Below are 288,358 nucleotides of genomic sequence, written 5' to 3' on the forward strand. Positions count from 1 at the left end.
AGGCCAGACAAACATGTGGTTTCTGAAGAGGGGCAGCAGCCTTTTCAGTAGTTTCAGGGGCAACAGTCTGGATGATTGACTGATCTGGCCTTATAACACTAACCAAAATGGCCTTGCTGTGCTGGTACTGCAAATGGCTGAAAGCAAGGGGAAACTACAGCTGTAATTTTCCCGAGGGCATGCAGCTTTACTGTATGGTTAAATAATGATTGTGTCCTCTTGGGTAAAATATTCCGGAGGTAAAATAATCCCCCATTCGGATCTCCGGGCGGTGACTACTCAAGAGGGTGTCATTATCAGGAGAAAGAAAACTGGCATTCTATAGATCGGAGCGTGGAATGTCAGATCCCTTAATCAAGCAGGTAGGTTAGAAAATTTAAAAAGGGAAAATGGATAGGTTAAAGTTAGATATAGTAGGAATTAGCGAAGTTTGATGGCAGGAGGAACGAGACTTTTGGTCAGGCGAATACAAGATTATAAATTCAAAATCAAATATGGGTAATGCAGGAGTCAGTTGAATAATGAATAAAAAAAATAGGAGTCCGGATAAGCTACTACAAACAGCATAGTGAATGCCTTATTGTGACCAAGATAGACATGAAGCCCATGCCTATACAGTAGTACAAGTTTATATGCCAACTAGCTCTGCAGATGATGAAGAAATTGAAGAAATGTATGATGAAGTGAAAGAAATTATTCAGATAGTGAAGGGAGACAAAAATGTAATAGTCATGGGGGACTGGAATTCGATAGTAGGAAAAGGGAAAGAAGGAAACGTAGTAAGTGAATATGGATTGGGGCTAAGAAATGAAAGAGGAAGCCGCCTCGTAGAATTTTGCACAGAGCACAACTTAATCATAGCTAACACTTGGTTCAAGAATCATAAAAGAAGATTGTTTACATGGAAGAAGCCTGGAGATACTGACAGGTTTCAGATAGATTATATAATGGTAAGACAGAGATTTAGGAACCAGGTTTTAAATTGTAAGACATTTCCAGGGGCAGATGTGGACTCTGACTACAATCTGTTGGTTATGAACTGTAGATTAAAACTGAAGAAAATGCAAAAAGGTGGGAATTTAAGGAGATGGGACCTGGATAAACTGACTAAACCAGAGGTTGTACAGAGTTTCAGGGAGAGCATAAGGGAACAATTGACAGGAATGGAGGAAAGAAATACAATAGAAGACGAATGGGGAGCTCTGAGGGATGAAATAGTGAAGGCAGCAGAGGATCAAGTAGGTAAAAAGACGAGGGCTAGTAGAAATCCTTGGGTAACAGAAGAAATATTGAATTTAATTGATGAAAGGAGAAAATATAAAAATGCAGTAAATGAAGCAGGGAAAATGGAATACAAATGTCTCAAAAATTAGATCGACAGGAAGTGCAGAAGGGCTAAGCAGAGATGGCTAGAGGAAAAATGCAAGGATGTAGAAGCTTATCTCACTAGGGGTAAGATAGATATTGCCTACAGGAAAATTAAAGAGACTGTTGGAGAAAAGAGAACCACTTGTATGAATATCAAGAGCTCAGATGGAAACCCAGTACTAACCAAAGAAGGGAAAGCAGAAAGGTGGAAGGAGTAAAAAGAGGGTCTATACAAGGGCGATGTACTTGAGGACAATATTATGAAAATGGAAGAGGATGTAGATGAAGATGACATGGGAGATATGATACTGTGTGAAGAGTTTGACAGAGCACTAAAATACCTGAGTTGAAACAAAGCCCCGGGAGTAGACAACATTCCATTAGAACTGCTGACGGCCTTTTGAGAGCCAGTCCTGACAAAACTCTACCATCTGGTGAGCAAGATGTATGAGACAGGCGAAATACCCTCAGACTTCAAAAAGAATGTAATAATTCCAATCCCAAAGAAAGCAGGTGTTGACAGATGTGAAAATTACCAAACTAGCAGTTTAATAAATCACGGATGCAAAATACTAATGCGAATTCTTTACAGACGAATGGAAAAACTGGTAGAAGCCAACCTCGGGAAGATCAGTTTGGATTCCGTAGAAATATTGGAACACGTGAGGCAATACTGACCCTATGACTTATCTTAGAAGCTAGATTAAGGAAAGGCAAACCAACATTTCTAGCATTTGTAGACTTAGAGAAAGCTTTTGACAATGTTGACTGGGATACTCTCTTTCAAATTCTGAAGGTGGCAGGGGTAAAATACAGGGAGCAAAAGACTATTTACAATTTGTATAGAAACCAGATGGCAGTTATAAGAGTCAAGGGGCATGAAAGGGAAGCATTGGTTGAGAAGGGAGTGAGACAGGGTTGTTACCTCTCCCCAATGTTATTCAATCTGTATATTGAGCAAGCAGTGAAGGAATCAAAAGAAAAATTTGGAGTAGGTATTAAAATCCATGGAGAAGATATAAAAACTTTGAGGGTCGCCGATGACTCTGTAATTCTGTCAGAGACAACTAAGGACCTGTTAGAGCAGTTGAATGGAATTGATAGTGTCTTGAAAGGAGGATGTAAGATGAACATCAACAAAAGCAAAACGAGGATAATGGAATGTAGTCGAATAAAATTGGGTGATGCTGAGGGAATTAGATTAGGAAATGAGACCCTTAAAGTAGTAAAGGAGTTTTGCTATCTGGGGAGCAAAATAACTGATGATGGTTGAAGTAGAGAGGATTTAAAATGTAGACTGGCAATGGCAAGGAAAGTTTTTCTGAAGAAGAGAAATTTGTTAACATCGAGTATAGATTTATGTGTCAGGAAGTTGTTTCTGAAAGTATTTGTATGTAAGTGAAACATTGATGATAACTAGTTTGGACAAGGAGAGAATAGAAGCTTTCGAAATGTGGTGCTACAGAAGAATACTGAAGATTAGATGGGTAGATCATATAACTAATGAGGAGGTATTGAATAGGATTGGGGAGAAGAGAGGTTGGTGGCACAACTTGACTAGAAGAAGGGATTTGTTGGTAGGACATGTTCTGAGGCATCAAGAGATCACCAATTTAGTATTGGAGGGCAGCATGGAGGGTAAAAATCGTAGAGTGAGACCAAGAGATGAATATACTAAGCAGATTCAGAAGGATGTAGGTTGCAGTAGGTACTGGGAGATGAAGAAGCTTGCACATGATAGAGTAGCATGGGGAGCTGCATCAAACCAGTCTCAGGATTGAAGACCACAACAACAACAACAACCTTAAATAAGTTGGACTTGCAGTGTTTCCATGGTCTACACAGTTTTGCCTTTGTAAAGATGGATGTGCATATGTTATCTCAGCGTAGCAGTAAAAAGACATCTTAATACTGGTACAAAAGAAAAGAAAAGAAAATGATTTAATGATTACATTTGACTATGATTACAAAGAATATGATATTAAAAACAAGTCTGAAAGTAGTTAAAATGTCAGAAGCTTACAAGTCCTGTACTGTCCCATCTAAATTACACTGGATACTCATGATACTCATGAATTCTCTGGATGAATTTCTAAGTCTGAGTCCTCATCACCATCGTTCACAGCACAGATTATATTCTTGTAGAAAGCAAAATTTTTGTTTTCTTTTCAAGTCCGCCCACAATGTTTTTTGAGCAGTAAATCAATGTCCTTCACCTTTGCTTCCTTTGAGGCTCTTCCAATTCATATAACATTTGGTTCCATGGATGAGGAGACTTTTCTCCATCTGCTGACCCCTCTTCCTTCACCAGTGTCCATTCTGTAGGCCACTTCCCCTATTGCTAGAGCATTTCCATGTTTACTTGTGGCAATCACAACCCATATTACAGTGGCAAATCTGAAGTGGCAGAATGGAGAAAGGCTGTGCAAATGGCTGGAAATCAACCCATACAGGCTAGCTCCCATCTGCCACTCCCTGCTAAGTGGTCAGAGCATTAGCTTCCACCCATCATCATCGACCTGAAGAAGGACTACAGATTCCTGCAGTCCCTCAAACAGAGAATGACAGTCATCTTCACTGTGATGGCTGCAGGAGACAACAATGGGTGAATCCAACTCTCAGTGTCGAAGACATCCTGAAGGTAATAAGTGAGGCTACAGAGCTCTCACTTCCTTTCCACTTATGCTGTTGTTCCAGACAATCCCATCAAGGTAGTGTTCAAGGATTTACCAAAGTCCACAGACCCTAACCTCCTAAAAGAAGTCCTGGAGAACATCAGATTTGATGTGTGTACAGTGGCGTGCATCAAATCCACCCAGATATAGAGAGAATGACCTTCGCTCCTGACGATTGCCAACAACAGTCGTGGGAACAAGAAGCAGTTTTCAGTGAAAAGGGTGGTCAACACTCAGGTTATTGTCAAACGTCTTCAGTACAAAAGCTGACCACAGCACTTCTGCTGTCAAGAGGAGGCACATATGGCACACCACTGTACCTTCCCCATGCATGTTTGAAGTGTGCGGGTGAACACACGAGCTGAAGGTGCCTGCTACCCAAGACACACCCTTGCCTGCATGCATTGAGCTACCATGGCTGCGGAGTGTTTAAGGCTGCAGTAGCCACCCAACACAGAATCCTACTCAAGAAGAAGTCTGTCCGATGTCCATACCTAGGCGAACAGATGCCAGCCACCCTGACCAGATCATGAAGAACCTAACAAACCACAGCATAAATCACCACTTACAGATATGCTAATAATGATGTTCTTTTTATTTCCATGCAGAGAAATAGCACAAAATATGAGACTTGATGATTCAGTCATACCTCATATGCTCTGCTTTGTTCCTCTTCTAGACCGAAGGATTTTCTGATCTTTCATGGCCTTCCCCTTTTGGAACTTACTGTATACGTATTCCATCACTCACATCCATGATTATGGAGAAAATGATAAAAAAAACTCTGGATATTTTATCCAACAAGAATGCCATAAACATTCTTCATGCACTCACAAATAAGCCAAGCCTAGAAAAACATGCCAATATGGTTAGGTAAAAAATTGCGTGCTACTGTTTGTTGTTTCACGGTAGCATGCAGTTGGGACAACTTGACAAAATTGCAGCACATAGGTTCAAAACTAATGTCCATCAAGAAATAAGCTGGGAAAGCAACATCATTCCAACAAAATATGTAACATGCACAAAGTGAGCTTTGTGTCTTCAAACCTTCATAGATAATGGTGCCTGCTAAGGATACATCAAGTTCTGCTACTTCATCATTCAGTGGATTCACTCAGTTTTACTTTGCAACCATAACTGTGTATGGTGCGTTTTGCAACTGTAGGCTGTTTCAGAGACACATTTTAGGGCAGACATAAGCTATTTTTCTCATATTTTAAGGGTATAATTGATAGATAGCAGCATGGAGAACAAAATAGTGGCAACAACTCATTTTTGAGGAATGCGGTGTGTGGTAAGTTGTTCAATTGGTAAGTCTCTGGATCTTCTGAGTTTAAATGATTCATGTGTTACTGCTTGTTGTAATTGGAGATTTGGAGGGGCAATATTGGTGAGTATTGACAGCCATGGTGTTGGTGTGGATTTAAGAGTATTTGTCATAATCCCTATCACATCGTTTAGATGATTGTCTATTTTTTTGACATTGCTACTACTGCTCAAAACAGGAGAACAGTATTTGGCAAGACGATACACAAATCCTTGTGCTTGAGTTCTTAAGGTGTTAGCATTATATCCCCAGCTAGCACCAGCCAGTTACCTTAATATGTTATTACTTGAGTTTAGCTTCTGTCCTGTTTGTTCTAGGTGTTTCCTAAATGTCAGGGATCTGTCAAGAGTCACACCCAAATATCTGTTGTGTTGACAATGTTGTAATTTTTTGTTGTGGAAGATTACATTCAGTTCTCTGTTTACTGTTCAGTTGGTCAGGTGGAATTGGCTAACTTCTGTTTTATTAGTGTTCAGGCAAAGTCTCAACTTTTTGTAATGCTGGTTGAGCTTTTCTAGATCAACCAGAGGCAATGCAGAAATACAGCTATTAATGAACAAGAAAATGTGAATCTGGGTAAGCTACTATGAAAAGCACAGTAAATGCATTATCATAGGCAAGACAGACAAAAGCCAACACCCGCCAGAGTAATTCAACTTTAAATGCAAACCAGCTCTGCAGCTGATGAATAGATTGCAAGAATGTATGACGAGATAAAAGAAATTATTGAACTTATTAAGGGAGAGAAAAATTGATTTGTGATGAGGGACAAGAAAGTAAGGAGATGGCACCTGGATAAACTGAAAGAACCTGAGGTTGTTGAGAATTTCAGAGGGAGCATTAAGCAATGAATGACCAAACAACAGAAGACAAATGGATAGCTTTGAGAGATGAAGTAGTGAAGATAGCAGAGGACCAAATAGGTAAAAAGACAAGGCCTAGTAGAAATCCTTGGATATCACAAGACATATTGAATTTAATTGAGGAAAGAAGAAAATATAAAAATTCAGCAAATGAAGCAGGTGAAAGGGAATGTAAAAGTCTAAAAAAAATAGACTGACAGGAAGTGCAAAGTAGCTAAGTAGGAAAGCCTAGAGGACAAATGTAAGGCTATAGAAGCGTATCTCACCAAGGGAAAGGTAGATGTCCCATATGGAAAAATTAAAGAGGCATTTGGAAAAAAAAGAAGCAGCTGTATGAATATCAAGAGCTCAGATGGAAAACCAGTACTAAGCAAAGAAGAGAAAGTTAAAAATTTGAAGGAGTATATAAGAGACTATACAGGGGAAATAGACCAGCTCCCCTATGAAAACCCCAGTATGGTCACAAGTTTTCAAAGCTTGTGGCAGCCTGTAGAACCATCTCTGCCCATTAATATAAGGACTATTGTCAGTTATTTTTGATTTTGTCCTCTGCCTGAAGTAGTTCCCCTTACTTCTAGTCTCATAATTATGTGTATCACTGCACTTATTTAGTTTGTTTTTACTATCAAAAATATAATAAGTTTATACAAATACAAAGAATATACTGTTGGATATTTATGTTGGACAAAGGTTTCACACCAGGAGTCTCTGGACTTTAGTCCATGCATTAACCTAATAGCTTTTTCTGTAACACTAATATTATTTTCAGGTGCAGGTCTGCTGCACAACCTCACAGTTCAATACCATAATTAAGAAATGGATAAACTGTTCCATGGTAAACAATTTTTAGTGTTTGGATTGGCACTATTTTTGCCAACTGACTCATAAGATACACGCTACTGCTGATTTTCTCACACACAGAATAAATGTGGTTTACCCAGCAGAGATTTTTGTCTAGGTGGACACCAAGAAATTTAATGTTATCTGTTTGTGCTGGACTGACATTGAGGGACACCCTTTCTATGTTTTAACAGATCACAAACCCCTGGCTGCAGCCATTACAAACCCGCCAGCTGACCTGCCTCCTCACTGCTTCAGATGCATGGACTTCATATCTCAGTTCACCACTGATGTCAGACACATAAAGGGTGCTGACAATATACACTCCTGGAAATGGAAAAAAGAACACATTGACACTGGTGTGTCAGACCCACCATACTTACTCCAGACACTGCGAGAGGGCTGTACAAGCAATGATCACATGCACGGCACAGCGGACACACCAGGAACCGCGGTGTTGGCCGTCGAATGGCGCTAGCTGCGCAGCATTTGTGCACCGCCGCCGTCAGTGTCAGCCAGTTTGCCATGGCATACGGAGCTCCATCGCAATCTTTAACACTGGTAGCATGCCGCGACAGCATGGACGTGAACCGTATGTGCAGTTGACAGACTTTGAGCGAGGGCATATAGTGGGCATGCGGGAGGCCGGGTGGACGTACCGCCGAATTGCTCAACACGTGGAGCGTGAGGTCTCCACAGTACATCGATGTGGTCGGCGGAAAGTGCACGTGCCCGTTGACCTGGGACCGGACCGCAGCGACGCACGGATGCACTCCAAGGCCATAGGATCCTACGCAGTGCCGTAGGGGACCGCACCGCCACTTCCCAGCAAATTAGGGACACTGTTGCTCCTGGGGTATCGGCGAGGACCATTCGCAACTGTCTCCATGAAGCTGGGCTACGGTCCCGCACACCGTTAGGCCGTCTTCCGCTCACGCCCCAACATCGTGCAGCCCGCCTCCAGTGGTGTCGCGACAGGCGAGCTTGGAGGGACGAATGGAGACGTGTCGTCTTCAGCGATGAGAGTCGCTTCTGCCTTGGTGCCAATGATGGTAGTATGCGTGTTTGGCGCCGTGCAGGTGAGCGCCACAATCAGGACTGCATACGACCGAGGCACACAGGGGCAACACCCGGCATCATGGTGTGGGGAGCGATCTCCTACACTGGCCGTACACCTCTGGTGATCGTCGAGGGGACACTGAATAGTGCATGGTACATCCAACCGTCATCGAACCCATCATTCTACCATTCCTAGACCGGCAAGGGAACTTGCTGTTCCATCAGGACAATGCACGTCCGCATGTATCCCGTGCCACCCAACGTGCTCTAGAAGGTGTAAGTCAACTACCCTGGCCAGCAAGATCTCCCAATCTGTCCCCCATTGAGCATGTTTGGGACTGGATGAGGCGTCGTCTCATGCGGTCTGCGCGTCCAGCACGAACGCTGGTCCAACTGAGGCGCCAGGTGGAAATGGCATGGCAAGCCGTTCCACAGGACTACATCCAGCATCTCTACGATCATCTCCATGGGAGAATAGCAGCCTGCATTGCTGCGAAAAGTGGATATACACTGTACTAGTGCCAACATTGTGCATGCTCTGTTGCCTGTGTCTATGTGCCTGTGGTTCTGTCAGTGTGATCATGTGATGTATCTGACCCCAGGAATGTATCAATAAAGTTTCCCCTTCCTGGGACAATGAATTCATGGTGTTCTTATTTCAATTTCCAGGAGTGTAGTTGCTGATTTCCTTTCACGAGTCGACGCCGTTCATTTGCTGTTAGACCTCTTTGAACTGCCTAACCTCCAACCCACCAACGAGGACACACAAAACCTGATTTCAAACTCTACCTCTTCACTACACTTTGTCTGCACCACCTTTCCTGGCATTTCTGGTGAGATGTGGTGTGACGACAGCACGGACATCTTAGGCCCCCTCATCCCAACCACACTCTGTCAAGCCATCTTCAATGCACTGCATAATTTAGCCCACCCTGGTGTTCATGCGTCTGCCAGCCTTGCAGCAGAGTGCTTTGTATGGAAAAATGTCAACAATGACTGCCAGCAATGGGCACGCTCCTGCGTTTTGTGCCAACGCAGCAAAGTACACAAGCACACCTCAGCCCCCCTCGGCACTTTTTCAATCCCTCCTGGGAGTTCCCAGCATATTCATATTGACATTGTCAGCCCTTTCCCCCCCTCTAAGGGCTTTCGTTATGTTCTCTCGTCTATAAATCAAACAACTCGCTGGGTCAAGGCTGTCCCGCTCCCCAATATTACAGCAGCAATTGTTGCTCGAGCTTTCGTTGAGTCATGGGTATTGCATTTTGGATGTCCAGCTATCATCACCACTGGCCAGGGCAGAATTTGAGTCGGCCTTGTTCAACGAGATTTGTAACATTTGTGGCATCCGGCGCATCCATACCACAGCATATCACCCGCAAAGTAACAGGCTAGTTGAGCACTGGCACCGCACTTTCAAGGCGGCTCTCCGATGCCACGACTTTCTATGGATGGAGGCCTTTCCCCTTGTGCTACTTGGCATGTGTGTGATCAATAAGGAAGACGTCACAAGCACAATAGCCGAGTTCATATATGGCCAGAACATTGTTCTCCATGGTGAACTTGTGAGCCCTTCCGCTTCTCTCCCTCAGTCTGACTTACCTTCCTTCGTGGACCGTGTCAGACGCCACTTCACCAATCTCCCTATCCCTCTACCGGCCAGCCACTCCCGCCCTAAGTTTCACGTCCTGAAATCTCTGGAAAATTGTGAATACATCATACTCCGAGATGACACTGTCCGTGCTCCCCTCTGACCTCCACATAGTGGCCTGTATTGAGTTCTCCAGCGCTCAGCCAACACCTATGACATCCAGATAAAAGATTCAGCTGTTGCAGTCTCTCTCAACAGACTTAAGCTGGCTCATGTCAAACCCACTTCTACCCCCCCTTGAGGCCACGACCACGCCACTCACTGTCGTGGCTCACAATGCTCCGACCATTCCCTCCACTTGGTCGAGTGACTTCCAGCTCCAATCATCAAGCTCTTCTCTGATCTCACCCTCTACTCCAGTCTCAGGCACTCCATCGAGTGATCACATGCTCCCCACGTCGAGCTTACCTACAATCACACCCTCGCCGCCGAGTCCTTCGCTGGTCCCTTTGACCTCTCCCCCGCCACCTGCCTCGCCCTGTCGAGGTTTCTCGTGCCCCCCATCTTGAATGTGCCCTTGCTCGAGGTGTTTGTGGCTGTCCCCCCAGACATAATCCACAACATCTCTATAATACTATGGAATGAGACACTGTTCATCATGTGTTTCCCTTCATCAGGTGCTCATGACACAACCTCCGCCGTTCCCTGCCACCTGGTGAAATGTGTTCCCCTCTTGGCCAACGTCAACCTGGACATGCTTCATGTGTTCGCCACACCCACCAGAGACATCGTTGTCATTGCTCCGTTCCACCTGCAAACCGCCAGCCTCCCTGTCACTGCACATCCAGCATGCCCAGTACGACGCCCAGTGTGCTTCAACGACTTCCCTGTTCGATGGCCGAATCTTCCTTCACGACATCTACCGACACAGCTCCCCGACAACGCTGTCAAGCTGACCGTGGTCTGGCTCCCGCGGACCACCCCTGCCAACGCCATAGTCACCCCCTCCCCCCCTCCCCCTGGCCTCTCAAGAGTACTCCGTACTGGGGAGGGGGGGGGAGGGCCTATGTGGCGCCGATGAGGTCGACACCAGCATCGATCTGGGTATCGTCTTTGAACTAAACTAAGATTATCTTTGGGTGAAACCACCATGTTAGTTCTTTGTAAGCCTTTGATGTGTTTATGTGAATAAATGAAATACTGCAAAATGGGAGTGTTGTTAGGTGTAACTGACCTGAACTTCCTCCTCAGATCCATAGGTTCTAGGGGACAACAGCACACTTCACACAGCCATTGGAACTCCTTAATTTGCTAAGTAGTAGATATAAAATTGATTATTGGAACTCAACACCTTGTTTATGTATAAAACAATGTAAAGGGTAATACCTTTTAACTTGGAAGAAGATGAGGCTTACAGCAACTGAGTGAGGATTTCACTCAGGTATACAGTAGGTTACATCCTTATGCTGGCTGCAGGTACACAGTAGGTTACATCTTTATGCTGGCTGAGCATGGTACTAAGCCATGTGTACATGAATGGAGAACATGGCTGATACAGCAGCAGGAAATTTCTGGTACAGGTAAGTTAAGTGGAGCTGGAGGTATCAGAGCATGAAAATACAGAAAGTGCCTGTAGTATGGTAACACCTATAGTATTTAGATAGAGTGTGGCTACACAAAATATATAAATAGTTATGCAACTCATACAAAATAGTAACATAATAAATTTCAAACATATGCTATAATAATCTTCACACTTAACCAAGCTACTTCCAACATCACGTATGCATTGGAGGAAATTCAAATAGAGGCTCCTTTCAACACTAATCATTAGTTGAATGATTCCAGTACATCTTAAAAAGAAATTCAACCAAGTTAATGAAGTTCAGTGATTACAGATGACCTGTATCTTAATCAGTAACAAAGACAGAAATAGCTCAATGGTAAGCAGTCTGTATTACAATTAATCATTCTTGCTGAAGTTTTAGGTGGCAGTTCATGCCAAAGAATGCTAATGGTAGTGAAGTTGAACTAGATCAAATATGAAGCGTGGCAACTTAAATATGGTGGGATTAAAACAGCAACTGTTTATGGTTGATAATTTTACCCACAGTTGTTTCCCATCTCATCTTTTTTGGAAAAACATAGTGACACTATGAACACATTTTTGCAAAGTGTTTGTGACGTAAGTCACCACCACATAAAGACAGAATAATAAGTGTGCTGTACAATATGAATCTGTCCTATCATGACTGCAAATGCAAAAAGTCTACAGGGCTAAGTGTAGTAATTTTCTGAAGCTAAATCCATAGAGTGGTGGCAATGGTGTAGTGGATAGGAAACAGCGTGTACAGCTGAGTGGGGCTCAGCAACTCATGTTGTCGATTCCCACCCTTGGCAGAGGTCAGACTTACTTGGTCATCCTGGGCACAAGCTAGCACACGGTGCCTAAGTTCTTAACAGCAAATCATTGCTGGGTAAAGAGGAAGAAATAAATGGAAAGGAACGTGTATTATCGTGATGTCTTAGTATCATGCATGCAAGGGTGTTTGATTTCATTCTAGTGAAAATATAGAATAATTACATGACCACAGCCAAAATTCATCTAAAAGAAGGGGACCTGGAATGTGGCATTACATGTAAATTGTACAACTGGGGGAGCACTTCACAGTTAGCACACTGGAGGCCAAATAAATCAAAATATTTTTCTGTACTTATTCCTTTCAGTATATCTTGTACTTCGTGTTACTGTCTATCACAGATGTATTCTTGGTGTAATGGTGGAAATAAAATCGGTTTGCTTTCAAGTATTCATGATTCGAGGTTGTGCGCCCTTGAATGCCACATTATGGTACTCACATTAGGTGTATGTTCTAAGGCCATACTAGTCTTTCCCAGTGACCTTGAGAGCTGTTGAAAGTCCTGTCCATGAATAGCCAATAGATTAGAGAATTTGTTGCTAGAGTAATCAACAATATCTTATTGATCTTGAAAAGGTAGTCATATAGTCTCCTTTAGAGTATTCCAAGAGTAAGTAGAAAAACTATTAACTGGAAACTCAAAGTTAGAAGAACCATCGCATCAGCTGGTAGCTCAGGGTCTTAAAATTATATGAAAAAATTGGTCAGCTACGAGTAGGGGTGACAATGCTAAGAACATTTCCTGATTTTCTATTTCCTCTCAACAATTCTGAGGGCATCAAATTTATCATAGAGAGAGATACAGCTGATCAGCTTTGAATGGTAACGACAAGACAGGATATTTGATGAGTAAAACATGACAGGGCCAAGTACTACATAAGAATCACCTTCTGTTCTCGCTATAAAGCATGGCTGTTAATTCATGCAGTAGTGTATATGTGTCTTCAGACCAGGGTTAATATGTCATTATGCATCAAACTTAAAACATAACAAAATGCCATCTGGAATTACAAGTCCAACTAGGGCAGTGTATGCCAATACTATCCATGAATAATACATATCATTGATTTCACCACAGTGTATATTGTGATGGAGGAGAGAGTTGACAGGTGTTACTCACATGGCATGCAGATGCAAATGGCTGTGATTGAGTGGGGGGTGGGGGGTGGGTGGGGGGTGCAAGGAGGGGGGGGGGGGGGTAGACTCGACACAGTAACTATGTGTGGCAGGCCATGTGGTAAAGGGAGGTAGGCTCCACCTCTTTCCGAATGGCTTCTCTGGTTGTGGCATAGGCACACAACACATACAGGTCCTTAAATGGCAATAAACAACATTAACATGGTCTAGTTCTGACAGTTGGTCTGCAGATGACAAATGGTGAGTAGCATGCCAAGCAGCTATTACCTTTGCTTTCTAAAGTCCCTTTCATTTGCATTATTTACCACAAAGAAAGATGCAACTAACAATGTTGGAATTTATGAGAACCAAATAACCTACTAACCTACTTGATACTACTTCAGTGAGGGGACTAACCAAGCAGGCACTGGTCTGTACCAACCATGCAGCCTATTAACTAGTGATGTTGTGTAGAGGAATCACAAACACAGGAAAAATGTAGAAGAAAACATATTCGACATGGTATATGTGCACTGAGGGGAAGCTTGGGAAGAACAAGAATGTGAACTTGTGACTAAGAACCTAGAGTTAGAGGAACAAGTAAGAGCCATAGAGGCCCAATTTGTGTGAGAGACAGACACAAATATACAACTAACCCTAGAGGGAACTAAAGAGTTTGAAGTTCATGCTAGTTGGGAACTGAGTAGGATAGAATCTTTATCATCACATGACATGGTATATACAATCATTTGATTTAAACACTGGTGACTCATTAATGAATAGTTTTACCCCTACATAGGTATACATAAAAAAGGTACATTGAAACGAAGCATATGCATGCACCCAGAAGCATGTTACAACACAAAAAGATAAATACATGTTACATTTCTTCCTGTTTCTTAAAATTTTCCATGAAGGTTTACATTTTTTATTTTTAAGTATTTTTTGTGTTTGTTTCTGTTGTTTATAAATATAGACACAAATGAGAAGAACATATACCTCCATAGAAAGGTAAAATGTCTATACACCTTGACATTTAGATACATAGTTTACATACATATATATTTTATAAGTATGGACACATATAAAAAAGAGAACATATGCATACACATTGAACATAATGTAGAAAAAACAGGAAAACAAACCAAATTTAATAACTCCTTCTTGTCTTCCTTGTTTGGTTGTTGTTGTTCATTTGGGGGGAGAACAAACAGAGAGTTCATTGGTCCCATCATGTTAGGGTAGAATGGAAAAGAAAGTCGACCATGCCCTTTCAATGGAGCCATTCAGGCACTTAATCATCCACACTGTAGTAACAATTGCTTTTTAAATACAGTGGAACCTTGCTTAGTGAAAATAATTTGTTCCAGAATCTTACTCACAGTGCAAAACACTCATTAAGCAAAACTACTTATCCCATATAAATTAATGTAAAATACAATAATGTGTTCCATGCAGAAAAAGTACTAAAAGTTTTATCTTATTCATGCCATTTATTTGAAGAAAATTATACATACAGTATTATGTACTTTATTATTCATGATACATAACTAATTCTTTTTTACTAGGAAGCTATCTATAGTCATTTGTTTCTGCTAACACTTCAACACTTGACAAAAATGTGACACAGCATTATCGTCAAATAAATTTTTATCGTGCATAGCCACTGTTTTATTAGTGTGATGGTTTCCACTGTATGATGCAATCAATTCCCATGCTTTCAGCATTTCTTGTACTGTGCCAGAAGATGACTGTGTTGCTGTTACTGCCTCCTCCTCCTCTTCTTCTGAAGAACTCCTCTCCACAGTTTCCTGCTATGAAACACACTGCAACTACATAAGCTCTTCATTGCTCATTTCTTGGCTGTAATCTTCCACAAGCTCATCACTATCACTGTTATCCACTTCTAGTCCCATGCTCTTGGTCAAAGACACACTCTCACTGACTACAGGCTCCACAGGTACTGACTCAAATGCCTCAGAGTCACATTCAGCAACACACTCTGGCCAAAGATTCTCCCAAGCAGAAGTGAGAGTTTTCTTAGTGACCCCTTCTCATGCCTTTTTGGTCATCTAGATACAAGCAGCAATGTCGAAGTGATATTTCCAAAACTCTCTGGAAGTGAGACTGAATGCTTCAGTCAACTCAAGCAATGCTTGAATGCTTGAAGAGTGCTTCAGTGTATAGCTTCTTAAAGTTAGAAATAGTCTGCTGGAGTATGGAGTGGTGTTGGGAGGCAGAAATTGGATCATGATGATATGAAATTTTTCAAGGAGGTGGTCCTGTAGGCCTAGAGAATGTGCAGGAGTGCTGAAATTACAAGCAAGACATGGGTGGTAGGTTCATCACAAGCAAATATTTTTTCACCAAAGGACTAAACACTTCATTGATCCAATCACAATAAAGATCACCTGTCACCCAAGCCTTGTTGTTGGACCTCCACATCACATTTAACTTGCTCATCTGGACTTCACACTTCTTGAAGGCTTGTGGAGTTTCTGAATCGTAAACAAACAGCAGTTTAATTTTCAAATCACTGCTAACATTGGCACAGAATAGCAGTGTAAGATGGTCTTTCATTGGCTTGTGACTGGGCAATGTATTCTCCTCTGCTGTTATAAAGGTATGCTTTTGCATTTTTTTTTCCCAAAGAGACCCATCTCATCACAATTAAAATCCTGTTGCAGAAGATAACTCTCAGAAGGTATGAGCATCTTCAAGTTGCTAATGAAGTTCTCTGCTGGCTTTGTGTTGGAGATGGCTGCATTGCTGTGCCTCACAGTGCTGTAGATGCTGGTTCTTCTCTTAAACTTGTTGACCACCCACAGCTTCACTTAAACGCTTCTTCAGCCACTGATGATCCTAGCATCTTCTTAATGAGGTCAGCGAAAATCATTCTCGCCTTCTCACAAATGATGTTCTTGTTAATAGTATCACCTTGCAATTGCTTTTCATTTACGCATATAAGGAGCAACCTTTTGACATTGTCCAGAATACGGAACCATTCCTTAGATACTCTTGTTACTCCCTTTGAAGCCTCCATCTTCTTAATCTTGTCCATGTTCTTCAGGATAGTGCAAACAGTTGATGTAGACTGATTGTATGTGCATGCTAAATCAGCAAAACTCACACTACGTTCTCATTTTTCAGTAATTTTATATTTCATTTCTCATGTCATTTTCTTTCTCTTATGGTTGTCTTATTGTGGCTTTATCTTTAAGGAAATTTCTACGAAGCCTGTTAAAATTTGTACACATGAAAAACACCATGTGAACACAAGTTTAGAAAAATGTGTGACCACAAGCTGCACTAAGATGGTAGCAGAAACAGCGCTAAACCCAGACTGCAGAATGTACTAAAGATATTGGTCATATGCCACTGCTGGCTATGACAGGTGTTCATATTGTTGAATGTTTCCCCCACCATGCCCGAATGGCTGGTGACATCACACTAAATTGTCATCACTATGCAAAACATTGCTCATTAGCTGAGTCATTTTTTTCAATCTGTTTTGCTTGTTATGTGAAAAGCCTGTTATGGGATGCGCTCATTAAGTGAAGTTCCATTATATTTTTCAATGTTTGCACTTGTGGGTTCTTGCGAGCAGTCCTTAAAATTTGATCAAATTTTATTTCTAAGCTCAAAGTCATGTATTTTCAAATAATGTCAGTCTGTGGCAAGGTAACATGTAATGTTGTTCATCCCTTGTTTCATAAGCATGTTAAAATGAATTTCCTGCAAAAAGATGTGGACTTCTTAGCTCAAAGAGAAGTGTTTCATATACACTCCTGGAAATTGAAATAAGAACACCGTGAATTCATTGTCCCAGGAAGGGGAAACTTTATTGATACACTCCTGGGGTCAGATACATCAAATAATCACACTGACAGAACCACAGGCACATAGACACAGGCAACAGAGCATGCACAATGTCGGCACTAGTACAGTGTATATCCACCTTTCGCAGCAATGCAGGCTGCTATTCTCCCATGGAGACGATCGTAGAGATGCTGGATGTAGTCCTGTGGAACGGCTTGCCATGCCATTTCCACCTGGCGCCTCAGTTGGACCAGTGTTCGTGCTGGACGTGCAGACCGCATGAGACGACGCTTCATCCAGTCCCAAACATGCTCAATGGGGAACAGATCCGGAGATCTTGCTGGCCAGGGTAGTTGACTTACACCTTCTAGAGCACGTTGGGTGGCACGGGATACATGCGGACGTGCATTGTCCTGTTGGAACAGCAAGTTCCATTGCAGGTCTAGGAATGGTAGAACGATGGGTTCGATGACGGTTTGGATGTACCGTGCGCTATTCAGTGTCCCCTCGATGATCACCAGAGGTGTACGGCCAGTGTAGGAGATCACTCCCCACACCATGATGCCGGGTGTTGGCCCTGTGTGCCTCGGTCGTATGCAGTCCTGATTGTGGCGCTCACCTGCACGGCGCCAAACACGCATACACCATCATTGGCACCAAGGCAGAAGCGACTCTCATCGCTGAAGACGACATGTCTACATTCGTCCAATCATTCACGCCTGTCGCGACACCACTGGAGGCGGGCTGCACGATGTTGGGGCGTGAGCGGAAGACGGCCTAACGGTGTGCGGGACCGTAGCCCAGCTTCATGGAGACGGTTGCGAATGGTTCTCGCCGATACCCCAGGAGCAACAGTGTCCCTAATTTGCTGGAAAGTGGCGGTGCGGTCCCCTATGGCACTGCGTAGGATCCTACGGTCTTGTCGTGCATCCATGCATCGCTGCGGTCCGGTCCCAGGTCGACGGGCACTTGCACCTTCCGCCGACCACTGGCGACAACATTGATGTACTATGGAGACCTCACGCCCCACGTGTTGAGCAATTCGACGGTACGTCCACCCGGCCTCCCGCATGCCCACTATACGCCCTCGCTCAAAGCCTGTCAACTGCACATATGGTTCATGTCCACGCTGTCGCGGCATGCTACCAGTGTTAAAGACTTCGATGGAGCTCCGTATGCCACGGCAAACTGGCTGACACTGACGGCGGTGGTGCACAAATGCTGCGCAGCTAGCGCCATTTGACGGCCAACACCGCGGTTCCTGGTGTGTCAGCTGTGCCGTGCGTGTGATCATTGCTTGTACAGCCCTCTCGCAGTGTCAGGAGCAAGTATGGTGTGTCTGACACACCGGTGTCAATGTGTTCTTTTTTCCATTTCCAGGAGTGTATAAACATAGAAGGAATTGACAGTGTGTCAAGGCTTGCAAATGAAGATTTGCATGATTATCTGTTGTTTGTTCCAGTCATAGCTCCAATAATTTATTTCTGTAGCTTGAACACTCTGAAGAGTTTTCCTTTTTTCAACACCCCAAGAAATTATGTATTGTACAAAATTTTCTTAACAGTTAAGTCAACTACTTTAATTTGATCCCTCATTGCATATACAAAACTATTTAACCACTTCAGCAAGCAATCCACATGGTCAGTCCATGACAAGTTATTATTTAGAGTTATTCCAAGAAATTTAACATGTTCTACAGTGATCAGTTCTCTGCCTTCATGACTTAAATGTGTTATATATTCAACAATTTGTTTGGTCTGGGAATGTACAATTTGTGTTTTTGTTACATTTAATTTCATAGCATTGTTATTTATCCAATTTTCTAATTCTTGAAGAGTTCATTTCATTTCCTGTGCTAATTCTTTAGTTTTTTTTAAAAAGCAGAAATTGTATCTGAAGTTACGTTGCCTGACATGTCATGTATATAACAAAGAAAGAGGAAGAGGCCTAGCATGGACCTCTGGAGTAGGCCTTCTTGTATTTCCTTGCTACTAAGGCAGGCTTTCTCACCCTTATGTTGCATAACTATCATGTGTTTTCTGTTTTTGATATAGGATGAGAACCAGCTTAAAGATTTTTCATGGAAGCCATAAGAAGCTAATTTGTGGAGCAGCTGTTTATGGTTTACCATATCAAATACTTCACTGATGTCACAGAAGATATGGGATATGCACTCCTTGTTATAGAGGCATTTGCTTACTTTATTGATCAGTTCAGTAACAGTGTGCACACTGCTTTGGCCCTTCCTAAATCCATATTGATTATTAAGAAAAATAACTTTTTGACACAAGTATCAATAATAGTAGTGATGAAAAGAGTGAATATTGAAATAGTTCCAGCCTGCTGCCCTGATACAAGCCACATGCAGTTAGAATGGTACCAAATAAGAATAAGATGCCATCTGCCTCATCATTAGATAGGTATGCTCTACATTATAGGCAGCCTTATGCACTCTCATAATGAGATTAAATTTTGTGCTGCCTGGGTCTTGGCTTACTGGACCAGCCACTGTCTCTGGGTCAGTTTGATGCCATTAAATGTCTTGTATTGGTATGCTGTGCTACCATTGTCTCCTAATTCTTGGCTGATCAACTTTCACTGGATATCTCTCCAGTTGTGAACACTTGGAGCATTATGGGCAGGGCCCTCCAACCAACTCAGGATTTTGAAGATCTAACACACCAATTACATGGAATCTGGTAGACATCCAACGACTCTACCAATTAGTGCCAAGCCAAATAACTGTTTGCACAAGGCCATAAGTGGACCGAGGCCTTACTGACTTGTTCATTTTCTAAAGCTGTTTCTCTTGAATAAAACATCCAGTTTTTCTCAAATTGTAGTAAAGTGTACGTCTACACATGTGCATCACATCTATTGATTTCTGTCCCTTTCACATATTTCCTTAGTGATGTGTTGTCATTTTTTATTTATTTTTTCCCTTTGGCTGCAAATTACATAAAATAATGCTACCTAAATGCAAAGATAATTCTGTATATTGATGATACACGTATTGTGTACAAGCATAAAGATTATAGCCAGTTAGAAATATTGTACCACTGTATTATAAATGGAATAGTTTAGTGGTTGAATGGCAATGGATGTCACCTCACTGTTAGGACCAAGAAAGCAGTAGTAACAGATTTTATCTCCATATGACAGACAGATTTTGAAATGCTGGTGGTAACACCTAAAAAAGCTTTGAACTCTGAACTGCACAAGTATGATACTAGAAACAAGGATCAGTTTCATCTCATAAACCATGGAATTGCACTGTATCAGAGGAACACACTATACACAAGACTGAGGCTTGTCAACATGTTTCTGAGTGCAGACACATCTCTTCTCACTGCAAAATTTAAAGCCAATCTAAAAAGAATTTAGATTTCCAACCAACACAACTCACTAGATGAGTATCTCACCCTTGCACAAAATAAAAAAGGAAGTACACAGCTTCATAAATGAATATTAGTATTATTTAATGTAATCACTTAATCTTCAGTTTTGTTTCCAGGCACTTTTTAAATAAGTAATTTGCAATAAATCTTACTTGCAAAGCTGAGATATTTTCTACTTAAGTATGTTTTGCAGTAGGTAAGATGTTACACATTTGATCAAAACATCTAATACAGGAAGTTATGCTTAATAACCCAATCAATTTAAGCAGGGGACATTTTTCTGATGGGAGAAATCACTTATGTGGTTCCACAAGGTTCATTCATAGGTCTACTGTTGTTTCTCATATATGTAAATGACCTTCTCTCTAATATACATTGAGCAAAATTAGTTTTTATGCAGATGACACTAGTAATGTAATTATAAACATCATTTAGATGCCTAAACTGTTATTTTATTGTGCTACCAGTTTTGGTGATATATTATCCCATATTCAGACCCCCCAGACTGGCGAGTAGTTGGATTCTCACCTTTTTTTCAGTCAGAATAGGATCCAGGATTCAATGCTGGTATATGTAGATTTTTGAGACAGTGATCACTTCAAAAATCACCTGTAGATCGGTGAAATTATTGTATTAACTATAGACCTCAGAGGACCGTTTTCAATGTCCATCTTCAGAAATCCATGAAGCTTGGGAGGTCTCCTGGCATCAATTTCTTTGCCACTACCAAAATTGGCAGACATCACAGTGCTAGAGAAATATGAAGGCCCTTATTCAATGCTGCAAGGGAGCCATCATCCAGTTCCTGCTAGGAAGGATTAACAACAGTTCTGTGTGTCTTATTGGGTTCCAGATCTACACCTCTGCAAGTTTAGCAGTCATACTTGGAACAATGCTTGGATATCATCTTGCAGAAATTTGTACACTGTTGCACTGCCATGGCTAAGTCTACCCACTCCCAATCAAATGGCGACAAACTTGATGCCACAAGTCAATTATATTCAAGTACGTTTCTGGCATTAATGTTACATTCACACCTTGTCTGTCATACTGATTGTCTCACCACGGCATGACTAATCTTCTTCAAAATTCTGTCTACTGCTAGAGTTCAAATGTGGCACTTGATTGCAACAAACCAAGGACTTAGCTCCTTTTCCTAGTAGTGTTGTAAAAATGCTAAGGAACTCAGCAGATGTGATTTATTCTTCTGCAGTTTTTCTAACAGTCATACATTGTGAGTTATGTCTTCACCATAACATGACTTACATATTTTTAATGAAAAATAGCTGTTATCCAGAACTTTTGCCATATAGTGCTTTGCTCATTAATAAAATTAATAATTGAGGTAGGGCACCACATTCTGGGGAAATGTCCTTCAGACCAAACCACTTTTCAGGAAACAAAAAGCAGTTGTAAGAATAACGATGATAATAACAAAGTGCGCAAGCAACGGGAAACCATTTTTAAAGAACTAAAAAACTTAAACCTTCCCTGAATTTATATATTGGGTGCAGCTATGCCTATCCAAAAAGAAAGTATACTAAGGAAAGTTAGTTAGTCAGTTAGATTTCTGTTCCATGGATCATTTGCACAATTAATTTTAATGAAGTGGAATGAGTAATTTTACATTCAAATTGCAAATTAATTTGTAAGTATGGCTTCATGTTGAACATTTATAAGTTCTTTGTATTAGATCCACAGAAGTGACTTATTAATCCCTATCCATCATCTTTTACACAGTACAATAGAGGAAATTCTTCTATGGAACAGGAGTTGTCAAGGGGAGACTTTTTCAGAGTGTTTTCAAATTTTAGTTTCCTGTCTGTCAGACATTCCATACCACTGAGTAAGTTATCAAAAATTTGAGTTGCAGCATTGTGCACCGCTCTCTGTGCTAATTACAACCTTAAGGGGAGATTCTGGTTGAGACCAATGCAAAATTCAATTTTTGTATGTAATTTGTTTCTGTGAAGTATATATATTATGCCCACAAAAGGAGTTTTTGCTTGTGAAAGTATCTGAGAAGTGGCAGCATGTACTATGCACCATCTGAAATATAGGCAGCTGTAGGTGCTCGATGAATTAGTAGGGTTATTACACCAATGATATGTGTGACTCAAGACAAGGAAATAATAAATAGGGTGGACACTTCAAACTCATTAAGTGTCCATAATGACGAGAATTTAAATTGGAAAAAACACATTGTGGAAATCATAAAGCAACTTAGTTCAGCCACTTTTGCACTTAGAATCATTGCAGATCTTGGGGAGAGACAAATTGATATGTTCACACATTTTGAATATTTTCCTTCAATAATGTCATATTGCATAATGTTCTAGGGCAACTTATTTTTACAGAAATGGGTATAATGAATAATGCTTCATTGTACATGTATTCATTCATGAAGTTTGTTGTAAATAATCCACTGCAGTTCAAAAGGAACAATGATGCAGATTGTTACAATACCAGAAGCAAAAATGACATTCATTACTCCACATTAAGGTTGTCTTTAGCACAAAAAGGGGAGCACAATTCTGCAACAAAAATTCTTGATCACTTATCCAGTGATATAAAATGTCTGACAGACAGCAAAGAAAAATTTGAAAACAGACAGAAAATGTTTATCCTTGACAGCTCCCTCCATTCTGTACAAGAATTTCTGTTACTGTAATGTGTAAAAGATTGTGGGTAGGAGTTACAAACTCATATCTGTGTATTTTTTTTCTTTTTGTAATACATTAATGTTGAGAATGTAACCACATGTACAAATTACTTTTCAGTGTGAATATAAAATGACATGTTCCACATCATTACTATCTATTTTTCAAAATGATCCAACTAATTAACTAACTAACTAACCTAAACAGATGTCTACAAGATGATCATGGGTGAGCATTGCACATTAATCTTATAGCATGTTTTTGAACAATGAAGATTTTCTTTCTTAAAGATGAGTTACCCCAGAACTTTATCCCATATGACATTATTGAATAAAAATATGCAAAATGTGTCGACTTACTGTTCGCCTCTACCCAAGATTTACAATGATTCTAAGTGTAAATGTGGGTGACCTAATTTGTTTTAGAAATTCCTAAATGTGCTTTTTCCAGTTTACATTCTTATCAGTATGAACACCTAAGAAGCTTGAAGTTTCCACCCTATTTATTATTTCCTGCCTTGTGTTACCTTACCATTGGCATAGTACCTGTAGATGTGCAGAACTGAATATGTTGCATCTTTTTAAAATTGAGGGTGAGACCATTCACAGAAAACCATTCACTGACACTTTCAAGAACACTGTTTATCATTTCTTCTGTTGCTGTATGTAACCTTGGATTATGACATTATTATTGTCATCCAAAAAAAAGAACTGATTGTGCTTGTATGTTAGATGGAAAATTTACATACATAATGAACAATAGCAGACTTAAGGTTGAGCCTTAGGGATTCCATATGAGATTTCTCCCCAATCTGAATAAAGTCCCCAAACTACATTGGTTGAATTACTTACTACAACTTTCTGCCACTAGTTGGCTATTGTATCAGTCACATCAGTTTATCTATGAGAATATTCTCATTTACACAATTAAATGCTTCATAAATGTCACAGAAAATATCAACCAGTGTTATTTTGTTATTTAATGCCTGGTGAGTGAACATGTAAATGGCAATCTCAGTAGAGTAAGTCTTCTGAAATCCAAACTGTGATTTGTTGAGGATATTACTTTTATTCAGGAGAAATACTATTCTAGAGTACATCACCTACTCAAAAATTTTGGAAAATGATTACCTTATTGCACACCAAGCAGATTGTAGCCCCTTCACATCTGCACAAATATAGTAATAAATAAATAAATAATAATAATAATAAAGATTTTATTGTCTTTAGGCCATTACAGCAATTGACAACGTCAAATGACGATACAATTTATAATACAGTGTGATAAGGTATTGACTACTGAAATATTTTAGCTTATATTAAAATAAATGTACAGTGGGTCATCTGTTGGATTACTGCATTTTACATTTGAAGAATTCATTGATATCATAGAATGGGTGGGCAATAAACCATTTATGCAATCTTTCTTTGAATGTACCTTCAGGAAGATCTTGTATAGAATGTGGCAGCTTATTAAATAGTTTGTGCCCTGTGACTTCATAGCTATTTATTGATTTTGATAATCTGTGGTAAGGCATGTATATGTGTTTGATGCTTCTTGTGTTGTAACAATGTACATTATCACTACGTTTCACATCTTGTAGGTTCTTCTTCATAAAGATTAAGACATTGCATGTATAGAGGTTTATTACTGTCATAATTTGTTGTTTAGTAAATAAGGATTTGCAGTGAGCTGCATGTGAAGAATTTGTAATTATCCTAACGGCTTTCTTCTGCAGTAATAGGATGTCATGTACATGACTACAGTTACCCCACAAGATAATGCCATAGGATAATATACATTGGAAAAATGCAAAATAAGATGATCTGATGTATGTTTCAGGTACACAATTTCTGAGTTGTCTCAATAAATAAATTACTCTAGATAGCTTACTACTAATATAGTTTACATGTTGACCCCAGGATAACTTTTCGTCTAAATAAAACCCCAGGAATTTAACAGAACTAGGGTCATCAGATAGTGGCTTGTCTCTTAGAGTGAAGATTATCTGCTGAGTTTTATTTTCATTTAGCAGGAAACCATTTGCTCTGAACCAATACGCTGCACGAGTGAGTGTATTTTCAGCACAGGTTTTAAGATCATTAAGATTGTTACTGCTATGAAGAAAAGTTGTATCATCTGCATACAATACAGTGGTGGATCTAATAAACGAGGGGAGGTCATTGATCATTATTAGCAACAGGAAGGTGCCCAGTACAGATCCCTGAGCACACCTCCTTTAACATTTTCTATGTTTGACATTTCCTTACCAACACAAACTATCTGTTTATGGTTGTTGCGATAAGCTTTTAATAGTCCTGTGGTCAACATGATCCCCGGTTCTGTTCCTGACAGAATATGTATGGGAACAGGCTGGACATCAAGTCCATCCCAGTCCTGGCATACATGTTATCAAGGGCCACTTACAACATTTGCAGGCCAGCAAGTCACAGGAGACAGTGAAATGGCTATATGACACAAATCAGTGCAGTGGTACATGCATCCAAGTCAGAGGTGGTGCAACATTGCAATGATAAGTCAGCTCATTTTGCCAAGTTCTTTTTAAATTTGATTTGTCTTTTTTATCACTTAAATTATGTCAAATACCCTCTCAGCCTGTGAAATTTCATTTCATTTTCTCCTTCCATTCTGGGTACTTCACTTTCTTTGCCAGGCAATTTATTTTCACATTTACCTGTTTTCACACTGCCACTGACTGTGATTGTAGATGTCATCACAACAGATGGGTCTCTCTCTCATCCTTGTGTCTGAGTAGCCATTCTCCTACTAATCTATATCTCTTTATTTTTTGAGTGAGAAATTAACAGTCCCAAAAACAAAACAAAACAGCAAAAATTGTTCTAAGAATTTAGTTTCTAAGTTACTTTTTCACTATTCAATCATTAACTGATACTGCAGGCTTTTGAGTGAGCTCTTCATTGTCAACTTAGTAAAAACAAACAGTAGGCCTATACACATTATGATACAAATTTTACACATTATGTTACAGTAAATTTCTGATGCAGGATGATTTATAGTCATAAGTTGCCTTCTGTAAGTGAAGGATGTAACAGTACACATGAACAGCATGTCACAAGTCATATGATTCTGCATTGGTAATGGAGCTGTCATGTAGATTGACAGTGTATCACTCAAAAATGCAGAAGTTTGTGTACATTGACAACAGTAATTTCATGTCCTCTGGAATATACAAATAAAGAAGAGTCTGCATTCCCCTGTTCTGCACAAGAAAGAAAAGGAATCTCTGTTATACACTGTGTGTGCAGACATTCTCATAAATGCCAATGGTTGAATCTGAATGCAGCAATTAAAGAAGCTAGGCACCAAATGAATGAAAATTAATGGGACTTACTGGATTGAACAACCACTGAATGAATTACTAAATACCTTTTACCTTTGTGTCTAGTTACATGCTCCTGCTAGCATAACCAGTGTTCAGTCCTTACTCTAAGCACTACATGTCTGCGACTAATCCTTAGGATTTCAGTCCTAGTTATATTTCCTGTCACAGCAGCTTATTTGGCTATGTGGTCAATAACTTAATTATCTTCATCCCACTTCAGTACTTCACACAAGCAAAATTAACAGATTTGCCTTCTTCTCTCACAGACACCCGCACTTCAAAAATTTTGTGTGTAATAAGGTTTTCTATCTCAAGGCACTAAAGTTTTCCAGAATTTTTAGAGCAGAAAGAGAATCACTTAGTAAAATGAATGGAGCTTTCTCACTTGCAAATGCAAATGATGCAATTTTAGTGTGTCCTAATTCTGCAGTCATGGTATTTAACTCTGTTGGTGATGTGAATAAATTATACACCAGCAAACTTGGAATCTAGAATATGCTTTCAACAGATCCATTGTGTCTGGAGCCACCAGCATAGAAATACTACTAGATAGTATTTTAAAACTGCACCAAAATTCTAGTTTTAAGTGAACATAGTGTTAAGAATTAATGCCAGTTATTACCATTACCTGGATTAATTTTAGTGGATACAATATATTAAAATTGTTTAATTGAGACAACATTATAACATTCCTGAAAATCTCTTGAATTTTGTTAATACAGGAAGAGTCATCTTAATTTAGAAAGGTTCAGTTAAGCACATTGTGATCAAATGCAAAGTAACTGTAACTGCATTTAGACTGAAATATTTTCAAAGGTAAATAGCCACAGCAGTACTGCCAGCATATGTAAATTCAGGCTCATATACTTCAACCAACAGTGCTTTGTTATGAGTGGGGCACATTGTTCCCACTCAGACTCCAGTACTTTATGGTAACAGTTGTTAATTTTGTGCAACCAACTGTCTGTGGCCGATCTGTAACAAAAGACAAGGCATATCATTGCTGAATAAAGCATTAGAGCTGTGCAGATATTCATTTGACAACAAAAGCATGTTGCAGCTATGATTACGTTGATAACCATCTCAAGTTTCTGAGTAACATTTTTAGGTGATGAAAAGTCCTAGACATTTGACAACGATCTTTACAGAGAAGTGATATGAGTTGAGCGCAATGATCTCAAGCACACCCGTTCTTTGCTAGAAGATATTCTTAGGTTGTTCACAGATGATGTTGTAATTTACCGTCTAATAAGGTCATCCGAAGACCAGTATCAGTTGCAAAGTGATTTAGAAAACATTGCTGTATGGTGTGGCAGGTGGCAGTCGATGCTAAATAATGAAAGTGTGAGGTGATCCACACGAGTTCCAAAAGAAATCTGTTGGAATTCGATTACTCGATAAATAGTACAATTCTCAAGGCTGTCAATTCAACTAAGTGCCTGGGTGTTAAAATTACAAACTACTTCAGTTGGAAAGACCACACAGATAACATTGTGGGTAAGGCAAGCCAAAGGTTGCATTTCATTGGCAGGACACTTAGAAGATGCAACAAAAGAGACTACTAAAGAGACAGCTTACACTACACTCATTTGTCCTCTGTTAGAATATTGCTGCATGGTGTGGGATCCTTACCAGGTGGGATTGACGGAGGACATCTAAAGGGTGCAAAAAAGGGCAGCTTGTTTTGTATTATCACGTAATAGGGGAGAGAGTGTGGCAGATATGATACACAAGTTGGGATGGAAGTCATTAAAGCAAAGATGTTTTTCGTCGTGGTAAGATCTATTTATGAAATTTCAGTCACCAACTGTCTCTTCTGAACGCGAAAATATTTTGTTGAGCCCAGCCTAAATAGGTAGGAATGATCATCAAAATAAAATAAGAGAAATCATAGCTCGAACAGAAAGGTTTAGGTGTTCATTTTTCCCGTGCGCTGTTCGGGAGTGGAATGGTAGAAAGATAGTACGATTGTAGTTCAATGAACCTTATGCCAAGCACTTAAATGTGAATTGCAGAGTAATCATGTAGATGTAGATGTAGATGGTTTAGCTGTGGATATCTCCAATAAATTTCTTGTAAGCCATTGCTTGAGTATGAATATAGCAACAGTCATTTTCGCCCCACAGTCTTGTAGAGAATTACTCCCCATGGTTGTGTGAATTCAACAATTTCCTGTAGAGGTCTACTGCTTCCCAATATATTTATTATTTAATGAAATTTGTTTTTGGAGCATCACCTGTGACTAGCTTTGTGAAAGAAGTGGTGACACTTTCTGTGCAACCCACCCATCATTTTGCATGACAATGCGTGGGCGCATACAGTGCAAGCTGTAGCTGCTCTGTTCAGTCGATGGGACTGGGAAGTACTGTACCATCCACCATACTCCCCGGACTTAAGTCCTTGTGACTTTGATTTCATTTCAAAGATGAAGAAACCACTTCGTGGCATTCGCTTCAGAACTGTTCCAGAGATTCGACAGGCAGTAGACTGCTCCATTCACCCCATCAACAAAACAGGCTCTGCTAACGGTATACTATGCCTTCCACATTGCTGCCTACGGGTTCTACACAATGCTGGTTACTACTCTGAAGGACAGTAACAGGTGCAAACATATAACTCTTTTGTATCGGTTGTGAATAAATAGTTGCCACTATTTAAGTTCCAACCCTCATATTTTTATATTTAGCTTTGGGTGTGCAACATTAATGTATGCACTTCTTATGTCATGAACCGCTATTCGAATGTAGGCATTTCTGTTGAAGCAAAGTTAAATGTTGCTAGGAGGATGGGTGATAACAGATCCAGAACCCTAACTTATACATGTTTATCTGCTCTCTCGCCTCGTAAGGGCAGTGATCAGTATGATGCCACCAAATCAGGTTTTACCTCAGTTTGAGCACAGGTATTATTTTGCCTGTTTCATAAGTTCTACTATAGCATGTAACACTGCATTACATCTGGAAGAAGTGAAAGCATGTTGTCTGGACCATGATAAAAAAATTTAGCAAAGTTGAGAGCTCTCTGCAACATGACCATCAACAATGGCTGTATTATTTGGTATTTTTGCTGGATGCCACATTTACTAAATTTCCTTCTGCTTGCCTTCAAGGCACTGTAGCATTTACTATCCCACCACACAGAAATATCTTTACTTCTAATGTACAATGAGTTCTGTAGGGTAATTGTGTCTATGGAAACTTTAGTAACACCCTTGGCTGGTTTGGAATAATTGGAGACTAGATCATTATATTTCTCCAATACAGGGAGACATGCCTTTAACCTGTTAACATACATGTTATAGACAGTTTCCTTCATCTTCAATAACTGATACTGTGGCTTAGGTCTATTGATGACATTCTTTTTGGAGAGCCATCATTCAGCAGTACCAGGTTATTATCTTCAAATATTACTATTGTGATCATCATCAAAGCTACTATTACATCATTGACATATTGATTGTTGCAATTAACCCAGACTGCAGAGGTCTTCCTAGAAGGTTCTTGCCGTAATTTCTGACACAAACACCCACAAATAGCCAGCTACTCACACAACTTTGGAGATGAAGCCCTGAGATGCTTCTTAACAGCAGTGATCTGATCTTACACTAAAATATACAAGGGTGAGTCAAATAAAACCTTAAGTGTTTTTTAAAATATTATTTATTGTGCAAATGGTTCAAATAGCTCTGTGCATTATGAAACTTAACATCTTAGGTCATCAGTCCCCTAGAACTTAGAACTACTTAAACCTAACTAACCTAAGGACATCACACACATCCATGCCCGAGGCAGGATTCGAACCTGCAACCGTAGCAGTCCCGCAGTTCTGGACTGCAGCGCCTAGAACCGCACGGCTATTTATTGTGCAGCATTGGTACAAAGCTGTATCACTTTTCAACATAATCTCCCCCACACTCAATGCAAGTCCTCCAGCGCTTACAAAGTGCATAAATTTCTTTAGAAAAAAAATTCTTTTAGTAGTCAGCACAACCACTCCTGCACCGTATGGCATACCTCTTCATCAGAATGGAACTTCTTTCCTCCCATTATGTCTCTGAGTGGTCCAAACATATGGAAATCACTTGCTAGGTCTGATGAGTAAGGTGGATGAGGAAGAGACCCAAAATGCTGGTCTGTGATTGTTGCAAATGTTGTAAGGGCAGTGTGGGGCCTTGCATTGTCATGTTGCAGGACACCTGCTGACAACAATCCATGTCACTTTGATTTGATTGCAGGCCATAATTGATTTTTTAGGAGATCTGTGTATGATGCACTGGTGACAGTGGTCCCTCTAGGCATGTAATGCTCCAAAATGACACCTTTTTTTGTCCCAAAAGAGTGTCAGCATAACCTTCCCTGCTGATGGTTCTGTTACAAACGTCTTGGGTTTTGGTGATGAGGAATGGTTCCATTCCTTGCTCACTCTCTTCATTTCCAGTTGGTGAAAGTGAACCCAGGTTTCATCCCCAGTAATGATTCTTGCAAGGAAGACATCACCTTCTCATTCAAAGCACCAAAGAAGTTCTTCACAAGCATCAACATGTTGTTCTCTCATTTCAGGAGCCAGCTGCTGTGGCACCCATCTTGCAGACACTTTGTGAAACTGGAGCACATAATGCACAGTGTGGTGTGCTCACCCATGACTAATCTGTAAACCTGCTGCAATGTCATTCAGTGTCACTCGGCAATTTTCCTTCACTATGGATTCAACTGCTGCAATGTTCTGTGGAGTCAAAACTCGTTGTGCCTGACCTGGACGAGGAGCATCTTCCACTGGTGACACCATTTGCAAACTTCCTACTCCATTCGTAGACTTGCTGCTGTGACAAACATGCATCACAGTACTGAACCTTCATTCATCAAAGAATTTCAATAGGTTTCACACCTTCATTATGCAAAAACTGAATAACAGAATACTGTTCTTCCCTGGTTTAAGTCACAAGTGGGCCAGCCATCTTTATACTGATACTGCGACAGTATGTGTGTATCTGCACTATGCTGCCACCTACAGGCCATTCTGCACACAGTTCGTAGCACGCTTACCAACTTACAGGATAATAGTGCAAAATTTTGATTTGTTATTACAAATTTAAGGTTTTCATTTGACCAACCCTTGACTTCATGCCAATTTGGTGTTATTTCTCATTTGATCTGCTGTACAAAATGTTTGTTGTCACACTTAATTGAAACTCAGGTGGACATAAGAACAGCTGATGGGTACAGCTCTAGTTCAAGGTGAAGTTATGTAATTCAATATTTATACTGTATTTCAACAGTATGAAGCAGAAAGTCTTGCAACAGTAAATATTTTCATTACATTGTACCATCTCATCAAAAGGATGAACAAATTGCAAATTAACTCCAAGAAATTGTCTGATATGGAAGAACAATATCTCACCTCCCCTATTCATCAGACTTTTCAAAAGGCTAGGAAACACATTCAGATGACCACAGGAGTTGCCAGAGTCTATCAAGAAGTAATGACGATAAGTGTTCAATGGACCAATGGAAATGATGCCGTTAGGGACAGAACACAATCTCAAACTGAAGAAGGAAATCGCCTATGCCCTTTCAAATGGATTTTGGGAAATTGGTGAAAATACAAATGTGAATGGCCATATGTGGATTTAAACTGCTGACCTCTCAAATACAATTCCACTCTTAATCACTGCATCAGTGCACCCTGTGTGACATCAAGGACATGCTTCAGTTGACAGTGGTCCCAGCTGCAAGGGGCATATTATCCCCAAAGAGAGGCTAAACTAACCTGGCTCTGCAATTGTGCTTTGTAATTGCAAAAAACTTCTTTATAGCCTAACATAAATAAACGTTCAACAGATCTACACCATTTGCCTTCTGTGCTCCCACTGCAGTTGTCATGGGTATGGTGAAAAACTCTCAGTCAGCACAGAGACGGTCCTGATCTCAATAAATTTTACTTCAATATGATGGTACATACTGCACAACAACGTAAGTCAAATGGTAGCTTGATCAGCAGAATAGTTTTATTTACATGTGGATCTTGCGTAGTTGATATTGTGTGTACTTTGTTTAAATGGATAAATTAATATACCATGTCACCATAATATTATTTGTTTTAGCAGGTTTTTCACCAACAGAAATTCATCTTAAGTTGATTAAGATTCACAAGTTATATTTCTTATTATAGACAGTTAAGAAATGGGCAAAAATTAGCCATGAATATGATTTTGTCAGTATTCTTGCCATGTAATATTGAAATAAAAACCATGGTTGAACTTCTTTTGAAGATGATGCGTGTAAAGACATTTCAAATCTGTTACCACAAATGAAAATATTGGGAAAGTGTACAACTTGGTACTGGACAATCAATGACACAGTGAATGAAATACCTGATTCCACAAACATATCAAAAGGGAGGGATCAGTATATTTTATATGAAGAAAATAAACACAAGGCAGTATTGTAGGATATGGGTGCCAAATTTGTACAATACTGACAAAAAGCAAGACTAAAAGTAACTTTCACAGCAATCGTTGATGGTTACAATGTCTGCGTTTATACTGTGTGTTTATCTTCACAGTACAGTTTCAAGTCCTGGTCTGGCACAAATTTTCATATGCCATCAACAGGTGACATCAATGCATAGTCACAGACTGCAATTCTATTTTGTAATATTTCGCAATAATGTCTGAGGGAAAAATCTCAGCTGTTTCTGTGCACCAGTTTGTTACTGGGGTGGTACAGAAATCCATCAGTAATGAAACAGTAGTCAAAGCAGTCAGCAAAGCTGGGTATCCTCCCACAAAAAAAGATGAAGTATATTTCTAATGAAAACATTCACTTTCCATATCAAATGCTTTTTACCTTGACCCCATATGCTACTGTAGGAGGAGATAAACAATCCTCAACTACTTGTATGCAAGCAAATTTTATAAAATTCACAGCCGCAACTGGCGACCTTCTCCCTTATTTTTCACAAATAGCTATTAGTATACAGTGACACATGATGTAGCTACTTTAAGGTATTAACAATTATGTTGTCGTCTATTTTTGTGTGTGCAGATTTTTGCAAGGTGCAGTTGTTCTGTATTAGTTAAAGGACACATATTTTTAATAGATTTTCCATTGGAAATGCTCATTCCTTCAGTCCCTTTCAATCATGAAATAATCGTTGTTGCTTTAATAATATACCTAAGAGAGTAAGTTAGTTATCATCCACAATTTAGTTATATTTCTGTTTATTTTGGTAGTACTGTCATTTTACATTGATGACACATGCTTTGTTTATTTGTTGTTATATCTTTGCAATTTTCAAGCTGCTAGGTTAGTTTCGTTATCACTGACATGCTGTTAATCATGGCTGCTCTGCTGTCTATTTGCACGAAAGAAGAGCAACGTTCAGTAATTCGTTTTTTGTTGTCGGAAGGTGTATCAGGGGCTGAAATTCATCAAAGAATTTCAGTAAAGTACAGGAACAGTGTTCTGCTACAACGGAGTGTCTATGAATGGATTGAAAAACTCTGAAATGGTCACACAAGTGTTACACATGATGAAGGAGCCGGACGACTGTTTACTGCCACAAATGAAGAAACCATTGAGCATTCACGTGAAACGATTCTCTTAGACAGATGTTTAGCTACTGATGAAGTGGCACATTATCTGCAAATTAGTCACGCTTCTGCCTATAAAATCATCCACAACAGACTTGGGTTTCATAAAGTTTGTGCAAGATGGGTCCCAAAATAAATCAAACAGTTGCATAAACATTTGGATCACTATGGTAATGAATGGGACAACTTCTTAGACAGGATGATTACTAGTGACGAAACATAGATCCATTATTATGAGCCAGAGAGTAAATGGCAGAGTATGGAATGGAAACATCCTAATTCGCTGTGTAAGAAAAAGTTCAAGACCCAACCATCAGCAGGAAAACCGAAGCTTATGGTTTTTTGGGACACACAAGGTCCAGTACTAGAACATTATGGGGAAAGGGGCACAACAACAAACTGTGTATGCTACAGTGAGAAGCTTACTGCCAGGCTAAAGGCTGAAAATCCGAAGCAAATGCCGAGGATTGCTGTCAAAAGGTGGTGTGTTGTTGCACGACAATGCCCGTCTGCATACTGCTGCCCACACTGCTGAAACACTCTAAAAATTCAAAATTTGTAGAACTGGATCACCCTCCATATAGTCCCAATCTTGCCCCTTCTGACTATTACTTGTTTGGTCGACTCAAACAGGCATTAAGGTACCATTGATTTGCCTCAGATGAAGCAGTGAAAGAAGCAGTGCATTCCTGGCTTGCAGCTCAACCGGGAACCTTGTTTTACGAGGGTATCAGGAATCTTGCACAATGATGGACCAAGTGCATTGAAATTCAAGGAGATCATGTTGAAAAATGATGTTCATGTAAGTTTCCTATTTGATTACAATAAAGTTTTATAACTACTTTGTGGATAATAATTGACTTACCCTTGTAAATAGTGCATTCCCTTTTAATTTGCTTATTTTCATCAGATTTGCACTCGGTATATTTCTTAAAAATTCCACGAGTAGACCTTTCCACTTCCTTTTTTTTTTTTTTTTCTGAGGTTTAAGACCCTAATTGAGTAGCATAAATGTGAAGTGTGAAGGAACAAAACATATGAACCATAGCCTTGTTGAAGGCATAATTCCTTTGGTGTAGATGTTTCTAAAAGCAATACAAACATTCCAGAATGAGATTTTCACTCTGCAGCGGAGTGTGCACTGATATGAAACTTCCTGGCAGATTAAAACTGTGTGCCCGACCGAGATTCGAACTCGGGACCTTTGCCTTTCGCGAGCAAGTGCTCTACAAGGTTCTGCAAGGTTCGCAGGAGAACTTCTGTAAAGTTTGGAAGGTAGGAGACGGGATACTGGCAGAAGTAGAGCTGTGAGTACCGGGCATGAGTCGTGCTTCGGTAGCTCAGAAGGTAAAGCACTTGCCCGCAAAAGGCATAGGTCCCGAGTTCAAGTCTCGGTCGGGCACACAGTTTTAATCTGCCAGGAAGTTTCAATACAAACATTAATTCTAAATGCCTATGGATGTGTTCAAAGGCAGCTGCAGGTTGTTTATTTCAGGAGACAAGCTGCTCCACATTGAATTGGTTGTTGTAGACAATCTTCATCCACAGGGTAACCCTGTGCCATATCATCTTCTAGATGAAAAGAAAGTATTATACTATTTCAGAAGTAGTGCATGCACACATTAATACGTATGTACCTGTGAAGTATGTGAGGTACATGTTGAAAGATGCAGAGCTCTGTGTATCAACCTGAAAATCTACTGTCCCATAAGACAGACACTGCAGTTGCTAAAGGTGACTCTTTCATAGATATTTGACAGAAGATGATGGGTATGACTTATCAGGAACTCAAAACATGTATTTTCACTTTGGAAGTTAAACTGGGACTCACACTTAAGTAAAAATAAATACATGAATATTTAATGGTATTATTATTCTGGAGGCAGCAGTGAGGATACAGTGTAGCTGGAATGACATTGTCAATGACGGCAACCATCAATCAGTGCAAATGGCATAAAAATTGGCCAGACTAACAGCACAAAACAGTTTCCACTGAGTGTGATCAACTGATATACTCCATCTCCTTATAAGCTCTGCCTTGTTTTCAATCTACCAATGGCCCTCCATTGTAAATCATCTAGTAAGTGCATTATCATTATTTTATTAAGTTGGTTATCGAAACGGTTCCCTATCTCTCACAGCATCAACACCCATACTGCTGCCAAATTTATGGTCACACCTGCATGTGCATGTGCCTACAGCCACTGGTTGAATATATATACTCAACAGTTCTGATTTTTCATAATCTTCTTGCCATAATCCTGAGGTTGATTCCTTAGATCACAGAAGTTTAATGACATGTGAGAAATCTGACACTCCCTTCATATAAGATGAACCACAGTATATCCAGATGCATTAAATTTCAGCTATTGGATATACTATTAACTTTGACACAGATGTGACATTTTACTTTTTATTTTACTTTTTTCTGTCTGGCGAATATCTGTATCATCATTTAATTACTCATTAAGTACAGTGTAGTGGATTGGATAGCAAAAAAGGGAAAGAAAATGCATTACACACAAATTTAATGATGAAATAGTCATTTAATATTTTGTTCTTTTGAGAATTACATGATTTTTACAGAGAGGAATATTTTAAAAGAAGCACTGGTTAATCCAGAAAATACTATCAGCACATCCATATTGTGAACTATGTAAATTTAAGCATATCTTTGGATCTTTAAACAAATAATTATGGAACAGCAATATACAACTGAGAAGTGGAAAAATGACATGAGATCATTAGCTTAATGACACTGAGGACACACATATTTAAAATGCTATTACAAGAGAATATTTGTAAAGAACATTGGTAGTTAAATGTTTCTCATTAAACATACATATAACAGTCTTTTAATCATCTGTAAAAACAGAAGACAATAGAAAATTGCAAGTTCGGTAAGTATTCTACAGATTACTTATTCATTGTAACACAATAATTTGGGAAAAGTTTACTTTTCCATATGGCACATGGATAATGAACTTTAAAATGGAGCCATGCATGTATAAACATGCATCCCCCCCCCCCCAAAAAAAACACTCTCTCTCTCTCTCTCTCTCTCTCTCTCTCTCTCTCTCTCTCTCTCTAACTCTCTCTCTCCCCCCCCCCCCCCCCCTCCGCACACACACACACACACACACACACACACACACACACACACACACACACACACACACACACACACACACACACACACACAGAGGGGAGAGAGAGAGAGAGAGAGAGAGAGAGAGAGAGAGAGAGAGAGAGAGAGAGAGAGAGAGAGAGAATAAAAAAAATCAGAGTTGACATGTGTGCAATACAGACATATGTGATCTTTACTCAACTTTAAAATAACCCAGCAGCTCTATATGAACAACATGAATAATAATTTTAGGGCAAAAGGCTTGAAGCATGAACACTCAAAATATACAATGTAATATTTATTTAATTTTTTATATCCTGACTTCTACCAACAACATTAAATTAATGACCAGGTACTGCATAAAGTCACAGTTCACTATAATGGAACTTCTTACACACCTGTCAATTATCTCTGGCATCACACAATGTGTCCAAAATTGTTATTATACATTAGCAATTTGTTATGGAAGCTATTTTAAATATCTACATATAAACTTTAAACACATCAGCTAACTAAGTTTCTGCGAGCATGCCTGCATGCACGCAAACAAAAAACGAATACACACACACACACACACACACACACACACACACACACACACACACACTTTTCCCCTCCCCTCCCACACAGTATTTCATCTAGAGCAATGTATAGAATGATTTGTGATAAGTATCACAATACTTTCAATGTAATCCCATTTATACACATATGAGGAAAAGCACTATACTCAGCCAAACTTTTCATAGAAGAAAAAATAATTTTTCTGACCACTAGTTTCAGGCCTCAACTCATCTTCGATAAGGAGTATGTACTTATTTGCTCTTTTTTTTTTTCCTTGGGAAAAAGTGGTCTTTAAATAAACTAGCAAAAAGAATGAATTTCTTGCTGTGTACCACATTTGGGTGAAAGGAAGTTTTATATTCCATATAAAGACCACAAGCATTAACAGCAAAGTTTATAATTTCCTCAAGAAACATGCTGTCATTTGGAGTTGAGAGAAAAATAAATTTTTAATTGAATGAAAAGTGTGGATGGTTGTAGTGTTTTTCCTTATTGGTATACTCATAAACAGTTACGGAGTTTTCAAGCCATCATGGACAAAAAATAATTCAAGTTGCAGAAAATTAGCTTCATTCCCAACTGTAAATGTCAACTACTGATGACACATTCAACGTTGTTCTTTTATTTGGCTGCATATTGTTGCAGATGCACATAAAGCAGTTCAACAGACTGATTAATTTCCACTTTGCAGTGAGCCTTTCTAGTTGGGTTACCAACCATAGCACAAATATATCTATGGATGAATATAACAAATGATAGACAAACTATCATTAAAGTTATGACCTGCCTTATGCTTCTCTACAAATGATATGCATAACTGCCTATTATCAAACCATAGGAAATACCACATGCAGAGTTCAACAGTTACATACTCCATTTCATTTTGCTATCGTAAGTATGTGGGAAACATATCAGTGTTTTATTTATTTACTTATTTATTTTGGTTTGCCTGATAGAAATAGCCATCTGTCATGAGATTTTTACAGAAATGTCTGCTTCATTCTGTTACAATAGTCTCCCATGTACTATCCAGTTTTTACAATGAGAGTATCATTATTATGCCAACTGAATCAAGTCTTTAGTAAATTTAGTTTACTTCCAAATAAATAGGCATCATTCTAAAAATACATTGCAATGAAAAAAAAGTAAGTCCATGTTATATGGGAAATGCTGCAGATGAATAAGACAAATGACTGACAGCAGAAAAGGTAACTTTCGTGACATACACAAGTGATACACAAGTGTTTCACATTTGTTAGCAGACATTAATGAAGAACAGGAGTAAACAGTTTACTATTACTATCATAGAAAAAAATGGTGCCACGTTACTTGGTAACATCAATGAAGTTACAAGGAAGAATTGCAGTACATTGAATAAACAGGTTTGTCTACCATATTCTCAAAAATGATACTAACTTCATTTACAGAAGTGGCATGCAAAACATAACATTTCACTAATGGCACAAGACTAGTAGTTTGTAACTGCCATGGAAAGAACTATTGAACTGTTCTAAATAGTTGCACCTTAGGTATAAAAGAAAATTATCTGCTTTGAATATAGCATGTATGCAGCTTAATTATGTAAACTCCTGATTTTTAATCAACACACATAATGCTTCCTTAATAAATGTCATTTGGTTAATATAATTAACAACATTTTAATAACTTTATATAATGAAACAGCACATGACTCGTTACTGGTGAGAAATAAAGTAACATTGTTGGGAGCATTAACATGAGAAAAATGTTATTTATAACAATACTATAAAAATAACATGAATACTGACAGAACTTTATACAGCATACAATCACAGTACCTGTTTAGGTTAAAACCTACATGCAAAAAACAGAAATATATAGACAAAAAAATCTGCTTAGTTAAAGCAACAACATACACACATTGTGCAACATTAAAACAATTACTGTTTATAAATCTTTCAAATTTGCTTCAATTTATCTATGCAAATAATACAAAATAATGAAGATTCCTTCCTTCTTGTTCCATATTTCAAAGCCATGCAGAGTAGGCAAAGGAAAAACACAGAATCAATGTATTGATTTTCACAAAACTTAACATAGTACTAATACAAATAAAAAGCAATTTTACTACAAATTATCATACCACCTGTGCAGCTCTGAGCACAATGCAAGCTGGTAATTGGAGGCCATGTAAGCATTTTCACATTTTAGGACAACCTACAATTGATATCTTTCTGCACCTACAGAAAATTTTGAGCTTGAAATTCCTGACATTAGCAATTTATTTTTCCATACAGAACACATGCAGTAAACAAGCATTTTGAAGTAAATTAATGCAACCTTTAACTTACGAAGTCTGGTGATACACCTCAATGTCATAAAATCAAAAAGTGCTACATCTTTACTGAAAAGTGAGTAAATTCTTACCTACACAGACAAATGGTGGAAGTTAGGAGAAAATCATCTACCTATGGCTCATATGCATGGTGAAATCATATATGAAGCAGAAAAAAGGCAAAATAATATGGAGAAAATTATCACAGCAGTAACTAAACGTAAAGTTCTATGCATGAAATTTTCTCATCACTTATTGAATCACGGATGATTGGAACTATACATCCATACAAAAGAAGTTTATAAATGCACACAACAGGAGTTTCTATTTTTTTAAAACTTAATTCCAAGCCTGACATAACATTTGGGAGCATTTAAAAGTATACGTAATAGTGATAGTCAAGTACGAAGACTCTGAAGCCAAAGTTGAAGCAGGAACAAACGTAAATGTAAATTTCTAAATTAATTTTCTCCACCTGTGTGTATTCTGAGCTGCACCTCCAACACAAATTTCTGTAATAGCAAATTTGATGTCCCTGAACTTTTAAGATACATTTGCATATTACATGTGTTTCCTGGAGATTGCTGGGTATTAGAGAGTGATTAGAGGATGGTTGTATGTGAATACTGCCATGCAGTGGGGAAAATGAAGCTATTTCCTTCAGCAAGTCATCAGTTATGCCTCTCGTGTATGTTGGTTCAACAGCACACACCTCCATCAAATAATCCCATACCTTATTATTTTTACAATAATGAAATAAAGATAGAATACAAACAATGGCATAGGTAAAGATCTCTTAGTGGAGGTGTTTTACTGTTGATGGACACATCTTAGATTAGTTTTGCGACAAGTGTATCTAACCATCTCAAAGATGGAACAACCTGCGAAAGAAATCTTGTCATATACCACTCCACTACAAATAATGCACAACATTTTGTGTGTGCAACACATCAACCAGCTGACCACTCAGATGATTAGTTACTACTAAACTCTGATCATTAACTGATGGGAGATGATAATGAACACACAATGTGTAATTTCAATGGCTGATATACAACCTAAGCATGTGGATCTAACTGCCATCATATCCCCTGCCATCAAGAACACCAACTTCTGTCAGTCTTACCACCCACCCTCACCCCCCCCCCCCCCCGCCCTCCCCGCACACACGCGGAAATTAACATCATTTCTTCAGTTAATCCCCATTGCTTATGATGAATTCAAAGTTCTACCAACGTATGTCTTGTCATCTACACATTTCTCCCTCTCCCTCATATATAGGTAAACCCATTATTTCACCATGATCTCCACTTATGTGGGGTAAGGGGTAAGAGGTACTGCTACCCAAATTTTGTGTGTGTGTGTGTGTGTGTGTGTGTGTGTGTGTGTGTGTGTGTGTGTGTGTGCGTGTGCGTGTGTGTGGAGAGAGGAAGAGAAACTGGAAATGGCAATGCAGCATCAGGAGTATGGTTGGGCAGTATAGATCAATTTTTCACTGAATAACCATTTAACATAATGCTATACATCATTATGTTAGGATAAAGTTAATAATATACATGGTGGATAGAATGAAGACAAGGTTTACCTTTAAAATACTGGTTTACAAATATTGTTGTTATGTTGCCAGCAAGGTGTCAGTGGACTTTGTGAAGTAAGTGTAAACTCTTAGATTTTTTTAAAACTGTCATGTAATGGTACACACATTTAATAAAAATGATTTTCCATCTGTGTGTGTTACGACCCAAATTATATGAATTAGAAACATATGTCTCACCTACAATACCATGTTTTCCAAATTTTCTCTGATTGCTAAAATCACTATCAGATGTTCTGTAAACAATACATTATGATACATTGTGTACAAACTGAAGATATGATTGAAGATCAGTAGAAATCAAAACAATCAGCATTTCTACTGTAGGAAAGTGCACATGTGCTTACACAAAGTAATATGTCCAATATTTTGATTTTGATCCCTTTCTTCCCAAGGCATATGCCACACATTTGCAAACATAAACTACCTTGTAATAACACTGACAGCTGCACAGATTCTTTGTACTAATGATATTCCAGATAACAATACAATACATGATTTTACACAAATAATATTTATTTTCAGTGCTATGTCACCCTCAAAGGAAATTTCAGTCCCCCCCCCTCGCACAGCACTATTTTCAACTTGTTAACAAATTTGGATGTTTATGATTTTTATTTCTAACACAGTAATAAATGGTTGAGCTTCTGCCTGGAAATATGAATTCCAAATTGGTAGAGGACACCGATTTACCTGCACATGTGAAGGTTAGTGCTAAAATGAAAATTATTCTGTATGACATGATCATTTCAACATGTTTACCACTATGCATGCCCATTGCAATGGCCAATTCTGCACTAACATAATGCTAGCACTTGGCCCACTACTTAAATGTACAAACATGACAATGAAGTGCAGATAGGATAATTTAATTTTATCAGCTGTATTTGGGCATGCGTGGCTGATTGTCATACACTACAGCTGCTGTCAAGTATGGGGCACCTTCAAAAGACAAATACCATAGGAAATAATTGTGCTAAATGAGTTACATTGTGCAAATAACAACACACATGTTAAAGAACCAATCTCACGATAGGAAATACTTGTATTATGCACTATAATGATTTTTTTTTTTTTTTTGCTCTGTCAGGTCTGACTGAAAGCTCAAAGTTGAGACTTTTTGCATAAAAAGGAACAAAAAGAGCAGCTAAGAACTTAACTACAAGGATTAAAAAATTAAAAGGTTAATAATACTCAAGGATTCAGAAACTTTACAAATAATTAAACAAAACAAATAAGACATACACAATTACTATATAAACAAACTGATGAACAATTTTCCTGAACTGTACTCTGACAAATGATGAATGAGATACATATCAAAGCTGCAGCTCATAGGTAGGGAATTTGGAAGTAGCACGATCTATGTACTGCAACAGGGAAACATCTGAATATAGTAGTGCAATGGTGTCTTTATAATTACCATGTGACGAAGATGCAGCTCACCTTATTTCTGTCAGAAGCAAATATCAATTGATGGAGCTAAAATCCCAGGAATGTTATGAGAATGGTATTATCCTGATCATTCATTTCTTTGAAATGAAGCTACTTGTTCAGAATAAGTCAACTATGACATTTAGCATATGTGCCACGGGATTCAATTTATCAGAAAACACAGCAAACAGTTCATGCTGTACATTACAGAGGTCTGATATTTACTGATCTGCATGGTTGATATACCTTATCTCTCAACACACAAGGAATACATTTAGCTAACAAGTATTGTAGATCCGGAAAGAAGTTATTGTACTGAACATCAAATAATCAATGCACAAATACTTTTAGGATGTAACAACGGCATTCTCAATCTCCTAAGCACAAGAGTCAACAGAAAATTTTTTTTCGAGTTAACATAATTGTATGAAAAAAATACAAACTGAACTTATCATTATAAACAACTGTTATTAACTTTCAAATATTGCACACCAGAGATAATGATTAGCCCACAAACCAGAGGTAAATATATGGTGCAATATATACTGTTTCCACTTCATATGGATCATTTTCTGTTTTAACACACAATGTTCACATTTTTTGGCAACATTCGTAATACAATGTGATTAATTTGACTTTAAATTTTACGCCAGAACAAATCCATCATTCTGCATCTGCCTCATTATGCATGAACTACTTATACACCATCACAAAAATCATTTTTTGTCAGATATAAATTGTTCTATGTTCCTGTAACAACAATTAAGCCTGCATTCAAAGCAGTCAGCAGAGACAATGCAGTGATTAGTAACATCAAAAAGTTATCATATGATGTAGCATATTAAAAATGAGAGGTACTTTAAAATTCTGTGTTATATGTGTGCGTGTAAACTGTACACAGTGCATGGTGTGTGATCTTTACAATTTATGTAGTCCATACTATTCAAGAAAATTTTAACATTGTAAGTCTATAGTACTGTGCATTGAGCAGTCTGCCACCAACAACTACATGAAAATTTGAAAGCTTCAATTTGTTTGAAAAACTTTCCTTTGTGCAGTTTGTAAGCTGGCTGAACATACATTTAATACACTATGAAAGTTGCTACACATGTATGTGAGATTTGCGACCATGGCATTTATATTCCTGACCACATAGGGACTGGACAAAAAGTTCACAATTCACTGTTTTAGAAATACGCATCAGTGTTTTTCAGGAAATGGAACTGATTCTAACAACTGTTGAAATCTTTGACCAAATTTGTGCAAAATGTGTGTAGACAGTAATAATATATGGTTCACAATTGTCTCTCATATGAGTTCTTATTTGGTTTTACTTGAACAGCTTATCCATGATTGTTGTTTCCAGTTACTTGCCAAACTAAAGTAACACAATAACCACAATGTCCACAAATTGCTCAAAACTAAATTTCACTGCACTTACTCTCCAGATACCTCAAAGTTTTAGTAAAAGAATCTTTTACAATACTGTATGCAGTGGAATTTTTGTATATCAATAAAACTACTAAATTTCATGTGATCCAGCACACAAAACACACTACCTCTACGTTCACCGATGCCAGCTGTAAAAGCAGGCAGTGGTAGAATCATGCATATATGTTTCCCTTTATGATCAGACCATACATAAAACAATTATAGTTATGGAAGACAATTTTCAGCTTTTCAAGGAAGATTATACTTCAAAGTTCTGTTGATTTTGAAATCATCAGAGACCGAGCACACACTTTGATAGAACAAGGTGACGATGGATGGATTTGAACAGCAATCCTCCTGAATGCAAGTCCAGTGCCTTAAATGCTGCACCACCTCATTTGGTTTCTCCTTTGTAGCTCCTACATCACTAGTAATTATCACCTCATTTTGATGTAGCATATGTTTTGCTTTTTCAACAAAACAAACATGGCAGCAGCACCCATACATTTATAAACAACAGTTTTGATACTTTGTGCTTTTATTTCTACCTGTTGTCCTCCAATGACAGTTGAAATAGAAAATGTTTTCTGATGGTTGTTGAAATACAAAATGTGTCCTGATGATGGTTGAAATATAAACTTATTGATTGTGTTATTAGATTGTTGTTTGTGTTTTACAAGAAATCATGGCTGCATCATGTTGCTGAATGATGGTTTAATAAGGTGCATGAATGTGTTAGTAGGAGGAAGCTGTGAACCAGAGATCATCGAGTTTGTATTGAACCAGGGGGAATGCCAGAAGAAATGGCTGGCTTCACAAGACAAATGTAAATGGCTTCGCTTAGAGGTGGAAAAGTTGAATGCAATGAAGGAGAGCTTGGAGATGCATTTGGTCATGACATGTCTAATTATTGACATGGAAAAGAAAAAGCAATGCCAACTAGAACAGCAAGACTCTTTGGAGAAGCAAGGTCTTTTGTGTGTCAACAATTCAGAATGTTACGACTAAATTCATCTCCCAACTCCCTTTCACTGCATGCAGCTGGGACAAATGGTTGGGGCATAGTAACTCATGTGGGAGGAATGTACTCCTTGCCATTTCCATCTTTTAAGAAGACTACTATACTACAGGGTTGCCAGCACCCAATACATGTGGTGAAGGGACATTCCTCCCCAGGTGTTACCATAGCCCCATCATCCATCCTAGGTGCACCATTTGTGCGACAACCAACTCCACCAGCATAACCACCTCACTGACAGAGAAAACTCTCAAAAATCAGGCTTTCACTTGACACAAACTGTTGAAATGATGACCTCTTGGAATAATTAAATAAAGAATAATGATATCTTGTATTCCTATTAAATTAATTTTCTCTATCTAAAATATCTGCATCACAATCATTTTACGTGCAATTACATCTATACGATTAATTAATTTCAAACCATTCAAAAAATCTGAGATTAAGTAATACCTCAACAACTCTCTTCTGGAACATGGATGAAAATTTTCAACTATCTTAAATGTTCTGCGTTTTAACTTGCTCCTGGTTATGCTATGTGAGAGAATATGTTTTTGACCATTTTGCTTTTCACTCTTGGGCCAAGAAGATTTTTACAGTATTACTGAAGTCCATTATATTGTTCCTTTGGCAGTAGCAATGACAGCAGCATAACCACGAACAGTCTTCTCACATTCTAGGTAAGACGGTGCCAAAAACAAGTTGTCTCATAAAAATTTAATAATGAAAGTCTTTTCTTATTCACAAACACTGAATTGAGTGGATTACAACAATTACAAGTGGGGAAGCAATTAACTTTTGCAGTGGAACCAGTGGCATTTCGTACATGCTTTGTCAAGGAGTCAAGTAAATGAAATTGAAAAGGAATCACCTGCTACAAGCAGTATGCCACTATGAAGGTATGACCTAACATCAGAATGTGCCTGGTGAAATTTCACATTACAAACCCAATTTTTTGTAATCTGTGGCTTTCATTATTGCAGACACATTTATTAACTAATATCATGAGAAATGTCTGTCCTGTATGCCATCATGTCCAAACAGTCACTGCTATCTTTCACGTATGTACATATTTTCTTCTCATGTAATGTTAAATGTGTTTGCTTTACCACCAGGATTTGAAGAGATGGTTTTAGATAGCAAAATACTAACAAACATGTGATTGAAACTGAACCAATTTCAGTAAATGCATTGATACCCCGGTAATTAGACATGTCACTAATCCCAGGACACACTTCGTTCAAACAAGAATAAATTCTTTTATCAATATCTTTGAAACTGTGAAGAAGGGATATTATCAAAAAAGCTGCCAGGAAGTCACAGTACCTATGAAGCATGAAAGGACAATAGTATCCTTTCTTGGGGGGGAAAAATATAAGTTGATCAATATAATAACAGCTATCATATAAATTACCACAATAAAGTGAATAATAGTTATATGACACTTGTACTGTAGATCATTTCTTATAAAAATTAAAAACATGGTTATTACCGCTACTGTAATGGATAATACACGTCAAGTTTCTTTGATTATGAAATAGTTAAAATTAAATTTGCTACACGAACTCAGTAAGATAAACTTAAATGTAAGCTGTACATATTTCTGCCTTTCCCAATAGACGCAAAGGCAGTCAAACAATACCTACAATAAATGAAGTAATGCACCAATATTTACTTTTCCTTCACACATAAATCTGCTTTGAGGTGCATCTGACAAATATCTTACTTTGATGAAAATATATCATAAGACATTTATATTCCAACTACTAGAATTTTAACAGTTAATTGATTTTAGTTATACGTGTAACTATCAGTGCTATAAATAAAAAAGTGGTGTCACATACTTAAACAATAACAAGTGAAGGAAACTGTTGAGAATGGTTATCGTGAAAACACTGTTCTCTGTGAAAACAAGATTTTTGAAATAAGAATTTTACAAAAGCAGTGTTTCAACAATTTTAGAATTATGAAATGCGAATGAATTTCTGATAATGTGCTCTTATAATTTTCCTTTAACATTGAATTCAACACTAAGAACATTTACAATTAAATGCTGAAAATTTTAACAATTGAAAGGTGTAACATTTCAAGGGGAGGACACATGACTGAACAGATTTTACTGCTTTTAGAACTGCCATTGTGTCTTCCCCGGCCGGTCTCACTCACTGGGTGCAGACGTCCAACGATCAAACTCAATTCCAGAATCAGGACTTGTTCCAACATTGACAGGGCTCAGAAAGTGAGAGCCACCACCACATTTACATTGAACTCCTCCACAACTGTGACATCCAGACTGCCCTGTCTCTGTACTGGTAGAAGCAGCAGCTTGGGTCGGTTCTTCCACACAGACGGCTGGCCGAGAAAGTTCTTGTTCGTAGTTGTGAAGCTGCTCCATAAAATGAAAGTTTGGTGCAATGTTTGACTTACGGCTCCGTACAAGGTTGAATGCATCATTCAGAGAAAGTGATAATTTGTTCATGAGGTAGGCAACTGTAATCGTGACAGAGCGAGAAACTCCTGCGACACAGTGTACTAAGACACCCTTCCCATTGTTCCTGGCTTCATCTGAAATTTAAAAAAAAAACCAACAAGTTTAAATCAATAATAAATTACACCACAAATAAGGTAAAAAAATAATTAACACAATTGTTAGGCCTAACAGCTGTCACAACGGCATTATTCACTTTTACAGAATAATAAACTAAATATTTTTTTGAAAGACTGTAAATTTGTTAAAAATACACTGTTGCAGTTTCAACCTTTTTGAGATTTTCCAGTGGGTTGCAGGTGCTGCAAGCACAACAGTAGTCTTCAGTAAAAGGAATAAAAATGAAATGAGCCTCTAGAGCCTGTGTCAGCCTTAGTCACTCACGGAGCACGCTGTTCATTACTGAAATGTGCAACAAGCACGATTTTTATTTCATGTGTTTTTATTTTTATCCTCTCCCTCACATAACGATGGTATATGTGACTCAGGCTGTCACGAGCAATACAGGCTCATATTTTTATTTGTTTTACTGGTGACTACGGCAGTGGGAAAAAAATATTTCCTCATTTTCTAAATCTCTCTGATATGATCAAACACTGCCAAATACTGAATCTAAAATTCCAAGTCTAGTCAGAAAAAGATTGATAATGTATTGTGTCATCTATGATGCAGTGCACATCCAATGATAACAAGTTTCAAACGTGAATGCATGTGTGTTTCTTAGTGTTCAAGCATGCACTTTACTGCTAGACCACAAAGCTCAACATGTATGCAGATAGTTCATCTACAGGTTTTGATGAGTGAGGTAGAATATCATAGTATGTGACATACACACATCAAAAAAAGTTTTGCATCATCTTGGTTCCAAGAGTTCTGGAACCTGTGCAGAAAATTGGAACAGGGCTCAACATAAACATCATTTCTGCCCTTTTTATTGCTCGTGAAAACCACACATTGCATGTTGTACCACAATACAGCGAGACCTTCAGAGGTGGTGGTTCACATTGCTGTACACACCGGTACCTCTAATACCCAGCAGCCTGTCCTCTTGCACAGATGTATGCCTGTATTCGTTGTGGCATACTATCCCCAAGTTTTTCAAGGTAATGTTGGTCCAGATTGTCCCTATTCTCAACTGCAATTTGGCATACATCCATCAGAGTGATTAGTGGGTAATATCATCTATAAACAGCCCTTTTCAATCTATCCCAGGCATATTCGATAGTGTTCAAGTCTGGAGAACATGCTGCCCACTCTAATCAAGCAATGTCGGTGTCTCTGAAGGAAGTCATTCACAAGATGTGCATGATGCGGGCACAAATTGTCATCCATGAAGATAAATGCCTCACCAATATGCTGCCAATATGGTTGCACTATCGGTCAAAGGATGGCATTCACGTATCGTACAGCCATTACGGCACCTTCCATGACCACCAGCAGCGTATGTCGGCCGCACATAATGCCACCCCAAAACAGCAGGGAACCTCCACCTTACTGCACTCAGTGGACAGTGTGTCTAAGGTATTCAGCCTAACCATGTTGCCTCTGAAAACGTCTCTGAGGAGTGTCTGGTTGAAGGCGTATGTGACAATCATCAGTGAGGAGAACATGATGTAAATCCTGAGTGGTCCATTCGGCATGTTGTTGGGCCCATCTGTACCATGCTGCATGGTGCCGTAGCTGCAAAAATGGACTTTGCCATGGAAGTTGGGAGTGAAGCTGTGTGGTTCCTTTCTCTCTGTATCTCCTCCATGTCCCAACAACTTCGCTTTCGTTCACTCTGAGACGCCTGGACACTTCCACTGTTGAGAGCCCTCCCTGGCACAAAGTAACAATGCGGACACGATTGAACCGCAGCATTCACTGTCTAGGCATAGTTGAACTAGAGACAACACAAGCTGTGCACCTCCTTCGTGGTGGAATGACTGGAACTGCTTGGCTGTTGAACCCCCTTTGTCTAATAGGCGCTGCTCATGTATGGTTGTTAACATCTTTAGGCGGGTTTAGTGACATCTCTGGACAGTCCAAAGGACTGTGTCTGTGATACAATATCCACATTCAACGTCTATCTTCAGGAGTTCTAGGAACCGGGGTGATGCAAACCTTTTTTTGATGAGTGTATATGGCCATATCTTTTGATTACACTGACTTAAAAGTTTATATTATTTACACCACTAAGGGACCACAGACCTTAGTATTAGACATACATTTCACAACGTGATGCCTCTACCTGTTCCTGTGAAAAAGTGTGGAGGGGGGTCTTAACTGTGAGACAGACAGACAACGAAGTGATCCTATAAGGGTTCAGTTATTACCAACTGAGGTATGAAACACTGATAAAACATTTTGCAGACATACTTTAAAATCAACATCACTTCATTAAAATAAGAATGAAGTAGGGCTGAAGATGAGAGAATAAAATCCCTGGAATGCGCTATGGGACAAATGAATAATATGGTAGCTGTGTGTAGTGGATTTTACTTCTTGGGTCCCTTGTAAGACAGATGAACTGCAATCCAATATTTATGTTAACAAATTGTCAGCTAGAAGCAGCTTCAATGCTATTTTATTAAAGTATGAAAATACTAAAATTTAAAATAAATTGGAACTTGATTGATGTTAACCAAGTTTCGCACAGAATCAAGAGTTATTCAAATTTAGTAACTTGTGTCACTATTTAATGCGAAATGCATCACTACCACAGAAACTTCTTCCAAGAAGATTTAACCACACCACTGTTGAACCTCTCTATTAGAATCATGATAGATGGATTTCATTAGGATGTGTTTCAAGTTCATTAACCTGCAATAGTGCCATTAGATGCCAATGATCAGTTCCCACATGCCAACCAGACTCACTAGTATCATGAGATCACTTTATCTATCCCTGTGCAGTGTGCTCAGGATTACCATATTGTGTCAATGTCATGAAATTCCCTTCCTCTACAAGAAAAATATCATGGTCACAAATAGCCTGCTGCTGTTGAGGCATGCCTCACGAAGAAAGTGGCTGGACTCAACATCAGGTGGTTCAGATATCTAACCTTAACACTTACACTGTCATTGGCTGTTCTAGTATGAATGGTATGATGATAGTCTTAACTCGTTACTCTAGACTATAGATCAATGTAGCAGCATACTGCCACCACAAGCAGAGAGAACATCTACAGTGAGAAATTACTCCAGAATGATATCCCATTCAAGTCAAGTGATGCTACATGAACGTTAAGTAGTTTAATCTGTCTACATTTGTCTATATAGGATTCAGGTCACTAGGTCTTAGTTTTTTGAAAAACTGAGGTCAACAGTCATCACATTTGACTGCTTAACTATTTTCAACTGGAGAGTGGGCACAGCCATTAGAGCAGTTACTTAACCAGAATGCCATGGGTTCAAATATTTGTTTTGTTCTTTTATTTATTACATGGATAATTACAAAAATAAATACTGAAACTTAACTTTACTTGGTGCATTAATTGCATGATAATATAGGCAAGAGTAACAATTGGGAAGTAGAGATAACCTTAACACACATCGTTTCAGAATATCACTCAGGCAATCTCTAATCATTAACTAATTACACACAAATTCATACTCATGAATATAATCCACATTTCCTTTCCAACTACTATCAGGCAACAGAAATGTGCATGTCGTAAAGAGTCTTTTATTGAATATGTAGTACATTTGTCTCATCTGAATGTTTTTATGACTTCTCACAATGCACAGTTAACACGAAATTCAGGAAGAGAATGCCTGAATCATAATATGACATGACGTTCATTACATCATTTTTATTTATTTATTTGACTAAGACCTAGAGACCAGAAACCTTTTACTGGAGTTACTTGTGAGTGATTCCCAACTAGCATGTTAAAGCACATTAAAATCAATGGGATGTTGAGTGCAGCCTCTCCTTGCCTAAATTTAATAAGAATCATCATCACAAGAAATCTATGGTGCTGTCTTCTGATCTTCTGACCAGTCTTCTGACATTTTCACCCTTATGATAGTGAGTTCTTATTTTGTAAGTTGAGCTATCCTATATGTGCCACCAGGTTTATCATACTTGCCACTACTTTGATTTGTAGCCTAAAAACTGTTACTCATGAGTTATTTTGATATATCCAATTCTGAGACACTATAAGGCAATACCTTCCGACCTTGAGCTTTATATGGAAGTCTGCCATGCCTTAGTGGTGTGTTTGGTGGCCCACAATTTATTGGACTGTGTACTATAGTACTTTGCCACTTGTCTTCTCACTTCTCCAGGATGTGGCCTCTAATGTATGTCCTTAAGGCAGCATTTAGAATATTCAGTTTGAGTGTTCCCATTCCCATAGCTTCACTGGCTAGTTTGTCAGCCAACTTATTACCTGGAATGCCAATGAGACTCAGTGGCCGAAACAAAAAAACAATGGATGTCCCCCTACTGCAGAGGGCATTCAGTTTGTCATGGATGGCAGAGACCAGAGGATATATTCTGTAACTCTGTTCAAACAGGTCTAAAGGCCCAACATTACCAACTGACCACCTTGTCATCCTCAGCCTATAGGCATCACTGGGTGTGGACAAGGAGGGGCACGAGGTCAGTACATCACTCTCCCAGTCGTCATTAGTTTTTGTGACCACAGCCACTACTTCTTAATCAAGTAGCTCCTCAGTTGGTCTCACAAGGGCTGAGTGCAGCCTGCTTGCTAACAGCGCTAGGCAGACACAGACAGTTACCGATCCAAGTGTCAGCCAAGCCCAACTGCACTTAACTTAGTTGATCTGTTGGCTGACGGAAACTGGAGTTACCATTGTAGCAAGGCTGTTTGCACATTTTGGATAACTCTTGCCAATTATCTGAGAAACACACAAGGACTAATTAAATGAACTGAAATTACGTTGACGGAAAGTCGTTATGTTCTGTAGTGCTCTATGTATCCTATTAACTCTCCAACATGAATATCAGATTATTTTGGTAGAGAACATTGTTCTCAATTATGATTGTGTATGTATGCATAACTGACTCATTCATTACCTTTGGAGACATCTGTGTAAAGGAGATTAATATGAGCATACTCTTGGATGAATGAAACACACAGCGATGAAAATTGGGAGTGTACTGTCTTTGATTTCACACCTAAGATCCATCCTTACTATAGATTGGGGAATATACCATGGAGGTGTTCATGATAGAGTATTGCATACAGGTAACTGGAGGAAGTTGAAGTTCACACTGAAGGTCTTCCAGTTGTACTGCTGCTGGTCCTCCTGTTTAAAGGCAATTTGTGAGTAAACCATCACTGGATTGTGAAATAAAATGGGATGACATGGGTGGTTTGCCATTTTGTTAACCATTATTGTGTAGTTAAATAAATTTTGTTAGACTCATATGTTCAGCAGTGGTATTCCAGCTCCTTCAAGAAGGCTATTGACTTGGCTCATTTGGAAAGCTCCAAATGTCAAATGGACTCCACTATAGTGAACAGGGTGTAATATTTCTAGGATGGATGGTGCTGCTGACACGTACACAATGTCTCCATCATCCAGATGGGATGAACTGGGCACTTTATAAAATGTTAATAGATCATTTCACAATCCAGTATCTGTTAGTGAGGAAATAGAAAACCAACTTTCTTCATGCAGTAAGTCTTGAGTTGTTGTATATGTGATAACCATGTAAGTTTATTATCAAAATGAAGTCCTAGGAAATGGTACTGGTCCACTACTTCCAGTAACTGGGTTTCAAGGTATATTTCTGGAGGAGAATGGGCAGACCATATTCTACAAAAGTGCACAATGTGTGATTTAGTTGGCGAGAAAGAAATACATTGTTGGGTTTTGTGTGCTCTTAATGGTTGCCTGTAGTTGGCTTTCTGCTATACAAAACAATACACAACCATAATATAAACAAATATCCTAAATATATAATGCTGGTGTGACTATGTCCCACTGCACCTACTGTGCCAGTTATTGCCACTGCAGTGTGTGTGGCACTTAAAAACTGATCCTTTAAAAAGAATATGAGATAAAAAAAACTATATGAATGGTAGATTTCCTTGAAAACCCAGCTTGTGCAGAGTTGATAAAATGTGATGTCACCCTACATCAAACGGCTAGCGTAAATCAAAAAAATTCTTTGACCATATGTAGGTCATGGACGGAGACCTCTCCAACTGCAAAGTCCAGCCATTGGTTTGTTTTGGTCCAGGTATAGGTACTGCGATATTCTCTTTGCATTGCAAGGAATATTCACCACTTTGCCATATCTTGTTAAAATTTTGTGAAACAGAAATTTCACTATTTCCACCAATATGATGAAGCATTTGATGACGGGTGCTGTCTAGTCCTGTGGACATATCTTGACACTGTTTCAAAGCATTGTTTAATTCACAAGCTGTAAAGCAAGCAAGCAAGCACTCCATCTTCAGGCCACAGGTGGCCCTTTGGGACCATCCGACCGCTGTGTCACCCTCAGTTGAGGATGCGGGTAGGAGGGGTGTGTGGTCAGCACACCGATCTCCCGGTCATTATGATGGTTTTCTTTGACCGGAGACACTACTACTCAGTCGAGTAGCTCCTCAATTGGCATCACGAGGCTGAGTGCACCCTGAAAAATGGCAACAGTGCATGGCGGCTGCATGGTCACCCATCCAAATGCTGGCCACGCCCGACAGCACTTAACTTCAGTGATCTCACGGGAACCGGGTATCCACTGTGGCAAGGCCATTGCCACAAGCTGTAAAGGGTGCGTTGCAATTTTCCAGATCTGTTGAGATAAAATATATGTTTTTACACTGTATTAAAAGTCAGTGTTGAAGGAAATTAGGATAGTAATTCTCAGATGCTGACATTCCTGCATAGCATATTGCTAAAAGTTCAGCAATTTCAGAGAACCTGGTGTTAAATCCTTCTTCATCAGGGATTCTATGCACTCCATTAGCGCCTTAGACCCACTAATCTGCCATAATTTGGACACACCTGTGAACCTGGAATATTTAGAGTCTCTGAAGAAATGTATCATTTACAACATTCTTTCCTCTTTTCTTCAAATGTCATACTTTTACCCTCAATGTTTTGAATACAATTAAATTTTAATTACAAGGTGTCATCTATACTGTTGTAGAGCCCTTTATCATCCTTTAATGGTATCTGTGATATCTTTGCACTACCACGATGGAACAGGTTTCTGTCTATATGGACCTGAAGAGTACAGTATTGTTGCTTTTACAGCTTTGATGACAGTGTCTGTTGCATCCTGTACTATATTGTTGATCCTCTTCTCTGTTATTTATTGTGTTCTGGACTTCAGTGTTGAAGAAATTCCAATTGGCTCTTTTCAGTGACCAACATGGTAAACTACCAGTGTGGCGTAAACCTGGTACCCACAGAATTATCAGGCATTGTCACAACTGCAATGGTCACCGTGAATGTTCCATCGGGTCATAGATATGAAGTTAGGACTGCAGATTGTTAAATCTATTGCAGAACTGGGGCCATTATCAGTGCTAAAACATGTTGGGGCTCCTGAATTTTTTAAGAGGTCAAGGTTCGAGAAAAGTTTCGCCTACTTGTCTTTATCTCACTGCCCCATATGTGATTACAGACATTAAAATCTCCCATAAAATGATTGGCAGGGGTAACTGTTTATTTAGGCCTTTCACCTTTCTGTTAGAAACTTCTCAGTCACGGGTAATGTAGGTATTACAGACTGTCATCATTATGCTCAGTTGTATACTAATCGCTATTGCTTTGGCTGTAGTGTTTATATGTATTTGTCCACAGAAGATGTTTGACTTTATTAGCTGCTTGTTCCATGTTTATTCTACCATGTATGTTGTATTCTCTAGAAATAGGAAGAGGGTCTGCTAAAAATTTGGATTTTTCTATTGCGATATGTATTGGGGATAGTTGGTGATTGTGCAATTTCTTGCAGGTGGCGATAATAGCCACTGAAATTCCAGAAAGTTCTGGTACTGTCAGAACTGACAAATTAGTTAACTGTCCTGTTCTTTCCTGTCCCTTTCCTTTTTTTGTTTCTTTGCTGCTTCATGGGATTTTTCACATTGTATGTCCAAGTAATACAACAATTGGGCATTTCTTCAGCCCACCATCTTAGTCTCCTAACCACTGACTAATATCTGACTGAACATAACTTATATTTAGGGAGGAAGAAGCTGCGGAGTGGGTGATCTGCCTGGATAGCTTTGTGGATAAAAGCACCACTTCTGAGACAGGGAGGTACACCAGCCCTGGACTGAATCCACTCAGTGGATCAATGATGAGGGTCAATGGGCAGGCCAGCCTGGATGTTGTTTTTAGGCAACTTACCACACCCTGCTGAATGAATATAAGCCTGGCATCCACGTGCGCAGTTCTCAAAAACTTTAAAAACTTGCATTTACTACCACATGAGTAACTATACAGACAGTTGGGGTAGGGTGGAGGGGGGAGTGGAGATGGTGGGAGCAGAGTGACAACAAAAAGGGCATCCGATCACCCCTGAAGCTAACCATGCTGAGCCCATACTGATGCGGAACAAAGGCACAAGAAAAAGAAGAAACTGTAGAGTGAGTCTTCCTCTCTCATGCAGTCGGAAGGATACAAAGTGTCTCCTGCTACATCTGCTGGAAGGCTCCTGCTGGCTCTGCAAGAGTAAGTCAAAACAGGTGAAGATCTCTCTTGCATATAATTTTTCCATTTTGTTTGCGAGATCTTGGTTTATAGAAAATGATAGATTAGGTGTTTAAAGGGTTGAGGTACATGTGGCAATAGCTGCAACTTTTGTGTAATTTTTCATTGTGACAGCTGGATGCATGCATTCTTATTTCTTCTGTGCCTCTGGCTATGACAGGTGGTCCACCATTTATTACTCTTGGATTTTCTATTCTTTTTTTAAATACAGGGAAATCTGGTGAATGTGGGGGATGGTGTTCCTCACAGTTGACACACAAATATGGCTGTTCACAGGAAAGACCTTCATGAAGTGATCTTCCACAGTTTTTGGATCTGTTACGCAGTGGAAGGACATGCCTAAAGGTAAGCATCAAAAATGTCTTGTGGGTGGTAAGGTTTCACGTCACACCTGTACACCATAACATTAATTCTGTCTGGGATGACATTTCCTACCAAAACTAAGATGAAAGCACCTTTATCTACCTTTTTGAAAACATCTGACAAAATGTACAACTTACAGTGTTACTTTAGCTCACAGATCCTCATCTTGGGTGTAAGGTAAATCCCTTTAGCATATTCAAAGTTTTATGTGGAGTAATAAGCACTGGTATGTCACTCACTGCTTGAGATTCTGCAGCAGAGGAGCATTTAATCAATAGTGACCTATAATGCATTCTTTCCAGAGCATCTACTAATTTTTCAAATTTTTGTTTCATGAAAATTAATGGCTTCATCATTGGAGATGCATCTCTATTATAATATACACACACCAGGTATTGAATGAACTGTTTTGTTCCCAGTCTTCTGACTTATCCCCTTTCCCAAGTTGTAGCCAGGGTAGGGAAAGCAGTTGGATTACAACGGCCCACACTGAAATATTGACTCTTATCAGTTGAGACAGCCTGATGAGTATGACCATTATGCTGTTTGAGTTTAATATGTTTCACTTGTAAAATGTCTGCCATGATGCCACTGACTCTTTTCAAGAGCTCCCTCCATGGGTGCCATCCAGCTGCAGTCACGTGACAACGCTCATTGCTGGGAGTTCTGATGCCCAAAGAAGATGGACATCATCTCCTTGCCATGCATGGCGAGTTACTAGCTCAAGCATCAGAAGTGTAACGCCTATGTTTTCAGAGAGATTTTACAAAAATGGCACACAATGACCTCACCATGTCGGATTGGCTATGGCATTGGCTTTTTAGTGCATAAGTGGGTCCACATAGTTATTGCATGTGGGGATCTTTAATGCAATAAGCAGTTGGCAGTATTTATGGTATTCTTACCCAGTCTGTCCAAACAACAGAAAAAATTTTTGAGAATATAGGTCAAATCCAATAGAGGATGAAAAACGGCTTCAGCTAAAAAACTGATTTAAAGTAAATGGATAAATCTGTTGAAGAACAGAACCCATAGATGTAGCTGAGCCAACATCAGAGACTCACCATGGGAAGGAAAGTAAGAGAATGGTGGATAGTCAGGGATAGGGGATTGCAGCACAAGAAGGGAAATTTATGTAGGGCATCTATAGCCAATAACAGATTATTTTATGTGCAGGAAAGCTTTTGGGTGTTCTTGGAATAGGTCTAGAATGTTGACTTATTCTTTTAATTTGCACATTATTTCAAATAATAATTCCTGTTCTGTATATTCTTATTACATCTCCCATAAATTGTATGTCATATGTTACGCCACACACTTCTGTTCCCATCTGTGGCTGTCATTTGCTACCACCAAATTCTGCACTGTCAAGGGCATGTAAGTCTAAGCAAATTGTTCTGTTAGTAAATGTTTAGTGTGGACAGCACATCTCATAGTATAAATACATCTTCCTCATAAGTTTGTTTACTACTTTCATACTACTTCACATTTTGATTGCTTCAACCTGTCGTGCTCTTATATCTGAAATCCATAGCTTACATTCATAACTCAAGTCTCTGACCTCCAACACCAAAGTAACAATTGAAAAACAGGGTTAAATGTAATGATCATCACTTCTGACAAACGTTTCATGGTGTCTTCTCAAATCAAATATTTGCATTTTCATTAGAATCTGTAAGCATTTCAAGAGTAATTTTATTCCAAGACCGTGTCTAGAGCACTGTCTTATAAAATTATGTAGGAAACTTAAGATGCTTTCTTTTCAGTTGAAAAAGCTAATGAGAAGGTTTTTGTAACATTTATCTGAAAGTTTAATATTGAAAGTACAAGGTGCATTCAAGTTCTAAGGCCTCCGATTTTTTTTCTCCGGACTGGAAAGAGATAAAAACATGCGCATTGTTTTAAAACGAGGCCGCGTTGTCAATACGTCCCAGAGATGGCAGCACCGTACGGCACATGGAATTTTACCGCCAGCGGCGAGAATGAGAACTGTTTTAAATACTTAAAATGGCAACGTTTTCCTTACTTGAACAGCGTGCAATCATTCGGTTTCTGAATTTGGGTGGTGTGAAACCAATTGAAATTCACTGACAGTTGAAGGAGACATGTGGTGATGGAATTATGGATGTGTCGAAAGTGCTTTCGTGGGTGCAAGAGTTTAATGAAGGCAGAACAACATGTGACAACAAACTGAAACAACCTCGGGCTCGCACAAGCCAGTCTGATGACATGATCAAGAAAGTGGAGAGAATTGTTTTGGGGGATTGCCGAATGACTGTTGAACAGATCACCTCCAGAGTTGGAATTTCTGTGGGTTCTGTGCACACAATCCTGCATGACGACCTGAAAATGCTAAAGTGTCATCCAGGTGGGTGCCACAAATGCTGACGGACGACCACATGGCTGCCCGTGTGGCATGTTGCCAAGCAATGTTGACGCGCAACGACAGCATGAATGGGACTTTCTTTTTGTTGGTTGTGGCAATGGATGAGATGTGGATGCCATTTTTCCATCCAGAAACAAAGCACCAGTCAGCTCTATGGAAGCACACAGATTCACCGCCACCAAAAAAATTTCGGGTAACCGACAGTACTGAAAAAATGATGGTGTCCATGTTCTGGGACAGCGAGGGCATAATCCTTACCCATTTCGTTCCAAAGTGCACTATGGTAACAGGTGCATCCTACGAAAATGTTTTGAAGAGCAAATTCCTTCCTGCACTGCAATGACCGGGAAGGGCTGCGCATGTGATGTTTCACCAAGACAATGCACCCGCACATCGAGCTAACATTACGCAACAGTTTCTTGGTGATAACAACTTTGAAGTGATTCCTCATGCTCCCTACTCACCTGACTTGGCTCCTAGTGACTTTTGGCTTTTTCCAACAATGAAAGACACTCTCCATGGCCGCACATTCACCAGCCATGCTGCTATTGCCTCAGCGATTTTCCAGTGGTCAAAACAGAATCCTAGGGAAGCCTTCGCCGCTGCCATGGAATCATGGCATCAGCATTGTGAAAAATGTGTACGTCTGCAGGGCGATTACGTCGAGAAGTAACGCCAGTTTCATCGATTTCAGGTGAGTTGTTAATTAGAAAAAATATCTGAGGCTTTAGAACTTGAATGCACCTCAAATTAGTGAGTAAGTAGATAGGTAGACCATAGATGCAAAGACAAGGGTTCAATCCTCAGTTGGTCCTATAATTTTTTCTTTCACTTATTGCTTCCGTCTGGGAATGATTTGTGTACGACATTTTAACAAATCTGAAATATTTCATTACACAAATTTAATTGATTAATGCTGTATTTCAGTACAATAATGTTAAGTTCTGAGTGGAATACAAACAACAGAAGGAGTCTAATTGGCGTGGTCAGAAGTTCAATAGCACATAACAAGAAGGAAATTGTTGCTGACATTTGGACCAAGTCCTCCATCGGAGTTATCAAAACAAATCTAGTGGACCAAGGGGGCTGGTGGGTGGGCGGGGTGAAGAGGGGGAGACTAGAGGGGGAGAGGGGGACAGTAGAGGGGAGAGGGGGAGAGTAGGGGGGAGAGGGGGAGAGTAGGGGGAGAGGGGGAGAGTAGGGGGGAGAGGGGGAGAGTAGGGGGGAGAGGGGGAGAGTAGGGGGGAGAGGGGGAGAGTAGAGGGGAGAGGGGGAGAGTAGAGGGGAGAGGGGGAGAGTAGAGGGGAGAGGGGGAGAGTAGAGGGGAGAGGGGGAGAGTAGAGGGGAGAGGGGGAGAGTAGAGGGGAGAGGGGGAGAGTAGAGGGGAGAGGGGGAGAGTAGAGGGGAGAGGGAGAGAGTAGAGGGAAGAGGGAGAGAGTAGAGGGAAGAGGGAGAGAGTAGAGGGAAGAGGGAGAGCGAGAAGGATTCTGTCCATAAGCTCTATCAATTTCAAATTCCTATGCGACTGTTAAGTCCTCAATGCTTTAATGATAATGGTGACTCATTACTTTTACTGCTTCCATTAGCAGGACATACTTCATATATACTTGAATGCTAAATTAATTATTTACATTGAGTAAACCAGTCTGCTAATACTTACCAATGAATTCTATTGCTTTTGGGAAAAAGCTTGCTAAGTTCTGGCTCCAGTGATCTGCTATTGGAATCTGCATATACTTAATTGATCCTGAGTCCTCAAATACATTTGGTAAATCAGGCGTTACATTCAAAATGTACTGAAACAAAAACATAATTCAGTCAATCAAATGCAACTACCTTTTACACAAAAAAATCATTGAGTAATAACTAGATGTAGAGCTATTCCCAGAAAGAACTCCTGTTATTTCATCAATTACGTTTCATGTGTAGTCAAGTATCCTCACACAGTTATGCTACTATACTCATAACTGTTGGTATCACTAACATGGCATGATAGTGCAGGACAGCAAATGGTGCATGGACAAATGTTTTACCCTACTACATGTGTTTATGACATATTCTTCTCCCATTTATATTGAAAAATACATTGTACAATGTGCTCAACCAATGTAGGTCAATTCCAAGCAATACTAACATGAAATGCAAACTAGTCTGTTGATGTTGAGCTGAGAAAACCTTGTTATATCATGAGGGAACTATACTGAATTCTACAATTTGTGACTATTTGACATTATGATGAAGATTATTACCAAGCACTGGGAATGCCAGATAGAAACCACACATGATAATGGGCACCATAACTGTTTCAATGAGCCACAAAAATGTAACACTGGACTTACAAGTTACAAGAAAGAGTCACTGAGGTTCAAAATTCTGGCATATCTCTCAATTAAAATGTAACCACAAATGAAAAGAAAGAGTGAAATGGAAGAAAATTTTAAGGTTTTATTTCCAGTATACACTAACACAAGAATAATTACGGAGGCTGGATACAATATTATGAGCATGCCCATAATAGGGCATACAACTACCTGTGCTACCTAATGAAACCTCTGAATTGTATTTAGGATAAATTCGTATAAATGTTCAATGATGATCAATGGAGTTTTTTACAACTGATCACAAAGAAACTGTTCTACTTCCTTGAGACATGAAGGAGGGTTAATCATCATCAAAGTTACAGTACCCTGTTGAAAAAAATATCTGGGCACTGAATGAATACAATAACTTAACATGGTTTTGTAGATGCTACCAGATAACTTTCCTTTTAATGTGACATGACAGACCAAAAAGTAATTATATGTGTGCCCACAGTCCTCATAATTCTTCACAATTGGATGTAAACTGTCTGGACTATGTGCTTTGCCTAATGTTCTCCACACATACATCTTGAACAAGAGGGAATAATATTTAGACAGAATCATCAGGTGAAAATTTGCGTTTCTTTCAAATGGTTGGCAGAGTAGATCATGGGCTCTGTAGACTGATAAACTCTCTTCTTGGCATTGATCTGATTCACAATGTGCTTGACAATAGCTGTTCTACAGTGAATGTTTTGTTCCTGCAGCTATCATCACACTGTTCTTGTTAATGCTGTGATCTCTAGATGCTTGTCAAGTTCACTGATCTATTTTGTTGCAGTGATAAGCTTATTAAAGTTATCTTCTTTAATGCATTCAAATTTACTTCAATAAGTTACATACTCGTTGTGCCAATGGAAGTATTGTAACTGAAGGTTGTCACTATGCTGTTAGCATAAAGTTTTTGCCTAATATGTGTGTGGACAGATGATTATGATGATGATGATGATGATGGTGGTAATATTTGGTTGTGGGGAACTCAACTGCATGGTTATCAGTGCCCATAACAACTCCGAATCTTTACAGAGTCCAGTCTCACAATTTTCCGGAATAATGATGAAAAATGAGGACAACATAAACATCCAGTCCCCCGATAGAGAAAATCTCTGATCTGGCCGTTAATCAAAAACGAGACCCCATAATCCAGAGGCAGCAATGCTAGCCACTAGACCACGAGCTGCAGATGAGTGTAGACAGAGTGTGTGTTCTCTCTTCCAGATAGTGTGTATGTTCAGCAGACAAGGTAGTGGTTTCTGGAGAATCAAGTGGGGCAGGCACCAGCTGATGATGATAGTGAACTGGGAAATGCTATCTGTAACACGGCTCGTAAACCGAAGATCTGAATGCACACTCCATATAATGTCTGTTTACAGCTTGTGAACGTTGCTGCAAGTGGCACCTAAGGTTGTGTTGTTCTGTATGGAATCCAGGGTGGTTGTTACCACAGCTCACTTCAATGAAACACAACAACAGTCCACGATCCTGTTTGAATGTATGGACCAGGAAGGTGGACTACCAGACCTTGCAACAGAGAAGGAAAGTTGCAGATGTCAGATTAAGTTGACTAGGTTGTTTAAACAACTGATCTAAGTTAATGTTGTCTGTGCTATTTTAATGAATTAATCAGTCTGTAAAAATGGAGTTTGTATTTGTTGTGCTGTCTTATCTGAGCCTGGAATCTGTTAACTGACAGAAAATGAACAGGTTAAAAAAACTTGTTCTTTTGATTGTTAAGAAATTTTTCAGTTTAAAACCAAAGATTTTTAGGTTATTGGTTTTAGTGAGTCAGCTAGTTGGAGATGCTGGATAACAAATAATTGTAAAATTTATTCATAGGTTCAGCAGTGCCACACATTTTCAGTACAGTGTGTAGCTGATGAATCTCTCCCACAAACTCCATATGCCGTCCACAAGGGTACAGTACTGATGAGTTATGCTTCACAATGATGTTGGTATGGTTTACGCAATACTTACATGGATAACTCCCCATCACACGCCCCTCAGATTTAGTGGTAAGATGGCCCAGTGGATAGCTCATCAAAAACTGAACATAGACGTGCACCGTTTACAGCGTGCACTGATAGCCTTTACCACTCGGCTACCATTCTACAGGGAGAGGGGGGGGGGGGGGGGGGGGGGGGGAGGTGTAAAGAGGGAAAAAAAAGTGAACAATCCACAAACAAGAAGTACAATAAAGAGCAGCCTGAAACAATGGTGTTTTGAGTAAGTGGTCATGGTGTTGGACTGCCAAGTGGACGATCTGTGTTCAAAACTCCTTCATGCGATTAATTTTTCAGAACATCATGCACTGTCTGTCTGGTACCTGAAATTTCTGTTCTCTTTCTGTAGTCTTGGTAGTTGTCTTACTAAACATTGGTTATAGAATATGAGTCATATGGTAAGGATACATTACTTTTGCAAGGAAATGTGATAAATAGTAAAAGTATATGAGGTACCACACAAATGTCTCACAGAAATGAAACAACAAATAAATGAGTGTGAACTATGTTACAACATAGGAATTCAAGAGTCAGACCTTCCAAAATGGAACACAACTTCAAAAATATTAAAAACATATGTTTTAACAGTGCACAGAAAAACTGTTACGGTGAAACTATTGCATTCATTTGTTGCAGCTTAAGTGATGAACTATTATGTTTTCATCATTTCCTTGGGAATGATCACATTCATATTCACACAAACACCTACATCAGGCAACGATGCATATCTCACTCACTTACCAGTTGTACAAGTTAGATGGGTTGATAAGAGATCCCTACCACATGACTCACATACTGTCACAATGCCATGTATGACACCCCAGATGTGTTTTCCAGTGGAGGATTCGGTTCACTTGTGTTGTTATCAAATGTTTGTGGTTCACATTCGAAAGCCACTTCTTTTCGGCTGCTAATTGAGAAGTTGTGCAGAATCAGCTGTCTTTATAGGCCCCTATCTCACATCTCGCTGTTGCAAACAGATGTTATACCATGACATAGACAGAAATTTGAATAAAGCGAACAATGAAGGGAAAAATAAAAATTGCACAACGGAGGTTTGAAAATGGTACACCCGCTTGGCCATCCCATCAAACACCACGAACACTTACTCATGATGCCATTTCTCTTTCCAGCTGCCCAATATTGCACTTCTCATTCTAGGGCTGTTCAGTGTTTTTATTTCGCCTTTTTTCATAACCCAGTACACCTTCTTCCTATTTTCCTGCTTGATCTGTGTTCAGTTGTTGATGGGCTGTCCTCTGAGCCCTCTTACCACTAAATCTGAGGGAGTGCCATGGGGAGTTTCCCTTGTTAGTTACCAACTATAGTGTAGTAAACATGACACAAGGATGGTTGCTAGTCAACCATAACTGATGTTATCTATAGTTTAGTGCCATCAACAAAGACCAAAAAAGGTCAACTGGGGAAAAAAAAGTGTAGTCTCAAATTTTTACACAGTTTAGGAGTGTCATGGGTAACATAATAAAAATACTGACCAAAGGGTGTGAGCATTTGGGTTGGGGCTGGTTTAAAGATAAGATATTCATACCCATCTTGTAAGATGTACTGTGGATGTTAGTGTCTCCATTCAGTGCAGCCCCCTATAGAAGTGCCATAAATTCCTGAATGGAGAAGATTTATGCAGTCTATCAGTAACACAATAAATGGTGAGAGAAGTGCAGTAACTTTCTGGCCATTCATTAATTCACCACCAAGTGACAACAATATAGTTCCACCGCTTTACAATATGCTGTCAATGATAGCTGCAAGGTTGCTCATTTACCAATAAAACTGTTTTCGCACTAACACTACATAGGTCACTGGCAACATCACACTTACAAATTAAACTTTTCTCAACCATTGTTTATAGAACCATGTTTTACACAAAAACTCACTTAACTGGAATAAGAAGCCATTTAAAAACGGAAAATAGCACGTACTCAGGGAAATTATTTGATCTGTTCATTCATGATAACCTGACAGGAAATGCTGGGGAGGTATAGTCAGTCTGCAAACTGAAAATCTAGCAGCACTTGATGTGAAGGAAGTCATCTTTCCAGGAAGACACTACAGCTGCCATACAAAATGACTAAGAATTAATTCCCCTGTGGCAGTCTGAAACAGTGTGCACTGATTTACATAAATTCTGTCCAAAAGTGCTTCTTGCATTAATATAATCTAATATATGAATTTGCTGTAGTGTTTATGCACTTTACTTTTCACAACCACCACACCCTCTGGGCATGTCTGTGGACAATATCAACAGTGTTTCATAAGGTGTGCTGCAGACTGCATTTACTACATGTGATGTAGTGGGTAGATAGAGTGGGATATCACTTGCTCAATCTTCAGCCTGCAGACCTACGAAGGAAGGAAGAGCATGAATATAATCCATCGCACTTCTATCCTACACATCGCCCGCTCACCGTGTTCACAATGTTACACCTCTAAGGCACAATGTCTCCCGTAATACAACTGTAACACACTTAGATGTGATGTTGACATTTAATGTTTGTTTTTAACCCACTTCATTTAAAGATTAACAATATTTTTTAATAATCTGTGGTTTTTCCATCCCCTGCACAAAGAAACTATTAGTCCCACAGAAAAATGTACTAGGAAATATTTTTTGCTAGAAGCTGTGGTTTTTGAGTTATTCCAGAAAAACAGAAGAGAGACCTTTCAACCAGCCCCTTCCAGTGTTAACAACCCACCTGTCATGATTCTTAGTTTATTGTTTCTGGCACTCTCCTTTACCAGTGAGCAAAAATTTGTGGCTGCATGAAGTTTTTCCTCCTAATTTTCCTTCATTGACTTGATTAGCTGTAGTTACATTATATTGCAATCAAGACAATTAAAATGATAGTGCTCCAGACACATCTTAGACTGGTGATTGTTGAGTTACATGCCTGAGCTGTCCAATATGAGCATGCCACCACAAAAATAACAGAACAGTTCAGAAACATTTTGTTAAAGGGAAACACAGAAAGTAAAATCTATGTATTACAGGTAGCCAAACTAAATGTTTAGAAATGAAATGTTGATCCATATTACTTTGTCCAGGTCTTGTTTGTGTACTATCTACATTTCTATACATACTCTTAAAACCCCTATAAAGACTGTGGCAGAAGGTATTTAATACCCTACATGCCCAGTCCATTCACAGGTGGAGTATGGGAAGCATGAATACTTCAATGCCTGTGTACAAGGTTATTTGCTCAATTTTATCTGCCAAATATCTATGGAATCAACACACAAATGGCAGAAGAATATTTATTCTTTGTGCCCTACAAGTTAGTTCTTAAAACTTTTTAAGTAGGTTCTCATGAGTTGAACACAATCTTTCTTTTGAGTATCTACCAACCTCTGTGCAATAGCAATGAAGATACTATTGAAGATAGTGTTGCCAAAGCAGAGTTACAAAACACAGCCTTCCGAAATGCCTTCACCAAAGAAGACAAAGGAAATATACCAGAATTCGAATCAAGAACAACTGCCAACGTGAGTAACATAGAAGCAGGTAATCTCGGAGTAGTGAAGCAACTGAAATCACTTAATAAAAGCAAGCCTTTTGGTCCAGACTGTATACCAATTAGGTTCCTTTCAGAGTATGCTGATGCATTAGCTCCATACTAAACAATCATATACAACCAATCACTTGACAAAAGATCCGTGCCGAAAGACTGGAAAGTTACACAGGTCACACTAATATTCACGGAAGGTAGTAGGAGTAATCCACTTAACTATAGGCCTATATCATTAATGTTGATATGCAACAGGATTTTGGAACATACATTGTGTTCGAATATTATGAATTACCTCAAATAAAATGGTCTATTGATACACACAGTCAACATGGGTTTAGAAAACATTGTTCTTATGAAACACAACTAGCTTTTTATTCATATGAAGTGTTGAGTGCTATTGACAAGGTATTTCAGATCGATTCCATATTTATGGATTTCCAGAATGCTTTTGATACTGCACCACATAAGTGGCTTGTAGTGAAATTGCATGCTTATGGAATATCGTCTCAGTTATGTGACTGGGTTTGTGATTTCCTGTGAGAGAAGTCACAGTTTGTAGTAACTGACAGAAAGTCATAGAGTAAAACAGCGGTGACTTTTGGCGTTCCGCAAGGTAGTGTTATAGGTCCTTTGCTATTCCTTATCTATATATACAAATTGGCAGTTGACCCTAAATAACGGAAAGTCAGAGGGCATCCACATGAGTGATAATAGGAATTCATTAAACTTTGGTTACATGATAAATCAGTCTACACTAAAGGCCGTAAATTCAACTAAATACCTAGGAATTATAATTACAAACAGATTAAATTGAAAATAACACACAGAAAATGTTGTGGGGAAGGCTAACCAAAGACTGCATTTTATTGGCAGGACTCTTAGAAAATGTAACAGATCTATTAAGGAGACTGACTACACTACGCTTGTTCGTCCTCTTTTAGAATACTGCTGTGTGGTGTGGGATCCTTACCAGATAGGACTGAGAGTACATCGAAAAAGTTCAAAGAAGGGCAGCATGTTTAGTATTATCGCAAAATATGGGAGACAGTGTAACTGAAATGATACACGATTTGGGCTGGACATCATTAAGAGAAAAACTTTTTCATGGCAATGGACTCTCTTCTCACGAAATCCCAATCACCAACAATCTCCTCTGAATGCAAAAATATTTTGTTGACACAGACCTACATAGGGAGAAACGATCACCAAGATAACATAAGGGAAATCAGAGCTCATACGGAAAGAGATAGGTGTTTCTACCTTCCGCGCACTATACGAGATATGGAATAATAGATATTTGTGAAGGTAGTTCGATGAACCCTCTGCCAGGCACTTAGATGTGATTTTCAAAGTTTCGATGTAGATGTAGATGATACTATGAGAAAGATTTGACAAAGCACTGGAAGACCTAAGCGGAAAAAAGGCCACTGGAATAGAAGAGATTCTCTGAGATTTAATGATATCGTGGGAAAAGCCAGCCACGACAAAATTATTCCATCCGGTGTGCACAGCATATGGGACAGGTGAGATACCCCTCAGACTTGATTAGACCAAACATCATAATCTAATAAGCACCAAGTCCAAAGAAGGCTGCTGCTGACAGGAGTGAATACTACTGAACCATCAGTTTAAAAAGTCATGGTTGCAAAATATTGGCATAAATTATTTAGAATAGAATGGAAAAACTTGTTGAAGCTGGCTTCAAGGAAGATCAGATTGAATTTTGGAGAAATACAGTAACACACAATGCTGTACAGATCTTAGGACTTCACTTAGAACACAGGCTCAAGAAGGGCAAACCAACAAGTACAGCATTTTTAGAATCAGACAAAGCTTTTGATATTGTTGACTGGACTACAATTTTCAAAATCTTGAAGGTACTAGGGATAAAATAAATACTGTGAACAAAAGGTCATTTACAGTTTTCACAGGAACCAGACGGCAGTTATAAGAGTCTACGGATGCAAAATGGTGGTAGTAGCTGTGAAGAGAGGAAGATAGGATAGTAGCCTATGCCCGGTGTTATTCAATCGGCACACTGGGCATGCAGTAAATGAAAACAAAGAGAAAATTGGAAAGGGAATTTAAGTGCATGGAGAAGAAATAAAAACTTTAAAGTTTCCCAGTGACATTGTCATTCTGCCACAAAGGATTCTGATGACCATTTGGATAGAATGGATACACCTTGAAAAAGATATTATAACATGAATATCAAGGAAAGTAATCACGGGTAATGGAGTGTCATCCAATTAAACCAGGTGATGGAATTAGGAAATGAGAAACTAAAAGTACCTGAAAACGAGGAATTTGTTAGCATCTGTAAGTGTTACGAAGTCTTTTATGACAGTATGTGTTTGAAGTATAGACAAGTATGGAAGTGAAATGCGGACAATGAGCAGTTTAGATAAGAAGGTACTAGAGATTCTGGAATACAGGGCTGCAGAAGAATGCTGAAGGTTAAATAGGTAGAGTGAATAAAAAATGAAGTATTAAATATAATGGGGGTCGGGGGAGGTGAAGAAAATTTATGGCACGACTTGACTGAAAGAAGGGATTTGTTTGATAGGACACATCCTGATGGGTCAAGGAAGTTTCAGTTTGCTAATGCAGATAATGTGGGGATTAAAAATTATATAGGGGGACTAAAGTTTGATTATAGAAAGCAGGTTCAAGTGAACAGTAGTTTGACAGAGATGAAGATGCTTGCACAGAATTGAGTAACATGGAAAACAGCATCAAACCAGTCTTTGGGTTGAAAAACAACAACAATTAAAATCTTTGCAAATATTATCATTCAACCTAAATCCCTTGTTAGGTGTTCCACCCCTTCGAGGTCTAAGGAGCTAAGCACACATGCAGCACAGCCTATAGTTGTGTCAGAGAGACCTTTGATGTACTCTGGATAGGCACTAACAGTTACTGACAGTAACAAAAACCATACTGAAGCAATGCCAACAATGAATGGAAAAAGACTCTTGGTAGCAGTTGTAAAATGTGGTGGTAGTCTATGATATTACTCTGTAAAATACAAGATGTAAAAATCAACAATACGACTACAAACCCATTAGCCTCAATACTAGGTTGCTATTGCAATATATTTGTCACTGGAATCCATCCCTCACCAATTTGTATTTTTAAGAGCTTTAGTTTATTCTTCAAAAGTTTTTGTATAGTCATGCTGCAATTACCATTTACATAGAAGTAAGTAAAAAGCAGTACATCAATTTAAACTTCCTTATAAAATCAAATAATCTCCCTGAAAGTGCTTTAAACTATTAACAGATGTGTTTCATGATAACACAGTATTAGGAGTATCACCAATGGTCTTCTGGAGTTTGGTGACTGTGACTCCGATCCACAACTGCACTGCTGGCCATTAAAATTTCAGCACCATCAAGGTGGCACACAACAAAGTGCTATATGTTTAGACATGCAAATGATCAGAATTTCAGTACAACCACACAAATTACATGGGAGTAACACCATGTACATTCTGTACATAACGAAAGATTACACTGAAGTTTTTACTCAGAAACTGCAGTTGAATGTTGGCTGATTGTGGAACGGTCACGTTATGCCTCATTTCAGAAGGAGATTTATTTACCCGCATACGTACAAATTTGACAGCAGCAGTATTGTAGCTCATGAGACAGTGATTTACATTCCAGTGCTGTCATTGCTGACATTGGTTGGGATTCCATGACTGTTATGCAAATATGAAATTGATGGATTCAGGAGGGTCATACTCAGTGCCACAAGTTATTTGCTATCCTTGCTGTTGTTGCAGTTTTAGTGGGCAGCAATGTTCTTTCATATTATGAACAGCACTGTAACGTATGAGGATCATTTGCAGAACAGTCACGAGTACATACATAATATAAATTGACAGCTGAAACTATAAATTAAAATCAGTATGGAATATTGTTCAAAGTGAGACAGGGGCAGTAGCCATAGCCAATGACAATTTCTATTAAAGGCAATGGGAACACTGACAAAGTTGTTGTTAAACATACCTGATAAATATGAACTGTCTTTCATACAGTAGGTGAGAAAACTAATGTAGCTAGTTACAAAGAGAAAATAAACCAGTGGACAAAAGAAGTGAAAATTGGGAAAGTGAAATACAAAACTCTCATCACTTGTGAAGCACAGAAAACTAATAACTTCAAAAATAAAAATTAATATGGAGCTGTTAATAACTCAAATAAGACACTAAAAAGTGACTGTAATAAGTAATGTTCTTAGCCACATGTGTCATATATATTCAATGCAAGGGATTTTCTCACACACATTAAAATATGCCACTGTAAGACTTCTGTATAAGATGATGTCAATTACTTTTTGCCAGTCTTTCTTCTCATACGATTTAAAAAACGAAAAGTTTTTTTTTAAAGATAATGTACTCTACAATTCTCACCGACATGCACACAGGCTGAGTGGCCCTTTTGAAATCCAATCGAAAATTCACTGACCATATAAAATTTTTAGATGATGATAAGCAACCAGTTGGGGAATATTGAGAGTTGTCAAGGCACTGGGTCAACCACAGTATTTTATTACTACAGGAATGTAAATGTAATTTAAGAAAAGGCACCATATTCAGAACCAATATATCAGAGATATCAATCCCATGCTGGTGATCAAAGTATTATTTATTAAAATGATGACTACCTCCAAATGGCAATCCACCTACAGAATATAGTGTGAAAGAAATATATCAAAATTTCAAAACAAAAACTGGAAGTAATAAGTTGCAAGACAGTGCATAAAATGTGAACAAAGATTTGCAATGATGGTTGATCAATACCACAGATGTCAACCTCACCTAGTATGTGACAAGCTACAAAAACAAAATAAAGATTTCACTAATAAGATCAGATAAAACGTACTGCTGAATTCGATATGGCAAGAGGTAGTGCCCACAGTATTGTATGGATAGGAAGCCTGGATGTTTCTTAAAGGAACTATCAAATATACAGGTAGCGCAAATGAAATTCGTACCAATATTGAAGGGTTGTGAAGCAATGAAGACAAAGACAAGAACGTAAATAATTTGGGAGTAAGGAAGGCCACTCACCAAATAGCAGAAGTGTTGAGTTATTGACAGTAACACACAAAAGACAAAGAAAACTTGCTAGTTTTCAGAATAGATCTTTTGTCAAGCTAGATTTCTCCCACATTACTTTAACGCCATGGTACAATTTTCTGCACTACTTCTTAAATAGGAACTAAACTAGACTAAGATGAAACAAATTACACAAAAAAATTAACTTCTCTAACATGATAATATGACTGACACAACCTAATGCCTCCATTAAGTATCAGAAGAACCCTACTGTTGACATCATCACTAAAAAATAAAATAAAATAAAATAATTAATGCACTTAGTGAAAGTACTAACAGCTGCCTCAGTAGAGTTATTCTTTAGTAATTCTATATGATGACTCTAACAATGGGAAGTTCACATCAGAATATCAACAATATGGTGGAAACGATAGATTACTGCTCACTGCAAAGATGACACATCGAATTGGAGGCAGGCACAATGAAAATACTGTTACACATTCAGCTTTTGGCCAAAGCCTTCTTCAGAAAGGGAAAATCACACATATTCTCACAAGCAAGCATGCCTCATGCACAAATGAGTGCTACCTCTGACTGCTCCTAAGTGGTTAGAGGGGGCAATCGTGTGTACAAGGAATGCTCGCTTGTGTGAATGTGTGTGTTCTTTCCTTTCTGAAGAGGCCTTTCATCAAAAGTTCAATGTGTAGAGAATTTTCATTGTGCCTTTCTACATCTCAATATATCATCTTTACGGTGAGTAGCAATCTATCTCTTGTATGATTATTCTGCAATTCACACTCAAGTAATTGGCTGAGGGTACATGGAACCACTTTCAGACTATTTCTCAACAATTTTACCCTGGAATAATGTGAGAAAAATTAACTCCTAAATCTTTCAGCAAGCTCCGATTTGTCTTATTTTATTATAATGGTCATTTCTTGCTTTGTTGCTGTGTCTGACAAAGTAATCCATTATTACACTGGTGGGTGACAATTCTTCAGAACATTGCCCTCACAGAATGTTTGGGAAACTGCATAATGAATGATACTTGCCAGTTGTTACTGACATGCTGCCGATGCAGTACATGAATAGATGTAAGTAAATAAGATAAAATGCTTCAAATTTTTGAGTGTATATAGTGATGGATAATAATGAAAGGAGCATATTACTAAGCGTCTCAAACAATTAAGTTTAGCCACATTTGCTTTTTGTGTAATTGCTAGTCTTGGAAACAAATGTATTACTCTACTGACATATTTTGTACATTTTCACTCAATATTGTCCTATGTAATAATTTTCTTAGGTACCTCATCACTTAGAAAGTATTGATTGCACAAAAGTGAGCCCTATGAATAATATGTGGTGTTAACCTGTGGTCATCATGTAGATATTTCAAGGACCTAGCCATTTTAACTGTGTCATTACAAAACTTGTGGAATTTCATAAATGATTCATCAAAATTTAAGAAGAACTGAGACATTCATAGCTACAACACTGGAAAAAAATTGCCTTTATTATCCATTATTAAAGCTGCCAATGACTGAATATATATAAACAACATGAAATATTTGACAGGTAGGAAACCAAGTTTTAAATCTAACCTAAATAATTTCTCCTGGACAACACCTATTCCATGGACAAATTCCTATTTAAAAATAGATGCATTTTAAAAAACAACTTGTTTAAGTGTAGTTGCACAATCAGGACTACAAAATAATGTGTTCATTAATGTCAACACTAATCATGTATGCATGTGTTGTAAACTGATTCATTTCACATTATTTCAATAAAAGAACCATTCACATGTTCTACAGAATGGGTAAGCGAGTAATTAACAAACTAACCTGTTAAGTCACATTTCTTAGGGGGGGCCAAAAGTGGCATACTTTGATGTGCCTGGCAATACACTCAAAATTAATTATGTCTTACACACAACTAAGAACATTACATATTATAGGGCCACACTTGAGTCTGGTTGCAGATTTCATCAACTCCATGCAAATTTAACTTTCAAGGGCCATGATGATTTTTGTTATTTCATATGTGGTTGTGCAAAAGATCTTAATGTCACTTTATTTCTCTCATGTTGCTTCTTCAGTGTGTTAATTTGCTACCTCTTTTGAAATCCTTAAACCAATTTCCTGAAATGTTTTGGATATAATTATATAAACACCTGCTACACATGACCACTTAATTGAAACAGAGTCATATTGTGTGGCTCACTTGTTTGTCTGTCTTTTAACAAAGTTCCATTCTCATTTAGTTTTACCATCTCTTATGTAAATTTTTGAAAAATGTGCATACAGCTTCATTTTTCTGAAAGTTTTTCAATATTTTACAGAACTGTTTGTGTGATTAAATTACTTCTGGATCCTTATTTTTTCAGACTATTTTGTAAAGTCCATTTTCTTTCAAAAGATATTTAGATACCTTTAAGCATCCAAGATTTCCACGAAGACTTATAGCACTGTATTGTGGAAAGTGCTTCCAGAATGGTTTAACCTCCTTATTAAGTCAGAGGGTTAATTATGAGCTGGCATTAAGCTCACTGTGTACTTCATCGCAGTCTTTATTTTTCTTAAGATTCCTCTAAAATCTTTCATTGTTTTGTCATTAATCACATTCATTATGTTCTTTGAATAGCACCTATCATAGGGCAACAGCCACATGCAGCGTGAATTTTAAAACTACAGTGATGTTATTCTTACATGAAGTCATGACATTTCTACTCATAAAAAAATTAAGTGTCTAATTTGAATTTCACTTGTAGTGTACCTGTATGCTGTGCCTGTTTAGTGACTCCCTGTCCTCTGAATTTGATGCATTGCCCAGAAATAAGTGTGGAACTATCTCAACAGGGAAGTCTCGATCTTCTTCTAGACCCAAGGATGAATCACAGCGGTCATCTGAATCTGAAGAGTCTGTGCTACTTGTGGCAGCAGAAGATGAACTACCACAAGAAGAACCCAAATGATGGTGCTGCCTCTGAAACAAGAAATAAAAGTCATCTTTATACATTGAAACACATAAATAAATATTCTTAAGCCAGCTGAGAGGCTAAACAGTAAACAAATTTCTATGTGTTATATTGTGAAAAAAATAATGATACCCAATACTGTAGTTAACAAAGTCACAACGGTATTGACGTGTTGTTCATTCTTCCATTATCTATTACACTGTGACAAATACAAAGTGAATGCTGCATGGGTATAGCAAGAATTCTGATTATATGAGCGCTACAATACAAGTTTCATACCCTTCAGGCAGAGAGATTTTCATGGATGGCAGAATATTAGCAACAACTAATTTTTAATAATGAGAATGGGGATTTTTTTTAAGAACACTCCACAACATAGCTGTCAGAAGTGGATTTTCTAGTTTCATAACCAGAGCTTCCATTACTCTGCTTTCCCTTAACTCTGGTCCCTCATTACACCTGAGTGATCAAAGTGATACAAAGTGCTGTAAATTACACACTCTCGATTAAGATGAAGTGAAAATTCAACTCATAGTGTCTTCTGATCATATGTGAAAATTCTTGGGTTTATACAGTAGATCTGTGAATCTTTTAAATTGGATATATTGAAATACCAAAACCACATGGAATCATTTGTATACAGCAAACAGAAATTCATACAAAGCTGGTGAATTTTTGTACAGAGTATGTTCTCTGACTTTGAACAAGATGAGTGTAGCTGTACCTTAAGGAGACCTGAGAACACAACCACATGGAAAACATCAAGAAAAGATGCAATATGGTAAAGGATGGCCAATGATTGAGAATTTCAGAGACATTTCAGGTGAGTGGTGGAGAGAAATCACTATGAGAGAGCTTTGTTCAAGATCAGTGATAAATTTACTGAATTATAGTAAAATGCAAATGCACAAAAAATCTCTCTGCAATGCTTGAAACATTTCTAAAAGAATAACTAATTCTGAGCACCACTTGGTTATCTTGTTTTGTAGGTCAACTGCTTCTCATTAGAAAACAAATTGCAACTGAAGCAAAAATGGTAGGCAGTAACCTATAGAGAAAAGGAGCAGCACATTTAATATGTGAGGAAGGTGTTTTTTGTGTTTTGAAGCAGTCTTCTGGTTAATTACCTTGCAAGGGGCAAAGCAGAAACTGTCAAGTACTGCACTAGTCTTTTAGATCAACTGCATGAGAATTACAGTGAGAAGAATCCTGCTTTGCAATTTTTTTTATCTTCCATCGTGACAATGGAAAGTGCTTCAACAATGGGAAAACAAACTTTTTTCCAGGTCTGGCATGCCATCCCCATATATTTCCATCTTTTTGTACAACTAAAGAAATTTGTGGCTGAGAGATGTTTTGAGTCCAACAGAAGTTTCATGGCAGCTGCAGTTGGAGTATCAGAATCACAGAGAATCCCACTTCTTCACTAGAGATTACCACAGAGAAAACTGTATGAAGGACACTGACCTAAAATGAGACTCACCAACAAATAGTGTAAAAACAGCGTTTCACTACCTGTCAGAAGACTTTTCACCTTGCATCTCTCTTCCGCACAACATTCTTGTTGAAGATATAGGAAGTAATTATGGATTCCTCTTTCTCAGTTCTCCAATTTTTCCTAAGTTACTAAATATGTTTTGAAAGTGCATTAAATAACATTCTGTGTACAAAGTAAAAGTCAATTTCAAAATGTTAAAATCATGACTCGACTGACAAGCTAATGATTGCTTACCTTCAGGAGAGGCAACCCTCAGTACTGTTGACAAAACAGATCACAACACTTTTACTCGTTAGACCAACCGATTTCTTCTAGGAGGAGATAGAGATTTGCTGGTTTGGGGAAGATGCCCCTAGGTTGTGGCTAAGCAATATCCTTTCTTTCAGGAGTGCTAGTCCTGCATAGTTCGCAGGAGAGCTTCTGTAAAGCTCAGGAGGTAGGAGGCAAGGTACTGGCGGAAGTAACGCTATGAGGATGGGTTGTGAGTCGTACTTGGGTAGCTCAGTTGGTAGAGCACTTAACCGCGAAAGGCAAAGGTCCCGAGTTTGAGTCTCGGTCTGGCACACAGTTTTAATCTGCCAGGAAGTTTAAACTGAGCTACCTGTCCCTCCCCCTCCACTTTCAACATCCCTTTTTCCTTCCTGCAGAAGGAGCCTACAGAAACCTATGGTTGTTCTGAATGGCAGGAGAGCTTTGGTCTATTTTCATGTGCCTCCCTTTCCACCTTCCAGTTTTAGTACAGAAAACAGAAATAATGAAACCACAAAAGCCAGTGAGCTTATGGAATCTGTATGTGTATGTCTGCACCACCCATGTTTTCTGTACATGCAAGTGATTATATCCTGCGTCTTGTACATTATACATTTATTTATCATTTCTGGTGAATAATTCCCATCTACTTTCAGAAATTACTTGCTGATATTTATAATTAAGTAATCCAAACCTTGCAGGTCTGCAATGCTGGTGAAATCCGTAGGCTGCGGAGCCCCATGAGAGGCACAGCAACGGACTCAGCACCTGGGCCAGTGCTCACATCACCTGCCAGCTCACTGCAACTGTCACACCATTCCGGGTAGCAAGAGCGAAACTGAGAGAAGCCACCTACAGAAACAAAAAGACCAAAATTACCAAATTACAGAGCAATTTTCTTTACACATCTTCATCATTACTCACTTGAAAACCACAACATGGGAACATAATTACATGTTATGTGGATAATTGTACTGTCAAATATTTAGGAAGTAAAATCTAAAATTAAAATAAAAGGTATGTGACCACAGTGTACTACAATATGATTATTCAAACTAATAGACTGAGACAGCATGACCATTCCTGAAGGATAGCTGAGGAATGATAATGAATAAATTTTTCAAACAATTTAACCAGTATGTCAATGGCAGACAAAGAAGGTTCACAAATTATGCAACAAATTTTGGTAGTTTCAATTGAATGTACTTCAGACAATGACAAAGACACAGTTCTATCCACTCAGAAAATTGTTAATGAAATACTAAACAGGACTATGTATCTGTCCCCCGAAGGTACACCAATAGCAATAATAAACCACCTCTTTAAGTCATCTGTTTTACAAAATGGCTCTAAGCACTATGGGACTCAAAATCTGAGGTCATCAGTCCCCTAGACTTAGAACTACTTAATCCTACTTAACCTAAGGACATCACACACATCTATGCCTGAGGTAGGATTCGAACCTGTGACCCTAGCAGCAGCGTGGCTCCGGACTGAAGCGCCTAGAACTGCTCGGCCACAGCGGCCTGCCTTCTACTTTACACTGAAGAACTAAAGAAATTGACTAATATCATGTTGAGGCCCCGCAAGCATGCAGAAGTGCTGCAAGATGATGTGGCATGGGCTCAACTGATGTCTGAAGCAGTGCTAGAGGGAACTGACACCATGAATCCTGCACGGGTGTCCATAAATCCATAAGAGTACGAGGGGAGGGAGATCTCTTTGGAACAACATGTTGCAAGGCATCCCACATGTGCTCAAAAATGTTCATGCCTGTAGAGTTTGGCAGGCAGTGGAAGTATTTAAACTCAAAAGAGTGTTCCTGGAGCCACTCTGTAGCAGTTCTGGACATGGAAAAATCCTGCAGGACACTGCAACACCTCACAAGTCTGTTGGAATGCACAATGGACATGAATGGATGCATGTGATCAGACAGGATGCTTATGTATGTGTCACCTGTCCAAGTCCTATTTAGATGCATCAGGGGTCCCATCTCACTCCAACTACACATGCTCCACACCATTACAGAGTCTCCACCAACTTGAACAGTCTCATGCTGACATGCAGTGTCCATGGATTCATGAGGTTGTCTCCATACCTGTACACACCCATCCACTCGATAAAATTTGAAACGAGACTTGTCTGACTAGGCAACATGTTTCCAGTCATGAACAGTCCTATGTCGGTGCTGATGGGCCCAGGCAAGGTGTAAAGCGTTGTGTCATACGGTCATCAAGCGTATGTAAGTGGGCCTTAGGCTCCACAAGCCCATATCGATGATGTTCCATTGAATGCTTCACATGCTGACACTTGTTGGTGGCCCAGCATTGAAATCTGCAACAATCTGTGGAAGAGTTGCACTTCTGTCACATTGAACAGTTCTCTTCAGTGTCATTGGTCCCGTTCTTGCAGGATCTTTTTTCTGGACACAGCGATGTCAGAGATTTGATGTTTTAGCAGATTCCTGATATTCACAGTACACTAGTGAAATGGTTGTAGCATCACTCGTGCACAGACTATAACACTACATTCAAACTCACTCAAATCCTGATAACCTGCCATTGTAGCAGCAATACCCAATCTAAAAACTGGGCCACACACTTGTTGTCTTATATAGGTGTTGCTGACCGCAGCACCGTATTCTGCCTGTTTACGTATCTCTGTATTTGAATATGCATGCCTAAATGTGACTGACTTTGGAAACTTTTTATCTACTCCAGAATCACATCCAATTCTACTAGGGAATTTACTGTGATATGAATGTACTGCAGTGTGCTAAAAAATAATGCCTCCAAATCTGTTAATGTAAAAAATCTTACTCACAAGCTTCATTAACATTCTACATCTTTATTCTTCATGTCTACATATTTATTTCTCAGCACAGTCACCCTGGCAACAAACACATTTCTCCCAATGAGAGACCATTTGTTGATACCATCACTGTAGAAAGTTTGACTTTGTTGAAGGAGCCACAACATCACTTCTACTTGCACTACTTCATCACTATAAAAGAAAATTCCTTCAATGTATTCTTTAAGTTCTGGAAACATAAAAATTGGATGGGGCCACGTTGTAACTATACAGATGACGATCGATGGCAGCGAACCCAAGGGGTCAGATTATTGTTAATGTTGCAGCACTTGTGTGTGGTCTGGTATTGTCATGCTGAAAGAGAGGCTACTCCTGATGTGGATGAACTCTTCAAATCTGCACTGTCAGTTTTTTGGGGAGTTTGCAGTATGTAGCAGAGTTGATGGTGTTGTCTTTTGGCACAAATTTGAAATGCACCACACCATGAAGATCCCAGAACACTGTGAGGATGACTTTGCCTGTCAATGGCCAGTCTTCAACTTCTTTGTGTCAGTGATCCCTTGAGGCAGCACTCCATTGAGGCTCTCTTGTTTTAGGGTTCGAAATAGTCAACCTAGCTTTCATAGCCTGCCACAATGTTGTTATGGATACCATCACCTTCAGGCTCAAAGCTGTACACATCTTCCATTCTTCTGTGGATTTCAGTTGGAGGCATATTTTCTGGCATTATAAACTCAATTACAGCATGGTGTTCGTCATGCACTTACATAGGTACGTGACACACTGTCATATTACATGCTACAACTCAGAGGCCTCTAGCGGCAGATGGTTGCAACTCGCATCAGTGAAGTTGGCAAGCTGACCGAGTAAAATTCATGACATATTAAGAACAGAATAAAAAACTCTAATGCATTAAGTTTCAACACGTCCTTATATGTTGTGTTTTGCAGATTAAGCATTATCTGAACTCTAGAGCATTAAGCTTGGAACTTTGAGTACTTGCATCTTGTTTAATACAGACACTATGTTTCCTAATGGCAGCTTTTTAGATTAGATGGTCTCAATAAAGGCAGAAAGGGCTTACGACTCCAAGGGTGCAGGATGAACACAGGATGAAGTGAACAATATAGCAACAATCAAAACTGTAGTCTTAAACTGTCAAAGCTGTGTAATTTCTTAGATGATCCCGGCGATTCATTGTCATCTCATTGAGATCGGTTGTTTTGCTTGTGGTCCACGTCTTCCCAACACAGTCTCAGGGAACACCTGATGAAGACGTCGAGTTACGGCGTCGAAATATCGTGTTGGGAAGACGCGGACCACCAGCAGAAAACCCAATCTCGACAAGATGGTGTAGCTATGTTGGAAAAGAACCAGCGCTCCAACTGCGAACGGAAAGCACTGAAGCTCAAATTGTTACAGGGATGGAAAGCTGGCTAAAGCTAGAGATAAGGTCACCTGAAATTTTTATAAAGCACCTAACAGTGTTTAGGAAGGCTCGATTAAACTGGTTCCTTCTACCGACCCAACCCCGTCCACCACCCACCCAACTCAGATGATACAGTTTCTGAACAGTTCAAAGAAAATTTTAGTCTCATTTCAAACAGGTATCTCACTCATACAATTATTGTTGAAGATGACTTCAATCTACCAGCGATACGTTGGTGAATATACAATGTTAAAGCCGGTAGTAGGCATAAAACATCGTCGTAAATGTTACAGAATGCTTTCCCCGCAAATTATTTTGAACGATTAGTTCAGGAGCCCACTTGTTGTCTAAATGGTTGCATAAAGATACTTTACTTCTTAGCAACAAAAAATCCGGAGCAAATAGGGTGTGTCATGACGGATACAGGGATTGGAGACCATAAGATCATTGTAGCGACGCTGACCACCGAAACATCCAAATCCACCAAAAGTAAACGCAAAATATATTTAAAAAGCAGATAAAAATTAATTTGCATCTTCTTAAGAGAGAGCCTCCACTCCTTCCCAATTAACTACGTAAGTTTAGACGAGACATGGCTTAAAAATCAAAGAAACCGTATCTGAGGCAACAGAGAGATTTAAACCAAATAAACTAATAAAAGATGGTGCTAATTCCCCATTGTACACAGAACAATTCAGAATATTATTAGAGAAGCATCGAAAAAAGCATGCCTGACACAAAATTTCCAAGACTGGCGGAGTTTTGCTGAAGCTAGAAACTTTGCACGGACTTCAATGTGAGACGCTTTTAATAGCTTCCAAAATGAAACTCTGTCTCGAAATCTGACAGAAAATCAGAAGAGATTCTGGTTGTTCGTAAAGTACACCAGCAACATGACACAATACCTTCACTGTGCGATACCAATGGTAATATAACCGATGACAGCGCCACTGAATAGATGTATTCAACACAGTTTTCAGAAATTCCTTCACCAAAGAAGACGAAGTAAATATACCATAATTCGAATCGAGAGCAATTGCCAAAATGAGTAACTTAGAAGTAGATATCCTCGGTGCACCGAAGCAGCTTCAAGCACTTAAAAAAGCTAAGTCTTCCGGTCCAGATAGCATACCAGTAAAGTCTTTTCAGTGTATGCTGATACAATATATAGCCCCATACTTCGCAGTCGTATACAACCGCCCGCCCGACGAAAGATCTGTACCAAAAACTGGACACCAGTACTCAAGAAAGGAAATAGGAATAACTCTCTGAATTATACGCCCATATCGCCAACGTTGATTTGCAGTAGGATTTTTGAAACGTATACTGTGTTCGAACATCATGAATTACCTCGAATGTAACGGTCTACACACAGTCAGTGCGGATTCGCAAACTACCGTTCTTGTGAAAAACAATTAGCTTCTTATTCGTACGATGTAATCAGTGCTATCGGCAGAGGATCTCAAATTGATTCCATACTTCCAGTAGGATTTTGACAACGTTTCTCGTGCGTGATTGTGGAGTATCGCTTCAGCTGTGCGACTGGATCAGAGATTTCCTGTCACAAAGGTCACAGTACGTAGTAATCGAGGGAAAATCACCGAGTAAAACAGAAGTGATATCGGGCGTCCCCCAAGGAAGTGTTATATGCCCTGTGCTATTTCTAATCTAAATAAAAGATTTAGGAGATATTACGAGCAGCCCTCAGACTGTTAGTGGGTGATGCTGTCATTTGCCGTCTAGTAAAATCATAATAAGATCAAACCGAATTGCAAAATGACAGACAGACTGGTGCGAAAAGTGGCAATCGTTTCTAAACAGGGAAAGTCTGAGGTCATCCACATGAATGGAAAACGAAATCCGTTGAATTTCGACTAAATACCAAGGTATCACAATTACGAATAACTTAATTTGGAACGATCAAAGATAAGGTTGTGGAAAAGGCGAAACAAAGACTATCTTATACGGGCAACTTAGAAGACGCTGCAGGTCTACTAAGAGACTGACTGTACTACGCTTGTTCGTCTTCTGATCGAGTGCTGCTGTGCTGTATGGGATTCTAACGAGACAGATTTGCCGGAGGACACAGAAGAAGTTGAAAGGAGGGCAGATCTTTTCGTATTATCACGAAATAGGGGAGAGAGTGTTTCGTTGTGGTGAGATATTTTATACGAATTTCAATCAATAACTTTCCTCTGAATGTGCAAATATTTTGTCACCAACGTACATCGGCAGAAACGACAATCACAATAAAATAAGAGAAATCAGTCCACGTCTTACCCACGCAACTAGAGGGCAAATCCACGATACCTACTTCTACTTGGGCATGTTCTGTTCTTCCCATGCCTGAAAAGGAAAATTAAAACGGCTGCCGTCCATGAATCTGGTAATTTTCCAAGTAAGACCGAGAAGGACTTCTTTGGTATTCCATGAGAAACATTGCAACATGCTGTAATGGGTTTCGTCCTGATCTGGTGACATATCCGCTGTAATCCAGCTCCGACATTGGGAATTGGTAGTTGTACACTCCATTAACGGTGGAAATTAAATCCAAACTGCTCTTCTCAACAGCTGCTCGGTAGCATCAGAGGACTGAATGCTAATTGTCAATAGCTGTGATTCCAGGGTTATTCTTCGGCATGGTCTGGGCAACGTCTTCACCGCCCTTTCTCAATATGGCACTACCGTGGCACCTTACATCTCTAGTCTAACGCGAACGAAGGAAGCTCTCTGCAGATGTCCGCCCGCCAGTCTGCACACCAAGGGGGCAGGCGGCTGCCTTCATAGCTGACCATGGAAAACAGCCACCCATACGTAGAGTTTGTCGTAATGTTCTAACAGAACAAGATGAGTACACTGTGTCCAGTTTGCCTTGTTGAGCACTCACCTTTGGAGATTTCTTTCGGACACTGATTTGTCTGCTAAGCGTCTGATTGCCGTCAAATCGTGTGCGCCCGACGCATGAAATTTCATCTCAGAGTTCGTGGAAGCGTTGCTATTATGATGTGCCACCATTTGAACGGTGTTAAGTAAGTACTCAAACGCGTTGCAAACAGCCGCTTGAGTAACAAAAATATCGGTGAGTGGAGTTGGCTGACTATCACGAATTGTATTACCAGACAGAGCGTACATTGTGCAGCAAACCAGTTCGATTCTGGACAACAACCACAACTACCAACCCACCAAGAATTATAGAAGTCGTCGCCCCTACAGATGTGCCCAAGCTCACTGGATCGCTGACTGAGCAAAGATTAGCATGGCCTCGCGCTATTAATTAGGTGTCTTTAATTTAGTTCGTTTTGTGTGTATAGTGATATACTCGTCTCCCCGTCCCGTTTTTATAATATCTACGTTTTCTGTGTCTCCAGTAACATTTGTGATTAAAAGTAGGGATGGTTTGTCCTATAAACGCAAGACAATTAGTTGGAACGTGGCCTGCAATGCCCAATTCGTAGGAGTCCACAGTTATTGGGCAAAGTAACAAACTGCTTTCTTCCAGGAGTATTAGTCCCGCAAGGTCTCAAAAAATGGTTCAAATGGCTCTGAGCACTATGGGACTTAACATCTTAGGTCATCAGTCCCCTAGAACTTAGAACTACTAAAACGTAACTAACCTAAGGACATCACACACATCCATGCCCGAGGCAGGATTCGAACCTGCAACTGTAGCGGTCGCGCGGTTCCAGACTGTAGCGCCTAGAACCGCTCGGCCACCGCGGCCGGCCCGCAAAGTCTGCAGAAGAACTTCTGTCAAGTTTGAGAGGTAGGAGACGAGGTATTGGCGGAAGTGAAGCTTGTGAAGGCGGGTCGTGAGTAATGATTGGCTACTTAGTCGGTAGAGCAATTGCCCGCGAAAGGCAAATGTCTCAGGTTTGAGTCCCAGTGCGAAACAGTTTAACCTACCAAAATGTTCTTTAAAACTGTAGCTATAAAAGCATGAAATACGAAGTTAATTGATCCAAGACTAACTAGCGGAATAACAAAACGAATGGTGATTGTAAGCTCGCTGCACAAAATATTGTGCCACTCTCAAAATACTCTGTTCGAAAGAATTATTGGAACATGACTTTGGACGTCTGCTATACGCCACTGAGAAATAACTGAGGACTGGGTGCCGTATTACATTATATCTTTACCTTTCATAAAATAAGTACACAACAAAACATCATTACATTCTCGATCGTTTACGTAAAAAGAACTGAAATGTCCGACAAGGGTCGAAAACAGAGTAGAACCACTCATCATCCAGTAATTCTGGGAGCTTTTCATCGGACTTTGCGAGCTTCAAATAACAAGCATGCAGCCCGTGAGCGTTTATCACTGCCTGACACCCACACCGCATGCTCTGCGTAAGTCTATGGAGGTCACCGTGCGGTATCTGTTCCCCTTCTTCAATGAGAGCGCACGAGAGTTCTTGCAGATTAATTTATTTGTTATTTTCTTTTAGACTTATCTATATGAAAGAACAGACCGAACGTTGCATATGTATTGGCGTGAATAAAGCACTTAATATTTTAACATAATGTCAAATGTGTTAGTAATAACCAAGCATTATTTTATTAGAGTTCTTGGAGAATCTGTAGTGGAATAGGACGAACACGAAAACGAAAACGTTTAGCTTGTCCTATAAACAGATTATGGGCTTTAGATCGGGACTCACAGTCCACCTTTTCATTAGTTCAATGTCCACGTTTCGCAAGACATCCTCCTTGCTGATGCCCGCCGATCGGTCCCGGCATTAGAAGGAATTCAGAGCCACCACTGCATGCAGCAAACAGTACATAGTGTGATAGGATCTGTTCGACCTACTGCGTCGCGATAAGGCGACCATGGACAATGACAAGATCCGCAAGGCTGTCAACAATGATGTCTCTCCACAACATTACAGAACCTTGGAAACCTGTCGATTTCCTGCACATCTGGGAGATACCGCTCACCACGGGTCTCCACACACGAACACGGCCATCACCCTCCGTCAGTGAATGTCTGGACTCGTCTGAAAGTAACACGTTTCACCATTCACAAAGTAACTTGTTCATTGCAGTCTGATAGGACGGAGCGGATCCAGTGGCCCTTCTGAGATCATCTTGCAGTTCTCTGGCAGTATCCGTGGGACGTCGCGACGCACAGATGGCAGGATATCAGTCTTCGCGTGAGTTGAAACGCGTCGGTGACTTTGTTCAACCCGCCTTGTGTACTGATCTGTCTCCCTGTAACGTGCCCACAATCTATGGATGACTGACGAATAGACATTGGTATCTGCAGCAACAGGACGGAAAGCCCATCCTTTTTGGATCAAACAGACCGCTCTTGCTACTTGCATTGCTTTACAATATCACACTGCATGTGTCTTCTTGAATACAACGTCCACAATAGACATCAGCCATCTGTGTAGCTCACTAGAAAACACTGCGACACTGGTACTCACCTCCTCCTGAGGGGTCACCTGACACTGCAGTGCATGTCAGAGCCAATAGATGGCGAATGATTGTTGCATACATCAAAAGTGAAGATCTCAAGCCCTGAAAAAAAGACCGCAGGTACCGACTGTATCGAAATGAATTTAACATACCAGACGTCAATTCACATGTTCCCCTAATTCTTTTAAACAATGTAGCACATTTTTCGCCTCAAGCGCAATTTAACTGGTACCACGCGACCATGAGACTCTCCGCCATGGCGTAAACCGTGGCAGTGAAGTAGTATGTACGTGCCAGTCGTCGTGTGAAGTCAGAGCAGTAAGATGGGTCGATGAGGAAACGTGACATTATGGTAAAAAGGAGCTATCGTATTTGGACGAACCGAAGAGCACATTGTGAGTTAAGTTGTCGGATTTGTTGGTGTATCAACGCGGACTGCGCAACCTGTCTACAAGGAATGGTCTGCCGTTAGCAGCCATGAAACACGGCGTCTGGACAGGGTCGTAAAAACATACCAACCGGCAGAAACTTAAGATGAGTATCACGCCTTGTAAGTGATAGTCTGTTTCACGCCTTGTAAACGATAGTCTGTTTCAAGCCCAGCAGGGGCAGCCTGTGTCAGTGAATGAAGGTATATCACAACCAGGTTCCGAACAAACACTGCGAAGAGAACTACATGCAATGGACGTTTTCTCACAGTGGCACAGTAAGCTGGACGTTTTCAATTGGGTAAGCGATATAGTAGCTCACTGTAGGCGAGTATTATGGCTCGGCGAGTCGCGGTTTACCTATTTCAAAAGACGTTTAACCTGCAGTGTCTGGAGGATGTGGTTCAGACGGAAGCTGAATACAAAATAAATACTCCAGAATTCGAGCCGGCCGCATTGGCCGTGCTGTTTTAAGCGCTGCAGTATGGAACCGCGAGACCGCTAAGGTCGCAGGTTCGAATCCTGCCTCGAGCATGGATGTGTGTGATGTCCTTACGTTAGTTAGGTTTAACTAGTTCTAAGTTCTAGGGGGCTAATGACCTCAGAAGTTGAGTCCCATAGTGCTCTGAGCCATTTGATTTGAAGCAGAATTCGAATTACGAACAACCGCTAACATGAGTAACTTACAAGCGTATATCGTCGGAGTAGTAAAACAACTTAAATCACTTAATAAAATCAAATCTTCCGGTCCACATTGTATACGAGTTAGGTTTCTTCCAGAGTATGCTGATGCAACAGCTCCATACTTAACAATCATATACAACAGCTCGCTCGACGAAAGATCCGTGCCCAAAGATTGGAATGTTGCACAGGTTGCACTAATATTCAAGGCGGGCAATAGGAGTAATGTACTAAATCACGGGTCCATATCATTAACGTCGATATGCAGCACGATTTTGGAACGTATATTGTGTTCGAACATTATGAATTACCACGAAGAGCACGGTCTATTGACACGTAGTCAGCACGGTTTTAGAAAACATCTTTGTAATGAAACACAATAAGATATTTACTCACCCGAAGAAATTTCAAGTTGATTCCGTATTTCTAGATTTCCGGAAGGCTTTTGACACTGTACTTCACAAACTTTTTATAATCAAATTTCGTGTTCATGGAATATCGCCTCAGTTATGCGTCTAGATTCGTGATTTCCTGACAGAGATGTCACAGTTCGTAGTAACTGACGGAAAATCATGGATCCTCTACTGTTTCTTATCATTGTAAACGATTTAGAAGACAATCTGAGGAGCCATGTTAGGTTGTTTGCAGATGATGCTGTCTTGTGTCACCTAGCAAAGTCATCAGAAAATCAAAATAAACTACAGAACGATTTTGATAAGATAACTGTATGGTGCTAAATTTGGCTATTGATCCTAAGTAATGAAAAGTATGAGATCATCCACATGAGTTACACGATAAATCAATCAAAACTAAAGGCCGTAAATTCTACTAAATACCCAGGAATTACAATTACGAACAACTTAAATTGGAAAGAACACACAGAAACTTGTAGAGAGGAAGGTGAATCTAAGGCAGAATATTTATAAGATGCAAGAGATCTGAAGAGACTGCCTACACTACGCTTCTCCATCTTGTTTTGGAGTACTGATGAGCGGTGTGGGGTCCTTAACAGATAGGATCAACGGAGTACATCGCGACAGTTCAAAGAAGCGCAGCACGTTTTGTACTATCGAGAAATAGAAGAGAGTGTTACAGACACGATGCAGGGTTTTGGGAAACCGTTAAAAACAAAGGTGTTTTTCGTTGTGACGGAACTTCTCACGAAATTTCAATCGCTAACTTTCTCCTTCGAATGCGAAAATATTTTGTTGATGCCGACCTACATAGGGAGAAACGATCATCATCATCATCATCATCATAATATGAGGGATATCAGAGCCCACACAGAAAGACATAAATGTTTTTTCGACGCGCTGTTCGAGAGTGGAATAACAAAGAATGAATGCTGAAAATTAGATGGGTAGATCACATAACTAATGAGGAAGTATTGAATAGGATTGGGGAGGAGAGAAGTTTGTGGCACAACTTGGACCAGAAGAATAGATCGGTTGGTAGGACATGTTCTGAGGCATCAAGGGATCACCAATTTAGTATTGGAGGGCAGTGTGGAGAGTAAAAATCGTAGAGGGAGACCAAGATATGACTACACTAAGCAGATTCAGAAGGATGTAGGTTGCAGTAGGTACTGGGAGATGAAGCTTGCACAGGATAGAGTAGCATGGAGAGCTGCATCAAACCAGTCTCAGGACTGAAGACCACCACAACAACAACAACAACAACAGTGTGAAGGTCGTTCTATAAACCCTCTGCCGCGTACTTAAGTGTGATTTGCAGAGTAGCCATGTAGATGTAGATGTAGATGCCTTGCGGTGTTCCGCGTCTTTTGTATGACGAATTGGGCACACTCACGTTACAATGAAAGTGAACCAAAACGTTTATTTCAACATTCACGGTGATCGAGAACTGGCTTTTCTGTTAGATTTTTGTTATGAGTGCGCCGTGGGCGCTTCCCTCTTAACAGATGACATCATCAGAGTTCCCAGGGCTACAAACATACGTTCCCGGTTTGACGAACGCCCAGAGACCCTTTCACACTTCGGCCGGAATCTAGATTAGATTAGATTTACTTTCATTCCAATTGATCCGTAGTGAGGAGGTCCTCCAGGATGTGGAACATGTCAGAAAAACAACAATACATGAGAAATATTTACAACTAAAACAAATAAGCTAATGTACCATTCCACAGGTCCCAAGTGGAATGATCGTCATTTTTAATGAACACTAGATGAAAGTCATTTTACAAATACTAATGCACTGAATTTAAAATAAAAAAGTTTATTTATTTATTAGGTAATAAAAATGTAATACAACTACTATAATACTTATTTACAATGAACACATTACTGCACTGAAAGGGTGCAGAAGTTTATATATACAAATCAGTTGGTTTTACTGAGAAATTCATCAATGGAGTAGAAGGAGTTGGCCACCAATAAATCCTTTAGGCTTCTCTTAAACTGAATTTCACTGGTTGTTAAGCTTCTTATGGCTGCAGGCAAGTTACTGAAAATGTGTGTTTCTGAATAATGCGCACCTTTTTGCACAAGACTAAGTGACTTTAAATCCTTGTGAAGATGATTCTTATTTCTAGTATTGATTCCACGGATTGAGCTGTTGGTTTGAAGAAGTGATATCTTTTTAATGAAACTTCTGGAGCTATTTGGAACAATCGACAAAACGTAGCTATTCACGTCACCGCAGGTTGGTAGCTCTAAGCTTATCAATGAGTGACTTTAGCTGTATGATCCATACCAGACGAAACGTTTTGGCCCTTTCTCGCCGAATTGAAGCCATTAAAAAGGCTAGAGGCGGTATTACATGGTAGTAACATGGATCCTGGGGGTGACTAATTTTTGTCCGGTGTCCTTACATGATTTCAAACGGAATTATCCGAGACCGAATATTATTCGCGGGCGGTCGTCAAATCGAGGCAACCAAAGTGCAAAATGAAAAGTGCACAAAAGCTGCGAGGCATCGCGGCGGCAATCGATAAGGCAGCGGCTGGAAGCGGGCACGGTTGTAAAGCGAGAAGTTTTTGGGCGGGCGGCCCGCGCAGCCGAGCCGAGCCGAGCCACTGCCAGCGCCGAGCGCGCTGCGTGACGTGACCGGATGCGGCGGGCCACGCCCTGCGCTGCGCTGCCGCAGACGCCGACGCCACCGCCTCGCCCTCTTACTTAACATCCGACACTATTTTCTAACTCGCAACGACTGCAGCGAGGGTATAAACCGTGCCGGTGACAGATAATCACCTCTATCTCAGTAGACTCAAAAATCGTTAAACCAACTCGAGAGTATTGTTCCAGTGTTTACAGTCCTTATCAAGTGCGCGTGACAACAGACTACGAACGAAATCGGAGTCGCTCTGCTAGGGTAAAAAAGGGTCGGAGTTGCCCATTCAAAAGTGATTCTCGGGGAATCTAAATGAAAAGGTTTGGAAGAAAGACAACGTAGTTCTCGCGAAACCCTGTCGGATAAATTTAGAGAACCTGTATTTCAAAAGTCTGCGCGAAAATTATAATGCCACCATCGTGTATCTCGCATATGCGTCATGAGGATAACATAAGAGAGATTAGGGCACGTAAAAATGAGTACAGAAAGTCATTTTTCCGTCGATCAATACAAGGATGGAACAGGAAAGTAAATCAATATTTTTGGTGCACACGACCCTCCGACAAGCGCTGTACTGTCTCCTCCGGAGTATGTATGTCGATTTAAATTAAGAATAAATTGAAATTTCCTGGCATATTAAAACTGTGTGCCCGACCGAGACTCGAACTCGGTACCTTTGCCTTTCGCGGGCAAGTGCTCCACCATCTGAGCCACCGAAGCACGACTCTCGCCCGGTACTCACAGCTTTACTTCTGCCAGTGTCTCGTCTCCTACCTTCCAAACTTTACAGAATCTCTCCTGCGAACCTTGCAGAACTAGTACTCCTCAGTATCCTTTCTTTCAGGACTGCTAGTTCTGCAAGGTTCGCAGTAGAGCTTCTGTAAAGTTTGGAAGGTAGGAGACGAGATACTGGCGGAAGTAAAGCTGTGAGTACCGGGCATGAGTCGTGCTTCGGTGGCTCAGATGGTGGAGCACTTGCCCGCGAAAGGCAAAGGTCCCGAGTTTGAGTCTCGGTCGGGCACACAGTTTTAATCTGCCAGGAAGTTTCATATCAGAGCACACTCCGCTGCAGAGTGAAAATCTCATTAAGAATAAATTGTCGTTCTACAGCCCCTAAAGAGGAACAAAATCTTTAACAAAAAATTTTATATACATGCGTCATGATTCTCGTCGCGTCATATTTGAATAAAAACTTTCGACGAGCTCCAATCTCGTTACTGGCAGAAGGTATTAGCCTTGGGCAGAAAAGGGATTCTAATTATTTGCAGATGCCATACGAGAACTAAACAGATGCTGCGTCCACTTAAAGCGATTCTTGACCTCAGCTTCCCTGGGATTGATAATATTACTTGTTGAGAGGAGTTGTTCAAAAAATGGTTAAATGGCTCTGAACACTATGCGACTTAACTTCTGAGGTCATCAGTCGCCTAGAACTTAGAACTACTTAAACCTAACTAACCTAAGGACATCACACACATCCATGCCCGAGGCAGGATTCGAACCTGCGACCGTAGCGGTCGCGCGGTTCCAGACTGAAGCGCCTAGAACCGCTCAACGGCGCATGACAGGTACACTGTCCACTCACAGTAATACGGCCACCGTCGGTGTTCGACGTCAGCGTGCAATAACTATTCACAGATGGCTGCACTAGCAGTGGAGGATATATAAAACTTGTCCGGGGGATGGGGGAGTGGAAGGGGGGGGGGGGGGCTGAAAACCGAGCAGTCGTCGTTGTAATGCGGAGATGCAACGATTTATCTGACGTCCCAAGGAGCATGATCATTGGCTTCCGTGTCAAAAAGGAAAGCATTTCCGAAACGGCGAAGTTAGTATACTGTTTACGTACCGCTGAGGTTGAAGTATACCATGCATGGCAAAATGCCGCTATCCAAAACCGGCGCCGAGACAAATGTGGTGCACCACAGGCCATAGATGACGGGGTGGACGACGGCTAAGGAGATGTGTACGGGCGAACAGACGAGCATCTGTTGAGCAATTGACCGCCTGGGTGACCCAAGGGGCTACCAACAGTATCTCCGCAACGACCTTCCAATGAACGTCGCTGCGTATGGGCTCACGTAATCGACGCCTGGCTCAGGCACGCAAGCTCAGGCTGGAAGTTGCACGCAAGTACCTTAACTGGACCTCGACTGAGTGGCGACAGGTGGCCTTTTGAAATGGATTAGGTTTTATGCTTCTCCGGCCACATGGCCTTTGGCGTGTACGGACTTGCGTCAATCGAGGGGTCCAGGACAGAGAAGGGCGTGTTATGTCCCGCGAAATGTTTTCGTGACATACCTTGGATGATTTAATTATTCTGGAATTTACAACGGATCAGTACAACTACGCATCTGTCCTTGGGGACCATATCCACCCCTACATACAGCTTGTTTTTGTTTGGAACGATGGCATCTACCAGCACATAATTTAAAACTTTGACAGCTACAACTAAAATAGCTATACATGATTGGTTGACAATTCGTATAGTACAACAAGTGTTTAAATACAGGTGCTCAAACTATTAAAATACAAAACCGACGGAAAAACTTGATAGTCCGTTGTAGCTTTATTTATTTACGTTCGCTTTATATAATTACAGCCACATTCAGTTGCATATTTTAACAGTTTTAACACCTGTATTTAAACACCTGTTGTACTGTATGAACTGCCAGTCAATCACGTATCCACCAGCAGGGCAGTGAAACGTGCCACACGGCTCGCAGTGCACGTGTGTGGTTTGAAGAGCACCACGATGGGCTTACCGTGCTTCCCTACCAATAAACTCCCCGATGTTAAACCAAATCGAGTATCTGTGGGACCACCTCCACCAGGCTGTTCGCGCCATGGATCCTCAACAGAGAAACCAAACGCATCTGACCAAGGCCTGGACTCGGTATGGCTCCACATCCCTGTCTGTACATTCTAGTACCTCAATGTCACTCTTCCCGTACGCCCGAGCTGGAAATGTGGTTATTCAGGCTCTTTGACACGTGGCCACATTACTGTGGCTGTGCCGTGTAGAAACTTGGACAAATCAGCGAAGGCAGGGTGCACACATTCAAAAAAGCATTGAGCTGTGTTCTCGGACAGAAAATTATGATCTAACGCATGTACTTATTATGAAAATTAAATTATTGCGATATTCCGGAAGACCTGCAAACAATAAGCACTTGATGCAAAGACTCGCGTAGACCCTAAACACAAATAAATGTAATGTGTGTAAGAGGACGAAGCAAAGACCTGACAGCGAAGACAGATGCCACATAAATACGTCAAAACCCTAGCGTGATGAATTGCAGTTCAGCCCTAAAGAGCACCTTTATTAAACTCTCCTTCGGGCAAGTATAGGTTCCTCCAACGTATACTAGGAGCGTACGTTTGAGAAATTCAACGTACACAAAAGTTTCTTTCCGCCTACCATCCGCCACTGAAACAGGGTTGATGGAGGAAGAAGACGAAAAGTGGAAATGATTCAATTACACCATTCTTCGCCATATATCGTATGACGGCTTTCGGCGTCTTCGTCTTTATTGAGGTACTCCAACCGCGTACAGACTCAGTTTATGACACAGACTGAAAATGTGTAGAATGAACTAAAGACGTCATCTCTACATGGACTGTGCTACTGTGATCCTTTTCTCCCCCCCCCCCCTTTCCCCCATTTCTTGAACTGCATAGCTGCATTTAACCCTATCCACATCATATCGTGTTCCACCCTATGCCAACGATTTTTAGCTCCTAATGAATAAACTACTTACTTATTTCCTCTAACAAAGGTTTTACCATTTTGGGCTGTATTTCTCTTACTACGACCCAAGTTAATAAATAACGTATGCAAACGAAGGGAATTAGTAGTAACCTTGCGAAAATAAGTAAACGTACTTTAAGTAAAAAGAAATGAAAAACCTACGAGCTAAAATAGAATTAATGAAATTTTTAGAGTGTTGACTCGGAAAACTAGCTGAGAAACTGAATTAGACAGCAGAAGTTCGTTCAAAGTCACGGATACATTTATTTCAATTTTAACTATCACCTGAAGCAGTAGTATAACTATGCTGGAAACATCCTCATTTCAGATATTGTTTCGCAATGCAGACACGCACAGGTGTTGCGAGAGTGTTTAGTGTATTTTGCACGAAAACTCGATACATTCGCAGGTTCGAATCCTGCCTCGGGCATGGTTGTTAGTTAGGTTTAACTAGTTCTAAGTTCTAGGGGACTGATGACCTCAGATGTTAAGTCCCATAGTGTTCAAGCCATTTTTGCACGAATACTAGGTTGTATATGGGCCTATTAAATTGGCGACAAAAGTGAGAAAATAAACTAAAATCGCATTCATGCGCTTGTAAATAGTCTGCGTGGAAACCATATTTTTAAACGTTCGCCTCAAAGAAGTAACCCTTAAAAGAAAAAACATAATCAATGGTTTTATATACTGAAGTCATAGGACAGCGATACACACAAATACAGATAGCGGTAGTATCGCATGCACACGGTATAAAAGGGCAGCGCATTGGTGGAACAGTCATTTTTATTCAGGTGATTCACGTGAAAAGGTTTCCGACGTGATTATGGCCTCACGACGGGAATTAACATAATTTGAACTTGGAATAGTAGCTGGAGCTAGACGCAAGGAATGTGCCACTTTGGAAATCGTTAGGGAAATAAATATTCCGAGATACATAGTATCAAAAGGGTGCCGATAATACCAAATTTCGAGCATTACCTCTCACCACCGACAACGCAGTGGCCGACGGCCTTCACTTAACGACCGAGAGCAGCGGCGTTTGCGTAGAGTTGTCAGTGCTAACAGATAAGCAACATTGCGTGAAATGACAGCAGAAACCAATGTGGGACGTACGACGAACGTATCCGTTTGGACATTGCGACGAAATTTGGCGTTAAGGGGAAATGGAAGCAGACAACCAACGCAAGGGCTTTTGCTAACAGCACGACATCGCCTGCAGCGCCTCTCCTGGGCTCGTGACCACATCGGTTGTACCTAAACGACTGGGAAACCGTGGCCTGGTCAGATGAGTCCAGATTTCAATAAGTAAGAGCTGATCTTGGATTCGAGTGTGGCACAGACACCACGAAGCCATGGGCTCAAGTTGTCAATAAGCCACTGTGCAAGCGGGTGGTGACTCCATAACGGCGTGGGCTGCATTTATATGGAATTGATTGAGCTACAAGCTTGTCTCACGACCCGTCCTCACAGCTTTACTTCCGCCAGTTCGAGTCTTGTTCCGGCACACAGTTTTAACATGCTAGGAAGTTTCGTATCAACGAACACTCCGCTGCAGAGTGAAAATATCATTCTGGAAACATCCTCAAAGCTGGGGCTAAACCACATCCCCGCAAATTCCTTTATTTCAAGAATGCTAGTCCTGCAAGTTCCGTGAGAGAACTTCCTTAAAGTTTGGTAAGTAGGAGATGATGTACTGGCTGAAGAAAAGCTGTGAGAACGAGTCGTTAGGCGTACTTGGGTAGTTCAGTTGGTAGAGCACTTCCCTGCGAAAAGCAAAGTTTCCAGGTACGATTTTATCTGGCAAGGACCCCAAACAAACGATCTGTACTCACAGTCGAAACAGTTTTGTACGCAACCTCGTTCGTTAGTGCATTTCATTTCAGCACAATTCTTAAAGTTAATCCAACTGGCATCCGATTTTCCTAGAACTAGTTTTTAGGTTGTTCCGGGCGAATACTCTAAGATTTTTAGGGTTGTCACTGTTTCTGGCGATTGATAGCCAATATTATAATTGAAGAATAATGAGTCCTTCCGGTTAATTAAATGCAACATGTTACATTTACTCAACTGCGCGTATGCACACTCTGCAAGTCTTCGAGCACTACTCTCCAAGTTTCCTATATACGACAGCATCATTTCAGAACAGCTTCATGTTGCTTCTGACATCCTTCCGATCATTTATATGAGTGCTCTTTAAGTACTTTCCCCTCTCATGAATTCGTCGTGTCAATAACGATGTGTTCTAAGTCTACGGACCCCGAATTGAAGCACAAGTTGATTACATATTCTGTACGATGGTATTTTGTTCAATAAACAACAGTGCGGAACAATATCGAATGCCTTCTCGAAGTCAACGAGCACGACATTAACGCGAGCACCAGTATTTATTGCTTTCTAGATCTCATTGACGAACTAAGCGAGCCGAGTTTTATAATATCACTGTTTCTGAAATGTATATCGATAAACACTGAGGCTATTTTTCGTTCTCGAAAATGGTAACAAGACACGAGCAAAGAATAGTTATACAACATAATGGAGTCGTCTCTGCCGGTATGGGTGGCCGAGCGGTTCTAGGCGCTACAGTCTGGAACCGCGCAACCGCTACGGTCGCAGGTTCGAATCCTGCCTCGGGCATGGATGTGTGTGGTGTCCTTAGGTTAGTTAGGTTTAAGAAGTTCTAAGTTCTAGAGGACTGATGACCTCAGACGTTAAGTCCCATAGTGCTGAGAGCCATTTGAACCATTTTTGTGTCGTCTCTGAAGTCGCATAATTATGCACATGTCTGCTGACGCAATTTTTTTTTCAGTTGATTGTAACGTTTCATTAGTCCAGCTAACTACAATAAACTGTGGTTAGAAGAGGAGCAAGTTTTTACGCACAATCCAAACTCAAATGGCAATCACTGGAGGGAAGGTGACGTTCTTTTCGAGGAGCACTTTTGAGAAAATTTAGAGAACCGGCATTTGAGGTTGACTGCAGAAAGATTCTAATGCCGCCAATGTATATTTCGCGTAAAGATCGTGAAGATAAGATTAGAGAGCTTAGGGCACGTACGATGGCATGTAGACAGTCGTTTTTCCCTCGCTCTGGTTGGCTTATTTGTGGAAAGGGACCAAACAGCGAAGTCATGGGTCCCATCCGATTAGGCCAGGATGGGGAAGGAAGTCGGCCGTGCCTTTTCCAGGGAACCATCCCAGCATTTGCCTGAAGCGATTTACGGAAATCACGGGAAAACTAAATCAGGATGGCCGGACGCGGGTGTGAACCGTAGTCCTCTCTAATTTGAGTATAGTGTGCTAACCACTGCGTCACCTCGCTCGGTCCCTCGCTTTGTTTGCGAGCGGAACAGAAAAGGAAATGACTAGAAAAGGTACAGTGTACCATCCGACACGCACCATACGGTGGCGGAGTATGCATGCAGCTGTAGATATAGAATCGTATAAATATCTTATCAGGTTCTGTTTTCTCCTCTGAATAATTTCAGTTTATTTTCTAATCGTCGGTCACTAATCTCAATATCCGCCTTTTTTGCCGTTCGAACTATGATTACGACCTTCCGTTGTGAAACAATTGCGAAAGACAGAATTCAGTATTTCAGCACCAGTATGATCACTGAGCGAATGTAGGAATGATTTATTTAACGGAAGATAAAAAAAATCGAGGCAGTACAGACCACAAAGCAAATTTTGTATTAGAAGAAACTGATTTTGAATTTTTAGTGACAACGGCCACTTAGATGGGTGGGTGGGCCGGTTGAGACCTTGGCCGCACTCTGCCCCTCGAAAGACGAAATCAATCCTTAATAAGTAATAACTCTTCACGAGTCAACAGCGTAGGATGTAGGAGGCAAGGGGAAACCACCACATAGATCCGCAGGATATCCCAAGAAACATCAGTTCCGTTTAGTTTCACTTTAGCAATGTAGGCTACTGGCCATTAAAATTGCTACACCAAGAAGAAGAAATGCTGATGAAAAACGGGTATTCATTGGACATATATATTATACTAGAACTGACATGTGATTACATTTTCACGCAATTTGGGTGCATAGATACTGAGAAATCAGTAACCAAAGCAACCACCTCTGGCCGTAATAACGGCCTTGATACGCCTGGGCATTGAGTCAAACAGAGCTTGGATGGCGTGTACAGGTACAGCTGCCCATGCAGCTTCAACACGATACCACAATTCATCAAGAGTAGTGACTGGCGTATTGTGACGAGCCAGTTGCTCGGCCACCATTGACCATACGTTTTCGATTGGTGAGAGATCTGGAGAATGGGCTGGCCAGGGCAGCAGTCGAACATTTTCTGTATCCTGAAAGGCCCGTATAGAACCTGCAACATGCGGTCGTGCATTATTCTGCTGAAATGTAGGGTTTCGCAGGGATCGAATAAAGGGTAGAGCCACGGGTGGTAACACATCTGAACTGTAATGTCCACTGTTCAAAGTGGAGGTGACCGAGACGCGTAACCAATGGCACTCCATATCACCACGTCGTTGTGATACGCCAGTATGGCGATGACGAATACACGCTTCCAATGTGCGTTCACAGCGATGTCACCAAACACGGATGCGACCATCATAATGTTGTAAACATAACCTGGATTCATCCGAAAAAATGACGTGTTGCCGTTCGTGCACCCAGGTTCGTCGTTGAGTACACCATCGCAGGCGCTCCTGTCAGTCATGCAGCGTCAAGGGTAACCGCAGCCATGGTCTCCGAGCTTATAGTCCATGCTGCTGCAAACGTCGTCGAACTGTTCGTGCAGATGGTTGTTGTCTTGCAAACGTGCCGATCTGTTGACTCAGGGATCGAGACGTGGCTGCACGATCCGTCACAGCCATGCGGATAAGATGCCTGTCATCTCGACTGCTAGTGATGCGAGGCCGTTGGGATCCAGCAAGGCGTTCCGTATTATCCTCCTGAACCCACCGATTCCACATTCTGCTAACAGTCATTGGATCTCGACCAACGCGAGCAGCAATGACGCGATACGATAAACCGCTATCGCGATAAGCTACAAACCGACCTTTATCAAAGTCGAAAACGTGATGGTACGCATTTCTCCTCCTTACACGAGGCATCACAACAACGTTTCACCAGGCAAAGCCGGTCAACTACTGTTTGTGCATGAGAAATCGGTTGGAAACTTTCCTCACGTCAGCACGTTGTAGGTATATCGCCACCGGCGCCAACCTTGTGTGAATGCTCTGAAAAGCTAATAATTTGTATTTCACAGCATCTTCTTCCTGTCTGTAGCACGTCATCTTTGTGTTGTAGCAATTTTAATGGCCAGTAGTGTATATGGAGCACACTTTAGTAAACGATTCCGAAATAGCTCCCAATTCGCATCTCCGGGAGGGGGCTGCAGAAGTCTGCGCTTCTAATAAAATAAAAAATCATAACATTGAATAGCCAAACACTTCTTAGCTGTAGCAAAGCTGTGTAACTTCAACCTGGGAACGACAAACATGAGAACTGACGTAGGAGTAGAGAACGAGATCAGATGGCCAGATAGTGGGGACTTCTGGAGTGGCGACGAGCTATACAACCCGGCTGCGTAGAGAGGCGACCTAGTGAACGAGGGGCAGGAGCAGTCCTTTACGGAGATCTCGGACGCAGAGTAGATGGTTACCAATAAATTAACAGAATAATACTACTTGCACAACTGAACACAACCGAACAAGATAGTGATAGTTCAAGTGTGCATAGCGATCAGTCTATGAAGATGTGGAAGATTGTAGCCTCTATCGCAGAGCCAAGGGGATGAGCTGGAGCAGTAGCAGTTTCTGTTTCATACAGTTTTTAGTTTAGTTTCTATTTTCAAGTACTTTTGCTAGGAAGTGAATTTTAACTGTATTTTACTGTGTAGACAAGTGTTTAAAAACTCAAAGTTTTTTCTGTAAGTTTTTCGTGCATTACTTCGGCTGAGCCGACTCGGAGTGAAGTTTCAACTAAAGTAGGGTAGCAGCGGAACTTAGATCGCACCCAGCGACTTCTTGGGTTAGTATTACAATACTTTTAATATAGGCGAAAACTGATTAAAGATGGAAAGGTATTGCACCTGTTGTACGGGGAATTGGTCACTGTCTGTGAATAGCTGGTACGTGTGCTGGGGGTAGTTTAAATGCTTCAGGCTGCTTCCCTGGAGTGTGTTGGCGTTGGGACACCTGAGACGAATGATTTGTCCTCTCTGGAGCCTATAGCGTCGTCTGGATCTCCGATGCCACTGCACTTTACAATCGGTACACCCCAGCCGGTCGATACTCATCGGATGGTGGAAGGCGAACAGTGGAGGGGTCGCGAATATCTGGACGGAATGCGCACGTCTGACCCTTATGTTCGAGATACTGCCCGCTGCTGAAAGTCCGTCTGATCCAGCACGGAATGCATCGCCTGTTGGAACTGTGGTCGACCTTCTTGAGAGGTCCGGAATAGCACATAGGGTGAGATTGCTTGTCATTGGGAACTCCAATGTTAGGCGCGTAATGGGGCCCCTCAGGAAAACAGCAGGTAGGTCGGAGGAGGAGGAGGAGATTAGTGTTTAACGTCCCGTCGACAACGAGGTCATTAGAGACGGAGCGCAAGCTCGGGTGAGGGAAGGATGGGGAAGGAAATCGGCCGTGCCCTTTCAAAGGAACCATCGCGCATTTGCCTGAAGCGATTTAGGGAAATCACGGTAAACCTAAATCAGGATGGCCGGAGACCGGATTGAGCCTCGTCCTCCCGAATGCAGGTAGGTCGGGAAAAAAGGCCAGTGTCCAATATGTTTTCTTGCCCGGTGGGGGGGAGGAAGGTTCGTCCGAGATGTGGAGGACGCTCTTTTAGCAGCAACTGAGCGTAGCGCAATGGGTGCCTCCTGCTGCAAATCGGGCTTATGTCGGCATGAAAGATGCCTGCCGCCTGGGTTCAGAGGCCATCCTCGGTTCCTACGGGCGGCTGGCCGGTTTTGTGAAGACTCGCTCGCAGGGTGGAAGCACAGCGATCATTTTGAAGCATCGCTCCCAGGACCGATCGCGGTTCTTAGGTTTGGAGCTGAGTGAAAGCCTCAGACGATTGTGTGACGATTTTAGATGAGGATATCTCGCCTACAGTTATGGAGTGGAGAAATATAAAAGGCCCTCAACACCTCAGGCAAGCACTATACGCAGGAAGCAGCTGCTAGGTTAGTGGTGTACATGCGGCGTGCACACGTGGATTCTTTTAAGATACAGAAATCCCTCCACAGGCCTACCAAGACGCGTTCCGATCCCAGACAGAGTAGCATTCGTCATAGCGTATCAGTGAAAGAGAATGCCAATATAGTGTTAGTTAACTGCAGAGGCGTATATGTAAAGGCCCCGGAACTAGTTTCACTTGTAAACGGTAACAATGCTACAGGTTACTCGGGTCAGAAAGCTGGCTGAGACCCGATGTTAATTCAATGAAATTCTAAACTCCGACTAGAATGTATATCACAAAGATAGGTTGAACGCTGCTGGTGGAGCCGTGGTTATAACCATTAAAAATACGATAATATGTAACATCATTAGTACAGATTCAGAATGGGAAACGATTTCGGCGAAGATAAGTGTTGAAAGTGAATCAAACATGGACATCGGATGCTTTTATAAAGCGCATGCCACAGCAGCAATAATGACGGAACATCTGAAGGGGAACTTTGAGAATATTTCGCGCTAATTTTTCTGTTTATGTTGTGGTATTAGGTAGAGCAGCTGATCAGATCAACACGAGAATTTCATCTCCAGCACTGTCAAACGTTGAGGAGTATTAATGGACGAAATTCAAGGGCACTGCATAAAACAGAAGTCAGCAATAGCTAAAGTAATTATACGAAATTGACCGACCATTTATACATCCACATAAAGGCGTTAAAACTTTTAAAATAGCAAACTGAATGAAAAGTTCGATAGTCCGCCTGCGAAACGGGTTGTCAACTCGATTCTACACAGACTATGGGAAAGAAATTTTCCTTCTTTTAGCAGCAGAGTACAGTGTGTCCCTGGAGGAAAGAAGCAATCCTGATGATTGGGGAAAAGCACAGTTCATTCCTGCTTCCAGAAAGAGTCGTCGAACAGACGCACGGAACTATGGGTTTGTATCTCTGACGTCGGTCTGTTGTAGAATTTTGGAACATGTTCTATGCTCAAATAGTATGACTTTTTGTAGACCGAAAATATCCTCTGTATGAATCCATATGGGTACTGAAAACAACGATCGTGTGAAACCCAGCTCCCTCTATTAATCCACGAGATCCACAAAGCAGTAGATATAGGTGCTCAAGTAGATGCCTTGTTTCTAGACTTTCGGAAGGCGTTCGATACAGTTACGCACTGCCGCCTAATAAACAAAATACGAGCGTACGGAATACAAGGAGAGCAGTTCGTGGTCTTGCGGTAGCGTTCTCGCTTCCCGCGCACGGGGTCCCGGAATCGATACCCGGCGCGGTCAGGGATTTTCCCTGTCTCGAGATGACTGGGTGTTGTTGTGTCGTCGTCATCATCATCATCATCATCATCATCATCATCATCATCATCATCATCATCATCATCATCATCATCATCCATCTCCATTACGGTCGGAGGAAAGCAATGGCAAACCACCTCCGCTAGGACCTCGCCTAGTCGGCGGTGCTGGTCTCCCGCATCGTCCCCCTACGCTGCTCGGAGTATGGGTCCGCATCATCATCATCATCATCATCATCATCATCATCATCATCACAGAACATATGATCAACTTAGTGATTGCACTGAAGAGTGTCGAACAAACAGAACACAGCATCTCATTCTCGGTGGAGAGAGTTCTTCAGACGATAAAGTAACTTCAGGTGGCCGGGTGGCACATCAAGGGAGTGTTTTAAGACCATTGCTTTTCAGAATATATATAAATGTCATAGTGGATAATGATGGAATTTCCATGAGGCACTTAGCGGTTGATGCTGTTCCATAGAGGGAGAGAGAGAGAGAGAGAGAGAGAGAGAGAGAGAGAGAGAGAGAGAGAGAAGTCGCAACGCTGGCGGATTGTAGCGAAATGCAGGAAGACCTGTGGAGGATTGACACTTGGTGCAAAACGCGGCAACTGATCCTCAATATAAACAAATCTAACGCATTGCTTATACACTGGCAGAAAGTCGTTACTGTATGATAACAGGACTGCGGAACAATAGCTGGAAGCAGTTACACCTACATCTACATCTACATGACTACTCTGCAATTCACATTTAAGTGCTTGGCAGAGGGTTCATCGAACCACAATCATACTCTCTCTCTACTATTCCACTCCCGAACAGCGAGCGGGAAAAACGAACACCTAAACCTTTCTGTTCGAGCTCTGATTTCTCTTATTTTATTTTGATGATCATTCCTACCTATGTAGGTTGGGCTCAAAAAAATATTTTCGCATTCGGAAGAGAAAGTCTATGCTGTAATGACTTCCATCCCAACTCGTGTATCATATCTGCCACACTCTCTCCCCTATAACGTGATAATACAAAACGAGCTGCCCTTTTTTGCACCCTTTCGATGTCCTCCGTCAATCCCACCTGGTAAGGATCCCACACCGCGCAGCAATATTCTAACAGAGGACGAACGAGTGTAGTGTAAGCTGTCTCTTTAGTGGACTTATTGCATCTTCTAAGTGTCCTGCCAATGAAACGCAACCTTTGGCTCGCCTTCCCGACAATATTATCTATGTGGTCCTTCCAACTGAAGTTGTTCGTAATTTTTACACCCAGGTACTTAGTTGAATTGACAGCCTTGAGAATTGTACTATTTATCGAGTAATCGAATTCCAACGGATTTCTTTTGGAACTCATGTGGATCATCTCACACTTTTCGTTACTTAGCGTCAACTGCCACCTGACACACCATACAGCAATCTTTTCTAAATCGCTTTGCAACTGATACTGGTCTTCGGATGACCTTACTAGACGGTAAATTACAGCATCATCTGCGAACAGTCTAAGAGAACTGCTCAGATTGTCACCCAGGTCATTTATATAGCTCAGGAACAGTAGAGGTCCCAGGACGCTTCCCTGGGAACACCTGATATCACTTCAGTTTTACTCGATGATTTGCCGTCTATTACTACGAACTGCGACCTTCCTGACAGGAAATCACGAATCCAGTCGCACAACTGAGACGATACCCCATAGCTCCGCAGCTTGATTAGAAGTCGCTTATGAGGAACGGTGTTAAAAGCTTTCCGGAAATCTAGAAATACGGAATCAACTTGAGATCCCCTGTCGATTGCGGCCAACAAATATTTAGTAGTATGGGTACGGAGCGATTTAAAGTGGAATGACGTCATAAAAATAATCGCGGGTATGGAAGGCACCCGAATGGGATAGTTGGAAGAATCTTCAGGAAAAGTAGTCCATCAGCAAAGGAGGTAGCTTACGAAACACACCTTCGACTAATATTTGAATATTGTTCGTCAGTCTCCAAACCGTACCATAGGGGATTAACAGAGGAAATAGAAAAGATCCGATAAAGAGCAGCACGTTTCGTTACAGGTTCATTTAGTAACCGCGAAAGTATCACGGAAATGCTCAGTGGCAGACACTGCAAGCGAGGCATTCTGCATCACGATATGGTTTCCGTACAGTTCAGAGAGCCTACGTTCCTGGCAGACTCAACCAATATATTGTTTCCTCCCACGTATATCTCGCAAAAAGACCATGCAGATGGAATCAGAGAGATTCATGCCCTGACGGAGGCTTACCGGCAATCTTTCTTCTCGCGAACCATCGCGACTGGAACATGAAAAGGGGGGGGGGGGGAGGGAGGGAGGGAGGGAGGGAGGAAGCGATGTTGGCAAACGAAGAACCTCCACCACACACCGTGAGGTATCTTGCGGAGAATACATGAAGATTTACAAGTAGAAAACAGTGTATAATTAGATAAAAGGTGCTGTAAGTAGAGTTAAAGGACAAGACAATTAAAGAAGACAAGCTGATCATTATGGGAGAATCTTAGAGAAATAAATGAACAAGAAGATTTGTAGAACTCTGTACACACCACTAACTAGTAATACGTAAGACGTGGTTCCAGCACCATCCAGCGAGACAGTAGGAGATACCAAATCAGTTTCATTCTGGTTAAATAAAAGCTCCATAATCCAATAAGAGACATAGTCACAGGAGAATTTGATCTGAAATTCAAAAAGACTTAAGGAAAGAACTTTTGATACGTAGGATCTGAATAGACTAAATAATGATATGGCCAGGTCGGCATACAAGGAACAAGCAAACCTAACTACAGTTAGAAACAACACCGGAAATGTTGGAGGAAGATGGGAGTTCTTGAAAAGTAATATCCTACGGGCAGCAAATTAAGTAGTCTGGAGACTTAAGACAAACCATAAAAAGAATTGATTACAGAAAGCAAAGTAAAAATAAATTTAAGGACCTAAGAAAACAAGACAATAGCGAAGAATGACAGAAGAAATATAGAAATCAATCGCGGGTCAAGAGAGGCGACACGATAATATTTGGAGAACAAACGTAGAGAGGTTAATGAAATGATAAAGGTACTGAAACTGGAATGTGCCTATAAATCAGTTAAATATTTCTTTGAAAATAGACGAATAAAATGCAGTGGAGTCCAAAATGATGATGGACTGGTACTATTTATCAGAACGACATAGCAGAAGGATGGAAACTACACATCGAAAAGAAGTATGCACGAAATAAAGAGGATCTGGAAATGTAGGACACAGGAGAAGTCGATGCGGAAGACGAGGGGAAACTATATCGTGCACGATGTGTTAACCCTGCAGTTAGGCAGCTAAAACCTGAGAAAGCTGCTGAAGTAATAGATATACTAGCAGAACGCATGAAGCTACAGGAGAACAGCTACATGATGAACTTCCTGGAGGCTCCGAAAGACGTTTTTAACGTGTTACAGTGCCAGTACCTAAGAAATAATCTGCAAATAGATATGAACACGATAGGACATTCAAATTCGTAACGAAGACTTCGAAGAGGCTTCAGAAGTGTGATTTCCGATAATTCTTGAGAAGATTAAAGCAGGCTCAGAACTTCGTCGACTTAGGAAAAGCATTTGACGGGGCAGACTGGCGACAACTTCCTGAGATGCTGAGAGAGAGAGAGAGAGAGAGAGAGAGAGAGAGAGAGAGAGAGAGAGAGAGAGAGAGAGAATTCAGGCACAATCACTCACCAGGAAAAAGTATCAGTTACAGCAAAGTGCCTACAAGATCTACACACATCATCACAGAAGGTCGGCAAATCTGAGGTGAATCCGCCAATCTGAAACGCAGTCTGGTGAGCAGAGAAGAAAGATTGAAACTAAGATTTTTCCAGACAAATTAGAATAGATCAGATGTTGTACGACACATGGACAGATTGCTGCATGGTCTTTCCCATACTCTACAAACTAGCTGTCGTTTTCTGCCAAACGGGAAAGCATGTACAACAATGGCAAACTGAACGGTGAGACAAGAGTCACGACTAGGAATTCACTACAAAAGGAGAAGAAACGTGCGGACAAGGCAATTATATGCGCTACAATCCTCGTAACATACCGAAAGCAATACCTACAAACGAGTACCAAGATACTGATATACGATGAGAGATATGTACGGACCAGTTACAATGTTTAAGACGGAATAATTTTTCCAGTGTGACAAGAAATCTAAGAGTACTCACGGCATAAAAAAAGCACCGAGTGAATGGACAACCCTACAGAGGAGCTATCACTACTCAGAGAGAGTGAGAACGCCGATAAGTACAAGATAAATATGTTGGTGGTGGTGGTGGAGGAGGAAGAGAAGGAGAAGGAGAAGGAGAAGGGGGAGGGGAAGAAAGATGACAGCTGCGGCATGCAACGGTTGATGGCGTTGTCGCAATTAAAATCTTCCGTACGCTGCTACCATTCAAAGACGTATCTACCACCGCTCTTCGGGAGTGATTGGATAAGAATGTGATTACAGCCTTTATTGTCAGATATGCACGTGCAAGGGTATTTGAGAAGTGCTGGAATGCGACTACGTCAACTGGCCCGGCGGGGCCGCAGACTGGCGTGTCGCCGGCGACGCTACGCAATTTCCGGTGATGAGCAGCTGCCAGCAAAGTTTTCTTGGGAGTGATGATCCAATTATGCTTCTGGTGCGTGCGCCGACTCAGCCGCTTACAAGGAAGAAACAGTGAACATCCGTGTCTCGCAACGTGCTGTTCTGAGTCTGGTAATGTTCCTTCCCGTTTGTGTGAAACGCATGTTATTGTCACAGAAATTCACGTTCTTTAGTAATCATATGACCTGCGTGTAAAGAATGACTGTCAGAAAGAGAAGTCCAGTATTCGATATAACAGTGTAATAGCAGACTTCGGTAACAGGAATCGATGACGAACTGCAGATATGTGGTACTTTAACGAAGAACCATATCAACTATTTGTATACATTACATAGCAAGCTGAAGACGAGTTAACAAGGAAAAAATATTTATACTAGATAGGAGAGGAAGGTGGGAGGGAGGGGAGAAAGGGGGGGGGGAGAGAGAGAGAGAGTGTGTGTGTGTGTGTGTGTGTGCGCACCATCGACATCCAGGAGGTAAGTAGAGTCCCATCACGAAAAGAGGAAGAACAATTAGCGTTTGAAGCCCCATGGGCGACACGACCATTAGCGCGTGAACACTGTCTCACATTAACAAATGACTGGCAAGGGATCTATAGAATCCTTTCGAAAGGTCCATCCCGATATCCACCTGAAAATCCACTTAAGACTCAAGTTTGTACGGCCTCACGGAAATTTGAATCTTTCCCCTCCCGAGTTCGAGTGAAGTACCTCGAACACTCCGTCACCTCGCTCGGGAGGAGCTGAAGGCAAAGGCTTTGAATGGACTTCAAATATGCTGAATTAGCTTTATTAATTAAGTTAATCTGAAACTACTATGAAAAGTTACCCCAAAGAGAAGCCACCATTTATATATGGTCCAACTCCCGCTGCAGTTAGAGGCCTGGGCTGCATGCCTGAAATACATTGCTTCCACCACATTAGTGAAAAGAAGAAGCCCTTACTCCTTATCATCATACTGGTCTCACATAAACATTGACAACAGAAGCACATTGAAAGTATCTCCTAGCTGACTTAATAGTTAAGACAGAGAGAAGGATTTTAGCAGCTCTCGACAACAGTACGAATGTAAGGGTTTCCTTTTAAAATGTCAAAAACCAAACGTGCTGTTTGTTGCCTTGTCGAATGAGGTCATTACAATGAGCAAATTTCGCAAAATGAAATCGAGTCGCATAGGTCTTCAACACAGACCGTACTCAGCTCTCAGCAAAATCCGCGAAGAAAGTCCGCTGAGGAAACTGTCTCTCGTAGCTCTCCTGTTTTTCTGGTGCCGGACGCCAAGTTACCGAGAGGCTAAGCTGCCTCGTCACCGGGCAAGTAGACTGTGGAATGGATATCACATCAGCGTGGAAGACCGTTAATATGATTCACCACTGCTGGTCGCTGTCATGTTGTAATAAGGCATGTTGGCTGTTTTGTGTCCACTTTGCCTTTTTGCATCCCACTCTGGGCGGCTTCTTTCTGGGCACAGTTCTATGAAGCAGATAATTCCAGAATGGGAAGTGGTTACTGTAGTACAACGCGTCTAATACTTCCCACAGAGAAATGAGGGTGTAGACCGGAGACCACAATGAGAGCTTGATAGCGGTGAACGACCCTTCAATAGTTCTGAATTGTGTGCTCTGCCCTGTGATCAGCTGAAACGAATATTGTGACGACAGGCTCTGAGTTACCTCCACTTGGGACACGTGGTTGCTGAGCTTCGCAGCACTTTATGTTAAAAACCACCACATAGGAGGAATTATAACGGGACCCCAACGATAAGTTCAGTGAGACATTCTTGATACGAACTTTTAAGTGGGGGGCAGGTGGAGAAAATTTACCGTTACCGAATGACGTAAATGCACTGACAGCGCGTGCCAGTATGATGTTGACCGGAAAAAGCAAAGAACAATGTGTATTTTCAGTTAGCCACTACAACACACGGTCTGTGCCACCGGAAGACATACCTTTTGTGAAGCAGCTACGACATGTTACCCAAAATGTATCAAGAACGAGCGAACATATCAATGCACGGTTTTCGACCATTTGTGACGAATAATGTAGCACGTTTTCTGACGTATGCAAGTAGTTCTTAGCTCCAGAATTATTATGCTTATATTTTCATGGAACTATGCAGTTTTCTGTAGCACTGGAAAGAGCCTTCAAAAAAAAAAAAAGACTTTAACGACATAACATGCAGAATTTGAGCAAATAGTAGGCTAATAAGACAACAGCGCCTCAAATTATTGTACCACCGTCAGGAGAGGAGGTTTCTTAAACGTCTGCCCCGCCTTACCGAATCAGGCGGTTAACCACTGTTAAACTTTCTTGATGCCTCAAAGTATGGGATGTGTTAGGCTACCCTTTTTTTTCTTGTATGATTTTCTCCTGGATGAAGACCAGACATTCGTTGTTCCAAAGTGGATATTTTCTGTAGGATTAGTGAACTGAGTAATTGCTTCTTGAGCAGCTGAACCACACGTTGTTAGTCCTATGCATACTACTGTGGTTCTCCAGCATGTTGGCACATGAAGCAGATGTGTTCGGTAATACACACACGGTCCCCTTGCAGTCATACAAATCCAGGGAAACGTATTCTGGTAACAATGCACATCAAATGTATGAATAAAGCTAGCAGTAATTTCTAACTCGCTGTTTACTCTCTTCGTAATATTCCTGACTTCAGTTACACCACCGCCATTCTGCTCCAGCTCTTCGGTGTTCAAATGAACTGTGTCCTTACGACCAAATACCGCTTTAAAATAATTCATCCTGTGAGTCCCTCCAACGCTTTATGAATATAGAGAGAGAACTTCTATCTTAATCGAAATGAAAAAAAAAATTTTACCACAGGAAATGATCTGTTACTGTGTGGGACTAGGAACATAAGGTCTCGTGATTATCTTTGTGTGAATATTGCCATTTACAACATCTCGAATAGCCAAAATGTTTACGCTTGGTGTTTTAGGATACACAGTCTCGACGAGGATCTAGGTTATTAAAAAAGCGCCACTGGTCTTTAAGGTAGGAAAATTCACAATTGGAAGTTGACAGCAGAATGAGAAACATTGACATGATTATCAAAAGCAGAGACGTGTAGGAGGAGAGACCAATGGCTGATAGTCACCCAGCTGCATTTCTGTGGTGCGTCCCTTGCTCTCTGTTCAAAAGGACAAACGTCTTATGTGAGAATATGGCTCTATGAGTCGACTCTGGCCACAGGTATTGGCAGTGCCCCACAGCACGTTATTTGGGTTAATGTCTCTTGGGAAGAATGAATGGGGAGTTGTCTCAGACAGCCTCAGTCTCCAAGGTAATAAGGTGGTCGGTATAAGAAAGCACTCAGTTTCGTGATCTGACGACATCGTGTGGTATCTGACATGGCAAAAATTTTAAGCAAGTATGAATATCAGTATGTTAATTATTACATTTGTCATTGCCTTCTTCATTCGAGTCAGAAGTACCAAACAAAACATATTGAATTTAAAGTATATGAAATAGAAATGGGCAAATCAATTGAAAATTTATAAACAAAGGAATTAAACAGAAGAATATGAAGTATTACACAGAATATAAATGGATATAACCGGATGATTATAGTTACATAAGCCATTTGTGACATTTCTTTCAGTCAGTGCCCGTTCCAACAGTGTGCACGAACGCGGACGTTCGCACAACGAGAGCGCCATTTCTTAGGGCTGCCCTTGGATTTTTCGCGTACAACATCCCTCTCCATTACCATGCGACAATTCTTCAGTTTCGATGCATTCCAGATGATCAGGATACCTGTCTTTCTATAACGCATCCCTGGCTTTTCTTGCCTTTGATTGAAGTGGAGCAGATGACTTTAAGAACACTTCCTCGGCTTCAGAACGGAAGAGATTATGGTCGCTGGTGTTCACGAAAGGGATAGCCCGAGATGTTATGAACCTTTTTATTCCCTATATTAGCAGGCTGCCATATTCAGCAGCAGAGTGATACGGCACTCCATCCAGATCTAGTTGCCTTACGTAATACATAGATAGTTGATGATGCTTTTGCCTCGTTCTTGATGTATTTTTAAGGTTACAGAGCGGCCTAAGGTATATCGAGGTAAATTGTCGTGGAAATACTTGCGCACTGCAAACCGTTCATGTATAATAATTGACAGAGGCTTCACTGATCCCTCTATAATACAGGAGACGTATGTGTCGAGCATGAATAGCAAGAAGAAAGACTCGCACGACATTGTACGGATTACCTTTTCGTATGTTTACCATGAGCAGTTGGTAAGGCGATTCATGTTAGTAATATTTTCGGTAAGTATGTTCGTAACAAAAGGCCTCAATTATGGCACAAGATCAAAAATATTTTACGGGGCTCGTTAGACGACTGTGTACAGTGTACAGTAAGGACGACGAGTGCATGAAATGTAGAAAATGTCAAGACGAAGTGTCAAAGGATATCACTGTAAGCACAATCGGCCTCTGTGAAGAGGTCGGTAATTTGAAGGTTCAGCTGGTTAAAAAGATAGTATTTACTGTCACATGCAGACTTAGGAGTAGGAATACTGGTGGCTTACACTCCAACACATCAAAATATGCGAAACTTGAAGGTTCAACGCTTAATGTCTCTGCAATTCTCATGAAAGAATGTTAGACTATTTGACAACACACAATAACTATCAAAGATTTGCTACACTATTATTTCTACTTCATTACACAAGTCTGTAATTAATGTATTCACACAAAGTTTATATTTCTTCATGAGAACCATTGGTTATCTGAGCCTAATGACATTCATCAATCTCTTAAATGTTATAAGTCACTCACTGCCACCTCTAAAATTGAGCTCAATATTTTGTTTTGCAACTACTGCTTCGTTGTGTAAGGAAGTAAGTCTGCTATCTCACTTTGCGCATTATCACGGTATAGGACATCGCGTGGCTGAAAATTTTTATTATTAATTATTATGAAAAGTATCCAACTCCTTAGCTGAATCGCCAGCGAATCTGATTGCCATGTGAAGTACCTAGGTTCGATTACTGGTACAAGCAGGGATAATTTTCTTGGTGTGATAACTGGAAATGGGCCCATTCAGCCTCGTGATGGAAAACCGACAGCGGCAGTGCAAGCTGTTGCTGACCCGTGCCCACCATACCACATCCGAATGACGTCAAATGGCATAGGATGAAATGGAAACCGGTCGCAGATCTGTCGCCTAGAGAGAAGTTCCAAGCGGATGGAAAAAATGTGCACGTGACGCCTAAATATAAGAAAGATAAAAGAACTGACCCACATAGTTACAGACCAACAGATTTGCTGCAGTATTCTTGACACATTTAGAGTTTGAATATTATAAATTTCCTTGAGACAGAAAAGCTCTTTGAAATACTAACCAGTCTCGATCAAAAGGATTTATATATTTAAAAAAAAATCACACGTCCAAATGGTAACCAGTTTAGATTTTATCAAAAATCATCTTCAGACCATGTCTCTGAAACGTTAAACATTAATGTTGTTTAGAAGGAAACTCGCATCAAAAGTACTCATTTCGTGTACATAATAAATATGAACAAACAAACTTAAATATAAAACTTTCACACCATCAGATGGTAAACAGAGACGACGGCTGGAGCATTGTTAAGTGCAAAATAGCGACACAACGCTACACGTTATAGAGAGGAAGCTCCGCCCCCTGGCTTGCTGTATGAAATCACTGAGAGCCATTAGGCCTCGACATACGATGATAACATACGCAAAACGCGGATCATCGATCTACATATAAATAAAATCCTATTTTAGGATTATGTGAACTAGGATACAGTGATTATTTTACATTGGCAAATATAATTACGAACGTATGTAACCAATTAACAGAAATGAAAGAAAGAAAACAAAACCACCATCTAAAGGGCCTAGTGAAAGTTCAAACTCAAAGATAAGCGTAGCGGCGCCCCCCACGCATGGTGTCGATGGGGAGGAATATGACGCGCCAGAGATGTAACGGCAGAACGACGCTGTCTGTCACCATGCACACAAGGACCGATGAATGGCGTTCGGAATTTAATCTTATGAAGTATAAAAGCTATGGCAGTAAAACAGTAAGTGGCGAAAGAACGTCTGAACTCACGTCAGAATGGTTAAAATAATAAAAGGAAATACACTGAAGATTAGTCAAAATATATGTACAGTGAAAGGCACATGACTTAATTTCGTGACAGAAATAATGTCATAATTAACTTCTTTATAGATCTTTTACATGGCTGATTTTGATCTATAACGATGTTAATTATGACACTGTGTCACAAAATTAAGTCGTATGCCTTTGACTCTACATATGATACATTTTGACTAATTTTCAGTGCATTTCTTATAATTATTTTAAGTTGACCCATTCTGACACGAGTTCAGATGTCCTTTCTCCACTTACACGGTTTTACTACCATAGTTTTTTAGACCTTTTGAAATTCAACTCCCATCGTCATTTATCGATCCTTGTCTGAAAAGTGACCGACGGCGAAGTTTTGCCGTTACGTCCCCGGCGCGCCATATTCCTCCCCATCGACACCATGCGTTTAGAGGATCCAAACTACATTCTCCACGGCAACGGTTGGTGTCGCTACACTTATCTTTGCTTTAATATTCGAATTTGAACTTCCACGAACGCCCTTACCTGACGGTTTTGCGTTCTTTCTTACATTTCTGTAAGTTTTTTTTTTTTTTTTGCTTATGTTCGTAATTTTTTTGCCAATGTAAAATAATCACTGCGCCCTACTTTATAAATTCCTAAAATTGTATTTTATTTATATCTACATCGATGTTCCTCGTTTTACATACGTTACCATCGTATGTGAAGCCCTGATGGCTCTCAATGATTTCATACGGCAGGCAAAGGGGGCGGAGCTTCCTCTCTATTAAGAGTAGCGTTTTGACGCTATTTAACAGTTACCAGAGGTGTCAGACGCTTACCAATGCTCCAGCTGTCGTCTCTGTTCACCATCTGATGGTATAAAAATTCTGCATGTTATTCAGTTTGTTTATCCATATTTATTGTGGAGATGAAATGCATGCTTTTGTCGCCTGTTTCTCTCTAAAGACTATTAATCTTTAACGTTCCAAAGATATGGTCTGAAGATGATTTTTGATAAAATCGAAACCAGTTACCATTTGCACATGTGATTACTAATTTTAATAAATTCTTGCGCCCAAGCCATGTTTTAATTATCTATGAATAATGATGTTTTCCCGTAACGCTCTCGTAAGTCAGAAACGCTTCTGTCCACAAATCAGCACGGATTTAGAAAGCATCGCTCGCGCGAAGCTCAGTTTGCCCTTTTCTCGCTTCATATCCTACAAACCATGGATGGAGGGCACAGACAGAGTCCATATTCCTAGACTTCCGGATAGTGTTTGACACGGTGCTTCACTGCAGACTGTTGACGAATGTTCCCATATACAGTATGTTAGTGGATCGAAAATTTTTTCAGTAATAGATCCCAGAGAATTGTCCTCGATAGCGAATATTCATCACAGGCAGTGATATCGCCAGTAGTGCCACAGGGAAGCGTGACAGGACCGCTGTTATCCTCTATGTACATAAATGACCCGACAGACAGCTGATGACACTGTGGTGTATGGAATAGTGTCGTTGTTGAGTGACTGTGGGAATACAACAGATGGCTTAGACAAAATTTCTGGTTGGTGTGATCAATGGTAGCTTGCTCCAAATGCAGAAAAAAAAGTTTATGCGGATGAGTAGAAAGGAAGTCCTGCAATGTCCAAATAGAGCATTAGTGGGCGCATCTTGACACAAACACATCGCTTAAAAATCTTGGCCCAATGCCGCAAATTGGTATGTAATGGAATAAACACGTCTGGTTCATAGCAGGGAAGGTGAATACTCGACTTCGTTTTACAGACAGAATTTTGGGAAAGTGTAGCTCCAAAAAAAAAAAAAAGGAGATGGCTCATAGAATGCTAGTGCGATCCACTCGTGGTCTGTCTAGCAGTATCACTATGAGCTTTTTTCATGTACAGGCCAAGCCCTTTCTTGTACGGTTTTAAATGTAGTGCTTTATTGATAGTGATGGCCTCCATTGGCATATTATATCTTTTAGCCTCCTGTAGTTGCTTCCCTGTATTTATTGCACTCTTTACAGCTTGAGTTACTGGAGTAACTCCTCTTGGTAATCAATCAATGGCCGACAGCTTAGCAAATGCAGGGAGTAGAAACTGAATCGTTCTACCATTTGTCTTAGGTCTGCGATACGACGCTCGTTGCATGCGGCATCTAGGCTATTAACGCCCTTATCACCACAAGCTGGGCGCTTTTTTCCGCACTTTATTCCACGACCACAGCAACTGTATCCCGGGATGTTAAGTTGAAATGGAAATATGTACCAAACACGTAAGCTGAATTTCTGTTTGCATAGATCCATTATCTTAATACGATTGTATACTGTATTTAGAAGAGCATTATCTTTAACATCAATAGGTCTCTTCTTAATAGTATGATGGGTTGTGCAGTTATACTTGTCAATGATTTGTGGTGGAATGCTGTACGACCCTTGAAGATAAATTTGCATCAACGTCAGATCTAGAGTGTCCTAATCAACACTGTTTGATTTAAAATGGGAAGACGTCCAGTAGTGGTTTATCTCATATTGTTTCACTACTACTTTGAAATGCATATTCTAAAATTCACCTCCATGATTGGCCTGAAGTTAGTCAGGACATCAATTCGTACCAGTCTGCCACAGTGATTCAAAAACTGCCGCAGTTTTATTTCCCATCTTCATCTTCACAGGTAGAGCCTAACCGAATTTGAAATACTTATCTGTAACCATCAGAAAGTGCTTAAGACCTCTATTCAATCATGAATATTCTCATACATCTACGAGATCACCCTGACATAAACCATCCAGTCCTCGTATTGCGACGCGTCCGCACTAGAATGTTTTGCATGCAGGCTTATGGATTTCATCGACAACAGTCTACATAATTACTCGATGATGCACAGCGACCTGACCCTTAGTCCTGTCTCTGGTAATATCGTCCTTCCTGTAGGAGTGGTAGACCCTCAAACTCACATGAACTGGTACCATTTGAAGTGCTTTTCTAGTAAGCAGATATAGAATGGTCTCTCCTTGGCCAAGAACTGCAATTCTTCCACATGAGATTCGAGTCCATTTAAGTTCCACTGCAGTACAAAAGTTCCAGTGGGAGCCACTGATTAGCTATGGCTGTCCTTTCCCTTCTCCCTCAGCGGCATTGATTTCCCAAAGACCTAAGGGGAGGGGCGAGGGGGGAGGGGGGAGGGACATAAGATGGTTCCAGACAGCGAGTAACTCAGCAGAAAATTGTTAGAGCTGTGCAAAATGAACCGCCTTTGTTACTCTCATAACATTACATAACAAATATTGGACAGGACACAACAACACCTAGCAGTACTTTGACTAAGTAGCAAAGACCACGTAACAAATTCATTAAGCAAATATAGTGGAACTGAAGACTGCTGATGAGTCGGAACGAGCACAAGCAGTTCAGTGATTACGAATGACATTTTAGAGCAGAGCCTCGCCTCAGCGACATAAATACTGCACCCCTACTGACTTTTGGCACTCTGTCAGTACGATTGATGGTGTTCATGTCATTTGCACTTCATTATCTGATAATGCTATGGTAACTCTTGTGTGTGACGTTGTTCTAGTGTTCGTCTTGCACTTTGTGCTCTATGAGATGATCAGTGTTAAGCCTCGGCTGATGGAGACACGCATCCAGTACTGACATCACCTCAGAAGCCAGTCCGTGGGTCTACCAACATGACTCTGGTCCAGGGCACAAGCTGCCCTAAACTCCATTACATGGATCTAAGGTCTACTGAGCTGGGGGGCCAGGTTCAGCATTCAGTATGATGACTTCACTGCATCTCACACACACACACACACACACACACACACACACACACACACACACACACACATTCACCCCTACTATTTACGCAAACACACACAAAGTCACTATATAGGAAACTGTTAGCACGGGACAGTCCTAGGCGGGATTGAGTACTCTCCAAAAAGGCGTGTGAATTACTACACACACGTCGTGGTCACCTGTATCCCCAAGCCGAGCCACTGACGGGAGGTGCCTGCTTAGCCAATGGGTGGCAAAACCACCGTAACAGGTTGTCATGAGCACTTATCCAGTATATATTCCAATAAGGAAAACAATCTCATTGCATCTGGGGTCTTATTATAGATCCTGTGTCGGGTTACTCATTTGGGCTCCTTGCTTCCGTCTCTCCCAGGGAGCCTATGGAAATTTATCAAGATCGCGCAGGGGAACCCACAAGTAATTGCATCGCGTGACATAAAAAATGGCGGAAACTACTTTTTCCCACCCCTCCTTCCCCCTATCATTTCTTGTATCTCAACTGTGTGTGGGCCTCCTAGAGACCTAAGCTTCATGGGGAGAGGTGCAGCGTTGTTAGAAACTATAGCAACAATTTTCTTTACCCATCTCAGTTATACTGTCATGAAAGGGTTTGTAAATAATAACAATGATATAAAAATATAACTTATGGTTTATTGACATTTTTTTCATTAACAATATTTGTTTTTTCACAATATCTTCTTTCCAATCAAAATGTTATTACATTTTTTATGTACAAGGCTATTTGTTATACACACACCGTATTTTTTAATAACATTTTTTAGAAGGGTGTTTTCCTACTTCTGATACATGCGGTGAGGATTTCTTATAAAAAAGCACTTTTTTCTCATATACAACAATTTACAATTATTTGATGTATTTCTTACTTACTGACTATTTCTTCTGAAAGCTTATGACTAGCGAGAACAAGAACTTAAAAACTACGTTTCCCTTTTGTTTTTATAAATATTTTATACAATATTTACACACACACACACACACACACACACACACACACACACACACACACACACAGTCACTATATAGGAAACTATGAGCACAGGACAGTCCAACTTTCTGTTGCAGTGCAGTATGAACCTCATGGCCTTGCGAAATTAAAATTATTTGACGCTTCATGTGTGAAAATTCACCAAAAATTTCGCTCGTGCGAGTCTTTGAGGTTGCACGATGCACATCCTTAGCCCGTCTCTGGGTGGTGCCTTCATCTGTATGGTAGGCATAGATCTTGGATCTGAGCCCCACAAACACCATTATCTGCGAACCATTCACCTCGTCTTTCATCTAGCCGATAAGCTATTCGTTCTAAGGTGCTGCCCCCAAAAGGATTATCGGCGGCATAATCGGACGTGTCAAATTATTCTTAGCTGTACCTAATGCCTTAATACTTCGTATGTAGAAACTGAAAAGTTTTCTCACAAGCTTAGTTACTTGTTTTCTGCACTAACCTAATAAAAATAGCAAATAAGACTCCCACTTACCATGATCTGCGCGTATGACGCGTGGGTAGTTGGATGACGTCGAAAAGAAGCCGAAACTAGGTAGCCGAAAGAAAGGAATCCTCGTTTCTTACCTGTGTTAGCATAAGGAACAATTAGGAAGAATTTGACACGTCCAATTATGTCACCGATAATCCTATTGAAGTAACACCTAAGAACAAATAACTTATAGGCCAGATGAAAGACGAGGTGGATGGTTCGCAGATTGTGGCGTTTGTGTGGCTCCATGCCTACTAATAAATGCAGGCACCACCCACAGACGGGCTACGGATGTGCATCGTGCGGCCTCAAAGGCTCTCACGAGCGAAGATTACAAGAGATGTCTTCTCGAAAGTGTTGGTGAATTTCCACACATGGTGCGTCAGATAATTTCGCAAGGTCATGAGAGCCATACTGCACTGCAACTGAAGGTTGGACTGTCCCGCCATGACGACAAACGGTCATCTGTCGGGATGGCCTCGGAACTCTATACCGTGCTCACAGTTTTCTATGTAGTGATTGAGTGTGTATGTGCAAAATAGGTGTAGGGGTTCTTCACCTGATGCATCTCGTCCATGTTTTCCATGCATACAGAACACAGATCACTAAATAAATATCAGGTAAAATGAAAGAACTGTATATATTCCAAATAAAATGCTGAAAAAATGTAAACTGTGGTGTCACCGCCAGACACCACACTTGCTAGGTGGTAGCCTTTAAATCGGCCGCGGTCCGGTAATATACGTCGGACCCGCGTGTCGCCACTATCAGTGATTGCAGACCGAGCGCCGCCATACGGCAGGTCTAGAGAGACTTTCTAGCACTCGCCCCAGTTGTACAGCCGACTTTGCTAGCGATAGTTCACTGACAAATTACGCTCTCATTTGCCGAGACGATAGTTAGCATAGCCTTCAGCTACGTTATTTGCTACGACTTAGCAAGGCGCCATGATCAGTTTCTATTGATATTGCAAATCATGTACCATCAAGAGCGACGTTCGTCATTAATGGATTAAAGTTAAGTATTCCACCAGCTACGTCCGTTTTTCTCAATTCTAATTCCCTTGTCATGTTCCAGACCTCACGCCAGCGTGCGTGAGCTAAAACGCGTGCATTTCGGCCTCCTCTACTAACACGGTGTTGGCTCTCCTGCCAACCACAACATAAACATTGTGGAAAATGTATTTAGAAGGAAAATAGGAAACATCGTTTTTAAGTTCTTGTACTTGCTAGTTTTAAGTTTTCAGACAAAAATTGTTTGTAAAAAATAAATGCAACCAAAGTGGAAACTGTTGTATATGGGAAAAATATTGCTTTGTATAAGAAAACCCAACTGTAAGTATAACAAGCAGGAAAAATTGTTAAAAATTATTGTAATTAAAAATGTAATAACGAACTGCTTGTTATAAAAACATTGTAAATAAAAGGAAGAAATTGTCAATAAACCGTAAGTTATTTTTATATCGTTGTTATTATTTATAAACACTTTCCTTAGAATGTATAACTGAGCTATATTATGACAATTGTTGCTGTTGTCTGTAACCACCCTGCGCCTCTTCCCATGAAGCTCAGATCTCTAATGAAGAGGCTTACACACAGTTCAGCTACTTATAGAAGATGATGATAAGGAGGAGTGGGGATAAGACGGTACCCGCCATTTTTATGCCACGTGACAATTACTTGGGAGATTCTCCTGTGTGATCTTGATAAATTCCCGGTGGTTCCCTGGGGGAGGAGGAGTCGGGACGTCAAGGAGCCCAAATGTGTAACACGATACTGGATGTGCAATATGACACCGGATGCGGTAAGATCGTTATCTGCACCTGAACATACTCACGATGACTACTGTAATGAACTTCCACCCTGTGCTGATACAGCCGTGAGTCCGCTACTGGATTCAGACGATTGATCTCCTGATAATATAGCTGCCAGCCGATGCAGAAGCACCAACAACTTGTATTCTCAGTAATAATTGGAAAAATGTTGAATATAGTTGTATTGCGTATAATGTCGCCACAGAGGCGCTCGATCTGTATCCTGACGAATTAGAAGGGGTTTCCAACAGGGCACAGGCCGCCCCCTAATGTTTAACTCGCACTTTCTTTGATTTCGATCACATTTTTGTGTGGCGGGTTTCTTTACTTATTGGAGGAGTTGGTTGCACAGATAAAGATGACAATTTACTGGGCTTCTGATAGTATGCGGCCGACGTTCCTAGTCCTTCGGTGACGACTTCAGAATGGTTTTGGGATAAGGTGCAGCTTTTCCCTTGCAGGTACACTGGTAAGTGCGTGTGTTCATACTTGATACGCCTGGGTTTGTGCTGAGGTACCACTATATGACCGGCTTCTTAAGGGCCGACGTAACAGAATTAAACGTTTGAACCTGCATCGTTTTAGAACCTTTCCTTGTTTCACCGTAGGGGACGCGTCTTTTAACTTTCACATCCTGAATTATTCATCTTCATTATGAACTCCGCATTGAGTCATCACCAGAGCAGCACATTCGTCTGTTCATCCATTACACATTGCAGTTACTTGACTAAATCTTTGGCATTTAAAGGATAACGTTGAATTTGGCACAAACAGTTTAACTTTAATACGGATCTCGTTTGCAAGAATATATTCGGGTGATTCTGTAGTGTTTATGGTTACAATAGAGCTGCAGTTTTCCGGTGTGTCCTTTACTTTGCGGCGCGTAGTGGCCGCGCGGTTTGAGGCGCCATGTCACGAACTGCGTGGTCCCTCCCGTCGGAGGTTCGAGTCCTCCCTCGGGCTTAGATGTGTGTGTTGTTCTTAGCATAAGTTAGTTTAAGTAGTGTGTAAGTCTAGGGACCGACGACCTGAGCAGTTTGGTCCCTTAGAAATTCACACACATTTGAACATCTGTCGTTTACCTTCCTCACACAGTTCTGCACTTCAGTGACACTTTTTTTTCCATTCTTCACGTAGTTCTTCAGAACCATCTCCATTATATCGTAGCAATTACGTACACCTTTGCTGAGCTTACAGGTGTTACATGTTCCATCTACAACAGTGTAGTCACCTAATTTCCTGCTTCCTAGAAATTTAGACACCTCGTTAATACTTTTTTAAAGACCAAGAAATGCCCTCCAATCGCTTGCAAATACAGAAATTGGAAATCTTTTCAAGTATTCCCTTTCTCTCTTCCTTCCTATGAAAGTCTGAAGGTAGCTTTTATCCTTAGAGTAGTGCATCGAGCCATAGTGTTTCTTTTATGAGTTGACATAACTTCTAATAAGAAACGCTGTATTTTCAATTTATTGTTTGCTCTGTAGTTTAAACTCTTAAATACCTTGCGTGTTTGTGTAGTGATCAGGCAAACTTCTGCGTTTTAATAAAGGCCTAATGTATATTTCCACCGTCTCTGGTACTGATAGGGACTGTGATTGATGCGTTCATGTATGATCCGAGATTGTGACCCTTCGCTCACACCTCCAGGCGGTGTTGGCTTGTGGCTGATTGCAGCTTGAGACTGTTGCCAATGGACATCCCTGTTTGGGGGCAGACGATGGGATTCAAGGGGTGTCCAGCACATCTCCCGTGTCACCCGATCAGTCCACTGCTGTGGCCACTCTGGGTACTGCCAACACTGAGGTTGACTCTTCATGTGGTCGAGTGGTAGGGTGTTCCTGGATGTGGCAGGCATCGAAAGACTTTCCAAAGAGCCGATCAAAGGGCATTTCGAGTTCATCTGAAGAACAGGTTTTAGCCGCTGTCTCAGGCAACGAGGTAGAGGCATTCGCTCGGCCTGCAGGATCTGGACAGTCACAGGGAGTGGGATTATAGGCAGCTGGGAGCTCCAACATCAGGTGCGGAATTTGTCCCCTCGGGAATTTAATGTAGCTGCCAAGGACGGGAAGAAATCCAGGAATCCATTGTGCACTCTTTGTGCATACCGAGAGGGGTCATCCCAGATGTGGAAGTGAGGCTTCTGGAAGCCATGAAGAGCACAGAGTGCAGCCAACTGCAGGTGGTGGCTCACGTCGGTACTAACGATGGGTGCCGCTTTGGATATGAAGAAATTCTCTCTGCTTCCTGTTGCTAGTTGAAGTGGTAAAAACTGCCAGTTTTGCTCGTGAGACAAGGCAGAGCTCATCATCTGTAGCATCGTCGACAGGACCGAGTGGGGAAATTTGGCACAGAGGCGAGTAGAGGACCTGAATCAGAGGCTCAACCTATTCTGCGACTGCTTTGGCTGCAGATGCCTTGACTTGCGCCATAGGGTGGTGGGTTTCCGGGTTTGATTTAATAGGTCAGGGGTCCACTACACACAGGAAGGGACTAAATGGGTAGTGGGGGCTGTGTGGACGATTTTTTAGGTTATAGGGCCTAAGTGTTACAGGGTTCAGGACACACAAAGGACAAGGGTAGACACAGCAACGACCAGTATTGTGGTTGTAGTAGTGTTAGGAAAAAAAACCAAAAGCTTCAAGCGCTACTAGAAAGCACTGAAGCTGAAATAGCTATCGGTACCACAAGATGGTTATCGCCGGAAATCAGCTATAGAGAGATTTTTATAAATGACTTAACGGCGTTCAGAAACGGTAAGTTAAATACCGTTGGTGGTGGAATGTTTGTTGCTATTAGAAGTATTTATCTTGCAGTGAAATTGATATAGATAGTTTCTGTGAGTAACGATAAAGGTTATGATTGACAACCGTAATAAATTAATAATTAGTTCTTTTTACCAACCCATCCCTCCCCATCTGAGGACATTCAGTTGCTAATCAGTTGAAAGAAAACTTGAGTCTTATTTCGAATAGCTACCACATCATACAATTATAGATGGTGGTGACTTCAATCTACTCTCGATATGTTAGCGAAGACACATGTTCAAAGCCGGTAGTAGGCATAAAACGTCGTCCAAAAACTTGCTGAATGCATTCTCCGAAAATTATTTTGAATAAAATAAATAATTGCAAAAGTTTATTTGATATCATAGCAACAAATAATCCTGAGCAAATGGGGAGCGTCATGACCAATACAGGGCGTAGTGATAACAAGGTCGTCGCAGCGAGACTTAATACCATAACATCCAAATCCACCAAAAATAAAAAATATATATTCATTCAAAAAAGCAGACGCCTTCCTAAGAGACATTCTCCACTGACTATGTAAGCGCAAATCAGATGTTGCTTGAATTAGTATCGACGGCAATTGAGAGATGTATACCAAATAAATTAATAGGACGTTCTACTTATCTTCCATAGTTCAAAAACCGAGTCTGAAGCAACAAAAAAACTATGCCAAACTTAAAAAGAATAAAATCTGCGAGATTGGCTGTGTTTTACAGAAATCTTCAATATGAGATGCTTTAGTAGTTTCCACAATGAAATTCTGCCTCGAAATCTGGCAGAAAATCCAAAGAGATTGTGGTAGTATGTAAAGTACACCAGTGGCATGACAATCAGTACCTTCACTGCGCAATGCCAATGGTAATGGTAATGTTAATGATGACAGTCCCACTAAAGCAGAGTTATAAATACGGTTTTCCGAAATGGTTTCACCAAAGACGACGAAGTAAATTATCCAGCACTCGAATGGAGACCAATGCTAACATGAGTACTCGGTGTTGTGAAGCAACTTTAATCACTTAATAACGGCAAAGCCTCCGGTATTTCAGTTAGGTTCGTTTCAGAGCACGCTGATACAATAGCTCCACAGTTAGCAATCATATACAACAGCTCGCTTGACGAATGATCCATACGTAATGATGGGAAAGTTTTACATGACACATCAATACTCAAGACAGGAAATATTAACCCGCTGAATTACAGACCCACATCGCTAAAAGGACTTTCGTACATATACTGTATTCGGAGGTTACGAATCACCTCGAAGAAAACGAGCAGCGTGGAATTAGCCGAGCGGTCTAGGGCGCTGCAGTCATGGACTGTGCTGCTGGTCCCGGCGGAGGTTCGAGTCCTCCCCTCGGTCATGGGTGCGTTTCTTTGTCCTTAGGGTAATTTAGGTTAAGTAGTGTGTAAGCTTAGGGACTGATGACCTTAGCTAACTGCTAAGGTCACCAGTCCCTAAGCTTACACATTAGTAAGTCCTATAAGATTTCGCACACATTTGAAGAGAACTATTTATTGACAAACAGACGACACGGATTCGGAAAATATTGTTCTTGTGAAGCACAACTAGCGTTTTATTCCCACGAAGTAATGAGCCACTCTAAAACTGATTCCATATTTTTAGATTTCCAAAAGTCTTTTGAAACAGTTCCTCACAAGCGATATCTAGTGAATTTGCGTGCCTGCCGAGTAAAATCTCATTGTGCGACTGGAGTCGTGATTCCCTGGAGTTACCGCAGAGACTGCCCACTAGTGCCACAAGTGATTGTTTTACCTAAACAGGCACCCACTTCATCAGCATGTGGCACATGTTGAGAGTTTTTTTAGGTGTTTTTCTTCCTCATGGTCCAGGTGGTGCACCTGAGACCCCTGACCTCAGAAATACACAATGTTCCACAGCTGCGTCAAATGATGGTTCCTGAAGTATGCCCAGAGTTCACAGCAGAAGGTATCTGGTGGCGATGACCAGCTCCCAGCTTGGGAAACAGAGCGCCCCCCCCCCCCCCCCCCCTGCCTCTACTGAGGCCTGTCTGGCCAGGGTAGCCTCACTAGTAGCTACGCTACACCTACATCAATACTCCACAAGTCACCGTGCGGCGCGCTGCGGAGGGTACAGTGTACCTCAACTAGTCATTTCATTTCCCGTTCTACTCGCAGATAGATTGAGCGAGGGGAAAACGACTGTCTATGTCCCTCCGTATGAGCTCTAATTTCTTGCATCTTATCCTCGTGGTCTTTATGCGCAATATATGTTGGTGGCAGTAGAATCATTCGGCCCTCACCTTCAGATGCCTGTTCTCTAAATTTAGTCAGTAATTCAACTCTAAAAGAACGTAGCCTTCACTCCAGTGATTTACATTTGAGTTCACGAAGCATCTCCTTAACACTTGTGTGTTGTTCGAACCTACCGGTAACAAATCTAGCAGCCCGCCCTTTAATTACTTCGAAGTCTTCCTTTACTCCTACCTGCTAAACACTCGGGCAGTACTCAAGAATAGGTCACACCTGCGAATCATGTGGTCTCCTTTACAGATGAACCACACTTTCCTGAAAGTCTCCCAATAAACTGAAGTCGACCATTCACCTTCCCAACCACAATCCTCACATGCTCGTTCCATTTCATATCGCTTTGGAACGTTACGCCCAGATATTTAAAAGATGTGACTGTATCTAGCAGGACGCTAATAATGCTGTATCTGAACATTACGGGTTCTTTTCCCGCCATTCATCGCACGCCCGGCATAGCCGCCATCAGGGTCACTGAGGAGTGCACACCACCCAAGCACCTCTCTGCACTGAAGGTGACCATGACAAAGCGGTGTCCCCCGGGATGGAGACCAGAGGAGGAAGCTGCTTCTCATGTCCAGTGCAGGGAGCGGTTTCCAAAGACAGTACCTCAGGGACCTCCGAAGTGAAACAGCGGAGATGGATTTGGTTTTAAAGAAAATGAGTGAGTCAGGGTGAGAGCAGCAACATAATTTGTCATCATGTTGACATTCTGTACACGGTTAATCGACATCACATGGCCATCTGGGGCCCTTCTGTCAAGTTTCCGTCTACTGGCGGTACTCACCAGCCGCAATGTAATCCTGTCAGTGGTACCAAATCTGGATGCAGTATGGAGGAGCACACCGCTTTCCTGGCCGTTTCAGTTTCTCAACCTTAAGGCTGCTACTTCTCGCTCAAGTAGTTCAATTGGCATCATGAGTCTCAGTGTACCCCATTTCAGTCGCCCCACCAATGACAAATACCTGGCAGTACCTGAAATCGAAACTAGATCATCCACACACTCTGGCCATTGAGAAACAGCGACAGATTGTGAGAATTTTATTTTTTTAAATTTTAAATTAATTACGAAAAGCCATTTCCGGCACATCTTGGGATCAAATGTGACATTCTCTCTCTCTCTCGTCACCTGTCACACACACACACACACACACACACACACACACACACACACACACACACACACACACACACACACACCTGATTACTTAACCCTTTGAGATCCATCAACACGGAAGAAATATGATTTTAAACTTTTTCACAAAATTACTCTTTATTATCGTAGTAAGCAAAGAATACATGAGGAAACTGATAAAAAGTAAACAACCAACGGTTGGTGGTTTTACTGTGAAATATAATTTTAAAATTTTTCAAAAAATTAACCTTTATTATCACAATAAACAAAGAATACAAGGAAAAGTAGACAATCAACTGTTTTAACGAGATGGTTTCACTTTGGAACCGCTGGGACGTACAGTTTTCAACCACCCATCATTTCTTCCTGTATATTAGAAAGCAATTTCGTATTTATCCTAGAGACAGTCACTTATCTCTAAATTTTCATGGACTCATAGCGCCCACAGCAAACTATAGTCCTAAATAACAAGTAAGAACGTGCCTATCATTTATTAAAATTCATATCAAAGTATATGCCGCTCCAGTGGTTTCATTTCGAAACCACTCCTAAAAGCAGTTGTACAAACTCAAATTTGTGTTACATTAACTTTCGATATACTTAATTTCACTGTCGGTGATATAAATATAATCACTGCAAAAAAGACACCACCTGTCAACCTCCTATAATCACATAGCACAACATCCGCGCCGACTGTTGGTATGAACGCTGTAAATCACAGCTACAATGCGCTACATGCATGTAAGTAACTCAGTGTACCACTATGTGTCTCTATCTTGCAATAACATCGGTGGTTTCATGCGAAAAGAACTGGTACTTAAAATTAATAAAATGGTGGTTTGAGGCGGAAAACACTGGTACTCAGTGTTAACTGAGAGGTACTCGCCGCAAGCGGATCCATTGTTCACACTCCCTAATGAAAACCGCTCATTTATGCAGGGTCTATATACCAGGGGCAGTAGTGACTACTGTTTATCAGATTCAAATAACGTAAAGTTAAAATATTGCAAAAATGACTGTACTACACATTCTCCTTTAAGAAATAATTAGTAATAGGTCAGAAAGCACTTAACTCTTAGAGTTAAGCGGTATTTGCTTCTCAACAGTCAACCGATCAAAGCGAAGAAAGGCAGTGACAATAGCGCAATGCGTTCAGAGAAAGTTATGCACTCGCATTGCCCGAAGTATTACGAAAGTCGGCAGATTGGCTGCCGCGGGTAATAAGTATAGTGGGCAGGGGCACAAAAAATGTGTGTAGACAGTAAGCTGGGAATTTGGGTCTTACGGGAGCGTGTCAAAAATAAATCCCTGCAGTCGCATTATGCTGTGTGTCCGTGGTGGCTCAGAGCGTCTGCCATGCAAGCAGGATATCCCGAGTTCGAGTTCCGGTCGGGGCACACATTTTCAACTGTCCCCGTTGATATTTATCAACGCCTGTAAGCAGCTAAAGATTTTGATTTAATTTTCATTTCATTCTTCGAGAGCTGCAAGATCACCAAATCATTTTCATGTACACTCCTGGAAATTGAAATAAGAACACCGTGAATTCATTGTCCCAGGAAGGGGAAACTTTATTGACACTTTCCTGGGGTCAGATACATCACATGATCACACTGACAGAACCACAGGCACATAGACACAGGCAACAGAGCATGCACAATGTCGGCACTAGTACAGTGTATATCCACCTTTCGCAGCAATGCAGGCTGCTATTCTCCCATGGAGACGACCGTAGAGATGCTGGATGTAGTCCTGTGGAACGGCTTGCCATGCCATTTCCACCTGGCGCCTCAGTTGGACCAGCGTTCGTGCTGGACGTGCAAACCGCGTGAGACGACGCTTCATCCAGTCCCAAACATGCTCAATGGGGGACAGATCCGGAGATCTTGCTGGCCAGGGTAGTTGACTTACACCCTCTAGAGCACGTTGGGTGGCACGGGATACATGCGGACGTGCATTGTCCTGTTGGAACAGCAAGTTCCCTTGCCGGTCTAGGAATGGTAGAACGATGGGTTCGATGACGGTTTGGATGTACTGTGCACTATTCAGTGTCCCCTCGACGATCACCAGAGGTGTACGGCCAGTGTAGGAGATCGCTCCCCACACCATGATGCCGGGTGTTGGCCCTGTGTGCCTCGGTCGTATGCAGTCCTGATTGTGGCGCTCACCTGCACGGCGCCAAACACGCATACGACCATCATTGGCACCAAGGCAGAAGCGACTCTCATCGCTGAAGACGACACGTCTCCATTCGTCCCTCCATTCACACCTGTCGCGACACCACTGGAGGCGGGCTGCACGATGTTGGGGCGTGAGCGGAAGACAGCATAACGGTGTGAGAGACCGTAGCCCTGCTTCATGGAGACGGTTGCGAATGGTCCTCGCCGATACCCCAGGAGCAACAGTGTCCCTAATTTGCTGGGAAGTGGCGGTGCGGTCCCCTACGGCACTGCGTAGGATCCTACGGTCTTGGCGTGCATCCGTGCGTCGCTGCGGTCCGGTCCCAGGTTGACGGGCACGTGCACCTTCCGCCGACCACTGGCGACAACATCGATGTACTGTGGAGACCTCACACCCCACGTGTTGAGCAATTCGGCGGTACGTCCACCCGGCCTCCCGCATGCCCACTATATGCCCTCGCTCAAAGTCCTTCAACTGCACATACGGTTCACGTCCACGCTGTCGCGGCATGCTACCAGTGTTAAAGACTGCGATGGAGCTCCGTATGCCACGGAAAACTGGCTGACGCTGACGGCGGCGGTGCACAAATGCTGCGCAGCTAGCACCATTCGACGGCCAACACCGCGGTTCCTGGTGTATCCGCTGTGCCGTGCGTGTGATCATTGCTTGTACAGCCCTCTCGCAGTGTCCGGAGCAAGTATGGTGGGTCTGACAGACCCGTGTCAATGTGTTCTTTTTTCCATTTCCAGGAGTGTATTTTGATTACAGTTAAGTTCTACCATCTAGTGCTAGATTACGATTTAATTTAATTAAGTTCTTATTTTTAGTCACTTATCAATAACTGAAGTTCGACAAACATCAGAAATGCAATATAAATCTGTATCTGTCCACGACACAACGGAATGACTCAGCAGATAATGCCAGTGGCCCTCTGATTTTCGATGATTGGTTCTCTTAATTGACAGCACATGAACTTCTAGGTGGTATGTGAAGCAGCTGGTACTTGGTGCAGCACCTCGTAGTGGTTTCTGAACAGATACTTTGTGAGTCATCAACGCGAAGAAACTGTTTAGCCAATATCAAGATTGATAATACTGTGACCACACTGAGAAGTAGCTACACAGGTTTTACAGAGATGGCAAATGCAAAAATAGAGTACACCTACGAAATTGTAAGAACAGGAAGCTATTATGTAGAGCTTTGGCCATCTTAGGTTTTTACTGAGTCACTCAAGTAATTTAAGTTCACATGGGAGCAGCGCTATTTATGATGTGTCTATGTGTTGAGCAACTCTTCAACCGACTAAGATAGTCCGTGTACTGACCATGAAGTCACTCAGCTCCCCCCCCCCCCCAAAAAAAAAAAAAAACATGTCTGACTTGATGCGCAAAGTTTATACCTATGCCAGACGAAACGAACCAGCTTTTGCTCTCTCGTCAAGACAAGTTAGTCAGATTGTATTAACAACTAGTTTCGAACAAATTATTAATTCAATATGTGTAATAGCGTATTTTTTAAGCTTAATTTTAAAGATACCACTTTCCTTAATGTATTATTCGAGAAAATGCAAGAAGGCCGTAAGGAAGGGTTGTAGGTGTATTTTTGGTTACGTTTTGGCGCAGTCAGCTTATACAAACCCGTGTAAGTGTTCAGTGTTTCTTTCCAGCAATTTACGTCGAGTGTGTCCGCTCATTCATTAAGTTCATATTTCTGGAACGTAGCGTGAATCATCTTAAGTTGTTTGATTTAGAAACTATCGCACAAGTTGTTTGTTTACATACAGTTTGTGTAGACTAATGTCACATTCTACTGTGATTAAGGTAATTAACAAATACTGCTGTTAAAGGAGTAAAGGAAGAGGTTGGCACAGGAGATAAAAGGGATGTGATTCCCTTATAAAAACTGATGAGGAGTTTGAACATTGTATCATTTGTCGTCGGAAAAACTCTATTACTTCGTCAGTTTGACTGAACGAGTAATGAAGAAACAAGATACTTATTGTAGTAATGCAGTACGATCGAAATGGAGAACGACAGTAACAATGAAACTTCCTGGCAGATTAAAACTGTGTGCCCGACCGAGACTCGAACTCGGGACCTTTGCCTTTCGCGGGCAAGTGCTCTACCAACTGAGCTACCGAAGCACGACTCACGTCCGGTACTCACAGCTTTACTTCTGGCAGTATCCGTCTGCCATAATATACACGATGGCTCATGTAAAACGTAACACCCCTTTTACTTCGTGAACGGGTTCCAGATATCGAAACAAGGTTTTCTGCATATAATAGTAGGCTAAGGGGCACGTACTTTTGTTGTGTTATAAGCAGTTTTAACTCCTATATCGACCGATATGTTGAAGCAAGTATGATTTTTAAACACAATGACGCCCTTTTAACGGCATACGAAAGCGCTTGAAAAGATGAGGACCGTAAAATAATGCTTCTTAATTTTGAGGTTGAAACTCTTCGCAGAAGAATCCGATAAATATTCTGAAAATCAAAGGCAAGGCTGCCGGAATTGGCTATTGCGTTATAAACACACACATGTTGGGCTATGTCACTGTATCAAGCCTTTCGACTGTGTGTCTGCACTACAGAACTAGCAAGAACATTGTCTTCTACCGGCAGGTCATTTCTGTTTCAAAATTCCTGGCAGGCAGTCCTGTAGACCAATGAGAAGAGAGACGTGCTATTTTTATACAGAGAGTGTCAAAGAAATGGTGTTAATATGGAATGGCAGTTAGGAGTATCTAACCTGTTCGTTGCTATCTGTCGCGCCAGGCACTTGTGCGAATTATTAAGTCACTAGGGCGAACAGGCAGCTTCAACGTCCAACAGAGGACGAAGATTGCAACTGACAGAACACATTAAGCTAGTGTGGCTATGACGCTTATTAATCCGCATAGTGGTACGGAAAGTATTGGCATAGAGTGTCAAATCAGCAAGACGAGCATCATTCAGATTTTGCATCGACATAAATTCCACTTTTGTATTCTGTCACCATATCAGACACTCAGAGCGCGATTTCGAAGGTCGTAAAGAACTTCGTTGATTTAAAACTTTTATCCATTCTAGATTTGGAATACTACGACTGTCTTGTTAAAGGTTTTAGAAATTCCTGCAATCAATCGCCGTTTTTCCTTCAATTTTTATTTATTCATGACCGGTTTCGAATCGCCTGGCGATTCATGATCAGATGATACAATTTAGTTTGGAGTATTGTGGGGGTCGTGCATCTGCGGCAAATACAGAGACGAAAAAGTGAGCACTGAATGTGGAAAAAATATTACGATAGTAAGATGAATTTGATGGTATTAGTCACTGTTTTTATTTTTGTGGCAGGCACTGCTCTGGAAAACGCGTGCTTACGAGTATCGTTAAATATCAAGTGAAACAGGCACTTTTCCTCCTATGGCGACTCCCACATACTTGACAAAATATAAACAAACCAAAGAGTGTGGCTGTTGTTGTCTCCAAAGAGTTTTGTGGAAGCAGAGATTTTATTTGCTCATTTTTCGTTTTGTGTCGCATTCGTAATAAAATATATATTTATTACATTACTTTCTTTATAAGTTATTATTATGTTTTTACACTGAAAAATTTTCTTATGCTATTTACAAAATCTACAACAAAGTGTTGAGGACAATATTTCTGGTAGTGAAGTTATGTTTGGCATGTTTCTGATTGCTCAATAAAGAAGACAGTATACATATGGAGAGGGGGAAGGGGGAAGGGCGGAGGAAGTGGCGAAGGGCAGGGGAAGGGAGCAAGAGGGGGAGAGGTTCCCAACCTCGTTCATTCCACACCTGAACAACATCCTCTCTACCTCTTTTTAGACACACACACACAAACACACACACACACACACACACACACACACACACACACACACACACACACACAATCTCTCTCTCTCCCCTCCCTCCTTCTCCCCTTCCCTCCCCATATGTATACTATGCTGTTTATTGAGCAATGAGAAACATTCCAAACATAACTTCACTACCAGAAATATTGTCCTAAACACTTTGTTGTAGATTTATAAATAGCATAAGAAAATTTTGCAATGTAAAAGCATAGTAATAATTCTTATAAAGAAAGACACTGTCCAGCGGGTGCAGCAAGGTGCAGGTTTCCTGCTATTTTGGGGTGGCATTATGTGGGGCCGACGTACGCCGCTGGTGGTCATGGATGGCGCCGTAACGGCTGTACGATACGTAAATGCCATCCTCTAACCGATAGGGCAACCATGTCGGCAGCATATTGGCGAGTCATTCTTCTTCATGGACGACACTCGTGTCCCCATCGTGCTCATCTTGTGAATGACTTCCTTCAGAATAACGACATCGCTCGACTAGAGTGGCCAGCTCGTTCTCCAGACATGAAGCCTATCGAACACGCATGGGACAGATTGAAAAGGGCTGTTTATGGATGACGTGATCCACCAACCACTCAGAGGGATCTACGCCAAATAGCCGTTGAGGAGTGGAACAATTTGGACCAACAGTGCTATGATGAACTTGTGGATATTATGCCATGACGATTACAGGCATGTATGAACGCAAGATGACGTGCTACTTAGTACTAGAGATACCGGTGTGTACAGCAATCTGGACCACCACCTCTGAAGGTCTTGCTGTATGATGGTACAACATGCAGTGTGTGGTTTTCATGAGCAGTAAAAAGGGCGGAAATGATGTTTATGTTGATCTCTATTCCAATTTTCTGTACAGGTTCCGGAACTCTCGGAACCGAGGTGACGCAAAACTTTTTTTTATATGTGTACAAAAATCATAGCTGACCCTGTATCAACATGGTATAGGAAACGAGGTTCTACCTTGTAGCGTAGGCCTACCTTGCTTCATGTAACGGCGGAGTCTGGCATCAGAGCTCTGCTTGGTGGTGTTTACACCTCAATAGCCGACTTTGACCGCATTGCTTTCCAGTTTCAGTACATTTCTCGGATTGTTTTGTGAAATGTTTGAATGTCGATACGAACAAGCGCTATATGCATACATGATCTAGCGGACAGAGTGAGCAGCAGTCTGCGGCTGTTTGTTGATGATGCCGTGGTGTATAGGAAGGTGTCGTTGTTGAGTGACAGTAGGACGACACAAGATAACAAACAAATTTTCTAGGTAGAGCGATGAATGGCGGTTAGCTGTAAATGTAGAAATAAATCTGCGTCACTGCAGATGTGTAGGAAAAACAATCCCGTACTGTTAGAATACAGCATCAGTAGTGTGCTGCCTGACAGTCACTGCAATTAAATATCTAGGTGTAACACTGCAAAGCGATATGGAGTAGAACGAGCACGTAAGGAATGTAGTAAAGAGGACGAATCGACCACGTTGGCTTTTTGGGATAGTTTTAGCGAACTGTTGTTCATCTGTAAAGGAGCGTGTATAACAGTTGTGCGATATATTCTTGAGTATTGCTCGACTGTTCTGGATCTCTGCCAGGTAGGATTAAAGGAAGGCGTCGAATCAATTCAGAGGCGGGCCGCTAGATTTGTTGTGTGTAGACGTGATCAACACGGCATTTGAAGATTGCAGAACGATTCTACTAACGCCAACGTCTATGCTGCGTGAGGAGCACTAAGATAGAGAACTTAGGGCTCGTACAGGGACATGTAGATACACTTTTGTCTGTAGCTCCAGTTGTGAATTAAACATGAAACTAAATAATTAGCAGTGGTATGAAGTACCCTCCACCACGCACCATCCGGTGGCTTGCAGGGTATACATGTAGATGAATATCCCTGTAATTGTCTTTCGAAGAGCTATTGATGGCAGTTATGAAAACTACGCGGTTTTATTACAAACAAAGAAAAAAGTACTTGTTTGAATATCTTGTTTGATACCAGAGTTCAGAATATTATCTATACAAAATATTACACGTCCTCAAGACACTATCATTTGCAGAAAACCTCGTTTCGGTATCTGCTACCGCTCACGAAATAAAATAGGTGTTACGTTTTACGTGACTCACCCTCTATATTCTTTATTTTCCTTTATTACCATAATTACTCATAAGGTAAAATTATTAGCAAATTCCTGCAAAACGCCACGATATGATAGAATAGCACATTAGATTCACCTTGAAGGAATGACTTGGCTGCTCATATTTTTGATTCCACAAGTCTGGTTGTTCTCTGTACAGGTCTATTCTTTTTCTATTTGGCGATTCCCTTCGGAATTCATCTTGAGGCAGAAAATGAAGTAATTTAAACGTCTCCTGTCAGTAGTCTACCGCCTCGTTCCAGCTCGATAGCGAGAAATCCTGTCCAAACAAAGTGAGCACGAACGAACGGTTCCTTTTTCTGTATCGACAATTCACGGAATATTGTGGTCGTTGCACAGAGCGACGCGATTTGCCGTCCACAGCGTATGAACCATATCGCCCCGAACTTTTATTCTCGACTTCGTTCGGCGCGGCACGGCGCATCCGATGTGAACACGGCTAACATTTTGAAGTCCAGTCACTTTAGGCCCCCATGCACAGGCGGACTGGTCCGCCGAGCGGGTCTACTCCGACCCGTTCGCCTGTGTGTGGGCGATGGGCTCGGGGTTGGGTCCGTAGTCCAGGTCCGTCGGTTCGCCCGGCGAACCCTACCTGCTTGCCCTGACCGCTACCTGACAGCCCACACTCGTCAGTGCAGGCAGGTAGGGTCCGCCAAGCAGGCGTCGGTGGGTGCGGCGAGTGGGTCGCCCGACCTGCCCGGCTGTGAAGGGGCACCTTTCATACCTAAAAAACCAGCAATTTGTGCTATTATTTAAGGCGTTACGGCACATTTCTTAAAAGAGTAATACATACTTAAAAAGACCAAGCTTCAGTGTTTATTTTTCATGTTTACTTTAACCCTCTGATAGATCACAATTTTTCTTTTTAATAGCGAAGACGCAAAGTAAAACTACAATTTAAAAAAGTGAGAGGTGAGTTATTTAACAATTTCCAACGTAATTCACTTTTGTATGGGAAAGTTGAAGTATTTCGGCATGCAGAGAGATATGTTTCAATCGTGATGATACTAGTTTCTTTCCTGCTTGTTTTACCAGTAAATTGTCTGATCTCCTCGAAACAAGTTTTGGAAACCCATGCTGAATGTTGCTTCGTCATGAGATTCATCTGCAAAAACGAAAAAAAGGGAGATCAAGACAAATAAAACAGAACAAAACTGTGATTACAGTAGTAGTGTATGTAGCAACAACTAGCGACGAACAATTGTAGCTGGCTACAGTTCGCCTGAATACGCACCTTCTTTAGATTGTTTCCATTCAGATACTTGTCCCTCCAAGCCACGATCATAGAATTCTTCCTCTTCAGCTTCCAAAATTTCTCTCTCTCACTCACCAAACGTGACTTATTTGCAGCACAATTACAGCAAACTGCGTAAATTAACAAGTAAACGTACGAAATTGTGACGCGATCACACATGGGGTCAGCCATTAGCGATAGCAGCTATTACGTTCGATAATGCTACTTTCGAAATAATCCTAGAAACTGACAATAGCAGGCATCATCTGTCAAGCGCAAGTAGCGACACGTAAACACAGCGTTGTGGCCGGAGCTATGCCAAAACGATAAGGCACTACTGCGACGTTCGAGATTTAACTCACGACATTAGCGAGCAGACTGCTCATTAGAAAATAAGGGTCGCCACTTATTTCGAACTCAAATTCTGGAGATAAAGCTGTTTCAAAGCAGCATTCGAACCTGCGGGTTGAGCAACAACAGCAACAACGCGCTACCTTGAGGAGTGTTTTGGAGGGGCACAACTGGTCCCAGTATCGTAAATTTGAAAGCGCGATTGCCAACAGCTCCATAGCATGATTCGGATTACGGTAAAAGATTATTCTATATTCACTGCAAGGGTAGACAAATACATAGTCCACCTTTAACATGGAAAGCTAATTCGGATATGCTAAACCATTTTGGCGCTATGCCTGATATAGTAACATACGTTTAATTTTATTGTAGGAAATATCTAAATCTTCAAAATTACTCTAATTCGTACGTAAGCACATAACAAGATGTTAAAAGCACCACTATCAGTTTATGTCTCTACCAGTCTACTCTGGAATAACGTGTGGGAAAAGTGAAGACCCAAGAACTTCAGTGCGACCTCTAATTTACGGCTACAACCATTCCTCCCGATGTGGTAGGCAACAAAATATTTTTACAGCGGAAGGAGAAACTTCTTGACTGAAATATTATTAACTTCCTATGGACGATCTCAACAAATTCGTAACGTTTCTAATACACTTAAATCTGCATAGCGAGGAACATTTTCTCGCAGTTGTCACACGTCGCAAATTCGTGACGCTTCGGATTACAAGAATAGGAAGTGGGTGCGTGTCGTGAAAATTTATTGAACACCTTGAGCCGCTGGATCTTAAGAGTTCTGTACAGTATGAATGGATTTGTTTCAGCGGCCTATATTTATTACAACTATTTAAGACGGGTAGTTATGAAATTTTCAATTTTAAGTAATATCTAGCCAACAAATAGTTATGGTACACATTATTCCAAAAATCTGTAAGGGTATTTTTTTTTACAGCGTTACGAATTTGATAAATTAGGCATTCTTAAAAACGAAGTTGTTTTAATAGCAAATGAACTCTGCAGAGTTTTACAGAAAAAAGATGAACGTATTTGCTAGTGTGGCAAGTGGAGCAGATGGAAATGGTGATGATAGTTGGCCGAGTGCCTCCTCTGTGGTGGTGATACATGAACAAACAGGTCTCCTAAAGCGGGTACTGGGTGTCAACTGCAGTATTGTTTAGAGCTGTTTTCATATTAGTAGTTTCAAAGGACACCAATATTAGACTTTTTCTTTAGCTTTAAGATCTCCAAAACTATCTTGGACATTGTTCAATTTTGTCTGCAATGACGAGCTGCAAGGCAAATCAATTGGCTGCGAGAAGTATACAGCTCAAATGCTCATTGGTGCAGAGAGAGAGAGAGAGAGAGAGAGAGAGAGAGAGAGAGAGAGAGAGAGAGAGAGAGAGAGAGAGAGAGAGAGAGAGGGAGAGGGAGAGGGAGGGAGAGAGTTTTCTGAAGTTAAAAAAACTACTGTACAGATCAAAAGTATCTAATTATTACATATGTTCACAGGTCACACAAGTATATCTGTACTGCTACTACTTCTACATACATATTCTTCAAGTATATGGTGCGTGGCGGGAGGAACTTGATATCATTATTAGTCAATTCGTCTCCTGTTCCATTCGCAAATAGAGCGAGGGAAAAACGACGTTTACATGCCTCTAGACGAGCCCTAATTTCTCTTATTTTCATGGTCCTCGCGCGAAATGTACGTTGGCGGCAACAGAATCCTTCTGCTATCAGCTTCTAATATCGGTTTCCTAAATTTTCTCAGTAGTGTTCAGCGATAAGAATGTCTTCTTCCCTCCAGTACTCGACTGTGTCAAGCTGCACATTCGAAAATGTCGGAATATTTTTTCCTACTCGTCTACATTAACTCTCATTTCTCTACATTTAGAGCTAGCTGACATTCATCACACAACCTAGAAATTTTGTCGAAGACATTTTGTATACTCCTGCTGTAATATAATAGTACCTTCACATACACCGCAACATCCTCGGCAGACAGACACAGATTGCTTTTCATCCTGTATGTCAAATCGTTTATTTATAATGAAATGGAAACGAGACGGATGGAAAAAAAAAGAAAGTGAACCTTTTATATTTATTTTAAAATGAATGGCCATAACTTTTAATGCATTTTTCCCAATTTGAGACACGACGGCCAATGCCTTCATGGGAAAATGTTTGCGGTTGGCAACGGAACCATGATCACACACAGGCGTCCAGCTCTTCGTCCGAAGCAAATCACTGACCATGAATATCACTCTTCAGGGCTCCGAAACACGGAAGTCGCATGGGGAGAGATCGGAACTGTATGGAGGATGTGCTAGGGTTTCCCAGAGAAATTTCAGCATTGTAGTCTGAACAACATTGGTAAAATGTGGGAACGCATTATCCTGAAACAAAATGATAGCATCCGTCAACATTTGGATTTGGAGGTGCGCTTCAATTAACGCTCCTAATTTCGTGCCTATTTTGCAGAAACTGGAGCGCGTCATAAAGTCGAAACGGCCAGCAACACTGACGGACGGCATAATTCTGTTTCAGGATAAGGCCCCGCCCACATATCGCTAAGGTTGCTTGGAGCACGCTGAAAAGTATGGTTGGAATCCATTACACATCCTCCGTACAGTTCTCATGTCTCCCCATGCGATTTCCATATTTTTGGAGCCCTGAAGAAGACATTCATGGCCATGGATTAGCTTCGGCCGGCGAGGTGCACGCCTGGGTACAATCATGATTCCACTGGAAACTGCAAACATTTTTCCACGAAGCGATTGACAATCTCGTCGCACAGTGTGACACGTTTATTAACATTTCTGACGATTACTTTCGAAATAATTATTTCTTATCTAACTACGTAGTTTCCATTTGACCTGTCTCTGAACACTATGGGACTTAAGTGCTGAGGTCATCAGTCCCCTAGAACTTAGAACTACTTAAACCTAATTAACCTAAGGACAACACACACATCCATGCCCGAGGCAGGATTCGAACCTGCGACGTAGCGGTCGCGCGGCTCCAGACTGTAGCGCCTAGAACCGCTCGGCCACTCCGGCCGGCTCCATTTGACCTGTCCGTACATTGAGGGAACGAGAGTGATCCTTCTTCACTTCCCTGTGGCACTCCTGACGATGCCCGTGTCTCTGATGAACGCTCGCCATCGAGGATAACGCTGCGGGATCTTTTGCTTTTTCGCAAGCCATCATTTAATTTATCCTTAACCTTTAATTCCTAATGCAACGCTACAAAATGTATTACATAAATATGGCTAATATGTATTTTCGCTTATATGCATTTTTTCAAAAAAATGTTTACTACGACCGTTTACTATCGAACGTAGTAATTATACGTTTTTCCTAATGCTTAATAATCCCAGCCATAGAGGTTTGAAAGATTTCACCTCAGGTCAAAAATGCCTTAGTTTAAAATGACTGCAATCTCCAATGTATTCGTAACATAAAAAGAGTCACCGTTCATTGAACATTAATAGAAAATATCAATCTTACCTGGTGACGACCACATAATCTGCAGCAATAATCGAGAAGAGGGCGAGCAAGCGTAGTGTGAACAGCTTATCTAGTGGATTTGTTGCATCTTATTTTTCAGCCAATAAACCGTAGCCTTTAGTTCGCCTTCCCTGCGACCTTTTCTGTACAGTCGTTCAGAAGATGCACGGGTCGGCATCATACTCATAAAAAAAACAAATAAAATGAAAAAAAGGTGATTACATGGCACAATAACCCCAGCCCATCATAGCTAGCGAGTCCTAGAGTATGCACCCGCAGCAATTTACTACGCTCAACTGTATCCAACACGAGGCTGATTGGAAATACGCTTTTACACGTTGGAGTCACTCAACGAAGTTTTGGAGTAATGAGCACAGAATACCTACATGTCCGACAGACCTTTCCACTGAAAGCTTGGCGAACAATTACGATCTAAGAAGCTACAACATTACGGCGAGAGATTTACCACGTTAACCTGCCTGCCTTATTGAAATTACACGAAAACTTTGCGCTGAAAGAAAATATACTGTAATACCGAACATCGTATGCATTTCGACAGTATAGCGTTATTTCACAGTAGAGGGAATAACATAAAACGGAAGTCTGTTCCTTTCACACGCGAATGGAATAACGAAATAACACGCATTCAGTCGAAGCTGAAAGAGAAGGTTGTGCAGTTGCTGAATATAAAAGGGGTCTCGAATAAACGTCGCGTTTCCGCTCGATATTTAGCTATAACACGAAATCGTCGGCAGAAAAAGGACAGTCTCGTAACCTAATATAGCGCAGCATCCGCGGAGTGCATCGAGCGTAGGCGGGGTGGCGGCGGCGGCAGCGGCAGCGGCAGCAGGTGACCTCGCGTGAGCGGCCCGCGTGGGCGTCCCGGCGTCGTGGGCGGCGTAGGCGGCAGCGCCAGGCGGCGCGCTTATTGACTGCACACCGGTCGCCGTCCCCAGCCCAGCCCGCTCGTGCACCTCCTCAATGGACGCGCGGTCGATAGCCATTCACAAAGAGACGCCCCAGCTGACACCCAACCGTCACAATGACCTTTCCGCGGCTATGCCGTGACTGTTCCCCCACTCCAAGGACCGCCTTTTAGATCCAAATTCTCGTGAAGTGACGGACTGACATTCAAACACAAGGCAAGATTCGACCCTTCTCTCTCTCTCTCTCTCTCTCTCTCTCTCTCTCTCTCTCACACACACACACACACACACACACACACACACACACACACACACACACACAGAGAGAGAGAGAGAGAGAGAGAGAGAGAGAGAGAGAGAGAGAGAAGGGTCGAATCTTGCCTTGTGTTTGAATGTCAGTCCGTCACTTCACGATAATTTGAATCTAAAAGGCGGTCCTTGGAGTGGAAGGAACTTGTGCTAACAACAATGTTGCGAAGACCACCATTGCATATAAGGAAGGAACTTGTGCTAACAACAATGTTGCGAAGACCACCACTGCATATATCCGAGTTTCGAAACTGGATTAATAAAAAAATATAAAGAAAGTTCTGATGATGGTTTTAATGCTTCAGGTTTTCTAAAGAGTCTACACTCATTTGAGTACAACGCACAAAACCATCACACAACCATGTGAAACTTTCAGTTAAGTCCTTCTGAGGGAAGTTATTAACTCTTACTTCACGTTTGCCTGAATGTCTGTCTGTCGCTTAAGCGTTGAGCCTTCATAATTTCTGCTTCGTATCGATAACACCAAGTCTCGTAACCCGTCACAATTTTTTCCAGAAAGGAATTGTCCGTTTTGCATTTCAGCCAAGTCGCGACAGACATCCAAGAGTCGTTTCTGTTCGGGACTCAAGGTCTACGAGACAAACTTTGCTAACACTTCTCTCTTTTTCAGAACTACTATTCACCACCACCACCAACATGATTACACTGGAGCTCAGAATTAGGGTTCATCGAACCACCTTCAAGCTACATCTCTAAACAGCACATTTTAATGATACACTTCTCTAAGTGCCCTTACACGGTCATCGTACAGAGACTAACAAACGTAATACATAGAAATCGCTAAAATGAATTTGTATACCAGACAACCGAATGATCGTGACATCTTGGAATATGCAGAATTACGTTAGAACAAGAAGAAAGCACAGGTAGCTAGATTGGGGGCCGTGGTGTATTTAAAATAACTCTTTTCCTTCGGGTCTTTGTCCCGCTTCAACGCGGGGTCTGCCGTGTTACTACTGATTTGACAATGTTAGTGGAAGACGGTGGCCGGATGCCCTTTCTGCCGCCACCCCAAACCCCCGGGACAGAATTAGTGTACCCAGCTGTCTGCGTCTAGTGTAAGGCATGAAATAGTGCGAACGTTTTCTAATGTCTGCGAGTCGTGTCACTGAGGCGGAACGTGGGGACCAGCCCGGTATTCACCTAGCGGGATTTGGGAAACCGCCTAAAAACCACATCCGCCGGGCGGATTCGATCCGGAGCCGGTGTGCCTACCCGAGTCCAGGAAGCAGTGCATTTAGCGCTCTCGGCTACCCTGGCGGATGTGATGTACTTAGAAACTACACAACCAATATGAAGTCAATTTGCACCCTTGCTTTTTGAAGGCACATATAATTTTTTCGCAATGAGAACCTGAAAAGAAAATTGAATTACATTTAGCATTTTCGTTTGCTACTTTAGGCCGCCAATTTTGATTGTTAAAAAGTTTCTTCCCTACATTATGCACAAATTTTTCAGAGTGGTCGTTAGCCAATCCAGTTTGTATGATGATATATATTACTCTGACCAAATTCACATTATTATGGTCTAACCTAGCTAGTCTCAAACAATGAAAGGTAACAGGAACGTTTATGAGCTGATAGAGCTCATACGTCATACTCTGTCCTGTAATTAGAGTAATCGAAAAAACATTTTAAGACAAATCCAGTTGATTTTGTACGCCGATGTGTTCCTTTGAACGAGACATGGGTCTACCACTGCACACTAGGAAAGAAACAGCAGTCAATGAAATTGGTGGAGCATGGTGGTCTTACACCACAGTAAGCGAATTTGATTTCAAGTACGTGAAAGCTAGGACCGGTGTTTTATGGTCTGTAGAATAGATTCTTCTTATTGCTTCACATAACACGAAACTATAACCAGCAAATACAAAACCTTCTAGATCAACTGAATTTTTTTTTAAAGCGCAAGAAGAGGCCAGGATTGAAAAAAAAATCATCACAATGGAAATATCTTTGGGGTACTGATAATTGGAACATATATCCCACTCACTACGTTTGGCAGGGGGGCAGGGAAGGCAGAGATGCGTTTGCGCGGAAAATAGAACCCCACGATCTTTTGCGCTAAAAGGAATCAGTCATCAATGAATAAAATCCAGAGTACTTACTCTAGAAACCTTACAAGTTATTCCAATTTGTGGCCTATTTAAACGCAGTAACTGGTGCTAATTCCGAATAGGAATTGACTGATATCACAACCACGTCCCATGAAGAACCACGGGATGCTTCAGTTGAAGTGTAATGACTAAATCCACAGTCATCGACTCAGAGTGAAAGTAAGGCTGTTTTAATGGCCGTGCCATCACCTAGCAGGAATGCAGATCACAGGAATGCCCGACGTCTTTTGGAGTGGTTCAAACTCCAACGTCATGGGACTAAAGAGTAGAACCGGCCGCGGTGGTCTCGCGGTTCTAGGCGCGCAGTCCGGAACCACGCGACTGCTACGGTCGCAGGTTCGAATCCTGCCTCGGGCATGGATGTGTGTGATGTCCTTAGGTTAGTTAGGTTTAAGTAGTTCTAAGTTCTAGGGGACTGATGACCTAAGATGTTAAGTCCCATAGTGCTCAGAGCCATTTGAACCATTTTTTTTTTTTTTTAAGAGCAGCTACAGAAAGTATTATGGAACAATGAGACATAGCATGTTATGGTTCTCAACTTGGCGCAAGTCTAGCTAAAGGTACTAACATGCATGAGTTGTAACCAAGGTGAAAGTCGGTGGTGGTGGTGGTGGTGGTGGTGGTGGTGGTATTATAGTTACGTACTGTCTACAATCTCATCACTGATTTCGTCGACAGCGAAAGGAAACCAAATCATTATAAAAACTACTTACGTAATACCAGCACGATAATGTTCGCGTCCACAAATCAAGGACTATTCTGTCTTCGTTCGAAGTAGTTCTTTGTGATTTCTTGGACTGCCCTACTCATCTCCCCGCCCCGAATATCACAGATTGTGTGACAGATCAATTTGTCTGCAAACTCCAAAACCACTGACAGTGAAAAAGAACCATTCAACTACTTTGCAGAGTGTATGATGTATGCGGTTAGCTGAAAATGAGTGCCGGGTTGGGACTCGGAACGGGAAGTACACTGCCAACTGTGCTACCAGAAGACGTCTCCAGAAAATAGTCAGCGCTTAAACTTCCTTCTAGGTTTCTTCCCATCACGTGGGTAGGGCTGCGGAGAAGCCGACCTCTCACTATGCACTCTCCACTTGTGGTATTCTACAAATTCCGATGACAAATATGTCTGTAACGAGGCAACTGTGTCTAATTGATGACAAAATGCACGTTGCGCCTTAACAAATTAGTGAAATTTTGAAAAACTGCAGCACGTAGAACGGTCGTTTATACCGTGCCGTCTACTTTCGCGCAGACCAACAATAATGCCACAATACAGCGTTCATGTTCACTGATACTAGTTTGGGATTATTGAAGATCAGAAACTGCGAAAAATTCTCTGTCCAGTAATGGTGACACTTTTTCCATCTCTTGTAGTTCACAATAAATTGTGTTTTGATATCCACTTCGTTTTGAACAGCAGGTATAATCGACTGCCCGAAAAGCCTTGTAGCAATGCGCGTATGAAGTAAAAGGAGTAAAAAATTAGAGTCACTTGCGAAATAGAAATTCAGAAAACAGATGTGAATGTAAATCCACTGTAACAGATGCCCGAAAGAAAAGACACACCACATTCATATAAATGATTCGCCTCGATGGGAAACGCATTAAACAACTTCAGTGCGGATGTACAATTACATCTCACCTCCTGCGGCAATCAGGAAGTAGACAGAGGAAATGGACGGGGATTGCCGATAGGTGGTGCTGGATGGGAAAGTGGATCAGCCAAGAGGTGTGGCGAGGTAGTCCGCGAAAGTGCGATAATCACTGTGTCTAGGTGGCGCAGTGGTTAACGCAACTACCTAGTATGCAGGATATACCATATTCGAATCCCTGCCCAGCACACATTTTCACTCGTCACCGCTGATGCCGTACCCAGTCCTGATATAACTGATATCAATAGTTCCTTTACTTTTCTTTCCCTTTCCTCCCTCTCCCTTCACCTTCAATTTACATATACTATGTGTTCAAAAGTAACCGGACACCCCAAAAACATAATTTTTTCATATTAGGTGCTTTGTGCTGCCAGGTACTCCATACCAGGGACCTCAATAGCCATTAGACATCGCAAGGCAGCAGAATGAGGTGCTCCGAAGAACTCACGGTCTTCGAACGTGATCAGGTGATTAGGTGTCACTTGCGTCGCATGTCTGTACGCGAGATTTCCACACTCCTAAACATCCCTAGGTCCACTGTTTCCGATGTGATAGTGAAGTGGAAATCTGAAGGACACGTACAGCACAAAAGCGTACAGGTCCACTTTGTCTGTTGACTGACAGAGACCGCCGATAGTTAAAGAGGGTCGTATTGTGTAACACGCAGACATCTATCCAGACCATTACACAGGAATTCCAAAGCTGCATCAGAATCCACTCCAAGTACTATGACAGTTAGGTGGGATGTGGGAGGAGAGAAACTTTGATTTCATGGTGGAGCGGCTACTCGTAAGTCACACATCACGCCCGTAAATGCCAAACGGCTCCTAGCTTGGTGTAAGGAGCGTAAACATTGGGCGATTGAACAGTGGAAGAACGTTGTGTGGAGTGACGAATCACGGTACACAATGTGGCGATCCGATGGCAGGGTGTGGGTATGGCGAATGCCTGGTGAACGTCCTCTGCCAACGCGTGTAATGCTAACAGTAAAATTCAGAGGCGGTGGTGTTGTAAGTATGGTCGTGTTTTTCATGGCGGGGGCTTGCAATCCTTGTTGTTTTGCGTGGGACTATCACAGCACAGGCCCACACTGATTTCTTAAGCACCTTCTTGCGTCCTACTGTTGAAGAGCTATTCGGAGATGGCAGTTGCACCTTTCAACACGATCAAGCACCTGTTCATAATGCATGGCCTGTGGCGGAGTGGTTACACGACAATAACATAGCTGTAACGGACTGGTCTGCACAGAGTCCTGACCTGAATCCTACAGAACACCTTTGGGATATTTTGGAACGCCGACTTCGTGCCAGGCCTCACTGACCGACATAGATACCTCTCCTCAGTGCAGCACTCCGTGAAGAATGGGCTGCCATTCCCCACAAAACCTTCCGTCACCTGATTCAGCGTATGCCTGCGAGAGTGGAAGCTGTCGTCAAGGCTAAGGGTGGGCCAACACCATACTGAATTCCAGCATTACCGATGGAGGGCAGCACGACCTTGTAAGTCATTTTCAGCCAGGTGTCCAGATACTTTTGATCACATGGTGTAGTATGATTCCTCTATTCCCGCAAGAGGTTCGGATCCTATTGTGCGTATGCACTGAGGATACCACAGGAGTCATGCTTACAAACATACTGTTTATGTGTGACTTCTGTTCTGTCGGATATGTCCGACAGGACAGACATGATGTCATTTGACGTCTCCTGAGTAACAAAACCACCAGGGATGTTTCAACCCTTCCGAAGACGCCCAAGGCGACTGCTGGTCGTGTGATTGCGAAGTGGAAACCCGAAGGAACAGCTAAATCTAGACCAGGAAAACCTCGTGTACTGACGGACAGGGACCAACGAAGATTGCGAAGGGTGGTTTTAAAGTGCCACATGAAATCAATGGTAGAAATTTTTCGTGAGTTCCTAACTGCTACCAGCAGTCCAGCTAGCACAATGACTGTGCATCGAAGGTTAAATAGGATGGGGTGCAACGGTCGTGCGGCTGCTCATAAGCCATACATTTCTTTAGTCAATGATAAGCGACGCTTGAGGTAGTGTAAATAGCGAGGCCACTGAACAGTGTATGACTAAGTCGTTTGGAGTGATGAATCACGCTACATCCTGTGGCAATCGGACTGAAGTGTATGGGTTTGGCGAATGCCTGGAAAGCTTTATCTTGCCATCATGTGTAATACAAACGGTGAAGAACAGAAGAGGTGGTGTTACAGTATGGGGATGTTTTTCGTAGTTAGGGTGTGGGTTCATTATTGGGCTCAAGGAAAACTCAATGTGGAACGATATAAACACATATTACACATCTGAGTACAGTAGATGAACAGTTCAAAGACGATGATTGATCGTTTCCGCACGACAATGAAGCCTGTCAGAGCAGCATCTGTGAGGCAATGGTTTGTGGAAACCAACTTTCCAGAAATGGACTGATAGATTCATCTGCCCATAGTCTCGACCTGAGCACAATGGAATACCTGTGACGTTAGTTGGTACGTCGATTTCGCTTCGGACCCCAGCGTCTTACTTCCCTACCTTCACTATTGTGGGTCCTTTAGGAAGAATGAGCTTCCACTCCTCCACAGACATTAAAGACCCCTCATAGAAAGTGTCCCTAAGTCACTAGCGTTGACTGCCAGTTTGCCACTAACACCTAAGTTTTTCGTATTCCACAAAAAGTTCAAAAATACTTTGTTTTTCAGCATTTGGTACATATACTACCCGAAAGCTTTATGGATCTAATGTGTGTAATAACACTTTTCAATTTTAACAAACGAAGTACGGACGTTCAAGCTATACCAGATAACTCGAGCGTTTTGTAAACCTTTAAAGGTTCCGAACGAAGAAATTAATGAAATATAGTTGCATAATTGAAAGATCTTAACGAATGACCAATATTTAAGCACAATTCGGAGGCTTAATGCGGAACAATTACGTCTTCGCGCAGTTGCGTGCAAGCAGTGAACAGATTTTTGCAATCGCCGTTTAAAAGGTATGACTTCATTTTGTTTTTCTTCCTGTGAAACTTAAAACGCCAGGTATTAGCCGAAATTTTGTTTGACAAGTATATTTTTCTGGTCGTACGGGTCTGGTTTTAGATTCGTACTAAGATGTTTTCCGTATTTATCAGAATAAACTCAAATTTTCTAATCTAATTGATGGATTTCCTCATTGCTGTTCAGCGCATCACCAATATACGAATAGGTCAAATAGATAAATAGGCGGAAAAGTGTGTCGTCGTCTCCAAGCAGTCGAGTGTTATGGTCGTTCAGTCAGTTATTTAGGGAATAGATGATAAATGTCGACGAGGACATACAGGTCAGAAGCACGCACTCGTCGAATACGGGTGTATTATGTTAACAACAGCCTTGTGTAAGGATCGGGGTTACAATACACCACAGTGACCTCCTGAAGAACTTCCTACACATTTTACGGAGAATAAGTCACGAATATAAAAATTCGCTCAGAATAGTCAAGATCATACCGGAAACCAAATGTCCTCCAAATTTTTTAACGGCAGCGGAAAAACTTTCTCGCTTTCAATTCTATTAGCAGGCTGCTTTGCAGAAAACGGCACTATTCAGCGGCAGGCGATAATGTAATTTACATTATCACCTACGTACGCAGCGTCACGGGCATAATTCTGATTTTTCTACCTAATCTAAAAATAATTAAGACATACACCCCCGAAAATGTATTATTTTCTATACTACCCGGAAATAATTTTCGGTAGCATCTGGAGTCTTCTCCGTGGTGTATGCAAATGCACAGCGTCCAGGCAGTAGCCACGCCCATCACTCAGTCCGACGTTCTATACGTACATCACTGCAATGTATCCTTCCCCATTTAGCACATTTCATTTTATCGTCATTTGAAAAGTGTCACTTTTAAGTGTGCGCTTCACACATCCGGTTGCTTTCAGCAGCCAGGTAACGTTTCGACAACAGTGAGTGAGCTAATATGTTAAGTTCGCAAACAATATGTTTCTACTAACAAGGTTGTAATCGAAACCAAATGATCTCTCTAGATAATGTGTGCGTGAAGAATTTACTGAAAAATATGAGGACTTTTGTGATCTCTCCCTGTAACCCGATAGCCATTCTATTGCACGTCAAAACTCCGAACAAATAATAAACTAGCAGAAACAGAGACTGCTTTAGAGAAACAGTTTTCATTTTTCGTTGGGAAATGAAAGCTTGGACCTTTTAAATCGAGAGCGTTTCATGCTCTCGTTGATCTGATAGAATTACGAGGTACTGTAATCCATTTCCTGTAAATGGGAGGGGTGGGAGGGAGGGTAGTTGCGGAGCATCCAGCACTTACGGTCCGGCTGCGTCTGTTATTGATTAGCTATTGCTGTTCTCCGGGTCACGCGTGCTCTTACAGCAAACAGGGCTGCTGCGCTTTCATGGACGTTTTGCAGCTCACATCTAAGTGCGTTTCATCGCAATATAAAAGTACTAACGTTACCTTTACATCTATGAAACAACAGGTTTCCCAAATGAAAGTTCGTATCATTATACAGGTACGAGAGGATTTGAAAACTAAGTTACACATTATTATGGCAGCCCAAGCTTTATTGAATGCTGCACTGCACTTATGTGACACGGACACGTAACAGTTTTTCAGTATAGTCAGCAAGTGTCTGTAAAGAAAGGTCGTATCGTTCTAACAATCATTCAATCCCTCGATGGTAGAAATACGCTCCTTGACCACGAGCCCCTTCGAGAACCACTGTGTGAATGTTCTCATCGCTTGAAAATCTCTTTCCCGTTATGTTCTTTTAGCTTCCCGAAAAGATGGAAAACGTATGGCGAAAGCTCTGGGCTTCCTGATCTGTATAAGGCACGAATGTGAGGCCTTGGCTATATTGTTGCCGATATTTCACTATAGCTGGACGCGAATGGCTCATATACCGCCAGAAATTCACGGTGAATCTGTGTACTATTCAGACCTTTGACCCACAACAATCGTACTGTCACGTGTACTTCAACTCTTGACTGCATTTCCAGTTGCCGCGCCATTTCACGTGCACACTGACGCATCTGTTATCAGTACAGTAGCAGAACTTTGTCTACAGGAAGCAAGGAAGGAGGGAAGGCAGGAAAATTTATGTTTCATGTACCTTTGAGTACGACGTGATTAGAGACGGATAAAAGCTCTGATTGTTTTTTAAGGAAGGGGAAGGAAATCGGCTGTGCTCTTTCAGAGAGAGAGAGAGAGAGAGTGTGTGTGTGTGTGTGTGTGTGTGTGTGGCCACTCTTGCTGGGCAGTGGTCCTCCGCAAGCTAAGTTCGCCGGGGAGCTGCAATGGGTCAACAACAAAGACGTGAATTGAATTTTGCCTTCTGTTTTAACAAAGAGCCTCAGTCGACAGTTTGCCTTTTGGAGTATGTCGTGAACTGCTGCAAGGACGGTACACTTGCCCCGCAGTATCTAAATTTCGTATTCGTTGCATACATCAGGGTGAAATAATTTTAGAAGTTTACAGTATAATTTTGCAACCTTTTAATGCTATGAATGTATTATTAATTCGGTCTGCTTTTTTTATTTTTTGTTCCTGAACGGCCGTATCACCACTCTGTTGCGGCTTTATTACTAACTCCCATATCACGTAACACGTCAGATGCCGTCACAGTCTCTGTTTATCGTGTATGGAGACCCTTTTAGTAAAATAAAAATAAAATCTAAGGAAACTCCATTTTTCTTGAGAATGATACTGGACAACAATCTTGTTGACGTTACTGCTGGAAGGAAATAGCTGATAATCTCGATTGGGGTAAATCGCCCTCCGCCAGGATCATGCGATCAAAACTCAATGTTGTAAATGTGCGCTGCGATAACGTTCAAATCTAGATTTAAGATTGGTAATACATACGTCACGCGGCACAAAAATTCGCACAGGACATTGAACACTACAATTTGATGTTAGAGGCATGTAAGAAAGTCAATTGACTTGATCCACAATAGGTGTTGATATTAGTGCGAGTGTGAGAACCAAAATCATCTCCCCTCCAGGCTCCGCGGCAAGCTACGCTTTCAAAGCAAGATGACAGCTCGTAATAATTCTTACACGATCTTCAGTCAGCTCGTATCATCCAACGTACTAACAAATTTACTAGTAATCGTGAAGCTTTTCTATTTAAGATATACGTATACAATTTGAAGGCATGTCTTCATCACTGGTACTGATCAGTTCATAACTGGAATATCTTTAAGATCAACAGCAACAATACTAGAGAATAAGCATAGCAATGTTATATAGAATGACAAAACAGAATGCCTACTTGTACAGACTACCGTATGGCTGAGAAAGGGAACTTTACCCACCCCAAGCTGTCTGCTTTGCTAATACTGACAACTCACTGTTACGGTGACGCTCAGTGCACCAAACAGCTATTATCCCTTGTTTAATGGGACACATACCGCACGAAACAGCAGCTTCTACATTCGGTAGTTTTAAAACATATTACTGAATTATTTGGTAACCTGCATACCAAAATTATCAGCAGTCGGAGCTTAAGCGGTAACACGTACACCTCCACACTGGCGAATCTGTGTGGGGCCTGGATAGCCTCCCCCTTGAATTCTTCACAACATAACGTCTGGGACAATTGCTTGCTGTCCCAAGTGCCAGTACATTCTTAACAAGTCCATGAGAGTGCTTTGACCGCAATGCGGAAAACGAAAAACGCTACGGGTAAGAGACAGCTATTCACAATAGAATACAATAGCTGTTCTGTCTGCGCTATCTTAACTGGGATCCGAATAACGCGAACACACAGATGAAATTCTTCAATAACTGTGACTTTACGTGCGTCCAGACTTAACGGGTTGGATACCTAGCGTATAAGAAAGGGGGCTTACTCGCGAGACAGTTTAAAATAACGTAATTATTGAATGACAACTTCACGCAGATTAGATACTGAACAAGGAAAGTTGTTGATAAAAAAAATCGTGGTGATTTAGCTGAATTACCCGGGGCAGCCTGAGTAGAATTAGTGGTACAACGCTCCCAGTTACGGGTTGCGAGCTCTCTCTGCAAACAACGGCGGAGATCTTCTGCGACTAGCTGGTATAACAATACATCACTTCGTACAAGCATAGCAGACTAATAAGAATTTTTGACTATAGAACGAAAGGCGCGGAAAACATGTGAATGTATGTTTATTAATGAGTTACGACTAAGTAGCATACCTCATAACCGTTGCCGAGACACACTACACATACGCGATAGTGGCATTTCACTTCAAGCTGTACGAGCGCGCGTACATTATTTTTGTTACTGGGTGTGAAAGAATGTGATGCTATAATTTGACATTACGTAGGAGGTTGATGATAAGAGAACTCCGAGCATTTGCTGTCTGATAATCCTAATATTATGATAAGAGGTATTAAGAACAATTTAAGAATACGAGAAATCAATTAGTACTCTCTTCCGTTCTTGTGATTTAACTACTAACGTGAATTCGTAATAGTACGCACAATGCTGAAATTTAGAAACGAGCGAGGAAGTGTAATGATAAGAAATGATCATCTTGCTGACGTAGGTAACATGAAAAGATATTTCGCTGCCATGATGGCAGCAATTAAGCGTTACACACTGACAATGAGTACATAAACAATTCTAATGTTCTATACCGAGAAATATGAGACGACACCAAAAAGTTACGACAGAAGACAACAGTTATACACCTTTCTTTGTTCATACTGTGTTCCGATCAATTGCGTGCTTAGCTTTTCAAAAGCTAAGAGAGCAAAATGTGTCGCTAGACCAGGTAAGACACGGAAACGAACATGAATTTGAGGCACACACAAAAGTAGCTACAGTTTCGTAACTTCATGATTTACAGAAGGAACCGATACGTTGAATAGATGAAAGGAGAACAAGTCCTAACAAAATCTCTCGAGTAAGCCAAGTAAAAAAAGACAAGGGTTAGAGTTTACGACATGTGAACAACCAAGTCATCAGAGAGTAAGCTCAAGGCTAAAAGTAGAAATATGAATTCAGAAAGGTGAGATAAGACCGCGGGAAGTTCAAAGACTGTCACCATGAAGTGATTTATAAGAACAAGCTATAGTCTCAGCATGGCTGGAGGTTTTTTTATTTTTTTTAACTGGCTTTCGTATAAACGACCATAAGGCACATTTTTAACGCAAACAATATGTACTTATGCCACACCCATGGACACAGTCAAAATTCATATTTTGTGATATACCTGGTGAGAATAGACTTATGTCAACGGCACGTTTAACGCTAACACCCACACCCTTATCTGAGGAGGGAAATGAGACCGTGCCTTCCGATTTACGCAAATTCCCCAACAAAAGTACGGAGGCCTGCAACGGGGATTTGTAACTAACGCATCTATAGCTGTTCTCACCAAGTCGATGCGCAATGCAGGCGAGGATCGGAAGTGGGGAGGGGAGGGGAGGGAGGGGTGTCATACCCCCCTCCCCAAAGAAACAAACATTTTGCATATATGTATATACTTTCCCAGAAACTTTCTGAGAATAAATTAACATGAAAACAGTCTCTAAAACGACAAATAAATCTAGAAAATTATAAATTATGCTTAACTGGATACTTGTGAGGTTGCGTCCTGAGCGCCTGCGGAGAACATTCCATCCAGGGTGCCTCTACCCGCTTCCAACAACAAATCCAGCAGGGTTCGGAACCCACAAGTAGGACCGGCAAACCACAGAACAATGAGTAATGCAAGGCAGAGAAGGAAAATACAGAAAAATGACTGACTTCTGGAATGTAAACAGAAATGGCAATGCCACAGCGTTCCATTGCAAACTTCGATTTTATGTTGTGTAAATTTTGATGCTGTCAGAGTTTAGACAGTTCGTTGCTATGATAGATCTTGAATGCATAACACAAGTACTTAAAAGTTTTCGGATCAGTCTGATCAAATGCTGTACTTCTCTGAACTGCAATTTCTTGCTAGGTATGCTAAATTCACTGGTCTCCAAAATTAAAGTAACAACCCGCTATCTCACCCTCCTGTGTCTAATTCACGATATAATCATATAAACTGTCAACAGATGTCCTTACGATCGTGCTCTGCACGGAAGGTGGCACTTCGGCCAACGTCAAGCCACTCCAATGATGACGTCAGGGCACCTATCTAACGGAGTGGTGTTTGCTGGATAGTCCCACATCCACAACTGCTGTGTACAGTCACGGACAGTGCAGTATGGCACAGAGAAGGCGCCTACCAGACTATCTGCAGCGGAAGGGCAGAAGAATTATGGAAGCAGGACAGTCGCAAACTTATGTGGCCCGATGACTTAACGTGAATCGTTCTGTTGTTTCTCGGATGTGGCGGCAGTTTAGAGAGATCGAAACTGTATCACGAAGACCAGGGCAGGGCCGACCACGTGACATCCGATAGAGAGGACCGTTATTTGGCTGTAAGGGCACGGCGGTACCGCCTTAGTACCGCACAGAAACTGGCATCAGTCCTCGCAGCACCCACTGGACGTGTTGCACCGAGGCAAACGGTGTAAAGAAGGCTTCGACAGAGTGGCCTTTACTGTCGGAGACGTGCTGTGTATTTGCGCGCCTCTGACGCGTTTTCACAAAATGCCGCCTGGACAGTCGAACAGTGGGCCAATGTTCTTTCCACACGTGAGTTCCGATTTGGTCTGGAGAGTGGTTCTCGACGGATTCGCATCAAGGGAATGTGGAACACGATTTCGAGACTAACATTGTGGAAAGAGACCGATACTGAGGAGGATCGCTAACGGTGTGGGCATGGATTATATTGATCGCTCTAACATCTGTTCACGAAACTGTACGGGTGAATCGGACTGGAAGGTATTGTGACGAGGTCTTTGGACCTCATGTACGGTTGTCGTGAGATGCTGTGCTCCCAGACTTCGTGTCATGGACTATAATGTTGGACCTCAGAGCACGAGTGATTGATGTTTTCTTGGAAACGGAAGATGCTGCACGCATGGCCTGGCCTGTTAGCTTTCTTTATTTAACTTAGTAAGTGATGAAATTTCACGATCAAAGACTGTTTTAGTTTCAACAAATTCTTAAAGGGTCGCTGCAACCTTGAAACGAATCATGTCGCTCCTCAACTTACGCAAACGCTTTGCAGTCCCATTCGCGTGAAGAAATATGCGCCCTAATACTGGTCCAATGTCCAAACAGGGGCACACTCCGCTACTCTGAACATAGGCGATGCTAAGCATCGTAAATTGCATGGGCCACAATTGCCGGTATTGGCTGAAAATGGTAAGTTATTTAGCTGATTGAAAAGGCGGTCGCGAGGATAATCATCTGCAGTTAGCTTCAAGTAAATTTTTTAGCTAACAAAAGTTGTGTCCCTATCTATTAAAAGTCAAGTGTGTCAATTTCGTTTAAACTTGGAACGTGGGTAATAGCACTCTCTCTTATCTGGTGTCGGTACTGCGCCATCCTACGTGAAGGTCAATTTTGTCACACTACAAAGATGAGTCCCGCTCCTACAGATAGCCTGTGTGCCAGAATCTCACTGGAGGCAGGTCGCTAAAATATTCAATCGTTCAGTTAGGGGAGTACTTGATATTACTTCAACTTTTTTTAATTTGTGCATTGCTGCTACTAGTAACAGAACTGCGGCCTGTACCTGTTACATCACGACTGAAAAGACGGTGATAGACTATCGCAGTGTATTACGAAGCCGCTTCTTATTCCTTTGAGAGGGAATTATTGTTTTTTTTTTCTTCTTCTTCTTCTTCTTCTTCTTCTTCTTCTTCTTCAGTCCGGAGCCTCTTCGTCTCCGAATAACTAATGCAACATGCATCCTTGTGAATCTACTCACTGTATTCATCTCTTGTCTCCCTCTACGATTTTTCAGTCCCCCACCCCCTCACCTTTCCTGCACATCCCTTGATGTCTCTGAATCTGTCATATCAATTGAGTCCTCCTCTTGGTCAAGTGGCGCCACAAATTTCTCGTCCCCCCATTTCTATCCAATGCCATTCATTATTTACGCGATCTATCCATCTAATCTTCTACATTCTCCTGTGACACCACATTTCAAAAGTTTCTATTCTCTGAACTGTTAACCGTCCACATTTCACTTCCATACATCGCTAATCTCCAGACAAATATCTTCTTTAGTAAAAGACTCCCTAACACTTAATGTCCGATGTTAACAAATTTCACTTCTTCAGAAACGCTTTTCTTGCCAATGTCTGTCTAAATTTTATATCCTCTCTACTTTTTTTTTTTTTTTTTTTGCTGCCGGAACAGTAAAAAATGGTTCAAATGGCTCTGAGCACTATGGGACTTAACTTCCGAGGTCATCAGTCCCCTAGAACTTACAGCTACTTAAACCTAACTAACTTAAGGACAGTACACACATCCATGCCCGAGGCAGGATTCGAACCTGCGACCGTAGCGGTCACGCGGTTCCAGACTGAAGCGCCTAGAACCGCTCGGCCACACAGGCCGGCCGAACAGCATAACTCTCTACACTTTCAGTGACTCGTTTCCTATTCTGAGTCTCTTAGAATTACCTGATTCAACTCTACTACATTCCATTATCCTTGTTTCTCTTTTGTTGATATTCATCTTATATCCTCCTTTCAAAACATTATCTATTCCAATCAACTGCTCGTCCAAGTCCTTTGCTGTCCCTGACAGAATTCAATGTCATCGGCAACAATGAAAGTTTTTATTTCTTTTGCCAGGACTTAAATTCTTTCTCCAAATTTAACTTTGATTTCCTTTACTATTTGCTCAATGAATGAAAAACACCAGGACAGGCTACAACAGTGTCCCACTCCACTCTCAACCACTGCTTCCCTTTCATGTCCCTCAACTCACAACTGCTCTCTGGTTTGTGTACAAGTTGTAAATAGCCTTTCGCTCCCCATATTTTATCCCTGCTACCTTCGGAATTTCAGAGTATTACAGTTAAGATTGTCAAAAGCGTTCTCTGAGTCTACAAATGTTATAAATGTAGGTTTGCCTCTCCCTAATCTATCTCCTAAGAGAAGTCGTAGCGTCAGTACTGCCTCTCGCGTTCCTACATTTCTCCAGAATCCAAACTGATCTTCCCCGAGATAAGCTTCTACAATTCTTTCCATTATTCTGTTGATTCATTTTAGTATTTTACAACTGTGACTTATTAATATGTTAGTTCGGTAATATTCACACTTCTCGGTACCTACTTTCATTGGAATTGGAGTAATTCTAAAGTCTGATGTTATTTCTCCTGGCTCATACACCTTGCACGACAGCCGGAATAGTTCTGTCATGGCTGGCTCTCCCAAGGATATCAGTAGTTCTGACGGAATGCCGTCTACTCCAGGGGCCTTGTTTCAACTTAGGTCTTTCTGTGCTCTGTCAAATTCTTCTCGCAATATCGCATCTCCCATCTCATCTTCCGTTTCTATAATACATCTCCCTCCCACCTTTCAGCTTTATCTTCTTTGCTTATTACTGGTTATCGATATGAGCTCTTGCAAAACATGCAGCTGGTTCTCTTTTCTACAATGGTCCCTTTAAATTTCTACAGCCTTGCGTTGGTCCTCTGCGCATTCCTGCTTAGACATTTTATATTTCCTGTGAATATCACATTTACACATTTGTATTCCGTTTCGCCTTTTCATTTGTTGCCTTTAAAATTCTCGCCTTTCAGCAATTACATACAATATCTCCTGTCATTTCCAGGGGTACCTACTAGGCCTTGTTTTACCATTTTGAGCCTCTGCTGGCTTCATTAGTTCATCTTTCAAAGTTTTGCATTCGTCTTCTACTGTATTCCTTTCCCCCACTGTAGTCAATCGTTGCCTAATGCTCCGTCTGAAACTCTCAACAACCTGTAGGTCTTTCAACTTATGCAGGTCCTTTCTCTTTAACTTCCCACCTTTTCGCAATTTCTTGACTTTTAATCTACGGTTCATAAATTATGATCCGAGTCTACGTCTGCCCCAGTTAATGTTTCACAGTCTAAAATCTGGTTCAGAAATCTCTGTATTACCATTATATAATCAGAGACCTTCCTGTGTCTTCGGGTCTCTTCCAGGTTTACAACCTTCTTTTGTGATTCTTAAACCAAATGTTATGCCATCCTCTCAAGGGATGTGAAGGCACACGTGGACGAGGAACTGGTGGCAAGTCAGATTTTTTGCCTCGTGGAACGTGGCCAAAGAGATGCAACATCGGTCTTAACGTCACAAGACTAACTTACGAGCCGCCATGCTGTACAAGTTAAACTATGTATCTGGTGGGTCATCAACTGGAATGAACACAGTATTTCAAACTATCAGCAGATTGAGGATTCTAGAAAATACATCATTCCAGCTACGATTTGTTATAACAGAATGAAAGGAAACTATATATCGGTAGGTATGAGGCTTCCTCATGTTTGTAACTTCTCAGTAAATATCTTTTTCAATGACGGTGAGCAGCTTCGAAAAAAAAAATCTCTTCTTCCATTCAGATGAAATTACAACACGAATCTCGATCTTGAATTCTGGGTGATGAAATACGTTACTGCAGAGTGTGCAGACAGACCTTAGACACTACAACGATATTCAGTTTAAAACCGAAAATGGGATGAAGATTCAACTGCGTTAACACACAACTTTTATTAGTATGCATGTCGCATCACTGTGCAAAATTATTCGCTGCTGAAACCACTGACCAATCCAGAGTCTCCTTAGCGAGTCCCGCTCTTCTCTTGGACAATCGCTAACAGAGTTAACACAGCTATTTTATGCGCGTCTATTTCCTTACAGAAACTGTGAGATTCACGAGCAGATACCGCACAAGATGCGGCAGACTGGCGTTGCAAAGCGCTGAGGTTGCAGATCCCGATGAGGAGATGTGGTATGTACTTTCAGAGCGTGCACCAACCACGACGGACACGTGCTTCGTGATGAGAAACACCTCCCGCTTTAGGGCGGATTAGCGATGATTAAGTTACGCTCTGTGCAAAATTCTACCAGGCGGCTTCCTCTTGCGCTCCTTTCCCCCAGCCCATATTCATCTACACTCCTGGAAATTGAAATAAGAACACCGTGAATTCATTGTCCCAGAAAGGGGAAACTTTATTGACACATTCCTGGGGTCAGATACATCACATGATCACACTGACTGAACCACAGGCACATAGACACAGGCAACAGAGCATGCACAATATCGGCCCTAGTACAGTGTATATCCATCTTTCGCACCAATGCAGGCTGCTATTCTCCCATGGAGACGATCGTAGAGATGCTGGATGTAGTCCTGTGGAACGGCTTGCCATGCCATTTCCACCTGGCTCCTCAGTTGGACCAGCGTTCGTGCTGGACGTGCAGACCGCGTGAGACGACGCTTCATCCAGTCCCAAACATGCTCAATGGGGGACAGATCCGGAGATCATGCTGGCCAGGGTAGTTGACTTACACCTTCTAGAGCACGTTGGTTGGCACGGGATACTTGCGGACGTGCATTGTCCTGTTGGAACAGCAAGTTCCCTTGCCGGTCTAGGAATGGTAGAACGATGGGATCAATGACGGTTTGGATGTACCGTGCACTATTCAGTGTCCCCTCGACGATCACCAGATGTGTACGGCCAGTGTAGGAGATCGCTCCCCACACCATGATGACGGTTGTTTGCCGTGTGTGCCTCGGTCGTATGCAGTCCTGATTGTGGCGCTCACCTGCACGGCGCCAAACACGCATACGACCATCATTGGCACCAAGGCAGAAGCGACTCTCATCGCTGAAGACTACACGTCTCCATTCGTCCCTCCATTCACGCCTGTCGCGACACCACTGGAGGCGGGCTGCACGATGTTGGGGCGTGAGCGGAAGACGGCCTAACGGTGTGCGGGACCGTAGCCCAGCTTCATGGAGACGGTTGCGAATGGTCCTCGCCGATACCCCAGGAGCAACAGTGTCCCTAATTTGCTGGGAAGTGGCGGTGCGGTCCCCTACAGCACTGCGTAGGATCCTACGGTCTTGGCGTGCATCCGTGCGTCGCTGCGGTCCGGTCCCAGGTCGACGGGCACGTGCACCTTCCGCCGACCACTGGCGACAACATCGATGTACTGTGGAGACCTCACACCCCACGTGTTGAGCAATTCGGCGGTGTCCGGCCTCCCGCATGCCCACTATACGCCCTCGCTCAAAGTCCGTCAACTGCACATACGGTTCACGTCCACGCTGTCGCGGCATGCTACCAGTGTTAAAGACTGCGATGGAGCTCCGTATGCCACGGCAAACTGGCTGACACTGACGGCGGCGGTGCACAAATGCTGCGCAGCTAGCGCCATTCGACGGCCAACACCGCGGTTCCTGGTGTGTCCGCTGTGCCGTGCGTGTGATCATTGCTTGTACAGCCCTCTCGCAGTGTCCGGAGCAAGTATGGTGGGTCTGACACACCGGTGTCAATGTGTTCTTTTTTCCATTTCCAGGAGTGTACTTTTTTCTTCTCTTCCTTTCCCTTTGCAAACCTTAGCCGCTAGATGGCTCCAAACTGTAGCGTATAACATGGTAGTGTGTAACAGTAACATGTTGGTGCTTGGGAAACAGCATGCTGTACTAGAGTTTCTTGCCGCAGAAAGCTTCGTCCACACATGGGACACCCTCTTCTTCGGCAAGACTATACCATACCACAGACGAGCGCTGCAACGTCTGCAACAAGCCCACGCCTTAGGATAACTGTTATCGATCATCATCCATACAGTCCTGACTTGGCTTCATCCGATTTTCATCTGTGTCCCAAACTTAAGGAACACCTTCACTTTGATAGTGATGAAGCGGTGCAAGCAGAGGTGAACCGTGGCTCCGTGAACAAAATCGAACTTATACTGTGACGGTATCAACAAGCTGGTTTCTCATTGGAAGAAACGTGTTTGTCGCTAGAGTGACTATGCTGAGAAACAAATATGTAATCATGAAGAATAAAGATGTAAAATGTTAACAGTATTTATCGAGTCTCATCCGGCACGCAGTTTTAAGAGTTTTGGCATAAAAAATCTGGAGTTACTACTTTTCAGCACGCACTGCTATTGTATTATTGTGGTTGGTGTTGGCTTCGTGTCCTCCTTGGTTACGATGATGCGTTCACTATCTGGTCGCATTAGTTTACCGGCATTCCTATTTTCTTATTCATTATCAGACCTACTCCTGCATGACCCCTACCCGATTTCGTATTTATAGCCCCGTACTCACCTCGCCTGAAGTCCTACTCGTCCCTCAACCATACTTCATTAATCCCCACTGCATCTAACTTCAGTTCACCTACTTCCTTTTCTAAATTTTCTTATCTATTTGCCCACAGAACGCCAGTTTTGTTGTTCCTGGCATTCCTGCTATCGACATCCTCCTGAGTAGTCCCCGCCCTCAGATCCTAATAGGGAACTATTTTACCTACAGAATATTTCACCCAATAGCATGCCATGATCATTTAACAATACAGTAGAGCTGAATACCTTCGGAAAAAAACAGCTGTAGTTTCCTCTTGCTTTCAATTCGTCGCAGTACTGGCACAGCAAGGTCATGTTGGTTGATTTTACGAAGCCAGATCTGTCAATCACCTAATGTTGCCCCTGCAATCAATGAAAAGGCTGGTGACCCTCTTCAGGAACCACACGCTTGTCAGGCTTCTACTGTGGATGCCCCTTCGGTACGGCTATCTGTATGGTTGAGACAAATAATGTACGGCAAGGGTGGGTGTGAAAATGAGTTAGTCATCTGCCTATATTGGTCTCTAACCGGGTTATTTGTTCAGATCCAAGATTTTCTTAAATCCAGAACCAAACGTTGAGTTGGATCTAGACTACACAGGAATAATCTGCATTGCCTATAGCCATTTTTCGCCACATGTTCATTATTGTTCTGGACATTACGTTTCGCCATGCTAAGCACAGACAAAGTAACAACCCCAGCAGGTGTCTCAAACGATTTAAGGAAACCACAAATCGAAATCTTGATGCCCTAATGATTTGAAACCTGTTCGTCCAGAATTTGAGGTCCGTGGGCAAACAACTGTGTCATCTCACATGGTGAAATCCTAATGAACAAAAAGTGGAAACGGACTAGAAATATATAATTATGATTTCTTTGTATGGTCTTTTTCGCCTTTCCCTTTCATAAAGTATCACTTGTCTACCTGTTGTACGCCAATGAAAAATGTTTACGTAATACATTTACGCTACTTTTGAGCAATTTAATCGTCCCACACATAGCAGTTTTTGCAGAAGAAAATGCTTTAATGTATCGACATTAGTATGGAAAACACTCCAGCACGAATTTAAAAAGAAAACTTTATTAAACAGTTTACTACAGACGCAAGTGCTTTCACATTGTGGGAGAAAATTCGCAAGCATATGTATACGGTTTATTAATTCATAACTTATTATGCAGGAGGAAGTGTTGAGTTTCACCAATATATCAGTGGAACTAAAACTAAGATTGCAAAACGATATTCTCATGGGTGAGCCATTCTTACTAAGGCATGAAAATCTTTGAAAGCCACTGTTATTCCAGTCTGAAATGGCTGGTAGCGGGAAATGACAGAAGTTCAGTTCTGCTCCGCAGTTTAAACCGTTACTGATACCCGAAAAAAAGAAACCAGAAGTGAAAAATCGTGTCGTTACCGCAGTTATTTAAGGTAGAGCTGAAGACCATTTCATTTAGCGATGGTTGTGACAAGTTATCCCTTATTATGTCGCTTAAGGAGCCATCCGCAACACTCCCCTGAAGTGAAATCACTGAACATACACGGGCGTGCTGAAAAGTAATGCCTCAAAACTTTTTATATGAAAATTCTAAACTTTCAAAAAAAAAAACATTATTAACATCGTACATCATTATTCTTCTCGTCTACATATTCGCAGCCCTTGACGCTAGGAAGCCCGAATTGCAGCGTGTAACACGGCGGTGTGTAACGGAAGTATGTCGGTGCGTGAGAAACAGTATGCTGCAATCGAGCTTCTAACAACAGAAAACTTCGTCCACACATTGAGCACCCTCTCCTTCGACATACCAATGACACAACACACACACGAGCGCTGCGACATCTGCTACAATCCGAAGTTTTGGGTTCACTGCTATCAATCAGTTTCCAAACAGTCCCGACTTAGCCCTCCCATCAGATTTTCATCTTTTTCCAAAACTCAACGACCACGTTCGAGGACTTCACTTCGACAGAGGTGAGGTTGTGGCTTCGTAAACAAAGTCAAACATTCTACAGTGACGGTATCTACAATCTTGTCTGCTGCTGGGAGCTATGTATCTGCCGCCAAGGTGAAAATGTTGACAAATGAAGACGTTGACACGAAGAATACAGCTGTAGAATGTTAATAAAGTTTGTTTCAATTAGAAAGCTTTAAGAGTTTTTACATAAAATACGGAAGCATTACTCATTTTAAGCACGGCTCGTACAAGTCTTGAGGGTCGAAAGTGGATTTGAACGCTGCTCCTCGCGAATATGAATCCAGTGTGTTAGCCAATGTGTAAACTCAATCAGTACCTAAAAATCATTTCTAGTTACAAGGCATTTTTCCACTGCATGCCTTCACATCGTGTACTGGAAAAATCACTTTTATCATAAATGATAAAGTGATATCCAAAGCCAAACTACTCCTACAAATTTAATGCAAAATAATAGAAATGAACACCAGGAACGTTAGTTTTCTTTTATAGGCAAAATCAAGCAAGAGGTGTCAAAATACTTGGGTATACTTATTCATTATAGGATCTCTTAATGTACAACAGATTACGCAAATTTTTTTGCCCTAAAATAGGACAGTCACATATAAACAGTTCCGAACTATGTATAAACCTATGCTTATAGAAGCTAATTCCTACTATGACAAACCTGCAGTCACGAATTTAACACGAGAAGTAAAGTAACAGTCCACGAACAATTAATTCTTAGTGAAGATGTGTTCAAATGTGTGTGAATTCCTAAGCGACCTAACTGCTTAGGTCATCGGTCCCTAGACTTACACACTACTTAAACTAACTAATGCTAATAACAACATATACACCCATAACCGAGGGAGGACTAACTACCGGCGGGAGTAGCCTACTGTCTTCAACCAAAGTATGTAGTTGTATCTATTAAGGCATCTCATAAAAATTTTTAAAAGTCTGTATTAGCAAGAAAAAATTTACAAACAGCAAATAAAATGTTGAGTGGAATGATAATTTCAGGTGCGAGCAAGATCTACGAAAAAGGAAACCAAACTACTACGACTAATGTGCTTAATTATACTCATTTCTGAAGGCCTGGGGCAACTATCGTTCGAAGACCTATAATCTGGAGTTACTGTGATTTATTCTGGTGAAACACCATGTGATAACGGTATTCTAAGATAGAGTTTGACGAGCGAGGGATCAGAGCTCAAATTTGTCCCTTCGTAGACGTTTCTCTTCCGCTTGTTCAGCAAATATGATACTCTGCAAATCGGTTTTGTATAGATCTCACTGCATTGTGTTTTACTAGTAGCACTTACAGAACTAGTAAAGTATGGTTTTATAGTGGCAATTGCTTGAAGCACATTCTAGCGACAAAGCTACGGAAATACACAAAGTGCACGTGCAAGCATTTCGTGATGACTCCCTGGATCACGCTCCAACCCTCGACTGGTTTAACCGGTTTCAGATTGCCAAATGTAAAGTGACTGTGAGGTATGCGCTGAGCGACCTTCCTCAGCATGGAACTATCGACGACACTATTTTGTTCCGTCTGAGGATACCGGCGATGTTTGTCTCTTATGTCTCTCGTTGGCGAAAACTAAAAAAAAAAGTCGCTAATTCACAAAACGACAGAATGGAAATGTAGTACGTACCTTAGAGTAGATAGATTTTGCTGCCCGAAAGATAATGTAACACGGCTGGAATGCGGAAGATCAAACCGCATAATTTGGACGTTCGCGTCGCGTCGGTACGTAATTCGGCGAGCAACAGTATTTTCTTAAGGTAAGTAAAATAGGTTGGATTCTCATCGTAAGAATGAAGTACTTGCAAGACGATATAAAATAGGCACTTAAACATTAATTTAGCCAAGACCCTTTCATTTTTATCCAGTTCATGTCCAAACTGTACTTCAGTGCTGTAATATAAACGGGAGACACTACTCTTCTTCCAGAAAAAACTGGTTTAGACCACACAATGAATAGAATTTCAAACTACTAAAGAAATCCGCATTCGCTGATCACACACCAGCTACAACATTAAACAATTATGTACTCTTATTTGAGACAATCCTATCACAGCACTTCACCACGTATTGCCGCTCTGAATATGACGCCACACACTTGCGACTAGTAAACTAAACAAAATGGAAGTGGAACTCTTATCTCGGTGCGATTCCAAATAATGCCGCTACTCGACATTTTCCCTTTCAGAATAGTGTCAGAAGCGTACAGCTATTTCCGCGCCAGAAAATATCATAGTATCAACGTGGACTCGAACCTCTGGATTAACAGGACTAAGATCAAATTGAACTACTTATAACAAAAATGTAGGGGGTCCTACGAAATCTGAGTGGACTGTAAAGATTTTGCTTCTGTCCTGTGGTCCTTTCTCGCAGAGGTACAGCATAATACACCGCATAAAATAATTAATAATTTCTCCTCTTGCTCCGGTTCGACAACGAGAAGATTGCTGACGTGTGAACATAAACGAGTACAAAATTGAAGGGATGTTAAAGAAAGTCTAGAATGCAGCTAATTGGACAAAGTTGATATTATATGAAAACTGTGAGGATTATAAAGCACAACGGACATGGGAATTAGGGGGAAAATGATCACAAACATACCGTTGCACATTCCGAAAGTGGTAGTGAATACCTTTGCTTATCTCTAGGTGCGGAAATAAGCTCTGAACAGCGACTTTTACTCAACGAATGAAGAACGCGAAGCTGGCCTTTTTTCTTCACGCAGACGGCAAGATTTTCGCTTAAATCACACTTTTCTTTATTCTGTTTCCTCTGGTAAAGATAGTGGTTAATAAACTGTACTCTCATAAAGTAGGTAAAAAGACGAGGGCTGCTAGAAATCCTTGGATAACAGAAGAAATATTGAATTTAATTGATGAAAGGAGAAAATATAAAAATGCAGTAAATGAAGCAGGCAAAAAGGAATACAAACGTCTCAAAAATGAGATCGACAGGAAGTGCAAAATGGCTAAACAGGGATGGCTAGAGGACAAATGTAAGGATGTAGAAGCTTATCTCACTAGGGGTAAAATAGATACTGCCTACAGGAAAATTAAAGATACCTTTGGAGAAAAGAGGGCCACTTGTATGAATATCAAGAGCTCAGATGGAAACCCAGTTCTAAGTGAAGAAGGGAAAGCAGAAAGGTGGAAGGAATATATAGAGGGTCTATACAAGGGCAATGTACTCGAGGACAATATTATGGAAATGGAAGAGGATGTAGATGAAGATGAAATGGGAGATACGATACTGCGTGAAGAGTTTGACAGAGCACTGAAAGACCTGAGTCGAAACAAGGCCCCCGGAGTAGACAACATTCCATTAGAACTACTGACGGCCTTGGGAGAGCCAGTCATGACAAAACTCTACCAGCTGGTGAGCAAGATGTATGAGACAGGCGAAATACCCTCAGACTTCAAGAAGAATATAATAATTCCAATCCCAAAGAAAGCAGGTGCTGACAGATGTGAAAATTACCGAACTATCAGTTTAATAAGTCACAGCTGCAAAATACTAACGCGAATTCTTTACAGACGAATGGAAAAACTGGTAGATGCGGACCTCGGGAGGATCAGTTCGGATTCCGTCGAAATGTTGGAACACGTGAGGCAATACTGACCTTACGACTTATCTTAGAAGAAAGATTAAGAAAAGGCAAACCTACGTTTCTAGCATTTGTAGACTTAGAGAAAGCTTTTGACAATGTTGACTGGAATGCTCTCTTTCAAATTCTAAAGGTGGCAGGGGTAAAATACAGGGAGCGAAAGGCTATTTACAATTTGTACAGAAACCAGATGGCAGTTATAAGAGTCGAGAGACATGAAAGGGAGGCAGTGGTTGGGAAGGGAGTGAGACAGGGTTGTAACCTCTCCCCGATGTTATTCAATCTGTATATTGAGCAAGCAGTAAAGGAAACAAAAGAAAAATTTGGAGTAGGTATTAAAATTCATGGAGACGAAGTAAAAACTTTGAGGTTCGCCGATGACATTGTAATTCTGTCAGAGACGGCAAAGGACTTGGAAGAGCAGTTGAACGGAATGGACAGTGTCTTGAAACGAGGATATAAGATGAACATCAACAAAAGCAAAACGAGGATAATGGAATGTAGTCAAATTAAAGCGGGTGATGCTGAGGGAATTAGATTAGGAAATGAGACACTTAAAGTAGTAAGAGAGTTTTGCTATTTAGGAAGTAAAATAACTGATGATGGTCGAAGTAGAGAGGATACAAAATGTAGACTGGCAATGGCAAGGAAAGCGCTTCTGAAGAAGAGAAATTTGTTAACATCGAATATAGATTTAAGTGTGAGGAAATCATTTCTGAAAATATTTGTTTGGAGTGTAGCCATGTATGGAAGTGAAACATGGACGATAACTAGTTTGGACAAGAAGAGAATAGAAGCTTTTGAAATGTGGTGCTACAGAAGAATACTGAAGATAAGGTGGATAGATCACGTAACTAATGAGGAGGTATTGAATAGGATTGGGGAGAAGAGAAGTTTGTGGCACAACTTGACTAGAAGAAGGGATCGGTTGGTAGGACATGTTTTGAGGCATCAAGGGATCACAAATTTAGCATTGGAGGGTAGTGTGGAGGGTAAAAATCGTAGAGGGAGACCGAGAGATGAGTACACTAAGCAGATTCAGAAGGATGTAGGTTGTAGTAGGTACTGGGAGATGAAGCAGCTTGCACAGGATAGAGTAGCATGGAGAGCTGCATCAAACCAGTCTCAGGACTGAAGACAACAACAACAACAACAACAACAACAACAACAACAACAACTCTCATTTTGAAGGAATTGTACGCTGATCCCTGTCTTGACATTCAAATTTACGTTTTAGCTGAGTTCCTTACATCACTTGTCGCGGATGATGCGGTGATCATTCAGCGAAAACATATCACACACCCTTCCGCACAGTAGGTTCAAATACACTGGAGTTCTATGTCACGACTACAACCGCAGAGTATACTAATACTGAAACAGCATATTCCTCTCCCCTCCACACCCACACACCCTCCCGCAATCCTTGCCCCCATGCAGTCATTCTTTCAAAGGTGAGTATTCAGTTCATGATATAAAATCAGCTAACTATTTATGCATTACACACATTCGTATGAAGCTGGAAGAAGGAAAAGCGTACAAACTCACCACAGTAATGTTGTAAGCAGATTCCGACGATTCACGGGCAGATTTTATATGAAGATAACCTCAAGGAAAACATATGCAGATGTCTACTAAGAAAGTAAAGTTGGGCAGGTACACGAGGAACGGAACCTGGAGCTATAAGTAAAAGAAGTCTAGTCATGAAATGAGAATAGTAAAATGAGTGTTTTACATGATTGCTGAAACAAAAAAAAACAAGTTTCACAAGTTGTTCGCTGCAACACATTCTAAATTTGTTTCATATAATTTCGATCTAAGTGGAGTCCTTTATTCCCTGAGCGACTGACACTGCACTATATACTACGCCTCCACTCCTACCAGTCATTACTACGTCTGTTCAGCAGTAGATCAAATGGATGCAACCTGCGTGATGAGAAGTTTTAAGATGAAAAAACGCAACCATTGTGTGAATAATACCATTAGTTGAAATGTATGTAACAGTTCGAAACGGTCTTCGCAAGAGTCCCCTTCAGCGTGTGGGTGGGCTGGAGTTACGAAACGACTACGTTTTGTTCCTACCGTGCTGGCGATTTTTGATATAGATTCTCATGCGGTTGACCTAAGGATGTCTGTATGCATGGTGATACTAGACGAAGCAGCGCAGAAGGAACACTTTTTCCCACAAGTAAGCAATGATATCGTAATATCGCGAAAGGTTAGCCTGCTGGTCGAGCAACACGGTATAGAATTCGGTGCGAATGCCGATAAATAATGAATCGTCTGCTTTAGAATATAACCGACGCTTAATACATGACTGCATGGAGTGTGAAACTTCAGAAGTTGTTCTATCTTCTATTCAATTCACGCACGTTGCGATATACTTTTAATTAAGTACAAAATGAAAAAGCAGTACAAAACATTTAGCGCAGCCCCAAAGCACTCCAATAGACTATCACAGGCAAGCAGGAAAAAAATTAGGAGTGACAGTTTGATGGCATCGTAAGTAGAAAAGGACATGGGGGAAAGCAGTGAGGTGAATGCCACGGCAGCGCCCTGTGCCGTGTATCCCGTATTTAACGCACGTGTCCGGGGATTGTGACATTCCTTTGCCCTTCGCGGCCCCCCACACCCACAGGCCGGACAGCAGGAGGGGAGGCTGAACAACACTGTAATGGTGGCGCGCTGGGTGCGGACGTGACTTCCGCGCCAGATACGCGATGCCACCAATGCGTGACGCAGTCTTCGCCACAACTCACTCCACTAGAGCTACATCCAGTTGACACAGATTCTGGCGTGCCGCCATGTGCCTACCATAACCAAGTAGTTCCAGTTAACGACCGCAACAAACACACAACAGCTCAGGCACCCTTCACTTTTAAACGGCGACAACTCGCAGCTAATCAGATATACAGGTTAGAAAATAAGGTTCAGTCTTTGTTAATGAATTACATTAATCATTTTCCAGTTAGGTACTTAGAAAAAAACCCAAAAATAAGAGATGCACAGTAATGAAGGCTGTTGGGATGAAAACATCAAGAATAACCGTAATATTCAAAGCAGAAATACCATGGAAAAAGGTCTAAATTCCAAACTGATATAACAATTAGCAGCAGTACAACAATATTTTTTGAAGATACCACAAAGGATACTGCAAACGTGTGTCATTAGCTCGACTAATAAGAAGAGGCTGTTACTTTATTCTTGATCTGTGGATGCAACAACAGCGTTCATAGTTTTGGCTTCTAGAGGGCGAAGGTAAACTACCTACCAACGGACGATATCGCACAGGTTTTTCATTGGCGACATTTAGTGCATGGACAAGACACGAGATGAGATTATTTGTTTTCCAAAAGAAAGGCTTTTAACTCTGGACGAACACAACGTAATGTATGAGTGTGTTGCTCGACGGTATACTCAAGAGTTATACTGGAGGAAGTGGACAGGTTCTCTGACACCTTCGATGACGTGAAGACTGAAGTTTGAAGCATTTGCAATCTTCTTCTTTTGAGAGATAAAAGAAAAAAAAAGTATGTTATAGTGCCATATATAGGGGATATACCCGAAAAAATCTGCTATAGTTTTCGTAAGACTAATGTTGCATTAGTTCTCATACTAACAATATAATCAAAAATACTGTCGTACACACCATCGATAATCCAGAACGCCCAGTCAGGAATATAGGAGATAAACTTTAACGATTGTCACGTCGTTTGTATGGAACGAATTGGATGAAAAATACGTGTACGATATAAAGAACATCACTGCAAAAGTGACAACGATCAGTGAACACTCCGTCTGCACCTTAAAGAGAAGAACCATTCTGCTCCAAGCCTAAGACTGTTACATATCACTGACAAAGGCCGCCACATGGATATTCTGGAAAAATGGAAAATCTACACATATTTATTTCTAATGGAGAAACTGCTCAAAAAATAGGAATATTTTTAAAATTTTCGAAGACATACTCAAAACGCAATATAATTGTTCATTGGAAATATCCGTACTAATGCTCTTAATTTTACATTAGTATTCCATTATATGGTGTACTGCTCCCAGATAGTTTATATATTCAATTTCTTGGTCTGAAATGTGTATTTTATTCATTTTAAAACATTTGTTAAAATGTGTAATTGCATTTGCATAATCTTTGACTTTCTATTAATTATAGTGTCTAGACTGTCTATATATTAATGGTATGCTAATGCAACTGCTGTTGTAGTTCAGCCATGTGAACTGTGGTTTGAAACTTCTGTTAAAAACGCGAGATTTGTATGTGTGTTCTATGGTAATACATTCAAGCAATTGGCATTATGTGTACATTATATATATCTGTTCTTTTATTCATACCGTGTGTCTGTACATAGTTTTAAATGTTCTATGAACTCACATAGCTGTACTCTGTTTGCACGTGATATTTTAATGAGGTAGTATGATAGGTGTTTCGGCTGTCACATCGTAATTTCCACTGGTTGTGCCTTTTACCATTAATAACATACTTTAACATAACTACACCCCTAAACACTAAGACAGCCTACATGTGACAGGTTCATTATTTTTTCCCCGCAAGGAATTATGCACTATTATTATTGTAGTTTCATACTACGTCGAATAAGCGACATCTCACACGTATGAATTGGCTTTCTTGTACCCCACTTTTAACTGAAATGTATTCTATACCTCAATGGCCGCTCTAAACCAATATGCATACTAAACTTAAATGTAGCTTATTTTACGCGGACGTAAATTTGTAAACAGAAGTCGTTCCTCATTTTCATTTTATTACTGTCAGTTCTAAAGTTCTTGCAACAAACAATGTACTACTGCATATAAGGAATAGAACGTTTATATCTTATGACTGTCACTTATGCCCATAGTGACATGCGATGTACAGCATGTATAATCGTATACATACTATTTACTGGAAACGATGAACTATGAACTCTTCTAAATTATCTCTGATCTGATTTGTAAAAAGTAATCAGCTGGACAGTCGGCAGTATACAGAGTTCCTTTCTTGTAATCTGACTTAATACGCATGTCTTGTGGAGCAATGCCTGGTACATTTTTACAATTGGCAATTACTATTTGACAAAAGGTAGCATATGTAAATGTAACGTTTCTAAGTAGTTTGTGGCATGTACTGATGCAACTGTTACATTATGTTTTGGTGTCTTTTTTTCAGTGACGAATTATGGATTTTATATTTTTCAACGTCATTGACTTTAAGCTGTTGCAAATATTTTATTTGAATATGTTACACTTTAGTATTAGAGTTTTTCGTAAAGATATACACCAGTTAGCAGTATACTGGCAGTTCACTTTGTAACGCTTTTCGTGCCTTCTGTCCATCGGTATGCAAGATACTTTATGGTTTATAGGGCGAAACTGGTTATATAATAAATTTTTATCAACAATTCTTAGCGGTGAATCATGACATTCTTCAGATATTAATGAGCTGTGGGCCACTACTTTCTTAGGACGCAAACATGGCTAATGTGTAATTACAGGGTTGTGTTAGAGGCGTTATACTCTACCCAATAAATGACATAATAGTCAGTTTCTCCATATGATTCTAGTAAGGATGCTACAATAATTATATACGGTAGCACCCAAACTTCGCGTCTTCCGCATACAAATAGCAGTGACAGGAGTGAGTGGCACGATATTAGGAAGAACCTTACGACCACGGGGGACTGAATTATGAATCTCTAGATATGTATTCTGAGAGATAGTCGTGCAGCAACCCACACAGTTTTAAAAAAGATGAACTCTTGACTAACTAAAATATAGCTAACTGTACTGGGGTTAGGGCGCTTCAGTAATCTCGGCGAATGGAATGGTTCAGCCTGTCACGTGAGTGGAATTTTGTCGCAGTGACGTTCGAATGAAAGATGGGCAAGCCAAGCGTTATCATCTCACTTGATCTGATCATGGATGCCCGATTCATAGGATACTCCACCTCTAAGGTGATGCAGATACTAAGTATTCCACCCACCACACGTCAACAGTGTACTGTCAATTCCTCGTTCCGAAATAACCGTTGCCATAGTCAACTGCCGCGTCGTCGTCCGCTATCGACGTTGTAACAGCGGATCAAAAGTCAATTCAATACAGGACAGTAACTGGAGAGCAGTCATGTCATCCTGAATCATCAGATAGCCACCGCCATCACCCGTGTATCTATGCTGAAATAATGTCAGTGACTAGTATGAGCGCAGAAACGCCAAGATTTATGAAGAACATTACCAAAGTGCACCGTAAACGCTCGCTAATTGACACACACTTTTTACCCGTTCCTTCAACTGCCTCGTGTTGCGAGGCCAACCAGGATGGCACTACGGCCACACTGACGTCAAGCCATGTGGCTTCCAACTCTGCGGAAGACCACCTACTCGTGCATCTGTGGTAACATGCTCCCGAATTTTCATTCGTTTCCACTGAGTAGTTTGTTATGTTACTTCATCTATCTCACCATGTTTTGCAGAGCAGTGTACTGTCCGGTCATGCTCAAACGATTCTTCGCCCAAAGCACCCAGCAACTGACGTAAACGTTAAGCAAGGCGATAGACTACGCAGTGTCTCGTAAGTACGTACGAAAGTCATACGCACGTATGAATCTCTGGCCTGTGGACGGCGGTCCTAGGTGGGAAAAAGAAGAAAATAGGGGTCGGTGAAGGAAATCGGTCCTAAAATTTTCAAAGGTACCGCCTCGGCATTTGCCTTAAGCGATTTAGAAATATCAAAGGATAATTAACATGAGTGGTCTGAAAGATGCTAATCCAGTGCTTTAATCACTGCGCCATCTCTTTAGGTAGCGCTCAGGTTTTAACCTCTCAACGACAACAGAAGTGGAATATTCTGATCCTTTTTTTTTCTCTTCATAATACTATGATCGTATTGAACTGAATTTTAAAGTTTGTTCGCATCAGTCATACGGGTAGTTGCGTATATGATAATATTAATCGTCTTCTTATGATTTATGAATGGTACTGGGGCTTTTCGTCCAAGAATTTCGTTAGAAATAGCACTGCAGATGAATTAATGATTCAGATCAAGCTAACTCTCTCTCTCTCTCTCTCTCTCTCTCTCTCTCTCTCTCTCTCTCTCTTCCATGTAAAATTAAAATGACTTGTCTCTGATGCTCGTAAGCATGAAAAATAAAGTAATTCTAAATTGACACCATAACTGACAATGTTACCTGCTTCACAAGCGAACGGCACATTCCGTCCAACTGTCGAGATAATAAAATACAATGCTAATACAAATCACAAATTAATCCATTATGAACTACTGAACACAATTTGTCGAACAGGGATTCGAATGAATGTTACCGAGAAAGACAATGGAATCACTGCAGGTAAGAGTAGCGTTCAAATCACGGTCTGATCGATCATATCTCGTTTTTCGTGCGTTCTATAGATTGTTTAAGGTGAATGCCGCGATGGTACCTTTGACAAGAAAACTGTCGATATTCTTTGCCGCCCTTGTCACATCCGAATCTGAGCTAATGGCAACGTCAGGGACGGAACGTTGACACTGATATTGGTTGCTTTGGAAAGTGTTCTTCGGAACAGGAATGCAGCGTCTTGTTATCCTAAGCGCTGAACACAAAGGACGCAGGTACTCGGCGTGCCCATTCCGCGCTACGGACCGGCGCAGGTATACGTGCCTACAGAGGACCAACCAGCCAGCCAAATACTGACCCAGTCTGTTATATACTATTCCTCTTAAACAGATTACGGCCAATGAAGCAAAGCTACACTCAGAATGAATATTCTCTGTGCAGCGGAATCAGCCCTGATTTTTAACTTCCTGGCGGATTAAAACTGTGTGCCGGACCGGGCCTCGAAACAGAGAACGTTGCGTATCGCGGTTGTCCTCTATCGACAGAGCTATCCCAGGACGATTCAAAACCCAGCCTCAAAGTTAAGGTACTGTTGGTGGAACAAATGAGGTACTGACAGCAGTTAAGCTGTGAGTGCGGTCGGGTCGTCAGTCTTACTTGCATAGCTAAGTCGGAAGAGTACTTGCCCGCGAGAGGCGAAGATGCCAGATTAGAGTCTCGCAACGACCCACAGGAGTTTCAGAGACTATACCTGTTTCTAAGGTTAGTTTTTCGGTATATGCACTACTTCGGAGTTTCATTATGAACTAACTGGCTTTCACCACGTTTAAATCGCCGATTTTGTAGTGAAAAATGTGACCGTTGGCTTCTTGAAGGTTCGTGCACTTAAGATCATGCATTGTTGCGTATCAGATGTAGCCAGGTCAGCGAAATTGTTTTTGACAGTGGAAGAATAGTCGTATCTCACTCCACTCTAGAGTGCATCTTGTGGATTACTGAGCATCAGGCAACAAAAACAAAGGTCTGTGGTTCAATCCTACAACGGTCCTATCATCTAATATGATCCACAGGCTATGATTTCCGTATTTCTCAAGTTGTCGTAGCGATTATTCTGCTAATTCCTTTCTGTCGCCATCTCGTCTGGAGTTGAAGGATACAAAGTGATTTCTCAACACTGCTATGGAAAATTATTTTATTGTCTCGCTGTCACAAAGAGAACTACGAAACATAATCACTATCAGCTTTGGTAATTCATTATGTTGAAAAACAAGAAGTACTCTCAAATCTCGCATAACTAGAACTGTTTGTGGCAAATGTTGGTAGATAATCATAGTAACTGCAAATATTGCTATTATGCGATGTGATACCCAGCTAGGAGGTGGTTAAGCTAGGTGTAAGAAATACTTACATACGGGAGGAAATGCATCACAGTTACTACAATTGGCCGGCCGAAGTGGCCGAGCGGTTCTAGGCGCTTCAGTCTGTAACCGCGCGACCGCTACGGTCGCAGGTTCGAATCCTGCTTCGGGCATGGGTGTGTGTGTGTGACGGTCTTAGGTTAGTTAGGTTTAAGTAGTTCTAAGTTCTAGGGGACTGATGACCTCAGATGTTAAGTTCCATAGTGCTCAGAGCCAGTTACTAAAATTTTAAAGCAGATTTTGGTAATTCCAGGAAAATCCCTAACCGAGTTTATGAATCTAACAGTGCACTGGTACCAATTTATCTAAGAGGATGAGCGCGGTTTTTTTTTTAAGTGGTTTATCTACCCTGCAGAGAGAAAAATAGTCTGCTATCGCGTTGTGGTTTTCAGCTATCTCTACTAGCGAACTAAAAAGCGACATCAAGACCCGAATCATGCCGTAACTTGAGGAAACAGTGGAAACTTGACGAAAAATCTACGAAAAGCACGCTCATTAATTTGCCTACTACACACTAGAAGTAAACGCTGCGTGTTACGTCTATGTGCCACATTTATGAAAAGCCCGTCGCGCGTTTCATGCCCAGATATCCAGCGATCTGTATCTTCCACAGCACCAACTTTGTAAGTCATACATATTACGTTAACGGCAAGCGAGTTTTGCACTGCGAAAAACATTCCAAAGCTTTCTGAATTATCCTATATCGACAACACGGGACTGTTGGTTTTGTCGCACCAGTTCTGATCAGAAAGGAAATCGTTATGGGACGATATAAAACGTTAAATAGGCTATTTTTATTACCGTGTCTATATCCGACGTTATGGTCTCTGTGTACAGTCCCTCAATGAAAGTACCATAAAAACTTCAGCGTATTTCAGCCAACTTTGAATAAAAGGTTTTTCCACGATCATTTTCCTTATATTTTTAAGTAAAATTATACTTAACAGTCACTCTTCAGAACGCGGTTCAGTTACACCGTCCGAAGATATATTTTTGCGAATAATATTGTCACAGTCACTTTATGTATTTACGAGAGTTGGAACTTTAATAGTGGCAAATATTTATTTACCGCTCGTACAAAATATATACGTGTTTCGAAGTTTTACTGACCTTTAAAGTAGTCACCAGCATTGCGTATAACCCGTTGCCAGCGATGTGGAAGTGGTAGGATACTCTTAGCAGTACCAGTTGTGTTGACAGTACAGCGGCGCTGTCTATTGCCCGACGAATTTGTAATAGTTCTGAAGCGAATGCCGTGAAGTGTTTCCTTCAGTTTAGAAATCGAGTTGAACTCACGAGAGCTTAAGTCTGCGGAGTGCAGTAGGTGGTGTAGCACTTAGCCCCATCAGTCGAACAAATCAGTAACGGCTAGGAAAATGCTCAAGCACGTACAGTGCAAGCTGGTACTTATTTGACTGGTGGGGCTCTTAAGTGCTATATCACCTACTGCACTCCCCTGACTTAATCCCTCGCGACTTCAACAATTTCTAAACTGAAGGAAACACTTCACGTCATTCGCTTCAGAACTGCTACAAATTCGTCGGGCAATAGACCGCGCCGCTCGATGTCAACGGGTTATACACAATGCTGGTGACTACTCTGACGGTCAATGAAACACGTATTTATTTTATACGAGCTGTAAATAAATAGTTGCCAACCCTCGTATATAAGATGTATTTACAAAAACAAAAAAAAACGTAATAACTGACGACACAGTATAATTTGCAAAAACATTAATGATCGTACACTTCTTTACAGAATATATTGTCTTTTTTAATCCTATCTGAAGATAATCACAAATCAATTTGTTACATGATGAAAATTACGTATGCGACATCTTCCGCTTTTAAGTATTTATCGATGGACATTACCGAGGCCCGAATGATACCGCTCTCTCTTTTTTTTTTTTTTTTTTTTTTTTTTTTGTTCAAACATAGGCCATAGTGAAAGAAGCAATGCTGTGGCTTTGTAGGGCATCATCCAACTGGAGGTGGTACACCCTAGCCTACCTCCTAAGGGAGAACAGGCTAACGCACAGTTTTAGAGGCTTCTACTAGTTAATAGCAAGCACTGTATCGCTTTTCATCACCATACACAAGGCAGTGCCAAATATTACCAGATCCGAAGCGATCTCCGAAAATTTATGTCTTCTAGCGTCAGGATCCAACTCGTGGAAAAGACAGCGCTCACGCAGTGCCTGGCGGCAACAGACAGCCGCAATAACGAAGACAAATTGCAATCACAGCAGCGGTGGGCGGCGCGCCTTGTGGGTCGCCGGGGTCGCCAACAGAGAGTGGTCTCCTGTACGCAGCAGGCTGCAGCCGCAATTGCAAGCTACTTCCGACTGTCAAGTTAACGTAGCCCGCTGCCGCAGCCAGTTGCTTTACCTTCAGTTATAAGGTGAACAACTACAGTGCACAGCATGTATAGGTCACCGCTCACACGGAGTAATTACAACGCTAGTCCATTGATTACGATGTCACAACGAGAACTATGGCGATCCATATTAATAGTCTGACTTCAAAATAGACTAATTTACGCAGTTCCAGCCATCGCATCATAAGAAAAATGAATCAATGTGAACAAAGAATCAATAAAATATCAGCTTACTATCCTACGACTACAGGCGTCAGAGAGTGTTATACTGGGTTGCTTTTAGTTTAAGGCAGCTAACCTTGAATTCACGGATGTATACAGACCCACAACGAAGTAGTTGGAATCGACGTAATGAAAAAAGAAGCGATACAGCGTTGTTGTTCGGTCGGAACACGTGTTTTATCCAACTTTACACCCTAGCCTATCCTGTGTAAGCCTCTTCATCTCTGCGAAACTACTGCAACCTACAGGGAATGTGCTACCAATTGTTTCTTTCACAATTTACGACGTACATTAGATATCCCGCTGGGATCTCTACAGCAGCACCTGCAGAGCTTGGAAAAACAAATGAGTTACGGAATGACGTGTAATTCACGATACTGCCGCTAGGAGCCTCTTAAGCAGGAATGGCTGACAATGGAAGACTGACAACACAGCAACGATCAGCAATTGTGTTACTTTTTCATGAAAAGAAAAGTCTTGTTGTGACTCAGAGGCGTTTTCGACAACAGTTTAACACACGATGCGTCCCTTGCAAGAAGACCATCCACAGGTTGTACGATAAATGTGTACAGGAAGGAACAGTATTGGAACCTCGGCCTAAGCCGTTTGCTCGCCGGAGGATATTAAAGCGGTACGTGTTGCTGTACACAGACGTCCCGGGAAATCGTGTAGAAAGGCAGCAGTGCAACTTGGAATATCCAGATGCTCCGTTCAACGCATTCTTAAAAGTGACCTCCGTATGTAGCCATACAAGATGACCTGTGCACAGAAGCTCACTGAAGAACACAAGCAGGAGAGACTACTGTTCGCTCAGTGGGCGGAGGATAGGGAAGAAACTCTCAACAACGTTTGGATTTCAGACGAGGCGCATTTCCATTTAGACGGTGTGGTTAACAAACAAAATGTACAAACCCACAAGTGCTTCATGAACGACAACATTATGCTCCGAGGATTACAGCGTGGGCAGCAATTTCCAGTCACGGACTTATCGGACCCTTTTTCTTTGAAGAAACTGAACAGCTTCACAATAGCTTCATTCCACAGCTTCTTGCCCTTCAACACACAGTGGTTAATGCAAGATGGAGCAAGGCCACATACTGAAAACACTGTGTTGGAGTTTTTACACGAGCATTTCGACATGCGGATCGTTTCACTCAGTTTCCAGGTCGCTTCAATGGCGGACAAAATTAGCCCCTCAATAGTCCAGACCTCAATCCATGTGACTTTTTTCTTTGGCGGTACCTAAAGGAAAATTTTTTCCCGAAACGTCCACGTGATTTAATGGAGCTCAGAAGCCTTATTCTTCACGCTTGCAGTGAAATTACGGAAGACATGTGCCGTTTTTCAGATTGTACTGTCAAAGTTTATATTCAAAAACAAAATGGTAACACATTTCGTGCGCCATCCTGTACATCCATTTGAAACTGCTTCCTGTTCTCAAGACTTCGTCTCCCTCTACAGTTTTTTCACCCCGCACTTCCCTCCATCACCAACATACAGCAACAGCGCTAAATTATGTACCTGACAATATATGACTGATGCATTAAAAATTTATTAGCAAATATCTACAGTGACAAATTGCGAGCTGTAGTAGAGAAGGGGCCACGACAAACTGTAGCGCATCACTGACTGTTCTGCAGCTTCTGGCGGTCGGCATATCTTCGGAAAGTTACGCCGCTGGATAAAGAAGTTTCCCCGTAGCACACCGACCAACTCATAACGAGCTGCCTAGATAGTTCATGGATCTTAGATGTACTCTGTATTCCTAGAAAGGATGTCGGTACTCCGCACACTGGTTGGAAACTGTTTATTACTCCATTTTTTAGGGAAGAGGTTTTGCAATTGATCACTTGCCCCAAGAACTACCGAATAATCACTACCATCCCGCGTGTCGCACCTGTTTCAAAACGTCACAGTAACTATATCTAGCTGACGTAATCGTGTAAAACAGATTTTTAATTATTTTCGTTCCACCGAGTAATTGTTTGAAACTTCTCTTCTTACCCTACCTTTTCATGTGTCGTCTGTTACTAAAAGTGACAATTACAAAAAAAGGCACTACAATGATTAAGCAACAAAATGTCCAAAACACAGTACTGCGACGTTTTTTCTGAGCTCCGCACAGTGATCACACAGTTCTGATCATTATTTGCATGTTATATGGATCATAATGCAACGTCTTGCTACGATGGGGAACGAGTCAGTTTTATAATCATCGTACACTTTCTCAGTGATAACTAAACTACTACAATAGAAAATTCAGAGGTGAGAACTACCGGGTAGTTACAATTAAACTTTCCCTATTTAACACGTTTTAACACGGAAACTTAAATATCGCACGAGGACCAAACGTGGTAGCATTAATGCTACGGACACGAGGAAGATAAATAATGTAGAATCAATTCTGCTGAAACACTTTTGCTGCTATGGTACATCGTACCATTACATATTGATACCATTACTGCTAGAATATGACGCCCATCAATGTCCAGAAGAGCCTGAAAGCGCAAGACTGCATTCTGCACAGCAGAATGAAGCATGTCCTTAGGTATACTGGAAGCATGTCCTTAGGTATACTGGCTACCTTTCTTGATAAGCTGCGCTTCAGATCAGCACATGTGTGAATGATACCCTGGTAAACCTGTCCTTTAGGTAGCCCCACAACGAGGAATCACATGGAGTAAGATCAGATGATCGTGCCAGCCAAGCATTTGGATACGATCGGCTGATTATTCGATCGTTTCCAAATGTGTTTCGGAGAAGCAGGTGAGCTTTACGAGCGATGTGCGTTGGGGCCCATCTTGCATGAAAACTGTTGAGTCCAATGCGTCTCTCTCCTGCAGTGCGGGTATGACATGCTGGCGAAGCTATCGCAGTTACGCTGGCCAATCGTACTGCACATCTTTAGTCCTTCAGCGTCAAAACAGAATGGGCCTATGATAAACGTGGCCGCGAAGCCACACCATACGGTGACACGTTCACCATACATAGGGACTTCATGCAGAGTGATTGTAGGTAAACATACCGCAGTGGGCAATTCTGTGTGTTCACCTCACCCGTCAGAGAAAAATGTTATTCTTCTGTCCATAGGATGGTCCAGGGCCAGCCCTCTTCAACTTCAATCCTTGCGAGAAAGTGTAGAGCGAAGTCAACACGTCGTTGTGGGTCCTGTGGTGCAAGCTGCTGTACGATATGGATCTCGTACGGATACCATTTGAGAATGGTTCGAAGCACCTTCCGTACAGTGGACCACGGGATGTTCAACTGTTGTGACGTGGCACGCGCAAAGCCAGACGATCGGGAATTGCGCCCAGTGTTGTCTGTCATAGCAACAGCTATTTCATCAACCACCTGTGGTGCAGCCGGTCGTCGGGCTGTTCCCTGAGCGACGCCCAGACCTCCAGTTGATTCGAACTTTTTCACACTCCGCACAGCAGATGGAGAAAGAGGATTCTTGCGTAATCCTTTCAGCAGGCGATATTCTCGAAGTGCAGCTGCAGCATTGTTGTTGTTGTTTTAATAATAAAGCTCCACCAATCATGCCCTGCTCCTTTTGTCCACGCTCATGTTGATAAGTCAACAAGTGCACTGGAACTGGTCAGGAATGAGAGACTGAATCACGATGACATAACGGCAACTGTTGGCCACAGTTTGATCAGACCGGTGGCGCTGTGACGCATAGAAATCTTGCACCCTATACTCTGGAAATTAATGCTATCAAGTTTGGTAGTCGTATGGTAACCAGTTTCCGTGTTAAATAGGGAAAGTTTTATAACCACCTAGGATTTTGTTGCCTTTAGTAAAACATTTGGAATGCAGCGTTCTCAGGCAGAGACTCTTCATACGACACTATTTTTCAGGAAGCTTCTCGAAAATACTTTTTGGAAAATAAAACACGATACAACCTTATCCAGAAGCTCTGGAGTACTAGCTGGGGAGCATCGTAAGATACGATTCCAACTTCTGCGCTCTGTTTAGTGTTTTCTTCAGCTAAATATCGTGCTCTTGTGTGGTTGAACAGCCCTCACATAAATAAGATAGACGGCAGCTTAACACAACTAGATCTGACTGCATCAGAACCACTCCACTATACTGATTTCCAACACTCGGTCACATAGCTCCGCCTCTGTCAAGAAAACACGAAGCCCCTTTGAAAGAATATTCTAAAATTATGAATAATCTCCAACTTGCCATCCATGAAGATTCTCGCGAGTTGACTAGAAACATATTTAGTTCCAGAAATTCAACCCAGCGACTGTCCAATCTGACAGCTGACACCAACATCACCACTGGCAGCAAAGGGCGTGAAATCTGGACTACGAATACTCCATCTGTAGTACATCTTATCGACCCTCTACATAGACCCAAGGACTTTGAACTCCGACGGTATGAGTGGCAGAATATCAATCGCATCCGAACATAACAAAAAGTGTGTACAGAGAACCTACACAAATGTGGTAAGCAGTCCTGCCCAAGATGTGATTGTTGAGCACCGAGCCAGACCATCCGGCACACTGTCGATGAGTATCAAATGAGAGCCTACCTGGATGATCCTAACGACTTTTTCATGGCTACACCGTCAAGTCTTGATTGGCTACGGAGACGGTACTATAGCATACGACAAAGGTTTGTTAAAGGTTTCATTTATATTGATGTCTTGCATTTTCTCCTCTTGCTTTTTATTCCGTGTGTAATGCTCTACACTGAATACATAAATACGATTGATATCCCACGATATCTAATTTCCTTACAGCACGTTCAGCAGCTAAGCGCAGACAACTTCAGGTCCCGATTTTTTGTATGGTTATTACGTGATACTACGAGAAACGTTTGCGGCTGCTTTCAACAGAAAATAATCGTCATCACAAATCTTCCTTCGCTCAGAGAATTACTCGTGGTTTTCCCCTCAACGCTCTGGTCGATACCAACTGTTCATGGACCATGTGGAAAAGGCTCTGAGAGCTATGGGACTCAACATCTGAGGTCATCAGTCCCCTAGAACTTAGAACTACTTAAACCTAACTAACCTAAGAACATCACACACATCTATGCCCGAGGCAGGATTCGAACCTGCGACCGTAGAGGTCACGCGGTTCCAGACTGAAGCACCTAGAACCGCTCGGACACAACGGCCGGCACCATGTGGAAAGTCACATCCTTCCGTTGCTAGTATAGCACCAAATTAGAGTTTAGCATTTTCTGATACGAGGAGATTTCTCTAGTCGCTTAGCGTTCCTAACGGCCCACCGAGGCGTATGGCTTAGTGGTTAAGACGCTGGACTCGATAGAAACGCGGTTCGGTTCAATCCCAAGCCCGTCCTTCTGGATTTAGGTTTTCCGTGCTTTCACTAAATCGCTTAGGAGAAAATGCGGCACTACTCCTTTAGAAATGACGCAGACGATTCCCTCCTACGCTTGTATCTATTAAGAGCTTGTGCTCAGGCTTTAATGGCTACATCCCCGACAGGCCTTTAAATTTTAATCTTACTCTTCCTTCGCCCCCACGAGGGTCCAAACTACAATGTGAGGGCAAAAAAACAACATAAAACGCTAACACACTATAGTATTAAAATGGCCAGGTTTTAAACACGACTTTCAAACTGCTTTTGGTATTCTGATTTCTCTCAAATGACCTGTGTGAAAATGTGATTGCAGTCAGGGTAACTCCCGTAATTCTCATCCTAATCCACTCTCCGGGGAGGAAATAGTACGTAACGGAACGAGTGAGATGTGTAGACCGCAGAGCTGCATCTTGGTGTTTTCTATTCCTGTGCACCACCAATTCGAAGTCTAACAAGTCAAATGCTCCCTATAGCTCAGCTTTCATTAGCATCATCTGGCGGACCGCTAGCTGTAATGCGGAAGGCTGGAGTGCCACTGGGTGCGAGCGGCGCTCCCACGCACGCCAGGAAGCAGAGGAGGATGTGTTCATTCTAACCTACCAACCGCACTAGTCGCTGCTTTACTACTTATATTCTGGCAACGCAGCTACGCTATTCCGCTGAAACATTCGAACACAGAACAGAAGCGGTTTTTCGCACCACTGCATTTACGGCAGTACCTCAGTTAGGGACGGGAGGCCGCCGGAGGCCCTTGCTTCTATGTATAACCCACTTCCGGTGCCTGTCCTCTCACCCCTTTTCGTCTGTGGCTCTCGAGCCATCCGCTTCTCAGAAATGACTGTCTCGTATGTAGTTACACAGTTATCTTGATTGGTGACTTCAGTTTTAATTGTGTGTATGTCATGTCACGTATTAATCAGTGCGATTATTTGGTATTTCCTGACTATATAGTAATGTTTAAACAATGTTTTAGTTAATTCTGTATATTACTAAAACAACCATTCCGAACTGGAGAATTTTTTTTCCAAGAAATTTACATTGCTACTTTCTACCTTATCAATTAGCAGCTTGTTACCATGTACTGTGCCACGAAAGAAAATTTCTACTTCTTCACGTCCGTCTGGTGTCCGTCGTACACCTCTAATCTTACTCTGTATCCTCAAATGGAAGACCAATATCCATAACGAGGTTGCTAATGCTGTTTTAGCGCAAGTGTTTGTGTGGAAGACATCTGTGTGTTCGTTGAATCATCTTTGGAAGTATGCACCAGGCTAGTATGTTCTGTAAATATAAGACCTGAGTTCCTACTGGCGTATAAAATGTTAAAGTAATTTACACGAATGTTGTCGCATAACTTCGCACGATATTTCAACGGGTGACCACCCTGTCATTTTCAAGGCAAAACTGCAGCTAGTAAGCCCTCTGCAAGTGAATTTAAAACCTCGGTTTGCAGAGCAATTTCGGAAAGCTAGCTCTCTCTCTCTCTCTCTCTCTCTCTCTCTCTCTCTCTCTCTCTCTCTCTCTCTCTCTCCCCACCTCCATCACACACACACACACACACACACACACACACACACACACACACACACACACACACACACACACACACTATAAGCACTACGCTAGCGCCACCGCAAAACCAAAGATAACCGATGCCAGAAGTTATAGATAGTAAAAATTACTAAACAACGGGTGCGATACCTTTAACTCTGTCCCTCTGTTTATTTTCTTTTCGTTTGACAAATGAGATAGCAGGTTTCCACGCACAATTCAATTCAAGCAAAAACCATTATTTCTATTTAAAAGATTATTTGGTAATTCAATCTCAACTGCTCCCTTTATAACACTATCCCAATAGCTGTAAGTGCATACCAGAATCTGCGTATTATATTCTATATGATGACCAGCCCCAAGACAATGCTCTGCAATAGCCGATAAGCGTATGGCGCTTATGCTCAGTACGCTGGGCCTCCACGATCTTTATAGTTTCACCAATATACACCGTGTTTATAAATGAATATCGGGGTTTTAACGCTTTATAATATTTACTATATTAAACTTACAGTTATAAATGTTATGTCAAATGAAAGAGCAACTCAAACAGTTTTACCTAGAACGTTATAAATGTTAAATAATAGCGAAGTACGCGATTAGTTAACTTCACTGTACCCAAGCGCTGGATGGGCCGCAAGGGGGCCAATGACAGGGCTTGCTTTGCATAGCCTCCACGTTCACCCGACTTCACGCCATGCGATTTTTCTCTTCATGGAGGATCGTGCGTACGTACCTCCGCTACCAGCAGACCCCCCTGAATTAAGAAACCGGATTGAAGCAGGTGTTGCCACAATCACTGAAGACACACTCATCAACGTTTGGTAATAACTCGACTATAGACTTTATGTGTGCCTTGTGACAAATGGTGCTAACATTTATAGGGTTCTTGGTAAAACTGAGTTACTCTTTCATTTGACATATCATTTATAACTATAAGTTTAATATAATAAATATTATAAAGCATTAAAACCCCGATACTTATTTATAAACACCCTGTATAACATGCCACAACAGCAAAGAATACTATATCACCTGCCTTACGCAAACCAAGGTCACTTAACAGAACCCAGAACGAACCAAGTCTTAGACGGAGGTGGGATAACACATTTCACATCATTTTTTCGCAAAATATGACTAGTGTTGTTAGAGATGTGCATTAGGAACGGCAAAAAGTCCTTAGACCTAGGTACTAACTTAGTATTATCATCAACCATGCGGTGCACGGTTGCACGATAGCGCAACGCACATCTGACCTGTCTTTCACTATGTCTGTTCTACGAAACGTCATATCTATAGGGCTTAACACAGCTGACAAAAGTCACATGGTCGAGAATGACATGGGCCTTGTCACCGAAGTACGAAGTAGCCCTTCACGCTGAGCCGGAAGGCGCCAACTATTAGTTTGTATGTACAAGTCAGTGTGAGTAGCCTTCCTATACACAGCATGTCCCGACGTACCATCGACCTTCCTCCTGACCAACCCATCAAGGAAGGGAAGGCAGGCATCTTTTGCCACCTTCATCGTGAAACGACTATTCTTGTGTATTGAATTCAGCAATTACAAAAGTCGTTCAATTTCTCACTGATATAAAGCAAAAGAACTAACAAATCGTCTACATATTTGACAAGACACGCAGGTTTCAACGCCGCCGACTTTGCATTAAAAGACGACAACGGGCTTCTCGTCGCAGCACCATCTGTCTGCTCATAGTACAAAGTGGAGGTCTACACATGTCTAAATACACTCCTGGAAATGGATAAAAGAACACATTGACACCGGTGTGTCAGACCCACCATACTTGCTCCGGACACTGCGAGAGGGCTGTACAAGCAATGATCACACGCACGGCACAGCGGACACACCAGGAACCGCGGTGTTGGCCGTCGAATGGCGCTAGCTGCGCAGCATTTGTGCACCGCCGCAGTCAGTGTCAGCCAGTTTGCCGTGGCATACGGAGCTCCATCGCAGTCTTTAACACTGGTAGCATGCCGCGACAGCGTGGACGTGAACCGTATGTGCAGTTGGCGGACTTTGAGCGAGGGCGTATAGTGGGCATGCGGGAGGCCGGGTGGACGTACCGCCGAATTGCTCAACACGTGGGGCGTGAGGTCTCCACAGTACATCGATGTTGTCGCCAGTGGTCGGCGGAAGGTGCACGTGCCCGTCGACCTGGGACCGGACCGCAGCGACGCACGGATGCACGCCAAGACCGTAGAATCCTACGCAGTGCCGTAGGGGACCGCACCGCCACTTCCCAGCAAATTAGGGACACTGTTGCTCCTGGGGTATCGGCGAGGACCATTCGCAACCGTCTCCATGAAGCTGGGCTACGGTCCCGCACACCGTTAGGCCGTCTTCCGCTCACACCCCAACATCGTGCAGCCCGCCTCCAGTGGTGTCGCGACAAGCGTGAATGGAGGGACGAATGGAGACGTGTCGTTTTCAGCGATGAGAGTCGCTTCTGCCTTGGTGCCAATGATGGTCGTATGCGTGTCTGGCGCCGTGCAGGTGAGCGCCACAATCAGGATTGCATACGACCGAGGCACACAGGGCCAACACCCGGCATCATGGTGTGGGGAGCGATCTCCTACACTGGCCGTACACCTCTGGTGATCGTCGAGGGGACATTGAATATGCACGGTACATCCAAACCGTCATCGAACCCATCGTTCTACCATTCCTACACCGGCAAGGGAACTTGCTGTTCCAACAGGACAATGCACGTCCGCACGTATCCCGTGCCACCCAACGTGCTCTAGAAGGTGTAAGTCAACTACCCTGGCCAGCAAGATCTCCGGATCTGTCCCCCATTGAGCATGTTTGGGACTGGATGAAGCGTCGTCTCACGCGGTCTTCACGTCCAGCACGAACGCTGGTCCAACTGAGGCGCCAGGTGGAAATGGCATGGCAAGCCGTTCCACAGGACTACATCCAGCATCTCTACGATCGTCTCCATGGGAGAATAGCAGCCTGCATTGGTGCGAAAGATGGATATACACTGTACTAGTGCGACATTGTGCATGCTCTGTTGCCTGTGTCTATGTGCCTGTGGTTTTGTCAGTGTGATCATGTGATGTATCTGACCCCAGGAATGTGTCAATAAAGTTTCCCTTCGTGTGACAATGAATTCACGGTGTTCTTATTTCAATTTCCAGGAGTGTAGGTACTTTAGTTCAACACCAAACCTAACCTCAACTGAACATAACGATACAATGAAGGTTTTCCCGACCGGATATTTCAGCTGCCGAGAATTCTTCCGGGTTGTACAGCCGTAGTCCATAGAACTCTTCAACGTAGCTTTGGACGAAACGTCAGGGGTAGAGGAACTACAGCCATACAACCCAGAAGAATACTCGGCATATGAACGTAACGAGTCAGAAGAACAGGAATGAAAAGAGACAGCACAACGAAACTTACTATAACATCACAGTTGTTCAAACGCTTTTCCTCTAATTGTTGTTGTGGTCTTCAGTCCTGAGACTGGTTTGATGCAGCTTTCCATGCTACGCTATCCTCTGCAAGCTTCTTCATCTCCCAGTACCTACTGCAACCTACATCCTTCTGAATCTGTTTAGTATATTCATCTCTTGGTCTCCCTCTACGATTTTTATCCTCCACGCTGTCCTCCAATGCAAAATTGGTGATCCCTTGATGCCTCAGAACATGTCCTACCAACCGATCCCTTCTTCTGGTCAAGTTGTGCCACAAACTTCTCCCCAATCCTATTCAATACTTCCTCATTAGTTATGTGAACCACCCATCTAATCTTCAGCATTTTTCTGTAGCACCACCTTTCGAAAGGTTCTATTCTCTTCTTGTCCAAACTATTTATCGTCCATGTTTCACTTCCATACATGGTTACACTCCATACAAATACTTTCAGAAACGTCTTCCTGGCACTTAAAGCTATGCTCGATGTTAACAAATTTCTCTTCTTCAGAAACGCTTTCCTTGCCATTGCCAGTCTACATTTTATATCCTCTCTACTTCAATCATCATCAGTTATTTTGCACCCCAAATAGCAAAACTCCTTTACTACTTTAAGTGTCTCATTTCCTAATCGAATTCCTTCAGCATCACCTGACTTAATTCGACTACATTCCATTTTCCTCATTTTACTTTGTTGATGTTCATCTTATATCCTCCTTTCAAGACACTGTCCATACCGTTCAACTGCTCTTCCTAGTCCTTTGCTGACTCTGACAGAATCACAATGTCATCAGCAAACCTCGCAGTTTTTATTTCTTCTCCATGGATTTTAATACCTACTCCAAATTTTTCTTTTGTTTCTTTTACTGCTTGCTCAATATACAGACTGAATAACATCAGGGAGAGGCTACAACCATTTCTCACTCCCTTTCCAACCACTGCTTCCCTTTCATGCCCCTCAACTATTATAACTTCCATCTGGTTTCTGTGCAAATTGTAAATAGCCTTTCGCTCTTTGTATTTTACCCCTGCAATCTTTAGAATTTGAAAGAGAGTATTCCAGTCAACGTTGTCAAAAGTTTTCTCTAAGTCTACAAATGCTAGAAACGTAGGTTTGCCTTTGCTTAATCTAGCTTCTAAGTCGTAGGGTCAGTATTGCCTCACGTGTTCCAACATTTCTACGGAATCAAAACTGATCTTCCCCGAGGTCGGTTTCTACTAGTTTTTCCATTCGTCTGTAAAGAACTCTCGTTAGTATTTTGCAGCTGTGACTTATTAAACTGATAGTTCGGTAATTTTCACATCTGTAAACACCTGTTTTCTTTGTGATTGGTATTATTATATTCTTCTTGAAGTCTGAGGGTATTTCGCCTGTTTCATATATCTTGCTCACCAGATGGTAGAGTTTTGTCAGGACTGGCTCTCCCAAGGCTGTCAGTAGTTCCAATGGAATGTTGTCTACTCCCGGGGCCTTGTTTCGACTCAGGTCTTTCAGTGCTCTGTCAAACTCTTCACGCAGTATCGTATCTCCCATTTCATCTTCACCTACATCCTCTTCCATTTCCATAATATTGTCCTCAATTACATCGCCCTTGTATAGACCCTCTATATACTCCTTCCACCTTTCTGCTTACCCATCTTTGCTTAGAACTGGGTTTCCATCTGAGCTCTTGATGTTCATACAAGTGATTCTCTTATCTCCAAAGGTCTCTTTAATTTTCTTGTAGGCAGTATCTATATTACCCCTAGTGAGATAAGCCTCTACATCCTTACATTTTACCTCTAGCCATCCCTGCTTAGCCATTTTGCACTTCCTGACGATCTCATTTTTGAGACGTTTGTATTCCTTTTTGCCTGCTTCCTTTACTGCGTTTTTATATTTTCTCCTTTCATCAATTAAATTCAATATTTCTTCTGTTACCCAAGGATTTCTACTAGCCCTCGTCTTTTTACCTACTTGATCCTCTGCTGCCTTCACTACTTCATCCCTCAAAGTTACCCATTCTTCTTCTACTTTATTTCTCTCCCCCATTCCTGTCAATTGTTCCCTTAAGCTCTCCCTGAAACTCTGTACAAGCTCTGGCTCTTTCAGTTTATCCAGGTCCCGTCTCCTTAAATTCCCACCTTTTTGCAGTTTCTTCAGTTTTAGTCTACAGGTCATAACCAATAGATTGTGGTCAGAGTCCACATCTGCCCCTGGAAATGTCTTACAATTTAAAACCTGGTTCCTAAATCTCTGTCTTACCATTATATAATCTATCTGATACCTCTCAGTATCTCCAGGGTTCTTCCATGTATACGGCCTTCTCCCCCTAATAATCTAAGAAATTCGCCGAGTTTTTAGTGTGATGGTCACAGCCACCAAATAGTAGGCTCAACAGCGTAGAAAAGTGTTATGTTACACGATATGTCGGAGCAGCAATGTTATTCACAATCGGACGTAGAGGAACCCCTTCGTTGCAGATCTTCGGAAGGCCATGTAGCCTACGGGAAACAGCTCAAGACGTAATGAGAGTCTTAATAACCTCCTGCGACGAGGAACTCTCCTTCAAGAGGATTTTTCACAGACTACACGAAGGAACTTGCCCCCCTTCTTGCAGCGGTGTACCGTAGGTCTCTAGAAGAGCGTAGCGTTCCAAAGGATTTGAAAAGGGCGCAGGTCATCCCCGTTTTCAAGAAGGGACGTCGAACAGTTGTGCAGAACTATAGACCTACATCTCTAATGTCGATCAGTTTTAGAATTTTGGAACACGTATTATGTTCGAGTATAATGTCTTTTCTGCAGACTAGAAATCTACTCTGTAGGAATCAGCATGGGTTTCGAAAAAGGCGCTATTCGTCCACGAGACTCAGAGGGCCACAGACATGGGTTCACAGGTAGATGCCGTGTTTCTTGACTTCCGCAAAGCATTCGATACAGTTCCCCACAGTCGTTTAATGAACAAAGTAAGAGCATACGGACTATCAGACCAATTGTGTGATTGGATTGAGGAATTCCTAGATAACAGAACGCAGCATGTCATTCTCAATGGAGAGAAGTCTTCCGAAGTAAGAGTGATTTCAGGTGTGCCGCAGGGGAGTGTCATAGGACCGTTGCTATTCACAATATACATAAATGACCTGGTGGATGATATCGGAAGTTCACTGAGACTTTTTGCAGATGATGCTGTGGTGTATCGAAAGGTTGTAACAATGGAAAACTTTACTGAAATCCAGGAGGATCTGCAGCGAATTGACGCATGGTGCAGGGAATGGCAATTCAATCTCACTGTAGAAAAGTGTAATGTGCTGCGAATACATAGAAAGAAAGATCCCTTATCATTTAGCTACAAAATAGCAGGTCACCAACTGGAAGCAGTTAATTCCATAAATTATCTGCGAGTACGCATTAGGAGTGATTTAAAATGGAATGATCATATAAAGTTGATCGTCGGTAAAGCAGATGCCAGACAGATTCATTGGAAGAATCCTAAGGAAATGCAATCCGAAAACAAAGGAAGTAGGTTACAGTACGCTTGTTCGCCCACTGCTTGAATACTGCTCAGCAGTGTGGGATCTGTACCAGATAGGGTTGATAGAAGAGATAGAGAAGATCCAACTGAGAGCAGCGCGCTTCGTTGCAGGATCAGTTAGTAAACGCGAAAGCGTTACAGAGATGATAGATAAACTCCAGTGGAAGACTCTGCAGGAGAGACGCTCAGTAGCTCGGAACGGGCTTTTGTTGAAGTTTCGAGAACATACCTTCACCGAAGAGTCAAGCAGTATATTGCTCCCTCCTACGTATATCTCGCGAAGAGACCATAAGGATAAAATCAGAGAGATTAGAGCCCACACAGAAGCATACCGACAATCATCCTTTCCACGAACAATACGAGACTGGAATAGAAGGGAGAACCGATAGAGGTACTCAGGGTACCCTCCGACACACACCGTCAGGTGGCTTCCGGAGTATGGATGTACATGTTAGTCTGTCTCTCTCAATAGTTTTTGTGGGATTTGCACCGATCCTGCGATACGCTGAACAGATGGTCAACACTGTAAGCTTTGAACGTAATCCTGCTTGTCCAGAACTACTGTAGCGATGCCCTTGTTCGCGGGTAAAATAACAATAGCCAGATCAACTACGTGAACGTAAAGCAGCCCTCTCTTATGCTGTCGTAGTATTCTTTGGTGGGCGTGTCCCAATCAACACACGACATGCATCCCGCGTATCTTCCTCGGGGAGCCTCGGGAGGTAGGGTAAAAATAGTCTGTACAATATTAAATTAATTATTGATTGCATCAAAAATGTTGACTTTTTCTTGGGACTGGCTCGACGGTGTTTCATGGTCGCAGACTGACTGGGAACTTCATTCTGTAATTGCTCGGCATTTGGCAAAGTTTCAACATTTCCGTGGCGCGGAAACAGTACCTTGACGATGTGTGGTAAGCTTCACGAAGAAACCTTTTGTTGACACAGAGTTATCCGTACTAGGGAAAGATTTCAATTTTTGATCGAATCCCAACGTTTGTTGTGGTCGCAGAGACTGCAGAGGAGCCTACGAAGGAGGCGTGTCGCGTGTTGACTGGGCAAGTCCACCAAAGACTAATAAAATAGTAGAGGAGAATGCTGTTTTACGTTCACTTCCGAGTCGATCCAGATATTATTTTACCCACGGATATGGGCAATCCTACAGTTGTTCTGGACAAGCAGGATTACGTCCAAAACATGCAGTGTTTACCATTTGATTCAGCGTATCGCGGGATCAGTGCCGATTCCACAAAATCTGTTGAGGGAAATACTAATGGCCTTCTGAAGAAAAGTTCCTTGTCGCAGGAGATCATTATTATGTATTCTGCTGTTCCCCCTAGACTACATGGCCTTCCGCAGATCTGCTGAGAAGGGGTTCCTCTACGTCCGATTGGGAGTAACATTTCTGCTGCGACATATCGTGTAGCAAAACATCATGCTACGTGTTGAGCCCACTAGCTGGTGGCTGTGAGCATCACATTAAAGACTCGGCGAATTTCTTAGATTATTAGAGGGATGCGTTTGAACGACACTGATGTTCTAGAAAGTTTTATTGTGCTGTCCTCTTCACTCCTGTTCCTCTGACTGATTCGTTACGTTCAGTTGAGGTTAGGTTAGGTTTGGTGTTGAACTAAAGTACCTATTTAGACATGTGTAGACTTCCACTTATTTTGTACCATGAGCAGACAGATGGTGCTGCGACGAGAAACCCGTTGTCATCTTTTATTGCAAAGTCTGAGGCTTTGAAACCTGCGTGTCATTTCAAATATGTAGACGATTTGTTAGTTCTTTGGCCTCGTGGTAGTTAGAAACTGAATGACTTTTTAAAACTCCTGAATTCGATACACCCGAATAGACGTTTCACGATGGAGGTGGGAAAAGGTGGCTGCCTTCCCTTCCTTGATGCGTTGGTCAGGAGGAAGGTTGATGGGACGTCGGGACACCCTGTGTATAGGAAGCCTACTCACACTGACTTGTATATACAGGCTAATAGCTGGCAACATCCGGTTCAGCGTGAAGAGCTACTTCGTAACTTGGTTCACAGGGCCCACGTCATTTTATACCCTCATAGTCCCGTCACCTGAGTTAAAGCGTATTGAGATCACGCACTGTTAGAATAGATATAGTCAAAGATAGGTGAAATGTGAGCTGCGCTATCGCGCAGCCGCGCGCCGGATGAATGATAATGATACCGAGTTGGTACCTCGGTCTAAGGCCTTTCTGCCATTCGCAGGGAACATCTCCGACAAGATTGGTGATATTTTGCGAAACTATGTCGTGATTTTCTTTTTTTTTTTCTCCGCCTCCGTCTAAGGTTAGGCTCGTTCTGGGTTCCGTTAAGAATAAACTTTGTTTGCGTAAGACAGGTGCTATCGTGTTCGTTGCAGTTGTGGCGTGTCATATATTGGTTAGACTGTAAGGACTGTGGAGGACCGGATTACTGAACATAGGCGTCACACACGCTTACCACAGCCGAGCAAATCGGCTATTGCAGTACGTTTGTCTTGGAGCAGTTGAGATTAAATTACGAAGTTTTAAACATAGAGAGTGGATGCTTAAATTCTGCGTGGAATACTGCTCTCCCCTTTGTAAAAAAGAAATAAAGAAACAGGGGGACTGAGTTAAAGGTACCTCGCCCGTTGATCAGTAATTACCTTTCTCTCTATAACTTCTGGCGTCGGGTATCTTTGGTTTAGTGTGTAGTAGGGCTAGCGAAGTGTTTATAGTGAGTGAGTAAAATGGTTCAGATGGCTCTGAGCACTATGGGCCTTAACTGCTGTGGTCATCTGTCCCCTAGAACTTAGAATTACTTAAACCTGACTAACCTAAGGACATCACACACATCCATGCCCGAGGCAGGATTCGAACCTGCGACCGTAGCGGTCGCGCGGTTCCAGACTGTAGCGCCTAAAACCGCTCGGCCACTACGGCCGGCTAGTGAGTGAGTAAGTGAGTGGGTGGGTGGTTGGTTTCAGGAATTTCTCTGCCAACTGAGGTTGTAAATTCACTTTCACAACGATTACTTTTGTCTTGAAAATGATAGGGTAGTCACCTGTTGAAATATCGTCGGTTGACAGCTAAGTTATTCAACAACATTCCTGTAAATTATTTGAACGTTGCATACGCCGGGAGAAAATCAGGTCTCTCATTTACAGAACAGTGTGTATTGCATGCCAGTCTGGAACATACTTATAAAAAAATACAAACACACACACACACACACACACACACACACACACACACACACACACAAACACACAGGCTACATCAGCATTATCAACTCACGTTATGGATACTGGTGTCCCATTCGAGGATAGAGCGAATGATCATATACTACGTAAGACAGACAACGGACACTAGACGGACGTGAATAAAGTAAAACTTTCCTTTCGTGGTACAGTACATGGTCACAAGCTGCTAAATGATAAAGTAGAATGTAGCAATATACATTTCTTGAAAAATATTCTCCAATGGGGAAAGGTTCTTTAAGTAATATAAAGAGTTAACTAAAACAACATGTTTTTAACATTACTGTATAACCAGAAAACAGTAAATTATCACACTATTTAGTATGTGCAATAACAAACTTTCTTATATAAAAAAGATTTTCTTTTCGTTGTTCGTTCTATCTTCGGATTTGAAAGAAGTTTATTCTAGTAGTTAAGAGTCTGGAAAGTAAACATCTGACTGTGAAACTGGTAAGTTGTTGTGATATGTGTATTAGTCTCCTGTGTGTGCAAGATAAATTTTCAGCAAAAATACACAAATGTATTAATGAAATGATTTAAACATACAGGTCACGAACAGAATTGATTCTATCTGTGCAGTATTAATCTTCGATACTTTATCTCACTGCATTTCAGATTAATGTCTATGTAACTGTACTGGCTTGATGATGGTGGCATGCTACCAAAATGTGCCGTGCTAATAAATATTAGTAAGAAATGAATAAAGTAGTGCAAATTATTTTATAAATTTATGAACACAGTTGCTGACTTCAATCAATCTACATAATACAGATAAATTCAAAGTAATAGGCGTTATGTTCTCAATGAAGGAAGCGGCAGGATGCTGTGTCTATTCAGAGCGAGGTAAGAATTAGTTTCAAACATATACTAAACAAAATTTCGTTTTCCGTTCATATAAATGTGTAAAACGAGACCAGATAGCACTGTGTACAGTGAATAACGACAGATGATTAACAGTCCGCAATACAGCGTGCACTGTCCTCAGAGTGACAGTTGCGTTCTCTGCAATGTACGGAGCAATGGCTTGACTTTCTTTTATGATATTTGCAACATTTCTTAGAATGTTGTTTCGAATCCTTGTAAGTGTTACACTGGTCCATTTAAGACAAATATGTGACCGCAGTTTGAATCCTGCATGTAAACGAAGTACGGCATATGTTCTATCTATGTGCATATACTCTGTATTATGAAAACCCTATATACGACCTACGCCCAAAAAGAGACATATGAGGAGACGTTGTTCGCACCGTTTTTCAATTTTAAAGAGCTGCGGTGGATACCAATAATACTCTTAGACTATGTACATCCCTGAGACACAACATACTTTGGATTGCAGGGCACTAAAATATACACATCGTGTTTGAAGTTCACGTAGTTCTGGCACTGCGGCATTTTACAGTTAATGCAAAAGATGGATAACTCCCCTGTTCAGCAGACGTCTTGGTTTGGTGTACAGTGAATTAAACCTATGATAAACAATGAACCAAGTGCTCCTACGGTCAGAATGTTACATATGATGGTTGCCGTCCGCTGTCCTGGAGGTCCCGTCTCTAACTGCTGCAGAGAATACCCGGCAGTAAACTGGATGAGATACAGTTGTTATTGCGATGATAGCTTAATGGTCCCCCGGTCTTGAATGGTTGACAAAGGCGGCAATCGTATGACCCATTCAGACGGTGTGAATCTCTTAACTGCTATGTAGGAAAAGGGAGGGGGAGAATGGAGGTAGTGACGTTAGCTGTACAGTGAAACGAATCAGGATCTCGAATGGACTTGCTTCTATTCAGAAACCGAGAGATCAAGACCATTTTGGAATTCTATTCTTGATCTTTTCGTAGCTCGCAAATAGTTCTGCTGAACACTGCGGATGGACACTTTTTCGTCCATTCCAGAACACAGAACGTCCTTAGCTTACCAAACAAGAAGAAAACGTCGCCGGATCCGTGGGCTGCGTAAAGTGGCCTTCACGTAACTACATGCAGCGAAGCCAAGGACCAGAAACACCGTCTCCACGTCATAAATGTTTTTCAATTATGACACGGTAACCGCTCGGCAGAATGACGACAATACAAGGTTTCTGGTGCCTATGAACGGTTATCAAAAGAACCTCTACCTCAAACCGATACACTTACACAACACGGTAAGTTCTCGCAGGACACCAAAGCACAAAGGTCGGCAAGCACCATTACAGCTCGGCCTTTGAGGCAAGCGAGTTTGTTATTTATGATAACATCCTTCTCGTGCACTGATGCGAACCATGCTTGAGAAGGTGGTAACGCTCGTTTGATCTCTCCTTCTGTCGAGGTACACAGAGCAGAGTGATTCACTTCCTAGAAAAGTCTCAGGACAATTTCAGTGGGCTAAACCTGCATTACAATGGTTTCTAGCATACGTGGACATCTTGTCAGACTTCCACATACATATAGTATATAACTGTTTGAATTTAAATTATTGATGGTGTTTTAGCATATTAGCTGACATCGAGTGATACGAAGTTTCCGCTTTGAACTTACAGATAGATCAAACAATTGGCTAACTTTTCCTAATTATTACATTAAGCGTTAAGTAAATTCGAGTTACCGCTTCACATAGATATGAGGAACAAAAATAATTCTGTCAGCGTTCAAAAAAGTACAACAGGAATACAGAGTTGTTCAAAACGTGCACCCTCGTTGCCAGAAAAGTATTGCCCACATTACAAACAACGCGCGACATGTGGAATATTGCCGACACTTTTCCAATACCTCGAGAGAGCGCAGGCCTGTATCGCGGACTGTTAATACAGAATACTGTTGATCGAACAACAGTCTGTCTTTTCGTGGTGTTTCTATGATACCTCTATAATACTACAGGCAAATGTCGAGATGCTTCCTTAACACTACTTTTCAAAATTTCTTTTCCACAGAAGACAATCTGCCAGGGCACATGACAAAATGAATGAGTCATTTATGACGAAACCCGTATTTCATATTCTATGGTGTCATGGCGAAATTATGAGGCTAGCGTTGGAAACTTTTCCATATTGCTATAAATTCTCATATGTCACCAGACTAAAGAGTGTGTGTGTGTGTGTGTGTGTGTGTGTGTGTGTGTGTGTGTGTGTGTGTGTGTGTGTGAGTGAGTGAGAGAGAATATTATTAAATTTCTCTTATATTCTGATCGGAGGCCAAATTCTCCAAGCAAGGCAGGTCTATCACGGTCAGCTCAGCTCACTCACTCAGTATGCAATCCTGTATTTCTTCGTTCGCGAATGCATAGCATTTTTATTTTCTAGATGTGTGAGCAAAACATCAACCTGCGCAAAACCTGTATTTTATTTTTCCGGCTCCATGTACTTTCACAAAAGAAGTATCCCACTTTTAGCTTAGCCCGGACCGAATTGCACATTTATACGATCTATGAGTACCTAAAAAAATATGCATCACACTCATTGTCGAACGGTACCTACAGTTTACTTTTTAAGGACATTAGGGTGTGCTCTGCAGTGATTTTACACCCTACTTATAGCAGTCCTTGCTCTGATATGAGGCAAAACCTGAATGTGTCAGTCCTCTTACACAAGCTCATGCAATACATTTCCGTGGGTGCCAATACCGAGCGTCCTTAATACTCAATTGTAATTATCAGTGTATTTCATTTTAAATTATCTCAAGATGTTATCTCACTGAAAGCCGGCGAACTCTTAAAAATGAATCAAGATGATAAGCACAAGCGAGTGAATGGGACTTTTCACCCCGCCTCTCGGCGGCGATAACGTGCCGCTTTAGAAACACACAGTTCTGAACCATTCGCGTCTAACAATAAAGCCATTAGAAAGATTACTAATAACTCTCAAAGCCGTATTACAGGCTTTCATGTAACAGTAAAAGTGCTAATGAAAGTCTACTTGTTTTATTTTTATTTCAAAATGGTACTTACTGACAAAAAAACACGCCTCATATTTACACGTCAGACCTGACAGGAAGTGCTGGCGCTTCAGCTTAAGAAACCATTAATAGAACAATGCCTAGGACAGCGTTAAAAAAAGTAATTTACGCAGAATATCCTCAATGTACCAAAACAGAGCACTGTATGTTTTCTACACTTCCGTTGGTGTGCGAAGTTGCGTGCGTGGTATGAGAATTCTACGTGAAACACCCCATCGAGTAAAAGGTTATCCATACATGTAATTCCTAGGCAGGTGATTAAAGATAATGATCACTACAGGCACAAATAGTCGATGGTGTATCAGCTATGCACAACTACGATCGCTTGGGATGGAAAGTGTCGAATTGTACGTCTTCGTAGAACTAGCTACTTCTTACCTTTTTTGTATTCTATTCAATTTTATATCGATTGAATCAAGGGGAAAAAAATCACCCTTTAGGGACTCTCTCATGCTTGGATGGTAACGCCATTATTACTGAAGTTCAAGTCGTATATTAAGGAAATAGATAAACTTTGAGTAAACTAGCGATTTCATGTTGAAAACAGATAAGCTGCAGCTAATACAATGATGGATGACGCAAACAATTTCCATTTCTTCGATATGAACTGAACTATTTCTTTCCCTCATTCCATACCAAGCTTAAGAATGATTTGCCTCGCGTATCTCAACCACAACTAGCCTTTCATCACAAGTTTGTAGTTTTGTAGGCGGCAACATTGGTTTTCGGAATTTTCCTTTACAAGGCACTAAGCAGTATTCACACAAGTTTTTTGCTGTAGCGGCCGCAACAGCCACTCACGTCAATAAACACGGGAAGAAGAGGACTCCAGCCAGTGTGCTACAACAGTGCGTCAACTTGGGATGAGTCAGTTCATTGAACGTATCTGCCAGCAACTCTCAGTTCCAACAATTCCTGGTCATTCAGAAAAAAAGAACCTGAATACAAGGAAAGGGTTCTTTGCGTCCATCCGTGGTTTTATACACGCTTTAATGGCTAACACATTTCACTGTATTTGTAGTTGATACACAGGAAACCATTACTCTGCATAATAAGAGAAAAAATTTGATGTTGCCAGTTCTCCAAGATACTCTCTCTAGCAAACGATGAAGCCCTGACTAGTCTAAGTATCTCACTTCTGTTTTTCCTGAAGATAATTCCATATTTTGTCGGTTTAAATAAGGAGTAATATCATAACAGCAATATCACCACAAGTTGCCAATTTTCGTGTTTCGAATGTCTGAATATAATACCGGCATTTCACTTTCTTTGGAATTATGAGGAATGATGTGGCATAGTTGGCCGGAAATCATTAGCCACACGCAAATACCGAAAATTTCACAAACTACTCAATAACTGAATCTGAAGGACTGATACTTTAGTCTGAGTCAGAGCCTACAGGTATTGGCATTCCTTCCGCCTGACAACACATATTGACTCTAGCCGATGTCAAAATAATATAGGCGTAACGGTTAATGTGGTACCAGCGAGAAGTATCTTTGTATTTTACTTGGAGAATGCATAATACACAATTATTTGCGTTTGATAACCCAGCAACACACTTAGGAATGGTGAGGCATCGGAAGAATGAACAGTTAATACGAAACACACTTTTACGAACACACGTTTTACTTTTATTACAAATTGTGCTTCTTGGCAGCAACCCCACAGTCTTTTCAAGTATGTGACTTTAAAGAAACTGGAGATCTCCAAGACAGCCAGTCCGAAGACGATAAAGAAGTGAACAACAAAGCTATTTGTAGTAGTTCTCACCCTGAGATTGCGCTGTATCACAAAGATAGTTAATTTTGGATTATTGTCTAGTTATATCACTCGAATGTATGATACGTTCATTGCACATAGATTAATGTGAATGCTCGGTAGCATACAGCTTTCACATGTAAGAAAATTTAGTTTGAGATCAGTCCTGTGTACTTAAAGCTCCTTTCTGATAAGGCGTTCCTGCTGATAACGAGAACGTAGGTCTGAAATTTACATGCTGGACTTTATCTGTATCTCAGCAACTGAAGTAATGCTTATTACCAAGGGCATCTTATTCCATCCATCGATACTAGTGAAAGTAGAGTTTCCATGGAAGGGGTCTGCTTTCCATAAGTTGTGTCGCTCAGACATCTCGCTAGAGCAACAGCCTTCTAAATATCTCTGTTTCCACTTGCAAACAGTAATTTTAGGATTACAGTAATGATGTTCAGAGTTCACACTAGATTACGTTTTAAAAAAGCGATATCTCAGTTGAATAATAATAGTCTGACAATGTGCAAATAAAGAAAAAAACACCTGAGTCAACAAGGACAGAAGAAAGATACTGTTCCTGGCGGCTTGTTATCGAGCGTGAAAAAACGCGAGAGCGAGAACTATGTGACGATTAATTGATGACGTCATTCTCATTTCTGAAGACATTCTCTTGGGAATATTCAGCACGATGATTATCATCTGAAGTGACATATCGTAATGTACGGGTGCTGTTGCATTTAACATTCCCCGGAAATGAAATGTTCGGAAAATTCACAAATTCCATTACCCAAAAACTTACGAATAATTTTGCTGTGCCCACGCGTCATGTAATATAACTTCCATAAATATACTGTAGTGGAAATTACTTTCAAGGTGTTACTGATCTTTATTATGATTTCTTGCTTAGTACGTTTTCGTAATTAGTAATCATGTAGATGAATGTGAAACGAGACATTTTTCACATTTAGATGATTGATACTCAATAAACCTCAGACAACTCGTTTCTCGTACATCACCAACACTACGAACATTTTTATCAGGCAACTGATGAAAGACCGTCAGTGATTATCGATTATTACAAATCGACTTCAATTTGTTATTTTGACTGAAAATAAATCTTCTTTTAAAACTGCGAATGTCCACCGCTTCACGCGAGTTCTTTCTTCACGTAAAACTTGCTAGTCTACAATTGACACACTGCATTTAATTCTTCAAGCAGTAGTCTTTGCAAAACGCGTTAAGCACCAGAAATTAATTGGTCATGTTTAATTACTCAGTCCTACGTGCTGCACCAGTATTCAAATCCGGTAATAGGCTCACAGTGCTTCTACTTCCACCTGTAAATTCACTACACTGGAATGCAAAGCACCGCTATATTCCCTCTCCTTTTTTCACACCATTGCAAAGGTGACTAGCTTTATTTTCCGCCTTTGTTGACTACCTAATTAGCCAAGTCTAGCGCATAAACCAAATACTGAGTGATTCGAAAACAATTTCGCAAAAAAAAGTTTATGTATCAGCTTTGTCTCCCTAAAATACCAAGTCAAGACAATTGTTTGTAAATAAAAACTGAACAGTCTTTTCATAGTTTCGAATAAGAGAATTTACTTTATTTCATCCTGAAATTATGTGACAATAAAATTCTTATCCAAAAGAAAGTCTGTGTGGAAGTGTTCTCTGCGCATTTCTCTGTGGAAAACCACGTCACTTGGTAGAATGAAACTTGCGCTCCACCCTCCAATCGCTGTTACATTTAATTTCAACAGCAGTCATTGCTCCACGAAATTGATTTTAAAATCGTTCCTACAAACGCAAGCAAGAATATCGATATATTCCATTGAGTTGGTGTGTCGAATATTGACAAAATAGTAACTGACATGTTCAGAACGTATTGACTATGGGGACATTGATCACAGGTCTTGCCCTATTTATCGGTCTCCATATAGCAGCACAAAAAGGTGTAGAAGGAAGCCGAAGAGCTAATTATTTGAACAAGATTCGACAAGAGAAGACCTGCCCAGTACAAATGAATGGCTCGTTATATTTGTTTATACTTACGCAAGATTTAGTGGCACGATACAAAAACGTAACTACTTGGTTTCTTTGACAATTTTCACTTAAATGCATGAGCAATCAACTGTATAGAAACTACGTAACCGATCCAAAAGTGTGAAATGTAAGTCTGCATTTCCCACGATAATTAGTGGGTCTACAATATTACGTCTAGTTGAGAACATTATTCAGCTTAGCTGTTTAAAATCCGTATTGAAGCACTATATTTGTCTTCATATAAAACTAGTGAATTTGATGTTCGTTCTCCTGGCATTTAAATCAATGAACCTAGAGAATGATAAAGCTCACAAATGCCAGCATAGGCTCCATGGTACTTGGTCATAACCGGTTGAAAATTTTCAACTGACTATTTTCAAGACAAGTTACGACGAGTTGAGTCCGATGACAACTTTGTGGGGCGCTCAACATCGTGGTCATGAGCGTGCACATAAGTTCCGATCTTTCCATTTCCAGTCTCGCCACTACCCGAATGACAACGAGGACAACACGGACACCAATTCCCGGGGCGGAGAAAATCTCTGACCCGGCCTTAAGTACGAGTAAGCGTGCCCAAACAGATGATTTCGAGGCCGCCGTCTTTCAACTAGTACCAAGAAATTTTCTCAGATTTATTTTCCTTCCCCTTCATATCTCTCAAAATTCAGAATGTATAAACAGAATATGCAGTACTGAAGCACACGATCATTTGTAACAACTAAGTTTCCTTCTGTGCACCAACTTACTATCCGCTATAACTCAGTACCGCAAATTCCTCGCAGCCTTTCCCGTGACAAAAATCTTTCTCCAACAAATTTAGTAGCGATGTTTCAAAAATAAACTACGAATAGAGAGGCGGGGGTACGGATTTTAGAATTTTTCTTCATCCCGAATAAGATTTCCTAATGAGTACTATGGGCACACAGTCTATAGCAAACAGTTTGATTCTACTGAACCATGTAACATTCAGGGCTATATATTTCTTAAAATCATAAGCGGGAAATTTAATGACCATGAAACACATGTTGCGTTCGTCGTAGGATCACAACCGTGTTTAACACTGGAACCTTTAGCTTTCCCGAAACAGATGAATTACAAACATCAATCAATCCCATGGTCAGCTCGTAGCAATTTTCTGCTCTCTCGAAGTACATTATCCGAAGGATTCCTCTGAACTACTCAAACCGTTTTGCACAAGTAATTCTTGTGCGGGGTGCCAAAATTAAGAGTCAGACTCGAATATTTCGAAAACTAAGATCGACAGATGAGTGTAACAAACGGCATACTTACTGTGAAAGCTGTAAGAATTTTACACAGAAGTTATGGTAAAGTTTCGAAATAGTTCAGAAAGGTGCTAACAGATGGATCTGTAATCGCTATATGTAGTGCCTTTAAATACTGCGCCGCAGTTCACAGCCGTTAGCTCCACCATTAAAACGGAGGAGGAGATTAGCGTACCAAAGGAAGAGGTTGAAATCATGTATCCCATTGGCAAAATGTGTTTCTGTTACTGGAACATCACTGGTTAGAACACAGTTTTACGACAACAAGGCAAAGTTTTCAAACACGATTTAACGAAAAAAGAAAAAGAAAAAAAAGACCGGAAGCGAACACCATCCGCATGCTATTCCCCGAATTCCAAAGGACAGGCAGAATGGCTTATGATCTAGCAGGAAATGTTGGTCCCAGGCAAAATGCAATTACTCCTGAGAATGTCGCTACGGTTTCTGGCACTGTTCCGCAAAATTTAAGAAAATCCATAAGAAGAATTGCAGCAGAGACTGGTTCGAAGCGTTCCAGCTAGAACAAAATACTGAGACAGAGCCTCCACATGTTACCACTCAAAATCCAATGCCTCCCGCGCGGAAATATTTAAGTGTTCGTTTTTACTGTGCGTTGTTCGAGAGTGGAACGGTTGAGAAGTAGCCCCTGGCTCAAATGTGATTAAATGAACCCTCTCCCACACACTAAACTGTGGATTGCACAGCAACCTTGTAGATGCAGAGTTGTGCGATAGAGGGCTGACTTCGCTAACCAGATTCTCACAATGATTGATAATGAAGGATTTGATGTTCGCTGCATCTGGTTCACAGATAATGTACACTTCCACCTGAATGGAGTCTTCCAGAAACGAAACTGACAATTATGGATTTCCCTATTTGAGTGGAGCGAAGCCAATATATTCTCCAAAAGTTCCTGTTTGGACAGCGGTATGCAGCAGCGGCACTACTGACCGTTTTTGCACACGAGAAACAATCGCTAGTAAACGTTAGGCCTCAGTTGCAATTTTGGGACAATTCGTTGCTACAGAACTAGCGCTGGAGGATCGACGAAGTACAGAGTGGTTCGTGTAAAATGGGGCCAGACCACATTGCACCATTTCCTTGATGAATACTTCGGGAACAGAGCAATTGCGTTGGACTATTGCAAATTTATTGGAGCAGGGACTGATTTCCCTCGACATTCGCCCGATCTCATTCCTTGCGAGTACTTTTTGTTGGGCTCATTTGAAGACATGTCTACCGGAACCATCCCACCACGCTGGACGAGCTTGAATTGGTGATCTCTCTGGCATATGCACCCATTTCCGATGAGACACTACACGATGTCTTGGCAAATTTCATTGTTCGTTTGCGCCACGTCCGTACCGTGAGTGATCGACATTCCAAAAAGACTGGTATGATTGCAAAGACTGCTTGCTGACGACGAGTTTAATTATAAATGCCGATACTGTACAGTTTGCACAACGCCATCTGTTAGGAGCTTTTGGAACTATTTCGAAGGTTCTGCATAACGTATGTATAAAATTCTTATAACTTCCACAATAAATATACATTTTGTTGTATCAGTCCTGTTCAAAGCAATCAGCCCAGTTTAAAGGGTATAATGAAAATCTTTAGTTGGGATGACGAACTGGAGAGTAACTCCAAGCCTCCCGAATACGGGCCCAGTGTCGATCACAACTCTACTTGGCTCAGTAACAAGGAAGACACGACCAAGCAGAAAGTTACGCTACTGGATACGGTTGTGATGTACATCGCATGCCCTCCAATCCTTCTTTATTAGGGGCTACAACGAGAGCACAATCCTGCATTTACTGCATCGCAAAGCTTTACCATGAGTTAAGATTATGTTACGAATCTATTCCAATCCGAGCAGCTATACAGGGTACCAACCACGGACGTTCCCCAGTGCTTTAACCAACAAAGGATCAAGAATCCTGCCAAACGAAAAGAACAGCATTGTGCTACAGTACTGCTTTATGGATGAGGAATAGGAGTTCACATTCCTAAGAACGAAAACGAGAACTATTCTCAATTCAGATGAAGTCTTTGGGCAGACCATATAGGCAGGCGCAAGGCGCATTGGATTTATAACGCCAAAGGATACAACCAAGCCTACTGGGCACATAAATCGTCTTGAGTACCGACGTTACACAGAAATTTGTGGTGTTTAAGATCATTTCTATTTTGTTTTTTGTGTGCACAACAGCGCTCAAACGGAGAATACGGATAACTAAATGGGTTAATTAACTTCATTTCTCAAAGTCACGAGATACTATGTACATGTCAGAGCACCAAAACGCATTAAGTCTTAATTTTCGCATCCACGATAAGACGTTACTTTGTGGTAAACTGTGCGCGTTTCTGAATTAAATGCTTCCCGAGAAAAAAATGCGGCCTTTCTCCCCACGCTGCAGCCGCTGCTAAGTTTTCTGATTAACTGTGTTTCATGTACTTCTCTACCTGATCTACTTATTTATCTGAAAATATGGTGGATGGAAGATATGTTAGATACTTAAGTCGAATCACGGTATTACAGCCTGAGCTCTGGTTCACTGGGAAAGGATAGAAAAGACGGGGCAGCGGCCTACCAAACGGATTTACGAAACTGGAAACCTGAATCACGATGCCTGGACAGCGATTTGAGACAAGCAACTCCTGAAAACGAATCTAGTATATCTGCTATCTTTGAGAGTTTAAATCAAAATATGAAGAAATTTCTCTGAGGCCAAACTAGCCCAAATATCTCTTCTTCAAACTTGTAGTTCCTTATTTTAGTTCACATGCTGTAAATATTGAAGCTTTCTACACTGCTTTGACTGATGACGTCATCAAAATAGTGGACATAAACCACTCGTCGAATCCAATACAGAGTGAAATACGCGTCATAAGGATTATAGTTATTCTCATGGCATGACATTTGTTGGCTTGAACATCTCAGCTCACAGCCAAACACGTCTTTCAACAATTCTTGGCCTACGCTATATAACAATCTCTCACTACATAGTTTCTCTCGTGGGGCAGCCAAAACTGTACAAGTCCACTTTGTAAATTAAAAAATCGCACAGTAGTTTGCCAAATCAGTTGTCTTTTATAGCATACGCTACTGGTTTCGGAAGAGGATAACCTTTGGTGGTTAAGCGATTATACATTTACACCAGATGGTGGAACTGGAATTGCTCCGGAAAAGGTGGTATATGCAACAGTAGGCTGTTGATTCAGCCACTATTGTGCCGTTTCCTCATTTTACAAACGACTATCACTGCAACCTACATTTAAAATAACAATTCACAAGCATTGACATTGTTCTATCTCTGCTTGCGAACGTATATTGCTACATCGACATTACGTCACATGTCAACACAGACGCCCGGTACCGGTAGATTGAATCCACCCTACTGCTGTGTTGGAGAGCGAGTGCTCATGTCGGCAAGGTAAATTGTGTTGTCCGTCGTGTCACATCATTGAGATACGAAGTCGCCAAATAGCTATGGATTACTGGAGCCATCGACCCAAACGTACCTCTGCTCGGCGCAAACGTAAAATTCGCATTAGTACAATACCACCGAAACTGGACATTCGAAACCTGATAGAGAGGAAAAAATCGCTTGGGTTGATGAATGGCGATACAAATCAATGCACTCTGGTGGCAAGGTCAGACAGAGTATGCCGAAAATCACGTGAGATGATGCTTCCCACATGAATCGTTCAGGGGTGATGTCTCTTACAAGAAAACGGCAGAGGAACACTGATTATGTGCAACTGTTTGTACGCATTCGGCGACCTGCAAGTGTTCGGCACACTAAACATGCAACGTATCTGAATTCTACGAGAATGGCTTAAGGAACAAAACTCATAGACGTTTGTGTGCGTCCTTAGTTCACTTTAGTCCTATTCAGCATATCTTAGGCGTCATCGACAGTAATATAATAATCGTGGACGGAGCGTTGCCCGTTGTCCTGAGATGAAAGCTGCAGTTGACCGCTCATAGTAGACCAGGACTGCCCCGCAACGTTTTCATCTCGTTGATGCGCTACCACAACGCGTCACCATCACTATTAGGACGAAAGTAAGAGTTGAAAGCAGTCAGGTACATATTAGTCACTCAGTTTCTAATGCGTCTAATGGTATCGAATCTTCAAGGCAAATTAACCGGCAGAGTGTGATTTGAAGAAAGACAGTTCTTGTAGCAAGTTTTTCGCTACTAACAAACGCGCGCGTGTATGTGTGTGTGTGTGTGTGGGGGGGGGGGGGGGGGGGGGGGGGGAGAGAGTTGCGTGGCGGCTCCCACAGGCTTCTGAGATGACCAAATACACAATGAAACCAGCACCTGCCAAGGGAAATCTCTGTTCTATGGGGACTAGAAGTGCTTACAGGGCGTATTCAGGTACTAACTGAACTAACCACGCAATTCTTTCTGAAAGGATCACTCCTCACACAGTAGTACTGTCACATCTCCCTCACAGGATGATGATCCTCGGGAAAAAAGTACCACTTCTGGCAGTTTCTGATACATTTAAGAGGGGGAAAGGTTCAGTAGAACTAATTGTAAACACACGACAAGCACAATGTCGCTTTTTTTCCGTAACATTTTTAAATACAACGCTGAAAACATCTCTAAATAAGATGCGACCCTTAAGTTGTCTGCAAAAGGTGACAAATAAAGGTGGGAGAAACTTTAAATACACCTTCGTAAGGATGAACGTAACCGATCATGATAGCTGCTAACACCATGCAGCTGCTCGCACGCACAAGGTAACCGACAACTTGATAGATAGCTTTGCGGGGAACAAATATGAATGGGCTGCTCGCCAAGCCGCACTGCATACAGCATGCTGACTCAGTGTTTGCATCCCTTTTGACGGGAAATGCTCTAGGAGTGACAACGACCGGCTAGCAAATGACGGTATTGACTGAATACATCAGGGCTCTGCTGCACGTAATTAAGCTTGTGAACTGGTCGTGTTTATCCCCGGATCTGGTACTTCGTAACACGACCATGTGCAACACCCAACTACTTGTGTACTCTCAACTTGCCCACAGAGTTGTCAAAATAAACAATGATACTGACCGTAGAAACCGAGCTGCGGCTAGAACTTCTTATTTAGGGAGAATAAACCGGTTAAGTTCAACATATGAAGATGGGTTAGTACTGTTCGAAGAGGTATTTAAAAAACATTAAATGTTATACAGTAGGGTTATTACAAGTTCGATGAAGAATAAATGAAGACGTAAGAAGTCGAGGTCTGTGATGTAAGTCCACCACCGGACTATCTGCCTGACTGTAGCCGCTCTATCCTCTGCGGCATTAGCAGGGGTAGGGTGGGGGAGGAGGGGGGGAGGGAGGAGGGGGAGGGTTACGTGCTCCGGCCTCCTTTTACCCCCTAGGAAGATTTCGGTACCCATTTTGACAGCAAGCTGAGTGGACCTGGGGCCGTCAGGAAAGGAGTGAAACGAGGAAAAATCCCGACCCTACCCGGGATCGACTGCGGGACCTCCAGGGCGATGTCTAGCCTTTACCCTCTAGATCATCACGGCAGACAAAACGGACTTAAAATCTGGATATTGCTTGATTACTGTGGAAGAAAGCGGGGAAGAAACTTTACTAATATTATTTCAGATTTGAAGGAACCTCAGAATATCAAGATCTAGCCTCAAAATAAACAAAACCTGTTTGCAAATCTAATAAAGTCTCTGCAAAACCAAGAATTTTTAGCATATTGGAGCCCCATCAGCAACTGTGATAGACTAGTATACTGAAAAATCCGCGCAACTGAGGCGGATTTTTCAGTATACTATTTCTCTGCAAATTCATGCTCACCTTAAGGTGAGGAGCTAAAACACCTCTAATACAAGACGCTGATATTACGCCATATTTCACAAGATCGCAACTGGAGATTTCAGTTGGAACTAGGACATAAGATGCTGAATTAAACAAAACTATCCAGAACCGCCTTTGAGAGGATGTCAGAAGATATAAGACGAAACCAAAACTTGCATTGGGTAGACACCACATTTACATCAGTTAAGACACTAGAAGTCATAGAAAAATTTAAAGAAAAGTACTTGCGTAATTCTTTGAATGCTTGTACATAGTTCTAGACAGAAAACAGAAACACAGATAGTTATTAATAGTAACAACATAGCATGAGGTGTATAAAGGCATTTGAGGTATCCAGGAAGGACAGATATTGTCTGTGGAGAAGAAGGAAAAAAAAAAAGGTTAATGCTGCAATTGTTTTACTTTGCATGTAACAAGGCAAACAAGATGTAAAATAGTATAGGCTTCCCAAGCTGCTCCTCATAAGGAAAAAGACATTCTCTGAAAGTATCAACATTGGTTTTAAATCATGCAAAGTAAAAAACATGCTTTACAAGTTATTATAGCAGAAAATAAGAATTGTAAGTCATGGAAGACATTTCAGAATGTATTAGTGAATATGAATTACTACTTTGCCTGTGATTCATGGATTTTAACAAAGCTTTTGACTCATTTTCAACACATTCTGTACCAACAGCTCCTGAAAAACAAGAAATGATGCAACCTATGTATCTATACTGTTAACTATGAATGTCACTGCTTCTATTAGACAATGAGATTAGCAGGAGAGCTAAACGAGGTGTCAACAGCAAATGAAGAGCTTGTTGGAGAAAGTTTGAAATAGGCCTGAGAAACAATAATAAGGAAACAAAAGTAACAATCAACACCCTGCAAATAAAACTCCACAAATTAAAGACAAAATCACAGAACCAGTTGAAGGGGTTTTGAAGAAATTCATACCACCATGTGCTCCTATTAGTGAATCGTGCAGTATTGATAAATAGTTTCGGAAAGAAGTACCATTTGCAAGTCAATGTAAAAAACCCATTATAATAACAGCTCCTTGGTAGTATAGGTTAACACACACACACACACACACACACACACACACACACACACACACACATCGAAGTTAACAATTATCTTGGTCCATAAACATTACACCAAAATCTGTACTGCAATTGTATGTTCTTCACATCACATAAAAAGACAAGCCTGTCATAGTTGTAAGGCACACATCAATACCTTACAATTGTAACAGACCGATATTGCTATGTGATGTGGAGGACATGTGACAGCAGTACAGGTTTCGATGTAAATTTTCTTGGCCAAGATAGCTGCTAACTTGGGTATGACCTTTCATGTGTTAACCTATTCTACAAAGAGGTCTTGGTTATAATGTATTTTTACATCAACTTGAATATGGTACTTTCTACCAAAACCATTTGCCAATTAATTATTCACTAAAAGTAGCTTATGGTAGTAATACGAATTTCTTGAAATGTTTTAGAGTTGTGGAGCAAATTTCACAAAAATGTTTTCAGCAGCTTTTGCAATTACAGCAATTTAAGACAAATATGCAGCCAAAAAAAGAAATAAAGGAAAGAGTAAAGTGTGTCTCAGTACATTGTGTAAACCAAACAAAGCTTTCAAAGCTAAGCTTCCAAAGTGTCTGAAAATCAAAGTTCGCAATCAGTTTGTATTACTAATATTGATTTATGGTGGAAAGGCTTTTTAATAAGGAAACTATTCAAAACAGAGTGGTCAGTGAAAAAGAGAGAGATGGCTGGTTGGTTGGTTGATTTGGAGAGAAGGGACCAAACAGTGAGGTCATTGGTCCCATTGGATTATGGAAGGGTGGGGAAGGAAGTTGGCCGTGCCCTTTCAAAGGTACCATCTCGGCATTTGCCTGAAGTGATTTAGGAAAATCACGGGAAACCTAAATCAGGATGGTCAGATGCTGGTTTGAACCATCATCCTCCTGAATGCAAGTCCAGCATGCTAACCACTGTGCCATCTAGCACGGTGAAAGGGAGAGATGTATTTCCATAATTAGCAGAAAGAGGAAAATAAGCAAGGGTTTCTTGGAACAGGATGAAGTGGAAGACATAATTATTGCTGTAAAGAAGATTAAATAGAGGTGAGTAAGCTATATAGCCAGGGATATGAATGGTAGTGGAACCAAGGAAATACCTCTTCGAAAGTCTGGAGGTGGCATATTATCCAGAAGCACTTATCGAACAGCTGCCTACGGTAAATGGAAAATAATTTTCTATGAACATGGTCCACAGTAGCCAATTTCTCATAGAAGTCCACACGACCTGTGACTGAAAATCGACAATTACAAAGAGCATAGAGTCACTTAAGGATATAAATGAAAAACAGGGTATACTTTCAACACAGAATAAGTGACGGACTAACTGTGGTATTTAAATACTACATGTGTGTGTGGTATCTGTTCTGTCCGACAAGGTGCAAGGATGACTGCTATGGTATAATCAGTGTGGACACAGGGTCCAAAACTCTTGCGGGAAATGCTGTGGGCAAATGAGGTAAAGGGACAGGGATGCTACTTAGTAGTGTGCGACAAGTTGAGAATTTGTGTTGGACAGAAAGCGTGTGCTGATAGCCAAAGCAGTTAAGGCAACTGCCCAGGTAAAGTGGGAAATCCGGGTTTGAGTCCCAGTCCAACACAAATTTTTAAGTTTTGCTATTGAATTATTTCAATCATTCATTATGGGTGACGTCAGTATCTCCCTCGAAATACCATACATCGACAACACAACAGAAAGCTTAGACCATTGGTTACATCACGTGCTGATGGTGATCACTGGCTGGTTGAAACTGGTACCCCCATTTGGAAATGTTATTGTTAACACAGGCAAATAAAAAGATTTTGATGATAACTGGCCCTACATTAGTAAGTGCTGTGCCAATTATCAGCTAGCAGCTTTACTGAAGTCTCTAAATGCTTCAATTCATTTGTTGTATTTTTACAGTATCCCACTTCCTGCACCTTGCTTTCTCTATTACACATCTTTTGACACACCAGCAGCTTTCTTTCTACCAGTCCATCTATGGGGAGACCATACAGAATCCACATGTACTTTGACACCACCCAAATTAATCTACTAACACTTGCCACAGTTATTTATTTAATGAAGATGAATATTGTTTAACAGGGTAAGGGAACAAGTAATGTCGCATCACAAAGTAAAAATTAAAAAAGTAAATGCTCCTGGAAGTGACTCAAAATTGTCATTTCAGACAGATGCCACAACTGATACAATGTTCAATAATATTTTTTTTTTATTAATCATACAAAATGGAGATCTGACAGCAGTGACATTCAGTTATAAGAATGTGGGAAGCACTGTGTCACGAAGAGAGAGTTGCATTGGCAAGATAGGTGACAAATATAGAACATACTGACTGACATCGAAATGAAACATACACGAAGTCTATTCTCACCACTTACATCATACATTAACATTTCAGTTACAGCAGTAGAAGAAGTAGGCAAAAAGTTGGTTGATTGGTGTTTAGGGAGCTCAACTTAAAGGACATTAGCCCCATACAAATTTCTTATAGGCACAGAAGTATGAAACCAGGCAACATGAATGTATGATGGAGGAGACTAAGAGATGGAAATATGAAGACTCTACGTCAGTGCATTTTGTGAGCAGTACTCAACTTGTTACTCTCCCTCAGCAGATCACACTGGGAGAAGTGTCGTGCAGAGGGGGCAGGTGAGGACGAGGTAGACAAATGTACCTCCTCTTAATGACAAACATGGAGCTAATAAACAGTCTGCTAAATAAAAAAAATAAAAAAGAAAGAAAGAAATTTCAAGTACAAAAACATGGAATGAACACCATGATTTCATGAACCCTCATGTTGCGTGTGAAGCCGCTTGTGTAAGTATGACACAAAAACCTATAATGGTAATATTCACAAAGATATAAAGATTCAATCACTCATACAAAACAGTTTCAACATTCAGTGTGATTACTCATCGAGTAAATCCAACAAGCCAAATTGTATGAAGTATCACACATTCAGCGTGAAACAAAAGACCATAGCACATATTTACATTCATCAAAGTGCATCGCATGGAATGTGCTTAATGGCCAAAAGCCAATCATCTAAAATTCAGGCATATTACAAATGTAATATGGTGATTACCAATAAATAGAACAATATAACTCATCAGCCTCATCCAGGAGAACATGGAAAACATAATCCTCCCAGAGATCTCAGGGAAATGAAACTGTAGTTCTTCATCCAGAATCACTACATCTGTTGTACACAGTAGTTAGGTGTTCAGTTCAAGCCACACTATGTAGTGCCTAACAGTTTCTGCCCTGTATTAACACTGACTGTTGCTGGGATTCTTGTGTTTGAGAGTCAGCAGCTGTCAGTGTTACCAGCTATCACAGTTCAACTATCATCAAGATATATGACAGACTGCACTACACTGGCCTCTCATTGTTTTACAAAGAAACATTAGTTTTCAAAAAGTAAACTGACAAACATGACTAACATTGCTCAGAAATAGTTTTCGAAGAGATGCCCATAGAAAACTTATAATGCTAAGGACACACAAAAGCAGCATGTTGTACATTGTTACTAATATTATGATGATGTGGCAATGGAGTTGATAACAGAATCCTGTAAGAGCACAACAAAACAGTTGCTGCTTACAACAAAATCTTAAAAATATAGGATTGTCATAACACAAACAAAACAGTATATTCCAATACTTATAATTTCATGAAGGGAGGGCAAAGTTACACATTACAAGTTTCAGCAAAGCATAATGAAAGTGCAGTCAGCTATATTTGATTACACTTTAATTACTGTTGTTAGATGAATAATAAAATATCAAAATATGAGGTAGAAAAGATAGTTTAAGTGTCAAACTGGGGAACAGACCGCTTAAAACAATGATTTACATCACAAAGCTCACAGAATCTAGGAAAGTGTGTAGCCTATAACCAAACGATGCAACACAGTGTGACAAAAATGTAAACAAAACCAACTATATAAAAAAAGACCCACAACTCTGCAGGACATCTTATACACTTCCACTATTGGGAAAGCGTTCCATTGCTGAATGGCTGCTGAAAGAGTAGGCTATCTGTAATGAACTCCTGAAAATCTACTTTGTATGTGGATCAATTTTTGCGTAACATGCTGTGTTCTACCCCAACACATAATTTTCAGTGCAGTCACAAATATAGATTTGTTTTAGTGTACACAGATGAAATCAAATCACATGATAAATTATGAGGACAATGGAAGTTACTGTGATTTCCATTTGAATTATCTCAGTGGAATAAATAATGAGTAACATCTGAATAGGGTCTACAGATAATTATACTTTTTTCTCATAGAAAACATAGAAGTATAAGATCTTAAAATTATACTAGAAAAATTTCCATCAATATCAAATTTAGCTGCATACAATGTCTGTATCGGATAAAAATACAACATTGTGCTACTTCATTCTGCTGCTTCCATCAATTGAAGGGATGTGACTAGTGAACTTGCAACATACAAGAGGTACTGATGTAATCACCTTCACAATGAAATAAACATTTGAGTAGTCAGACATAGCTGTGAACAAAAGTACACAACGAAAAACATCAAGATTAGATGAATAACTGAATATCTGAGTGTAGAGTACACAAGCATTTCTATTATAGAAAGAAAGAAAAATCATCTTTGTTTTCCCACATAAGAAAGTGAAAAATGAAACCAAACTGTTATTGTGTTTACAAACATTTATGTTTTGCTTGTTAGTTGCTAAACATGACTGGAAAATTAGGAGAATAGGGTTCCTGTCCCAAAAGATTTTACACTTTATTTTTTAAGCTGATCATATAAACATCTAAGTATAAACTAACAACTTTAATTCACCTTCATTCTCTTGGAGGCTGAACATGCATACTGTTTACAACATTTACCTTGTTGATTTCTCTGTATCCAGACTGATACATGCGTCACACCCATCCCCCACCCAGACACACATTTTTTATGAGAAAAAAAAATGCCCGCAGGTATGCCAAACCGAATGACATTATTGGGCTATTTCAGTGTAAACACAAGGGATGCTGAACTCACTAAATAGTGCGTTGCACAGGAAAACAGGTAGTATTGTGAGAAAACATACACAATGTCACGGCTATATTTCTGTCATCGTGTATCAAATACATATGCTACGTTATTTAAATAAGTAAACAGTACACAAATTAAGACTTTTGACACATATCGTTTTTGCAACAGTATTTTGAAAACTTCACAGATCAAATTAGTAATGGCCCTCAGCAGTGAAATGAAACTAAGTTAAACGAGTCCCAAAAACTAGTACAGTACTTCAAAGCTTCATAACACATCGTGTACAAACAAGCGTGCACATTCTTTCCTGTTAAACACTTTGACGGGCAAAGTCTTTAAAACCAGAAACAAAGAACTAACCGTGCCCAGCACAGCCGCCTCCTCCTCCTCCTCCCCACCCTTGATGAATACAAGTGAGGCAGTTATGTGTTAATTGGACAAACAAAGAAACAAATAGTATATTACTCACCTTCCAAGCATACGACTTGGCAGCCATCTTGTGTCAAACGTTTAGCAAGTACATGTAGAGTATCACTTGCTGTAAAAGTGGCTTGTTGGCTTCTCTGCTGCTGTTCTGTGACTACGAAATCGCCATACAAAACAAATAAATTCTCTTTATAGGCGCTAGCAATTTTCGCTTTTAAATCACGGCATTTAATCGTTGATAACAAATCAATTTTACCCGCCGCCAATCTCCTTAACATTATACTAGGAATACTGAAATTTAGAGCATGCCTTATATGAGATTCGCCGTATTCGTTTGAACTGCGGCAATCTAATATTACAAGCCGAGATGGATCTGACCGGAGTTCTTGTAGCAGCCACTCCTTACTAACACACAGCTCCATAACAGTTACACGATCGCTATCTTCCGAAGGCATATCATAAACAAACGCTGCCGTACTGTCACTATACACACAACACGCACCGTACAGCCGCGATCGACGGGCCTCGAATTGCTTGTCCCTTGCCTCTCCGCTCGGAAGCTGCCTCTCAACTGACGCAGCGAACTCTACACGCTCCCTGCCGACATCCTGCACCGCAGCCACATCTCATCTGCGCTCTGTAGCTTCTGTGCTCTCATATTCTTCTCACCTACGCGTTTGGAAGATTCCAATAACTGTTCCCACCTTTACATTCATTTCGTAGCAGCACCCCACCTTTACACCCCCGTTCATATTGCCCTTTATACGCCGGTGCTCTAAGGTCACGTGGATGCAGCGGTTCAGCCAATGAGAGCGTGTTACGTCACTTCATTGACTGAGATCCATAGGATATGATTGTACGCTGCACTTGTGGTGGGGAGGTGGCTGTGGAAGGGATGGAGGGGAAAGAGGGGAACGCAGATGAACCAAGAGCGTGGGAGGCGCGGCGCAGCGCGGCGCGGTGCGGTGCGGCGCGGCGCGCCGCTGGATTAGTGAATGGGAGTTGTTACATAGCAATTCTTTGGCAGTCAAGAAAGTATACTAATAAAAATGTCTTTAAAACAAAAGTCTTTAGTGAAGCAGTAGAATGTTCATCTCTTAGGTATAAATAGTAGGCAGCTCTTGTGTTTCAGACCAAGGTGGTGCAGTGGTTAACGCACTGGATTCGCAGTCGGTAGGAGCGGTGTTCGAATCTCATTCTGCTATATCGATTAAGATTTTCTGGGTTTCCTTAAATCCTTTCGAAGGAACTAAGTTAGTACCTTTTCCTAGTTTGATGCTGTGTTCCGTCTTAACGACCTCGTGATGGACAGGACCTTTCCTTTCACTGTTTACCGCAGTTCAACAGAGAAGAAGTTTTATATTTTTCCTTTTTTTGTGGATTCTGTGTAGGTTTAGACATGAGCTTCGAGTCTGCCTTTGTTCCGGTTTTTATATCTAAAACTGATTTTCAAAACCTGTAATAACCAAACAGAGGCTCTTCGAGAGGTCACGAATGTTGAAAAAGAAGATAGATGGTTTTGCTTCAAGCTGACTATAGCTGTTATGGCCCATTCCAGTTTTAACTAGGCACATTTTGTAATGTCTTAGCAATGTCCAGTGACTTTAATTCCGAAGATGAAGGAACCACTTTGTGGCATTCGCTTCAGAACTGTTCCAGAGATTCGACAGGCAGTAGACCGCTCCATTCGCACAGTCAACAGAACAGGCTCTGCTAACGATATACTACGCCTTCCACATCGCTGGCAACGGGTTCTACACAACGCTCGTGACTACTTTGAAGGACAGTAACAGGTGCAAACATGTAACTCAATTGTATTGGTTGCCAATAAATAGTTGCCACTATTTAAGTTCAAACTCTCGTATGAAGAAATTTTAGATTGCTTCAGATACGGATTTTCCAACGTGCCCGGATCCCCTTACATTCTTGCCACAAGATTTGGAACTCGATGGGTTATTTATTCTCACTAAACTATGACATTATTAGTTATTCTTCGTTTTCCGAATGGTTAAGGTTACAATGTCTCCTTGGCATCTTAGACTGACATAACTTCGTATTCTGCCAAAATGTCGCAAGTATTTCAGTATACATATCATAATTCTGCAATCAATAGGTTAACACAGTGCCAGAAATTATAGGCCTTTGATCTTTAGTATTTCTCCTAAAGGAAAAGGAGATATTGGTACATGAATGTGTTTTGCACTTAACTTGTACGCGCCACCTCGACTGACATTGTTTGAAACCTGCCATTCGATTCACATAAATATATTTTGTGCTGTTTCAAATTTTAAAAAAAGAACTGAAAGTTATGACTGCGCTAAATACGATGATAGTGAACGTATTCTTTTAGTGCGTGTGCAAACACTTTGAGATACTATTCCAGCTGCAATAAATGTTTTGAACACCATGTTGTCGAGGCAGAGAGGTATGTACGATGTACACTTAGAGTATTACCAGAAACGCCCTTGCCTTGTCAGTAGTACTGACATCAATGGGAGATTGTTGTTACTAGTTTTTTATTCCAAGGGCACTTTCCATTTGATTTTGCCTTTTGACGGCGTATTAGTCGAACAGAAAAAAATCAAAAGTAGAAACTATGTTTACAGTGCAACAAAACGGGCTTCAACATTCCGCTTTTCTTAATACGACGAAAATATGAAAAGTTATCGGTCTGGCACAAAAATGTCGTTGATATCAATGAAAGTATACATTTGTTGTAATACGTGATGCGCTACACCATAACTCATAGACAACTTTTTAATGTGTGCGTTTCGTCCAAGAGGATAACCTGATTTCACACAAGATATTTTGGAAATACAAAATGTCCTCGATCAAGCAGGTTTTGTCTTCCAAGATTTCCGAAAGGCGTTCGACGCTGTACAACACGTCGATTGATAACAAAGATGTAGTACTCTTTCAAACAAATAACTGGTTTTAGATATTTTCGAGAAATTTGAACTGGATGACTGTTCAACAATAGCGAAAGTAATATGGAGTGTCACAGTGTTGTTAGTAACCACAAACGATGTATCAGGAACGGTCAGCAGCACTTTCATAATGTTTTCTGATGATACCGTTGTTTAAAGGAAAATGTCATTGCTAGACTGATATGTGACTGAATGATTGCTGGTCTGAAATGTGGATTAATGCAAGATAATGCTCTTAAAAAAGAAGTGACTTGATGTTATGAAATTACAGCGTTAGTTGTAAGCTTGTGGTACTTATTTGAATATCTAAGGGTAACAATGCGCAGCTATATAAGATAAAATGTCACGTAAAATCAGCAGAAGAGTGTGCAATTAGAAGAATTAGATTCGTTGGAATTATTTTTTTTAATTGCAGAAAGTCTATTAAGAAAGCTTCCTGCCTCGAAGAAAACGGTTTATTCACAAACAGCCACCACGGATTCAGAAAATATCGCTCTTCTGAAACACAAATAGCTCTTTATTCTCACAAGGTAATGGGTGCTATCGACAGGTGCAGTCAAACTGATTGCATATTTTTAGATTTCCAGAAGGTTTTCGATACCGTTCCTCGTAAGAGATTTCTAATCAGATTGCTTCCCTATGAACCATCGCCTCAGTTGTGCGACTCGATTCGTGATTTTCCATCAGAAAGGTCACAGTTCATAACAAGTGATTGAAATTCATCGAGTGAAACAGAAGGAATATCTGGCGTTCCCCAAGGAAACGTTTTAGGCCCTCTATTGTTTCTGCTCTACATAAACGATGTAGGTAACAATCTGAGCAGCCTTCTTAGATTGTTTGCAGATAATGCTGTCACTTACCACCTTGTAAAGTCATCAGATGATCAAAATGAATTGCAACATGGTTTAGACAAAATATCCGTATGGTGCAAAAACTGGCAACTGACTTAAAATAATGAGAAATGTGAAGTTATTCACGTGAGTACTAAAGGGACTCCGCTAAATTTCGGTTACAACGATAAACCACAAAATTCAACTAAATAGCTAGGGATCACAATTGCGAATAACTTAAATTTGGACGCTCATGTAGATAATGTAGGGAAAACAAAGCAAAGACTAATTTTTTGGCTTATACTACGTTTGTCCTCCCTATTCTGGAGTATTGCAGTGCAGTGTGGAATCCACATTAAATGGGATTGACGGAAAACGTCAAAAAGGTCAAAGACGGGCGGCTTGATTTTTTATTATTGTGAAACCCATTTTTCTCCCCAGAGTCCGAAAATATTTTGTTTTTGCTCACCCACTTAGAGAGAAATAATCATCGTAATAAAATAAGAGAAATCAGAGCTCGAACGGAATGATTTAACACTTTCAGACTCTCTGGCTACAATTGTGTACATTAACTCTTACTGTGTCATAGCCACAACAGAAGCATTTTTTCCCAATGGAAACCTGAGGTTCACATTTGTGAATGTTCAGTTTTTTTATAATGTGAGAGATCTGCCAGCAGCTGTCCTTCACTATGAAAATATCAGCAAGTCAATGTAGTAGTGCGCAGCAGCTCGGGACTACCAAAATACACTGTTGGGATTGCTTCGCTATATTTCGCTGTATAATTGAATATTGTTATTGTTATTTCTCATGGGAATTATTGAATGATCATTTTATTTAATACAATAGAGAATATATCATTATTTGTTATTTTGTTCCATAAAATGACACCAAGTGAACAAAGAATAGTTTGAGATCAGGTACATACTTTTGTATAAATCTTGCATCTAAAATCATTAAAAAGTCAAATAAGAGTATTACAGCAAATAAGAGCACGTAAATTATGTTCTTACTTGTTTGATGCATCCCGCAAAGATGTCCTCTCCTATTTCGATCTCTTCACCTTAGTGTAGCATTTACACCCAACATCATCAATTATTTGTTGGTGAATCCAGATCTCCACCTACCTTTAAAATTTTTGCCGTCAATAGCACCCTCTAGTACCACGGAAGCTAAACCTTGATGTCTTAACATGTGTCCTATCGTCTTTTCCATTCTTATATGTAGCGTTTTCGACAATTTATTTCACTGACGAGACTGCGAAAAAACGCATCATTTCTTACCTTATTTGTTTGTTTAATTTACAGTGCCCTTCTGTAAGACCACACATGAAACACTTCGAGTCTCTTCTTTTTCGGTTTTCCCGCAGTTGAAGATTCACTTCCGTACAATGTTGTGTTGCAGACGTACGTTCTCAGAAACGTCTTCCTCAAAGTAAGGCATAAGTTTGATGCTAGTAGACTTTGTCGCTATCATTTGTGCCGCTCGTCGTACTTTCGTCTTCCTTTGGTATACTCCAGTCAATATTGGGTGCTCTGCATATTGTTCATTCCTTTAAATAGGTCGAGCAATTACTCCTCGCGTCCACAATGTCATCAATGAATTTGATGATTAATATCCTTTCACATGCATTTTATCCTTCCTCTGACTATTTTTTATTTCCTTCACCGCATCTTCTGTACTCAGGTCGAACATCAGAGGAGAAAGATTGCACCCCTGCCTTCCGAGCACTTATCTCTTCGTTTTTCACTCTTACTGTTCCTTGTTGGTTCTTGTACTGTACTGTATATTATCCATCTTTACTTGTAGTGTAGACCAGTTTCGTGAAGATTTTTGACATCTTGTAGCCCTTTACTTTGACGAATGCTTTTTCCAAGTTGCTGAATCCTGTGAAACTGTAGGTTGCAAATTTCGATTATACTCTTCCACTCTCATAGTTTTCACACACCAACTTGAGTATCATTTGGTTTCCACTTTTCCCAATGATCTGGGAAAGTCTGCAGAAATCTTAATCATCCTTGTTTGATAGCAAATATTGTAACGCCCCAACGACCACCTTAAAGTCAATTAAGAAAGAACATGAAGTAGGGAAAGTTATCTTGGCAGTTACGACATCTTTGTCGATGAGCTAACACGAAAGAGTTTTGTCAACAACTACATTGTATACCACTGAGCATATTTGTTAGCGAAGGAGAAAGAAGAAACATCGTATTTCAGCAATGGACAAATATCCATGTGAAAAATGTGAAATTAATATCTCAAAAGTTAAGTCCAAAGTAATGCCATCAGAGATAACTTTTATGTGGAAGAGAGTTGTAAGCGCCACGAAGAAATTCAATGCGCCTACAATGCTCCTCCACAGAAGAAGTCGCTTTCTAGAACTCATCCAGTGCAGATGTACGAGAGCAGTTCTGATCTGAATTATTGAGATTGCGAATCGGGAAGAGATTGTTTTCGAGTTTGGAAGTGTTTGTTGCGTGACAGGATTCACGGCTTAAGAAACTGATTTTATGAACTGAGACAGGAACATATAGACTCATTTAACCGTGAACTACGGGTTAATTGAAATCTAATAACGGAATTAGTGAACATTGGACTTGGCTTTAGATTAGTTGGACCTTAAGAAGAAGTGAACATTCTATGAAAGAATACACGCAGTCTTGAGTGGGACCCAAGTACACGACATCATGAAGATAAAACAATTACGCTAAAGTGTTGAGTTGTGGTAGTTGCCAAGAAACTATAACTCAATCGGACCAACTTAGCTAAACTATTCCGTGTGCGTTTGGTTCGGGAGTTATAAGTATTTAATGACAAAATAACAATAAACTGTTCGTTACCAGTTAAATACCCGGTGTGGACTACATTATTAAATAGTTTGATAAATAACTAAATCAACGACTACTCACGAAAGACTATTTCATCGAGGTGCAAATATTCACGTCATTAGATGAGAAGTGAACTTTTAAAATATTTTCGTATTACGACGCAATCTTACAAAGACTGAATCAAAGAGTATCTCTGGATCTCGCTGCATACCAGCACAACAATTCCGTAGCAACGAGACAAGAGCGTATGAAAAAACTGTTAACTAAAATAGTTCCTCGCAATCAGTGGTGTGTGCTATGCGAACGAGAGAAGAATTAGTAACTACTGCAAATCCGGGCAATTAACAATACAATATTATTAATAAAAAGCATCAACTATACGAGTTCGCATAAGTGGAGACGCTGCGGACTTGTAATTGAGATACGACTACGCAAGGAACGCCTTTTCGGAGGTTTTTCAGGGTTTTTCTCCCGTTAATCTACGGGGACTGACGTTATATCGTATCGCGTCTCTACCCTGCCGCGAGAGCTGTGGCAGTAGCAGCTCTACGGCGTCGACTACATCAGCACGCGGTTGGACTCCGGGGGCATGCCCCGCAGTTTGCTAAAGCTCTGCCAAATTTGACTCTCCGAACCCATTTCTTCTTCCACCATTTTAGAAAGCAGTTTCTTCTCCTCACTGTACTCTTTTCATTAATCCACCCCTTCCATTCCCGTTCCCCAGCTGTATTTGAATCTCTTTTGCACTCTTAGTTTTAATGACCTTATTTTAAATTCTCCGAACGTCAGTTTAATTTTTTTGTATGCCGACTGCATCCTTTAGACAGCCAATTCCTTCTAGATTTCTTTAGATTTATTTTATGCTACCATTTTACTTTAGCTTTCATCTAATTGCTATTGATTTGATTCCTAAGTGCATGAAATGCATTTGCAGTTACGGATACGGACAACCATCAGCTTTGTAATGGAACGACGACAATAAAAATTAGGGCCAGACCGGGACTCGAGCCAGGATTTCCCACTTTAAGGGAGCGATCGCCTTAACAGATTTTTTTTTAATCTCATTTTGTTCGTTTTCGTTTGTTTCATCTGCTCGGGGCGGACGTCGCAAGACACCCGTTTCAGTTCGTCGTTGATCCATTAACTCAGTGTTTTTTTATTATTACAGAGGGCAGCTAATCCTTTGACCAAACAATCTGAGCTACCGTGCTGGCAAACAGTTTATGCTATTCGTGCACGACTCAGACCCGACTCACACTTCCGTATGTCATGGTGCATGCGCCAAAGCCTGCTCTTGTACATATTATGTAATTCCCGTACAGATTGTAGGGGTGGGGGCATTTTTAATTGAAAGTCGCTGCCTTCTATTGATGGAAAAATACGATATTGCACTGCCTGTATTCTTAAGAAGTACGATGTAATGTTTCTTCTGACATGGATGCACGTCCGAAGGAACATTGAATCGTACTTCTTACAACACAGGCACTGCAATATCGTATCCCTCCGAAATGATTTGCATTTCTATATTCCTTTCGTTTCCTAAAATTTTGTGTAGTTTGAGGCATTTCTTCGCAAGGCTAATTTAAACTAAAAAATGCTCAAGTCTTCTCGGTTTCTCAGTAGCACAACAGAAACCCATCTTGCTAAATAAGCTTGCCCGTTGCCAGACCCGACAGTCTGGATAAGTATGGCAATGGTCACTTGGTAACTAGTTCGTCACTCTTCATCAAGTACCAACGAGATAAAAGCTTGGAACGTAGTAACTTGTGAGGCAACACTGCAGACACTGTTAAAACTACTGTCTGATTTGATATCGGGGCGTATACACCGCTGAGTCACCACTTGCCACCATCGACAGCAAGGGCCGTTGGCAGCACATACATTAGCTAGGCGCTAGTGCCAGGATTAGATGCTGATGGACCACCATGACGATGTAGGTGGTCACATTAATATTTGAAAGGATTAAAATATAGGGAAACTGCATGTCCCAAGACAGTTGATCAATGTATGAATCTATCCTTGGTGACCATGTTCATCCCCACATGCAGTTTATTTTTTTTCGGTATGATGGCATCTATGAGCATGACAATGCAGCGTGTCACAGAGCTCGCGGAGTACGTCCGTGGTTCGAAGAACGGCAGTATAAGTCTACCATACTCCCCTGGCCACAAAAGTCCCCAGATTTAAACCCAATAGAGAAGCCGTGAGACCACTTTGATCGGGATGTGCCCGCCATGGATTCTCAACTGAGAAATCTAGCGCAACCGGCCACGTCACTGAAGTCAGCACATCCCTGTCGGCACCTTCCAGAATCTACTCTCTTCCTGTACGCATGAAGTAAAGAGTGCTGTCGACAAGGGATCTCAGATCGATTCCATATTCCTGGGTTTCCGGAGGGCTTTTGATACCGTTCCTCACAAGCGACTATTAATCAAATTGCGTGCATGTGGAGTATCGTCTCAGTTGTGTGACTGGATTCGTGATTTCCTCTCAGAGAGGTCACAGTTCATAGTGATGGATGGTAAATCATCGAGTAGAACAGAAGTGATATCTGGCGTTCCGCAAGGTAGTGTCATGGGCCCTCTGCTGTTTCTGTTTTACATAAATGATTGTTTGCAGATGACGCTGTAATTTATCATCAGACGATCAATTCCAATTACAAAACGATTTAGGGAGAATTTCTGTATGGTGCGAAAAGTGGCAATTGGCACTTAACAAAGAAAAGTGCGAGGTCTTCCACATTGGTACCAAAAGAAATCCGATAAATTTTGGGTATACGATAAATAGCACAAATCTACGGGCTGTTAATTCGACTAAATACGAGCAACTTAAATAGGGAAGACTACATAGATAATATTGTGGGGAAGGTGAAACAAAGACTGCGCTTTGTTGGCAGAACACTTAGAAGATGCGAGAAACCCACTAAAGAGACAGCGTACATTACACTTGTCCGTCCTCTGTTGGAATATTGCTGCGTGGTATAGGATCCTTACCAGGTAGAATTGACGGAGGGCATCGAAAATGTGCAAAGAAGGGCATCTCGTTTCGTGTTACCTCGCAATAGGACTGAGAGTGTCACTGATATGATAAGCGAGTTGGGGAGGCAGTCACTGAAACAAAGGCGATTTTTTTTGCGGCGAGATCTATTTACGAAATTTCAATCACCAACTTTCTCTTCCGAAAGCGAAAATATTTTGTGGGCACCCACCTACGTAGGGAGAAATGATCATCATAATAAAATAAGAGAAAACAGAGCTCGAACGGAAAGATTTCGGTGTTCTTTTTCCCACGCACCATTCGAGAGTGGAATGGTAGAGAAGTAGTGTGAAAATGGTTCACACTTAAGTGTGAATTGCAGAGTAACCATGTGGATGGATGGATGGATGGATGGATGGATGGGTTGGTAGCCCTTTGGTTCATCTGGGCAGTTAGTTGCTCAACAGTTGCACGTCTATTCGTCCGTACATATGTCCGGAGCGGCCGTTAACCCTTGTCATCGTTGGCTCTTGGATAGTGCCATTTTGCCATGCACAGTATAGACCTACTTTAACCACGGCTGGATGTTTGTGTTGTCCTCATAATTTCATCATCATTAATGAAAGTGGCGAGATTGGACTGAGAAAAGGTTGGGAATTTGTACGGGCGCTGATAACCACGCAGTTGAGCGCCCCACAAACCAATCATAATCATTTAACCACGGCAGCATGCGAACAGTTTACAAACTTAGCCGTTTCGAAAAAGCTTCCACCCATGGGCCGAAAGCCAATGATCACGCGGTCTTGGACTTCTCACAAATCGCTTCGTTTTCGCATTACGACAACGACTGCACTGTCTTCCACATCTGCCCGACATATTTTATATATCCTCCACTGCTAGCGCTGACACCTGCGGCCTGTGAGTGGTTCTTGCACGTTAAAGTCGAGCATATGCGGTGATCGTATTAAAGTGAGTGGACCGTGTATCTGCACAGAACGACCCAATTACATTGCAGGGTGATATAATCCTCCACAGCAAAGACAATCACTGTGTACAGCAGAATGCGGTAACTGAGGATGGATTCACAATTAATTTAGGTAAGAGTGTCTTCCGCGGGGATTAACTGTCTTCTAGAAGGTCCAAAGATCAAGCCCACGTTACAAGCTTACCACCATTTGCAACATTCCTAATTTAAAGTGGACGCACTTCCAACAGAGCAGTCGCGTTCTACATCCAGTAAGCAACACTCACTCATAGGTTTCTGTTTCTATCGTCATCACCCATGTCCAAGACATCGTGTTCGTCTTGATACTTCATTCGTTTGTTGCATCGTGGTTGACTGAAGTGTATCAGTGCCACTTCTTCGTATAGCACCGCGTCGCACCAGTACGATATACGTCATAAATTGTGGAGCTTTTCATCATACACTAACGGGAAAAAAATCGCAACACCTAGAAGGAATAAAAGTTGGCAGGCATGTTTCAACACCTGAAAGACGATACCGATTCAGATTTCACACCAGTCGCGTAAGAGTGGCAATAGTAGCGCCACTATGAGGATGGACATCAGGTTTACTTTAAATACACGCTGTAATGGTCATGAGTGTTAGTTACCTTTGAGACTAGAAGTGGTGATTTTGACGTTTGTCAAGAATGCCTTTAAGGCAACAGAGACGCAATTATGAACACCTGACTGGGCCTGAAGGAGGTCGTGTAGTAGAGCTACGAGAGAATGGATGTTCCTTCTCCAGTATTGCAAATCGACATTTGATCAGCAGTTGACACCACAGCAACAAAACGAACTGTTATTTCAAGAACATTTCCGAGGCAGACGCCCTGTAGAATGCTTTCCACTGACCCCAAACCACCGCCATTTGCGACTTCAGTGGTGTCAAGAGAGAGCTCATTGCAGTGGAGGGTGGAGGTCTGTTGTGTTTTCTGATGAAAGTTGGTTCTGCCTCGGTGCAGGTGATGGCTGTGTGTTGGTTAGGAGGAGGCCAGTTGAGGCCCTGCAACCAACCTTTCTGCGTGCTGGACACACTAGACCTACACCAGGAGCACTCTCGTGATTGTCAAAAATGGTTCAAATGGCTCTGAGCACTATGGGCTTAACATCTCAGGTCATCAGTCCCCTAGAACTTAGACCAACTTCAACCTAACTAACCTAAGGGCATCACACACGTCCATGCCCGAGGCAGGATTCGAACCTGCGACCGTAGCGGTCGCGCGGTTCCAGACTGAAGTCGTGATTATCTCATGCACCCCGACCATAACTCTGTACGTCAGTCTGGTGATTCGATCCATTGCGCTACCATTCATGAACATCATTACAGGGGGTGTTTTCTAACAGAATAATGCTCGCCCACATATAGCTGTTGTAACCCAATATGCTCTACAGAGTGTCGACATGTTGCCTTGGTCTGCTCGCTCACCAGATCTGTCTCCAATCCAGCAAATTTGGGCCGTCATCGGACGACAACTCAAGCGTCATCCACAAACAGCATCGACCGACCAAGTGCAACAAGCATGGAACTCCATCCCACAAACTGACATACTGCAGCTGTACAACATAAAGCATGCAGTTTTGCATGCTTGCATTCAACATTGTTGCGGTTACACCGGTTCTTTACGTACCAGCATTTTACATTTGCAATGGCTTACCTCGCGCTCACAGTAACCTGTGATCTTGCGATTACCTAGACAAATGTATTCCCAAAATTTCATTGGTCTACATTAGCTAGTTTTTTGGTGTTGTGATTTTTTCCGTTAGTGTATAACCTAACTAAATGATTAAACTTTCATTGTGAGCACAATTGACTGCAATACAATCTTGTATTCATTGCGGAATGGAAACAAGCTATCTCCGAATGTCATGAATTTCTGGCAGGACTGAAACACGTGCTGTGCGAGTTCTCACAGATCTCTGGCTGGAGGCTGGCATGCACCTCCACAGCCCATGCCACACATGCTCTGTGGGTGACAAATCAAGGGATCCGCACATTCTTCAAACCGTTCGTGAGTGAACTGCAGTGTGAGGTCTCGCATTACTCTGAAGGAATATGTCATTTGGTAGCCCAGTCATTAAGGGTACGAAGACAGCGTTTGCAATTCTTGTTTGCTTAATGTGGAGCTTTCAGATTCCCTTCAACAGTTTCCAAATCGGTTCTTGTTGTCATATCCAATAGCGCCACACACGCAGGTAGTAGGAGCTGCAGAGGTGTGGGACTCGAGAATCAGTGCTTTCTGTGATGTTCACCACGTCTACACACACGTTTGAGTCGATCTAAGAATCACGAACAGCAGCGAGACTCATCACCGAACACCACAATCAATGTCCCATTTGACTCTGGCACTGCAACATGAAGTTGTCTGTCACTATGTATACATGGGGCTCCCAAAACCGGATCTCGTAAACAGAATGCCCAACACCTGTTCTGGTTGGTCATGTTCAAATGTGTGTGAAATCTTATGGGACTTAACTGCTAAGGTCATTAGGCGCTAAGCTTACACACTACTCAACCTAAATTATCCTAAGGACAAACACACACACCCATGCCCGAGGGAGGACTCGAACCTCCGCCGGGACCAGCCACACAGTCCATGACTGCAGCGTCTGAGACCGCTCGGCTAATCCTGCGCGGCGGTTGGTCATGTAAACACACCAATGCCGATTCCGGAAATGAGTTTCTAGCTGTCGGATATCAACTTCCACAATCGATTTTCGCAACCATGTGAAAGTATAACCGTTTCTGAAAGGTGCTTGTGTTGTCAGGTTGCGTTTTTGTTCTGGCGTAACCATAAGCGTCGGAATGAAGATGCGGAACGCAAGACCAGAGAAGACGATGGGGAAACGTCGGCCAATTGTGCGCTCTGGAGCTGACTCAGAACAAAGACACGCAGAATCCTTATACGGGATGTTTCAAGCTGGAAAAGGACGTAAACATTTTAGTAGATGACAGTATAGAGTAATTCGGATAAAACATGTATCCAATTTTTACTGGTTACAGAGTTACAGCTGGTTACAGAGATAAGCATTCATTTCACGTGTTGGCACACAATTTGTTACGGGTTAATTTATCGACAGTCATTTTTGTTTTATGTTCAAATTGTGAAATTGTGCATATGTTTACATAACTGAATTTTTCAGCTGTGATTGTGTTTGAGATGTATTGGCCAGTTCTGCTTTATCATTTAAGAATGCTACACGTATTTACAAAATCTAAGCATGTCTTTATGGTATTTGTGTAGGCGTTTCGTAACGGAAACGCTTCTGCTTCTTGTAAAGAATATGATAAGCAATTCGCTAACAGCAGAGTACCAGAATCAAGGGTGTTTTTTCGCGTTTTCACTAAACTGTGTGAGACTGGTACAATGGCCAGCAGACATTTTTATCTAAACATGCAAATGAACAGAGTATGAATGAAACAGGAAACGTTATTTAGTTGGTAGAACGTAGTCCTTTATCAAGCACTCGTAGAATTTCTGCACGTATCGGTCTTCCACATACAAGAATATAGCGGACATTACGTATTCTCGGCATATAGCCTTATCATTTACAACGGACTCAGCATCTTCCAGGAGGAGATGAAGGCAAACGATTGGAATTTTGTCGTTGGCTGCTTTCACAACGCTAAGTAATCTCATTAATACTGTTTGCTGACGATTCAACTTTCACACGCGACGCTATCAATGACATTCATAACCCACATCGGTGATCCGACAAAAACACAATACACTGATGAGCCAGAACATTATGACCACTAGCTTATAGCTTGTTTGTCCGTCTTCGCAATGAAGTACTTCACTGATTCTGCGTATCAGGCAGTTTGTTGGTAGGTTTATGAAGGTATGCGGCATCAGATGTCTACGCACATGTCATGTAATTCGCGTAAATAACGGACCGCGTACGCTGTGATGGCTTCCGATAGCGACCCAGGTAAGTTCCACAGGATTTACATCAGGTGAGTTTTGTAGCCGAGATATCAACATGAGCTCGCCATAAAGCTCACCAAACCACTGTAGCACGGTTCTGGCTCAGAAACATGGACAGTTATATTACTGAATGATTTCATCGCCGTCGGTTATGACATTGAGCATGAAGGGATTCAGGTGGTTCGCAGCTGTCAGGGTGTCTTCTATTACTACTCCAGGTCATATGCAAGAGAATGCCCCTATTGCATAATGCTGCTCCCACCAGCCTGTGTGCGTAGCGCGCTGCACGTTTCGAGCCTCCGTTCACCTCGATGACGGCATTTGTGGAGATGACCAGCAACCAACATAGTGTAGTAATAACGTGATTGACCCGAATAGCTGACAGGTTTCCACTGATCGATGGTCGAAGCCGATGGTCCCGTGCCCACTGCTGCCGTAACTGACGATATCGTTGCGTGAACGTGTGAACACGTCGGGTTGGTCTCCTTCGGAGCTCTATGTTCAACAATGTACGATGAACGGTGTGCTTCGAAACACCTGTGCGTATGCCAGCATTGTGCTTTAGAGCAGGCAAGCCTACGAACCCCGTGTTCTGTGAAGAGTGGCGCATGTCTAACCATTGTGCGCCTAGTGGTAGTTTTCTGCCTCTTTCCGTAGATGACCATGAAAGTACACTTGAACATTCGACCAGCCGTTTTCGAGGTACTCGTTCATAGGCTCTGCGTAATCATGGAATGAAATGATGGTATGGCATTGTTGACCGGGAGGTCCCATTCGGGCTCGGCAGCCACGTGCAAGTCGTAAATGGCTCTGAGCACTATGGGACTTAACATTTGTGGTCATCAGTCCCCTAGAACTTAGAACTACTTAAACCTAACTAACATAAGGACATCAAAAACATCCATGCCCGAAGCAGGATTCGAACCTGCGACCGAAGCGGTCACGCGGTTCCAGACTGAAGCGCCTAGAACCGCACTGCCACATCGGCCGGCGCAAGTCGTATTTCAGTCGGCGCCACATTGGGCAACTTGCGGCCGATGATGGGCATGAAATGATGATGAGGACAACACAACACCCAGTCCACGAGCGGAGAAAATCTCCAACCCGGCCGGGAATCGAGCCCGGGCCCAGTGCATGGGAGGCAAGCACGTTACCACCCATTTGCGCAGGCGGACTGCTTAATAATAATCTACCATTTGTCAAAGTCGCCTATCTCAGTTTATTTCCCCATCTGAAAATCCATATCGTCTCTAGGGTAATCCCCCGTCCGAGTCTGCTTACATACATCTGCTGCCGCTTCACGTGCCCGCAGCGCCACCTTGCGGCATCCAACGTCGCGGTGGGCAGAGGTCATAGCATACTGGCTCGTCAGTGTATGCCCTTGTGGAGACACATTTTCAGGAACGTTTTTCTGTAAGTGTGTGATGTAGTAAGATAGACAAGCCCGCCCGGCTAGCCGTGCGGTCTAACGGACTGCTTTCCGGACGGGAAGGCGTGCCCGTCCCCGGCGGATTAGTGTGGAGGCCCGTTGTGCCGGCCAGTCTGTGGATGGTCTTTAAGGCGGTTCTCCATCTGCCTCGGCGAATGCGGGCTGGTTCCCCTTATTCTGCCTCAGTTACACTACGTCGGCGATTGCTGCGCAAACACTGTCTCCACGTACACGTACACTATAATTACTCTACCACGCAAACATTTGGAGTTGCACTCGTCTGGTGTGAGACGTTCCCGGGGGTCCACTGGGGGCCGAACCGCACAATAACCCTGGGTTCGGTGGGGTGAGTGGACTGCTTTAGCCTGTTGTGGGATTGTGTATCACTGAAGGCTACGGCGGGGACGAAGCCTGTCCGTCGTTTCTAGGTCCCCAGTTCAATGCAATATGATAGACAATCAATTGATTAGACATGCTGTGATGCGACAATGTGTTGAGAACATGTGTTACAGGGCCCCGTTATCTAAAGTTTCTTGAAAACGAGCTTCCAGTGTTATCGGGGGAATTTCCTTTGGCTACAAGGTTTGTGTTCTTCCAGCAAGACGGGCCCCTGTACATTCTAGTCATCATCCAAATCTAACATTCCCCGGAAGATGGTGCAACGGAAATGGTCATGTTCCTGGGCCTCAAGATCACCAACATAGCCCCCATAACATTTTTGTGTGTGTGTGTGGGGGGGGGGGGATAGTAAAAAGTCGAAGTCTACATTAATCGTAACACCTGTCCCAGCTTTAATCAAGGAAAACCCCCAGTTGGTTATTGTCGAGTTGCAGTTCACAATTTCTTTATTGATTACTTCAACCATTAAAAGTCATTTCTTTATCACTTGACCAGGAACAGATCCAAAAAAAGTTAGTAGGCATGAGTGCCTTTTTCAAAACAATTTACTTTACAGTTAACGGCCAAGCTATTTTACTTAAAACCGCGTTTGATAACAAATCAAAATTTTCCAAGTAATGATATTAAAAACTTTACATTACTGTTAATTGCCAAGCCATTTTACTTAAACAGACTTTGATAAACCATTTAATAACAAAATTAAAACTTTCCAAGTAATGAAACAAAAAAACACCAATTTGCATACAATTTCGCTACCGAACATGTAGGGAGCCAACTTCTTTTAAACTTTGGCACAACAAGATATTAAATTACAAGGGCTCGCTAACAGGGAGGCAGAACTAGCATTTTCAAAGGATGCCAAGTAGACTAAAATAATCAAAGTAAAGATACAGTCATTCACCTTTTACAATAACTAACAATTTTAAAGCAATGTAATTTTAAAAACCCACCAATGAAAGTCAAACTTAACCTTTTTAAACAGTGGCCAAAAAACAGAGTAAAATACAACCATTTAACACAGCAAATGAATACAGCATGAATACCCCATACTTGTGTATTTAGTTATCGAACAGTGCACTATTTCACCAGTAACTTTATTTAAATATTAATTACAACTGATGATACAAAAGCATGGTAATTTATGAAATGGCAAATCGCATGTGCTAGCTGGCACCACCTTTGTAAAAGAGCGCCAAGAAACGCTTCTGACAAGCAGACCTAAATAGCTGTTTAAACAATATTTACCGGAAATCTGTTGTCATTTATCGAGATCGCACTTGTGCAAGAATACTGGCTTATTTGTTTGTGGATAAACCTATATTCATATTTATACAGAATGGTCTCAGTGTGAATGAAGTTTATACCATTTCTTTATTTAATTACTGTTGTAATACGTTAGTTCAGTCAGGAAGTGTAAAAATGTCAGTAGAACTTATGAACGATGTATTTTCAGTGGGGACAGCATTCATCCAATGGAAAAGTAGACAGTAGCAGAACAATTTTATGCGATTTGTGGAACGAGGCAGACCTGCCTGTGGTAACAAGTGGTATTCGATCGTGGAGGTTGAGTCTGGGCCGTGAATGGCCACTACCATACTTCAGTTTCTGAAGGGACTTTATATTTTGAGACGCCTTAATATGCTCCAGAGTAAGACACTAACGTATTCCGCTTGTATCACTGAACTGAGGGTAGATAGATATGAGCTACTATTCTTTGTGTCAGATTCGTTGATTTGTGACTCATCATGTTTAACTCTGAACTGTTCTGAGCTGGTGAAGATCTCGTGTATTGTGATCACGAACTGGACTTGCTTCTCGCGTGTCTTTGATAAACATTTAGTTTTGGGATTTTGCTACCAGTCTCATAACGTTCTCAACGTAATTTTACTGCCTTTGGTAAGGGTATTTTCTGTCTGTATTTTAACTGAATATCGTAGCTCCACTTCCCGTATATCTGAAATATCCTTTCTTGAAAAATCAATTACAGACATTGGGACAGAACCCTTATTATAGAAGTATTCATTTAACTTTTATTGTGTATTTATGTGTATTTCATTAACTCGCAGTTCTAGCTAATGCATAGGCTATTTGACTGCAGGATCACTACTGCAGACAGTTATATGCAGCGAATTTGCTGTAGGGCATGAAATAAGACGTGCGCGGCTCGACCCCATGGCTACATCGAGCTATTCTGTTTAAACAAGCCGTGCGTAGCTCAAGTACCTTAAGTACGGGTAACTGCAACTGGTTTGTTCGTAGGGGATGCTGTTTGGAAGAGCAACTACTACACAGTAGTAACTCTTAGGTACCATCATAAAGTTCTCTTCAAATTTAGGTTAACTTTAGAATTCAGACTGTTGAGTGCGTTCGCTGATGGCGATGGCTGAGTCACCTCTACAGCGGTCGTCTTTCTCCACACTTCACCATTCGAGCCTTTTCACAGTCTGCAAGCCAAGTGTTACGCACAAGCAACTCTAACCCCTGTTTATTTTTCTGGGCAGTCCTTGTGACATCTTTTGTTATTGCACATGTTGTGACTGACTCAAATGTAGCCGTTACTGGCACCTCTGTTAAACGTTAAACTTCAACAAGAAATTATTTTTGAGTTTATTCTTACTGTATTTTTCTATCAAAACTACACTCCTGGAAATTGAAATAAGAACACCGTGAATTCATTGTCCCAGGAAGGGGAAACTTTATTGACACATTCCTGGGGTTAGATACATCACATGATCACACTGACAAAACCACAGGCACATAGACACAGGCAACAGAGCATGCACAATGTCGGCACTAGTACAGTGTATATCCACCTTTCGCAGCAATGCAGGCTGCTATTCTCCCATGGAGACGATCGTAGAGATGCTGGATGTAGTCCTGTGGAACGGCTTGCCATGCCATTTCCACCTGGCGCCTCAGTTGGACCAGCGTTCGTGCTGGACGTGCAGACCGCGTGAGACGACGCTTCATCCAGTCCCAAACATGCTCAATGGGGGACAGATCCGGAGATCTTGCTGGCCAGGGTAGTTGACTTACACCTTCTAGAGCACGTTGGGTGGCACGGGATACATGCGGACGTGCATTGTCCTGTTGGAACAGCAAGTTCCCTTGCCGGTCTAGGAATGGTAGAACGATGGGTTCGATGACGGTTTGGATGTACCGTGCACTATTCAGTGTCCCCTCGACGATCACCAGAGGTGTACGGCCAGTGTAGGAGATCGCTCCCCACACCATGATGCTGTGTGTTGGCCCTGTGTGCCTCGGTCGTATGCAGTCCTGATTGTGGCGCTCACCTGCACGGCGCCAAACACGCATACGACCATCATTGGCACCAAGGCAGAAGCGACTCTCATCGCTGAAGACGACACGTCTCCATTCGTCCCTCCATTCACGCCTGTCGCGACACCACTGGAGGCGGGCTGGACGATGTTGGGGTGTGAGCGGAAGACGGCCTAACGGTGTGCGGGACCGTAGCCCAGCTTCATGGAGACGGTTACGAATGGTCCTCGCCGATATCCCAGGAGCAACAGTGTCCCTAATTTGCTGGGAAGTGGCGGTACGGTCCCCTACGGCACTGCGTTGGATCCTACGGTCTTGGCGTGCATCCGTGCGTCGCTGCGGTCCGGTCCCAGGTCGACGGGCACGTGCACCTTCCGCCGACCACTGGCGACAACATCGATGTACTGTGGAGACCTCACGCCCCACGTGTTGAGCAATTCGGCGGTACGTCCACCCGGCCTCCCTCATGTCCACTATACGCCCTCGCTCAAAGTCCGTCAACTGCACATACGGTTCACTTCTACGCTGTCGCCGCATGCTACCAGTGTTAAAGACTGCGATGGAGCTCCGTATGCCACGGCAAACTGGCTGGCACTGACGGCGGCGGTGCACAAATGCTGCGCAGCCAGCGCCATTCGACGGCCAACACCGCGGTTCCTGGTGTGATCATTGCTTGTACAGCCCTCTCGCAGTGTCCGGAGCAAGTATGGTGGGTCTGACACACCGGTGTCAATGTGTTCTTTTTTCCATTTCCAGGAGAGTATTACTTCTTACTTCACTATTTTTCTTCCACACACACTCATCTCTGATGGATGATTCCGTCCTATCGCCTGAGGTGTGTCCTTGCGTATGTATTTATTGGATTTTTTTCCCTCGAAACTATAAGCCCATCTGTGGCACTGATCTACAACATTCTTGGAGTCCAGAACAGAGCTTGCACGAGGACATCTTCTGGCTACACTTAAACTTAGCGTCTCTCTCTCTCGTCTAAACCAAGATTACGCCTTCTTACATCATTCCCTGACATAATTTCGGATGTTGTTACCTGCTGCTGGCCGCTGTGGCCGAGCGGTTATAGACGCTTCACTCTGGAACCGCGATGCTGCTACGGTCGCAGGTGGGAATCCTGCCTCGGGCATGAATATGTGTGATGTCCTTAGGTTAGTTAGGTTTAGGAAATTCTAAGTCTAGGAGACTGATGACCTGAGATGTTAAGTCCCATAGTGCTTACAGCCATTTGAGCCATTTTGTTACCTGATAAGGGCGACACAAATTGAACTCCCACATGCCCCTATGCGTTATGACGATTGGCATATTGTCTTTGATAATGTACAGACTGCTTCTTACATTTATTAGCGGACTAATAAATTTTTCATCTCAGAAAATATAGTCTTCCATCTTGACGTATTGAAGGTGCTGCAGTATTTGACGCTTACTGCTGAGCAATTCTTCTTCCTAAACAGCACCTCATGCGAGCAAACTAGTTGCATTTTTACTCGTGCTTTAAGTACTTGTTCTGCGCACGGCTCTATTTAAAACAGAATAGCTCGATGTAGTCGTAGGGTGGAGCCGCGCACGTCTGCTTTCATGCCCCGTAGCTAATTCGCTGCAAATAATAACCTGAATCTGTGATCCTGCAGTCAAATAGCCTATGCGTTGGCTAGAATTGCGAACTAATAAAATACACAGAAAAATAAAAGATAAATAAATAATTTTGTGAGAATTGTTCTATTCTAACGTCTCCAATTGATGTAGACGACAGAGAATTCCGCTGAATTATGTTTATTCAAGAATGGACACCACAAATAAACAGGAAGTGGTCCCACGATATTCAGTTAAATTAAAGACAGAAATTATCTTTATCAAAAGCAGTGAAGTTACGTTGATTGCGTTACTAGAATAGCATCAAAGTCCCCAACTAAATAGTCATCAAAGATACGCGAAAACGAAATCAATTTCGTAATCACACTATTCGAGATATTCACCAGCTCAAAAGAGTTCAGAGCTCAACATGATGATTCACAAATTAACACACAAGATGGAAAGAATCCCCCCCATGAGCCATGGACCTAGCCTTAGGTGGGGAGGCTTGCGTGCCTCAGCGATACAGAAAGCCGTACCGTAGGTGCAACCACAACGGAGGGGTATCTGTTGAGAGGCCAGACAAACGTGTGGTTCCTGAAGAGGGGCAGCAGCCTTTTCGGTAGTTGCAAGGGCAACAGTCTGGATGATTGACTGATCTGGCCTTCTAACAATAATCAAAACGGCCTTGCTGTGCTGGTACTGCGAACGGCTGAGAGCAAGGGGAAACTACGGCCGTAATTTTTCACGAGGGCATGCAGCTTTACTGTATGATTAACTGATTATGGCGTCCTCTTGGGTAAACTATTCCGGAGGTAAAATAGTCCCCCATTCGGATCTCCGGGTGGGGACTACTCAAGAGGATGTCGTTATCAGGAGAAAGAAAACTGGCGTTCTACGGATCGGAGCGTGGAATGTCAGATCCCTTAATCGGGCAGGTAGGTTAGAAAATTTAAAAAGGGAAATGGATAGGTTAAAGTTAGATATAGTGGGGATTAGTAAAGTTCGGTGGCAGGAGGAACTAGACTTCTGGTCAGGTGACTACAGGGTTATAAACACAAAATCAAATAGGGGTAACGCAGGAGTAGGTTTAATAATGAATAGGAAAATAGGAATGCGGGTAAGCAACTACAAACAGCATAGTGAACGCATTATTGTGGCCACGATAGATACGAAGCCCACGCCTACTACAGTAGTACAAGTTTATATGCCAACTAGCTCTGCAGATGACGAAGAAATGTATGATGAAATAAAAGAAATTATTCAGATAGTGAAGGGAGACGAAAATTTAATAGTCATCGGTGACTGGAATTCGAGAGTAGGAAAAGGGAGAGAAGGAAAAGTAGGTGAATATGGACTGGGGCTAAGAAATGAAAGAGGAAGCCGCCTCGTAGAATTTTGCACAGAGCACAACTTAATCATAGCTAACACTTGGTTTAAGAATCATGAAAGAAGATTGTATGCATGGAAGAACCCTGGAGACACTAAAAGGAATCAGATAGATTACATAATGGTAAGACAGAGATTTAGGAACCAGGTTTTAAATTGTAAGACATTTCCAGGGGCAGATGTGGACTCTGACCACAATCTATTGGTTATGACCTGTAGATTAAAACTGAAGAAACTGCAAAAAGGTGGGAATTTAAGGAGATGGGACCTGGATAAACTGAGTAAAGCAGAGGTTGTACAGAGTTTCAGGGAGAGCATAAGGGCACAATTGACAGGAATGGGGGAAAGAAATACAGTAGAAGAAGAATGGGTAGCTTTGAGGGATGAAGTAGTGAAGGCAGCAGAGGATCAAGTAGGTAAAAAGATGAGGGCTAGTAGAAATCCTTGGGTAACAGAAGAAATATTGAATTTAATTGATGAAAGGCGAAAAAATAAAAATGCAGTAAATGAAGCAAGCAAAAAGGAATACAAACGTCTCAAAAATGAGATCGACAGGAAGTGCAAAATGGCTAAGCAGGGATGGCTAGAGGACAAATATAAGGATGTAGAGGTTTATCTTACTAGGGGTAAGATAGATACTGCCTACAAGAAAATTAAAGAGACCTTTGGAGATAAGAGAACCACTTGTATGAACATCAAGAGCTCAGATGGAAACCCAGTTCTAAGCAAAGAAGGGAAAGCAGAAAGGTGGAAGGAGTATGTAGAGGGTCTATACAAGGGCGATGTGTTATTATGGAAATGGAAGAGGATGTAGATGAAGATGAAATGGGAGATGCGATACTGCGTGAAGAGTTTGACAGAGCACTGAAAGACCTGAGTCGAAACAAAGCCCCCGGAATAGACAACATTCCATTGGAACTACTGACGGCCTTGGGAGAGCCAGTCCTGACAAAACTCTACCATCTGGTGAGCATGATGTATGAGACAGGCGAAATACCCTCAGACTTCAAGAAGAATGTAATAATTCCAATCCCAAAGAAAGCAGGTGTTGACAGATGGGGAAATTACCGAACAATCAGTTTAATAATCCACAGCTGCAAAATACTAACACGAATTCTTTACAGACGAATGGAAAAACTAGTAGATGCCGACCTCGGGGAAGATCTGTTTGGATTCCGTACAAATACTGGAACACGTGAGGCAATACTGACCTTCCGACTTATCTTAGAGGAAAGATTAAGGAAAGGCAAACCTACGTTTCTAGCATTTGTAGACTTAGAGAAAGCTTTTGACAATGTTGACTGTAATACTCTCTTTCAAATTCTAAAGGTGGCAGGGGTACAATACAGGGAGCGAAAGGATATTTACAATTTGTACAGAAACCAGATGGTAGTTATAAGAGTCGAGGGACATGAAAGGGAAGCTGTTGTTGGGAAGGGAGTAAGACAAGGTTGTAGCCTCTCCCCGATGTTATTCAATCTGTATATTGAGCAAGCAGTAAAGGAAACAAAAGAAAAATTCGGAGTAGGTATTAAAATCCATGGAGAAGAAATAAAAACTTTGAGGTTCGCCGATGACATTGTAATTCTGTCAGAGACAGCGAAGGACTTGGAAGAGCAGTTGAATGGAATGGACAGTGTCTGGAAATGAGGTATAAGATGAACATCAACAAAAGCAAAACGAGGATAATGGAATGTAGTCGAATTAAGTCGGGTGATGCTGAGGGAATTATATTAGGAAAGGAGACACTTAAAGAAGTAAAGGAGTTTTGCCATTTGGGGAGCAAAATAACTGATGATGGTCGAAATAGAGAGGATATAAAATGTAGACTGGCAATGGCAAGGAAAGCGTTTCTGAAGAAGAGAAATTTGTCAACATCGAGTATAGATTTAAGTGTCAAGAAGTCATTTCTGAAAGTATTTGTATGGAGTGTAGCCATGTATGGAAGTGAAACATGGACGATAAATAGTTTGGACAAGAAGAGAATAGAAGCTTTCGAAATGTGGTGCTACAGAAGAATGCTGAAGATTATATAGGTAGATCACATAACTAATGAGGAAGTATTGAATAGGATTGGGGAGAAGAGAAGTTTGTGGCACAACTTGACTAGAAGAAGGGATCGGTTGGTAGGACATGTTCTGAGGCATCAAGGGATCACCAATCGTAGGGGGAGACCAAGAGAATACACTAAGCAGATTCAGAAGGATGTAGGTTGCAGTAGGTACTGGGAGATGAAGAAGCTTGCACATGATAGAGTAGCATGGAGAGCTGCATCAAACCAGTCTCAGGACTGAAGACCACAACAACAACAACATGGAAAGAATAGTAACTCATGCTCTGTCTATCCTCAAATCATTAATACAAGCGGAAAAAATTATATCCCTGCTCTGGAGCACATTCAGACCTCTCTAAATACAAAGTTCGTTTAAAAGTACTGTAGCGGTCGTTCCCCGCCCAGATTCACTCACTTACACGACTGTATCCCATTCGTTACCATAGGCAGATCTGCCTTCTTCCAGCACTCGAAGTAAAGTGTCTTGAATTGCACCCTTGAGCTCTTCACCCGTCTCCACTTGACTCGAACAGTGTTCGGCCATTGTCCAACTCTCAACGACGAAGGGTCAGTCCCACCCAAAATACATCGTTCTCAAGCTCTACCGACTTTTTTTGATTTAACTTGAGCACTTTCCCGCACGAAACTAGCATATTATAACAATATTTAAATTAAATAAATGTTATCGATATTCGGTTACATTCAGGCTGTTTACAGTAAATAAAAGTAATAAAGTAATAGTTGGTTCATAAATAAATAAGCCAGCATTCTAGCGCTACAGGTAATCATTAAATATTATTTAAACAATTATTTATGTCTTCTCAACAGACATTCTCTTTTAAATTACGGTGTGCACTAACACATGCAGCTGATTACTTTAAAATTAGCATAGTTTTTGATGGCACTTGCAATCAACATTTAAATGAAGTTACTGGAAAACAGAAAATTGTTCGTTAGATAAATACACAAGTATGGTAAAATGCGAGGTATTAATGCTGTATTCATTTGTTGTGTAAATGTGGAGAATACGATGCCCTGACAAACATCTGCATGATGAGTACGATATAAAACGTTGTAAATCAATAAACAAAATAGATACAGATACGTAGCTTTCAGCGCGATGCTATCATCTGAAATAACGTTTGGCATGAAGCGATTAAAAGTTTTTAACTCTCAGGGTTACTGTGTAAATGTTAATTCGCTGTGAGATATTAACTTCTATAGTTTTAAAAGTTTGACATATTGTTGTGTATTTGGATGAGCCTCATTTTTCGGAGATCGCAGCTATATTCAGATATGAGCTAACATCTAATTGTGAATTATTGCCGAATCTCAAAGAGCTGCAACTTAGCCATCTTTAAGATTTTCTGACCCTCCGCCATTTCCTGGAGCATCTCCCGCAATAAGGACATGCGAGTAACAGCCGTTCAAATTCCCAGCTTCGGTATTTTCCCCTCCTCCGGTCCTCTGCTGACGCACGTGCCTCGCCTGGAGCGGACGTGGCGACCCCCTGGCAACGTCGTTCTATCGGCCGCAACACTTCAAAATAGTTCAAATGGCTCTAAACACTATGAGACTTAACATCTGAGATCATCAGTCCCCTAGACTTAGAACTATTTAAACCTAACTAACCTAAGGACATCACACACCTCCATGCCCGAGGCAGGATTCGAACCTGCGACCGTAGCAGCAGCGCGGTTCCGGACTGAAGCGCCTAGAACTGCTCGGCCACAGCGGCCGGCTCGCAACAATCCGCAGACAAATTCACTTTACCTTGCACCAGTCCTAGGCGCCCGAGTAGTTCGCCTACACAGGTGTAGAGTTACAAACGACTCATCTATTGATTTTAAATTAAGATACAAATGTACATTATTCTCCCGGTTATAGAATGGAGAGTGGACACGAAGATTCCACGTAATTCCTGTCCCCCCTTCCAAACGCATCATTGGCATCATTTACAGCCGCCCTACGAAGCCAGTTCCAAAGAGTTCCCCCGAAGCCTTCCATTTCCAACCACACCTATAGGTGAAAGTTACACTTGGTGGATAAGTAGCGACTGGAATTTTCTGCAACCTAAAAACACACGACTTGTAATAGCTACAATGAATAGTGTGCAAATGACGTAAATGCTGATGTAACGTTGTTCAGTACACCGTCCTCAGTCACCAACCGAAATATCTGCAGTTATACCCGTTACGCTCTGTACATTCCTAGATTTCTCACTTAATGCTGGTTCGTGAAACTTTACAAGTAGGCTTTCACAGGATACTTCTCGAGTATAGTCAAGCGCCTGCCAATTAAGATTTTTCAGCACTACTGTGACGCTCTCCCACGGTAAAACAAATCAGTTATCATTCATGCAGCCATTATTTATATAAGTTCAGTATCCACAGCTAGCCCTATTTGGCATGGATCCCATGCACTTACGCAATGTCTCAGGACGGATTGCACGAGTATTTTGTAAGCAATCTCCTATGTAGACTGATGCATTTTACCATTATCCTACCAATGAACAAACGTGTGCCACCTGCTATACGTACGACTGAGCCTATGTGAACAATCGGTTTTATTTTCCGACAATTTCTTGCACACTGGTATTTGTCGGCCGCGGTGGTCTCGCGGTTAAGGCGCTCATTCCGGAACCACGTGACTGCTACGGTCGCAGGTTCGAATCCTGCCTCGGGCATGGATCTGTGTGATGTCCTTAGGTTAGTTAGGTTTAAGTAGTTCTAAGTTCTAGGGGACTGATGACCACAGATGTTAAGTCCCATAGTGCTCAGAGCCATTTGAACCATTTTGAACCACTGGTATTTGCATGAGTAGAATAATTCCATTTGTGACTCACTGACATAGCACCCGTAAGATATCTTAAGTTCCCGTTCTGTGGAATGCAAAATATTACAATTCTGAACTAAGTTATCTCCAAGTCTCGGGGGTTGTTGTGGTCTTCAGTCCGAAGAGTCATTTGATACCGCTTTCACGACAGTGTATTCTCTGCAAGACTTTTCATCTCTGTGTAGTTACTGGAGCCAACGCCCAATTGTGTCTGTTTACTCTATTTAAGCTATTTCTCTCTATATATTTTTACTCCTCACACTTCCCTCCATTACCAAACTGACAATTCCTTGATATTTCAGGCTGCATCTTATCAACTGAGCCCTTACTTTAATCAAGTTGTGCCATAAATTCAGTTTACCCCTCATTTGATTCAGTACATCCGCATTAATTATTCGATTTGCCCATGTAATTTTCAGAAATCTTCTGCAGCACCTCATTTCAAAGCTTCTATCCTCTTCTTGTCTTAACTCTTGATCGTCCATGTTTCACTTCCGTATAAAGTTTAATTTAAAACAAATATCCTGATTAAAGATTTCCTGACATTTGAATTTATGTTCATTGTTAACATGTTACTCTTTTCTAGAAATGCTTTTCTTGGTATTGCCAGCCTGTATTTTGTACCCTCTCTACTTGGGCCATCCTAAATTATTTTCCTGTCCAAATAGCGAAACTAATCTATTAGTTTTTATCTGTCTTTTCATAAGCTTATCCCCTCAGTATTGTCAAGAAGAAGAAGGTGTAATTAGATGACTGACGAACACTAACTTCACTTTACAAAGGTTTATTTAGTCAGCACTTTCACATATAAGAGCGCGGAGCGAACTGCCTCCGGCCAGAACACATACGGTATAAATTCAGTTACAGAACATTCCAGTACAATGATTCTTGATATTTGTGGATACTTCTAGAAAGTCCTCGAACCGAATATAGAAATTAAAATTTTACAGGTGAGGTGAATTTTGAACTCACAATCCTCCATGCAACAAAATGGCTCAAATGGCTCTAAACACTATGAGACTTAACATCTGAGGTCATCAGTCCCCTAGAACCTAGAACTACTTAAACCTAACTAACCTAAGGACATCACACACACCCATGCCCGAGGCAGGATTCGAACCTGCGACCGTAGCGGTCGCTCGGTTCCAGACTGAAGCGCCTAGAACCTCTCGGCCACAGCGGCCGGCTCCATGCAACAGTCTAGTATCATAACCGCGACACCACAGCAACAGCTTTTTTCTGCTACCATAATGTTTAGTTTAATTCGACTACATTCCATTACCCGACTATACCTTCTTTATTTTTGTTGACGTTGAACGTGTAATTTTTTACAAGACGTTTTCCTTTCCATTTAACAGTTCTTGCAAGTTCGTTGCCTCGTATGACAGAATTATAATGTCATCATGAACTTCAATATCATTTCCAAATTTCTCGTTGTTTGCTTCTGCTCAGTGTACAGATTGAATATCATCGGGTATAGGCAAATGGTACGTTCATTCTACTCTTACTTTCTGCATGTTCCATAACGAGATTTCTGCTTCGCTTATTGTCTAGAAGGCCGTAAATATACAGCAACACCAAGGAACCCAAAAAAGTTCCCTACGTTACGCCGTTAAGTTACTTTTACATCATTAGATGACTCTCCATCCAAGGTAACCCTTCCTTCAAAGAAAACACTCCAGTCTCAAATTTCGTTTGATACTTCATGTAAACGTACTTTCGTTAATATACCTTGGTGTGTCACTGAGTCAAATGCCTTTCGGAAGTCAAGGAATAGTGCTTGTACTTTATCGCCTAAAAATGGTTCAAATGGCTCTGAGCACTATGCGACTTAACTTCTGAGGTCATCAGTCCTCTAGAACTTAGAACTACTTAAACCGAACTAACCTAAGGACATCACACACATCCATGCCCGAGGCAGGATTCGAAGCTGCGACCGCAGTGGTCGCGTGGTTCCAGACTGTAGCGCTTAGAACCGCTCGGCCACCCTGGCCGGCCTTTATCGCCTAGATGCATGCTGTTTGGAATCCCGCGTCCGGACACCCTGATTTAGGTTTTCCGTGATTTCCCTAAATCACTCCAGGCAAATGCCGGGATGGTTCCTTTGAAAGGGCACGGCTGACTTCCTTCCCTAATCCAATGAGACCGATGACCTCGCTGTCTGGTCTCCTCCCCAAAAACAACCCAACCATGCTGTTTGGCATAGGAAGGTGTCATTCTGATGAAGATACCCCATTATATTCGAGCTCAGAACATATTTTGAGGTTCTACAACAAATGGATGGCAAAGATGCTGGACAGTAGTTCTGCAGATCAGTTCTGCTACCTTTCTTGCATAGGAGTGTGACCTGTGCTTCCTTCCAACCACTGGGCTCAGTATTTATTTGTTTATAGGATCTATGGTATATGATGCTTAAGTTAGGAGCCAGAACAGACTCAAAATCTATGTAGAATCTGAGCCCTAGAGTTTTGTTCAATTTTAGCGATTTCAGACGTTGTACCTGTCTTTTGAGCTATAGATTTTTGTTGTTGGAGAGTGTATTTGAAGCTGCAATGAAGACATAACGGTTCATTCACCTAACTAGCTATGTAAATGTTCAAACCTGTCTTCCTACTTGATCTACGTGTCTCAAGACCCACCACTATTACGGCTATGGAATTTCATCCCTGTGTGATTTCTCTCTTCGCTTTAACCAAAGCACGGAATACCTGGATCAGAAAGGCAGGGCGGTGAGTTTTTTCCGTGATTTTGTTCAACAGGTACTTTTTATTTGACTTATTTTGACAATTCACATCAAGGTGACAACATTCACACATTCTATTCTGGAAGAGCAAAGTTCAGACCCCTCCTAGCTACCAGGTTTAAGGGTTCTCTTTTTTTCCCGGGATAGCTTGTGCCAAATATTGGGACAGTTCCTTAAAGAAAGCCACGATCATATTTCATCCCCGAATTCGTGCAGTCCAAACATGTGCTCCGACTCTAAGCATTTAGACGCTGACAGGACATCAAACGCTAATCTTGCAATGTTTATGCGATCTTATTTAATATACGTAAGGTTTTGCAGCATGACGTTTGGAAAGCGTACGGATCATCAACGTGGCGGCTGTTGCTGGTATTAGTTAGTCTGGCCCAGATAAAAAGTCAATAAACTGTATGACGGAATTGTTCCGAACTATTCGTTATACAACCTTCTTTTATGCCATATTGCTTAAAACTACTAGCAATATAGCAAATATGGTAATTATACCGTTATAAATATAAGCCTAATCCACGAAATGCTGTAGCTAATAATAAAGTGCATACAGAAGTGAACTCAATATTTTTTGTTTGTTTGATGCATACAACGCTGTAGTTCGTTGATGTGCACCTAACCATTTGATTTCTAACTTTTCTTCCATACTCAATAAATTAGATAATATTTTTAGCAAACAGTCTACTTCATTTGTTTTAAAATCGCTTTAAGAATACTCGAGCTTCAACCACACAGCGCCAGAATACGGAAAGAGATGTGAGTGAAAATTCTTCCTACAAGGAGGGCCCTACCGAGGCAGTGGCGAAATAGGCCCCCGCCAAGAGCGCAGAAGCAGAGTGGGCACAAAAATTGAGCAGCAAAGAAAGAGGCACGTGAGTTCTCCTGCCGCGCTTGTTCCCGTCATCGCCCTCTTACTGCAAATGCTGGCTGTTGTCACAGTGTCTCACTGTCACAGCGTCTCAGTAGCTCTTAAAGAAATGAGTACCATCGAACATGCGTCACTTGGGTTATGTGTCAACAGTGCACGTGGTTCACTCTGTTGCGCCTATACAGCTAGCTCAAGTTCGACAATGGACTCTTTGCTGGTACCTCGTAACAGTATTGTAGGACGCCAAAAATTGACCAGCGGGGCCGCGCGGGATTAGCCGAGCGGTCTCAAACGCTGCAGCCTTGGACTGTGCAGCTGGTCCTGGCCGAGGTTCGAGTCCTCCCTCGGGCATGGGTGTGTGTTTGTCCTTAGGATAATTTAGGTTAAGTAGTGTGTAAGCTTAGGGACTGATGACCTTAGCAGTTAACTCACACAAGATTTCACACACATTTGAACTTTTTTTTTTTCTCCGACGCCTTTGGTTCACTGTCATCGACCCCCCCCCCCCCTCCCCATACAGTCCCGATTTGACCCCTTCTGAGTTTCATCTGTTTCCAAAACACCTTCGAGTACGTCACCCTGATTGTGACAAAGCGTTGGAAGCAGAGGCGAGGTTGTATCTCCGGCAACAATGTCAAACTTGTCGCAGTGAATGTATCAACAAAGTGATCTCTCGTTGGGAGAAATGTATTCGTCGCCATGTTGACTATGTTGATAAACAAATACGTAGACGTGAAGCATAAAGATGTAGAATGTTAATGGCGTTTGTTTTATTTAGAAAGCTTCAACAGTTTTCACTTAAGAAATCTCGGATGCATTAGTTTTCAGCACGCCCTTGTATATTTCTATTCTCTTTGTCTTGTTGTGACCTGAAATTCATACTCTTTTGCATTACAATTTCGGCAGTATATTTGGATAAATTTTTTTTCCACGCACCTAATTGCTCCTATACTTTCTCCTAGGTGTTGCCTCACTTTATCTAATAATTGGAAAAAACATTGGTGTCATTCTCTCTCCTGTCTCTTTTACCACTTGCGTCAGTCAATGACCCATCACCACTGCGAACAGTAACGGAGAAGGTGCACTTGCTTGTTCCAGACCGTTTCTCTGCCTGAGACGTTCTGTTCTCTATCGTTCCACTCTCCCACGACTTACACTGCCCTGATACAATCTTTCATCCTCAGTACAATCTGCTTTTCTATCCCTTTGACGACCTGCTTAGCTGAATGGTAACGTCTTTGCCTACCCCGCAGCAATCCCGGGTTCGATTTCCGGCCGGGTTGGAGATTTTCTCCGCTCGTGGGTTGGATGTGTTGTCCTCACCGTCACAGAACACAAGTCGCCCAATGTGGCACCACATTCAGTAAGATGTGCAACTGGGCTGCCGAACTTCCCCGAATGGGGCCTCCCGGCCATCAATGGCACACGATCATTTTTTTCTACCCCTTTCCTTGCTAGTGCTCTCCAGAATTCGCTTATAAATACAGATTGCTACGGTAACAACTTTAACAATTCTCAGAAAGTTGCAGTTATTTAAATTTGTAATTATCTAATGATTAACGTGTTATTCTAGAGCGGTTTATAAACGGATGCAGAAAACAACGAACTGCATTCATTTCTCGCGATGTGGAAACAACACGAATTAGTGAATCCTGTTTCCATGCGAGATGTTAGCGCACCTTCATACATTACTAGCCATTAAAATTGCTACACCACGAAGATGACGTGCTACAGACGCGAAATTTAACCGACAGGAAGAAGATGCTGTGGTATGCAAATGATTAGCTTTTCAGAACATTCGCACAAGGTTGGCGCCGGTGGCGACACCTACAACGTCCTGACATGAGGAAAGTTTCCAGCCGATTTCTCATACACAAACAGCAGTTGACAAAAATTGCCTGGTGAAACGTTGGTGTGATGCCTCGTGTAAGGAGGAGAAATGCGTACCATCACGTTTCCGTCTTTGATAAAGGTCGGATTGTAGCCTATCGCGATTGCAGTTTATCGTATCGCGACATTGCTGCTCGCGTTGGTCAAGATCCAATGACTGTTAGCAGAATATAGAATCGGTGGGTTCAGGAGGGTAATACGGAACGCCGTGCTGGATCCCAACGGCTTCGCATCACTAGCAGTCGAGATGACAGGCATCTTATCCCCATGGCTGTAACAGTTCGTGCAGCCACGTCTCGATCCCTCAGTCTACAGATGGGGACGTTTGCAAGACAACAATCATTTACACGAACAGTTCGACGACATTTGCAACAGCATGGACTATCAGCTCGGAGACCATGGCTGCGGTTACCCTTGACGCTGCATCACAGACAGTAGCGCATGTGATGGTGTACACAACGACGAATCTGGGTGCACGAATGGCAAAACGTCATTTTTTCGGATCAATCCAGGTTCTTTTTACAGCACCATGATGGTCGCATCCGTGTTTGGCATCATCGCGGTGTATGCGCATTGGAAGCGTGTAATCGTCATCGCCATACTGGCGTATCACCCGGCGTGATGGTATGGGGTGCCATTGGTTACACGTCTCGGTCACCTCTTGTTCGCATTGACGACAAATTGAACAGTGGACGTTACATTTCAGATGTGATAGGACCCGAGGCTCTACCCTTCATTCGATCCCTTTGAAACCCTAATGCACGAACGCATGTTGCAGGTCCTGTACTGGCCTTTATGGATACAGAAAATGTTCGACTGCTGCACTGGCCAGCACATCCTCCAGATCTTTCACCAATTAAAAATGTCTGGTCAATGGTGGCCGAGCAACTGTCTCGTCACAATACGGCAGGCACTACTCTTGTTGAACTGTGATATCGTGTTGAAGCTGCATGGGCATCTGTACCTGTACACGCCATGCAAGCTCTGTTTGACTCATTGCCCAGGCGTATCAAGGCCGTTATTAGGCACAGAGGTGGTTGTTATGGGTACTGATTTCTCAGGATGTATGCACTCAAATTGCGTGAAAATGTAATCACATGTCAGTTCTAGTATAATATATTTGTCTAATAAATACCCGTTTATCATCTGCATTTCTTCTTCGTGTAGCAATTTTAATGGCTAGTAGTGTATTTAATGCAGGGGCGTCTAAACTGATTTCATTATAGAGGTCTACAGCAGTCAGTGATATCTATCTTCTGAATAAGACAAGGTACTATGTTAGCGTCAGTTTGCTGTGGCGGGATATTTGAGAAGCGAGTAAGCGAGTGCTCGCTGCGGCGTTTTGGGCGCGGCGCAGGCGCTCAGCTGTCGTCACAGCGCTACGCATCAACAGGAAGAACTCTGTTGCTGCTCACACTTAACAGGAAGCTTAATAATAGTTGCCGCCACGAAGCGCCTCCGCCTCCTCAATTCAGGACCTGCCTGTGCCGAGCACACAAACATCTTTTCCCGATTATTTCGTAAAAAAACACAGCCTATTTTTCATTCGCAAGGAAATCTGCCTCACCTTCTTACGTCGTCTATACATCAATGTATCCTCCGATAGAGGCGCTGCAGTGCTTAAGGAACTGGTTTCGTGTTGTAGTTCAAGGAGACACCGTGATTTAGTGTTATATTGTGTGCAACGAGTTGTGGAACACACTGACAGTAGCGTATGGTAACTCTGGAGAGGGTGGGTTACAGCAACCCAACCATTAGGCCCATTTCAAATCGATTTACTAGATCGATTCGTAGTATTTTCAAATCCATTATCGGGACATATACTTTTGTTTAGTTTGATACTGTACAACGCAAGTAAGCTCTCGAATGATGCCTGTTGATAATATAATAACCGATTGTGCCTTCTGTTCCAGTTTGACACTGCTTGAAGTGTGCAGTGCTGTATCTTACACGTAAGTCAAACTTCGAAAGTAATTGTATCATGCAGTTTGAAACGAAGTCATTAGATACTTCCTCAGTGCCCGCCGGAGTGGCCGTGCGGTTCTAGGCGGTACAGTCTGTAACGGAGCGACCGCTACAGTCGCAGGTTCGAATCCTGCCTCGGGCATGGATGTGTGTGATGTCCTTAGGTTAGTTAGGTTTAATTAGTTCTAAGTTCTAGGCGACTGAGCCGGCCTGTGTGGGCGTGCGGTTCTAGGCGCTTGAGTCTGGCACCGCGTGACCGCAACGGTCGCAGCTTCGAATCCTGCCTCGGGCATGTTCGTGTGTGATGTCCCTAGGTTAGTTAGGTTTAAGTAGTTCTAAGTTCTAGGGGATTGATGACCACAGATGTTAAGTCCCATGTGGTTCGCGCACTCTTGAGCCCATGTTCTTCGAAATGTCCTAGAACACCTTACATAGAAATTTAATTTATTTAATAAAATTGCAGCCAAATAGTCATATACAGTTAATTTGATTAACATTTTACATTTAAATATTATATTTTTGCATATTCATTTATAGATTTCACTCTTTTACTGCACAGTTCTAGGTGATATCGTTCACAGGCCTCGTTACACAGTTCACACACATGTTGTGGTCGGGTCGTGATAATTTTTGATTTTGCAAATTAGATGATGAAAGCCGTGAATAGATAATCTAGTTACGACATGTCGCAATTCGGAGTTTAGTGCTGTCGATGAAAGGTCCCTCATTGCTTCGGTGCTATAGAACTCCGGCCATACTTTTTCTCGTTTATCCTCCATGATCTTCAGTTGATTTCTAGAAGCCTTGGTGTGTGACATCATATATCGAAGTTCGATGTCTTGAATTAGGAATGTCTCGCTCGCTAGTAGCTACACTAGTCTAGATCTTGTTGTCTTTGAGAGAACTAGTGCTCTTTTTAGATAGGTCGATTTTACCTATTCTAGTGTTTCCAGATTTTTTTCTGTCTGGTGATCCCATATAACCTCCATCCCGTAGGCCAGGATGGCGAGATTTTTGCGTTGATTAATTTCACGGCCTTTTCTAGACCGAGTAGGCCGATGTTTTTGATGTCCTGTATTGCTGTTATTGCTTGGGCTGCACGTTCTGTTGTATGTTTCGTGAAGCATTTGGCTGTTGGTTGCAATGTCACCCCTAGGTATTTAATGTCTAATGAGATTTTTATTTTTTGTCGTCTGATGTTGATTTCCGCATTCTTGGGTGTTTTTCTTCCTTTACTGAAAATCACTATATCGGTCTTTGCTACTTTTATGTGTAGTTTGTGTTCACTGCACCATTTATGTATTTTCTCAATGATTTTCTGCAGCTTCTGTATATCTGTTGATCCTACGGCTATGTCGTCAGCGAATGCATATATGTATACATCTTCTTCATTTTCTCCAGCTCGCAGTACTTCTTCAGTGGCAAGAATGTACAGCAAAGGGCTCATTGGGTCACCCTGTAATACTCCGTTTGATTGTAAAATGAGGTTCGTAAAAGAGAAGTTGTCTGATATTGTCATTAAGTTGTATTCGAGGACTGACTTGATTATACTTGCCCATACGCTATCTTCTCCCATTGTGTTTTCGGACTATGAGATCTCTTTCCAGAAGGTCAAAGACTTCGTTGATGTTGTTTAGAAGAAGCCTGACTGCCGTAAGTGTTTGTCTTCCAGATCTGAAGCCCATTTGTGGTTCTGGGAGGTGACTTCTAAACATTCATGGTGGTGTCTGATTGTACTATATCGTGTCTCCCAACCACTTTCGCGCAACGACGCTCTGAGCGTGTTTTTTAGGGAACTAGTTTGAACCTGGGACCTGTTGCTGGTAAGGAGACGCCAGACCACACATGACATGTAGAATTCAGAAGAGTTCAGTGAGACTAGCGATGATATAACCAAATACTAAATGATCTCAGCGACTGCACTCCCTGTAAAAGAATCTGAAATTCTAACTAAATATAGTGGAAAGGGTTCAAGGCTTTCCTATTTTTAGTTAGCTGGTAAAATAACGTCGAAAAAGCAGTTAAGTTTACCATTGGAAATTTATTCTAATCACAAAACATCGTTTATAAATTGCACTATTGATAAAAGGAAATGTTTTAATACAGGATGGTAAAAACCAACAGCGTTCAACAAAAATGTGAACGAATATTCCCTAAATGGGTTTCCAAGTTCTACAGTCGATCGAAGGATGACCTATGCCATATCACATCTATAATCTAGGTTTAATTTAAGTTTCACAAAAGAGAAAACTATCAAAATGGTCTACAGTGACCCTCAATTATCTTTAATAACTTATCTAACTTGTCGTAAATTACAGTGGCTGATGTGGCTTCTCAATAACTATATAAAAGAAAAATCATCGCGTTTCAGATCTGTTCTTCAAGTGGCAAATGTGAACACCATGAGTTTTAATTAACGATCACCATTAGTTTTAAGGAAAAAAGGGGTGTAACAGATGAGTCTTCTGCAGTTCTGAGTGAAGCCTTATGCGCTCAAAAATGCGGCATCGCGTGCGTTCATTACCTTGTCGGTGTTTAAGCAGCGTCAGGGCGGCAGCGGCCGGCGCAGCAGCCATCCAGCTCGCCGTCTCGGAACCAACTCTCGAACTTCTCCTTACTACAATTTACCGAAGTTAGTTTAAAAAAGCTGTCTGGCTGTGTTTTCATCTGACCAATCAGGGTCTCAATGTTAACCTTACGCTCCGCCTACAAAAATTCTGTCTATCCAATGGGAAACGTTATACTTTTCGTGGTGGGGCAATGTTTTTAAAGTTTGCAACGTAACAGAGACGCTAAAAAGTCTCACGCTAAGACCTGCAGCTAGTGTGGTCCTTTTAGCGTTATCGTGAGATCTATACTGCTCTTCTGGAGGGCTCTATCTTTTAACATGGGCTGGGGAGTGATCCTAATGTAACAGACACGCGAAAAAGTCTCACGCTAAAACTTGCGGGTGGTAGTGGCGGTTCTAGGCGCGCAGTCCGGAACCGTGCGACTGCTACGGTCGCAGGTTCGAATCCTGCCTCGGGCATGGATGTGTGTGATGTCCTTAGGTTAGTTAGGTTTAAGTAGTTCTAAGTTCTAGGGGACTAATGACCACAGCAGTTGAGTCCCATAGTGCTCAGAGCCATTTGAACCATTTTTTTGGTAGTGGCCCTTTTTGTGTTATCGTAAGATCTATACTGCTTTTCTGGAGGGCTCTAGCTTTTAACATGGGCTAGGGGTTGTCCTTGACATACCTGAGACGCGAAAAAGCCTGACGCTAAAACGTGCGGGTTGTATAGTTGTACAGGTAGGCTCGCGGCGTGGGTGCCCAGCCCCTCTCTTTCCTAGCTTAACACGGTTCTGCTCTCGGCTTCTGTCCTCGTTTCTCCCCTCGGAACTGCGTCTGCCTCACGGTGGGAAGGTACGACATGCATTTAGGCATTCTTGTGTTAGTCTGTGGTATTCCATTTGCTCACTCGTTACTCGTATTACTTTGGTTAATTTAATGTCACGATTTATTCGGAGCTATGTGACATACTAGTAGATTTGCTTATTATGTCAGGGTTTTCATGTAAGGTGTTGGATTTGCCTGACACCTTACAGACTGTCCACGCATACTTTGATTTTTTTGTGTAATTATCTTTGAAACATCTTCAACTGAGTATTTTCTAGGGCTATGCCTCTGTACTTGTTTGTGTCCGTTGAGTCTCCTCTTCCTTAGTAGAGAGCTTTTATTATCGAGTGTCTCCATTGGGACGGAATTCTTCCAAGTTCGAGGCAATTGTTGAATAGTTTGATCCATACGTGTTGGAGAGCCTCTTTCGCATCTTGTATATATGCATGATATGTATTATCGGGTCCTGCTGCTTTGTTGTTCTTCAGCGTTTTTATTACTTCTTTTATATCTTCTTCATGTAGAGGTTCCCATACATTGTCTTTTTCCTTTGTTTTATGTTGTTTCTCTTCCTTTGGGGAAGTTTGGATTCCCCGTTTGTTCAGTATCTTGCTAAAGTGGTCTTCCCATTCTTTCATGTCTATATTTGCTGTATGAGCCAGTCTTCTTGGTCCTGCTGCTATGTATGGATCTTTCGCTGCTTCATCCGCTTCTCTTTTTGCCTCTTTCTGTGTATCCTCTGTACTTCTCTTCTATTAATTTTTTCTAGATTTTCCTCTCTTCTGCGTATAGTTTGCATGTTTCCTCGTAGTGCTGGTTTCATAATCTGTAGAGCGTTCTTAGAACAGTGCTCCTTTTGCTATAACATTTAGCATCGAACCATCTTTTTGCCGTCCTTGTTTTTGGGTTTGTTTGTATCACAGAATTTTTTAGGTCTTCTGTTTTGTCTGTTGCCTTTTCAAGGTCTCCTTCCTCTATTAAAGTTTCTATTTGTGTTATTTTTTCTTGTTGGTTTGTTATTTTTCCTTTATCTATTTTTCTTTGTGTGATTTGGTGGGTCTTTCTTGCTGGTGGTGAGGTGACGTTATTTATTTTTATCTTCTTTGGAATGTGCTTCCGTACAGGTGTGATGGAGTCATGCCATATTGGTTGAATACTTCCTTTTATTTCTCCTCTTGTTAATGCGATATCAATGGTGCTTTTTCGGTGTGGCATAGACACTTACTGGGCAGTGGATTGGTCGGGGAGATCCAGTACGTCGGCCAGATCGCCCCCCCCCCCCCTTTCCCCCGTTCTTAATGTCTCGGCCGCGCGGCTGCCCCCGTCGGAGGTTCGAGTCCTCCCTCGGGCATGTGTGTGTGTGTGTGTGTGTGTGTGTGTGTGTGTGTGTGTGTCGTCCTTAGCGTAAGTTAGTTTAAGTTAGATTATGCAGTGTGTAAGCTTAGGGACCGATGACCTCAGCAGTTTGCTCGTCTTTAGCGTAAGTTGGTTTAAGTTAGATTACGTAGTGTGTAAGCTTAGGGACCGATAATCTCATCAGTTTGGTCCCATAATACCTTACCACAAATTCCCGAAATTTACTTAATGCCTTCGACTTATGGTTGTGGGGACAGTTAAATCTTTGGTGCATGCAGTACCCATTAATGATGTACAGACACTAAACGAACGTGTCATCAACGCCTGCCAGTGTATCCATGACCAACCTGGAGTTTTTCAGAGAGTGCGTCAGTCCCTAAGACATCAGGCAGATGCATGCCTTACTATGATTGGGCACATATTGAGCACCTCCTTTAGTGATGGCTCAGAAGTGCAGGTCGTATGTAACAGCAGTCAGATAAAATTAGAAGCTCAGCTGTTCCGCAGTAACAGAACACTATATTCTAGTTTGCTTACTCATTTGTTTACTACGTTCTGCAGGTTTTTCGTAATAGCAAAGTGCTTGCAATAAAAGAGATGTGTTTCACAGTAGCGAAGAGGAACAGTCCTCATAGATCTTAAGATACACATTTTAGAACCTCTGTTTACTGGATATTTTTATTGTTTTGGTCCAAGCTACCACTTCTCAAGATATGGAATAAATGGTTCAAATGGCTCTGAGCACTATGGGACTTAACATCTATGGTCATCAGTCCCCTAGAACTTAGAACTACTTAAACCTAACTAACCTAAGGACAGCACACAACACCCAGCCATCACGAAGCAGAGAAAATCCCTGACCCCGCCGGGAATCGAACCCGGGAACCCGGGCGTGGGAAGCGAGAACGCTACCGCACGACCACGAGATGCGGGCAAGATATGGAATATTTTTTAACACTTTCTACATGTGCACGTTCCTAAGATTTGTGTGAAAATATTCCAAACGTTTCAAGGAAGATTAAGTGAATTTCAGAATCTAAATACTGGATGATTTCTCTAAACTCTCTTATCAGAATTCTTGATTTAGGATTTGTGTGGCTTCTCTCAACTCTTACAGCTCAGTTATTGGTGCTTATATAATGAAATCGGTGTCGAATAGACAGTAAAAATCAAATTTCATTTCCGTTTCCTTTTCCGTTGTGAAAAAAGAAGAAAGTCTTTTGTTTAACTTCCAGCTGACGCTGAAGTGATTTCGTACTCAGTTGGACATCTTTGGAGAGGGAATCGGATGTACCTTTGATGAAACAACCGTCCAAGAATTTACCTGAAGAAACTCGAACCCGAGCCTTTGGCTTTCGAAATGAAATACTGACTGCTACAACCAAGGACACCCTTTCTTGTCTAGAATGAGCGCTCAGCCTATGTTCACTTCACAAGAAGATGAACCGGCCGGGGTGGCCGAGCGGTTCTAGGCGCTACAGTCTGGAACCGCGCGACCGCTACCGTCGCAGGTTCGAATCCTGCCTCGGGCATGGATGTGTGTGATGTCCTTAGGTTGGTTACGTTTAATTAGTTCTAAGTGGTGGTGGTGGTTAGTGTTTAACGTCCCGTTGACAACGAGGTCATTAGAGACGGAGCGCAAGCTCGGGTTAGGGAAGGATTGAGAAGGAAATCGGCCGTGCCCTTTCAAAGGAACCATCCCGGCATTTGCCTGAAACGATTTAGGGAAATCACGGAAAACCTAAATCAGGATGGCTGGAGACGGGATTGAACTGTCGTCCTCCCGAATGCGAGTCCAGTGTGCTAACCACTGCGCCACCTCGCTCGGTAATTAGTTGTAAGTTCTAGGGGGAATGATGACCTTAGAAGCTAAGTCCCATAGTGCTCAGAGTCGTATGAACCAAGACAACGAGACATTTTATTCAGGCGGCAAGCTTTGTGTAACGGCATGTGATTCGCCTAAGAAAAGCTATAATCAGCGAAATATCGTATATGAATGGTTCAATGAGAAGCGCACTAACAGTCGAAAGGGGGAGTGATCGGGTTCGAATCTCAGTATAGAGCGCAGTTTGAACTTGTCGTACATGTTGAGGTACTGTTAGCTTAACTATATGGCTGTGGATATGATCGAGATGCAGCAATGACAGTAGGGAAAGTCAATACAACATTTAGACCTGACATGGTAAATAGTGGCGATAGAAGAAGTTTCATCTGATGGTATGATCAAATATGTAAATCGCTCGCAGATAGATTTGGAAGCATCAGACAGCGCAGACCAACGACAATTGATGTCAGTAGTCTTGAACGAACTGTGACAGAAGCCAGAACACCAGGGGACTGACGTTCTGGGACGTGGATTGATTGATACCATGAAATGGTTCATTGATAATGGCTAGACACTAGGCGAAATCTAGATTTGCCTAATAAAACGTTAAAGAAAAGGACTACAGATTTAGAAAATGATCATCTTTGTGGTCCAGATGTTATAATGTGGTGAGGCATAATGTTCCATGGGCATACTGAACTCCAGAGCTTTGAACACGGTACACTTATGAGTCATCGTTGATGTGACACTGTATTCCTTTCCCTGTGCGTCTTTTCAGGGGCGCATTAGGCCCTTATTTCATTTTTATGGAAAATGATGTGCAACTGCATCGAACAGTGCTGATAAAAGATCTCTTGGAATGAGATGATATTCGGCGAATGGGCTGGCCTGACCGTTCACCCAACTTAAACCCCATCGTGCAAGTGCGGGATACGTTGGGAAGGCGTATTGCTGCACGCTCACTTGCACCAACGATCATCCCGCAGTTGTCAACCACGCTGGTGGAAGAACTTCTCACCACCCTTGTGGCCATAAATAGCAGCACGTTACAGAGAATGCATTGGCGTCCGTGGTGATCACACACCCTATTAAGAACCATGTCGCGCTTTTTGTAATATCCAGGGGACCACCATGAATGGCGGTGTCTTTGAATAAAAGTGCATTTCTGTTCGTCTCATTGCGTATTTCTTTTAGTTACCTTACTTTCTATGTATGATCCAAGTTTCATCCAGCTACGTTTCGTAGCAGTGACGCATTGTGCCAAAGTTACTTTAGTCCTTAAGTTTTTGCACACTATTGTAGTAACTGTCATCAGTGACATATCTCCGACCACAAATAGAATAATTTCAGTGTTGTCTGTTATTACTAATGATCTAACCTCTGAGACTTAAACAAGTGGTATTTATCAGTACCACCTGGAAATCTTATCCCGTGTGTAGACTCACTCTGGCCACCACAGCGGATTTATTTGAAATTGGTGATGATTTCTTCAACAATCAGGTTTCGAACAGGTAACTCTCAGTCGAATGCCTCCTCACAATCGAGCATGAATGATCTCGACTACGGAGGAGGGTTTTCATTACCAGTATTTGGCCGGAAAGGAGAGGTAGCGACTTAAAGTTCTTGATCACGGGATCTTCTCCCTATGTCCTAGTTTAAACACCAAGCCATTCCCAGTGTGTCACGGAATGAGGCAATTTTTCATGAGGACCTTATCCCCATCGAACCTACTGTCGTTGCTGGAGTGGAGTATGCTATACGAATTCCCTTGGATTTCCGTACTCATCCGTGATGAAAGAAATATAACATAGCAGTGCACTGTATTTAACCTACCACAGTCATCCACACAAGAGGGGTGCGGACTTGACACTTAATATACATGTGATAGGAAGGAAATGGTAAATCTACCATCATTAGAACCTTACCCAGTATAGTGTAGCGATATTCATGCGTTTCGCCATACGCCTGTTGCCTCAATACTTACTGCCTGTTTTGAGTAACGTAGAAAGATAAATGGCTATCACATCTTAGCCTTACCCGTTGAAAAGTTATGTGCCGAAACTGACTTCATCAGAAAGAATCGCTGATTGTTTTTTAGTAGTTTCTAGCAACATCGGAGACAGCGCATGCGCCATACAGGAAACATTCTATATAGCTGATGCACGCTACACCAAATGTATAAATGTATCCAGAACGAGTACTTATAACGCGTTTATCTTCCGCTAAGTTATAGCGGACAATATGGCGAATAATCCAATGTACGCACTGGACTCGCATTCGGGAGGACGACGGTTCAATCCCGCGTCCGGCCGTCCTGATTTAGGTTTTCCGTGATTTCCCTAAATCGCTACAGGCAAATGCCGGGATGGTTCCTTTCAAAGGGCACGGCCGACTTCCTTCCCCGTCCTTCCCTAATCCGATGAGACCGATGACCTCGCTGTCTGCTCTCCTTCCCTAAAACAACCAACCAACCAACCAATGTACGCAAGTTATTTTTTAAAGTTAGTAGCTGCCAGATTTTGACACCAACTTTAAAAAACCAAATTATATATTATTTATGTGACCTTGGAAAGAGCGTTCAAATACAACTTCTGCAACACAATATGCTTGAAACTTGATCAAACAGAAATAAGATAACAGCGCTGCAAACCACTTACCACTTACCCGTCGTTGAAACGTGTGCTTTACTATGCCAAATGCAAACGTAAGCGTTATCTCCATTCGAGGACCCTGGCAAGCCCATCGGTACCGATAGACAGTCGTGTCATCGTATGCCATTGATGGAGGGGCGTGGGGTCAGCACACCGCTCTCCAGGCCGCTATCAGTTTTCGTGACCTGAAATCGCCACTGCTCGGTCAAGTAGCTCCTCAGTTAGAATCACGAGGCTGCTACGCCCCCTTTCAGTCACCCCACCTAGGAAAAGTTTCAGCAGCACCGGGAATCGAACCCGGGCCTTTCGCAAGGCAGTAAGCAGCGCTGCGCTGTCCACTCAGTTGCGGAGGCGTGCCATAGCCAGAGTAAGCAAACACGTAACTCAGGTACGATTCATCATCAGCTATAAACGTACAAAAAAGCATGCGTGCGTCAGAAAATCGCCATACTGTCGGCCATAACTTAGCTTATACCGCACCCTGGTTTATTTACTCGTCCTCAATATGTTTGGGGTAGACTGTCTGAGCTGTCTCACCCTGTACACATACAGGTTGAGTCAATGAGACTTAATAACTTTGGAATAACTTTGAAATAACGTACAGACTCGGTAGATGTGTCATTTTTTAGCAAACAACCTCAAGGTTCAAATAAAAGTGTCAAGTGTCATTTGGTTAGCTGTATCATTTGTGACGCGACGAACATCCCACCAGTAATCAATTTCTTCCCATACTCTTTGCAGCAAATCGAGTGTAACTTGTGCAACGACATCATAGATTCGATTTTTCAGGTCAGTTAAATTGTTTGGTAGCGGAGGAACATACACACGGTCGTTAGTGAAACCCCAGAGAAAGAAATCCAGGTGTCAGGTCTGAGGAGCGAGGTTGCCATGCGATTGGCCCTTCACGGTCAATCCATCGACCTGAGATGCGATTATCGGGGAAACATTGAGCTTCCCTGAGTAAATGAGGTGGTGTACCGTTTTGCCGATAGTAAACCATCCCATCTCGGTCATCTTCATCGATCTGTTGAATTAATAAGTGTTCAAGCATAACTCGTCTCAACAAAGTTCTTGTGCCAAGAGTAGATCTGCTTGCAGATTATTTAGCGTATTCGGTGCGAAATCTACACCAGACAATTGCTGCAGCGTTCGTTTCATGAAACGAAAACATACAGTGTACACGCTCCACACAAGTGAAAGTAACGATTTTTAACTGTGCACTATGCTGGCGCTCCTGGTGGCGGAATGGGGTACTGATGCACTATGTGAATCAAAATTGAGGTTGTTTGCTACAAAATGACACATCTATTGATTCTGTAAATTATCTCAATAAATTTCTGTATAATTCCAAGGTTGTAAAGTCCTTATTGACTCACCGTGTATACAAATTATAAATTAAAATTCTTATGTCTCCATATGAAGGCTAATTTCATGAACTACTCTATCAATTTTGATTTGATATTCACTGATGACAGATTGATTGACACAGAATGTTTGTATATGCAGTTTGTAAATATCTCACGAAAGTTTTCTGAACTATGATGAATCAAAGTCCCCTTTTGTGTTTTCCTGTCTGTATATAAGAGTCAGTGTCAGGAACTACTGAAGGGACATTGATACGGTTTTCACTGATAGACAGACTGATTCACGAGTAAGATTTGTGCATATAATTTATTACCGCTGTGCCAGACAAACAGATACTTAGTACTACCCTTGCTAAGCTGGGGCGGGTAGCTAGTAGAGGAAAGTATTTTACCTTCTTGCATTTCTCAAATTTCGCCTCTAGTCAGTCCTGTAATATATCTTCTTATTCAATTTTAAATTAATGACATTCAATTTGCATGGCAAACGTCTTCTGAAATTTCAAAAATTACTTTGGAAAATTAAGATTTTACCACATGTTAAACCCTATTCCAAGGTACAACACGCACATGTACCTAGGAACAAGTATTATGTTTAAATTTAAAAGTGTTGCAATCGAGAGAGTCTTTTCAGTACTGTACTTAATCATCTATCTGTAACATTATTGCTCTACTATACGCCAATAATCAGGAAACAAACTCAAATTATTATCCAAAACCAGTTACAAATTAAATACATTTTGACACAGAAGTAATTGAAAAATAACACAAATTTCCATTTTCAAGGTAGATAACATTGTCAAGACATGAAAGAAACTCAGTTCATTTGCAAGTATCACATGTTTCAAGCCAAAATACCTTTTCTGTTTCAAAGTACAGGATGGTGCACAACCAACAAATTATGGCTTAACAGTCCACATATTATAGTTCTAAAAATACGGGTATATAGCATTTTAATCATCATAATATTCTGTTACTAAGAATTAACAATATCCTCAAAATAGCTTTAACATATTATAAAGCCTTTAAATGTACACAACCCGAAATATTGAGTTGCTGCATAAGTTCGTAACGTTTTTCCTTAAGTCTGATAAACACAACAGATACAGAAAACAGTGACTGTGGTCATCAACAATATATTCTCATTCACTATTTACAACAGTCTTCTGGCAACGCTAGGATAACTTTTCGATTCCGCGACTGTAGTAATCATGTGGTTTTGAGGCGATGAAATCGTCAAGCCACGTTCGTGGCGCCTTTTCATCCGGAAAGGAAGTTCCTTGAAGGCTGTTCGATAGAGAGCGGAAAAGATGAAATCTGAGGGCGCAAGATCAAGTGAATAAGGTGGATGCGGAATGACTTCCCAAGCCAACTCCTGTATTGGTTTTTTATTTCAGTCTAGCAGAAAGCAGGTGGGCGTTACCGTGAGATAGGTTCACTTCACTCAGTCTTCCGAAAGGACACGCTAAACACAGTTGGCGGTGGCGTGTTTGTTGCTATTAGTAGAAGTAGTTTTTCTTCTCGCGAAATTGAAGTGGATATTTCCTGTGATTTAGTACGAGTAGAGGTAATTCTTGGCAACCGGAATAAAATAATAACTGGATCCTTTTACGACCTCTCAATTCAGATGATACAATTGCTAAAAGATTCAAAGAAAACTTCAGTTTGATTTCAAACACATACTCGACTCGCACAATTATAATTGGTGGTGACTTTAATTTACCCTCGATATGTTGACGAAAATACATGTTTAATTCCGGAGGTACGCAAAAACATTATCCGGAATTGTCCTAAACGCATTCTCTGAAAATTATTTCGAACAGTTAGTTCATGAGCCTTCGCAAATAGTAAACGGTTGTGAAAACACACTTGACCTCGTAGCAACAAATAATCTTGAGTTAATAACGAGCATCAAAACGGGTACAGGAATTAGTGAACACAGGGATGTCGTAGCGAGATTGAATACTGTAACCCCAAAATCCTCAAAAAATAAAAGAAAAATATACGTAATCGAAAAAGCAGTTAAAAAATAACTTGACGCCTTCCTGAGAGACAATCTCCACTCCTTCCAAATTAACTATGTGAGTGTAGACCAAATGTGACTTGAATTCAAAGAAATAGTATCGGCAGCAATTGAGAGATTTATACCAAATAAATTAACAAACGACGGAGCTGATCCTCCTTGGTACACAAAACGGATTAGAACACTGTTGCAGAAGCAACGAAACAAATATGCCTAATTTAAACACACGCAAAATCCCCAAGATTTGCGATCTTTTACAGAGGCTCGAAATTTAGCCCGGGCTTCAATGCGAGATGCCTATAACAGTTGCCACAACGAAACTTTGTCTCGAAACCTGGCAGAAAATCCAAAGAGATTCTGGTCGTATGTGAAGTATGTTAGAGGCAAAAAACAATCAGTGCCTTCTCTGCGCGATAGCAATGGAGATACTATCGAAGACAGTGCTGCCAAAGCAAGGTTACTAAACACAGCCTTTCGAAATGCCTACACAAAAGAAGATGAAGTAAATATTCCATAATTCGAATCGAGAACAGCTGCCAACATGAGTAACGTAGAAGTAAATATCCTCGGAGCAGTGAAGCAACTTAAATCACTTAATAAAAGCAAGTCTTCTGGTCCAGACTGTGTACCAATTAGGTTTCTTTCAGAGTATGCTGATGTGTTAGCTTCATACTTAACAATCATATAAAACCGTTCGCTTGACGAAAGATCCGTACCCAAAGACTGGAAAGTTGCACAGGTCACACAAATATTCAAGAAAGGTAGTAGGAATAATCCACTAAATTACAGGACCATACCATTAACATCAATATGCAGAAGGATTCTGGAACATATATTGTGTTCGAACATTATGAATTACCTCGAAGGAAACGGTCTATTGACACACAGTCAACACGGATCTAGAAAACATCGTTCCTGTGAAACACAACTAGCTCTTTACTCGCACGAAGTGATGAGTGCTATTGACAAGGGATTTCAAATCCGTGTATCTGTATTTACGGAAGGCTTTTGACACTGAACCACAAAAGCGCATTGTACTGAAATTGCGTGCTTATGGAATATCGTCTCAGTTATGTGACAGGATTCGTGATTTCCTGTCAGAGAGGTCACAGTTCGTAGTAACTGACGGAAATTCATCGTTTAAAACACAAGTGATTTCTTGCGTTCCCCAAGGTAGTTTTATAGGCCCCTTGCTGTTCCTTATATATATATAAACGATTTGGGAGACAATCTGAGCAGCCGTCTTAAGTTGTCTGAGATGACGCCGTCATTTATCGACTAGTAAAGGCATCAGAAGATAAAAAAAATTGCAAAACTATTTAGAAAAAATATATGTATAGTGCGAAGATTGGAAATTGACCGTAAATAACGAAAAGTGTGAGGTCAACCACATGAGTGCTAAAAGAAATCCGTTAAACTTCACTTACAGGATAAATCAGGCAAATCTAATGCCCGTAAATTCAACTAGATACCTAGGAATTACAATTACGAACAACTTAAATTAGAAGGAACACATAGAAAATGTTTTGAGTAAGGCTAACGAAAGACTGTGTTTTACTGGAGGGCACTTAGATAATGTAATAGATCTACTAAGGAGACTGCCTACACTACACTTGTCCGTCCTCTTTTAGAATACTGCTGCGCAGTGTGGGACCCTTTCCAGATAGGACTGACGGAGTACATCGAAAAAGTTGAAAGAAGTGCATATGTTCTTCATTGTGCTGCCACCTACTGCCAGATACTCTATATGAGCGACCTCGTGGTCATTAGACATCACGAGACATCAGAATGGGGCACTCCGCGCATCTCACGGACTTCGAACGTGGTCAGGTGACTGGGTGTCACTTGTCTCATACATCTGTACACGAGATTTCCACACTCCTAAACATCCGTAGGTCCACTGTTTCCGATGTGATAGCGAAATGGAACCGTGAAGGGACACGTACAGCACAAAACCGTACAGGCCGACCTCGTCCATTGACTGAAAGTGACCGCCGACAGTTGAAGAGGGTCGTAATGTGTAATAAGCATATATCTATCCAGACCATCACACAGAGATTCCAAACTGCATCAGGATCCACTACAAGTACCATGACATTTAGGCGTGAGGTGATAAAACTTGTCCCCCGTTCGATTCCCGGCGGGGTCAGGGATTTTCTCTGCCTCGTGATGGCTGGGTGTTGTGTGTTGTCCTTAGGTTAGTTAGGTTTAAGTAGTTCTAAGTTCTAGGTGACTGATGACCATAGATGTTAAGTCCCATAGTGCTCAGAGCCTTTTGATAAAACTTGGATTTCATGGTCGAGCGGCTGCTCAAAAGCCACATGTCACCCCGGTAAATGTCAAATGACGTCTCGCTTCGTGTAAGGAGCGTAAACTTTGGACGATTGAACAGTGGAAACATGTTGTGTGGAGTGACGAATCACGGTATACAATGTCGCGATCCGATGGCAGGGTGTGGGTATGGCGAATGCCCGGTTAACGTCATCTACCAACGTGTGTGGTGTCAACAGTAAAATTCGCAGGCGGTGGTGTTACGGCGAAGTCGTGTTTTTCATGGAGAGGGCTTGCACCCCTTGTTGTTTTGCATGGGACTATTACAGCATAGGCCTACATGGATGTTTTAAGCAACCTCTTGCTTCCTATTGTTGAAGAGCTATTCTGGGATGGTGGTTGCACCTTTCAACATGAGAGAGCACCTGTTCATAATGCACGCTCTGTGGCGGAGTGGTTACACGACAATAACATCCCTGTAATGGACTAGCCTGCACAGAGTCCTGACCTGAAGCCTATAGAACACCTACGCGATGTTTTGCAACTCCGACTTCGTGCCAAGCCTCACCGACCGACATCGATACCTCTCCTCAGTGCAGCTCTCCGTGAAGAATGAGCTGCCATTCCCCAAGAAACCTTCCAGCACCTGACTGTACGTACGCCTGCGAGAGTGGAAGCTGTCATCCAGCATTACCGATAGAGGGCGCCACGAACTTGTAAGTCATTTTCAACCAGGTGTCCGGATACTTTCGATCACATAGTGTAGATGTTCGTTCTTTCTGCGCGCTTTACGAGATTGGAATAACAGTGAATTGTGAAGATGGTTCAATGAATCCTCTGCCAGCCACTTACTGTGATCAATGCAGATGTAGATGTGGTCATTGTTCTCGGATTGCATCTGTAATGTGTCTCAGTCGTCGTCAGTAAACGTCAGTAGTTGTGGTTACACCTTGGGGAAGCAATTGTTAGTTCACCACACTGTCGCTGTTCCACCAGATGCATAACATTGTCTTTTATGGATGCGTGCAGGTCTTTCTACGGGGAGTCGCTGCTTTGTTTGGGCTCAACCATTCGTCCCTATTTCTTATGTTAGCATAAATACACCATTTCTCGTCACCAGTAACGACACAGGATAGAAATGGTCTGTGTTATTCACGAGCGAATTGATGGCGAGCGTCGGCCGGTGTGGCCGAGCGTTTCTAGGCGCTTCAGTCTGGAACCGCGCGACCGCTACGGTCCCTGGTTAGAATCCTGTCTCGGGCATGGACGTCTGTGATGTCCTTAGGTTAGTTAGGCTTAAGTAGTTCTAAGTTCTAGGGGACTGATGACCTTAGAAGTTAAGTCCCATAGTGCTCAGAGCCATTTGAACCATTTTGATGACGAGCAAGCAGAGATGCAACATTGCCATCGCTGACATTTGTGATTTTGGCTTGTGGCATGCGGTACCCATACACCGAATTGTGAAAGTTTCCCATTGCATGTAAATGTCGCACGATGGTGTAGTGATCACATTTCGTCACATTTACCGGTTCTCGAGTACACTGAAGTCGACAATTGGTGATTAACGCGTAAAAACGATTTTCATCAAAGCCCGAATCTCTTCCTGAACGTGGATATAGTCCGATTTCTCCACTTTTCGCTCTACTTTCTGGTGTCAATATGTCCACTCACTATCTCCAAATGAGAAAATGATAATATGTAAACTCAAATAGCAACAGTAAACTATTAATAGAAAATGAAAATCAATAAATAAACTCATGGTAACCGGAATACCAACACGAAAAACAAAAACGCTACGAATTTAGGCACCAACCTAATATTAAAAATGGTGCACAAAACACAGCCTCATTTAAAACAACAACAAAAAACTGCAGAAATGGCGTAAACTGCTTACGGCGCTCTGAAGTACACATCCCTTCACGTGATTCTAAAGTCAGTAACTACAGTACGGTACCGACCAGAAAACATGTGTTCCTACGTAGGACTACACTGTCCTGTAGACACAAACCTCTGCCCTACATATTGTACATATTCATCAGACTTACTGTATAGATTCAAAAGCTGCGACATAGTCGCAAATAAAACAGTGATCCAAAACTGTAGAATAAATTTCTTTTATTTACGTATATAATCACAAAACTTTCTGGCCCTTAGACTAACAGTTTCGGTCAGCGATGACCATTTTCAGACCTGATATAAAAAATGTCCTAGTATGATGAAGTCATACTGGAATCGTCAAGAAATACACACAAAATCGGCTTACGAGGACAACACAAGTACCACAACTCGATTTCCGTGGTACTTCGCCCAGTGGAAGAGGGATCAAAATAAAATAAAATAAAAAGAGTAATTGGATTTCCTACACAGGACGCAAATATACGAAACCACGATGCTAAGCACTGAGCGACCATTTCGTCTGAGGATATCGCCGGTACAAGGCACATAACATACCTCTAAAATTTTGACCGTCATTTTTTCAGGAACGGTCGAGTATCTACGGACAAGACCGAGACGTGTGTTCGCTTATTTTGATTCCTCTTCCACTTAGCGAAGTTCCACGGAAATTGGGTGTTCGCACTTTTCTCGTTCTCCTAGTTAGCATCGTCGCACATATTTAAAATATGGTACAAAGCAGGCCACAGTTCCGGCAGAGTCATCCCATTAACCGCGCTACTGTTTATAACAAACTACTGTACAAACTACTTTTCTCGGAAACGGCACCTGATCTGTTTCAGGTGAAATAACGTTTAGTCAGACCAATGACGGCGAATACAGTCGTAAACTTTATATTGCTTGGTAACTTCTGGAAAATGGAGTTAACGAGCCCAACGTCTGGATTTGAAACAGAAGCGGTGGGAAAAATAATATCATTAATAAAAGGGTCACAAAAGTAAATAATTTTTACCTTTAAAGTTGTGTATATCCTTTAGATGATGAACTCAAAAAGCCTTTTTCTGGAAACCCTCCTTCCCTAAGCAATCAACGGTAAAACTCTACGGTGGGTGTCAGAGAGTGTTCACTATCATCATTACTAATCTTTCCTACCCCATTCACGAATGGAACGTGAATATCTTTGCATCCATTAATTTCCATTTAATATCCGTAAGCATCTCCGTATGGCATCTACCGACCATATACACTTGTTAGCAGTATAGCAGTACGCCATAGAATTCCTTCCACAATGTTAAGCCCATGTGCACCCCAAACATTTGAGCAGTGCCACTAATACCTTGCACAGGAGACTTTCCAGATACCCCACACTTTTCTAAAATTCTCCTAGCACATTGAAATATTTTATTCCTTCTTTCAAGCTGATTTGATGTGTACCCCAACCACTCGAGCCGCACTTAAGAATATATAGCGCAAGAATCTTGAAAGCGATCTTGCTTTGCAGATGAACCACACTCCTCCAGAATTCTCCCAACACATCGAACTGTTACGTTCACCCACGCATTCACTGACCTAATGACCTCTATCAGCTTCCTATTATACAGTAGACTTACTGTGAAGTAGGTAATTAACAGATACGACTGAGTAAGGATGCAGATCACGAATGGCTTAAGTGTAGTGAACTCTCATGTTTATTGACATTAGAACTCCGCAGATGACATGAACTATTATTTACTACCTTGAAAATTTCTTCTAGAAAGTCCTCAATTTCGACGAAAAGTCCTTCTGTGTTACGAACTAATCTCTTGGCCCATTTATCAATTTAAAAAATGGCTGCATATGAATATACAGCTGTGAGTGCTAAACCTCCTGTAGGTTCAAATGACAGTCAGGTCGCAAGGGCTGTGTTATTTTGATGAACTTGGTCTCTATGTGCGCCAGACATACGTCACTACCTTACTGACCTTTGTACGGCCCGCGCACTCGTGCCTGGGAAATCGATTCCGCCGTGCTCTCGGTACAGCGGCAGCCAATTATATTGTACGTAGAGCCAACTGCAGAGCTGTGATAGTTGCAGGTATCGAAACCCAGTATTAAATGCAAGATATTGAACTTACCTGCGAGACAGGTACTCAAAATGGACGAGTTTGACATCTGACCTGCTGTCGGCCTTCAAAACCTTATGGGTGGGGCCGCCTGCCCGGGACACGGAATGAGTAGGCCGACCGGGTCTCACTTTTTAAGGATGAACTGCTTCAGCTATCGACCGTACCACTGTCAGAGAATGATGTCAGAACCAGTCAGGGAGCACCAAAAGAGAACATTGTCCCGCCATTAAGTTTTCGCAGGCAGCGTGACCTGAAAGTACTGCGGCGAGGTGCTGCACACAGCAACACGTTCACTTTTGCTGTGTGTTATCTTGAAGTTATTTGCCTTCAACGACTACCTTTCTCAATTTTTTTTCTGTAAAGGGTAACCAACGTCACTTAACTGCCTCTAATATTGCATGAAAGATTATAGATTCTGAAACAAGATCTTAGGCAAGTGGTAGTACGCAAGGGGCAATTATTTGTTATAGGATAAAAATTCGTACCGATTCAGCTGTAAAAATATTGAAACTATTAATTTTTCTTGATGGAAACATTTACTTTTTAGCAGTATCAGATTTCTTTTTAATAGTGGAGTGTGATGGATAAAGTTCGAAGTTAAAAATCCCGCAGAATTTCAAGGAGTTAAATTTGTGGCCGAAATCTGCCGACACAAGCGCAATTTTGAGCCGCACTATGCCATGCTATGATAGTTTCAGTATATCGCTTGATAAAAAAAGTTACAAACGTTATCCTTTGAAAAACAATTTCTTTTTTCTGGGTACTAAAACTTACAGAAAACCTTATTTTGATATTTTGAACAGGTTACGAAATATTATGTGGGTTACACTGTACGGAACCATGCGGCTGCTACGGTCGCATGTTCGAATCCTGCCTCGGGCATGGATGTGTGTGATGTAGTTAGGTTAAAGCAGTTCTAAGTTCTAGGGGACTGATGACCTCAGAAGTTAAGTCCCATAGTGCTCAGAGCCATTTGAACCATAATAGCTTACATGTTGAGGAAACATCAGATAATGGTAAATCGGTAGAAATAAAATTTTAATGTTAGTTTAGATATTGAATATATCTAGCAAAGAGATATTTTCATATTAATGCAAGTTTTTGTAAATGCTAATGTCTATGAAACAAGAAAACTTTCCAAAGGGTTTTGGCAGCTACTTTACTATTTGAACCTTTTCTCCACCAAAAGGAACCATGTGCTGAAAAATAAATACATAAATAAATAAAATAAAAATGAAACGGTGGTTGTCGCCTTACCAGGTATTTGACGGTTATGATGGTTGCTGAAGAGTTTAACGGGGATAGCGTTATCCTAAGGGTGTCCAAGTTATCGTGAGAAAAAACTTAATTTTAGGAACTGTATGACACGCAGTTGTCTATATTAATTATCTTACTACAGCCATTTTTTGTTGTCAACCATCTGCACGGGATAAAAGTCATGTATTACATGCGTGTCACGTCTGCTTCGACATGTATAATTTTTTACATAGCGAAAATAGTTGATATCTCGTAAGCGGTCGTAATAACACAACAAATACAGGCAGTTGGGTGCCATCTACGAAATATGACTGTTGAAGATTCTCTTAATGTATATTGAACATTCTAATCTATAAACGTATAATTCTGTATACAATTCACACACCCAGATGTAATAGTTGGAACACTGGTTGCTGCTCCAGTAAAAAATAAAAACAAGAATTTTTTTTTATAAAGAGACAATAATGAAAAACACCAGCAGTACACCAGTATTGTCTAGCTTAGATTAAGGATAAATTTCGGCAGTTAACCATCGCAAAACCATATAAAATAAATCTAACATCGTCTAGTATTCATATTCCGACACCTGTTATCACTCTGGAGGTTTCTGTTCCGGGAGAGCAGGGAAAACACATTTCCAAGTCACGCGTAATGTGTTTTTCAATGAACATAAGGAGGTCCTACTTACGCAATTTCTTCACTTTTCTCATTTCTTTCAAGAGAAGAGCAAGTTTAAAATAAAATGTTCAGCTGGTGTTACTGTGTTGTTACGTCCCATAATTAAGCGAGGATTTGTCCGGTAGTGTTGTCGATGGCTGCAAATGCTCGTGGAGTCGCTCAGCTTTCACAGACCATACCATTGGGTTGGAATTTTTGTAACCATCGCAGTATTGTTCGTTCATTTATTACATAATGTTCTCTTACTGGAGAGGTAGGCGTATCTGAGTTACGTCAATGTTTTATCCTCGTTGTAACCCTGCATACCTAACGCTCAACCGATTGGTCGCTAAGGCGCATTACTCTTTTTAATTTCAAAAGCATTTTGAAAATGCTGCGTTTATGGTCACCTGTAACTAAGATCTTACATGTATTACAGTGTCATGAAATAAGTTAACTAATATACCAGAGTTGTAAGTATCATATGGAGGATCTCTTTCGAACAGAGATACCTTAAATAAATTTCACTGGCAGGTTTCGAGAATCCAGGTTATAATCATAACTTTTTTTTTACAAAACTTCATCTTTCAAATTTACGTTCGTACGTACGGAGAAAAGAGTAAATAGCACAAGGCCTTGCAAAACGGGAAGTTGAGTCACGTGTCAATCGAAGCTGCATTAAGAATTAACGACCGTCTAGCAAAGCATCGAGCTACATATTTTAAGACGTTCTTGCTCGTCTCTTCAGGTGAAAGCGCTTCTTGTTACACATTTTACCTTGAATATGCGATTAGCAAATAATTTAAAGAGCTGACATACACAAAATGCTTTCTGGGTACGCTGAATGACTACTTACAGACCTTTTAATGTTTTATTAGCCATTTCCATCCTCCAGGTCTGCTCTTCTGCTTTTACTTCATGTCTTCTCGACGGATTTTTTACTTTCGTTTTCTCGCCAGTTGATTGCATCACGCTACGTCCGACAAGCTAGTGATGTTTAGAATCGTACAGGTGAGTGTGGGTGACGGGTAGAAACGAGCAATTGCTAGATACCGCTGCAGCACACCTTGCATCTAAACGCAGTGTAACTGAATAAATAAATCTTCGCGAGGTGGCGCAGTGATTAAGGCACAAATCTCGCATTGTGAAGAAGCAGGATTCAAATAAAAATACGCCCACTTTGATTTAGAAAATTCCACAGTGACCACATACTCACCCTAAGAACCTTCAATTAATAACTGCGTCACGTAGACAAGTCTTCAAAACCCCACCCTAATCCTAATATTACTTTAATTCCTCAGTGTGCCAGACTGCTAAAACCCACCCACCTGCAGCATTGTTAAATCCAGCTTCACCCGAAACACTGCGCCAAACTGCAGATCACACCTGTTTGTAATATTTACGGTATTTACGATAAATCCAGAAATGTAAAACGTAACATTGGACAAGTAAAATCGCACTGACTGTCCCTCCTTGCCCTTTCAACACGGTTCTCGATATAAATAAGGTACTATGTCCTTTCTTCAACCCTGACGATATCGCAAGGTGGATTTACTGACATATAGTCAGCAAGGATTCAGAAAATATCGTTCTTGTGAAACACCTCTAGCTCTTTATACTCATAAAGTAAAAAGTGCTATCGACAGGGGATGTCAAATTGATTCCATATTTTTGGATTTCCAGAAGGCTTTCGACACCGTTCCTCACAAGCGTCTTCTAATCAAACCGCGTGCCTACGGAGTATCGCCTCAGTTGCGCGACTGGATTCGTGATTTCCTGTCAGAAAGGTCACAGTTCGTAGTAATAGACGGAAAGTCATCGAGTAAAACAGAATTAATATCCGGCCTTCCCCAAGGAAGTGTTATAGGCCCTCTATTGTTCCTGATCTATATTAACGACATAGGAGACGATCTGAGTAACCGTCTTAGATTGTTTGCAGATGATGCTGTCATTTAGCGTCTGGCAAAGTCATCAGATGATCAAAACGACTTGCACAATAATTTAGATAAGATATCTGCATGGTACAAAAAGTGTCAATTGGCCCTAAATAAAGAAAAGTGTAAAGTTATTCACATGAGTACTAAAGGAAATCCGCTAAATTTCGATTGCGCGATAAGTCACACAAATCAGAGGGCTGTAAATTCACCTAAATACTTAGGGATCACAATTGCAAATAACCTAAATTGGATCGATCACATAGATAATATTTGGGTAGAGCACACCAAAGACTGCGATTCATTGGCAGAACACTTGGAAGATGTAACAGGCTTACCAAAGAGACTGCTTACACTACGCTTGTCCGCCCTATTCTGGAGTACTGCTGTGCAGTGTGGTATCCACATCAGGTGGGACTTACGGATGACATTGAAAAAGTACAAAGAAGGGCAGCTCGTTTTGTATTATTGCGAAATAGGGGAAATAGTGCCACAGACATGATACGTGAATTGGAGGGCAGTCATTAAAACAAAGGCGTTTTTTGTTGCGACGGTAACTTCTCATGAAATTTCAATTACCAGTTTTCTCCTCCGATTACTAAATCATTCTGTTGGCACCCACCTACATAGGGAGAAATGATCATCACGATAAAATAAGAGAAATCAGGGCTCGCACGGAAAAATTTAAGTGCTCGTTTTTCCCGCGTGCCGTCCGATAGTGGAACAGCATGAAGGTGGTTCATTGAACCCTCTGTCAAGCACTTTACTGTGAATAGCAGAGTAATCACGTAGATGTAGATGAAGCTTCATAAAAGAGTAAACTAAAACAATCATAATTTTGAACGCCCCTATGTCTCACACCAGGTAACCCTAAACCGGCGAAAACTTGTAAACTTTAACTTCAGCTGTGCCAACATCTTAGCTTAAATCTGACATTTCTTGTCAACAGTTTAGCTCTCCATTTCCCATCTCATCCACAAACGCAAAACATCACACTTTCATAACCGCATCCCATGCCGCATGTCTAGCCCATACTGCATCCACGTCTACAGAACACAGTTGCAGTTATACCTGCCCCACACTACCCTCACTTGGAGTGCCTGCACCCAACGACTAATCCTCCGTTCTTAATCACTAAACTCCCCACGAAGAAATTACACAGAGGTATCATTCTACGACTAACACATTCATTAACATTCCACAAGACCATCTGGTCTGTCATCAGCTGCAACGTTATCAATGACAGAATTAGAAATGACATTAACACAACTGCGTCATTATTATCTTTCGCTTCGCGGAGTGGCCGCTGGATTTGAGGCGCCATGTCACGGGTTGCGCGGCTCCCACCCGCCGGAGGTTCGAGTCCTTCCTCGAGTGTGAGTGTTGTTTTTAGCATAACTTAGTTTAACTAGTGTGAAAGTCTAGGGACCGATGACCTCAGCAGTTTGGTCTCTTAGGAATTCACACACATTTGAACATTTTTTATTGCTTTTACATATAAATCACGACCTACGCAGTTGATAACTGTTGCGACATTCCATATTTATATGTAATTAAACCCGTATCATCATCTCCCCATATATATCGTTAGCTACAATTTCCACCCAACTGAAGGAAGAGAAAAACACTTATATCAATCAGCACACACCCACTGGTAAGCGATAGGAAATAATCAACAAATAATGCAAAAGAAAAAAGTCTGATCTATGTTTTCCACGCATTCTCTAAATCAGTTCTTTGAAAACGCCACGTCCATCGTTTTCTAACAGAGCTAGTGCCCCGGCTCTAAAAGTCTCGATTTGGCCAAGACGCAAATGTTTAGCTATCATTGCTCAACAAACTAGTAGCAAGAATGTCTTATTAAGTTCCACTGAGATTACCTTGGTAACTGCATGCATATACAACAGAGACAAAGCAATGGATATACAGGGCGAATCATATAAAACTTTCACCGCGAATATTACGGAAACGGAAAGTGCTATTGATATGCGATTTTCAGAGAATGATTTCATAATCAGGGGCTTATATTGTTACACAATCAACAGATCGTGATAATACTCAGAAAGTGTAGTTTTTGGGCAGACACAAACACTATTTTTAAATGGCAAAATATCTATTTACATTAACAAAATAAAAGTGGGGTAAATTAGAATGTCAGTGGTGTTCGTTGCAGGATTTTAGTGCGATTCATTTACGAGATATAGTACGCTGAAAAGTTCCCACATTTCGAAAAGTTCGTATGCGCTTTCAGTGCTTAGTCAGTGAAAAACGGGCCTATGAGCTGATGGGTCACTATGCCACACTATACGTTTACACTCCATGGACACTGACGTTGGCCGCGTGGTTTACGGCGCCATGTCACGGATGGCGGGGCCCCACCCGCCAGAGGTTCGAATTCTCCCTCGGGCATAGATGTGAGTGTTGTTCTTAGCATAACTTATTTTAAGTTAGTTTAAGTAGTGTGTAAGTCTATGGACCAATAACCTCAGCCGGCCGCGGTGGTCTAGCGGTTCTAGGCGCGCATCCGGAACCGCGCGACTGCTATGGTCGCAGGTTCGAATCCTGCCTCGGGCATGGATGTGTGTGATGTCCTTAGGTTATTTAGGTTTAAGTAGTTCTAAGTTCTAGGGGACTGACGACCAGAGTAGTTAAGTCCCATAGTTCTCAGAGCCATTTGAACCAATAACCTCAGCAGTTTGGCCGCTTAGGGATTCACACAAATTTGAACATTTGACACTAATGTTACAGCCGACGAAGCTAACGATGATTGTCGACAGAACGATAGTGCATGTTTCGGCTGTTTACCTGGCGGTGATTCTTAAATGTGGCTTCATCACTAAACAAGATAGTGATACATCTGGATTATCCTGTCTTAATGCCAGTGTACAGAAGTTAGCGCAATTCTTAAAATCGTTTCCATGCAGTTTTTGATGGACAGAGATGTGATAAGGATGGAACCTCTGTCGATGGAGAAAGCGTAGGACCCTTGCCTATCTCATGACTCTTCCTCGTGCGATTGCGTGGGAGCCAACATGCGAACCAACTGCAACAGCAGCAAGAACATTCATTTCCGCCTTTTCTGTCATTATTTGTTTCCTTCTGTTACATTGTTTAGGTGTTACACTACCACTTTCGCGTAAGTGGTTGAAGAGTTTGACAAATAATTGCCGAGATTGTTAACGTCTATTGAGATATCTTGCCGCATACACCGTAAAAGAACGAACTGCATTCTTCCTACATTCTCCATGCGCCATGAACGTGTTGACTTTTTCTGCGTTAGTAAATCCCAACGTCCACTCACGACCTACTGTTTGGACAGTCACACACTAACTGACAAGCAAGTCGCAGCGCACTCAAGGAACACACAAGCGCACTGTAAGCAAACATAACATCGTACCTAGCAACTACACAGGTTGAATGACACAACAAGTGTCGGTGTGGAAACTTTTCAAAATACGATATCTCTTAAACGACTAGTACTATAATTCTGCAACAAACACCACTGACAGCCAAATTTAACTTACTTTTAGTTTTTTAGTGTCAGTAGGCACTGTTCCAATAAAAAGATGTACATCTGCACAAAAATACGATTTCTAAATATTACGACCTGCTTACTGGCTAACAATACGATCCACTGACTACCAGTCCACTCTCTGACAACGCACGTATATCACTTTCCATTTCCTCAATATTTGCGGTGCAAGTTTTAGGTGTTTCACCCGGTATAGAACAACTTGGAAAGCCCTCTGTGCCGATGTGGTGTTACTCTGTCATCGCTCTTTACAGTAATCTTTTGTTGTTTTAGTGCCGGCCGGTGTGGCCGTGCGGTTCTAGGCGCTTCAGTCTGGAACCGCGTGACCGTTACGGTCGCAGGTTCGAATCCTGCCTCGGGTATGGACGTGTGTGATGTCTTTCGGTTAGTTAGGTTTAAGTAGTGCTAAGTTCTAGGGGACTGACGACCATAGATGTTAAGTCCCATAGTGCTCAGGGCCATTTGAACCATTCTTTTTTTTTGTTATTTTAGTGTATCTGAACTAGTGTATGTTGAACTACGGACTTCAGCAGATTGTGCGAAATGGAAAATTTAGTGAAACTTTAAAGAGGGCTGGAACGCATTTAACTTGAGCGTCGCTTATGATAATAGGAGGATATTCTGTTTTAAATGGCATTCTCTGAGCAATGTTACAGTGAACTATACAAAGCAGCTCTAACGTTGGATCCGAATTACGTAGTGCTAAAAAAACCTCAATATATAGGAAGATGCAGAGACAAACTGTCTGTTAGCTTTTCTCTCGGAATCTTCGGCCGACGTTTGATTGATGATTATTCTTAAGTTTCGCCGGCACGAGTGGCTGGCATTGTCAGAGCTTCACCCTTCATTTTGAAATGTCCCCTTAGAAAAATTATACAAGACTGTGCTTAAACTGACACAATATTTTTAGCGCAATGTAATCTGACTTTCAATAATCCCTACAAAAGAATGGCCCTGACTAACATTAACCTATACCTTTCACAAATCACTTACCTCACCAAAAATCTTCGTTACTCGAACTACTGCAATACAGCGAGCGCCACTACTGCCAACTAAATAAAAGATTCAAACTACTGAAGGCACTAACTACTGATAGGCATAGTTAGCAAATGAAAGATTTTGATAGAGAGCAAACAATGTATTTACCTTAATAGTCATAATATATATATATGTTCATGACATCCATTCTTACAAATTTCAAAACTCCGCCATCTCTCTCCCCACGTCCACCACTGCTGGCGGCTCACCTCCAACTGCGCAACACTATGCGCTGTTAACATCCAGCCGCCTAACACTACAATGGCGAGTATTACAACAATGCCAACCAGCCACAGACTGCACACAGCACAGTCAGTGATTTTCATACAGAGGTGGCATTACCAATAAAAAAACCTAAACAGCCTACTTACATAACTCCCATGCTCCCCACAAAAAAAAATTACAAATTGTTTTGGGCACTGGCCAATAATGATTTGATAAAATTTTTCATAATTACAATAACATAGATATCAAATGCACACACTTATTGATACAATGTTGGTCAAAAGCTAACTTTTTCTCACAGTCCATAAAGACAGTCCTGATCGTTCATCACAGTAAAATTTCAGTGTTTTTCTCAAAGTCTGAGCAATAAAAGAAGTTGCACTTGGAAGTAGTGGATTTCGAAGCAGTCTTGAAGAAGTAGTGTTGTCCTTCCAACGGAAAGACAGTGCTGACCATTGACATGCAGACAGGTAATGGGCCACAGCAGAGTGAGTCGACGTTGAAGACTATCGGTAGACTGGTCATCACAGAGCAGACCCACTGTAGTCCTGGTAGAGATTACTATTGGTGGGCCACCAGAGGTGCAGACCCACTGCAGTCCTTGTAGAAATAATGGTATTGGTGGGTCATCAAAGGTGCAGACCCACTGTAGTCCTTGTAGAGACGGCCAGCAGCCATCTGTTGCAACTGTGCAGGTGCACAATCACCATTGAAGAGGCTTGCAGAGAATACAGCAAGTGCATAAACCACCACTTGTCCACTCACAAAGAATTTGTTTGAAATGTCCTTAGAACCAGCAATGCTGTTATCCAGTCCCTTGTTGAATTATTAACACACGTGCAAACACTATCAGTCTCTGCTTCTCACATGTTGTCCATATACTATGGGCAACAGAAACGTGTGCAGTGAAATGTAACTTATAAGTTACTTAATTTGATGAACTGGTGTCAATTACAATTTTATAACATAAGAATACAATAACAAAGGTACAAAATACATCATTAAAAACATAATAGTAGAGATAACATTTGTAGTCAAACAGGCTTTACAAAAGAATAGAAATAAACATGCACATCAGTGTTACAAAAATTATGACATAAGTACATAGATAAAGATCAGAATAACTTTTGAAACATCAACTTCACATATGAGCAACAAAACAGAACAGATAAATGTTGTCTAAACATATATACAAAGTAAATAACATATTATCAGAAAAATTCTACAACGTAACTCGTATCAGCGAAACACACAAAGACAGGAAAAAATACAAATTCACATAACGTAATAACACAAAATACGGGACAGGGTTTGTTTTCAGTGTGACATTTGGTACTGCAGTCCAACCCAAAACTTCATTCTTCGAATCTCAACATTTGTTTCCACCAAAAATATCCTGTCCAAGCATGATTTCTGTATTTTGTCCACATCCTCTTTCAAAAATAGTTTTTCTCCGCTATACACTACTTTTTTGGCCAAATCATTTTCTTATAACTTCTCAATGCATTTCTTCCAATTACTCATAGTTAGTTTCTTATATAGTCTACCCCTCTTAAGCTAACTTAAACCTACTGAGCTCAGATGCTAAACTAAGGGATGAGGCAATGCAGCAGCACAAAACAATTGATACAAACAGCAATGAAAAAAATGGAAGTTGTCAAAGCAGGCATCAATATTACAACTAATATAAGGCATTAAAAATGGAAGTTGTCAAAGCAAGCAGCAATATTACAACTGATATAAGGCAATGAGCAGCAAACAAGAAAAATAAATCAGTCATAAAACTATCTTAACAGAGTGAAATTTAGTAGCACTATGCCTGGCAAACAGCAGCAGCAAATGCAATAACTTATATCTAAACATGACAAAGCTCAAGCAGAAAAAATATTACAGTAAAGACAACAATGCAGATAAGGGAAATGTATATTCACATCTTAATGTCTATGTCATTAAAGTGGTGCACCACAAAAGCTAATTCTACAAAAAATTACCAAGTAGTTGAAAAGAAAATTAAGTATGCAGTGACTGTTATTAATCCCTTCTTATTGTTCTTTCCTTTCGAAGTGCTCCTTTTTCGAAGAACGTGGATCATAAAATGATTATTTAATAGATCTGTTGACAGAAAGTGTTCACATTACCAAATGCATTTAATTTTATTTTATAAAACCAATGCTGCAACACAGCTGGAAACCAAATATCAAATGAAATAAGCAACTGTGAAAGGTAAAGCATATAAATATCATTCAATAGTCATGTGACATTTCATAAGTTAGTACAAATTTTCTCAACTCTCGTAGAAAGACGCTTGTCATTATCAGGTGTGCAGATGTAAATAAGTATCTTTTCCAAGTAATGAGCGTGTCGTTTTTGTGATGCTTTCTACAAAGGAATGTCAATAGCGAGGATAATGGCCTCTTTTTTTTTCTTGTGCCTCTGAAAGGCACACACTAATGGCTTGTATCCAGGTGGCTGTGCCCACGACGCATTACGTGCACGTGGTCACTTAACTTTCTTACCAAAATATTCACGACACCAGTTTCCGCTACAGTGGCAGTCTCATATAAAAATTTCACAGCTCAAGAATTTGCGTTATTCATCTGTAGAAACAAAATCCTACTGATATAACAGTGTCCAAAAAATGTTCGTCGGCATTGTAATACATTCACGCATTACATACATATCATAACTCTTAAAGTACGATTCTAGGTTTACAACAACCTTTTTCACAAACCAGAGTCCCTAATCACTACTCATTATTCCTTGCTTTATTACACATATACATATTCGTAGACACTTCTTCAATAGTTCATCATAATAAATACGTAGCATAATCAAATTCCTCATATAGCATCACATTATTGATCATAAACATACCGCAACAGCGTAATACACATCGTCATCATAACATCATAAAATCTCAGCCAAATCTCAAAATCGTCGTAGCTTCCTCCAATTTCAAAACCTAAAAAAAATTCTCTGCTCATGTCAAAAGTGTCATCTACCTCAAACGTACTCTAAAAATCATGATCCCATACCAAATACATCATTCGAAGCTCTCATAGTATCACAATGGTTCCGAAAAAATATGAACAGTTCACAAAGTACAGACAAAGTACAGTTTCATAAGTGTCAAGTTATCGAACTGTGTAATTGTGTAAACATGTGTCACTGATGTAGTAAAAAAAAAGTTTGTCTCTCAGTTAAATTATCAGATAGCTGTGTAATTTATGTGTTAGAGAAATATGGTACCGATGTGTAAAGTTGTATAAGCAAATACCATATTAGCTAGGGCTCCTTTTGCTTGCGAAACACATGGTACACAAAGTAAGCGTGTACCCCTCTGAGGATTAATGTAATTATACCCTCAGGTGTTGCAGATTACAGAAATGGAATGAAATGTATCACGGGAAACTTTCTTTGTAATTCAAAAATCTTGAAAAATAAATGGTTTAAGTACAAAATTAATCACTCAAATGCGTGTCCTGTAGCGCTAAATGTGCGTCTTGCTGTAAGATAATTCTGTGGAAGTGTCGTAGTTATCGTTCTCTGTAATCAAAGTTCTGCTGAAGTCAATGTACTTACCTCATGAGAAACAAAAGTGAAATGCTATGCGTATAGATATCGTAGTTATTACGTACCTTATCATGATCAAAAAAGTACTATAATGTAACGTATTGTTGTGCTACGGAAAAGGCTGCCTCATTGTAGCTATACCACAAAAGTTAATACTAGAACATGTTTTCCTTTCCAGAAGAATTCAGAAAAACTGTGCAGATATAAAACAGAAACACCGCAAAAGCAACATTGTAAATTGTCACTCATTAGTAGCGTCGTGATAAAATCGTGTAGCTGTCAAATAAACCAAGTACTAAGTCATCTTTAATGTCACAAAAACTACTTGAAATAAGGAATGTCTTTTCAAGTAAACCAAAATGTTGGATTAAAATCTCATTAGCAATATATGTTCTAAGTATGTAAGCCTTATAATCGTTAGTATACACACACAGTAACACTGTGTCCTCTGTTCACTATCACAATGCAGTGGTAATTACTGTATGTTCCGTAGGTTCTAGACTGGATAGTTAACTTCAAAACATTGTTGCGTGATAACAGTTTCAAAGTGTGACAACGCATACTAGTAACTTGAAGTGAAAAGTTTTATGGCAAAGACAAAGTTAAAAAGCAGATTATCTTTCAATAAACGGTTTTACATGTGAAATGTGGTTTAAACCTTTACTCTTCTTAACTGAAACGACTTCACTAACGTGTCCAACTTCACGTAAGAAATTTTTAACAAAGGCGTTGGATACAGACCGTCCAGTGGCTTTAAGTAACGGAGCGAAAGAAACAAATTTTGAAGTAAGTTCAACAGCGACTAGAACGTACGAAAATCCATTAGATGTTCTGACAAGCGGTCAGAGAGATCAACAGCAGCAAATTCTTTTAATTTAGAAGGAATGATAGGAAACAATGGAGCACGATGCGAGACAGCAGATAGTTTCGCCTTTTGACAAAGTTTACAAATAGACAAGACTCTTCGAATTCTCTATTCCACATTGTTAAAATAACACGTCGTTTGAAGAATATGATAACATTTTCGTGGACCAAAATGTGCATAGCTGAAATGAATGTACCAAATGAGCTTATTAACGAAATCGTTTGGAATGCAAAGTACCCATAGCTTGTCCTCAACAGTGCAGCGTTTGAACAGTATGTTGTTCCTAAGCAGATAATAATGCCGAATCTGTGTGTGTGTCTTTTCATGCCATTTACTTTTGATGTCTTTCCAAATCGGATCTTTATCTTGTTCATGAGCAATGTCCTTTAAAGATGTGGTGATGAAGTTTTCAAAGGCGACTTTCTGAATGTAAAGAATACTGAAATTTTTATCGAGGTTGCTTTCTGTGTTACTTTTCTCAAGCCCAGCCGGTGCGGGTGACAGTGCGTCCGCAACAATGTTCTCCTTGCCGGGAATGTAGACTATTGTGAAGTGAAATTCTTGCAGAAACAATGCCCAACGTTTTAACCTGTCATGATTTAATTTTGAAGACATAAGAAATTGTAATGCACGATGATCACTGTATACTTTTACGTGCTTACCATAAAGAAAGAAACGGAATTTGTTAAATGCCCAAACGATAGCTAAAGCTTCTAATTCAGTAACGTTATAATTTTTTTCAGATTTTGTTAGCACTCAGCTAGTAAAAGCAATGGTTTCCTGAACAGTAATGTCATTTTCTGTGGCTTCTTGAAATAAATGGGCACCAAGACCGACTTTAGAAGAATCCGTGCTAAGGCAAAAATCTTGTGAGAGATCTGGATGAGCTAGTATTGGCGCGTTAAGTAGCGATTCTTTCAAAGAATTGAATTCCAACTGTGCTAGTTCGTCCCAGTTCCAAATAGTATTTTTTCCAGTGAGAGAACAAAGTTTTGGTGTAACTAGAATTTGCATATTCAGACAACTACGGTAAAAATTTACGAGACCTAGAAAACTGCGACCTTTTTTTTTGTGGATGGAACTGGAACGACTCTGATTACTTCTAACTTTTCAGGATCCGACTGAATGCCTTCAGAAGAAATAATATGTCCCAAAAACCTCACCTTTGACCTCCCGAATTCAGACTTTTCCTAGTTAACTGTAATTCCAGATTCTGCAAAAACACGTAACAAACTGTTGAGGATGCGATTATGTTGTTCCCATGAGGCTTCTGCTATTAGAATATCATCCACATATAAGGTAGTGTGACGTTTTAAGAAATCAGGTAATATGGAATTTAGCCCACGAATGAATGCTGCCGAAAAAATGTTCAAACCAAAAGGAAGTTTCCGAAACTGATAACAAACGCCGAAACAAAGGAAAGCTGTGTATTTTCTACATTCTGGATGAAGTTCGATCTGATAAAAGCTGGAGCTGAGATCAATGGAAGACAACATTTTTACACCATTAAAAATTTGAAGAAGTACTTCCAACGTTTGCGGCCTGTCTGTTTCAGGAATAATGATAGAATTGATTTGTCTCGAATCTAAGACAAGCCTGATCGATCCATTTTTCTTCTCAACAACATGTAATGGATTGTTGTATGAGCTTACTGCAGGCTCAATAATGCCCTCGTCAAGCATAGATTGTATTTCTGTTCTAACACGGTCCCTATAATCTGCTGGAATTACGTATGGTCTAACAAAAAATTTAGTGTGCTCACGAACACGAAATTGGTACTGAAATCCCTTGATTGTTCCTGTTTTGTGAGTAAAAACTGTGGAATGTGCTTGTAAAATCTCAAAAAGGTCCTGCCTATCAGTGTCATTACAATTCTCAATTGTTTGAATTTTATTCTGAATTAAGTCATTAGTTTCAAATATGCCGTCGATATCATCCCTGTCAGTACTTGCAAAGTGATTTTTAGTGTCTAGTTCCGTAGAAAATTCCGAACTGTTGTCTAACAGAAGGTAAAGCCGATTAATTTCCTCGTCATGGTTTGAGAGCCAATCTTCAAATTTCAAAGCTATTGACTTACCTTCTTTCCCTAAACTTATTTCAGCATCGTGAAAGTTTAAGATTGCTTTGTATTCATTCAAAAAGTCTACTCCCAGTATAATTTCCGTCGACAATAGTGGAACAATAAGAAAGTTCATAGAGAAGCCGTGGCTTTGACAAAAGAATTCTAAGTTGGTTTGTTGACGTACATCTACACTTTTTCCAATGACTGCACCTTGTAATTTAATCTTGCGTAACGGAAGCGTGGGGCAATCGTTCGATTTGTTGCATTTGCTAAAAGCTGTTTCACTAATTACTGAAATGGTACTGCCTGAGTCAAGTACTGCCGTAAATTTTACGTCATTTACAGTTATGTGAAACACGGGATATGCAATGTTGTTATGTTTTACGTCGTGTTCCTGGAGTAAGATGTCCCTAATGTCTTCCATTTTTACGTAATTACTAGCTACAGCAGCTGCGTCGTCAGTTTCATGCGTACGTTTTGTGGCTGCCAGCGGTATGAGTCATTGTGTCTTTGTTGACGCGCGTCGTTATTGGGATTTGGAGACCTAACTTCTACAAATTCACCTTGTCGAGAGGGCCCTGCTGTGTTTGAATCCCGCCAGTTTTGCTGCAATTCAGGTCTGTCGTTACGATCATATCGTCTGTCGTCATGTCGGTAGATTTCATAGTTTCTTTCTTGTCGGTCACGTGGTGGAGAATTTCTCCCTGAATCGTAACTGCGCGCTGGACCGTTGCGTCTTAAGTTATTCTGTATCCCTTGATAACAATTATTTTGGGTTCCATATTGTCTGTTTCTCTGATTGTCTCTGTGATAGTCATTACCGCGGAGAGGTGATCTTTCCCTGTAATTATTACTACTCTGCCAACGGTTGTCATACTGTTGGTGTCTGTTTTGGTCACGATTTACGTTGTGAGAATAGCCTTGTCGTGTCCAGTTAATATTTCTTTCATCGTGGAATTGCGACGGATGTGACCTGTAGTGTTCGTTTTCCTGTTTTCTCATCCCGCGACTGTCTGTGTCAATTTCTAATTCTTGTAAGAGTCCCTGAAAAGCTTCAATGTCGTCTTTGCATCGTCCTGCTAAAATAATATGTCGTAAATGTTCAGGCAATTTGATTAAGCAAATGCGGATGAGTTCTGAGGGGCTGTATGGGTTTGAAAGATATTGATTTTTATGTAACATGTCTTCAAAATATTTCACAAGTCTGGAAAATTCAGATTGTTCGAAATGTTTCATCATAATGATGCTATGTTTTACTCGGTCTTGTGTAGCTTGAGACCAATATGCTGAGAGGAAGGCATGATAAAATTCTCCTTCACTGTGAGAATCGTGAATGACCGATCGCATTCTTACAGCTAGTTAATTCTCCAAGTAGCCACACATAAATTCTAATCTGTGCTCTAATGACCAGTTGGGAGGAAAACAATGAGAGAATTGATGGAGCCACGCTTGTGGATGAATGTCGTTGCCAGAATTCTTAAATGTTTTGAATTTACGTGCAGTAATGAACAGCTTATAGTCAAAATCATCGTGTCGGCGAGTAGCATATCGGTCATTGTTACGTCGTGTCGGCGGTTCCATCTCAAAATTCGGTGCACCTTGCCAATTTCTTTCATGATTTCCGAAATGACCTGTGTTACTATTTTGTGGCTTTTCCGTATTTCTAAGTTCCTCTTCCCGTGTTGGAGAGCGAATGTCCTCTGAAATATGTAATTTTTGTATTACCTGCGTAAACTGATCTTGTACTTCCCGGATTTCTCTTTTGTATTGCGTTTCTGATTTTGTTTGAATTTCTTAATTTGTTCATACTCTTCTGTGTCAGTGATGGCTACAGGTCTTGTGTCATTCAGATCATCATCTACCTTTGCAGATAAATTAGTGAACTGATCCGAAAGTTCGGCTACTTTCTCCGATAGTGAACACATTTCCTCAGTGTGTTTTTCTGAACCAAGTTTCAGAGTGTTCATTTGTGTTGAAATCGAATCTACTGTGTCCTTTAAGTTTTCCTGAGTTCTTGCAAATTGCGTAACCGAATCGGTGGATGCAACTGAGTCCATTTTAGCTTGCAAGGTGTCGTGATTTTTACGAAAAATAGTTTGCAGTTCTTTTATGGCTGCTTCGTGATTCTGTAATGCATTTTCATGCCGCGAAAAAATAGGTTGAGAATGCTCACAAATTTGAGTTTTTACGTCATTACAGATTTTTTGACATTTCGATTCAGTGTTAGGTAACTCAGTAGTTAAAT

At 41.4% G+C, this 288,358-nt stretch overlaps 1 protein-coding gene across 1 annotated transcript; it reads right to left on the minus strand.

Moving 5' to 3' along the window:
• Positions 1–42,242: 42,242 nt before the first annotated feature.
• Positions 42,243–218,013, minus strand: LOC126298627 (dual specificity protein phosphatase Mpk3). Its single transcript, XM_049990036.1, has 5 exons — positions 217,221–218,013; positions 77,859–78,016; positions 75,216–75,425; positions 61,149–61,284; positions 42,243–48,135 (listed from the first exon to the last, which is right to left on the minus strand). Exons 1-5 carry the CDS (start codon positions 217,630–217,632, stop codon positions 47,729–47,731), a joined length of 1,323 nt encoding a protein of 440 aa, XP_049845993.1. The 5' UTR covers positions 217,633–218,013; the 3' UTR covers positions 42,243–47,728.
• Between the last annotated feature and the right edge of the window lie 70,345 nt (positions 218,014–288,358).

The sequence above is a fragment of the Schistocerca gregaria genome, chromosome X (genome assembly GCF_023897955.1).
Source record: "Schistocerca gregaria isolate iqSchGreg1 chromosome X, iqSchGreg1.2, whole genome shotgun sequence".
Lineage (NCBI taxonomy): Eukaryota > Metazoa > Arthropoda > Insecta > Orthoptera > Acrididae > Schistocerca > Schistocerca gregaria.

Coding starts and splice junctions, on each gene's coding strand:
- LOC126298627 (XM_049990036.1), bottom strand. CDS start 217,632: ATGCCTTCGGAAGATAGCGATCGTGTAACTGTTATGGAGCTGTGTGTT. Junction 78,017..217,220: donor CCAAGTCGTATGCTTGGAAG/GTGAGTAATATA, acceptor TTGTTTCTGTAG/GTGGCTTCTCTCAGTTTCGC. Junction 75,426..77,858: donor CAGCATTGCAGACCTGCAAG/GTTTGGATTACT, acceptor TTCTTGTTTCAG/AGGCAGCACCATCATTTGGG.